This window comes from Hoplias malabaricus, chromosome 5 (assembly GCF_029633855.1).
Source record: "Hoplias malabaricus isolate fHopMal1 chromosome 5, fHopMal1.hap1, whole genome shotgun sequence".
Taxonomy (NCBI): domain Eukaryota; kingdom Metazoa; phylum Chordata; class Actinopteri; order Characiformes; family Erythrinidae; genus Hoplias; species Hoplias malabaricus.
In genome coordinates, this window is record NC_089804.1 from 17,283,737 (window position 1) to 17,529,631 (window position 245,895).

At 38.7% G+C, this 245,895-nt stretch overlaps 7 protein-coding genes across 23 annotated transcripts; 4 read left to right on the forward strand and 3 right to left on the reverse strand.

Moving 5' to 3' along the window:
* Window positions 1–275: 275 nt before the first annotated feature.
* LOC136696337 (complement component receptor 1-like protein) lies at window positions 276–24,270 on the reverse strand. Of its 8 annotated transcripts, XM_066670646.1 has the most exons (17): window positions 23,772–24,009; window positions 23,158–23,318; window positions 19,206–19,391; window positions 18,893–18,992; window positions 17,344–17,417; window positions 17,043–17,225; window positions 16,118–16,294; window positions 15,394–15,567; window positions 14,965–15,138; window positions 13,688–13,861; window positions 12,124–12,297; window positions 10,493–10,678; window positions 9,025–9,042; window positions 5,146–5,190; window positions 4,970–5,006; window positions 4,491–4,572; window positions 276–3,577 (listed from the first exon to the last, which is right to left on the reverse strand). In XM_066670646.1, exons 2-16 carry the CDS (start codon window positions 23,219–23,221, stop codon window positions 4,515–4,517), a joined length of 1,824 nt encoding a protein of 607 aa, XP_066526743.1. In that variant the 5' UTR covers window positions 23,222–23,318; window positions 23,772–24,009; the 3' UTR covers window positions 276–3,577; window positions 4,491–4,514. The 8 variants fall into 8 exon arrangements, with proteins under 8 accessions (XP_066526743.1, XP_066526741.1, XP_066526740.1 ...); XM_066670644.1 differs by lacking the exons at window positions 4,491–4,572; window positions 23,772–24,009 and adding an exon at window positions 24,022–24,270 and having other exon boundaries at window positions 277–3,577; XM_066670643.1 differs by lacking the exon at window positions 4,491–4,572 and having other exon boundaries at window positions 277–3,577; window positions 23,838–24,009.
* Window positions 24,271–25,300: 1,030 nt separating this feature from the next.
* Window positions 25,301–33,228, forward strand: LOC136696339 (uncharacterized). 5 transcript variants are annotated; one of them, XM_066670653.1, is made up of 14 exons: window positions 25,301–25,701; window positions 25,945–26,062; window positions 26,359–26,483; window positions 26,571–26,612; window positions 26,831–27,691; window positions 27,793–27,941; window positions 28,018–28,220; window positions 28,371–28,427; window positions 28,683–28,799; window positions 29,283–29,485; window positions 29,562–29,709; window positions 29,803–30,484; window positions 30,576–30,703; window positions 30,844–33,228. In XM_066670653.1, exons 1-7 carry the CDS (start codon window positions 25,686–25,688, stop codon window positions 28,126–28,128), a joined length of 1,422 nt encoding a protein of 473 aa, XP_066526750.1. In that variant the 5' UTR covers window positions 25,301–25,685; the 3' UTR covers window positions 28,129–28,220; window positions 28,371–28,427; window positions 28,683–28,799; window positions 29,283–29,485; window positions 29,562–29,709; window positions 29,803–30,484; window positions 30,576–30,703; window positions 30,844–33,228. The 5 variants fall into 5 exon arrangements, with proteins under 5 accessions (XP_066526750.1, XP_066526748.1, XP_066526749.1 ...); XM_066670651.1 differs by having other exon boundaries at window positions 28,058–28,220; XM_066670652.1 differs by having other exon boundaries at window positions 28,058–28,220; window positions 28,371–28,423.
* A 17,256-nt stretch (window positions 33,229–50,484) lies between these two features.
* arhgap4a (Rho GTPase activating protein 4a) lies at window positions 50,485–83,028 on the reverse strand. Its single transcript, XM_066672501.1, has 24 exons — window positions 82,769–83,028; window positions 79,444–79,524; window positions 77,219–77,390; window positions 75,508–75,670; window positions 70,979–71,041; window positions 70,048–70,176; window positions 66,923–67,051; window positions 65,775–65,996; window positions 63,440–63,535; window positions 62,762–62,947; window positions 62,585–62,669; window positions 62,143–62,170; window positions 59,575–59,671; window positions 59,423–59,483; window positions 57,239–57,316; window positions 56,996–57,124; window positions 56,664–56,769; window positions 55,419–55,643; window positions 55,129–55,193; window positions 54,656–54,824; window positions 53,057–53,149; window positions 52,345–52,476; window positions 52,129–52,195; window positions 50,485–51,322 (listed from the first exon to the last, which is right to left on the reverse strand). Exons 2-24 carry the CDS (start codon window positions 79,505–79,507, stop codon window positions 51,176–51,178), a joined length of 2,706 nt encoding a protein of 901 aa, XP_066528598.1. The 5' UTR covers window positions 79,508–79,524; window positions 82,769–83,028; the 3' UTR covers window positions 50,485–51,175.
* A 2,907-nt stretch (window positions 83,029–85,935) lies between these two features.
* casp9 (caspase 9, apoptosis-related cysteine peptidase) lies at window positions 85,936–101,364 on the reverse strand. Of its 3 annotated transcripts, none has more exons than XM_066670255.1 (11): window positions 101,283–101,364; window positions 96,983–97,115; window positions 95,704–95,902; window positions 95,486–95,584; window positions 94,392–94,450; window positions 94,107–94,283; window positions 93,931–94,020; window positions 92,641–92,788; window positions 91,896–92,084; window positions 90,896–91,005; window positions 85,936–87,895 (listed from the first exon to the last, which is right to left on the reverse strand). In XM_066670255.1, exons 2-11 carry the CDS (start codon window positions 97,112–97,114, stop codon window positions 87,788–87,790), a joined length of 1,311 nt encoding a protein of 436 aa, XP_066526352.1. In that variant the 5' UTR covers window position 97,115; window positions 101,283–101,364; the 3' UTR covers window positions 85,936–87,787. The 3 variants fall into 3 exon arrangements, with proteins under 3 accessions (XP_066526352.1, XP_066526350.1, XP_066526351.1); XM_066670253.1 differs by lacking the exon at window positions 101,283–101,364 and adding an exon at window positions 97,288–97,563; XM_066670254.1 differs by lacking the exon at window positions 101,283–101,364 and adding an exon at window positions 97,227–97,261.
* A 153-nt stretch (window positions 101,365–101,517) lies between these two features.
* plekhg5b (pleckstrin homology domain containing, family G (with RhoGef domain) member 5b) lies at window positions 101,518–186,734 on the forward strand. Of its 4 annotated transcripts, XM_066670248.1 has the most exons (23): window positions 101,518–101,901; window positions 102,626–102,752; window positions 121,862–121,938; window positions 151,958–152,099; window positions 153,511–153,610; window positions 153,944–154,001; window positions 155,239–155,330; window positions 155,560–155,696; window positions 157,768–157,934; window positions 175,531–175,707; window positions 177,654–177,824; window positions 178,279–178,374; window positions 178,540–178,740; window positions 179,456–179,566; window positions 179,695–179,844; window positions 179,928–180,065; window positions 180,404–180,523; window positions 180,729–180,861; window positions 181,661–181,776; window positions 181,926–182,080; window positions 182,600–183,209; window positions 183,813–184,189; window positions 185,079–186,734. In XM_066670248.1, the coding sequence occupies exons 2-23, from the start codon at window positions 102,671–102,673 to the stop codon at window positions 185,086–185,088; spliced, it is 3,420 nt and encodes a 1,139-aa protein (XP_066526345.1). In that variant the 5' UTR covers window positions 101,518–101,901; window positions 102,626–102,670; the 3' UTR covers window positions 185,089–186,734. The 4 variants fall into 4 exon arrangements, with proteins under 4 accessions (XP_066526345.1, XP_066526347.1, XP_066526348.1 ...); XM_066670250.1 differs by lacking the exon at window positions 185,079–186,734 and having other exon boundaries at window positions 183,813–184,193; XM_066670251.1 differs by lacking the exons at window positions 101,518–101,901; window positions 102,626–102,752; window positions 121,862–121,938 and adding an exon at window positions 138,978–139,081.
* Window positions 186,735–201,499: 14,765 nt separating this feature from the next.
* Window positions 201,500–229,303, forward strand: LOC136696890 (ankyrin repeat domain-containing protein SOWAHA). Its single transcript, XM_066671623.1, has 11 exons — window positions 201,500–201,782; window positions 207,884–207,945; window positions 208,540–208,779; window positions 212,107–212,229; window positions 215,171–215,227; window positions 216,311–216,412; window positions 221,920–221,934; window positions 224,256–224,369; window positions 225,748–225,820; window positions 226,412–226,495; window positions 227,325–229,303. The coding sequence occupies exons 1-11, from the start codon at window positions 201,659–201,661 to the stop codon at window positions 227,498–227,500; spliced, it is 1,170 nt and encodes a 389-aa protein (XP_066527720.1). The 5' UTR covers window positions 201,500–201,658; the 3' UTR covers window positions 227,501–229,303.
* A 9,382-nt stretch (window positions 229,304–238,685) lies between these two features.
* On the forward strand, window positions 238,686–240,325 carry irx7 (iroquois homeobox 7). Its single transcript, XM_066673025.1, has 2 exons — window positions 238,686–238,838; window positions 239,412–240,325. Exons 1-2 carry the CDS (start codon window positions 238,686–238,688, stop codon window positions 240,171–240,173), a joined length of 915 nt encoding a protein of 304 aa, XP_066529122.1. The 3' UTR covers window positions 240,174–240,325.
* The last annotated feature ends 5,570 nt before the right edge of the window (window positions 240,326–245,895 follow it).

A 245,895-nucleotide genomic window follows, 5' to 3' on the forward strand; every position in this document is an offset into this window, starting at 1 on the left:
TCGTGGTGTATTATTAAACAAAATAACTGATGTCAGCCACTCATAAGTCATATATTAACTTGAATAACTGGAAAGTCCTCTGAAATTTCCACACTGTACTAAACTCAGCTGAGTATATTACCACCTAAACTTAATTTTTCTAAGAAACTTTTAGTATGATAAATATGTTGAAAAATTATTTTATTTATTATATTTATTATGATGTAACTCTGGTACAAAGAAAGTGCTCCTGGAGCAATGGACAGTGAGTGTAGAAACAAAACAAAAATCTATAAGGACACATGTTGAAGCTTGCATTAATTTGCAGTATCTGACAACATATATTTAACAGGTAAAGATGAAAGTTCCAGCTTTCTCATCACAGGCCTCTGCCTACACAAATGCTATGTTTATAATGAAACAAGCAATAAATGAAATTATACTTTAGAAAAGAATCAGAGTTGGCATATTGTTGGACTGATGTAAGCAATGAAACAATTTATTACTTGTAAAGCACTACGCAACAAAAGACCACCATTTACTAATTTCATTTCCAGGCAAAATGTCCATTAACTACAAGTTCATTCAGTTTTCATCTTTTATTTTTTTTCAGAAAACACATTTGAAAGATACATACAGAAGCCTCAATAATGTTTTCAGTTTTGGGCATGTGCACACTTTGCATTTATTAGAGCTTTCATTCAATTCAGGAGACTTGCTTTTCATTTTTCTTCTGGGACACACCAAGTTGTCTTGAAGTTTTAATTTCCATCTGCTGCTCTAAGCAGTGCAATGACTTTGTGCAAATTTGTAACACATTTTGTGTAATCTTCTCAGAAATGTCTCCTCAAAGAAAATCACAAAATACTTGTGACATTTGATTGTAAATCAAATGAATGAAAGGTGTTCTCTGTACTCACAAACACATACATCTCTCAGCTTTTCTGTAGAAGTAAAGCTTGATTCTAAATTAAGAGATTAGGTACATTATAAGAAGGAAATTGAACGTCGACAGTTCTGGTTAACTGTTGCAATCTCTCATTTGTTTATGTTCAGTCACGCTGCATCTTTTAAGGTGGAAAGGTATGTTTCAGGAAAACAACTGTTGTTTGTATGTGGCTGAAGTTTAACTTGTCTGTACGATTTCATTCACTGTTTGAATTACCACAGGAACTTATTTGTAACAGTTGTTTAATTTTATATCACTTTCAGTCTGTGTTCACTTTCATGCAGTTAGCAGTCTCCAGCATTTGCACTGAGTGCCACGTTAAGTAATTTGAAACAGCAAAAAAATGTCAATATTACCAAATTATGGAGTAGGAAATGAGCGATATCCTCATCTTTTTTCATGCTTTTGAATGTGTTGAGGTCTCTCCAACATCTAAACAACTCCAGATGCTGTTTCTCTGCCATTAGACAGCAACACTTGGTATTTTTAAAACCGTTAACTGACACTGGGGCTTCATAAACACATTAGTCTGGTTCCAACCACACAAACAGAATGGAAAGCTAGCAAATGGTGAGGAAATATCCTCTGAAGTTTATAAAAGTGTTTTTGATGATAAAGGTAAACATCATCATTATATATCCAATACATCTGGGATGAGCTGGCGTGTTGTTTGAGCCTCTCAATAATAAACGTCCTCAAACATCTGAATATAATCAAATCCGCACAAGCAATGAGGTGAAAAGCCATTGCAGACAAACTGCCCATTAACGACCTTCATTTCAGAATAGACATTATGTGACAAAGTGTCCAGAAACCTTTGCTCATATTATAGCACATTTCTGAACGACATCTCAGTTGAACATTCTCAAATTAATTTTAGAAATAACTATATCTGAAGCTTTTAATGGACATTTTAATTATACTTCATACAAGGTTGTAAACTTAATATTAAATAATCATCATACACTATGTAAAACTTGCAAATGTGATTTCCTTGCAATAAACAGACTGGATATTTGAGATGTCATGTAAATTGCTGTTGTAAATTTTTTGGAAGATATGTAAATGTGACATCAAAATGACAAGTATTGCAAATATAAAAAAGAAACAAATGTAGACATAAAAAAGCTTTTGAATATTCAAATTACTTAAACCTGTTTTCTCTATGAATTTTTTGAGGATTCTTAAAATAAAAATACAACCCACATTTCCAGAGAAGTTGGGACACTTACTAAAAATGCAATTGATGCTCACTAAAAAACAGATGCACACAAAAAAATATAAAACAAAACCACAACTAATGCACACAAAAACAAAACTGGTGCATCTCTTATTTTAATATGCAACTTTTTGTGCATCATTTTTTGTGTTCATCAGATTTTATTATGTGCATCTGTTTGTGTGCGTGCGTCATTTTTCGTTTTGTGTGTATCAAGATTTTTTTGTGAGCATCAGGTTTTTTTGTGCATCAGTTTTCTATGCGCATCTGTTTTTTGTGTGTGTGCCTCATTTTTTGTTTTATGTGCATCAGGTTTATGCGCATCTGTTTTTTGTGTGCACCAATCTTTAATTTTTGTGCTTTTTTTGCCCTTCAGTGCCACCGTAATACTTTTACAGATGAGAGGACAAAGAAAACTCTTCAGTGTTTTCAATGACAAACTTAATCCTAGATACAAACAAATTTAGAAACTGAAGCCTGCCACACAATTTAAAAATACACTTGGGACAGAATCATGATTACCAGTGGGGAGCATCACTTTTTCATTTGATTAAACTTTTTAATTGCTTGGAAATTTAAAATACTAATTGTTGCACTTTTGCAAACGCCCATTCTTTCTGTATACTACATCTGAGCTGCTCAGCAGTCTATGGTCACTGTGGTCTCAGTCATTCTTTCTCAGAAAGATCAGCTATTTTTTTTTTTCATGTTTCTTTGGTAACAGTTTTGATGGTCTGTTGATGGTTTGATGGTCTGTTTTCCCCAAGAACAAGCTGAAACGTGGACTTGTGTGACCACAGAACATCATCTCACTGTCTTTCGGTCCAATTCAGATGACTTCGGACCCAGAGAACTCACCAGTGTTTCAAAATAATTTACATTATTTTTTATAAAATATGCCCCAACTTTTCTAGAAATACGGTTTGTGTATTAATTTGTAATATTTACTGCCAATTCTCAGTTGCTCATCTATTAGAACTCAATGTAGGTTTTTTTTTTGTTTTTAGAAGTAACTAAGAAAACAAAATACAAGGAATAATCAAATAAATTATTCCTGTTAATTATGAAGTATAAGACATTCTGATTTAAGCATCTCTTTGAGAGCATTAACAATAGTGCAAATACGTCATTACATCCATTTTAAAGAAAATGCATATAGGCAAAAAAAAACCTTCTAAAAACTTTGTCTTAATTATTTGAGATTTGATATTAAATCCATTGTATCCACTTGACTCAATTTTGTACATGATTTCCACACATCTAAAATATCCTACAGCTAGACAGAAGTGTGTAGATTATAAAAAATAATCTTTACTAACATAACTGGCACATCTGAGTCACAATTCAATTTTTATGCTGAATCTGTGAATTGTTGTAATTGATCTGGTGTCTTCTTAGAGCATGGTTTAGCCATGGAATAGCTCTTTGGTCTGGAAACACACACAGTGTCTTTCAAAAACAAGAGCAAATTTGACATCCAAAAGAAAGACAAAATTTGAACATTAAGCTTTACTGCATATGCAGACAGTGCTGTGCATTAAGAGCATGAAGCAGAAAAGATACATTAAAGCCTTTGGTGGGAAGAAAAAAAAAGGTGACACCTCTAATCCTGACCATCAGCAATGTTGTTATACCACCCTTAGAGGAGATGCATTTCAGCCTCTGTCTGTCCCACCCTAACTCGGTAGAACCAATCAGGCCTATAGAGAAGTACATCATTATAGGTCGTTATAGTCTGTATAAAGGTCCAGGCTTTAGCTTATTGGGTATTGCCTTTTTCTTGCATACAAAGTTTTCTCTTGTTTCTGTGTCTATTTCCTATCTATAATCTTATGCCTGTATTTTTAACATTTTTCATTATTGGGGATTTTTGGTTGAGCCGTAGACTCTTCTTCTCTTTGTTTACCTCTTAATGCCTTATCAAATCCTGACTTCTCTTTAATCTCTGAGCAGCATCTCCTTTTAAAAAAACAACCCCAGGCCATGTGGCTTTTTCAGATTCATAACTTAAGTAGTAGAAAAAGGGGGTGGTAATATACACAAATTTTACTTGTCCTAAAGTGAAATAAATATGATGGAACAGGGTCCAGGCCAGAGGTCTTCATATACAGACCTTTGATCGAGGTTCCTGGCCATTTACAACGGCTGGCTGGCATGATCCTATATCTGGCTAGTCAAATGCAATAGCATTTGCAGCTATAGTGTCATACTGGCCGGGCATTTTAAAATCTTGGCTTGGAACCTGGATCCAAGGTCCGGATTTGAAGACCTTTGGTCTAAGCCAATAAATATGAAGACTACCAATGAACAAAGACACTACAATCAGATACAACAGATATTTACTTTTCTTTCCAGGACAATAAGTTGTTATAACTTGCTCTCTTCAGTTATAGTGGTGACCTTTCCAGAGTAAGTATTTGTAGAGCTGCAACACAAAAGTCCAGCACTGGTCACACTGGGCATGGATAAATATCCAGGTATATTTGATCTCAGGTCACTTCCCTGATCTGAAACTAAATCTTCCTCACTTGCAGAACCCGAGGTAATACTTACTTTTGAAAAAAAATAAACATTTAAAAAGGTGTCCTAAGGGAATGCATTATTGATCCACAGAAGCAGTGATTCAGTTTAGTCAAAGCAATTCAAATAAGCTTTGTTCATCCCCCCCCACCCCCAAAGGAGGAAAAAAAAGTGCTCATACACATATAAAAGATTTTTTTAAAGCTAACATTCTGCAAGCAGTAAGCAAAGTTAAATAAATAGAGACTGAAAGTCTTTTGTTTTGCAAATATGTTCTACATCTTCAATGGGGTATTACTTACAACTTTATTTTCTTCAGGTAATACAGCAAAGCAGCACCTGGGTTAAAATGATAATAAAAAAATGTTTATAAGCAAGTCTAAGTGACTTCATTATCTTGAAATTCTAAGCTGAATGGAGTCAGTAAGTCAATCAGTTTTAACACTTTGTTAATGTGGCAATTAATTGTAAAACTTACCCAAGATCAATAAGATGGATACCCCAACAACTGACAGGACTACGACTTGAAAATACACAAAATACAAGTATTAACTAGAGCCGCTAGCGGCTATCTGCGGGTTCAAGCACAAACTGGCTTAATATGGCAGTCAAGTCAAATCTGACAACTCCTGTAGTATGATTTGATCGGGAGAGGATGTATTGACATTTGTGGCTATGGCAAAATTGTTAGAAATTGAGCCAAGTAGGTATGTGCAGTGTCAGATTATTTTTGTAATAGGTGCTTGTGTTTGTGACTTGTGTTCTACAGTCTCTGAGGTGTGTTTGTTTCTGAGTGATGTGTGTGATGTAAGAGGGTCTTTGTGTGAGGTATATAATGTGTGAGCAGTGCTTACTTTAAAGTTGAATTACAGGTGTTGGTCATAAAATTAGAATATCATGAAAAAGTTGATTTATTTCCGTAATTCTATTCAAAGAGTTAAACTTGTATATTATACTCATTCATTAGTCACAGACTGATATATGTCAAGTGTTTATTTCTTTTAATTTGATGATTATAAATGACAATTTATAATTTGAATTTTGTGAAAAGGTTCAATATTGAAGACAACTGGTGCGACACTCTAATCAGTGAATTAACTCAAAACACCTGCAAAGGCCTTTAAATGGTCTCTCAGTCTAGTTCTGTAGGCTCCACAATCATGGGGAAGACTGCTGACTTGACAGTTGTCCAAAAGATGACCATTGACACCTTACACCAGCAGAGCAAGACACAAATGGTCATTACTAAAAATGCTGGCTGTTCACAGAACTCTGTGTTCAAGCACATTAATAGAGAGGAGAAGGGAAGAAAAGATGTGGTAGAGGATTGTTAAATAAAACCCATTCAAAAATGTCAGGGAGATTCTCAAAGACTGGACTGCAGCTGGAGTCAGCGCTTCAAGAACCACCATGCACAGATGTATGCAAGACATGGGTTTCAGCGTCACGTTCCTTGTGTGAACCCACTCTTGAACAAGAGACAGCGTCAGAAGCGTGTGGCTTGGGCCAGTGTAAAGTTTCCACAGTTGGTGACGGTTTGGGTTGCCATGTCATCTGCTCGAGTTGGTCCACTGTGTTTTCTGAGGGCCAAGATCAATGCAGCCGTCTACCAGAATGTTTTAGGGCATTTCATGCTTCCTGCTCTGACCAACTTTATGGAGATGCAGGTTTCATTTTCCAACAGGACTTGGGACTTCATTTTCCAACAGGACTTGGGACTTGCACACAGTGCCAAAGCTACCAGTACCTGGTTTAAGGACCATGGTCTCACTGTTCTTAATTGGCCAACAAACACGCCTGACCTTAACCCCATTGAAAATCTACAGGGTATTGTGAAGAGTAAGATGCAATACGCCAGACCCAACAATGCAGAAGAGCTGAAGGCCACTATCAGAGCAACCTGTGCTCTGGACAGGCTACTATAGAATAGTTATATATAAATGTAAAATATTTAAATGCAGGTGGGCATTTAAATGCAGGAGGCGGTGTGGGGGAGGAGGTTGCCTCACACTACAGCCAGACAGAGTGCAGCTCTTGCCTTTTAACATGTCAGGCATTAAATGGGACACTGTACTCTGTGAGAAACAAGTGTAAATATCAGAAACTCAGTACATCAGAATAAAACACACAATAACAAAAGGGTATTTCCTGACTGGTGAGGGTAAATGGCCACTTGAAGAGGTATAGAAGACTTTATAATTTTTAATTATGGTATGACCATTAACCTTTGCAGGTGAATAGGATCTTAACCTCCATATAGATCAACAAAACAATATTTAGTTTTGTAGTTCTATCTGGTGGTGAAAGAATTTACTACTGTAAAATAGTGTTGCTAAGCAGTTACAGTCTTTCATGTTAGAACTGTTTAAGGGAGTACTACTCTATGGATATTTTCCTAACATGGACATATGTGGTATCAGTGGAATCCTAAAGACCTGGCATATAATAATTATCAATAAAATGTTGAACTTTCATCACTATGTGGCTTACAGGCCCCTCCAAATAATAGAGCTCCAGCATGAATTCTAGAAATCACAAATGCACCTATAACTCAAAAAAGCTTTCCCCAAAAATTTCAAAACTGCACATGCTTGATCAGTATAAGGATCAGATGACATGATTAAATTGTGGTACCACTGCAATCCTAGATGGCGCTATAACACAAAAAAGCTAATTTTATCAGTTATTGTCCAATTGTAGCGCCCCTTTTTGGTGGATTGGAGTCATACTGTATATGCTTCTTCATAGTAAGGCCCTACATACGTATGTCAAGTTTAGTCTTGATTGGGCTTAATTTGTTTGAGTTACAGCTGAAAGAATATTTAAAGCTCCACACACTTCAATTTATTGATTAATTACAACAAAAGTTTGTCCAAATGTTGAACTTTTTTTGATAATTATTGACCTACAGGCTCTGCAGATTCTAACAAGGTCAATTATTTGGGAATAGAGCAAAATTCCACGGACTAGTTCGAAAAAGTTCAATTTTAAACAACTGGCAATTGATATAGCGCCCCCTAATGGCTATCGTTACGAACATTTTTATGCACTTAGGGAGTGCTCCCAGGAACATACCAGTCAAATGCCATGATGATTGGACCTTGTTAAGGTAGTCAAACAGGTGCTAACATCTGATTGGCCGATGACGATCACAATTTTGCCCGAATCTAATTGTCCTTAATTTTCCACTTATAGCCTTGCCCAGAGAAGCAGCATGCCAAACGGCGGTACGATCCGCCTTGCGGATGCTGAGATATACACTTGTAGCATTTACAGCGCCCCCTATATGAATATTGGCTCCTCATTTGACATGCTACCTCAGAATCATATCTGGAAGTAGAATATGAAATTTGAACACACTGGAGTAAAGTATGAAATTGTTATAAATTTGTAAGTAAAACATACGATAAGCCGAAGAGGTTCATTTGCATATGGGGCCATATTGAATCGAAATTTTTTTTTTGATAATTATTAACCTTCAGACTCCTGAGAACATTTTGGCACCAAGCACAAGAGAATTGGACAAAAATCCCCGGACTAGTTCGCAAAAGTAGGTTTTGCAAATTATGCAAATTAGCGTGATAATAACATTGGAAAAATGAAATTTTGACTAGCCCGTTTTTGATTTGTCTGGACCCAAAGAATCAGTGGAAAATAAGATTTTGTCTCTACGCCTCACGGTGTAGGAGATATGAACCTAAACGCGTTTCACTTCGCTATAGCGCCACCATTAGGCCAATCAGTGTAATTTTTGTTGTCCTCCGATGCACACAAACTACATCTACCCTCCAAGTGGGAAGTCTGTACGACCTACGGTCTCTTCCGCACAATGACTTTTACAGGAGAAAAAGAATAATAAGAAAAACCGGTACAAAAACAATAGGGTTCTATGCACTGAGTGCTTGAACCCTAATAATTATGTTTTCTCTATGTTTTAAAAACTGCACCAATGATAGAGTGCAGGTTATAACTTTTCACTATCATTTATTTTTCTCTTTGAAATCAGTAGGTTTTACAGTGCAAATACAGTTTTTTTATAAATAAAAACAGCTTTACACAAGTAATTAACAAATACTCAAAGTATTCAGGCCAGCCCAATTTATAACTTTGTGCTGCTTTTATAATTGTCTATAGCCAAATGTCTATGTAGAATATGAATGCATTATGTAATGCATTATGCAATACATTTTTTTGTAGTATGCAACATAATTGCCACAATTCCTCCATTTGTCTCCTTGACTATTAGGAATAAAAAGTTATCTGTACCTGTACATATATATAATATGTAAAAATTGTAAATAGTATAACAATTCAATTGAGTATTGCATAAACTTCAATATAGCTTATTAAAACTTACCCCATCTCCTTGGGATTTCTTCAAATATACATCAATTTTGAATGGCAGGTTTATTATATGCAGAAAAAAGTACAAAAATATTAAATGAGAAAATTTTAAAAGAAAATAATTTTTAATTGTAACAACAAATTATAAAGCTATTGAGCTGTGATGGAGTGGATATATATGTGATCCATGAATTTAGGATGGTCAACAAAAACACACTCCTATATAGACTGTGAGCCCCTAAACATTTAGAAATTTCTATATTTCAAATAAATAAGATCTATAACATCACCAGATTTCTACACAAATCTTGAAATGAGTTGAAGTAAACCCATTTAAAAAGTGTGCCAAATTTCTAACTCAGACCTGCCTTTCCGCATAAACAAGTCAGTCTTCAGATACTTAGGGATTAACATTACCCACACCATGGCCAGCCTTTATAGATGCAGTCTCCACAGAGGAGATTGGAATGGAGATACCTGACAAAACCTGGGATAATGCATTAGGCAGATTCAATGGAACATCATCCTGCACCTGGCTCAGTTTAATTCAGTTTAAAGTCCTCTGCCGAGTAAATTATAGTAAAGCTAAACTGGCTAAAATTTATCCTAATGTTTGTGATACATGCGACCGTTGTTCATGCTGCTAATATGTTCTGGGCATGTCCCAGATGGTCAGAGTTCTGGACAGCCATATTTAAAATTTTATCTGAAGCATTTGATGTTGATCTACAACCTAGCTAGTAAACGACTATTTTTGAGGCTCTGGAAAGTGGTGCATCAGTGAATAAAAGAACCAGCAATGCCTGCTACACTTCTAGCACAGAGAAGAACTTTCCTAGATGGGAAAATCCATCTGAATGAAATGTGATCTCATTCATTCATTGGCTGTAATTGCTTATCATTTTAATTTAAATGAGAAATAAAAACAAAGCATTCCAGCATAAGGAAAATGTCCCATCTGTGAAACATGGTGGTGGTAGTTTTATGGTTTGGGTCTGTTCAGCTGCATCTGGCATTCACTGAGGGAAACAATTTTTTTCTGAATTATAACAGCACTTACTAAAAGAACTGTCTAGATATGTGTCTCTCTGTGAACTATCACTCAATAGAATATCAGTCATAAGGTTTAAAACAGAATAAGGCTAATGTTTTGGAATTGCCATCTTAATGCAATAAGAATATTGTGGAAGGGCCTGAGTCAAGCAGTCCATGTGAAGACACCCATCAAATTCCTAGCATTAAAACTTGTCTGTCCAGAGGAATGGGTTAAGATCCCTACAAACCAATACAAATGCTTAACCAATACAGGGTTATGTCTATCTTTTAATACTTGCATGAAAATTCTAAAGGGTTCACAATATTTCAAGCACCACTCTATAGCTGTCAAAACATTATACTATCACTTTAATACTTAATGGAAAAACTCATCTGAAGTCAGTAGTTATATAATAAAATTAATATAAAAATATGATTGATCTTACCGACACACCATGGCAGAGGTGGATTCCACCCATTATCTTTGCAGACCAGCTTCTCATCCACCTCCAATTTGTAACCTTCTTTACAACTGATCTGGACCGTGCTATTATATTTGTATGGTGCATCTGCATTTGTATGTCCTCCCACTTTATGTCCATTTGAAATTACAGGTTCATTACAGGTCACCTCTGGATAAAAGAAACAGTGGAGAATGTGAAATATTAAATATTATAACAAAGCTCTATTCAAACTTAAACATGAAACAGAAAAATTCCTGACTAATCATTTACCCATTATACGTTAGAGGGGCTGTTTTCCAGGCAGGGATTAAACCTTGTCCAGGATTATTTCCTACTTTCAATGAAACAAACAAAAAAAATGCTGTGAGTCCAGCACTAGGTCTAACCCCTCTCTGTGAAACCATCCCATAAACTTAGAGGGGAAAGGTAAAGCAATGAGGTTTTTATGATTATAATATTTTCTCATATGAGAATGCATATTATATACATTTGATAGAGAAAATTTCGCAAAAGCTTTTAATACCTTTCAATGTCCTCTTATAATAAAAGTGTTTTATAAATAAGCCATACCTCAGAATAGACCTTATGTTTTCTAAGTTTAACATCTAAAGGTCATGTTAATACTGACTCCTGGCTCTTACTGAGGAATAATTCATATCTTCACGATTCTCTGTACTGCTTATTTGCTCCCATTATTCATTCCTTACTCTTAACGTTTTACTTCTTTCATTTGTTCTAACTCTCTCAGCTTCGATGACTCTTCTCAGACTTTTTCAGTCAACCTACCCACTCTTGTCCATCTTCTAATCCTTTTCTCTCCCCATAGAAATAGCCCATGGAACTCATTGAAAGTCTCTTGTCCAGTCAAATTATTGGGTCACAACTAGCAGTTCTACAAACATAGCATTAAACTTCTAATAAATTCTGAAGCAATTTCTAGTAGTTTACTGTAATGACTTTGCATGCACACAGTCACTTTTGCAACTCAGAAATATGTAATATTAGATGATCAAGTATAACATTATTGTCTAATATGTTTTATTGGGTTCCCTGTACTGTTAGGGCATGAATGGCTGTAACCGCTTATCCTTTTAAATGAGAAATGTTATTTCTGGAGAAATAAAAACAAAGCATTCCAGTATAAGGAAAATGTCCCATCTGTGAAACATGGTGGTGGTAGTTTAAAGTAAAATAAGGTTAATGTTTTAGAATTGCCATTTTAAAGTCCAGACCTTAATGCAATAATAATAATAATATTGTGGAAGGGCCTGAGTCAAGCAGTTCATGTGAAGAAACCCATCAAATTCTTGGCATTAAAATTTGTCTGTCTAGAGGAATGGGTTAAGATCCCTTCAAACCAATGTACAGGACTGATCAACAATTATGGAAAACATTAATTGTAGCTGTAGGGTTATGTCTATCTACTTTTAATACTTGCATGAAAATCTTGATATTTTTGCAGAAATATAGAGAATTCTAAAGGGTTCACAACATTTCAAGCAACACTCTATAGCTGTCAAAACATTATACTATCATTTTAATACTTAATGGAAAAACGTATGTGAAGTCAGTGGTTATATAATAATATGTATATAAAATATGATTGATCTTACCGACACACCATGGCAGAGGTGGATTCCACCCATTATTTTTGCAGACCAGATTCTTGTCCACATTTAATCTGTAACCTTGGTTACAGCTGATCTGGACCATGCTGTTATTTTTGTATGGTGCATCTCCTCCCACTTTATATCCATTTGAAATTACAGGTTCATTACAGGTCACCTCTGGATAAAAGAAACAGTGGAGAATGTGAAATATTAAATATTATAACAAAGCTCTATTCAAACTTAACCATGAAACAAAAACTCCTGACTAATCATTTAACTATTATACATTAGAGGGGCTGTTTTCCAGGCAGGGATTAAACCTTGTCCTGGATTATTTCCTACTTTCAATGAAAGGAGTAAAAAAAAAAATGCTCCCAGTCCGGGACTAGGCCTAACCCCTCTCTGGCAAATAATCCCATAAACGTAGAGGTGAAAGGTAAAGCAGTGAGGTTTTTATGATTTTAATATTTTAATATCTTCACGATTCTCTGTACTGCTCATTTGCTCCCATTATTCATTCCTTACTCTTAACGTTTTACTTCTTTCATTTGTTCTAACAACTTTTGATGACTCTTCTCAGACTTTTTCAGTCAACCTACCCACTCTTGTCCATCTTCTAATCCTTTTCTCTCCCCATAGAAAAAGCCCATGGAACTCATTGAAAGTCTCTTGTCCAGTCAAATTACTGGGTCACAACTAGTTGTTCTCCAAGCATTGCATTAGTCTGAAGCAATTTCTAGTAGTTCATTGTAATGATTTGTACACGGTCACTTTTGCCACTCAGAAATATGTAATATTGGATGATCTTTCCCAATAAATAGATGGCAAAGTATAAAAACTGTCTAATTTGTTTTATTGGGTTCCCTTTACTGTTAGGATGTGAATGAAAATCTGATAATGTTTTATGGCATATTTATTTGATCTCATACATTGGCTGTAACACTCTGGAGAGCCTACCTGGAATCACAAGGCCCTGGAGGGGGCACCAGTCCTTTTCAAGGAGACAAACACTTGTGCATACACTTATCCACTTGATACAGATTAGTTTGGAAAAGTTATTTGACAGACAATACTACATTTCAAACCTCTAACATTTAAAACTAGAGTTTTAAATGTTAAAATATGCCATAACTGAGAACAGAATGAATTTTTCTAAATTTAACATCAAAACCTTCAGGATTTTTCTCTGGTCCCTTTTACCTTCATGTTCTCTCTGTACTCCACCTTTGCTACCTCCATTCATTCTTCACTTTGCTTGTTTTTACTTTTTACATTTATTCTTGAATTTCTCTGCATTGAAATCTTTTGTGAGTCTCTCTCACATGTACTACCAACTCTGGGCACTAGCTTTTAGTATACCCAGAATGCTGAGAGGTTGTACTGCTCACTGCAAATACAACTGCAAATTTTTAAGCTCATTCTCTCCCTCTTTTTAAAGGTCCTGTAATCCTTTAGTTTGCCGACACACTGCATTTACTGGGACTGGATTCTTAATTATTTAAAATGGGAAAACTCATCCGGATCAAGTGGTACAGAAGGCAATTCTAAAATATATGTTTAATCTTACCAACACACTGTGGCAGAGGTTGAGTCCATCCAATTTCCCCGCAGACCAGAAATTGGTCCCCCTCCAACCTGTAACCTTCATTACAACTGATCTGGACCTTGGTGTTGTATGTGTAACGTGCCTTTACTTCAACAATATGTCCATTTGGAACATCAGGGTTTTCACAGGTTCTCTCTGGATAAAAGAAAAGGGTAGAGAGGTGTATGAGAGGCGTGAATGTCTACAACTTCAAAAAAGAAATCTCAAAAAAATATATGGTTATAATTCTGATCAGCCATAACATTAAACTTACTCCTTGTTTCCACATTCATTATCTAATTTATAACTATTTTTCATACAGGTGGACTTTGTATTTCTGCAGCTAACAGTGTTTTTCAGAACTGTAATCAAAAACACTTTACATTTTTTAAAATTCAGATGTTTCCTTGCCATTTACTAGCTCTCCAGTCTGTTTGTGTGCTGAAAACCAGTCTGATGTGTTTACGAAGCCCTAGTGTCTGTAAATTAGTAGAAGAATAAACTAGCTCTGTCCATTATGCTAGTCTTATTCTCTCTCTCTGCTCATGGCAGAGGCACCTGGAGTATTTATAGACAAAGGAGAGAACACCAAATGTTGAAAAGAATGAACTGAAATAAGGATACTGGTAATACAGACTTATTTTTGCTGTTACTGTGGAAATGTCTCCAAATTCAGGAGAAGGCTAACCACATTACTGAAAGTGCTACAAAACCAGACAAATTGAATTACAAATGAGTTTGTTGCTTTTTCCCCATAAACACAACGTTCCACATTAAAAAATACGCTTAGCTTCAGAATGTTAACAAAGAGAGAAGTGTGATTGCCTTTTAAATCCTGTAGTTACACGTTCTAGGGTCTTTTTACCCCTCAGTGTCACTGCGGCACTGAAGATAATCCATCTATAATGTTTAGTAAGCATCATCCTGTACTGATGAAGGACAAGAGGATGACCAACAAACTCTGCAGCAACCAATGAGATTTTCTCTCCCTCTGTATATTTCTCCACATATGCGGACAACAGACCTTTAAACTACTACTTCCATGCCGATCAGTACTTTGTGAATAAGTTTAATAAAATCCTTGTTCCTAAATCCTAAAACCTAAATCCTTTAGGTTTAAATATTGGCTGCCTTTTTTTCTGTGCACAGTATAAAAAGCTGTGGAGACAACAGGCTCCCCACTTTAAATCTTTATAGGGGAAACTCATCTCAATATAGAGTTATATAGTAAGTTTCTTATAATGTATGATTAAGCTTACCGACACACCAGGGCTGAGGTGGATTCCACCCAATATCTCTGCAGACCAGATTCTCGTCCACCTCCAATCTGTAACCTTTGTTACAACTGATCTGGACCGTGCTGTTATATTTGAATGGTGCATCTCCTCCTATTTTATGTCCATTTGGAATTACAGGTTCATTACAGGTCACCTCTAGGTAAAAGAAACATCGGAGAGGGTGAACCATTAAAAATATGAAAACAAAGCTTTACTAACTTGATAAAACAACAGCAACATTTTTGACTACTATTCATTAAATGATGTGAAAGATAAGGTTGTTATTGAGAATTCAATTTAACAAGATGACAACAAACTACAACTTTAACTCTTTAAATTGGCTTGAAAAACACATTCAAGTATACAAAATGCAATACAATAAAAATTCACATAATATAACATTAATCTTACCGACACACTGTGGCATAGGTGTGTTCCATCCATTATCCCCACAGACCAGATAACGATCCCCCACTAATCTGAAGCCTTCATTACAACTTATCTGGACCTTGATGTTATATTTGTATGGTGCTCTTCCCTCTGTTATATGCCCATTTTGAACCTCAGGTTCATTACAGGTGATCGCTTAATAAAAGAAAGGGTGCAGAAAGTTATGAGATGTATAAAGGTATATAACCCAAAACACACACACACACAGTGATTTGATATTCTTAGATATAATAGCCTCTAGTCCTTCTCTGGTGGTCACTAGATGCTGCTGTAAGGCTATATTTGGTTGGTGGACTATTTGCAGTCCAGCAGTGACACAGAGCATTAAAAACTCCAGCAGCACTGCTGTATCTGGTTCACTGTTAAGTGTCACTGCAGTGCACCCAAATGCTCTCCAGGTGGTCCTGACCACTGAAAAATACAGTGATAGGAGCTAATAAAGTACATAAATGAATGAAAAACAAGGGTGCAGACCACATGAACATTGCTTGGATTTATTATTTCAGGTCAATTACCTGCACAATGTATGGAATGTATTAACATTGACAGTTTATAAAAAGCCTCCAGGGCCAAATGTTGAACAAGCAAAGCTTTTTAGACACTACAAGAACAACTATGACTTACCTCACAGTAGTACAGACTGTAACCGGTTAATGATGTATTAAAAAATAATTATTATTCTTACCAGGGCAATTTGGAGGAGGCGGCTCCCAACCATTTTCTTTACAGACAATGTAATCTGCGCCCTCCATTTTGTAGCCCTTGTCACACTGGTACCGGACAAAAGATTTATATTTATATGGTCCTGCTCTTCCTTCAATTCTAGTAGCATGAGCAATGTTTGGCTGCTCACAAAAGATCTCTTGATAAAAAAGCAGAGTCAAGAAGAACAGAATGAACTTTAAAACAATATCAGTCCTTAAGGTTGCAACAGAAGTTTTCAATTAAACTCAAAGAAAACCCACTTCCTGGAGACATTTTAGTGGCGTCAATATTAAAATGTAAAAGAAAAATATAATAATAATAATTTTAACCATTTATTAAAACAATGTTAATGCCTTTCTGGACAAAACCCATAGGAAAATAAATTATAGAGTGGGGTGCTGAGCAGTAGCATATTTGTTCACAATGCCCTCAAGAAATGACTAGAGATATAAGGATTATAAGGTCCCTCAGTATTAGGCTGAATATCAGTCAAACTACCCACTGAAGCTCCATCTTTTGCTTTCAGGTTGTTTCAGAGAGGTGTTTGTGAACTAATCACTGTAATCATATCCTCAAAAAAATGCTCCAACTGGGGAAAAAAAATAAAGAATGGACACAGACAGCAAGTGTGTGAAGACAAAGCAGAACATCAATAACCGAGAACAGCAGGAATTAGCACAGTCAAAGACCAAAACAAACATAAAACGTGAATAAACTTTTTCACATAAAAAAAAGTGAAACCACAACATAAACCACCTAAGAGGAAAACCAGGCACAAAGCGTTAGGGAAAACAAGAACCCTAACCCCAACAGAAATCAGGAAGAAAACAAGACAGAAAAAGTGTATGATCAAAACAATGGTGAATTCATGAGACTTTAGAGGTTCTGACTCAGGCATAACTCACCACCAACACATTTAGGAGTAGGATCCCAATCTCCAGTTTCCAAACATGATACTATGGCACTTCCAATGAGGGTAAAACCTCTTTTACAATTGTATGTGACTGTCTGTCCATATTCATATGACTCATAGGGTGGCTCTTCAAAATCTCCATTTGCTATAGTTGGAGGTTGTAGACATTTCACCCCTAAAGAAAAAAAAAACAGGGAGAATATGAACAATAATAAAGAAATTAGTCTATAATCATAAGTAATTTCATGATACAGAGCATAATATTATGAATATGAAATATTAAAACTACAAACCTTCACAGAGTGGGGCTCTCCCATCCCAACCAGCATCCATGCAACGTCTTTCAGCTGGTCCAAAACGTAGAAAGCTGGAAAGAGACATTTATTATGCCTTGCATTAACTTGTACTATGCGTGAACGATCAATATGATCATTATTCCTCTAAACATGCAGTCAGTGTATTTATCATGTTTGCTAAGCATCCATGAACTGTATCTGAATGCTGCTGCTGACACACCTATTATATTATAGATGTAAACTTTATTTACGCCATTTAAGTGGTCTACTGATATTCTAGTTTCAAATTTAAAATGAGAGATTGGTCTATATTAAAGTTGATAAGTTCAACTGCTCTTCCACAAGTGAACACAGTTCAGGGATCTTAATTAAACATCTGTGACCTGCTTTGGTTATAATTAGTAGTGTCATTGATTAAAAAAATAATAATAAATAAATAAAAATGTATCTGCATTAAATACAAGGAAACACAATGAAGATCGGACACAAGCAGAAATTGAGAAAACTGTAGCACACAGCTCACACAATAAAACATCTTATTCCAGCTTCAACAACTTTGTAAGAGAATGTGGCTTAAGACATGCATGAAAAAAAAAAACAATCTTCCGTATCTCTGAAAACATGTTGTCGCCTTATTTGTCAGTTAGCCAGGTTTTAGTAGCTCCAAAATAGTCATTATGTCACAGTGCATCAGCCTCTTGCTTATTTATAGACCCGCGTTTCTGTGCAAGTTACAGCTGTTTAGGCTTGTAATTATCCGCAGCTATTACAAGCCCATAACAATTTACTGTCTAATTATTATGGAGTTTAATTTCTTATAATAATAATAATAATAATAAACTGTTCAAAAGAGTTTAAAAAGTTATTTGATGAATTTATTACAGTAAAATAAAACAAATTAAATTAAATAATTTTAATTTAAATATCTGAATAAAATAGAGTTAAATAAAACAAGCTGGAATACAACAATACCACAAATAAAGTAGAATTAAATACAGCAAGCAATGTAACTTTAATATTTTTTCTGTATTTTTTAAAGTTAATTTAAACATGCGAGTGTTAATCTTCCTTAATTCTTCGTTTTTTTATACTTGATGCATTATAAACGGTTTACATATTTAATTACAATTCTCTATTGTACCACATGATGTCGCCAATTTGCGCTCTCTCGGCAAAATCTTATGGCTGCGAATGGGTCAAGCTTTACTTAAATATACGCTCGTTTGTACGCCAAGTATTTCTTTATAAATCAAAGTTTCTGCTTGAGACGTTACGTACGCAAGTCTCAGACCCATTTTTGCGCGTATGCCCCCTTTATAAATGAGGCAGCCACATCTCCACATTAATGTGATTCTGCCCCAAACAATTGATTTTTTTCATAATAGGTCCCCTTTAAGAAAAGTCTGCATTTGTTTAAACTGACTATAAGGAAATTGGAACTGGTCATAAGACGTTCGTGGCTGTTGCATCCGTGATATTTCTGTGCTACTAAATTTATGCAAACCAAAATAAATTTCTTATCAAAATGCATAAAAATGTTACTTACCCCTGGTTACATTCAGCTCTGACAGTTGCACCAAATTCAATTCCATCGTTTATTATATATCGTCCATTTGCGATATCAGGAAGACTTCCACAGGACTTCTCTGAAAAAAAAAAGAAGCAATCAAATACATACTGATTGATCCAACATTTTGAAATTTGCATTTCTGAATGGCTCCCAATATGTAATTTTACAGAAGGAAACAATGTTTCTTAAACAGTTAAATGCCTCAGATGCACAAAGATATGGAAAATGTGAAATGTTGCAAATGCAGATAAATGGTTTGCAATGTAAACACTCGAATAGAAAGAATTACTTTGACATTCAAACTTCAGGTCTGTCCATTGGCCTTCGATGCACACAATTGACTTGGATTGGCGGTTTGCAGGTTTATAACCAACTTCACATTTGAACGTCGCAATGGATCCGTTTGTGTAAGTTGTTTTGATGGATTCAGTAGTCAGAACTCTGTTTTTCCCTACTAGGGGTTTCTCACATTGAGCTGAAAAGACAGAAACAGAGATGGTGTGTTTCAGAGGTGGATTCATCACTATTACATACAAACATTAGGACAGATATCTAGTACTGTTTTATTTGCCATTATTTCTTTAATACAGGGGAGATGTAGAAAAAATAGACACAGTGTACTTGCTTCCTGCAGAGGACAGGGGTCAGCCTAAGCTTTCTGACCAGAGTTCTCTGCTACACAGGCCCATATGCAACAAATTGTGATGCACTTTGAGATCTAACACCACATGTTAGAACCAGCATTAATATTTTCAGCAGTTTCTGCTACAGCAGCTCCTCTTTGGGCTCTGACCACATGAGCCAGCCTTCACTCCCCAAGTGAATCAGATTACTCTGGACACACTTCAGGGAAAATTTATAACAGTTGTGTACACACAAAAATTGGTCTGAAAGGTGAACATCTAACATTCCACTCAAAAACTGTGACTTATAAAGAAATATTCTGTGTAAAGATGAACATATATTTAAACAAGGTTTTGACCTCATAGCTATAAACCTTTGCGGAGAGAGTTCAAATTAGTGATATCATGTGGTAACAGAGAACTGCAAGTAAATGTGCAAAGCATCCTCTAACGTGTCTGTCTATAATGCAAAAAGATTAAAAAACAAAGGTTAAAGAAGATATTAGGTATAAAACGTGTTTAAAGCGTGTTTTAAAAAATCTTTTAAAAAATGCAGAATATAAAAAAATAAAGTTCTCATTCTACTTTTTTGTAGTATTGTTTTTACTCTAGCTTACAGCATACTTTACTTTGTTCAGATCGTTTATTCTATTCTATTTTGTTATATCTCACTTTAATAAATTCATTTGCAAAGTGTTTTTTATTAAACTTTTTTTGAACAGGGAAGACACTAAACACAAGCACGAGAGCAGAGACATTCGCAATGTGCGACAAGACAGAACTAGACCCACTTTCATTATTATGTGATTATTCATTAATTCATTCATTGTCTGTAACCGCTTGTCCAGTTCAGGGTCATGGTGGGTCCAGAGTCTATCTGGAATCACTGGGTGCAAGGCAGGAACACACCCTGGAGGGGCGCCAGTCCTTTGCTGGATGTATTGTTATTATTATAAGAAATTATTAACCACAATAAATAGAAAGTAAATCGTTATAGGCTGGTAATAGTTGCAAATTACAAGCCTAAACAGCTGTAACTTGCACATAATCACAATCAGGTCTATAAATAGGCATGAGGCTGATGTCTTATCTGGCTTTTTTGAAACATGATGTTGGTTCACTTGCTCACGTTTTGAAGGTCGTGGTTTATAAATAGAAAACAGCGTTCATGTGTGTGTACGCACGATTTTACAAATGTAATTTTTTCTGGGCGCACGCTATTTTCTGTCTTTTGTACACCCGAACACTTTCACCCCAGAAACCACAAAGAGTTCCTGTTGTTTTTGTAAGGGTTTGCTCAGTACCACCTGCGACCAGCAGAGGGCAGAAGTGTTAGACTTAAAGGGGCCACAGTCAAGAACTCCGATTCCCAGAATGCTCTGGAATGACTGCCTAATCTACATCCAGATGGAGATATGGCTCTGTTTAAACCCTAGAGAAACACCTTTAGGAGGCACCGCTCATTTGTAGAGGAGCAGCCAGTAAACAATAAAAGACAACAACAGAAAAAGCCCAGTTCAAACACATACTTTCACCCAGTGTCCTCTTTTAATTTTCAACCCTTTAGAACACATTCCACACTAGGCCCCACACCTTGCACTTGGATCCTCCCACCAGCTTATCTACAACCCCTGGCAAAAATTATGGAATCACCAGTCTCTGAGGATGTTCCTTCAGTTGTTTAATTTTGTAGAAAAAAGCAGATCACAGATATGACAAAAAAGTAAAGGCATTTCAAATGGCAACTTTCTGGCTTTAAGAAACACTAAAAGAAATCAAGAAAAATAATTGTGGTAGCCAGTAACAGTTCGATTTTTAGAACAAGCACAGGGAATAAATTATGGAATCACTCAATTCTGAGGAAAAATTTATGGAATCACCCTGCAAACGTCCATTACAAACACTAAAACCTGCATCAGATTAAAGCTGCTCGATAGTATGCAGCTAAAAAGGAGTGATCACACCTTGGAGAGCTGTTGCAACAAGTGGACTGACATGAATCATGGCTCCAACACCAGAGATGTCAACTGAAACAACCTGAACTCAAACTCCTTAAAGAGGGTAAATCATCACACAGTGTTGCACAAGATGTTGGTTGTTCACAGTCAATTGTGTCTAAAACCTGGACAACATGGGAAGGTGTGTAATGGCAAGCATACTGGTAGACCAAGGAAGACATCAAAGCTTCAAGACAGAAAATTTAAAGCCATATGCCTTGAAAATAGAAGATGTACAACAAAACAAATGAGGAACAAATGCGAGGAAACTGGAGTCAACGTCTGTGACCGAACTGTAAGAAACCGCCTAAAGGAAATGGGATTTACATACAGAAAAGCTAAAAGAAAGCCATCACTAACAGAAAAAAACAAGGTTACAATGGGCTAAGGAAAGGCAGTAGTGGACTGTGGATGACTGGATGAAAGTCATATTCAGTGATTAATTTTGAATCTGCATTGGGCAAGGTGATGATGCTGGAACATTTGTTTGGTGCCGTTCCAAAGAGATTTATACAGACGATTGTCTGAAGAAAACATGCAGATTTCCACAGTCATTGATGATATGGGGCTGCATGTCAGGTAAAGGCACTGGGGAGATGGCTGTCATTACATCTTCAATAAATGCACAGGTTTACATTGACATTTTGGACACTTATCCCATCTATCGAAGGGATGTTTGGGGATGATGAAATCATTTTTCAAGATGATAATGCATCTTGCCATAGAGCAAAATCTGTGAAAACATTCCATGAAGAAAGACACATAAGGTCAGTGTCATGGCCTGCAAACAGTCTGGATCTCAATCCAATTGAAAATCTGTGGTGGAAGTTAAAGAAAATGGTCCATGACAAGGCTCCAACCTGCAAAGCTGATCTGACAACAGCAATCAGTGAAAGCTGGAGCAAGATTGATGAAGAGTACTGTTTGTCACTCATTAAGTCAATGCCTCAGGGACTGCAAGCAGTTATAAAAGCCAGAGGTGGTGCAACAAATAGTGATGTGTTGGAGTGTTACAATTTGGCACTTGATAAAGGAGCTATGATCCTTACACTGCCTATTTTTTTCTGCTTCCAACATCAACATCACAACTGACTGTTCATTAGCTGCCTAATACAACCAGCCCCTTCAGACCAATGTAACCAAACCATCAATGTTAACTGATGTTAATCACAGTGCTTTTAATGATGTAGCTGATTGTATACATTCTTTAAATGTGGCCCCAGTACTGTTCTTTTTTATTTACTCTTCCTTTGATCTCTTTTTTATTATTTTAAATATTATTATTACCACTGCTCAGAGTATTTTTATAAACTTAACCCTCTAATGCAGGGGTCTCAAACCAAATCCACGGAGGGCCGCGTGGGTGCAGGTGTTCTTTCCAATCACGCAAAAGCCCCACACTACTGAAAGTCAAGATCTCTTGATTAGATCCAATGATTAAAAACAGGTGGAATGAGGTGTGGCTTCTGTGTGGTTGGAAAGAAAACCTGCACCCACATGGCCCTCCGTGGATCTGGTTTGACACTCCTGCCCTAATGCAATAAAATGTGCTAGCAGAATATCTTTATTTGAGATGTACACTACACCAAAGCAGTAAATGCTGAGTTGAAAGAGATCTCACCTCTGATGTTTACAACCTTCAGAAGAAATGTTAATAAGATGAGGTTGTAAAACAGCATCTTCATCTCTGGTTAGAAATGTAAAAGTTTGTCACAGTCTACGTTGTTCCCGCATGCTGTGGATCTGCCAGCTTTCAGAAGTGGTTTTGGCCACACACAGAAACTAGTTGAAAGAAACAACCAAAAATAATAATGTTGTTTTTGTAATTATTATTATTAACAACACATAAGCTGCAAGGCAGTGTACCACAAATCTGTCCCACAGTATGACTTAAGCAGCACACTGCATTCCAATTACACTGTGTGTCTGCCCCATTATACGTGCAGCGAAATATTCCGGGATTATTCTCTGAATTATTCCGAGATTATTGTTAGAATTCTGAGTTTATTCTCGAAATCTTATTTTTTTACTTTTGCTGTGCGAATATAAAACCAACTGTACCGGAGTCTCGTGACTTCATATGTGAATTAGTCTCCATGTGTGTGACTGTGGGAGAGATTGACCCGTTTGTCTAATGTAAACATGTCTTACGTTCAGTCGGTATTTTTTTTTATATATATATATATATAGGAAATCATATCAAATTTGAAAAAAAGCTGTAAGAAAACCGCCCACCAAATCAATTAGGAAAACTGAAGCACAGTCTTAATATGCAGCGATAAAAGCAGTAGTAATACTTGCAGACTCGTCGCTCTCCGGAACCGAAGCTAACGGTGAATGTTTCCTCTAAAATGCTAGCATTTTTAAAACGTATAGGACGTAGTGAGAAAACGTCCGTCGCTTTTATCATGTTCTGGGCTTCCGAGTCGGAACACACGTCTCCGGAATATCTCCGCCTGCGCGGAAAATACACATAAGACCACACCTCCTCCTCCTCGGGAGAAAAGCGAAACTAGCCTTGTGGATATCCGTTATGAGCGCCCTGCCCTATTTGGATGGCGCAGCCTCGATGCCTTGCTTCCTGTGTCTCTCAGTGCCTTAAACCAGGTATGCACGGTGCGATACTGCGGTTAAACCAGCCGCCGTTGGAGAAAACACGGTTAAACGTCAGATGTCAATGCGCGTATACTAGTGACAGAGCGGTAATACTCAATGCGCGTGAAGACTTGAAAGTAAACACTTCATTTTAAAGAAAGTAACCGCATTAAAGCGGTTTATATATTGGTAATTTATAATACGCATTTCATACAACCAACAGTTCAGTGTTTTTCATACTATGTACCTATAAAATATGTTGTGATTTTCCTTTATAGTTTTTGAGTAAATAGCATTCAAACTCCCCATAATATTTCATAGTTTTTAATAATGAATAAAGTTTACTGCTTTATAAAATAATAATTTTAAATAAGTAGTCCATATGCCCAACAGATATCAGTTCGGTGTTTACCATACTATGTACCTATTGATTATCGTGAAGTGAATTTACTTTATAGTTTTTGAGTAAATAGCATTTAAACTCCCCACATCTGTCCATTGTTTTTCATCATTTGTCAGATTACCCTCCGTTCCTTTTCAAGAAAATGATCTAAGACCCTGTCGTACCAACAAGGCGTCTTTTCCAGGGACAGAATGAAAATGTAATGCTCCCACGGATCTCTACACCAAAGGATCGCTGATTCGCTCATTTCGCTGTCAATCAAAAAGGGATTCAGCCTCAGACAGATCATCCAATCATCATGCAGAAGCTGAGCGTCCGGGCCAGCCGAGGCCAACCCACTGCCCCATAGACCCCCAGAGACGCTGAGCGTCCGATGGGCGGGACAAAGCCCAGCAATCACTCGTCTAGTTTCGCTGCACTTCGCTGCTTCTCTATTGAACTCTGTGGACGCTCAGCCCCAGTAGCGGTAATAACATGGAAAGGCATCGACATCTTACGTTCGCGCGACGCTGGCACATGCCAGTGACATCGGCAACTTACGTACAGGTGACAGTGGCATCGATTTTTTTTTTTTGGTGACAGTGGCATATGCCTCCGTTTTGCACAAATGTCGATGACATTGCCATCCGTTTTATGACACTGGCATATACCCCACTTCATTGTTGAACATCTGCCAGTAGACTAAGTGTAGCTAGCATAAGGATGTTTAAACTAGCTATATATTTAACTAGCGCACGTACCTAGTAGCATGTAAACGGACCAAACAAGTGACATGCTACAAACATAGCATCCCTTATTCGCACACAGTCCACTGTCTCTGTGTTCATGGACAATTGAACTACAAGTTCTTCCCAGTTAGGGGTATACGACGATCCTCAAAACCACAACTTTCAAGACGTGGACATACCACAATGCTGCCGTGCGATAACATAAGAGTCACTCACACACACACACACACACACACACACACACACACATATATATATATATATATTTGAGTGAAAATCTAATATGACAGTGTACTAAATGAAACATTACTTTTTTAAATTTTCGAATTTTAAATTGAGGTAGCAACCCTGCTAGGCCTAATCAGAAAATTGAACACTGGCATCATCTAGGGGCCTAAGGTCTTTCTCAAAGAAGAAAACAATATGGCGACATTGCACGGTAGGTGTGTTGTACTATTACGTATTAAATGGGTACAAATAGTGGTGTAGCTCCCATTATTATTTATATTATTTTATACAGGTAATGTTAAATTCCGTGTAGTATCATGTTCACTGGTTATTAGTAATATAAATACTATATATATTACTATAAAGTTTAGTGTGCCTGCGTTCTGGTGCTGCAAGTCTCTGACATGTTAACATTGATACCTTAATTCTATCCTGTATTTATTTTGCTTTTTAGGACACACATTTAAAACAATTGATGGGCTGTTTCATGACATCCAGGCTCACAGTACTTGTCCTTTCTGTAGAAAGAGTGATGAGTGCACCCAGGACCACATCTCTAAAAAACATCTTAAGTATTCTGTGTTTTTTAAAGATGCTAGCAATAGTAAGCAGTCTGTTTTTAATCTGAATTTCTGTGTTAATAATGGTATATTTATTTTGGTAAATGCTGAGGAAATACTAATGGTCTAAATGTTCCTTTGTGATCAGTGTGATTGTCTTATTATTGAGATTGAGTAAAGGGAAGCAGAGAAATAACATAAAAATGTTCTGTTTATGATCTGTTGTTTTTGTAGATTTTTGATGACTTGTACAGCTAAACTAACTGTTCAGTAGTAATTACTTAATGTTGAAATCTTTTTTCTGTCAGATCTTTTCACAGTGCCATGTTTTGTGGACAAGTTAAAGACTTAAAAAGAAGTCATTGGCACTGTTTTAAATGTGGACAAATTTTGCAAAGACTACCCTCTTTCAAAATCCATTTGCAAAAACATGGTAGGATCTACCTGTCAGTGGTATAAATTTGTCATATGCTGTGGTGTACCTTTGTGTATCTTACAAGTCTATAAACTGCTTTCATAGGATGCATTCTGAATGAAGATTCTCAGGAACAGTTCACTGAAAGTATGTGTACAGTTTTGTAATGGGTTTTTATTGTAGCTTTCTTTTTCATCTGGCATTCCTCCTTCTTCTTCATCAATCCTACATTCATGCATGCATGGCTGTATCCACAGTTCACCTTTATTTTCCATATTCAATAGGTTGTCAGAACTCTTCCTGCATTTCTTTCTGTAGTAAATTTAATTGCTCTGTGGCCGAATTGATTTTTTTTACTTTTACAGAAAAGCCAGAGAGAAGTGAAGAGAGAGAAAACTGTCCACAGAAGCAATCTGGTGAGGACAGTTTTAAATGTACCTTCTGTCAATCATCATTTGCAAGAGCTGGAAGCCTCAGAAGGCATCAAAAAGAGAGACATGAAAAACAGACAGACCCAATATACTGTGTAGATGTAGAGAAGGGCATTTTCATAACAGCCAAAAGTAGCAGAGGCCAGAGGATACCAATACATGTCCAAAAAAGTACCACATCGCAGGTTATTGGGTGTGAAGTGGAAGAGTGCAGGGAGTACATGACTCTGGCAAAAGCAAGTGGAATGCCAGGTCTCGAGTGTGAACATTTCAGAAGAGTCCCACATGCACATCCATATGTGGCCCCACAAACCCTGAAACATGGATCTATTGACTTAATGCATGAAAAAGGCTTAATTTCCAGTTCTAGGAAAGAGGAGTGCTGGTATTGCCTTTGTAAAGCCACCAAGAAACAGTACCGATGTATTCACATCTATTTGAGTATGTGGTGGCTTTATCAAGAGAGAGAGGATTTGTTGGTTGAATGTACCCAATCAGCCAGTGAGGGAGACAGTTTTGAAGAGGAGGAGGAGGATGCAGACATTTGTTTGGAGAGAAAAGATGGCCTCACAAAAAAACAGATAGTAGACATGACCACATATCTCTGGCAGATGAAAAGAATACCTGAGAATTTGCCACAGGAATTAAAGATTCGGGTCAGTCCTCTGCCAGCGAGGTTTGAGCCTACAGAAACAACATGTCCATACTGCCCTGGGCCAACGCCACCTGGCCTCACAGAAATGGTGATTGTTACCAAAAATGCAATCATCTATGACCTAGAATCTATTCAGAAAGGTTTGTGCACAATCCAAAAGAGTACTTGTAAATGTGTTTGTCTCTTTTTTTTCCAAGATATAAATGTAAAGGCCACTCTCTAATTACTTTTTCATGTAAAGGTGTCACTGTGTGTGTGAAAAAGTGCCTGATCTGCAGGACTCCTGTAAGATTTCAGGACTTCACAACGGGATTTCATAATTTAAACATAACAGATAACAGAATTCTTTTGACTATCCGTTTCTGTTCAATGATGACATCAGCCCTCAAGGTAAAAAAAATTTTGTGTCCTTTTGCATTTTCAACTTTTGCCAAATATCAGTTTTAATCAGTTTCCTATATAATAGTCAAACACAGCTATCGGACGTTTTTTTTTCTATGATGGAGGACCTCCTAAACGTGAAGATACATCACAACACGCTGAGAAAAGCCGCCTTCCATTTTTGGGCAATGACTAGTTATCACTATGACTTCTCTTGTGTACGCTGTGGCCATGAACCACCTGTTTTAATTGCTGATGCCAATTGGAAAGTGGCCTTTGACTTGCCTGGTAAGCCATTTTTACATTACTTTGTAAGGGAAAAGGGGATATATTTTTTTGTTGTTTTTTGCTAAACATATTTGAACAAGATGAATAATATTTCTATTCAAGTAATTTGAACATCTCTGCTACAAATGATAATGTAAACTTTGTTTCCAGCATCTACAGTTTCTGAACAGTTTACCTGACATCTAAAGACCGTTTCTGCATCTGTAGGTTTGTGTGACGTTTGTGTCTGGGGACTAAAACTTTGCTGTGGGAGTTGCACTGCCTCCCCTTGACAATCTGTGCCCATGTATCCCCCAGATATATTATAAAAGATGGTGGTTATGATGTTGATCATTTTTGGGATGTCCAATATAATATTAATTAATTGCATTTTAGTTTGTTAGTTCATGCCCTGCTATATTATTTTTACATGCATGTGTTGTCTTTCTTTTCAGTCATTTCACAATATTTTTTCTCTCCAAGTGAATCTCCTGAAGAGACCATGCACTGACAATATTCAACAAAGTGACCTTACAGTAAATGTTGATGAGAGATGGTCATCACTGGAAAAGGAACTCATTGTTACAGGTTTTTGTTATGGTAAGTTTGTTACATAAAACTGTTTTTTTTTTTTACTGTATCCCCTAGCTGGCTTATTCATTCACATTCACAGGAACACACACACACATTCACTCACACACTCACAACTACGGACACTTTTGAGTCACCAATCTACATACCAACATGTGTTTTTGGAGCGTGGGAGGAAACCAGAGCACCCGGAGGAAACCCACGCAGACACAGGGAGAACACACCACACTCCTCACAGACAGTCACCCGGAGGAAACCCACGCAGACACAGGGAGAACACGCAACACTCCTCACAGACAGTCACCCGGAGCGGGACTCGAACCCACAACCTCCAGGACCCCTTGAGCTGTGTGACTGCGACACTATTTGCTGTGTCACCACGCTGCTCTAGTTGGCTATACGCTATAATATCAGAATTACAAGAAATTCTAAAGAAAAAAAAAACTAAAAAATTGTAATATTTAATTAAATACCATTCTGTTCCAACCTCAGACACAAGAGCGTGAAATCCTTTCTCCAGTGATCTCTCCTATTCTGCGTTTGCCCAATGGATTGGAGTGGCATGCCGTGCTGGGCCAGTCTTGCCCAAAACTGAGATCCTGAAAGGATTTGCAGAGCGCTCAAATGATGTTTCACTTTCTACTACATCTCATGCTGTAGAAGACACTGTGCTTAAACTACTTGAATCAAAAAAGGTATTTTCTTTACATGCATTTGGGATTGCTTTAATTGTCAAGAATCATGGTGAATGTTGTAAATTTATTTTTATAGGCTTCGAAAAGTGAGCTGGTTGCAGGGTGTGCAGTTCTTGGAGTATCTGCAGAGGGCTCTGCTTCTGACATTATTAATCGTTTGGAGGAACTACTCTTATACAAAGAAGTCTATCCAAAAATGTTTTTAAAACTCCAAAAGGCAGGAGGTAAAATTTGAAATTTGAAATCAGAAAGCATGTAAAATATTAAAACTAGGAAAAGCTTTCCATTCATATTGTTTTGCTTGTTTCTTTTTTAAGGTGGTGTCCTCCATGTTGGCTGTCCTCATTCCATTGTTTATTGTTGTTCTCCACTATGGTGGCAAGAGTCAGCGAGAGATCATGTTGATGCCCTTCTAAGCTTCAAGACCCCTCCTACTGTTTACATATCTGACATAGCAGGAAGAGTGGCACGACATGCCAACAACAGAACTCGGCAAACATATTTTAAGCCATATGATGGGCGCCTCTGTGAAGCTACTGATGAAAATGTGGCCAAGGCTTTAGCCAAAACACTTAAGGTTAATTTGCCCTGGATTAAAGTTCTAAAAGAAGGTGGACCAGTCAAGGGAAAGAACAATATAACCGGAGAAAAGTTTAACAAACCTCATCCGATTACAGGAACTTCAGATAGATGTTCTTTGTATGACCGTTTCCACCAGCAAAACCAAAAACAGCCAAAGGAGAAGCTCAGAAGCCTTGATCTAGTACCAGAGCTGTCTGGCTACATTAACACATCCATGGCAGAACAGCTCAACAGAGAGCTAGCAAATTGTCGCTACTTTCTTTGTCAGATGAAGGACACTCATTTCATGTTTGCTCTACGGTTGGTGTTCCATATGCACAACAATAAAGTAAACATGGAATTTATGGACAAAATACAGAGGCACACACATGAGAAAGCTCAAGTTGGATTGGATGGCAGACTCACTCTTTGGTGCATGTACGTTAGATGTTCTGTAATTAATTTTTCTTGTGTTGCATTGTTTTGTGTTGCATTGTTTTGTTGTGCTAACTGAAAAATGTTTTTGCAGATAAAAACACTAAACACCAACATTCAGAAAGCGTTGAGGAAAGTGTGAATAAGAAACCAAGATGTGACTGGGAGACTGCTGGCCAGTGTTTTTCAATCTCTCTCTTCCCCATCTTGAAGGAAAATGAAGTATGCTTTTTAACTTTCCATAAATTAGTCTGTAGTATGATTTGTTTATTACATTTTCATGAACAAAACTGAATATTAAATACAGGTATGAAACTAGTATTCATTACAAATTAATTGAAACAATTGTAATAATTTTACAGGAAAAGCTGTTGGAGCTGTACTCTGTTGTGAAGAACACAACAGCCATCATTTTGCGTGTTGGGATGAATATAATCTCAATCAAGGACCTGCAAACACTGTGCCCAGCAGAGAACCTTGCAGCTGATTCAGAGGGTGCACTACTCCCTCAGCCATGGCTGACTGATGATGTGTGTGTGTGTGTGTGTGTTCTGGTTTGAAGACTGTTAATTAATTATTGTTTTTATCTATGTTTAAGCAGTTAACACAAGAATTGCACAGCTTGTGTCTAATACACAGAATGTGAGTTTTAATTGTATTTTTTTGGAATATTGGAAGCATAATCTGTATTTAGTATTTCTCCCCAAAGTTTGTCACCATCTGATCAGCTATTTCCACCTGAAGGTTGTCATGCTTCCGACATTCATTTTTGTTATTTAAAAATTAATTTTAATTGATTTTTAACCAGGCAATGAATTCTTATTTAGAGTGGTGGCCTGACAAGCAGCAGGGGAAGCATGAGTTTTAGAAGTTTTGGATTTTTACAGAACTGCAATGGTTCAATAAACACATGGACTTTATTGTAAAGGAGAAAAAGGGAACTGGACTAACAAGTTTACTTTAATATATAATATTTATTACATACTGGTGTTGGTAAAATTGTACATTGTACAATTGTAAAATTGTAGTCTGCAGCATATTACTGACACGTCTGCCCTCCTAAAATGAAAACTCAAGATAAAGCCAACTTAATACCAAGTTGTATTGTTATATAGAAAATACCACATTTAATTTTTTAAGGATCATTTCTATATGGGGTTTTATGCCACTCCCGATTCAGTTCTTAATGGTACAATGTTATACAAATATTTAAGTAGCTTCAGACAAATTCCATGTATTGATAATTTAAAGGAAATATGAAAAGCACCACCACCACAACTATATATATATATATATATACAAATTTTGCATAAGACTGACAAAAATATTTAGGGGAAATCTGGATTATATGTCAGTAGAATTGAGTGTCAGCACATATTATGAGCCTTCATCAGAAAGGCATACATTGTCTTGGTTGAAATGTCAGCTTTCAAGAATCTGACATGCAGTGGTGTACAATGCTTTTAGAGCTTCACGTGCCTTAAAGACATTTTAATTAATCTAGTAGTCCAGTAGTAATGTTGCCTGGCAACATTGTGGTATGTCGACGTCTTGAAAGTTGTGGTTTTGAGGATCGTCGTATACCCCTAACTGGGAAGAACTTGTAGTTCAATTGTCCATGAACACAGAGACAGTGGACTGTGTGCGAATAAGGGATGCTATGTTTGTAGCATGTCACTTGTTTGGTCCGTTTACATACTACTACTAGTGCTACATGCTACTAGGTACGTGCGCTAGTTAAATATATAGCTAGTTTAAACATCCTTATGCTAGCTACACTTAGTCTACTGGCAGATGTTCAACAATGAAGTGGGGTATATGCCAGTGTCATAAAACGGATGGCAATGTCATCGACATTTGCGCAAAACGGAGGCATATGCCACTGTCACCAAAAAAAAAAAAATCGATGCCACTGGCACTCAAAAGGAAAAAAAAAATATCGATGCCACTGGCACATGACACTGTCACGAAAAAAAAAAAATAGATGCCACTGTCACCTGTACGTAAGGTGCCGATGTCACTGGCATGTGCCACGTAAGATGCCGATGCCGATGCCGATGCCTTTCCATGTTATTACCGCCTATCGCTCAGCGTTTAAAGCACTGAAGCTGCGTGAATGATTGAGAGGAAAGCCGCGTCTTTACCAGTGATAAGAAGCTGATTCTGAACAAAAGTTGAGCGCGTTGTAGTGCATATTTATTCAACGACATGTACACACAACAGTATATATTTGATCACTTATTTTTTTAGATTTTAGGGGAAGCTGAGCTTCCCTTGCAGTCTTAGAGCAATCGCCACTGCTATAGAGGGGATGTTACATTTACAGGACATGGTAAGAAGATCAAAGTATAAGAACACACAAAATATCAAATAAAAATTAAATAAAATATTGATGCAAGGGCAGAGAATAACATAAGAAGATGGGAAACTATGGTAGCAAGGGCAAAAAATCATGCAGAGTTTGTCATGTGTGAGCGACAAAGACTCGTAGCCTCAGATTCAAACAGGTTTATTCATTAACTAGTGTTTGTGCTAGGCAAATATCTCACAAAAAAACTAAAATAATAAATACATGTATGTAACTCGCATTGCACAGATTCAAATATTGGTTTCTGAATGTGCAACCTCTGTGCATGTTTATACAAGTGTGTGAAGGTGTTTTGCACCATATTCACCACTGCAATTGTAGCAAAACTGTGAGTGTATGATGATTGTGTGTGTAGAATTGTATTTGTGCACCTGCAATAAAGGATTTTTGAAGGTGCAAATGAAGTTGTATTTGTGGGAGGGGAAATAATTTCTACAATTTGCAACTCCTAAAGTTATTTTCCCTGTGACTTCAACTTTACTGACATTACATTGCTTTGCTATTTTCTAGAACTACAAATGTCACAGATATTCAGGTGTTTTGCCCCAAATATACCTCAATAGATCTTCATCTTTCATGATGGACAGAGCAGTTTGTGCAATTTCCTACAATCAGCCACCATAACCACAGAGTCCAGCTCCACTCCAGCCATTGACCCTGCTCGCCTGGCCAGCTTTTGCAGATGCATCTCATCTCTTTCCTTCCCCAAGCACACAACAGCATAAAAAAGACAGCTGGCAACCACGGACTGATAGAACATCTGTAGTAGCTTCCTACAGGTGACCCCAGCATCCTCAGAAAATACAGCCAGCTCTGCCCATTCCTGTATAGGATGTCTATGTTCTCAGACCAGTCCAGTTTGTTGTCAAGCTGCAGCCCAAGATACTTGTAAGACGTAACCACCTCCACTTAAACCCCTCAATAGAGACTGGTTGCGGGGTTGGGTCGCCCTGTGAAAGTCCATCACCATCTACTTCATCTTGGAAGTGTTTAGTGTCAGTGAGGTAGTCAGTGATCCAGGTGACCATGTGTGGATCCACTTGCATCCTCGCAAATTTATCTATTAGCAGGAAAGTGCTTTATGGTTTTGAAGGCACTGGAAAAGAAGAAAAACATTACTCTCACAGCGCTACCACCCTTGACCAGATGAGTGTGAGCCCGATGTAGAAGATGGAGAATGGCATCCTCAACTCTCAACTTCTGCTATTTTAAGATAGCAACTATTTTTGCTATATTTTCAATAAATATTAAAGTTGTGTGTTTGCATGGATATATTATTAGTTGGGTGTTGTGATGTTGAACACTCAAAATAAATAAATAAATGATGTACACTGACACTGAATGCAAAAGTGCTTATGGAACTGGGAGTGAAGGACAGTAAACTTCAACAGAGCAGTATGGGGAAAGGAGCAAAATAACTTATTGATTCTTATTTAAAAAAAAGATTTTTAACTGCGTTGGGGTTGAGGCGATTCCTTTTCTTTGACACAATCTCCCCAACCTTTCACTTGAATACACTTTCATGTGGCACTGAGGAGGCTGGAGTGCATAAAAATGTCAGACTGTAAACACAAATATTAGTAGTTAGCCTACTATTCATTTCATGTTCAAATCGCAATGAAACACTTAATCCTTATGCCCACCATACACAGCTGTCTGGTTGGTAGTACATATGTCAGATCCAGTATGTGAATGAGCTCCTTAAAACTACCCGGAATCATTGGGCGCAAGGCAGGAACACACCCTGGAGGGAGCTTCAGTCCTTCACAGGGCAGCACACACACACACAGTTTTGTGTAGCCAATCCGTCTACCAACGTGTGTTTTTGGACCGTGGAAGGAAACCGGAGCACCCGGAGAAATCCCACGTGGACACGGGGAGAACACACCAACTCCTCACAGACAGTCACCCGGAGCGGGACTCAAACCCACAACCTCCAGGTCCCTGGAGCTGTGTTACTGTGACACTACCTGCTACGCTGCCTTCTTATTATTTATAATAATAATAATAATAATAATAATAATAATAATAATGTTACTTATATATGCCATTCAACAAAAAGGGTTTTGCCTATTTACAATATGCTCGAAGAAAAAATGTATAAAGTATCATAGCTATCAGCAAAATGTACTGAAGCATGATTTTCTGCGCATGCACAGAGGAACCAAGTCATAAGCAACCACTGAATCACAATGTGTCATTGGGAATCACATTTACTGAATCACATAAAGATTCTGGGACTTATTGTGATTAAGTCCTCATCCAGTATCCAGCCCAATGTCCAGTCACGAGTCCCGTCTCCTCTTTCTATTCCTCTCCAGTGTCCGTTTCAGTCTAGTCTCTTGTCCCCAGCTCCATTTCCTGTCTTGTCCTGAGTCTTGTGGGTTCGTTCTGCTTTGTTTTCTTGGCCCCTCCTGCGCCAGCTCCTAGGGGGTCTAGCTTTACGCACCCCGGGAGTTGTGCGTCTTGGAGGGGGCATCTGTCACATCCCAAGGCACATGGCCCTGTTTGTTGTTGTTCCTGTCTCTGCCCTAGCCCCACCTTAGTCCTGCCTCTGTCTCGTTATTGTCTCCAGGTGTTCCTCATTTGTCTTGTCCTGATATACCCCTATAGTTTGAGTGCTCCTTTGTCTGGTGTTGTGTGCGTAGATGTGTGTTATTCTGTTTTTGTGTGTCTCACATGTCTACCCTGGTTCATGGCTGTCTCCTGTCTATCATTTGTTAATTCATAGTATAGTCTGGTCTAGTTTCCATGTATCTACCCGTGTTTATTTTGATTTTGTTAATAAAGTTCCCTGCGTTTACATCCGTCTCCTCGTCCTCCCTGCACAGACAGTGCATTATGGTAAACATTATTCAGGGTTTATTACGGGACTGCTTTTCCGTGGAATGAGTTTGTTTAGGGTGAATTCCTTTTCACCCCATAGCCTTAACACCATTTGGCCTAGGGGTAAGGATGTCTCAATTCTACGTTGGGAAAGATGGGTGAGGTTGAAGGGGAAGGCTGTATACTACTTGAAACAAAAATCTTTTAAGGGCACACTTCAAAAGAAGAACTATGAATGTCTGTTCACACACATTCTGCATGTTTTCAGAAAGAAGGGCAAGATGGCGGTGCAAGCAACCAAAAAAAGCCACAAATATCAGTTTTGTTCTCCTTTAATAAACTAAGACAACTATTGTCATAACATGGCTATGTCCCAAATGCAATGAGTCAGCCAGAGTTAATTCCCTTTTTTGAGCCTATAAGCATTTTGTTCCATATTTCTGATGTTAGACTGTTAAGACAGATTATTTGTTTGAGGGAGATGGAGTTTCTCAATACAAATATGTCAAGTTCGGACTGCTGTACTTGGTAGTACAGACTGTATGCCAGCGTATTCAGGTATTTGGACTTTTAAATGGAACAGTACTTGAGCTGTGACTGATGTTTCCAATGTTCATAAGAACAAAAGGTTCTCTGTTGGTTTGAATAGTTAAATATGTGTCTCAAGATTCAGTGTTGAAAAAAGAGCAAAGAGAAACTATACAAGCCTAGTTTACCCAGTCCGCCAATAGTCATATAGTCATTGTCACAGAGGTTTTTCTGGCATTTCAAAAACAGGAAAGCCCAAAATACATACCCTTTTCAAGGTCTGGAGAAGCTTTGGTACTTCATATCAATGTCTGTGTTTACAATAATAAGTAATAAACTATAAAATTGTTTTTGAACATTTTAGCAACCAAGTAGTCTATACTTGATAGAGGAACTGACTTACATTTCTATAAGGATCTGACTGATAAAACGGTGCTGTAAAAACTGATTTTGAGTAACACTTCACTCCGGTGTTCTGGCTTTAATAATCCGGAGATTTTGATGTAATTTACTCGTCAGAAAGTCAGTAACAATTTTCTGTTTGTTAAATATATAGTAGAAAACAAAAGGCTGGGTCACAAAAACATTCTCCACACATAAAGAAGAGACTATGATAAATACCTCAACAACGTTCAACACATTTCTGTTCGAGGCTCCACTAAAACACTCTGCACCGCGATGGATGGTGGACCTACAAGCGCTGAAGCGACGCGGCCGTGTCCCAATTCAGCTCTCAACCCTCTGACCCATTGAACACTTGAACACACATTTTTGGATCCCAAAAAGAGTACTTGTCGAGAGAAAAGAAGACCTCTGGTCACCGTCAAACGGTTTCAAATTTAGTTCATGAACTGGAAAGTGAAATAAGGCTGAATTAACAGTTCCTACTCACGCATGCACGTTTTAACATTAGGTGTCAGTCAGTCAGTCAGTCAGTAAGCCCATATGCCTCTTCTAAAAATCTACAAAATTAAGTTTATTTTGGAAGAGTTGCAACAAGCAAATGGCACCAATTCAGTGGAATGGCCCACATACTAAATACCCCAACAGCCAATTAATCCTTATCCATCAATATTTTCTGTTTAGTACACAGTATATAACCACAACTAACACCCTAGTGCTAAAGAATGCTGAAATTAACTTCCTAGGTTGTTGATTTAGTAAATTAAGGCACATTGAGAGTTAGAATGTGCTGCACTCCCTTCCCCTAACAAACCTTTCACTGGCCACATACCACCACCTGAGTCATGGATGTTCTGCATTGCCAAGTTGATGAATGTATCAAAAGTCATGTTTTTGGAAAATACACATTTTACATATGGCATTAAGCTCAAATTTAATTAAAACAAGAGCAGACTACAGTGTTTTTGTTTTTTGTTTTTTTCTTAATGTTCTGGGATATATTTTAGTAACTACTTTACATAGCTATATATTCTTTCCTATGAAAGACACATAGGCAAATCTTCAATGTATATTTTTGCGAAATACTGACGTCACATATCGTGCCTATCTGTGGCTGAAATTCAAATACCTCCTCACTCTTTATATAGTGAAGTACATAAGTCATTAAACCACAATGTACATGCAGCTAGCACTAAATGTCAGATTCACAAATATACATAAATATAAATATATAAAAATATACACAAATATACATAAATATAAATGTTGCTGTATTAGAAATATATAACGCACTAGCAAGAAATAGGTTCAGGATTTTACAGAGTCTGAGTCACACCTCTGTTTCTCTTCTGTGCTGTGGTGTTTTGAAAAATTTACTGCATGCAAGTGTTATCTGGGGTCAGTGTTTGGGGTCCTGTAACATTCATGATGTCCATGTGTATGTTTTTAATAACAATTGGGACCAACCTCCCCCTACACTTACTTCATCAGCTTCACCTCTAAACCAAGCAGCACGAAAAGGGATGTCTCGCTTTTACACTTTAAGGGTGTATCTCTCAACATTTCCTGTTGCATTTCTGAGGAACTTATGTGGTCATGCATCATAGTCAGCACTATTATTATCTCAAATAGCCAGATTTTGAAGGATACAGAAGCTGGTGCACAAACCACATGTAAGTGTGTCACCAGCCAAACTAAAAATATTCCACCACTAACAATCATTTGAATTGGAAATTGATTATTAATTGTTTTATAATGTTATATATCAAGGGAAGTTAATAATGGTATGAAGTGATTTAAAGTTGTTTTTTTTTTGCAAATAGTGAATTAATACCATTTAAACCTAAAATACCCAATATTACCGGAGTCCAAATCAATAATTCAGTTGCAACACTGGGGAAAACAATGGGAAAAAACTTGAGCACCCAGAAGAAATTCATGTGGACACAAGGAGAACACACCAAACTCCTCAGAATCACCCAGCGCAGGGCTCAAACTCACAACCCCAGGACTACCCTGTAGCTATGTAATAGCGATACTACCTGCTGCTTCATTGTGCCACCCTGCATTCACATTGTGTTGAATTGATTGTACTGCTGCTCAGTGCCTTTGCCTGTGAGCCATTTATTGTTTATAATATTATTATTTATTACAATGAATTTGTCAGTGACATTTCTTTAAAAACACATTTGGTTAAGCTGGCAGTACAGTTCCGCAGCAGGTATAGGTTGTGGGTTCAAGTCCCCCTCCGAGTGACTGTCTTTGAGGAGTTCAGTGTGCTCGCTGCATGTCCGTGTAGCTTTCTTCTCACGGTCCAAAAACACATGTAGGTGGATAGATTGGCAACTCAAAAATGTGTGTGTGTGTGTGTGTGTTAACCCATGAAGGACTGGTGCCCCTCCAGGGATTGTTCCTGCCTTGCGCCCAATGATTCCGAGTAGGCTCCGGACCCACCGCGACCCTGAGCTGGATTGGCATCTTGTTTTCTTTCCTGGTTCTTTGTCTTTATCCCTATAGAGAGGAATTAGTGGCAGATTGAAAAGAAATCACTGCAATAAAACAATGTGAAATGAAATACACAAACGTCATTGATTTTCCAAGGTAACATGATGAATATGTGCCAAAATTAGCAAAACTGCTATTACATTGTTTTCACCTTGCCTGACCTCTTTACTGAATAACAGTACATGAGAATTTGCATTTTAAAAATTACTTGCTGAATTAGTGTCAGAATTGAAAACAGTCACCTCGATATGTAACCAGTACACAACTGTATTGCTTTACATCGTGAGATACTTCAAAAATAAACATCTTATTGAAATGCAATACATGTGAGATTACTTTTAAACACAGACGTGCGGAAAAGGTGCCATAATGTAAAACAAATATTCATTACATTGATTTAATGTCGCTCTGTCCCTTACCAGAAAAAACAATATGTGTGGATTTCCAATTACACAATAAAATGCTAACTTTGTGTCAGAATTGAACCACCAAAAAAAGCAATCAGCTCAACTGTGTTGTATTCCAGTGTGTGGCGCTGTGAACATGCCAAAGCAAAATTCATTCATTATCTGTAACCGCTTATCCGGTTGAAAAGCAATCACTATCCAATAACATTCCTCTACTGAATATGGGGCATGGTTCTTCAAGGGTTCTAGACTGTGGTTCATGGATGCCAAGGGCGTATCTATTGTGATATTTATGTATAAAGAATTGCTCATAAAGTCAGTCAGCTTTATTTTCATCACAGAATGAAATGTAGTTTCTCCAGGGCACATGGGTTGCACGGTGGCGAGATTGTGGGTTCCAAGTTTGTGTGAGGAGTTTGGTGTGTTCTCCCCATGTCCGCATAGGCTTCCTCCAGGTCCTCTGGTTTTCCCTCCATATTTCCCTCTCTATGGCTGTATTCAGAATGGCATACTACTATACTACATACTTCACTAGTATGTACTGCATAAGTATATTGTATGCAGTATTGTAACAAGATTTGGCATACAATGTAGGGTACTACAGTCACAATACCAGTCACCTCACCTTTACCTGTGAATTTATCTGATCATTTTTAAGAACTTAGGACCACAATTCTACGAGCAATGTGGATCTAACTTTATAAAATTTAGGTTTTAAGGCTTATTCCACCCAAAAAATAATCTTCTAAATGCTTATTCCACCCAAATGCTACTTCATCTAACTTTATAGCTGTTTAAAAAAAAATATTTGTTAAAAATATTCTATCCAAATATAACTTTATCTGCTTAGTTTAAAGGCTTATTCGCCTGTATAACTGCTTAAGATATGGTTTCAAAGGCATATTCCACCAAATACTACTTTATCTAACTTATAGTTCAGGGTTATGGTGGGTCAAGAGCCTACCTGGAATCATTGGGCACAAGGCGGGAATACACCCTGAAGGGGGCGCCAGTCCTTCACAGGGCAACACACACAAAGTCACTCACACAGTCACACCTACGGACACTTTGGAGTCGCCAGTCCACCTACCAACCTGTGATTTTGGACCGTGGGAAGAAACCGGGGCACCTGGAGGAAACCCACGCGGACACTGGGAGAACACACCAAACTCGTCACAGACAGTCACCCGGAGCAGGACTCAAAACCACAACCTCCTGGTCCCTCGAGCTGTGTGACTGCAACGCTACCTGCTGCACCACTGTGCCACCACTTATGTATTTAATACATGCCCTAATAAAATATTATATGAATAAATAAAAATTACATTGTAGATTTGAATGTTTTTATGCTTATAAACAAAAGTTATGAATGTGGTCTCAATTTTACAAAGGCTTAAGTAGCACTGCTTTTGAGGTTGCATGTTGTATATTCATGATATTTTAACACATATCAATATAATTGTAACTTGTATTGTTGGCTTTAAGTTAAAATAATTAATTACTTTGATTTATGTAGATTGCTGTTGATACCTCAACAATAGACAATCTTCATTTGTGTAATTGTGTAAAATATAGGCAGATTTTTTGGGGCTATAATATATATATTTTATACGTCAACAACAATTACAATCAAATTCACCAAAATGTTACCTTTAACCCCCCCTCGCACACACACACACAAAGGTAAATGGATAAATTGGACAGAATAATAAAAATATAAACCAGATAATGTGGTATAAAATATATTTCAAAATAAAAATAATTTTAAAAATATTGAATTTCAAACTTCAGAACTCATTGACCCCTGCGAGAGTGAGAGAGAGAGAATAAGAAAGAAGATGCACAAAAACCAAATGTTACTGACATATGCCTTATAAAATTCAATACCCACACTGTAAAGTAGGTCACAGCACTACCTACCAGTAGGATGGCCTACATTCTTTATTTATCATCCTGTTAAAGTCTGTTAAAGTCTTCCACTTCACTGAAATAACAAAGAGACATCACTGCTCTTTTAAGAGGAATATTGGAAACAATCAAAGAAGGTTCATAAACTGACATTGCTACTTTGTAATTAAAGTTGTCATCAATAGTGATACTTTGATAAAGGCTTTATCGCATTATGTAAAAACACCTACGTTCTCTAACCTTACCTGTGATGATAAACAGGACCACAGAGGAAGACCTGTTGAGCTTGCTCCAGTGAGACATTTTTTATCACACCGAGGGCATATGTGATGGCCTACCAAAGGAAAATAGAACGTTTTTATCAATATATATTGAAATATACCATTATAGCAAAATAGAACACAGAACACCAGGTCTATAATAATGAAGCACCACAGTAGATAATACAGTTTATATTGAGTAGTGCATAAAATTAAATACAAATACATTATATGATTAGGCCTACCTCTGGAAAGATGCACTTCATCCTTGAAACTCAGGTGTGTTGTTCTATAAAGTAGTAACTTCAGATAGGCAAAAAGGATGTCTTGCTGTTCTTCAATGTTGAGGAAGACAGGCACATGGGAAGAGGGTCTATGAGGTATCCACCTGAAAATCTTCCCACTGAGCACACCTTATAGGCAAATGAAGTTACAGAAACAAGTTATATGTGGGAATTGATTAATTCAGTTACATTAAATATATATATATATATATATATATATATATATATATATATATATATATATATATATATTACAGTTAAAAATGCAATAAATGAGCTGGAATGGTGGTGATGGATGGAGCTGGGATGGTCGTGGTGGTGGTGGGGGTTGTTGTTGGAGCTGGGAATGTGGTGGTGGTGCTTGTTGGAGCTGGAATTGTGGTGGTAGTGGTGGTGGTTGTTGGAGCTGGGATGGTCGCGGTGGTGGTAGTTTTTGTTGGAGTTGGGATGGTGGTGGTGGTGGTGGTTGTTGTTGGAGTTGGGATGGTGTTGGTGGTGGTGGTTGTTGGAGTTGGGATGGTGTTGGTGGTGGTTGTTGTTGGAGTTGGGATGGTGTTGGTGGTGGTGGTTGTTGGAGTTGGGATGGTGTTGGTGGTGGTTGTTGTTGGAGTTGGGATGGTGTTGGTTGTTGTTGGAGTTGGGATGGTGGTGGTGGTGGTTGTTGTTGGAGTTGGGATGGTGGTGGCGATTTATCTTCAAATTATTCTAAAGTAAGGTTTGGAATACCGCAAGGCTCTATTTTTGGACCATTATTATTTATTTTACATTACACAGGGGTTGGACAATGAAACTGAAACACCTGGTTTTAGACCACAATCATTTATTAATATAGTGTAGGGCCTCCTTTTGCGGCCAATTCAGTGTCAGTTCGTCTTGGAAATGACATATGCAAGTCCTGCACAGTGGTCAGAAGGATTTTAAGCCATTTTTCTTGCAGGATAGTGGCCAGGTCATTACTGGTGGAGGAAAACGTTTCCTAACTCACTCCTCCAAAACACCCTAAAGTGGCTCAATAATATTTAGATCTGGTGACTGTGCAGGCCATGGGAGATGTTCATGTTCATCAAACCAATCTTTCACCAGTCTTGCTGTGTGTATTGGTGCATTGTCTTCCTGGTACATGGCACCGCCTTCAGGATACAATGTTTGAACCATTGGAAGCACATGGTCCTCCAGAATGGTTCAGTAGTCCTTGGCAGTGACACGCCCATCTAGCACAAGTATTGGGCCAAGGGAATGCCATATTATGGCAGCCCAAACCATCACTGGTTCACCACCATGCTTCACTCTGGGCATGCAACAGTCTGGGTGGTATGCTTCTTTGGGGCTTCTCCACATCGTAACTCTCTCGGATGTGGGGAAAACAGTAAAGGTGGACTCATCAGAGAACAATACATGTTTCACATTGTCCACTGCCCAAGATTTGCGCTCCTTTTGCACCATTGAAACCGACGTTTGGCGTTGGCATGAGTGACCAAAGGTTTGGCTATAGCAGCCCGGCCGTGTATATTGACCCTGTGGAGCCCCTGACGGACAGTTCTGGTGGAAACAGAAGAGCTGAGGTGCACATTTAATTCTGCCGTGATTTGGGCAGCCGTGGTTTTATGTTTTTTGGATACAATCCGGGTCAGCACCCGAACATCCCTTTCAGACAGCTTCCTCTTGCGTCCACAGTTAATCCTGTTGGATGTGTTTCATCCTTCTTGGTGGTATGCTGACATTACCCTGGATACCGTGGCTCTTGATACATCACAAAGACTTGCTGTCTTGGTCACAGATGCGCCAGCAAGACGTGCACCAACAATTTGTCCTCTTTTGAACTCTGGTATGTCACTTTAAATCCAAGCTTAAAACACACTTTTATCGTCTGGCATTTTGCAGCTGTGGATCTGTGGATTAGGAGCTGTGTTAATGTATGTCTTTCTGTGTCACTGTATGTTTTTCTGTGATGCTGGTGGTTAGAAGGTGGAAATTTTTCTTTTGTTTATTGTGAAGCACTTTGGTTTTAAATGTGTTCTATAAACAAAATTTTACTTACTTATTTACTTACCCATAATGTTGTGTGCATTGCAACATTTTGATCAAAACTGTGCTCTTACTCTGCTAATTGAACTTTCACACCGTGCTCTTACTGGTGCAATGTGCAATTAATGAAGATTGGACACCACGCTGGTCCAATTTAGCCATGAAACCTCCCACACTAAAATGACAGGTGTTTCAGTTTCTCCGTCCAACCCCTGTACATGTTACCGCTAGGCACAGTTATAAGAAACCATGACATTAACTTTCACTGTTACACAGATGACATGCAATTGTATATTTCAGCCAAGCCCGATGACAAACAAAGATTAAGGAAAATAGAGGACTGTGTAAAAGACGTGAAAGGCTGGATGTTGCGTAACTTCCTCCTTCTAAACAGCAACAAAACAGATGTCCTGCTTTTGGGTCCAAAGGCGGCAAGAAATAAATGATCAGATTTCATTTTAAATCTTGCTGACTTTCCAGTTAAACCTGGGTCAGCAGCAAAAAATCTTGCTGTCATAATTGACCTGGATTTATCATTTGATCAGCACATATGCAGTATCACTAGGACAGCTTTTTTACATCTTCGCAATATTGCTAAGATTAGAAATGCCTTATCCCTGCAGGAAACATTAGTACACACCTTTATTACCTCAAGTCTTGACTATTGTAACGCACTACTGTCAGGATGCACAGGCAGAAATTCAAGTAAACTTCAACTAGTTCAAAATGCTGCAGCCAGGGTCCTCACTAAAAGTAGACAATTTGAAAATATCAGTCCAGTTTTATCATCACTTCATTGGCTGCCTGTTAAATTCTGCATCAATTACAAAATTCTGTTATTAACATATAAATCTCTACATGGGCTTGTTCCTGAATACCTTCAAGATACTATTTCTTATTATGAGCCTCCACGTTTACTCAGATCACAGAGTACAGGATTTTTTATAGTTCTCAGAATTCAGAAGGCCTCAGCTGGGGGAAGAGCCTTTTCTTATAAAACCCCCCAACCCTGGAATGATCTTCCAGAGAATGTTCGGGACTCAGACACAGTCACAGTCTTCAAATCTAGGCTAAAAACTCATTTGTTTAGTTTAGATTTTGGTAATTAATAATCCCCAATAGATAAAGGCGGCAGATCCAGGGGGTCCATGGACACAGGGAATTGTAGTAAACTGAGATGCTCCACTTCTCGCGATCACTCAGGTTTGTTGACGGTGGAGTGGAGGGATGCCAGTGTTTCAGGATGCTCACGCATCTGTGTCCCCTTCTGGTTCTCTACCTTTAAACTGTCATAGTCAGATCTGCCGGAGTCATTAGCCACACTCTGGAAATGTTCACATTTTCTGCTTTACAAACACCAAACAGTTCAAAACTAATTCCATCCCTTTACTTTTTTCCCAGTAAATGACCACCCACCTATCCGGCTGGACACTGATGGATGACTGTCGAGCTCCTGCTCCACGCTTCAGACCAGCTGCCCATGCTCCGGCTACCACCAAATGCCTTTGACCTGCCCCTGAAGTTTTCACAGACTCCTAACTATTATTACCAGTAACTTGATCAGAGGAGGATAAAGTGCAGAAAGTGTGAAAGTATTTGCCCCCCTTGAACTTTTTAACCTTTTGCCACATTTCAGGCTTCAAATATAAAGATATAAAATTAACTTTTTGTGAAGAAACAAGTGGGATACAATCATGAAATGGAATGAAATTTATTGGATATGTCAAAATTTTACAAATAAAAAAACTGAAAAGTGGGGCATGCAATATTATTCAGCCCCCTTGCATTAATACTTTGTAACTCCACATACTCCGCAAGTCACTTGGAGTATGTCTCAATCAGTTTTGCACATCCAGAGACTGAAATTGTTGCCCATTCTTCCTTGCAAAACAGCTCGAGCTCAGTGAGGTTGGATGGAGAGGGTTTGTGAACAGCAGTCTTCAGCTCTTTCTACAGATTCTCGATTGGATTCAGGTCTGAACTTTGATTTGGCCATTCCAACACCTGGATATGTTTATTTGGATCATTGTCTTGTTGGAAGATAAATCTCCATCCCAGTCTCAGGTCTCTTGCAGACTCCAACAGGTTTTCTTCCAGAATGGTCCTGTATTTGGTTCCATCCATCTTCCCACCAATTTTGACCATCTTCCCTGTCCCTGCTGATGAAAAGCAGGCCCAAACCATAATGCTGCCACCAAAATATTTGACAGTGGGGATGGTGTGTTCAGGGTGATGAGTTGTGTTGCTCATATCGTTTTGCATTGTGGCCAAACAGTTCAATTTTGGTTTCATCTGACCAGAGCACCTTCTTCCACATGTTTGGTGTGTCGGCTTGTGGCAAACTTTAAACGAGACTTATGGATATCTTTGAGAAATGGCTTTCTTCTTGCCACTCTTCCATAAAGGCCAGATTTGGGCAGTGTACGACTGACTGTTGTCCTATGGACAGACTCTCCCACCTCAGCTGTAGATCTCTGCAGTTCATCCAGAGTGATCATGGGCCTCTTGGCTGCATCTTTGATCAGTCTTCTCCTTGTTCGAGATAAAAGTTTAGAGGGGCGGCCGGGTCTTGATAGATTTGCAGTGGTCTGATACTCCTTCCATTTCAATATGATTGCTTGCACAGTGCTCCTTGGGATGTTTAAAGCTTGGGAAATCTTTTTCTATCCAAATCCAGCTTTAAACTTCTCCACAACAGTATCTTGGACCTGCCTGGTGTGTCTTCATGATGCTCTCTGCGCTTTGAACAGAACCCTGAGACTATCACAGAGCAGGTGCATTTATACAGAGACTTGATTACACACAGGTGGATTCTATTTATCATCATCCGTCATTTGGGACAACACTGGATCATTCAGAGATCCTCATTGAACTTCTGGAGTGAGTTTGCTGCACTGAAAGTAAAGGGGCCAAATAATATTGCACGCCACACTTTAAAGTTTTTTATTTGTTAAAAAAGTTTGACACTTCCAATAAATTTCATTCCACTTCACGATTGTGTCCCACTTGCTTTTGATTCTTCACAAAAAATTTTAAATTTTATATCTTTATGTTTGAAGCCTGAAATGTGGCAAAAGGTTGAAAAGTTCAAGGGGGCCGAATACTTTCGCAAGGCACTGTAGGTCACCCGATGTTAGCCTTGGTTCCTCCAAAGGTTTTGTCACCCTTGGCTTGCTCACCTGGGGATTTTTACACTTTTACATTCTTTACATTTTCACATTTAATGTCAAAACTCCGTCTTACCAGAATTCTGTGAAGCTGCTTTGTGACAACATCAGTTGTAAAAAGTGCTATTCAAATAAATGTGATTTTAAAAAAAAGAAGTCTTGCAACATGCTGAGCAACACACACACTCAGAGTATTAACCATAGCTATCATATGTGATAATCGCGATCCTTGATTCCCCTGAGTTGGTGAGTCCACAGTGCATGATGGGGTGCAGTACACCACGAAGATAGCTCCGCTGTACACTGCAAAATCTGAGCGGATTAGTACATCATCTGGGCACCTTTATGCCACTTTTCCAGTGCATGGAACCTACATGACTCTACTTGACTCGTCATGGCTCTTTTGCTTTCCCACTGGCCAAATCTGGTACCTGCTCCCTGAAACCGGGTAGGTTTTCAGTCCCAGCTCATTCCGGGTTCTAACCGTGGGAAGTAGGTACTAAACGGTGATGTGTAAACCGTACAGAGCACTGATTGGCCAGAGAGACATGTCAATCACCACTAAATGCAGAGCTCATTGAAATCCAGCACAAACTTGCCGCTTGTAAAATCTCTTAAGTTACAGCAGTTTTCATATTTATTTTTATCAGACTTACAACAGCAGCTCATAACTTTACCTCAAGGTGTTTTGAAGACGTTTATATGTACCTTCAGCCAATGGCCGACACATATTTCTAGTGAAAGCTGAACATGCAACATGTAAATCAGCTCTGTGAGAACTGGGGTGTGGAGCTGTGTTCAGTCCAAAAAAACAAAAACAACACACAAATAGTAAACAGTGCATAATTTTAATGCTGCCATTGAAGTGGTTTTCCAAACCAGTGATTCTTGTTAGAGACGTGCGGTTTTGCGACATCACTAGCTCCATTTCATGAGGAAGACCTGCCAGTAGAAAAGCGTCAAGCTTTAAGCGTGTCGAGTGGAGTCCTGACGTGTAGAGCCAGAACCATAAGATGGAAAAGCACTATAAGTGTACTGCAAATTTTCAGTTGGTCACATGCCGCATACTACATGCTACTTTTAACCAAATTCAGTACGCGAGTAGTATGTAGTATGACATTCCGAATACAGCCTCTGTAGGTAGTGTGGACTGTCATTCTTCATTGACCTGTCATTCTGTATCTGACAAGATTAAAACAATCCAAACCAATCTTTACTCAGGATTAAATGCTACAATTGGATTTTTTCTATACGTCTAGCAGAAACCTTGAATAGTTTTGATAACAGGATTATAATTATCCCACCTTGAGAGGTGGACTCAAGCAGAAATCAAATGTGTTGAGGACACACTTGGTAAAGAAATGACTTGGAAATAAACCTGCCTTCTGTAGAAGTGAATTTAAAGCACTTACATTCAACCATATTTACAATAAAAAAAATAATAGTAATTAAAAAAAAAAAAACTTACAAATAGCTCTTTTTAAAATATGTTGGCAAGAGGACCTTGAGGTTGTGGGTACAATTCCCACTCCAGGTGACTGTATATGAGGAGTTTTGTGTGTTCCCTCCATGTCCTTGTGATGACCTTTCAGCTCCAGCCAATCCCAACCAGCCACAACAGCTTACTGGTCCTTTTGGGGCTCATGCCTTTGTTTGGCCACTGTGTTTTGAGTGGATCTAGTTTTATAGCACTGTGTTTTGTTGTATGCACTTTGAAATTTTACATTTAGCAATTATCATATAATTAAACATTATAGTTATGAAAGATCAATGCATTTGTTGTAAACTACTGTTATTATTTGGACACTGCCTCACCAGCCCAACGTTTTTTTTTTTTTGCTTTTTTTTTCTCCTGTTCTTTTTTCTGCTCCTTTCTACCTCCCTAGACCTGGAGCCCGTTAATAGGGGTGTAACAGGAGTTCTCTTTATGAAAAGCATGTTGGTATAAGTGCTGTAATGTGCTTTGTTAAACTCCTCTTACTGCTCACATTAACAGAATTTTTAACACTTAACCAGACACATTAACATAAAAGACTTTTAAGACAGAAACAAGCACCACGATAATCAAAATGCACTTTTCCCCTTCAAACTGACATGGGTTGAGAACATCTACACCTCAGGTTCTAATCGAACCTATGAAAACATTGGGGGCTGAACTTAAAAAGCTCTGATCAGAGTGGCTGAGGCAAAAATGATTGACAGGTTCTTCCTAAAGAACCCGCCCCCCTCTTGGTGTACAGTGTGCAGGAGGAAATGGCGTCATTTGAATTTGAATTAGTTTGTTTGGCTCTGAGGCTAGTGCGACATCTGCTGTCAAAAACTGGGAAAGTGCACCTTTGAGTTGCTGTCTCAGTATTTTTTTAATCATATTATATAACCAGCTGATCAGTCTGAAGGCTGATTTTCAGCGTGTTGTCTTCCTCTAGGGCAGGGGTGTCAAACCAAATCCATGGAGGGCCATGTGGGTGCAGGTGTTCTTTTCAACCACGCAAAAGCCCCACACTACTGAAAGTCAAGATCTATTGATTAGATCCAATGATTAAAAACAGGTGGAATGAGGTGTGGCCTCTGCGTGGCTGCACCCACACGACCCTCCTTGGATCTGGTTTGATACCCCTGCTCTAGGGGTGGCCACATTACAGGAAGCCACTTACAGAAAATCACTCAAGTAAAGCTGAGAAAACTTTATTTAACCACATTTTCCATTCAAATTCTCTGTAACCTACGTTTATTTAAGCAAAGGAAACTGAAAATCACTATATGCACATAGCACATGAAGCTCCAAAATATTTTTTTCAAACTGCATCATCCTAGACCAGTTCAAAACACTTGCAGGAGAGCAACTGTTCACAGTACTTTGATGTAAGCTGACAGACACCAGCTTACAACTCTTGGGTTGGCAAAAGTTATGCAGAGCAATAGGAAAGATTGAGTTCCATCCTACTCCCTCAAAGAGAGCTAGGCCAAATAAGTTTTATCTGACCTGGTACACACTTCACTGTGGTGTTGCCAGGAACTTATGGCCAGTGTTTATAATGCCTTCTGTTCTCAGGTAGGTTCTTCAGAGGGGCCTTGAGACAAAAGAGAAAAACCCAAGCTCTCACCCTGAGCTCATGTGCTCTGTTGTCTGGGGATGGAAAATGGAAATATGCCAAAATGCCATTGCCAGTAAATACCTTTTCTGAGATGCAAAACCGAGGTCCTGATTCTTGAAGGTTATATCCAGATCCCTGGGCATTTCCTCAAAAAAGAGTATAAGGGTGTGACCCTGATGTCCAGCAAAATCTGCCACTGTGGTCACTTCGGGTCTCTAATCATTCCCATCTTCAAATAAACTGGCTAAATCAGTCCCTTTCAACTCCTCTCTACCCAACAACTGATGTGTTGTGAGTGTACTGGTGCAGTTTTATTGCTCTTGCATCATCCAAATGGATGCTGCACATTTGTGGTGGTTGAGGCATGTTTTCTACAATCTCACAGAATTTAAAACACTTTGGGGACCTAAAACAGTATAACAAAGTGTAACTACCATTAAACCAAGGGAAGATGCTGACAGGCTCATGTGCTGAATTATTTTATTGCAAAACACCAAACAATATGTTACAACCTAAATAAATTGTGCATGATTTGGGGAATAAATATCTTTAGAAAATAAATTATGACATGAGCTCATAACAGAACAGAATCATTAGGTTTAAAGTCACAGTAGGTTTGTTAATGGGAGTCATAAATGCAGATGTGTCACAGGTACACTATGTAATATGATCATAGAAAGGTATTTGAAAACTTCCTCACGGTTATAATCGTATCTATGAAGTATGTTTTGGAGTTAACACTGTGAGGAACTGAATCACAGAATTGTCACAAATACAGATCACACTACAGTTTGTGTTAAGTTCTCTTTTGTTGATTGCTGCTAAACAGACTTGCTGTTTGCATCTTACTTCCCCTCATTCTCAGTGTGCGTCCACTTTAAGTCTCCTTCTCCGTTTCTCGTCCGTCTGCTGCTGCACTTTAAAAGTGCCTTCCTTTCTGGACTGTGTTCCCTCTCCTCTGAGGGTTTTGTGGGGGTGACACAGATAAAGCAGAGGCTTCAGTGAGGGACTGCTCTCGGCGCAAGGCGAGTTCATTTAAGACAGTGCCCATCTGACGACATACTTCCTGCAAGGCATACAACATTATTTTATTGAAATTATATATTTCATTTTTTTTTTAATTGAGAGACTGAGGTCTGAAATCTGAATGTCTGAGCTATGACTGAAATATTCTATATAAACTCATCTTTGATGGATGGAATCATCTTTGAATGTTGGTTAGCAATAGTCTAATGTTAAAAGACTTATATCAGGGAAAGCATAATTTACCTTAATTTTTTAAGAAGAGGTTTAGGTAATAATGGAGGCAATTCAAAAGTCTGAAAATATGATCTTTGTTCCCTGTTCATATATCAAAATTAAGCCCAGTTTTACCAAACTGTTTATAAGTGCATTAAGCTACAGACCTAAAATTGGACAAATTGAGCTTTATAAGAATGTATAGATTACTTTCAGAGCACAGCCCAGCATTGATTTTAACAGTTTACAGAATGATCCTTTAGAAGAATTAATTATTTATTTGTGCAGTAATAACACAATAAAATACAGATGGACACAAACTATATCCGTTCAGTTTGGAGTTAGATGCCGTCTACTCTATTAATTCATGTATTCGTACTCTTCCAGCGTATTCCCGTGATTGTAGAGCACTGAGACCAAAAACAAGGTGTGAAGGTTCCACCGCGTTACAAATCGCATCCGTTTTTTATGTGCGAAAAATCTGTGATTATTGTGAAAAGGCCATTAGGAGTATGAGGAAGGTAATATTATGAATATGACTACTGACAACTTTTGCACCTATGCTGCTCAAATCTAAGTCATTTTTAAAGTAAATGACATTTTGAAGATGGAGCAATAATGACATTTTCTAACCTTGTCCACTTGTATGTTGACATCTTCGCCAGCTTCACCATCTACTGCAGATCTTCTCTTCTGGGGGCTGTTTGAAAGACAAGCAATGATTCAAACTCTGAGTTTATGTCATTCCAACAATTGAGAGAATATGTATATGTAGGAAACCTATAGAACAAAACTTTCAATCTTTGTATCAGAAGATAGCTCCTTTAGTAGTGTATTTTGGCTACATACTCTAATGATCTACGTAAAGCCCCTGGAGAAGTGGATGACCACAGCGGTTGTCCTGTGGGTATCTGTAAGCTGATCTTCCCCCCAGTAGCTGGATTGGTTCCAGCACCAGGCTTTTCACTAAACACCTTGACCCTAGAAAAATGAACAGAGAAGAATAAGGTAATGCAATATTTTATATTTGTTGAACTTCCTTGCAGTTCCATGTCTGCTTTGTTACGCAAGTAACTCGAAAACATTTCAGTTCCAGATTCCTGTGGGTGTTATGGTGAACTGAGACAGTATTTCTGTAATTCCTTTTCATTATCTTTAATAATTCAGACTATATCCATGTCACACTGACTAACTAATGCTTTACTTTGGATAGACAGATTGGATTAGCGGTCAGCACTGAAAACATTGATGTTGGGTGATTAGCTATGAATCACAAACACCTCTCCATCCAGTCCCAAAGGTAATGGGTGGAGCTCTGCTACTCCAGAGAATGCAGTTCCAGGTCTCCACTGGCCAGTTCTGGAGGGTTTTACAATCCTCAGGGCAAAAATTTAGTTTAATTTTTAATTAATCCAATGATTTAATTGTGGTTATATGTGAAAACACCATTCTGATACAATCAGACTTTGGTGTCTCAGAATGGGCAGCACAGCGGTTATAATTATACCATAAGCGAAAAAAAAAAAAAGCAAAAACAGCTTCATTAGCTGAGGTCAGTTACCGCATTTGGGGTTGTTCAGCAGCCTGTTCCTCTGTCTGACTTCCTCCACTACCAGTTTTTTCAGCCACTTTGTGGTCCTGCCCCCACTCCGCACTGAAGGATGAAGAGGAACAAACATTTAGACCATCTCAAACAGACTTGCATATGTGGTTGTTGATGTTATAGCATGGCCTTATGTATACAAACGAACAAAAGTAATATTGTTTAAAATGTTTAGTAACAGCAGCCATCTTAAGTGTGAATTATTTCTGTATTTTTGTCCAATAAAAAAAACAATACTTTCATACTTTGTAATAAACCAAATAAAATAATCTGATTCCTTCCTTCATTCATCTTTGTGAGTTCTTCATCCTGATCAAAGTCATGGTGTGTCAGTAACCTTCCAAGAATAGTAGTGTCAAAGGCAGGAACACACACTGAACAGGAAACGAAGGCATCACACCCACAGAGGACTCACCCTGTCACTCACACACTCACACCTGTGGATAATTTTGCATAATCAATCCACCTACCAACATGTGTTTTTGGACTGTGGGAGGAAACCACAGCACCTGGAGGAAACCACTAAGACACTGGGAAAACACTCTCAATCATTACCATGTAACACATTCTGTGAAACTGAGTTTGAAATTCTGGGGTGGCCAGGCCACCATTTCTTTAGAACATTAGTGACTTCCTTGCTTGCTTTTCATTTTGTGTCTATTTCCTTTTCTCAGTGAAGGCTTGTTTACAGACACACACCCTTTCAAACCCACACCATGGAGTGATTTTTTTTTCATTTCTGAAGCAATACTGAAGCTTGATTTTCTGCCATTTCTTAAAGATAAAATTTTAGGCATTCTATTAAGACCTTATGTAGTTTCATTGGACTTACTCCTCCATCATGCAAGTGGATTATCTTACACTTAATTTATATACAGAAGTCTTAGTCACCTAAGATAATTATAAATATTTAAACTAATGCCGTCTCAGTAAGCATGGTGCATGTATAAAGTTACATATAATCACAATAAATACCAAAATAAATATAATATAAAACAAATAAGAAATAGATCTTTTTTCTAGAAAAGTAGTAGGTGTGAGTGAGTTTGAATAACAATGTTTTGTTCAGATTCTCCATGATTTCATGAATTTGTTAAATCAACAGCACGCATTATTTAAAATAATTTTTATTAACCGCTAAAACTATGTATTGGATGATAACCTCAAATAATATGGACTACCACGAGGAGAAATTTGGAAAAGGTTAAACCAACTCATTCACACACAGAATATCACATTTACTGGAATAATGATGGTTTTATTCTAATGTTGGGCGTTATTTTTTGTGTGTTTGTTAGTTTTTTTAGCAAATAAACACTTACTGCCCAGATAAATAGCTTTTAAATCTCATATTCTCTGGTACTTAAAACCTTTGCACAGTGCTGTATGTCCTGAAAAATTAAAAGTGATCTCTTTTGCATTGTACTGTATGAACTAAAGTGCGGAGATTGAATGCATAATGCCCAATCATGGGTTCTTAGTTACGCTAAACCTTTATATGTATCCTCGACAAGAGAACTCTTCAAATGAGCCTAAGGGGGGAATTAAAGGACTCACCTGGCTACACTGATGTATTTATCTGGGATAAGACCCTTGGTGCCATTTACTTCCCCTCTCCACCAATCACAGGATGCTTTGCTGTGAAGTACGAGACGTCGACCCTGTTTGAAGGACAGCTCAGAAGATGAACGCGCCGTGTAGTCGAACAAGGCCACTGCCTCCAGCTCTGAAGTCATCGCAGACACAACAAATAAGAAAGATACCACTGAACACTTCTTTTTAAAACTGAGATTGCTTCAGTGACAAGTAACCTGCAATTTTATTGAACGATTGTATCAAAAGAATATATTTTAATTGTACTTGGGTAGTTCACCTGTAATACTCATTTCATACAAAATTCATAATTTTGCATAAAAAAAGAACACTCATGAATTTTCTTTCAAAACAGTTTAGCCACACAATCCTCCTTCACAAAAACACTTCCAGTTTAAATACAACCCTCTTTCAAATATGAAAAAGAGGCTGCTTACCCTCTCTGGCTTCTTTGTTTGGTGAGGCATCTGATTCCACTTCTACTTCCTCTGCAGCTGGCTCACTGTGTTTTCAAATATATGCACACAAATTATTTTGTATGTACCTATAATTTATATATATATATATATATAAAAATGCTAACGGCCATATTCTGTGGTCAGACCACTGGTAAATATATAAAAGAATAGCCCACGTAAATCTGTTCTGTGTACATCATCAAGACTGAGCTACAAAGCAGATATTCCTGATAAAGTGGCCCATAAAAGCCTGTGGGTGGGGTTCTTACATATCCTCTTGTTCTAGTGTCATGCACATCTCATAGACTGGTCCCTTGAGTTCGCTTTGGCTTGGGAAGATGCTTTCATGGTAGATTATGATAGATTTCACCAGGGCGTTGATCTGCTGCAGTGTGACAGCATCTGCATCCTCAGGTCCTCTGATCAGACTGGGTCCAAAACACACTGCCAGGTTGTAGGGCTGCATCATGTTCTCATCACTGTATTGGGAGACACTACACACACACACACACACACACACACACAAATACACATTTTTTAAAAAGCCCATAAATAATACGATAAAAAAACAACCAAATCATGACAGTAATATTCTGTACTCTAAACAGTTTGAATACAGATTCTGTGAAATACTGTAAATACCTAAGTATATAATCTAAAAACATTTATCTCTCTCTCTCGATATATCTGTACTGGAACATATATATTATTCCAATGATAAATATCTTGCACTGTATTTATAAGGGAAATATTCTGCAATGTTCACACACACATACATACATACACACACACACACACACACACATATATATATATATATATAAAACCCACTAATTTTTGCATTTATTTTTTGTGAGATATACTTTTTGTCACTGTTAAATATAAAAACCATTAATGGTCTAAGAAGGAGTGGGAGGAGCTGGGACTCATTGGGGGAGTTCCCAGCATGCCTATCAGCTCCACATTTTTTGTGATTTTCAGGGCTTTTTCTGAGTTTTTCTTTTTGTTCAGGCCTTTTAATGTTTGGGTTGATTTAGGTGGATTATCTTTTGCGTTCGTCTGCCTGTTTGTGTAGGTTATTGGTGTGTGGTGCGAGAAGTGTGTTGATCAGGGGAGATTACCACCACTAAATCTTGCCCAAGCCCAAATACTGCCATTTTCCATGCTCCTGTTCACACCTTTTATGCTCTGTATAAAGGATGCTTATTCTATATATGGCTATATCTCAGTGTTCTTTATTGCATTTGTAACACTACCTACATGTCACGGTATGTACATGTTACATACAGTATAATACATATGTGAATTCATGAATATAACATTTACGATTGACAAAAAAGCATACTGCAATATCAACCCTATATTTTATGGTGAAATTCTAGTAAACACCACAGCCAGTATTTTACCATAAATTAAATTAATTCATTTGTTCCTTGCACACTCAGAGCTGTGGATAGCCTAGATATGTGTCTAGCACCATTTGAGTATGACCAGAGAGACAGTTGATTACTCACTGGTGCAGGAATGCAAAGAGGTATCTCATCACAATAATAATAGGGGGAGGGTAGGAAAGGATGACTGTTTTTAACTGCGCTGCTTTCTCTGTCTCATCTTCTATTCCTAGGAAAAGAGAGAGGGTCAAATGTAATGTTGTATTAGATTCATGGCAACTAACCAAATCTAGACTGGACAGTTTGTCCTGGATGCCTATGCTGTGATTATTTCAGACATTTGTCCTGATGACCACATTCCAGGAGTTTATTTCCATCATGTAATGTTTACTTAGCCTTAACACTTTTTCTGAATGGATAAAGAAGCTGAGAAAATCATGTTGCAATTGTCTTACGTCCACATTCCATCAGCTGCTCATAGCTGTGCTTAGGAAACAGAGGGTTTTCCATTCCACGGAAATAGAGCTTCAGCACGCACGCAACTGTATCCATGTCACATGCTTCCTCTGCCAGAGGGTCATCTCCTACACACACAATCGAAAAGCACATACAGAGATTAATGCCCCCATTTCTATTGAACCACAGCAGTGGAGGAGCACATGCAAATACACAAATCTAAGTGAGGTGCACAGTTGTACCTTTTTCAAAGGCATCTCTCAGCTGATTGATCTCCAGCTGTGAGCCCGGGACACGGAAGATACCCTCATGGTGCAGACCTTACAAACAGAGGAAGAGTCACATGGTTTTTATGTAATTAACTGTTCAGAGAATTTCATTGTATTTCTATAGTCAGTTTCCCTTAACATGCCTCTAAGGTCACCATTCCCAATGCCAAGTGTTGGCTAGAGGGATATATATACACCCATCATTAGACTGTGGAGCAGTGGAACTGTTCAATGAATTGATACAGCACAATTCAATAAAAGGAGTGGTGATTGTGATCCAAAAGTAATCATCCAATGTCAGTACCTGACCTTACTAACACTTATTTGGCTGACTGGCATCAAACTCTGACAGGTATGTTCCAAATCTAGTGGGACGTTTTCTTAGAGCAGTAGAAGCTATTACTGTTGCAAAAAAAAACAAAAAACCTACCTATTAATACCTTACATTTAAGAAGAAGAAATGTTGGAATAGCAGGTGTACACAAGCAGTTGCTCATGATGAGCAATTTGGTAAGTGGTGTGGGAGGTTTCACTCCTTCCTGACCACATATAGATTCCAGTGAATCTTACTCACAGTGAAAGTAACTCAAAGTGGTTTACAAAAATGTCTTTGTGTTTTGAAAGTTCAATAAACTATTCTAAGAACAGCTTTGGTAAATCTTATTCTCTCATCTATGGCTTGCAATGTTTGAAGCTAGTAAGTGTAAATTCAAATTTGGATTATATAGTGAAATATAGTACTTTGTGTGATCAATCTGTTTGCTGTTTACTGGTTACTGATCAAGAAGTATGATTAAACCTCTTAGTATCTGTTCATCAGAAATACAGATTTAGAAGTTGTTTCCAGTAAAACCTCTTAACGCCTTAAATGTGGTTTAGTATGTGGTCTACTCTCTATTGGGCGTCACTGTGACGTTTATGTTCACCTCCCAGCGCTGGGATTTTGGCTGGGTGAAGATTCCATGTTCTCCCTGTGTCTACGTGTCTCTACTCTGGGGTCTCCAGTTTTCTCTCACAGTCCAAAAACATGGAGGTTACGTGAATTGGCTGTTGGCTTCTCTAAAGCATCCTTGGATATATCTTCAAAGCCACTATATAAGTGTAACAAAAAATAAATAAATACATTTTGCCATTCAGTTTGTTCAGATCTATGACTATGCAATTAGTCGCTTGCTTCTATCACCACTTGCCCTTCCACAGCTCACCTGCAGTCTGAATCTGCTCATTGGAGGGTATCTTTGGAATAGTGAAGTTCAAAGTGGAAAGGTTGAACCATTGTGCTGACTGCCTATTTTACACATGGTACATGTAGCATATAAACAACACGACATGGGGATGCTAACAAGCTTAAAAGGGACTTCTACTATTGTGAGGAGACAGTTTGTTTACAGTATATTTGAGAAGAAAAACGACTGTTGTTTGAGCATGGCTGAAGTTTAACTTTTCGGAACGTTATTAATTACTGTTTGATTTACCCCAAAACTCATTTGTGACTCAAGTTTAGTTTTATATCACTTTTGGTAATGCAGTTCTCCCATCTCCCAATTTTGGAGATTTTTGCACCTTAATTAATCTGAAACAGCAAAGATAAGTCAATATTTTGCAAAATTAGTTTTTTCATAGGGCGGCACAGTGGCGCAGCAGGTAGTGGAAGTTGTGCGTGCATGTCCCGTACTGGGTGACTGTCTGTGAGGAGTTTGGCATGTTCTCCCAGTTTCCTCCCACGGTCCAAAAAAACACGTTGGTAGGTGGACTGGTGACTCAATAAAAGGTTTGTGTTCCTGCCTCGCGCCCAGTGATTGGCTCCAGACCCACTGCGACCCTGAACCGGATAAGGGCTTACAGGCATTGAATGAATGAATGATTAATGTATTTTTTTCATTACAATTGTGAACGTCGTCTTGATTTGCACTAGAGTGGGGTGAATTAAATTAATATATCTCTAGAAATATTTCTAGGAAGAAAAATGTAGGGTGGTGTTTCTGACTTATTGTGATTTCCACATCAATTTAAATGGTACAAAAGCAGAAAACCAAACCAAATTTATTGGAACCAACCAAGAATTAAAATATTAAGCGGCTTTGTGGATCTTTGAAAAACTAGAAGGAGACCAATGAGTGCACTTTGCAGTTTTGGACTGTGTAAGAAATGGATTACCATTAAGGTTAATGTATCTGATGCAGCTCTCCACCACCAGAGGAATGGGCTGTCCAGACGCCTGCAGAAAAGAAGCTGAGGGTTACAGCAATATTGTATATTATAATCTCTACTGTTTTACAATAGAGGGGGGTGGGTTGGAAATAAAATACCTGGATATAAGACAGCATGTCCCCAGAGAAGGGCTTCTGGCTGATATGAGTAGCGTACTGATTCTTCCTCTGACGAACGGACCTCCTGGAGCGCATCCTGACACCAGAAATGTAACTGTGATTAACACTCAAAGGATTAGAAAGTACAGTGAAAGTATTCTTATTAAATTATTAAAAGGCGTCCGTCATGTCTGACCATTTTCACTGGATAACTGAACAAGACCTAAATAAATGCTCTTACTTAAATAAGCAGTCAGATGTTTTTATCACTAAAATATTGTAAATAATTTTTATATACAATAAATTTGAATATCATCAAAAACTTCATTTATTTCAGTAATTCAATAAAAAAAATGTGAAACTCATACTATATAGATTCATTCCAAACTGTGATCTATTTCAAGCGTTTATTTCTTTTAATGTGGAAGAGTATGGCTTACAGCCAATGAAAACCCGAAAGTCCTTTTCTCAGAAAATTAGAATAATCAACACAAAACACATGTAAAGGTTTCCTAAGACTTTAAAATGGTCCCTTAGTCTGGTTCAGTAGGCCACACAATCATGGGGAAGACTGCTGACCTGACAGATGTCCAGAAGGCAGTCACTGACACCCTACTGCTGTATTCAAGCATTCATTCATTATCTGTAACCGCTTATCCAGTTCAGGGTCGCGGTGGGTCCAGAGCCTACCTGGAATCATTGGGCACAAGGTAGGAATACACCCTGGAGGGGGCGCCAGTCCTTCACAGGGCAACACACACAGTCACACATTCACTCACACACTCACACCCACGGACACTTTGGAGTCGCCAATCCACCTACCAACGTGTGTTTTTGGACTGTGGGAGGAAACTGGAGCACCCGGAGGAAACCCACGCGGACACGGGGAGAACACACCAAACTCCTCACAGACAGTCACCCGGAGCGGGAATCGAACCCACAACCTCCAGGTCCCTGGAGCTGTGTGACTGCTGTGTGGATGGAAAATGTGTGGTAGAAAAAGGTGCACAAGCAACAGAGGAGAGTGGACTGCTGCTGGAGTCTGTGCTTCAAAAGCCACCACACACAGATGTATCCAGGACATGGGCCACTGTGTCAAGCCACTCATGACCCAGAGACAACGCCAGAAGCGTCTTACTTGGGCCAAGGAGAAAAAGGACTGTTGCTCAGTGGTCCAAGGTCTTGTCTTTAGATGGAAGTAAATTTTGCATTTCATTTGAAAATCAAGGTCCCAGAGTCTGGAGGAAGAGTAGAGAGGCACACAATCCAGGCTTCTTGAGTCTAATATGAAGTTTCCACACTCAGTAGTGGTTTGGGGAGCCATGTCATCTGCTGATGTTGGTCCACTGTGTTATATCAAGTCCAAAGTCAGCGCAACAACCAGGACATTTTAGAGCACTTCATGCTTCCCTCTTTGCTTTATGATAACGTGGATTTCATTTTCCAGCAGGACTTGGCACCTGTCCACACTGCCAAAAGTACCAATACCTGATTTAATAACCACAGTATCACTGAGCTTGACTGGCTAAGGAACTCTCCTGACCTATTGTCAAGAAGAAGATGAGAAACACCAGACCCAACAATGCAGACAAGCTGAAGGCCACTATCAAAGCAATCTGGGCTTCCATAACACCTCAGCAGTGCCACAGGCTGATCGCTTCCATGCCAAACAGCATTGATGCAGCATTTCATGCAAATAGGAACCCTGACAAAGTATTGAGTGCATATACTTTACATACTTTTCAGTAGGCCAACATTTCTGTAGGGAAAAGTATTTTTTTAATTGGTCTAATATAATATTCTAATTTTCTGAGATAATGACGTTTGGGCTGTAAGCCATAATCATCAACATCAACAGTTTAACATCAAAAGTTTCTCGTTGGGCCCAGCCCACGAACGCCCAAAACATCCACTGCATCAATAGCTCTTCACAGGTTTCATCAGGTAAAATCCCCTAGTCAGTGCTTTGCTGAATTAAGCCCACAACACCTCCGGAAGGCTCAACGGTGAAGTGTGGTGTCCCACACCCACCACTCTCCAACCTTGATTAACAGCGCCATCATGTTCTTACATAAATATAATATAGAAAATAATCAGTGGAGAAATTGACTGACTGCTTCTTTAAACAAACAGGAAAATGAAGGTTTTGTGCTGCCAACAAATACATTCCCATTATTAGGATCAACTACCTTCCATTTTTTATAAAGTTTTATTTTTACATTTTTTATTGTTTCTCCCCAGTTCTTGACCAAATTTGACACAAGCCTCGGGAGGGTGGAGGGCAAATGTGTGCTTCCTCGAAGACACGTTAGGCCAGCCCACTGCTTCTTTTCAAATATAATAATATATTATATTATATATTATATTATATATTTAATTAGCCCAATGCCATTGAACAACTTAATGCACTGGAGGAGAATGTAAACTGCCCAGAGCTGTCGCATCAGATCTCCAGGTGATAGGGCCAAGATGTAGACCACAGAAAATGTACAAAAAAAATGTACAAAAAAAACAAGCTTCTATTTAATCTGCATCAGTAAATGAAAAATGTAGTTTGTATTTACTTACCTGTGATGGTGGCTATCTACAGTCTCAGCTAGATAATGACAGAACACAGACACAGGAAAATAAATTACCTATCACTGAGGATAAAGAACAAATAATAATAATAAACACACACACACACACACACACCAATAAATACAGACATATATAATATGCAGTGTTATATATACTGTGATGCACAAAATCCAACTTTGCTTTGAAAAAAAAAAACACCGGTACTTACAATATCTATGACACGCTTAGAAAAGCCTACTGGGCCATACTCAGACTGTTTACCTCATCAATGAATATTGTTACATTGCCCACCCCTAGACTGATTCATTGACAAAGAAATATTTTATGATTTCTGAAGGTTCAGTTTAGTTTGCTTTTCTTGTCTGGCTGTGATCACACAGTTATTTATCAAAGGAATCTAAAGCTCTAATGACATGTATGCTGATTTTACCTTTCTGTATGGCAACTTTAAGCAGGTTGTGTTTTGCCTCTCGTTTTGACATTGCTAAGCCATTAATGAGGTTGTCTCTAACTCTCTGAAACAGAAAACAGAATAATTTAAATGCAGATATTGAACTCAAGATGTTTTTGAAACATATGGAACACTTGTGTTAATTAATTTGTTTACCAAGAAGTAGGACTCCTCTGTCTCTTGCAGATTGGATCGGCGCTTTGCTTGATTGGTTTTACTGGATGAAATGTCACTAATATTCTCCACTGATTGGCTGTTTGTGAGCTCAGGGGTTGGTCCAAAGATGTCTTCACTTATGCAGTCAGAAAGAGCAGACTGAGTGACTTCCAGCAATTTACTGGACTGTGGAGAGGTGTGAGGAACATTACATGGATTAATACCAGGTTTTTTTTTTTTTTTGTTTTTTTTTTTTACTGAACAATACACACAGGTTTATATTGCAATTTTATTTTAGTTTTGATTATAAGTTCATTCTTGATGACATAAAGCTTTTTTGCTATTCATCATCCACATCCACCTTTTCTTATTTAGTAGGAAGTATTTTGAGTTTCTTTCATATTAAATCTAAGATGCAGAATTTATATTCTTTTTTGTAAGCTGATTGCTAAAAGCTAATTGCCCGATTTAATGTAGATCCGCTAAATCTACATAGAAAAATAAAAATATGCATTTTACATGCGTTTTACTCCATACAAATACAGAGAACATATTTGACACACCTCGTACATATCTTTAATAACCCCCATACTGTTGAGCACATTGGTCCCAAACGTTTTGAACGTTGTATGTTAAACTTGATGTGCTTCATGTGGAATGTGTGATTTATAAATATACCTCTTCATTCTCTTGCGAGGAGAGTCTGGTCTGCAGTTGATGGAAGCGAGTCTCAAGCTCACTCTTCATCTCATAGTCTGCACTCACCTCACAAACCTGCACATAACAGGATATGCTGAATAAACTCACACACCAACGCATTCAAACAAACAAACAAACAAACAACACCCTTGCTTACAACCACATCCACAGATTCAGTATACTATTCACTATATTCTGCATGCATATGTGAACTGACAGTGGTTTCCAAAGATTTCCAAAGTTTTTACTGACCAGTTAAATATAGTATAAGACAGTATTTTGCAAATATACAGACATTTAAAATGGATGCCTATAACACCCACAAAAAAGGTGGGATAGAAGCATGTTGAGTTACATGTGCAGAATAAGGCCTTGCACTATCTTGCTCACATAAATTTTGCAGGACTTCACCTGATGACAGCGAATGTCTCTCGAAAATCCCTCCACATCAACGGTACCTTCACACAAATGCAAGTCACCCATGCCATAGGCACTGCTGAAGCCCAAAAGTATGACATATGTTAGCTTTAGCACTTTTCAAGATTAAAATCTGTGTGGTCCCTTTTTTTTGATACAGAGAATGTGGTGTTTTTCCAAAATAAAATGTGGACATATATGACCAGAACATGTGTTTCCGCCATTTTTTGGACCATCTGGGATGACCTTGGGCCTAGAGAACGCAAAAGATTTACTACGTAGGAATAATATATGGTTTCTCCTCATGTAATACTTTTTCAGGCAGCATTTCTTGATGCAGGTGTAGACTTTGTTGATGCAGTGGCAGACTGTTAACTAACAGTGCTTTTCCAAAAACAAAGTCCATGTTGTCTATATTTATCAAAATGCATGATAGTCTATAGAGTAAACTGTAGATTTTAGAGAACGCCACCACTCAAGTACACACTTCACTCTCAGTATCAGAAAAAATATATAGCAAACTACAGAGCCTTTCCTGGGGTCCTAAGCAACATTTTGATAATGGGCCCTCCAACCTGAACTCTGTGACCAAAATGTGACTTTGTTTTGACAGTTGCACATGACTCTCCATTAGTATTCTCCCTCCTTTTTTGGCTTAAGAATAAGCAGCCATATTCAGATAAAACTGAGGTGTTAACAAACAATATATAAATAAACAGCTGCAGCACTTAAGGTGGAATAGAGGAAAAAGTAGCTGTTTATTGTCCAGCTTGAAACTTTGTGCCACCTTAAATGATGCAGTAGTTTTGTCCAGGCCCCTGTATCTGCTTCACTGTTTAAGGTGTAACAAAATGTCAGATATTCCGTTATTTCAGTATGATTGTATGAATATCATGGCAGCATTTAAGGTGGAACTGAAACTTCGAAGAACTCAATTTAGCACTCTGAAGACACCATGTGATTTTTTTTAACGTGGAATGGAATAGTAAGGGATTTTAGAGTGTACTGGTGTTTAGGGAAGTTTAAACAAGTACAAGATAGTATAAACACATCAGTATATGTTCACTTTTCACTTTTGGGCTTCAATGTTTGGTTCATGATACTGTGGCGCAAGTCTTTCCTGGTTGTGAAGGGCAGCTGCGCAGTGCATGCCACCTGCAAATTTATTAACAATCCAACCCTGAGGAGAAAAGTCACAGGTTTACCTGGCTGCTGTTCCCGCACTCAGACTCGTGGAGACTTTTATCCCCACTTTTCATATCCTGACATTTAGTTTTGCTTCATATACTGGTGATATGCAAGCCCCATGTCCGTATTGGTTCCCTATTCACTATTATCTATATTATTCACTATAGAGTGAACTATTATAGGGAATTGAATTCAGGAGGGTAGTGACTGATTTTGAACACTACATCATGTGGGTTTTCACCAAACAGTGCAGTGGGTTATGGGAAATCTGATATCTGCTAATGTACATGGGTTGTACCTTACTTTTTGCAGTGCATTGTGGGAGTGTTCGAGTGCACTGAACATTGTTCACTATGTTTTTGGACACTTGGACAATGGCGGAACCACAAAATAGTCCATTAAATAGTGAATAGGGCACAGTTTTGGGCACAGCTTAATTCTCCCTTTGCAGGGCCCTACGCAGCATGTGTAGTGGGCTTATAGGGCAGTCCAGCTTTGGCTAAATATAGTCAACAGAATATTAGATTGTGCCTTTGCCTATAGTTGAATGGACTGGAGCCTGGACATTTACCATTCAGAAATAAAGATATATCTTAATTAAATACATGGGACACAATTAAATAAAAAGCAGCTGACTTAAATACTATGTATTGTATGTATATAGTGTGCTCCTGTTATTTAACAGCTATTTCACAGTGTAAGGTGGTACCTGATCTCCCTCATGAGGTTGGTACTGAAAGCGGAGTGGCAGGCAGAAGGTGGTCTCATGAGCCTGCATCAAAGCGTCCCTGTCCTGGTTCTGGTCCAGGCCAGACTGAGCAGCAGCTAGCAGCTGCAGCCCACAGCCTAGGTTTTGATGGGCCTGCAGACGTCTGGAAAGGTAAATCTGGAGCACTTGGGACAGGGACTGGTGGAAGCCTAAATCACTGCACTGTAAAAACATAAATAATATAAATAAATCTTCCAAACCCAATCACAAGAGTTTATATTTTATTACATGGATTGTTTTAGTGATATGATTTGACGCTCCATGATCAAAGCTGTTGTAAAGTATTATAAAATGAACAGTACTAAAACCATATTGCCTGAGAATATTTCAAAGACTTCATGCTAACATAACAAGAACGATTAAAATTATTATCTATTAAACACTGATGTGCTTTCACTTTCATATTTATATTTGTTTCTGGGGCTAAAATGCCAGCGTGTATATGAAGAACATGATCCGAAACTTTATTAGGCATAAAAGTTATTTTGGGTTGAGGGGTTGTCATTTTTCTCCTAAATAGCTAGAGCTTGGCTTGACCAACTTGGCAGATAGCGCCTCCATTAATATTCACTTTAACTGACTTCAAATTATATAAAGATTTATTGTAGAACTACATCATACAACTTAAAATATGTTACTTCTGTGTCTTACAAAATTCACATGTCAGTTTAAATATCCGTAAGTATGTTTATCATTTTTAACTAGTAGAAAGTCAAACATATGAGCACTCTCATAACATTGCAGACCCTGTGCAAACACTAATCAGCATTATCATAGTGGTAATGTATATATTTGGCCCTGGGATGGACTACGGGAATAAAGAAGGTGTCTTCCTTAAAAACCACTTTGTTATGATATGTGGGGCAGGAGTAGGTTCACAATTATTTGACAAATATACAAGAAAATATAATGATGGGTTGTAATTTGTGAAGAGTGGGCTTCCATGGCCCATGGTTGCCAAGCAAACTAAACTGCAATTAAGAAACTACATGCTTGGTGGATGTAACATTTAATGCAATAAATATTAATAGCAAAGAGTCAAAGATTTTAAAAATCTCCACCTTGGAGACAGGGCCTAAGATACTCACATCAAAGATGGCAGAAAGATCATGCAGGTAATATCTGTTCATGGAAGCGTTGGCTGCCTCCAAATTGAGCAGGTAGTCATTACGTGCTTTGGTGCACTTCAGCTGTGTCTCCTGAAGTTTACACTGCCTCTGCACATGCAAATAAGGAGCAATGAAACATTACACACAGATACGAATTCACCTCCCACACACAATCAACCACACATCCGTACACTCTCACATAGAAAGGGAAGTTCAGTGCATTGTATTTACACATGCCCTAAATCACACGGGTGAGTACAGAAGGAAGGATGTTGCAGGCGCTGCATGGCATGGCATGCAAAAAAAAAACAGAGAAATAATCTATATATGGCTGCTGTGTGCATGTCTGATGCACCAAGAAAACGTACAGAAAATTGGTATTATCATAAAAGCTCTCAATGCAAAACATATATAGATCTGTTACAACAGAAATATGTCATCACTATCGTCATTTCAATAAAAATAAAATTCCATCATTCAAAAGTCAGGGCCTGTCAAGGCCACAGAAGACTGATTCCTAGTGGACTTCATGACTAATGGAAGCCAAAACAGATCAATCTTAAGTAATTCATAAGAACAGCCATACTTTCTTTAAAATTACTTTGTGACTTGTTATTGTTGGATGCAATAATGAGAAATACATTAAACGGTATGGTCATTGTCATATGTCTCCAGTCTTTACTCATTACATTAAACTTCTTAAACTCTTAGACACCCTCTTCAGTGAGAAAAGATAATAAGAAAAAACCACTATTAAACTCTATCTTAAATAAGAATTTTCAAAATGCCTGCATGAAATAATTATTGAGACGTAACCAAAGGCAGAGTTTGAAAAGAAAACAACAAATGTTTAACTGATGTATACAAATTGTAGGGTGCAAATGAACTGCAGGGATAGATAGCGAATAAGAGGTGAGTCTGCAATATGAAATATTTAATCACTGTCATAAAAGAGTTTTATACTTTTTATATATATAAATCCTCACACACGTGACAACCAGGGCTTTGAGTTTCACATGGGATGTTGTTGACAGTCAAATAGATGCAATTGTGGATTTAAAGGTGACGCCTACAATTGTGGGGAAACGCAGTTCTCTCTGGGTTGTTTATGTTTAGGATCTCCTAATTTTTAAAGATGGAACAGTATGTTTGAGATGAAAAACGACTGTTGTTTGAATGTGGCTGAAGTTTAATTTGTTCGTTCGTTTTTATTCACTGTTTAAATTACCACAGAAACCCATGAAACAGAAACTCATGCTTTTGAATGTTTGGAGTTCTTTCTGCTGTCTAAAAAAAAAAAAAAAAAAAAAAAAAAAAAAAAAAAAAAACAGATACCATTGAGCAGAGAGAGAAAGCCTATGAATATGGGACAGAGGCCGTTTCTTTTTTCCTTTTATTTATTTATTTATTTTTTACAAATTTACAGAGACTGGGGCTTCGTAAACACAATAGATTGAATTCCTGGACTCCCAGACTGGAGACCCAGCAAATTGAGGAAACATCTTCGGAATTTTATAAAGAAGTGTTTAGATTACAAACGTGAACGTTGCCTTTAAATAAAAAGCCAGAACCGTTAAAAGCTTTCAATATATTTGATTCAGGTTCCTATCACCACTGCTTTAACTTTCTCCTCAAACCACTCAGTAACTTTATTTATATAAAAATAATTTAATCATGTGTAAATTCTGAATAGGTGAAGGAATTTATCTTTTATTGTATTTACTTTTTATTGTATATTGAGCAATTATTTTGTTGTTTCATTAATCATAAAATATTCATGCAGGTCTTTTACAATAGTATTTTGAATATGAAAGCACACTTCTTTTTTTTTCTTAGAAATACCTGGCCTGTACTGCCACTCACTAACCACTTCCCTATATAATGTACACTATAATCCATTACAAACTACAGTACATCAGTTGTCATGTTCAAACTACCAGCCACCTTCTGCTTCAGTCACCACATCAGATATTGTCCTCAGAGGCACTGATGACTGGATATTTTGGATGCTATACTAACTTTTGCAGTGCTGTAACGGTGTGTAATGACCACAACAAACCTGTACTGTCTCATATAACTGGGACTTGTTGGGGTAATTGTCTGCTGAACATATCAGTGTTGCTTGAGTTTTCACACCTCATTAACCATCCAACAGTGATACTGACACTGTAAAATGGCCAGCAACATTGCTGTTCTTTTTCACATAACACTAGTGGTGCCACAGAGGAGTGGTTTATCACCTACTTTTTGTACAGCTTCCGTACTGTAAACCAGCGATAATGTAGGCTTCTGCAGTAAAGTGACCACTGAGTGCACATACGAGATGCCTTCAATAAGTTCACAGTATGTGTATGCAGTAAAACACATATGAAACATATTATATTTTTATTTTTCTATGTATGTATTCTCTATGTATTTTTTACATGTTAGTTTTTCAAAAAAAATGAAAAAGTATAAATTCATCACTATTTAAAAGTATTAATTCATCACTAACATCAGAAAATTTGGGAACAGTTAAAAATACAAGTCCAGTCTATATTGTGGATGAATAATCTTGTAATCAACAGTCATACACATCATATTGATTGCAACAATGATAATGACTGAAATGAGCGATGTTTTCTTTATATACCCTCAGACAGCGTCACTTCCAAGAAGCATTTGAAAATTACCTGCATGATTTGTAGATCTGTAGATTTGTAGATATTATTACTGAGAACTAATTTAATGCCCTTCATATACAGCGAAGGTTTGCAAACTCAAAACATGAAGAATATTCACTCTACTATAACATAAAAAAAATGTAAACACATGAAATTTCCATGCACTGGCTTTCCAGGTTTCAATGCAGATAATCCAAGAATGTTCCCAAGAAGGGATCAAGTAACTTATTTTCCAGAAAATAAATAAATAAAGAAATAAATAAAAATAAATTATATATATATATATATATATATATATATATATATATATTAATCTTAGTAGTGGAGTGTTAAAGAGATCGTTTTTGACTGCATAGGAACAGACATTTAACTATTTCAGGTTTGAAGCTACTGTACTGCTTTCCATTAAATAATTAGTTATAAAATGTTGATCAATCTTACTTTTTCTATCAGTCTCTCTATCTTCTTGGCTGCACTCTGTTTCTGTTTCTCTTCCTGTTTGGCAGCTTCTTTCAGCTTGAACTCAGCCGACAAAAACTCTGCGTGGTACTGGGAATATGTCTTCAGCGTCTGCAGGTCAACACAGTAATGATTTGGGAGATCATTGCATATATTCAAACACTTTGATTTCAAAATATCTGTATGTTTGGTTGTGTCAATGTAGATGGAGTCAGTTTTTGTCTGAATAACTTTCATCCATTCATCTACCTTCTGTAACCCTTTCATCCTCATTAGGGTCACGGTGTGTCTGTAGCCTACCCAGAATTATTGGGTGCAAGACATAAACACACCCAGTCAATCAGAAGGCATCCCACACTCAGCCAGTCACTCACACACTGATTCCATGTATAACAACCAATGTATAACACATAAACACAAATTTAATTCTCTAATAAATGTGGTATAAATATTTCTTATATAATCTATATTATAATCTTATATATCTAAAAGCCAGTGTACCTCTTCTGTAAAAATATGCTTCATATAGTTGTATGAAAAATTTGGTCACCCCAGTCTTGTTATGCTTATATTCCAAGTGAAACTAAGTCCACATATATTCCTCAGAGAACAAACTTCAGCACATTTTGCACAATTTATATTTATTTGCTCATTTTAACATACTAACCATTATGTGGCCAGCACAGATATTTTATGTTTATTAAGTTTTTTCAATACCTTTATCTCAGCAAGTAAACAGATGTTTTTCACAAGAATTTGCAGAAATGCTTCACTGTAGAGGACGTGTTCCCTTACTTTTACTCAGTCAAAACAAACAAAACCTGTCACTTGTGGCCGGAGAAGTTTGTATGCTGAATTGTTTCAATTGTTAGACTTTACTCATCTATTAATTTGCAATGAGTAGTGCACTTACACTCTGCATCTCTGCCGTGACCTTCAGGAGCTCCTCCTGTAACTGGCAGCCAATATCTCTACTCTAGAAACATGCACAGAGAACAAAGACAGACATAAGTCTCATGAAAACATAATGCAGGCATTTTTCCTAACAAGAGTGCTAAAGAAATAGTTTGCCAAAAAACAGATCTACACGTTTATTACACATACAGGTGTGTTAAAGCATGCTAGTGGATTTCCCCACTAAATTCATAGATTTGGAGAATGTTAGCAGTTAATTAGGCTATAGGACTTTGAGAAAAGTATAAGCATAACAACAAATAACTTGGGAATTACCTTCTCATAATGGCATTTTATGATTTATTCAGTTGGGACATTAGAGAAAACGTATTACTTTGTCTTACTGGAATTTTGTGAAGCTGTTTTGTGACAACATCAGTTGTAAAAAGTGCTATACAAAAAAATTTGATTTTATTTTATTTGATATTCTATCGTGATATTTGGCTGGGGAAGTATTTGTTAAATGTAACTGGGCGAGTGATTGTGGGGTTGTGTGTGGAGAAGGTGAGATGATATTTATTTTGCAATAGAATCTAAGCTAAATTTACACAACAGTAAGGAAAAGAACTGATTTTGATTATGTAGAATATGATTTATGGCATATCTGAGACTTTTTAAACAATAAAGAAAGAGCACCATCATCCTACACCCCGAGTCTCAGAGTCTCAACACCCTGGGTTTTGCCTTGTTCCTTTGTTCCTTTTTAATAAACAGATTTATTTTTAAAAAGCAAATAATCTTCCCAATGGTGAGTTCTTTGCATTAAACTATTGAATTGAAACAGCCATTATATATATATTATTATACATTATATAATATATATAATTATTTATAAATTATATATTTAATAAAGATATAATAGATATAATGAAATAAAAAAGATATAATAAATAAATAAGATATAAAAGATATAATATAATATAAGATATATATATATATATATATATATATATATATGTTTATTTCTTTCCTCCGGGTGCTCCACACTCCTCCACAGTCCAAAGAACACATGTTGGTAGGTGAACTGGCAACTCAAAAGTGTCCATAGGTGTGAGTGTGTGAGTGAATGTGTGTGTGTCGCCCTGTGACAGACTGGCGCCCCCTCCACTTTGTGTTCCTATATATAAAATATATATAAATGATAAATTTTATCTTACTTTTTTTCTCTTTAGAGAGTTATCAATTGTGGTAATAAGTGCATGGTAAAATATTTTTTATGTGTAAAAACAAATGTGATAAAATGTCCTGGCTGGATGTGATATTTTAGTTTAATATGCCATTTTTAGATTTCTTAACAAAGTCTCCACCTTCTGTCCAATCTGATATCATATTTTTTACATTAGTCTTTAAGATTAGGTCCATATAGGATTACTGAAACCACCCTGATGTGTTAGAATACAAATCTTAACTGATTTATGAACATCTCTTCACCTCCCTCTAACTTGTCAGAAACCATAGACTATATTTCATACTGACTATCGTACAAGCTTAAAAAGCAGTCAGTATGATTTAATTTTTTTAACGCAATCAACAACATGAATATGCCTATAACTGAGATAATATAGTCTAAAATGTACATACAAGGCAAGTAATGCCAGATTTTCACACTAATCCTGAAATAGTAGCAAATTTGTTTCTTTTTCATTTTAAACATATATGTAACTACATACACAGGTCAAAGTGCTGTAGAAATAAATCAATGCATTTATTGAAGACTAATTACCAAGAATGTGCAATTTCTCTCCCTGACTCTATGCATTTAAATTGGCCCCATAGAGCTTCCTGGAACTATTTGGAGCCTGCATGAGTCACGCGACCAGTGAGAATTTTGGACTTCCGTTGGCGCAACTCTCCCTCTATACTGCTCTGGGTCTAGGCGTATAACTATTTATGCTCACCATCGTTTTTCAAAATTCTTCTGTTTTTTTACACAAAACCACTGTGACTAGATATGACTTATATCTATCAATGTGCACTACATAGGGCAATGGAATATATTTAAGGTTCAGCCCTAGTGTTTTGGTGTGGATGAAAAGCAACGCAAACACACCAACTCTCACAATGATGTAGGCCATTGACATAGGCAATGGTGTAGAATCCACAATGATGTGACACAGATAGCCTGTTCCTGTGATTCAGGAGGGTTGTTTTAGAAAGAAGGGGAAAGCAAAATCACCAACTCTACCTTTAAATAAAAGTTCAAGGGAACAAATCACAGATTCTTCTTTTTATTGTGGCTTATAAAAATTTCCATCATTTCAAAAAATGAACTGAAACTAAAAATGTATGGAGCTGGTGAGTGCATCAGATCCAATGTTTATACTGGGTTTTTTGCAAACATCAGTTTCTCTGCTACGTTGAGTGTTGTAGATGCCAAAAATATTTAGCGGAGAGTAACTCTGTGGTTAATGACCAGTGATAGAAGCCTAGCTGGCAGGTAACACCAACTGTTACAGACCACCACAAAAGAGACCTAGGAAATATAATGTATATGTACAGTACTGTCAGAGATACCCTTTGCAAGCCATTCTATTCATTTTTTAATTAACTTAAACTACTTCATAAAACCTAGTTCCACATCGGAGATGTCCAGATAGTGTTCTAGTAAAAATATTATTTGTTTACTTCTTGATAAGTTGACCAGAGCATGGTCATTGAGAACATCAACAGTTTAGTGTAAATGTCCATGAAGTATGTGTGTTTGTTATATGGAAAAAACATTTATCTTGTACTTATGGCAATTTTGCCTGGATATTACATTAAAATCTCAGATTTTTGCACTGAATTGTAAAATTTATAGAAATACCCCACAGACTGGAATTGAAATATGTGGGGTGATGTGTACTTTCAAATTTTCAAATGTCAAAGATTTTAGAAGAAGTTGTGCAGCAATTAAATAAGCATTCAGGCCTCAGGACTTAGAAAATTGATTCTACTAAACTCAAAAAATGGAGGTAAACTGTTTAATGTGATTACATTTCAATTCATCAGGCTCATCTGTAAAAAAAAAACAAAAAAACTTTGACGTCACCATTTCTTCTGATTGGTCCTTTAATGAAACGTATAGGTAATATTACTAAACTAGAATTGTTTTTTCTTAAATATATTTCTAAGGACCACACTGTCAATGCAGGATCACAAATTTATTCATGCTTTTATCAATTCTACGCTGGTCTATTGCAATTCCATGCTTTCTAGATGTTCCAGTAATATGATAATATATGCATCAGTTGGTCCTGAATGCCATAGCTAGGGTTCCTACATAAACTAGGAAGTTTGACCATATTAGATAGATTCTAACAGTCCTAGATTGGCTGCCAATCAAAGCTAAAATAGATTACAAAATTTTGCTTTGGACATGTGTAGCCAGTGGTGGCTTGTGAAAACTATGTGGAGCCGCTGGTACTATATGTTAGCAGAAACACTATAAGACAATATCAGGAATTTCAGGCAATCAGGATGCCGTATATTGCTATTTCATCTATATACCAAGAAAACTGTGTGTTTATGAGAATTTTGACAGTTATTTAATCTGTAGATTCTATCACAATTTCACAAGATTTTCGAGAAGAGAGATCTTGTTGAATCGGGAGGCAGCAGGAATCCTGTGCCCTGATTAATCACCAATTACCATCAGGTCTAGACTCACAATGTCACTTAACATGGACAAGAAGTTCACTACTTCAGGAAAAAAAAATTTGACTGACATGCAAAAGGACAAATTACAAGTCTGCTATTTTGGCATGGCATGTACAAGGAGGCAGAAAGCCAATCGGAATGCAACTGGCAGAATCCTGAGGCCAGTTTATCTCACTGAAAGTATTAGACTCTCTGTCAGCTTATGGACGGGGTATCTGTGACTAAGACAATTGATTGGCTAACTTTTTACATCACTATGTTCATATTTTCCTTCAGCCAACTTTTTGATTGGCTGTGCTCCTGCAATGACCCAGCCCAGAGTGGGCTCCAAATTTTGCCATCTGATCTGGAAATACTGCCCAGTAGCAATGTAAATGAAGAAGCTCCCTATAATATATGTTATATACTACATACTGTTTTACATTTGTAACATACTCATATTTCAAATAAATATGTAATATATATCTACCAGGGAGGGTGGCACCCTAGTACACTCTATTGACCAGCCACCCCTGTATATAGCAATAAATAACCTTAGCCCATAGTATTTGAGGGAATTATTTCTGTATTATGAACCATCATGCCTATTTAGATCACAAGGTACCGACTACCTATTTGTGCAGAGAATTATTAAATTTAGCACACGCAGGGAGCAGAGCCTTCGTACGTTTTGCTCTGGTTTCAACCAGAGGAGGATGTGTTCTCCTTTTGAGTCTTAGTTTTTCTCATTTATCCTTTTCGCTTTCACCTTGGCTTGCTCATCTGAACTAGGATCTACCATGGTGTAAAGCTGCGTACATGCTGTAAAAGTGCTATAAAAATAATATTGAATTGAATTAAATAGAATACTTTTTTTGCCAGACGTTGAACATGGTCCAGACTGCGGGAGAGGTGCTGAGGCAGAGCAGAATAACAGTTGTCGCTCAGTGTGGTGTGATCTTTACTTTCCTGCCTCGTCTGAGATAGCAACACCTGCCAGCATTGCACCACCGACTGACTACTGCAGTCCTTCCTGAGAAACACACAGACAAACAAACAAATACACACACAGATGGGTAGAAACAATGTAAGAGTGTGCTAGACTCATTCTACCTAGCTTTTTCATCGCTACAGATACATTCATTCATTATCTGTAACCATCCATCCATCCATCCATTATCTGTAACCGCTTATCCAATTCAGGGTCGCGGTGGGTCCAGAGCCTACCTGGAATCATTGGGCGCAAGGCGGGAATACATGTGTTTTTGGACTGTGGGAGGAAACCGGAGCACCCAGAGGAAACCCACGGGGAGAACACACCAACTCCTCACAGACAGTCAACAGGAGCGGGAATCGAACCCACAACCTCCAGGTTCCTGGAGCTGTGTGACTGCGACACTAGCTGCTGCGCCACTGTGCCACCCACTTCCCAAATACATCTTAGTTAATAAATAATAATAATAAATAATAATTAAAAGTCTAATAAATGTATACTGTATTTGACCAGTATTGCTCTCCTGTCAATGTAGAATGCGCATTCCTAATATGGGTATATCTTACATCACCTTTACCCTGATCAATCACAAAGTCTAACATAGCTCCGCCCTCTCATTAAGGCTGACCAATCATTCTCTTGAGCAGACATTCATTCAGAATCTCACACTGTGTAAAACCAGTGCTCATTTCAAGGCTCCCAATGACTAAAACCAGTGCTCGTTTTGAGGCTCACACTGAGTAAAACCAGCACTCGTATTAAGGCTCACATTGGGTAAAACCAGCGCTCATTTCGAAGCTCACACTGAGTAAAACAAGCATTCATTATGTGCCTCACACTGAGTAAAACCAGCCCTCATGAAGCTCACATTGAGTAAAACTAGCACTTGTTTTGAGGCTCACAGTGAGTAAAACTAGTGCTCTTTTGAGGCTCAGCTTGAGAAAAACCTGTGCATGCTTCACTGCCTGCACTGTCTCCAAAGCACATAGTCATTGTGAGTCTCTTGTGAATTATCTTCGTGCTCCTCATGGGGAGGTTCATACATGTATGACTATCATCCTGATGCTCCCTGCTTATCGGTTATGTTGTGTATCAATAAATGGTTGGCAACTCGATTTCTGCAAATAAAAAGTTTTGGGGTTAGTTATAGAGGACTGTCAGTCACTTACATTCATTAAAAAATTGAAAACCACACCCACACCATTCTTAAAGAGGTCTGATGTCCATTTTGGTCAGTGACACTTTTCAATATTCTTTTTTTCCCCCTTTATTTAATCTTTGAACACTTCACGTAACACCCAAGTTTTGTATTCACCAAAAAAACCTATGTATCAAAATATCCTGCCACGTGATTTTAATACAGCTTAATAAATGTAACAAATGATTATTCTTCATGATAAGAAACAGTCAAGTGGCCAGCAAGTATTAAATGTTTAGTATTAAATACTGCTTTGGTCAGGGATCATAAAGCAGTTAGATACTTAATCTCATTTCTTGTACTTTCTAGAACAAATATGCAAATTATCAATAATCAATTTCATGAAATTTGTCTTATGTTTTAACAGAAAAATTAATGTCCATCCTTACTTCTTAATCTTGGAGGTGAATTTATCAGCAAGTTTGTCCAATGAGCGAGCATATTCCCCTTCAATCTCTCCCCGTCTGCGCAGGTAATCACTCAGATCCTGCAGCACCTGACTCTTCTGCTCCACGTGACTATCAAACACACGCAGCTGCTCGGCCAGCTGATTTCGAACCTCTAAGAGAGAGAGTGAGAAACCAAATGTGTTTGTGAGTTGAGAGAGAGAGAGGTGTGTTGGGGGAAGGGTGTAACAACTAACTATATATAACATCAGATACTTCAATAGTTAGTGTGTCTGATGTTTATTACAGCACATATTGTGTTCAGGAGACATTTTTCCCCTTATACCTCCCAAATTTAGCCTTAGGTCTATTGCATTTTGCTTAGGGTCCAGGTCTGGGCTCATGGGAAGTCAGTCTATTGTTCTGAGAACATCAGTAGCTTCTCTAGTGCTTGACTGTCACCTGTTTGAAAGTTGAAAGCTGTGAGTACTGTTTAACTGATTTTGAGAATTGTGGTAGTCTACAAGTAGCATGTGTGAGTGTTAGGCTTTTTCACGTTATGCTTTAAATCTCAGCTGAGAAAGCTCTTGTACTTAACATAAATGAAATATATAAAAGGTGGTCTGACCTTGGTACAGAATTTTATGCTTCACAAAGAAGTTCAGAATAATAAGTCTGTATTTAAAGAGCTGCATACTGAAGGTCTGCTTTAGTGTCAGTGTAGACTCATTCTGAAGCAACAGCACTTCTCCTTGTGTGTTCTCTTTACCACAGCTTTGCAGTGCACTGCTTTTTTTCAGCAGGGTTAACTTCAGTTGTCATCTAGTGAGGAACAACATAAATAGTTCCTCTCTGGTGAACTGCTGGCTGCTTTATCCGTATCTCATAGGCAGTTGTTTGTTTGTTTTTTACAGACTATAGGGAAGGGGACTGATTGAATATAAATGGCTGGTTAAAAAAACAAAGCCACTGTATCTGCAGGGAAGCACAAATGACCTGGAGAATCTGAGAGTGCTGAAAGTGCTGATGCATTCTTTCAGAAAATGACAGCCATGGATTATTCAGCAATTTGTGTGGGAGAGAGTTCAAATGCTACTTCCACATTTTGGCCTTGGATGCAAAATTACTCAGTTTGGTCTTAAGCTTGTGATATACATATCAATTAAATGTTAAAAATGAGCAGGGGCTCGCCTAAGTGTTGGCCATCATTAGTAGATTTTGAACTTAATCCCCTCGATCCCTTATGCTGATAGCTAGAACAGGCATTCATAAGCTGATGTGACAGATGTGGGCAGTATGCGTTCTCAATTAGCAGGAGGTCGACTTCACGTGTCTCAGTGGAACATGTCCTTGTTCTCACCCTCCTGGAGTGGATATCATTGTGGTTTTGGAGGGTGGGGGGCAAGCTTTTGGGTGGAATTGGAAATGTTATAGCACAAATATCCATAAAATACAACTCATTCTCAGGAGGAAAGGATTCTAAGGAAATTACATATGAGTATCCACTCACACATCAAAAGGGAGAAATCAAAAGATAACAGAGTGTAAAATAGGATGAAATATTGGCAGCCCTCCAGAGTTAACATCTTTAGATAAACAGTGCTTACCTTGTAACACTGTTGCCTTAGATCAGAAAAAAAAAAAAAATTTTGGTTTTTGTCCATCTTTCCACTGTAAGAATACAACTTAGTGCAATGGTTCTGAAAGGATATGGAGCTGTCAAGAAGCCCTAAAACTCTGAAAAGAACAATTAAAATATATACTGGTGAAACAGCTAAGAACAATAGACTGACCGCCCCAATGCCCAGACCTCTACTTCACAGAATGTGACCTGAATGTGAAGGTTACCTGGGTCATGACAAGTGTAAAATGCAACAAGCTTCTAAACACTGAATTTGGAAGGTGTATAAAAATATACCTGCCATTTAATTTTACAAACCAGAAAGTGGGTCTCTTGAAAATAATGGAAAAATTAATAAAGACAGTATTATTTTAAAGGCAAATTCCATTATATTTCCTTGTTGATGCTTGTTGTATACTTCTTTTAAACATATATTTTCTGCTTATGATCCTGAAGCTGAAAATAATTCTCACGTAAATGAAAGGTAGACTTTGACTAAGTAAATTTAAATAAATGAATTAAATAATGAATGAAAACTCAGAGATCCCAAACTTTTAAACAGCAGGGCATTTGAACATAAAATCCAATAACATAATCACCATCCTACCTTTGATCTGTGTGTCATAGTCTGCAACTAGGACTCTTCTCAGCTTGACGTTGTACGACGACATTGTAGCTGGATGCAACTCTGAAATCACATGATGGAAGTTAGGAAGCAATGTAATGTAAAATAAATCCCCAGCTCACCTGTCGATTTAATACCTTCTTAATCATTTTCAACTGCTCTTTTTATCATGTGGACATTTCTAAGTATACAGAAAAATAGACATGCCTCAAAATGAGTTATGACATTATCATATCTATTGTAGTTGAAAAATCGTCTCCTATAAAGTTGCCATTTTCGAGATATTAGGTTTTACTACGACAGCTTAAAAGTGCAGACACAAAATACGCAGCTGTTCGTATGCTTGCTCAATCCTTGTCTTTTTGAGGTTAGTATTACAGCACATACTGAACACTATCCAGACCCGTCCAGCAGACCCTCAGGCCTGAGACGATTTGTACAGTTACACTTCATAGAAAAAAATACCCTAGAAAATCTAAATCAACATAACATCTCCAATACATTCTTCCAGTGTTACTTGTCCATTTATGTTTTCCTCTGTACATAGTCTTTAGGTCCACTTTCCCCCAGATTAACTGTACTGCATAAATAGCAGAGGGGCTAATTATAGTGTGTGCTGAAGTGGAGTTGCCCTGTGTGTGTGTAGTGGGTACTATTCCAAGTTGTGTAGATGAATTAGAGTCAGCTGGCATTTTGCTAAATTGTAATGCAATATAAACGTAAAAAGGCATTACAGTAGCTATAATACACTACACTATACTACAGGGAATATATTTTTATATTATCATTATTATAATATGGGGGAAGGTATATTTTATTACTTATCTTACTTCTCATATTTCTTTTAATACTTCTCGTTCACTATGTAGTTCTACATTTTCAGACTGTAGTTCATCTGTTGATTGGTATATTTTTTAGTCCCCTTTCACCCTGTTCTTCAATGCTTAGGTCCCACAGAACAGATAATATTTGGGTGGTGGGTCATTCTCAGCGCTGCAGTGACACTGATGTAGTGGTGGTGGTGTTGGTGTTGGTGTGTTAGTGTGTGATCCAACACCAAATAAGTCCTGCTGTGTGTTTGTCATTTAGGGGTACTGACTATTGAATAATGGTGAAAGGGGGCTGACAATGTAAAGAAGAAGAAGAAGAAGGTGAAACACCTTTAATTATCCCAATAGGGAAATCGCTTCTCTACATTTGACCCATCCGTGGCAGCAAACACATAACACACACTAGTCAGTAATACAAAGACACTAGGGGCAGTGAACACACACGCAGCCAGAGTAGGGGGCTGCCAACCACCTTGGTGACTGGGGAGCAGTTTGGGGGTTAGGTGCCTTGCTCAAGGGCACTTCAGCCACGAATCAATTTTTCCTTTCCGGTCCCAGGAATTGAACTGGCGACCCTCCGGCCTCAAGCTCACTTCTCTAACTTCAAGTCCAAGGCTGCCCCTCTATTGAAATATAGTCTACTTCGATATGAAGTATGTAGGACTACAAAGTGCACCTATATAGTCAGTGGAGCTAATACATTTCACAAAGAGTGTTGAAACAAGGAGGTGGCAATTTTATGGGTGATCTGTGAATTATACCTTGCTGTTTACGTTGTATACAAGTAGCTGACCAATAGAACTGGTCACTCTGGAGCAGCTGAGTGTAAGGCCACAATTCCCGAAGCTATGTGTGGTCTAGTAATGTATAACACCTTTACCACTAGGCTGTGGAGCAGTGGGACTGCATTTTTTGGAGCGATAAAGCCCCATTTACTATCTCTGGAATGAGTTGGAGTGGTGTTTGTGAGCTAGAAGGAAACATCCACCATCAGAGGTACCTGACCTCTGTAATGTTCTCATGACTGAATGCGGTTTTGTTCTAAATGCAACAATATGTGTACCAGTGTGCTAAATGCTATGTGTAGGTGTTCGGCCTATTGCACGGCTGAAGGGTACAGAACAGTCAACAGTCTGTGGCCACACAGGCCGAGGTTAACCAGCAGTATTCTGCACACACCGCCTTAGAAAAAGGGAAGAGAGCAAGCTTCCTGTGTTAGGAGCTGCAGAACCTTCAGCAAATCATGCCCCAGCTCCTCACTCTCACCATGAGTCACCCCTCCTCTTCTCTCTCCTCTCTCTTTTTCTCGTTCTCTCTTTCACTCTTTCAGGCGTCAAAGCTGTGACTTCCTCTTTCTCCCTCAAACGAAACAAGTAAACTGGCCATTGTTGACAATCTAGGTCATTCCCATTGAGTTTGCAACACTAGATTATAATTAAAAGGCGGGGGTATTTATTCCGTGCTGCCTTTGCAAAACTTTGCATGCTTATTCAGCATCACATGCCCAGTCGAGCATCTTTGCAGGTTTCAGTCTGAAATGGTTACGGTATTTTTTTGTTTTGACAACTACTCACATGAAAGAGGACACACACCTAAAAATAAAGATGAAAATAAGAGTTCTCTAGAGTAAGGTCACAGAACATTTTCATGGGTTAGGGAATGTGCAAAGAGACTTTTCTAAGTTTAATGTCAACTTGAAATACCAGTTCAAGAACTCAGCTTCATAGTCCATTGTTGACTACAGGTTGGCAATATATATATATATATATACATAAAACTCCAAGAATATACTAAGTCCAGTACTAATATCACTAAGCCCAGTTACACAGAACTAATTTTGGCTCCCTGTAACGAAACAAATGGTCAATGTTCTGTTACTGACAATGTCCACATGCGCAGGAAAGATAACCACATCCAACTCTTTCTTAATCGACTAGATGTGATTAGATTAGAACTTTCTCATGGAACTGGCTTGCAATTCACTCTCTAACTTGCTTGCTCATATTTAGCAACAGCTCTATAAAAGGGGGAACTATTCAGTGCTTTGTATCAAAGACATTTGGACTCTGAATTAATGCATGCATTGTGATACACACTACTGACTAGGGGCAGCGAACACACAAACACGGAGCACCTCGGCACCCATGGAGCATTCAGGGGATCAGCCATGGGGAAAGAACACATCCTTCACTTCCCCTGCTGTTTTTTTTCCCCTCCCACTCCAGGGCATCAACACTTTTGGTCCTAAGCCCGCTTCTTTAACCTTTAGGTCATATCTGCCGTCACAAATGGTGTCTTTTTTTAAATAATAATAGTAATCATCACATTAGAGTCCACACTCTAAGACAGTGTAACGCTATCTACCTTTAAATGCGCTAGAAAGACGTGATAAAATGATTTAACACACATTATAATCATTTGAAGCATGGCCACAAAAGCGAAGCAGGCATTTTGCAATGTAAATAGAGCACACTTACCCAAGACTGAACCTCAGTGACTCTCACATTGGCCTCCACTGCGTAAACCGTCCAACATTAAACAGCAGCAGTCAGACGTGCTTTCTCCTTCACATTAATGAGTCCTAGCTGTAGACCAAACACAGTGGAATTTCTCTCTGTCTCAGTCTGAGACACACACACGCTCAGTGTCAGATACAGCAAGCCTGCCGCTGTAAAAATAAAAAAAACTCTCCCAGACGGCGAGGAGGCAGAACTTCACTTTTCGAAGTCCCTCCCAGCCTACCCACTCATTCTGACACACGCATGTACACACACACACACACTCTGTTATATGAGCGTTCTTCACAGCCTGGGGTGTCTTTACACTTCACCCTCAGCCACCCTCCATCCCCTGAAACCACAACCCCCACTAACGTCAGACTCAATGCTGCTTGGCTTCACCTGATGCCTAACATAACGCCAGTCCCTGACAATGCTGGGTGGAAATAGTAGATAAACGTTGGCTATCTGAGGGGAATCCGCTGAGGAAAGTCACTGCCAGGAATTGTGTGTCGATTCCCTGCAGCCCCCGCTGAAGATTTGGCCACAGATCCAAACACACCACAGATGAGAAATACAAATGCCAATCAAGAAAGCTGTCTCAGTTCTGCAACCAAAGCTGAGATCTTTCATTTATTTCCAGTCAAAACAGCCCTTAACTAGAAAAACGACAAAGAACCTGGATGAAAATTACCATCTGCACAGTTTCTGCTCTTCAAGAGCCTTACTGGTGACATCCCTTCATAAAAAATGTACCAAATGTTTTAACAACTTAACTGTACGTGGAAACTAGGGGTGGGTGATATCACCATAAAATAATATCACGATAATAATGATATTCTTAGCATGACAAAACACTGAAAAATACCTTTATTAATTTCAGGAACACACTACTGCAGCAAAGTAAATGTTATATTTACTTATATATATATATTTAATATTAATATATTTTATATATATTAAGATTAAATGGTTTTATTTATTAGTTGGTTTACTACAAATGTTTCAAATATACAATAGTGACAAAAAAATCTGTACACATTTATTTTGTGAACAGTAACTTAACAAGATTCTGATTGTGTATAAAACATAATGCACGCCAAATAAAAATCTACCCTTAAAGCTTCACACTAATTAACAAAACAAACACAGTAATGGCGAAGCTGAGTCATTTAAGTTTATCTGCTTGGGCTTGAACTCTTGAACTCTTCGAATGGCATTTTGGATTTTCCTCATCCTCAACCTGGTTCTTCTGCTTGAGGCGGTGAAACAGATTAGTTGTATTACTCCCTTCTGTTGTTATATACTTCTTTAATTTCTTACATAATACCATGGTTTATTGTACATCTGACTTCATAACCAAACCACCTCCACACTACTGAAAACACACAAATTCCTCTACCTCAGAGTCACTTTCTACCGTACTTCACTGTGCCTAAATGTGTCACATAAAAACGTATGCCATATTATGGGTAACTGCATGAGGTTGTTACATAAGCAAGTCAGAATATTATGATTACAACATCGATTGTTATTATCTTTTGAAAAATTATCACAATATTATTGCGAACAAAACAAATGGCACAGCCCTAGTGGGAACAGTAACTTATAGAGGGGGAATGACTAAATCCCAGCCCATATGAGCAGTGCTGAGCAGTGCTGAGTGCAATTACTTTTTTTCTGTAAGAACGTACTGTAACATTCATTCATTCATTATCTGTAACCGCTTATCCAGTTCAGGGTCACGGTGGGTCCAGAGCCTACCTGAAATCATTGGGCGCAAGGCAGGAATACACTCTGGAGGGGGCGCAAGTCCTTCACAGGGCAACACAGACACACACACATTCACTCACACACTTTTGAGTCGCCAATCCACCTACCAACGTGTGTTTTTGGACTGTGGGAGGAAACCGGAGCACCCGGAGGAAACCCACGCGGACACGGGGAGAACACACCAACTCCTCACAGACAGTCACCCGGAGTGGGAATCGAACCCACAACCTCCAGACCCCTGGAGCTGTGTGACTGCGACACTACCTGCTGCGCCACCGTACTGTAACAAATTACTAATAAATATTCTGTTATCACATTGAACGGACTAACAGTAATGTTCAAACTTGAAATATTTTTCTTTTGGAAGTTAAGGTTTTTTCCTTCTCCTGTAAAAGTGCCATTTTGGAAAAGTATGTTTTCCTTGGAGAGTGATGATATGGATATCCTCAACAATCGCACCAGGATGAGTTAAACATACATATAGGGCTAATCTGAGTAGCCCATCTGAAAATATAATATCTGAAAATATAATATCTGATATAGGCTTCCCACCTGGGTCCCACAAACAGCCAGTGCTCATGCCCATGCTCATTTTAAACCTATCTAGCTTATGTTCAATCCTATTTGCTGGCTGGGATAATGCATGAGAATGAGATATTTAACGTGTGGCACTGCTGTGTGAGATATATATATATATATTAGTTGTATTATATGGACTCTTAAGTGCAGAATTCTAATAGCCTTGATTGCCTTCACCCTGTTTAAACACCAGGCTTTCATTTTGTTTTTCTATTTAAAGCTGTTCTGCTCTGAACACTTACAAATATTCAGCTTTCCTTTTGGAACAGAGAATGTAATGTATCTTTAGCTTGCACAATTTAATACATTCTGAGAAAATAAAAGGTGTGATAGAGGTACATTATTGGTCCAATTGTGTTCCCTAAATGTACATTACATTTTCTTCTCCAAAAGCAGAGGTGAATATTTCAAGACTTCTTTGTAGATCTGTTTAAATTAAAACAAAATATGTCCTGGAGTTAAAATGGGGTGTTTGAAATCAACACAATTTTTAAATCTACCATTATAATAGAACTTTAACCTTTGTGATTGTGGCTAAAGAGGTTCATTTTAACTTCAAATGTCCATAGCACTTGTTTTGCAAAGTTCAACAAGGTCGGGTTTTCTGAATCTTCCATGCAGGCCATGTTTTTGCCAGCAACCTTGCACAGCAGAACAGAAAACCTTTCCTGTGTCAGCTAAACATTACTGCTGGTCCGATGCTGTCAAATGGGTGTTTTGCTCTGCATTTCAAGAAAAACATACAAAAATAAGTTTGAGTATTTATGTCAGAACCTTGGTGTCCCAGATCTTGCACTGACTGCCACAGTTCCCGTGAATGGCCATTTTTCGTGACAATTTCAAACACTGGACATTGCGAGGGGGAGGCACTGATAAATATTTTAAAGTGTCTGCTTTGAGAAGTCTATGGATGTCTTTTTTTTTTTTTTTTTTTTAAATACAACACAAAGTAATCACAGTATCACTTGGAAAAAAAAGGCATAACAGTTGGCTTTCACATCTTACATAAACACTACATAGCATGTCCATGACTGTTTACATTTATACTTATAAAATATACATGTTTAACAGGATATTAAAATGGACTACTCTGACATTTTACTGTAGTTTTTCTAAAGAATAAAATGACACAGTAGTCCATATTAATACCATGCAAACATGTACAGTTTATGAATGGAGATTTAATCACTCATTAACATAATAGTATTTATGTAAGATATTAGGAATGCTTTATATATAAACCCAAATAAATGTCTGCAGAAATTGTTCTCATCATTGTTCATTTGAAACCTGTTAAATGTATTTAAAAAAACAGATTGAGATTCCAAACCTTTAAAATGATACTGCAGACAGACAGAGAGTCAGATACAGATACAGACATAGATGGATGTATACACTATTCCGCATGGTCTTACCAGGCTAAACAGGTGTCTGTTGCAACTGATTACATAATTTTACATAAAAATTCAAACATTTTACATAATTTTAATATACACTATCGAAAAAAAACTGATTTAGCCCCTGAACTGTCAGGAACCAAGGAAAAAGGGGGTGAATGGGTGTGTGTTTGAGAAAGAACTATGCTTTCACTTGTCCCAGAATCTTGTGCTTAAGTGCTCTTGTGCAAGCAATGGGGACAAAATCAGCCATTTCAAAAATGGTAGGAACATATCCCCCAGGGTCCTCAGAGTAAAGTTGGCCTATGGTTTTACAGAGACATGACAGAAAGTGAAAGAGAGAATGTGGTTGTTTGAATGAAACTGAGTGTATGAGAACAGGAAGTATTTTCATATTCTGTTAAGTGTTTCTTGTGGTCACATCCTAATAAAAAGCACCTAGTTTTATATAACACTGCTGACATCACCACCTAGATTAAAAATCATACAGAGGTGAGTGATTTAAATGGTGGAAAACAAGCATACATCATATTGCCGCCCTCCTCTTGCTGTTCTGGCTGCCTGAGAGTTGTTAAACCACTTCTTTAAATCCTTATCTTTGAAGTGTTCCTATTAACTGAAACGTGCATACTTTGGGGGGGGTGAGATGTTGTTTATCTCATGGAGTTATCTGTGAGAAACACAGCTTGGAACAAATGTACCAATGTTATCATACCTACTGAATTCACCAGAAACTTCTTTTCCAGCACTGCAGTAAAGCATACATACAGAGTCTTGCTTGCTCTTATGCTGTTTTAGTCATGGCGTTTTGTACAAGGCATGAATGCCAAGGATTGGCCTTGCCAGCTTTTGTGCTGATGAGGAGCTGCTAAGTGTGAAAAAAATCAACCACCCCCACAACACCCAAGGGAAAAAAAAGGCTCAAAACACAATAATATTTCACACGTTTTCTAAATCTGAGTCATGGTTTCATTTGAATTTAAAATGACATTTTTTCAAGTTTTAAAAAGCTTTGAAATATTATCCATGTGTGGAATATGAAAACACACACCACTAAATCCTAAACAGAATAAATATTACAGTTAAAATAATATGAGTTCAAACATTTAACATACTGTTATATCTCGCAGTTCCTATTCACCTCTACAGTTGAAGCATAGAGTCCTGTGGGTTAAACAGACACTAAACAATACCATCTATCAATCCTGTTCTCAGTCTATCATGCCTGTCTCACACTGCATTCTGTAGGTCACGTCTTCGGGACGTGAAAGTAGAACAGTTTTCGAAGGAAGTTGAATGATCCAGGCATCTGTTTGTAAAGGCCCTTAGCAGATATCTGTGAGACTTCATTGTTCACCTGCATAATACACACACAGAAATAGCAAAACTGGGTGAGTGATTATACACACACAAAATTAATTAAAATGCCAGGTTCAGTGAAAAAAATTGAAAACAAATAAAAAATGAGACGAAGACCAATCTTTTCAGAACTTTTTCCACCTTTAATGAGATCTATAACCTGTACATTTCAATTAAAAACCAAACTGAAATCTTTAAGGGGAAGAAGTAAGGCTGTGTTCAGAATGAACCAATCACATTCAAACTCATGTTAAGTAGGAATCAGTAGACACCTGTCAACATTTAAAGTGCCTCTGATTAACCCCAAATAAGTTCAGTTGTTCTAGTAGGCTTTTCCTGACATTTTCTTAGTCACGCCTTACAGAAAAAGCCATGATCCGCAGAGAGCTCTCAAAGCATGAGAGGGATCTCACTGTCAAAAGGCATCAGTCTGCAGAAGGGTACAAAAGAATTTCCAAGGCATTAGATATACCATGGATCGAAGTCATCATCAAGTGAAGAAAATATAGGACAATAGTGACATTGCAAAGAACAGGATAAAAAGAAAAGATGAAAACTGGTCAGGGATGCTACCAAGAGGCCTACAGCAACATTAAAGAAGTTGCAGGAATTTCTGGCACATACTGGCTGTGTACTACATGTGACAACATTATCCCGTATTCTTCATTTGTCTGCGCTATGGGGTAGGGTGGCAAGATGGAACCCTCCAAGTCTGGCAAAATGTAGAAAAATGCATTTGAACTCTCCTAAAAGCATGTGGGAAAATGTGTTATGGTCTGACGAAACCAAGGTTGAACATTTCCAAAAGGTATGTTTGGAGCAAAAAAAAAAAAAAAAAAACCCCACTGCACATCACCAAAAGAACACCATACCCACAGTGAAGCATGGCAGTGGCAGCAACATGCTGTGGGGCTGTTTTTCTTCAGCTGGTACTGGGGCCTTAGTCAAGATGGAGGGAAATATGAACAGTTCCAATCGGAACAGTACCAGTCGATGTTGGCACAAAACCTTCTGGTTTCTGCTAGAAAACTGAAGCTGAAGAGGAACTTCATCTTTCAGCACAACAATGACCCTAAGCATACATCCAAATCAACCAAAGAATGGCTTCACCAAAAGAAGATTAAAGTGTTGGAATGGCCCAGCCAGAGCCCAGATCTGAATCCGATTGAAAATCTGTGGGGTGATCGGAAGAGGGCTGTACACAGGAGATGCCCCCGCAATCTGACAGATTTGGAGCATTTTTGCAAAGAGTGGGCAAATATTCAAGATGTGTAGTCAAGATGTGCCATGCTGATAGGCTCGTACCCAAAAAGACAGAGTGCTGTAATAACATCAAAAGGTGCTTCCACAAAGAAGTAGTTTAAGGGTGTGCACACTTATGCAACCACATTATATTAGTTTTTTATTTTTCCTACTTCCCATTTTTTATATCACTAAACCTGGCACACTTTTTATAGTGTGTGTGTGTGTGTATATATATATATATATATATATATATATATATATATATATATATATACACACACACATACACACACAGGGGTTGGACAATGAAACTGAAACACCTTCGTCTTGGGAATGACATATACAAGTCCTGCACAGTGGTCAGAGGGATTTTAAGCCATTCTTCTTGCAGGAGTGTGGCCAGGTCACTACGTGATGCTGGTGGAGGAAAACGTTTCCTGACTCGCTCCTCCAAAACACCCCAAAGTGTCTCAATAATATTTAGATCTAGTGACTGTGCAGGCCATGGGAGATGTTCAACTTCACTTTCATGTTCATCAAACCAATCTTTCACCAGTCTTGCTGTGTGTATTGGTGCATTGTCATCAAACACGGATACAAAACACCACCTTCAGGATACAATGTTTGAACCACTGGATGCACATGGTCTTACTGGTGCACCTGTGGAGGGGCTTGATATTTTATGTAGCAAGTAAACAGTAGACAGTCAGTTCCTAAAATTGATGTAGGAAGCAAGCCATATGAGCAAGTATAAGAACCTGATGAAAATGTTGAATGCAATGGCATTCTTGGCAGGGTTGGTTGTAAAGTGTCCTTGGGTTTCTAGAAAGGTGCTATATAAGTGTAACAAAAAAATAAATAAATTGTGATTTTTTTGGGGGGTGTTCCCGGATGGAAATGTTTAGTACCTACCAAAAGTAGTCATAGGAAGGAACCACTCAAGCCTCATTAATGTGGATGGGGAGGGAAAGCTAACCTGTCTGGTCTGATCGCACAAAAGAACTAATTTTGTTAGCACAAGCTGTTGATAAAATATTAGGCCAGGTGATATACCAGGCAGTTGCAGAGTGAAATCAAGAGGGAGGATGTACTCTTCCTAAAATTACACAATGCAGTTTCTGCAGTGCTGAGTTTGAAGTAGTAAAGACAGCCTCTCTATTTGGTGGTGTAGCAGGTAGTGTTGCAGTCATACAGCTCCAGTTTCCTTCCATGGTCCAATCAAAAGTGTCTATAGGTGTAAGTGAATGTGTGCTTGTGTGTTGCCCTGCAAAGGGTGTGTCCCTGCATTGAGCCCAATGATTCTGTGTAGGCTACGGACCAACCACGACCCTGAACTGGATGAGTGGTTATAAACAATGAATAAATATTAACATTTACATAAATAATTATAAACCCCATTCCTAACCTAAGAGTGCCAATGCTCAGAGCTGAGACATTTTGAAAGAATGCTTCTACCTTTTTTTCTACTCTTTTTAGAAAAGGTGAAAGGTTATTTTAGGTGTAGATACATCAGATCTCACCCTGTTAATACACAGTGATGAATTTACATCATGTCATAGATGAAGATACTGGTTTAGAAACATTTGAGCCATAAAATATTTAGCTAATATAGAAAATCAGTTATTGGTAGAACAACACGATTACACAGCAAACTTAACACTAACACTAATAGTGTTGATTTAACACTGGTGAATTTGCTGTGTACTATCATACAGTCAGGGGCAAATTATTAATTAAAGGAAAGGGGACATACCATCAACAGCATGGTGGTGAGGTCATCACTGGCTGCATTCTCCTCTAGGACACGATCCAGTATCTCCACATACCAAGAGCCTGCTTTTGTGTCCCTCCATGACACATATCCTGTGGACAGAATACAGTCAGAGCTGTTGACAAAGGCAGGCATGAGTTCATATTAGAGACCTATGAAAATATAAAATGTTGAAACATAAGGCAGTTTCAAAACATTTTCACTTAAATTCTGGGTTCCAAATTTCTTTATTACGAGTCTGCTTATTTTTATTTCCCCAAAAGAACAACTCCACATTGGACGCTATAAACAGGTGGTGGCTGAAACACTTTGGGTGTCTAGAAAAGTGCTTTATAGGTGGTGTATTTATCTATCTGGTCAGATGGAATGACTCATGCAATAAATTTAAATATATATCGGTTTATAATAGGGCTGGACGATAGAGCCAGAATTTATATCACAATTTTTTCTTCATTTTGATACAATATCATTCCAATATTGTTATGAACAGTATAAAATATAAAACCTCCAAGAACAAACAAGAAATATGACAACACCATGAAACAAATCTATTGTAAATATTAATATTTTTAAACGAAATTTGAAATTGAGTGCACTGAACTGGCGACAGTGCCCTGTAATGAACATCAGTCAGTGACGGATGTTGTAAATAATGTATATTGAAATATTGAAAATGTGTTTAAAAATCATACATATCATTGGTATTGAAAAATGTTATATTGCCATATATATTGATGTTAAATTATTGTCCAGAAAGAAAGAAATTGATTACCGGTTGTGAGAAACTGATTACCGTATTTGTCACAAACTCAGTTACAAAGAAATTACATATAAAGTGAATTTTATTTATTTATTTATTTTTTATTTATCTTTTTACAAATTACACTATATACTGCCTCTACTTTACATTCCTAGTTTTGCCAGAATTTCTCTAAAACATTTCTGCATCCGTATTAACACACAAATACATAAATAAGCACACCTGGAAAGGTAGAGTAAGACACTAGAATGTCACTGGGAGTGGGTAACGTTGCCCTGGCGTCAATCTCATCTGACAAGCTGAGTGAGTCACTGCTGGAGGATATGGGGATGGCGTCCATCTGATCATCACTTTCTCCTAAACTGGCCTGAATCCCACCTGGAGACACTTCAAAACCAGTGTCCCTCTGATCTGAAAAACACACAAAATTCAATGTGAAAGCAAGCAGAAACCAGAAAACAATAACACTGTCACTAAGGCTTTATGTAACAGTAATTTATTATATGTTATTTTATATGTTTTTCTGAGCGTCATAAAATCTTGGTTTGAAAATAAATATTTTCTATAATGCAACAGTCTACTGAAATCTATGTTATGATACATTCCTGCATCCCTTTAAAAATGTAATTCATTTAATGTAAAAGTCTTTGTAGGTGGTTAAATAAAGCTAACATACAAAGAATACTTTCTAAAAATAACCAAGTATGTTTTCAAATGCTCATACAACAACTTGTATTTTAAATTCAAGAACTGAACAGCTAAAGAAAGTACTGTTTTCACGGGCACTGTTAATAAGGTAATAAATAGCAATGCCTCAAGTATCAAAATGTTAACCGTTTGCAAAGAAACGTGCACAGAAAGAACAGAAGGTAGCAGGAAAACCTCCTTTGCCAAAAATTTGTGGTTAATTAACTAGAAAAATAAATAGGTGTTTCCCCCCCCTTTTTTGAGTCTCTCCTAAGCTCACCTCCTCCACAAGCTTGTATGAAGAAAAGTTTGGGCTTGCCCTGCAGAGAGGAACAGTTCTGGCCATTGAGGTAGTTTGTTATTATCTGAACTGGGACAGAGGGACCATCCACACCATGCACTGCTCCAGGGAAGCGGTTATGGCTTGCCTAAATAGAACAGATTATACAGGATTATAGATAATATAGATGTTGGCTGATGCTTATATCCAATATTTTCCAGGTACAAATACATTTATAAATTGTAAACAGAGAGTCCAAATCCATAAGAATTCAAGAGAAATATTAACATGGTACCCCAGTTTCACCCAAGCTTTCTGCTCTTCTTGAGAACAGTATTTTTTTAAATATCGGGAAAATTCACTGACATACTTTGGTCGAAATACCACAAGAATCAAACACCACAGCAGTGTTCTCCTCCTGTCTAAACAGCCCTGTTCTACGCCTGCTCCTTTGAATGAGATGTGAATGAGTAAACAGAAATTAGATTTTTTGTTTTGGTTCTCTTCTCTATTTGTTCTGTTTTTTTTTTCCCGTTCTCTTTGCTATCTGTTGTTTGTTTGTTTTTTTGTTTCGGTTCTCCCAGTACTCTTATTTCTCCACCTCACGGTCTGTTTTACACTATTTATCCTTGCCTCACATAAACTGGTCCAGTGCTGTGTTTGGAGATACTCAGATGAAAAGGTCAGAACAATTTTAAAATCTCCATTTGAACTAAGGTGTGAAACAAAATCAAAACAGCTTGTTGAATCCACTGTTTTTTTGTTTTTTTTTTTGGTTCCTTGGGTTTTTGAAAGCCAGTAAATCCTTCCTCCAAGATATGTGAAGCCGGCCAGACACTTTTTTTCCAACTGCTGCTAACACAACAGCACTGCACAGCTCAAAACTCTTAGAAGAGACCGCTGACTGTCCAAATTTGGTATAGCAGCTATAGGTTAGACCAGTTAGCCATATAGGAGCACCTTGTGATTCTAATAAATACACTTTCTGCTATCTTAATTTATTCTCCATGTCTCCAGGCATCATTTAGGTCCCCGACCAACAAGCATTTGGTGGAGTATTGGAAATTTAAACACATTTTTAAAAGGTTGAGAAAATCAGAACAAATTGAAACTTGCTTTTATGAAATTACTTTTAATAATGATTATATCATTATTATTCATTCATTCATTCATTCCATTGTCTATAACCGCTTCTCCAACAATAAAAAAAACAAAAAATAAAATCTCATTTAAAAAAAGCTGTAGCCTTAAATAGAACATTTGAACATACCTGCAGGTTACGATTCTTACCTCAGTGCCATGTGAAAGGATGATCACCACACAGCAGTCAAACATGGAATGATCCTTCTTAGCAAGTGAAGACAATTCACGTTTTATTTGCTATCAGGAAGAAAAACAAAGGTCTTTAACATTCTATTCACAATATCATGAGCATTATCTGGTACCGATTTTGCACACACACTCACACTACATTTCAGGTTCTTCTTAACAACAACTTGAAAATGAAGAGCCTTGAATCTTCCCTCCAGCTTGTCACAATCAATGTCGGAGCCCTTTCGCTCATTCAGGTTGGAGGCAGGGTCAAATTGCACATTGTTGATAATCAAACAGATTCCACACGGACTAGCATCCATCCTATAGTACTGCAGGCAAACGGAGAAATCAGTAAATATTTACAACAATAAACGATACACGTGGATTGAATATGAAGGTTTGAAATACTAAGGTTTGTGGACTAAATATGTTGTTACCTGTAAACTATCACGCCTCTGTCTAGCTGGTCTGGGTCTGCTACTCTCAGTGTCAGAAGCTGTAGATATAGTATGCAGTTCACTCAGTCAGGTCAGAGGACTATTTGCAATTAATGTGGGTTTATATATATATGGAATTCAAATGCACATTTTTTCATTTTTTAAGGAAACAAGGCACTCTAGAAGATACATAACAATAAAAATATTTTTTTAAAAATTGGCTTTGTTCTCTTTATATTAATCTGTTTGATGTTGAACCTTTTAAACCCAAAGTTCACTACAAATGAAATTACACCATTTTTTCTAGAGGAACATTTGCCTAAAGATTTTATGTGCACAGGTCCAACTAATGGAAAGCTGGTCTCTGGACACCTCTTATTTCTTCCCCTACGACTTGTAGACCAATTAAAAAAAGACAAAATGCGCTGCTTGCTTTATAAAAGACTTTAACTACAGCATTCATGTTTACTTGAACTGTAGATAACAACATCCTTAGTTCTCCAATAATTGTCCAATACATGTCCAGTACTTCCCTTATACTGAAACTAGTCAGTTAATATATTTTAGATAGGTTTTCCTAGCATCTAAAAGCAGGTCAAATGGGATTAATAATCATCTTCTTACAGATTCTCACTGAGCCACCATTTTCTGCAGATCTGTGGTATATCTGATAAATATTTTATATAATCATAAAATCCAATATATTTTATGTGCTAGATTATATCATAATACAAATATTTATGTAAAAAAATGTGGACACTGCCTTGGGGAATTGATGAAGATGTGGCCTAAAAGTTAGAGATGTAAGCTACAGAGCTGAAGGTCAGCATTCAGTGGACGTGTAGAGAAGGAGCAGCTCTTTCATCAAGATCCACAGCTGATAAGCCCTTGCACCTAACCCCATGGACGCTATTACTGCTTGTGTGTGTTCATGTTCACTGCCACAGATGGGTTAGAAACACAGTTTCAATTTCCTCAAGGCCATTAATAAAGTATCACTTCTCGTTTCTTCTTAAACACTTCAAAGAATGCAATTGTGGAAATCATATACACAAAGAACTCAAAGAGGCCCACCTCTCTTTACTTGTACTTACATGGGCTGGATTCTACATCCAGAGGAAGCGTGGTCGGTTTCAGTGGGACCAGCTTCTTAGGGGCATCGTCTTTGCCATGGCTATGGCTTTCAGTATTCGCTGTTGATACATGAGACACTGTTATTACTAACAAATAACATAAGTGTGTTTTGTTTTGAACAGGGTAGAACTGCAATATTAGAAGCTGTGAAAAAGACCATGCCATAAAACGCACTTACAGACTGGGAGGGGGATTAAAGAAGGCTGCACAGGGAGAGGGACAGGGACAAGATCTGGACCTCCACTTTCCAGCAACTCTGCCAGAGTGGTTTGTCCTGTTTCACGAAGACACTCCAGGAATGCTGGGAAAGCTCGACTGCCTCTTTTCTCTAGATCCTTCACCAGCTGCCTGGCCTGATCTCGTCTGAGTCTGGGGCTCTGAGAATATCACAAACAATTATTTTCATAAATGGATATCAAAGTATTTTACACTGTGTTAATATCAAAAAACTACAAATACTAAAAATATATTGTCACTGTTTTTTCATCCTTACAGTCAGGGTAAAATTATTTTTCCATGGCTGATATTATTTCATTTTTTCATTATTTCATTTTAATTATAAAGCATGACTAAAAGAAAGAGCAAACACATCCTTATTCATCAAATTTGATCATAAAATAATTGCAAACAAATTTTACCATACTTTTTGATATTAATCAGTTTCATTGTTAGCATATCTCTATGACAATACCCATGTCTGGCATGAACAGAATCAGTTTATCATTAAGAGAAATGTCTGATATACAGTTAAATAATCATATCAGTGGAATTTACACAAAAATAAAAATAAACTGTGTACATTTTTGATCCACTACAAAAGTGGATGAGGCCTCATTTACACAAACACTGATATAAACACATGCTGCATCAAATCCACTATCTGTTTAAAAGATATATTACACTGAGCTTTATTTTTTAGATGGATATGGCCTTGAACAATGCCTAAACACAACAAATGCTGTAAAATCATGTAATATATTTTAATAAAAGGTCTTGTGGGGGGAAAGTACACAATTGCATCATTCTAATACGCTTTGTTTACTGTATTTACAACACTGTAACATTTTGGTCAGCAGGGGGAGTATTGCACTCACTGCTCCGCCTATAAGAGCACAGTCATAACTTCAGAATACCAGCTTCTCACTGGCTCACTGCCAAATCATCAGCACCTGAAAATGAGTCATCCTTTTCACTGGAAACCCCACCATTGTTTTTCACAATTTAGGAATATTCATGAATCAGATATTAAACGTTCAGCACCAACCAACCTAGCTAATGGTCACTCTCTCAAGTGGTGGGAACGAACATTTTGGGCTGTATCAACTACAGCTGTTTTTCTCTCATCAGCTTTCTCAAAAACGTAAGAGCTATGCTATAAAATTTAAACTTAAATCGACCTTCCTCAGGCTTTAAACTTCCTAACATACACATAATAACAGAAAGCACCTTCCTCTCACCTTTATTTCATCTATCATGTCCTGAGTGAAGATGCCCCTTGATAAAAGTCCATCGCAGATATCTGTAGGCTCTAAACTCTCCACCAGATGAAATCTATTCTGTTGAAGGATCTTTTTATGCCTGGGTTCCATTCTGTAAACAAACAAACAGCGTTCATCTGGATCCGTTTTAAGAGAAACAGAAGAAATATGACATGAACATGAAAGGTAAGGGCAGAAAGTCTAAGTAACGTGCTTCACTCACACAAAGACGGAAGCACACGATATAAACACCGTTAAGAAAATACCACAGTGGATGTACTAACCTCGCTTCCTTGTTTACATCGGGGACATAGCGCAGCCGTGACGTCACTCCGCGGACGCGTTCATGAAGCAGCGTCAGTGAAACGTAGAACGCGACTGCGCACAACACAGGAGCTCAGCCCCCCCCTGAGGAAATGCCCACCGAGATGTCGCTACTAGAGGTGGGCGATACCGGGAATTTTGGTATCAATCCGATACCAAGTAAATGCAGGGTCAGTATCGCCGATATCGAAACTTTTTAATATTTAAGCTTCATAGATCCAAAGGATCCAAAAGACCTAGGACAGAATTTTGCCAAACATTGTACATGGCAACAACTTTATTATCATAATCAACATTTTTGTTTAGAAACAATGGAACAGTAACAAAACAAAGTTTGCCTTAACATTAGGGAAATAAATATTTTTTGAGGTAGAAAATTAGAAACCAACATACAAAAATAAAACAAAAATTCTCCTCTCACTAGTTCTTTCTTTCCTTTTTCAAATATAATTGTTCTTAGGAAAAACAATTTAAAAAATAAGGAACTTTCTTCCTTTCCGTGTAATTCTGTTTTTCCTTAAATAAACAGAGTGTAAAAAAAATCACTCAACACAATTTAAAACAAAATCTCCTGAGGTAGAGGGCTGACAAACCACAATACAACAACATAAACACACCACAACAAATACTGTAAACTGTTTCAGTATTCTGTTTTTCAAGTCCAACAATACAATAAAATAATACAAAAAATAAGGAATTTCTTCCCTTCAATGCACTTCTCTAGAGGCGCGCCAGGCTCAGCCCCTATACCTGATTGGCTGGCGCCGCTGAGCCACGTGACGTGCAACAACAACAATAAAAAAAAGTGTGTGTGTGTGTGTGTGTGGGGGGGGGGGGGGGGGGGGGGGGGTTGTTTATAGACTGTAGTTCATGCATAAAATTTAGCACACTGCTTTAGCCCCCTTTCTTCAGTGCTCAGGAGCTGATTTGTGTTGTGAATCATTGTTAACCCCCACATGCTCAGTTGTATATTACGGTGTATATTATTTATTAATATTTATTATTATGTGACAGTATTAGCACGTTCAATTACCCATTACTTGTGGAAAAAAGTGTATTGAAATTGTGTTATTTTGGAACCACTAACATGTACTTATTCACTACTAATAAGTATTTTAAATTATAATAAATTATACTTAACATATGCTGAGTGTACTAGACATATGTTATTTTGGCCACCTTCCTAATAACATTTAAATATATTTATATGAGTAGTTGCATAAGTCATACGCCAAATACTTCAAATGTACAAGTACTGTAATTTTTAATACTATATTGTCATTTTCTTAGTGACGATTTTGACACGGTCTGTCATGAACTGGATAAGCAGATACATATAATAAATAAATGAATGAACTTTTATAGCAAATTTTAAATGCCCAAGGACGCGTTACAAATTGAGAAAATAACATATGACTACAATGCTTATTGTATTTTAAGTGTAAATTAATATAAATTAAATCACATATTTGTAGTGATTTAGTACAAATGAGTTGTTCTAAAATAACATACTTTAAGTACACTTTTTGGTTAAGGAATAGCCTGCCGTTTAATGAGAACCGTGGCCAGTAGATGGCGCTCCGCTGTCACCCAATGATGTTTGCGGATCCAGTCTTGCAGTCTCAGAAACCAAGAAGAATATGATGAGTTGTAAAATCTCATTGTAAAAATCGTTTTGTGCTTTCATTATTTTGAGAAGTTAATTCAATAACAATAATTAATTGTTTGAACTGCACATGATAATTTAAACTCTCCCAGGAAGGCAAGTGTTTTCCCTAAAAGATAGACTTGAAAGTGTTGCCTGCTCTGCATGATTGAGCAAGTCTAGGCTAAATCTCTCCCAATGACATATTGGATTAAAGGTGCTTGCGTTTATTTTATGCAACGAGTTATGCAACCTTTCCAGTGAACAACTTAAAGATGTGGTCATGCTGTTTAGGGTGAAAAAAGACAACCATATTTTGCTGGGTCAACATAAAAAACCTTACTGTATAAGAATATTAAAATAACAGCAGAACTGACCAAGAGAAGCATGAAATAAGCAATGTGTACCATCACAAATGTAGGTAGGTTTCATTGCCCTTTACAAGGTCTATGTCTATGCCCCTTTATGTCTATTCTTATGATGTTTACGTAAAAACTGCTATGATGAACTTTGTTATGATAACTATGTCCTCAGTAGTGGACATAAGTTAGATAGAAAGAAAAAGAAACAGACAGAGACTGTAGATTAATAATGCACACATGTTGTAGCTGGCAGAAGCTGGACTATGGACTTGGCTTCAGACTAAGAAAACTTCACCCCTAATATCTTCCAGGAAAGGTGTGGAGTCCAGCTGCAGTGGTCTGGGATGGAGAACACACAGATCTGCACACACTGTGAATTCAGATATCTATATTCACAGAGGTGCTTCGTAAGTGACAAAAAGTAGTAGGTACCACCATAATGGAATGGTATAAATATTATTGTTAACATTACAAGATCTGACTTATGACAATCATTTGTTTATCAGAATAAAATGGTTTATGTTTCTTTCTCTGCTATTTCTTGTTGCCATTTGTCTCTCAAGAAAGGTTTCCCAAAACTTTAAGCCTTGTGTATTTTACTTTTGTATTCATTCATTTACTGTCTGTAACTGCTTATCCATTTGAGGGTTTCAGTGGGTCCAGAGCCTACACAGAATCACTGGGCAGAAGGCAGGAAGCAACTATGTGCGGGTCCCTATGTAGTCCTCCATCCAAGATCTAACCAAGGCAGCCCCTACGTAGCTTCATATATCAGCCAACGTCAGGTTTAGGAACAGTGCTATGGCCACTACTTTAGTTTTATTCCTTCATAATTGTATATTGTAAACAACAGTGTTTTCCTAAACATAAAACCTGATAACATACCTATAAGATAAATTTTTTTTAATGAACGTTATTGCTCAAATTAGGCCTAAGCCCTCATTCTCTCAGCCAATGAGAAAGTTTATTTTTTGATAGTTTATTTGTTTTTTTGATTCATAAATGTTTATTAATGGTTAATTTCCGAAGTACATTTAGTCACAAAACATGATGTGATATAATAAAACCAAGTGTGAAATATGCATAATGCCTTGTCTTGACTGCAATGCAAATGCAAAACACAGCCATTTAGTCCTGAGCTAACAGCACTGGGTGCCACACAGACAAGAGGAAATTATAGAGACCACCAAATAGGGGTGAATAGACTTTTTCACTGACAGTTTATGTAAGAAAACGATTGGTGTATTTAAAGAATAAAGTTTCTCCAAAAATACTGGCAACATTTCAAAATACATCGCTAAAGCTAATTATTTACTTGCTAACAGTGCTGCCCTTTGGATAACGGCCTTCCAGACAGTGGACACACATTCGTCTCAAAATATAGACGGAGATATTTCAAAATATTTCATAGGTATCTCGAAATAAAGGTTTACCATTCTAAAATATTAAGTAACTTCGAAGTATCTTGAAACAATGTCCTCCATTTGAAAATACTGACTGGGTATTTTCTTAAAAACGATTTCCCTCTCAAAATATTGACGGTGCTAGAATCATCTTAAACCTTTACTCCATCTAAATAATTACTAATATCTTCAAATGACTGCTTCCATTTCAAAATATGAATAGGTACCTTGAAATGACTTTCAGTTCTAGCTACATACTGACTATATAGAAATCTCAAATTACTGACTAGCTAGTGATACGTATTTCGTGGTAAATAACGGCTCTGACAATCTATTGCGATAATGGCGTTATTAATAAAAGATACTGTCAAAGTAAAACTGTTTACACATACGAAATGAGTGACTGATTTTGATGTAGTAAGCCATTTATTATTAGGTTATCTTGAGATATGAATTTAAAAAAGTGATTAAACCATTAGAGACAAACACAGAAGTCATGTAGGCAACGCTAAAAGAACGGAAGGAGGAAAGCAACAGAAACAGACCTGGGGGGAATGGACTTCTAAAGGTTCGCACACTTTGGAGCCCGAAAACAGGTTGTCCTCCTCAACTGTGCTTTGCAGCGCCTCTTTCGGCCAAACGCAGTCAGCTCCAGTGGACAGAGTCCTGTCTCCTTCAGCTGGAGCTGAATGAATGGGGGGGGGAATGTGTGTACACTGGGCTGAGAGGGAGCAGAGGACACCAGCGGGGTAAAAAAACGGAGCCTGGAGGTCTAACGCCGAGGTTTAGAGCTAAAATCAAACCAAGCGGAGCTGGAGAGGGACTAGTAAACGTAACTGAGCCATGGTGGGATGAAAAGAAAGGACAGAAGAAAAGCAACGTAATTCCTTCCAGACTGTGCGAGAGAGAGAGAGAGAGAGAATGTCTGCTAGTCGGTGAGAGTAGGCGAACTTACCTTCAGCCAACTCACTGCAACTGCAACAGGTTACTAGTGAGAGTAGCCCGGCTCGCTGACCTACAGATTCTCCTGTATGGTTTGGGTACATTTAACTTTTTAAAGGCACTGGATGCGCTGGGAATCGTCTCAACATTATTGTCAGTGGGAAATTAATCTGCAGTAATGTCCTGTGTGGCAGGAGCAGACTAGAGCAGCGTACCTACGAGGTAAGATATTATATAAGGGAACTTCAGCAATCTCATTTGACCATGGCTAAATTATAATTCTGCATATAACTCTGCAGTCTTCCTTAAAACCCCTTCCCTCTGTTTGTGTGTGGACAACCTGTGGAGCATTGTACTGGCTGAACCAGAGCTACTAGCACCAACAGCTAACTAACATAAACAAAAAGTTAAAGGGTCCATGCTCCATATTTTGTTGCCTTTTTGAGGTCCCCTTATATCATAATTTCCAACACACATTTATGTTTTAGAATTCAGGAGATAATATTTTTGTTACTGACGTAGGTTATATAAATATAAAAGGGCCGATTGGTTGTCTTTCTTTTGTGCCTATTGAGCTGAAACACTTCTTATAACTTCAGTGTGAGTGGGCGGGGTTAACCGAGTGTAGGCTACATTGGTGGATTTTTGACATCACAGGAACAGTGAGTTCAAACAGGCTGTGGTTTCTGCTTGCTTTCCCAAAATGGGTTGCATTGGTTATGGAGTGAATGTTACATTTTGAAATTTAGCTGGACTAAATTAAATGGTAATTTAAATTAAATAAAAATTTCTGATAAATAAATTTCCCCATAATAATGGCACCTCACACACAATTTTTAAAGGGACTCACAGCAGTGGTGTTGAGACACTCATTGTTTATATCAATCTATGGCTATGTTGTGAAAAAGTAGTTTTCTGAGATATCTTCCGCTTGGTTCTAATTCAGGCAGCAGTTGGCTCAGTACAGCTATTGGAGTAAATGCAGCATTAGATGGTTCCCAACAAGTGGACTATGAATCCTGCTCTGCACAAATCCCCTCCCAGAAGTTGGCTTGGGATTCGGCTACGACTCCGTAAGATGATTTATTTCTTTTCACAATTTTCCTAATATGAAACATTCATTTGCTTTTTAATGCATACTGATGTTTTTAAGAAAGATTCTTGTGGTGACACAAAGAAGTGACAGATATTTGCAACTGAACAATATAGAGCAAAATCAAGCAGGAAAGTGAGAGGCACCAATGGAACAGTAGTCAGGCATCATGTCGGAAGAGCAAGTCCATCTTGTCCAAACATCATCTGTGAGCTTGTGTTCTGGTGTCTGGAGTAAATATAGCAGAAGCTCAATTTTTTAAAAGCAAATTTATTTTCAATTCCAATTCTGACCAGTGTTGTCTTGCTAAAGTAACTTCTCAATTGAATGATCTCAGCATGTTTTTCATGAAGAGATGAAAATTGAGAAAAACTAGTGTCACATTTTTCGTAATCTACATTTTCATTCATTAAACATTTTGCCTCATTCTCATGTTGCCTCATTCTAGTTGTAAGATGTTTAAGCATGTTGCTCTTTGATCATGATGCAAAAACCTTGGAAATTTTAGAAGAAGAACTGATATTAGTCTTGATTTGCAAGAAGAAAAAAAAATCTCTCTCAGGCTTTAAAATGAGGACAAAGGGTATGTTCTTCCAGGATAAAACCTAGTTCTGCGCTAAATACTTAATGTTGAATCCCCTTCCTCTTTGAAAACCCCACATAGTTTAGCTCCTTTGCTTAATCTGTCTCGCACTTAATGGCCTGCTTCACCTCATGTTGGTTGTTTTAAAGATAGATAAGTGACATGGGGCTGATATTCCTGTTACTTTTTATACATTTGAAAGGCAATAACATTCTATGCTTTTGCTGAGCACTAGTTAAGCAGACATCTCCGTTACACAAAGATAACTTGCGACAACTGTGATAAGATTAGCATGCTAGCATGCAGAACTGGCTGTCGGGTCCGACATTTAGGTTTATATTTAGTAACAATGAACTGAAGAACTTGACTTGCCAACAGTTCATGGAGGGTTGGAGCTTGGTCTTACTGTTCTAGGCCACAGAGTCTCAATCTCTCACCTAGAAGCTCCAGATGATTTACCGCATTTTGCTGGCATAGCTAAATTAACATATGTTTTTAGCATCAATGGAAAACTTAATATCACTGAAATGATAATGTTATAGGAGAGTTCTTAAAATCTATTATCTATTAAGAATGCTAGATATGTATTTATTTATTTATTCATATTTATTTTTGTTCCTGGGGCTCTCCCTAGTGTTTTCTACCCTCCTCTGAAAGTTACGTAGTGCAATGTCAGAGGCTCTATTCTGCCTATTACAGGTCGCTGGATCATCTCAGTGATTTGATCTGTAATTTTAAGATGAAAATTTTACATAGTGTTCTTTTAATGTTCCTTCTCTTGTCTAATAAATATAAGGGGGTCAAATTTAAACATGCACTATATATGATTATAATGCAGTACTTTTCTGCTTTATATACTTTTCGAGTACGGTTACTGGGGACTGAGATGACAGTTTAATACTTTTAGTGTATTCAAAGATTCCCTATCTTTCAGTACTGACTAAAAATATCTAAAAATAACTGTCACATTATTCTGATAATATGTGGTCGAGTCTAACTTGTGGGCTCACTGCCTGAAATACTTCTTGTGGTATGAACACTAGCACTTTTTAATTAGTCTGTAATTTGTCATGGTCTGTAAATTTACCACTTACTGTACCTCACTGGTTTAACCACTCCCACTGTGATATGGTTCTTTAAAGGATCCCACATTTTCAGAAATAAAGGAGTATGATGTGGTTGGTAAATTTTCTTTCAGATCGTACGTTTCACACTCTGGTTCTTACAGCTGTTAGTGGGACGATAAATAATCAATACCTTTGCATATATCTATTATAGCTGTTTTGATCCACAGGCCTAACTGTTGTGCCCAAGTATTTGCACTTGAATTCATCCTGTGCCTTCTTTTCAAAGCCAAATCTTTGAACAGTTGGCTTCTCTTGCAGTAATCTCCCACCCTAACAATCTTGAAATCCTTTAGCTAAAGTAATCTCATTATCTGCAATGTCAGTGGGTATTAATTAGGCCCCCCGATGTGGTTTTCTCTAGTGTGTTTAGTATAGTTGCAACCACTCTTTACAGTAAAAAATAACATGACCCTGTTATTCATGAATGTTATTTATGTGATTCATACTTTAGATGCTTAGGCGCTTGTGTGTATCGGAATGAGTTTTGACTTATTATTCAGAGCATCGCACTGACAGTCTGATAGAAAGCAGGTGGTATTTTTGTAATACATTAAGGAACTTCATCATTGGAAAAGGTTGTTTTATAGAACCTGCCTGGAGTACTGGAATATTTTCCAGTATTAAAAATCTACCCACAGTCTGCACTCTGTTTTGTGGTTTTGGCATGCCCAGGACAAAATTTGTTCAGTTATGGCGAATAACTTAAGTGTAGCGGACTGAGGGCTGTGCTTGGTAGATTGCATGGTTACACTGTGTCTGTGCTTTTCAAATCTAAACCACACAAACACAGGCACTGAAGTCAGTATCATGAACACACGGATACAGCTGTAGCCCATTCCTCTCTCTGTCTGTCCTCTCTTTCCCATCATCTCCCCCACCCCATCACTCTTTCCACATGTTGCAGACAGCCAGCTTTCAGACTGTTCTGTAAGCGTAGTCTTCCGTCTTCAGGTCCTGCCCCTAGTTAAAGTAGATGTGGAGCTATTAGTCTTATTTGAGTGAGGGAGATTAGCAGTTTTTAAAGGCAGTGAACTTGCATCCACAGTCTCTTGCTATGACAGATGGTGCACTGCTGTTGTGGCCTGAGGGGGCTATTCGAGTTCCTTCAGCCAGGTCCCAGCTGTAATGTGTAATGATATATAGGCTATTATTTAACCCTAGCCATGCCTTCTTGAATGGCTAGACCAGAGAAGCCATTGGGAAATTTTGGCAGGCGCCATTGAGAAGCTAAACTAGACCATATTAAATCATTTTAACAGACTAAGCAGCCTTGCTTGCCGACTGTCTTCCACTGTCCTTATGGTTTTTATTCATAGGCATGTCAAACTGAGTGCTTTGTTACAGTAGAAGAGTTTTTGAGACTTGATTTTTGTTAATTGTGCTTTTAACCTGCACGTTTGATTTATATTTGAACTGGGCCTGGAGAACTACCAAATGCAGCTATATGAAAATTGGGAGTGAAGCACACAAAATATAGGAACATTAGGGTCATTTTAACAACATGGCTGATCTGTAATACTCCAGATTATGTAACTGCACGTCTTTATGTTTATTTAAAAATGTTTCATAGTGTAGCTTTGGTCTAATTCTTCTAAACCCAACAAATAAGCAAATTAAACCTGAGCCAGTGACCCCACCATTAAAGAAACACAGGTAAAACAGGTAAGAGTTGGTATGTTTGCTCTTTGGCTCCCCCTCCATCTTTTACAGCACTGTCTTGAAATCAGTGGGGAGGGGTGGTTTCCTAGCCTCCTTCAGAAGTTACATAGTGCAGTTTCTGCAGTGCTGGGTCCAGATTAGCAACGACAGAGCCTCTGTTCTCACTATTACAGGTCTGTGAAGCATCCCAATGATTTTGAAGCTGTAATTTTAAGGTAAAAATACTCCCTAGTGTTGCTTAAATTCCCACTCACAGTCCCTCGCCTGTGAATCAGTGCTGGCTGTTACACTGGCCATCACCCAAGTGCAACAAATCAAGTCTTTCTTTGGCAGCTTGTTATGTGCAGCATGGATCTGGAAGCAGAAATGTTCTTTTTCTTATTTCTTTAATGCATTTTAGCAACTTTAGTATATCTATTGTTATTTATTTAATACAGTAGCATGGTGGTGCATCAGTGATGACAAAGTCGTACAGTTCCAGAGCCTAGGGGTCCAGGGTGCAGTCTTCTCCTCTGATCACTCTCTGTGTGTGGAGTTTGGGGTGATGTCCCTGTATCGGTCAACCAGCTGATGGAGGTTGGCACATGTCTGTGCCAAGTTGCCTGTGCAGATTGAGTGCAGCCGAAAGTGGGGGAAAAACATTATTTTATGTATGTTATGAGATATCATAGATATATTAGAAAATACAGTGCATTTCAATTTATTAAGTTAAACATTCCAAAAATATGTATTTTTTATAATATTTTAGGTCTGTGCATCAGTACATGGACACTGCAAACTCCAGGCCCTCTCCTTTTATCTCCTTTTTTTGCATGCATCTGGTGGATCAGTGTTCTTTAAATATTTGGGACATCACTGATGTGTTCACAAATGCTTGTTTTGATGTTTACCATGATCATAATAACACCACCATCTCACTCAGCCTTGCTTTGCAGGCAAGAAGAGATAATTGACACTCTTCTTGATTCAGCTCTGTCTCCAATAAGAGGATCTTCCCTTAAATGCTCTTCACTTCACAAACAGTCATCACTTTTTTTTTTTTTTTTTGTGGAAAGGCCCACACCCTCTCAGGTTGCACTCAGGCTAGCCCCTGTGCCACGCAATGGTGAGATGATGAAAGGAGCCATTGCTTAGAGGTTGTGCCATGACACCTTCTAGAGACTGCCGTTCTAGGCCTTCTTTAGCCCTGGTTGAGGCCCACACCCAACTTATGACTGTTTAGGAACATCGCAGGCCTCCTGTAATGGGCATGTCTTTGCAGGGTGAGCTGTCTAATATCAGCTCGCATGCACAGAAAGAAAACCTGTCTGCTGCCAGCTTTTCATCGCCTGAATACCCCCCCCCCCCCCCACCCCGTAATTTAATCCTCAGAGTTAACATTTAAAGGATTCAAAACTGGGAAAGAAAAATCCATGGTAGTTATGTGATCTTCTAGCTTGCGTGAACATCATCATTTGGTTGTAATACATTCCTCTGGCGTTCGTGGTACTACGTAGACTAGGGGTCTTGTGCAGAAGTGAAGATTTTGTTGTACTTCATTGACTGAAGCTCTGTCAAGTAAAACAAAGGGGAATTGAAAGCACCATCTATTAGGATATTGCCTTTAATTTGAAATGAAAAAAAAAAAAGTTAACCAGCACCTGTGGTGGTCCCTAGTAGCTTACCCTGTATGTTGGAGTGAATCTTAGTTGCCATTTAATGTATAGTTAGGGCAACTGTCTTCATTGCCTGGTGTCATTGTTCTGTCTGGAGCTGTTTCAGTAACCTTTTCTAAATGTGTTTCACAAATCTGTAAATTATTCACTGCTAATCATTGCAGTGTGTGGCACAACAAGTAGTTTCACTGTCAGCTCCAGGGTTGTGGGTTCGAGTCCCGTTCGGCGTGACTGTCTGTGAAGAATTTGGATCCCTGTGTCCATGTGGGATTCCTCTGGGTGCTCCGGTTTCCTCCCACAGTCTAATAACACACGTTGGTAGGTGGCTTGGCTGCTCAAAAGTGTCCTTAGGTGTGAATGTGAGAGTGTGTGTCACCCTGCGAAGGACTGGTGCCCCCTCCAGGGTGTGTTCCCACTTTACAACCAGTGATTTCGGGTACGCTCCGTGACCCACCATGACCCTGAACTGGAAAAGCGGTTATGGACAATGAATGAATAAACATTGCCATTCTGTCAGAGATGTAGATAAATCTATTTTGGCTCTATCCCTTTGGAGAACACCTTTTCACAGGACAAAGCATTAAACCCTAGATGTGGTGTTCTCAGGCTCCTCCAGAGCATCCCTATTTACTGAGCAATGATTTCTCTAGTGATAATACAAGCTACACCTGCAGTTAAAGACATTTTAGACATAGTATGTACAGATATATTTAGGCTGCCTTAAGCCCTGTTCGGACGGGATTACTTTTAATTGGGGAGCTTGGATGTTGTAGTTTTGTATTGTAATTTTAATCCACAGTGTGGATCAGACACAGCAGTACTACTGGAGTTTTTAGACTGTCTGAGAACAGTCCTCCCACCAAAATGTCCATCCCTCTATGACCATATTTTCTAGGCCTTTATAACACATTTTGGGCTAGGATATGGCAAAGGTCTTTACTAATCCTTCACACAATTAATATACCTGACGTTATAAACCATTTAATGTTAACTCAATCAGATACACATTCATAAAACGACTGCTATTGTGTGCAAAAACTAATTGTCTATTAAAACTACTGAGATATTCTGGTATTAAATACTTCGCCACCATGTCCACAGGTAAAACAAATCCTGTCCCATTCTACTATAGAAAGCACTGCTGTTCTACAATATCAACATTAGTTTCACAAAATTTACTCCACTAATCAGCTTTGGGACTTTGGAAAAGGAAAATTGATCTCAGACCTGTTGTCCTTCCAGGCACCCGATAATCTGGGGTTCTGCTGAAGGCCTCTGTAAACAGAGATGGGAATGTGTGAGAGATTTCATAACATGGACTACAGTGCTGGAGAAATAGCTCTCAAATCATAATTATTTCCAGTCTGAGACATGTAAACATACTACCATCCAAAATGAAGCACTTTTTTTTTTCTTAAATTATATTGAAAGGTACACTAGTGTGGCTCTGAGTGACTCTTCACTTGCACATTGCTAAGGGAAAATACAGAACTTTTGCTTCCCCTCAGAAGAGAATGGAAATCGACCTGTGTTGGGCCTATGTATGGAGCTGTATGACCAGGATCTTCATTTAAAGAAAGCTGTACGCTCAAAGCTGCTCCAGATTACTACCACATGTCTGTCAAAGCCGAGCTGCAAGCAGCAAAGCAACTCCTGTTATACCCTCTAATTTCTTATCCCAAAATTGGACATCTGAGTTGCCGTGCGACACTCTCCCTCCCTATTTAGACCAGCACAGTGTGTTCTCACAGTGATTCTTCCCCCACTCTAGCAGCGGGATGACAATGAATCAGCCTCTACTTTGGAGAAAAAGTTACTGCAGAGGCGTCTTCTGCTACAATACAACTTTGCTCCCTTCTTTTTCTACAGCATTTGGAAATTCAGTACCCAGCCTTGTGTTAGTATCTTAACCCAAACAAAGCTATCTCAGAGAGAAGTGGATATGATGTCATTCTAATTCTACTCCCTTCATCCAAAAGTGTTTTTCTTGCAGGGCAGCTAGTTCATCTTATCAGTGCACTGTGCTGGTCCTTTGCCGGCATTGTCCCTCCGCAAAAATAGCTGAACACATTAGCACGGTCACAGTGAATTTATAAGGCATAAATCCATCACCAAGCAGAGGGTGCCAGAGTCTTATGAATGCAGGAAAAATGTCAGGCTTTTATAGTTTGTGCAAATCATGGAGAAAGTTCAATGTCTGTGTAGGAGGGGGTACAAGAGTTCTTTGTGTCACCTATATTGAAAGCCATTGACTCAGGCTGTTGCTCCCAGCATGCATTTTATGTTGTGTGAATGCAACATTTGTCTGCGTGCGTAGGTCGTATGCCTTCTATTGGCCAGCTCCTTCTGCCGTGGGACACTACACTGGCTATGACACCAGTCATACTTGACTGCAGCAAACTTCGAGCTTCAGCACCCCTGCTATACTGCCATGGGCCCCCAAAGAAGAGGCTAGTATATTGATGGGCGAGAAGATGGCTTGGAACTGATTGCTCATTTCAGTTTTCCTGTGGCGACTTTGTCTGTGTTTGCTCTGTTTAGGGATTTGTACTTTTGGTTTTAGATGGAATTCGAAGCCGATGCTGGAACCAGTCGTGCATTCAGTGTTTAAAAAGTTATTGTTAAATATGCAGTTTAGCTTCTACGAAATCAGTGCCAGGCTTTTTTTGGATGCAGAACATGCTTCAGGTTTTGGCTTGGGGAGACCTTGCATGCCGTGGATCTTGTTCAAAGCATAAGTTTAATTGACAAAGATGAGGTAACTGTGCAGGTGCCTGATTTATAGGGAATGGTTTTCCTTTGACTCTTTTAGTGGCTTGAAGAGACTATTCATTTGGAACAAAGATGGCCTTTGTATTGTTTGATCCTAAAGGTTCAGCGTGTAGTGGTTTAAGGGAATACGTGTCCACTGAATCAAGACTTTAATAGTTAAACACTCGATGAAATCATCAACTGCGGCTTTAGAAACTGCAGCAATTGTTTTGTAGCTCAGCAGAGCATCATCGTCTGCTATGTTCCTTTACTGGAAGAAGCGGGGGGCCTATGAGCTGGAGACCCTCCCCTCCTCTGTAATGGAGCTGGGGGCAGAGCGCTACTCCTGGTCCTCCTCTTTGGATGTCATCCATGATCTTAATGGTAAGGCTGGATTCAATTTCTCTTGAAGGACTCGGATGTGGTAAGGGCGCTGTCTCGTGGGAGTTGTTTGCCTGGATTTGAATTTGTGTTATTTAGGAATATCTCCTGCTATGGTAGTATGGAAACACTGAACATCTTTTTTCAGTTGTGTTCACATTATTTGAAACAAGACTTTGCCGTTCAAGCGTATTCTCCCTTAGCACAGGAAATATTCCATAAACTGTTTAGAAAAAGCACACTCTGCATTTGGAATGGCGGTATGAAACATTAACTATGTAAATTATGGATTTTTCCTTTCACTGTCAGTATAGTTGAGACAGTTGGAAACAACTGCACCAGCTCCAGCCAGACTGGGTTTCTAATTACAGGCATACTCAATATTTATAGCCTAATTTATGAAAGAAATTGATTCCAGGAAATAAATTCAGTGCACTTGGCCTGCACTTTTATATCCCACTTTTCACATCATGTTCATTATCTTATTTCCTGGGCATGTAAATAGCACAAATACATTGATTAAAAACATGTATATTTTGATATTTGAAAATATTCTTGTATCTTTCAGTTGCATATTTTATGTTTTCAGATTCAGATATTATTTTTTTGTTTGCTTTCAGATCATTTATTTTCTTTCATTTTCGGTTCCTTGCATTTCAGTTACAGGCTTTTGGCCCTGGTCTGGCATGGGAAGGGGGACATCATCTGAGAGGGGCGTGGCATAATGGCAGCATAACAGCAAAGGCAGAGGAACTCCCTCAGTGTTGACCATGAGGAATATCACTGAACAAGCTATGCACAATAATTAATATAAAATATTAATTTTAGTGACAGATTCCTGAACACTGAGCTCTTTTAGACAACATTCGGCACCAATTGCTGTATAAGAATGATAAACTCTGCCTGAATGTAGTTCTCCAGCCACACTTAAGTTTCCCACAAGCACTTTGCTGGCAATGGCATTCGCTTCATCAGGACAAGCTGCTGGCTCTAGCGCTCAGATAAGAAATGTTAACAATGATGAAGTCAACTTATTTTTCCCAGCTCCTTAATCAGATTTCCCGTTCCACATTAAATGGTACTGCAGCTGCTTTCTGTGTTTTAACACTACAAAAGGCGCATGTAAATAAAATGTAAATGAAAAACACACAGAAACAGAACCAGTTTAATATACAGCACAGGACATTAGACTAAGAAGCTGGGGAATAAGGAGCTATTTATTCAGACTTGTTACCTGCACGCTGAAGCATGTCCTGATGAAGCAGATGCCATCACCTGCAAAGAACTGGGAAGCTAAAGCATGGCCACGGTACTACATAAGAGTTTATCACTCTTGCCGAATGTTGTCTAAAAAACTCACTATACAGAACTGTGTCACTAAAGTCAATGTTTTACCCTGAATATTGTGTATAGCATGAGTGTTCAGTGATATTTCTCATAGTTGACTGAGGAACTACACTGAGCAAGGTCATCCGCCTTCTTTGTTATGCTGTCATACAAAATGACACGCCCCTCTGAACTGATGTCCTGCCTCCCATGCCAGATCAGGGCCAAAAGTCTGAACCTAAAATACAAAGATCCAAAAATGAATAAAAGAATCTGAAATTGAAAATAATCTGTAACTGGGAAAAAGACTTAAACGAAATAATATCTGAACCTGAAAACATTAAATCTGCAGCTGATATAAATATAAGATTTCAAATATCAAAATACACATGAAAGTGAAAATAAATGATTTATGCAAAATAATTCCAGCTTCATTTCAAAATCCTATTTAAACTAAAAATATACATCTTTCTATGCTTATTTTAATTTTGAATCCATTGTTTTTATTTTATAAAGTTTAGTCTAAAGATTTGAACTTTAAGTTTCAGGTATATTTTTTTCAAAATGAACAAAGCTTATGTCCCTAAATTAACTTCATAGATAGCTGTCTTAAATAATTGCCACTTTTATGAATGATTTGGCTTCCAGTTTCATAGCACTGTGCCAAAGGATATCACACTACATATATTTCTCTTCTGGGACTTGTGCTGTGCTGCCATAGTGGCGTACAGACTAAATAAAATTGCACATCAACTTTATAATATTTGGACTGTCAAAAAAAAAAAATTCCTGTCTTTTTTACAGTGGAAACTATCATCCTTTCTGTCAGTAAGATGAGGCATCAAGCTTTAATTGATATCTAACCTCAAATGAAAATTTCATTAGGGATTGCAGCTGGGAAATGAATCAGTTGTCTATGCCTTGTAGTTTTCAGGCCATTTGATTCTCACTATGGAGAACAGAGGACTGGAAACATCTGCACTACAGTCATTTGAGATTGCCGTACTGTAAGTCATCTGGCTCGCTTGTTGTGCTCAAAATTCCTCCTTGTACCTTTGGGACGCTTCAGCCCGAGAGGAATGCTGCAACACATCTTTGATGTCAGGTTGTTCACTTTGTCTGTGATTAAGGCTAAGCTGCTACTGAAAAGAGCTCTCAGCCCATGCTCACTTAGCGAGACCCATGCTTGCTCCTGCTGCGCCCTAGCACAAAGCACACAATGCTCAGTTTTTCAAGGGCTCCCTCGAATTCCCAGACTGAAATGAGTGTCGGTTGTACTAATGGGGGAACATGATTTGCTCTGCTCTTACTGCTTGTAACAGCAAGGAGAAATATGTCACAGCCTGAGGTCATGTTATGCAATCGTCTTAGGAGGCCTATGTCTTTAAGATTAGCCACCACTGGGATCTTTAAACATTCCTGTTACGTAATGGCAATGGCAGTTCCATTTCCCAAAAAAGTATGTGAGATATACAGTACTGTGCAACAAAATCACCTCAGATTTTGTAAAATACAATTAAAAACTAGACTCTTTGATTTGTTAATGCTCTTGAACTTTAATTCAACAGACAAAAATAGGAAGAAAATTTTCCAGTGTTTTCACTAAGCAAGTTGACTGTATTTTGTATTAAAAAAGAAAATCAGGATTTGATGTCTGCAACACACTTCAAAGTATATGGGCCAGAGGCATGTTTACCACTGTCCTACATCACCTCTCCTTTTATTTCAAATGTTTATGAACTGAGGATACAAATTGTTGCAGTTTGATACAAGTCTTCAGATGTTTAACAGTTCAGTAGATACGCTGTCTGATCCATCTTTGTGATGCACCATAGGAGATAGATCTGACCTGTGGGCAGACCAGTCAAGCACATGCAGTTTGTGTCTGTGTCTACTCATCTACTTGTCTACTTTTTCTCAAAAAGAATTTGAAATGTTGACTCTTTACCTTGTCAATCAGATCATCGGAAATTATTTCTGGTTGAATTTCTTGCAGCAGCAGGTTTTTTTAAGTTTCCTGAGGTACTTCTTAGCTCATGTGGTTATATCTGTAACTGTTACACATGCAGTGCCATCTGAGGGCTCAAAGGTCAGGCTCTACCAACATTAGTTTCTCCAGATACACAGTTCTTTTCACTTTGTTAGGTTGAATGGAATTTTGCCAATGTTCTGTAACGTGTGAGAGTATATCTACAGTTTGTATAGACTAATTTCAGTCAGTTCCTTAAAGTCTCACTGTACTTGTGATTCCAGTTCCAGCTGTGGATGGAATTGTTTCTGTTATCCTTGTTTAAAGATTTCAGTTTCTCAGTTCTATAGGCATATCTGTGTTTAAAGGGAATGTGATAATGTGAAGACTTCTGCTGTTCTAACAGTAGCTGGGATGTGTTCAAATGGAACAGAAACAATGTGCCAGACTGCCTTGTTAGCTGAAAGTGCATACTCGTTTTCCTGTATTTAAACGAGATGTGTAAGTTGTTTCATTGTAAAGATTCTGTATCCCAGCAATATATGTGTGATTAATAATCTTTTAAAAATGTGAGGTGCATGGAATGTTCCTTTTGAAAATGATGATTTATATATATGGCTACAACTGCTAATCCACAGAATTTTTTAAGGTCATTTTATAAAAACATTTGGCAATACAATTCATTATCAATAAGCTGGTATATTGTTTATACTGTAGTATGATGGATAGATATCCAGTCCATTTGTAACTCCAGACATATGCAGCTGTTTTTACGCAGTAGACCGAAGACTCCCAGGTATAAATAGACAGAGGTTGCAAAATAGGTATCCCCTGGTTCTAAATATTCAAGTTTACTCACTTGAATATACATAATTTTCCAAACCACAAAGGAGCAGTGGTAACACTCACCTATCTCTCTGCTTTCCAATGCTTCTCTCTCAACTTTCAAACAAGCTGCGGCTTTAAAATCTAAGGACGAACACTAGACACTAAAAATGGCCATCTCCAAAAAAAAATTTGTTTGTTTTAAACATGAAATACAATCACACCTTCTCTTAAAGATTGCTGTATTTATTTACACTGTGTGCTTGTCTCGCTTGTCTCCAAAATAAATGCTATGGGGATCCATTCGAAAAGACACGATTCTTGGGATGTGTCCTACTAGGTCCAACTTATGTATTCATGGCACCTCAACACACTCTTAGTGCCTCTGCTCTACAGCAGGCAATACAGCTTCAAAAAAGAGAGCCAGCCTTAGCATAGAACATGTGACATGTTAGCATTTTTGCTCTGTAATGAAAAATCCTGTCGAAAGAGGAAGGGTGAGGGTAGGTTTTAAAAAAGGGTAGTACTCCTTACATTTCACTGAATGCTGTTTGTTTGTTTGTTTAAATACTTTTATTTTCAGATAAACCAAATAAACAATCAACACATTAATTGAGTGTAATAATAACCCTTTTTTTGGGTCCATTCGTCACAAAGGATTCAGATTTGGTAGCATTTGCAGAAACAGCCAAAGCATGCTATACATAGCATGCAGTTGTTGTTTTCTTCCAAGTATAGATTTTTGGTGCTATTGTAATGTATTGATGAACAGTTTAAAGGCCACTGTGACCTTAGCGCTAATGCAAGTTGTAATTTAGTCAATGGCTCACTAGCCAATTAGATGTAGTGGGGAGGTGAATGTAGACAGATACACATAAAAGAAACACATTTCTGGCAAACAACACCTGTTTGTTGCCTGTATTTTAAGAGACCTTTTCCTGACATAAACTTCCATCAGAATCAGAGTAAAGCTGAAGGCTTGGTGGAGGAATCATGCCTCTCTATCGATGAACATTTCCTCAGCTGTAGTTATTGTACACTGCCAGATAAACTGTCATAGTGGTGGTATATTTTACTTACCCACAAGAGTACATATTCTGTACCTTTAATTAGTCTACATAATTATACCTTATTATGTTATAAATAAGATTTTAAATTTGTTTAGATGTCATACACCTCATTTCATCTTCAGGAATTGTTATTTAGTTTTACACAGATCAATAATGAAAGATACATTAGTGAAACATATTCTCTAGTGTCTGTATAAAAGCTTGCTGTTCCACTGCCTTCACTCTTCCAAAGACACTGTGATCAGGTCAGGACAGGGGAATACTGCTGCTGTAGTGTTTGATCCTTGTGGTATTTTGACCAAAGCATATAACAGATGTTTTGTTAAGGCCTCCGATCTGTGTTTAGCAGAAAAGCGGAATAATTGTGTCCAGTTTAATAATATTAAAAATGTAAGTTCTGATGAAAGTAGCTTCATCCAGGCTGCATCCACAGGACATTAGGAGTTCCTGTAACTTGCCCTTCATAGACATGAAATCTCAGGGAGATTTTGGACCAATAAAAATGGCTTATTTTGAAGCTCATCAGTGTTCAGTATCAACTGAAGCTCTCAGGGTCAATACTTATGAGTTTTGTGTACGAAAACGTGGTTTCCATTCTGTTCCTACCACTGCTGCAAGACACAGTAGGCAGAATCCTTTACCATGCTCTCAGCTTGAAATCCGCCACAGGGCACATGAGGAGCTGTTTGGTAAGGTTCTAACTGGACTCTCATTCTGAAAGCTGTAGTGTCTTGGACCTGAGGTTTTGTATAGTGTCCATTTCCAATTTTTGTGGCTTGGCTTTTTCATTCCTTTATTTTATTTATTTATTTTTTTTAAATTGATTTTTTCTTTTTTTGAAAAAGCTCAGAACATTGGTCCCCTGCTCTGACTCTTTAGTTTGCCAACTCATTGCTGTCACGTGTATGCGTGCAGCTGTACGTGTGCTAGTAGCACTGTTTTATTTGTTTGTTTTGGGCTTAATCAGCAGTGCTGAGGTAAGGAATTCTTGTCAGAGAGAGGGAGTGAGAGAGAGAGAGAGAGAGAGAGATGGCAGAGGACCGGAGAGATGGAAATCGCTGAGTCAGCCTTTCACACCTTGTCATTACAATCCTCTGTTCTGTGCTAAAGCAGAAATTACTGGTTATCTTCAGGCCCTCATGCACAGACCTGCTTCCTCTGCACTGGTGCAGTTAGGCTTAAACTGACACATCTCTAGTTTGCACAGGTTCATGGCCAGAATTTGGCCCTAATTATGTTAATTTGTCTTTAACTCAAATGTAGCTAATCAGCCAAGGCATGTTTAGTGTCCTTCAATGCTCTGGACCCCCACTGGAACACCAAAGAGTAGCACTGCAGTGACAATGACGTGGTGGTGATGTGTTAAATTGCGGTGCACTGGTACATGTGGAGCAGACACAACAGGGCTGCTGGAGGTTTTAAACCCCTCAGTCCACCAACCAAAAGTATCAATCCTGTGTCCACTGATGAAGGCCTAGAGGATGGCTGACACAAAACTGTGCAGCAACAGATGGTCTGCTGTTTCTCACTTTACATCTACAAGGTGGACCAGTGAGGTTGATGTGGGGATAGTGAGTGGGCAGCGTTTAAAAACTCCAGCAGCACTGCTTATTTGCTGTGGTCCTGACCATTTGAAGAACAGGATGAATGAGGGCTAACAAGATATGAAGAGCAACAGCAGGCACTAGTCTATAACTGCAGGATATACAAAGTGCTGCTGTATGAAAAGTGAAGCTGATAAAATGGAAAATGAGTGCAGAGCATTGGTGTGTATTGTATATAAAATATTCAGGGTATCTCGTCAATGTCAGCCTGCTTGGATGTTTTACAGCTGCAGCATGCCAACTGATTGGGCATCCCTACAGATTTCATGAGCCAGTGGGAATAATGGATTGGCAGAATCTGCCAGGGAAAATCTGACCACACACACCACCCCATGTCTTTCCAAACCACTCTTCTATAAGATGGAAGCTTATAAATCTGCACAAGTCCAGATGGAAAAGAGGTTCGGTATTTTCCCTGGTGTTGTTTGGCCTCAACAAGGGAGAGAGTAAAAGGCAGAGGGAATGGAGTTCAGATGCTAGATACACATTGTAGAGTGAAGAATGGCTTAAAATGATTGTTAGCTAAGTATAAAAAAGAAGCATAGCGAAGCAATGCTTAATAAAACCTACTTTTTAGACCTAATGTTAACGTTATCTTGTTTGTGTTGGTGTTGTCTGTCAAATGCAGCAAGTGAAAGTTCTCATCCTTTCTTTTAGGCTTTGTTTCCTTTTACGCTTCCTGTCTTTTTCATGTTTATTTTTTCTCTTTAATCTTCCTCTGTCTGGTCCATTCTTAGCCCACTGCACCCCGACACTCCACCCCTTTGCCCTCCTCACAATCAGCCTATTCACCCTGGCCATAGGGCCTTCATGTACCCTCTACTGACCTCTTTCTTGTTTTTGTCATTTGTGGCTCTCCTTATTTCACATTTTGTGATATGCTAATATTCAGAATTCTTATTTTTTTAATTGTTAAAAATGTAATAACCTTAACTTTCGACCAATCTCTAAGCTACCTTTCTTGCCAAACCTCTTGCAGAATGTTGTCTTTCATCAGCTTTCTTCTTTTTTAAACAAACATAATATCCTAGACACATTTCAGTCAGGTTTTAGAGCACATCACAGTACCAAGTCTGCTCTTCTTAAAGTATTAAATGACATACTTTTAACCGTTGATTCAGGAAAGTGTGTTGTTTTAATTCTTCTGGACCTAAGTGCAGCTTTTGACACAGTTGACCACACCATCCTGTTGGATCACCTGTTGTGTAATGTTGGCATCCAGGATATTGTATTGAAGTGGTTTGCCTCCTACATTGAAAATCTAATTTTTTTCTGTTAAGATGGGACAGTCTTCCTCTTCCTCTCCTGCATCTATTACTTGTGGTATACCTCAGGGCTCTATCTTGGGACATATTTATAAAATATTATATTTCATATCATTGTTACACAGATGACACACAGCTTTATCTTCTGCTGAAATCAGTAGAAAATTGTTCTCTAAAACTGATGTTGGATTGCTTGCGGGACGTAGAGTGCTGGATGTCTTACAGCTTTCTCAAACTGAACCAAGACAAGACAGATGTGCTAATTTTTGAAAATCCCGACTTGAGGGGAACCATGGCCAATGAACTGAATCTGTCATCTAATTTACACAGCCAGGTAAAATTTAATTTTTGAAACTGATCTTACATTTGAAAAGCAAATAAGCACTGCTGTGAAAGGTAGTTTCTTTCAACTCTGACATATAGCTAAACTGAAGAGCATACTGTCTTTTAAAGACCTGGAAACAGTTATTCATGTTTTTATCTCCTCTCATATCAAATATTGTAATTCTCTGGGGATCTCTCGTTCGAGCCTGTTGCAATTGCAGCTGGCCCAAAATGCAGCTGCAAGGCTTTTTAAGTACTAAGAAAAGGGAGAAAATTACCTGTGTGTTGGTGTTGTTGCATTGACTACCAGTGAAATACAGAGTTGAATTTAGTGTTACTGTTCGTCTTTAAAGTTCTCCATGGCCTGGTTCAGAAATATATTTCAGATCTTCTTTGTAGGGCACCCCACGTGCCCTACGTTCCTCTAACCAATTCCCACTTTTCATAAAGCAATCCCCTGCAATAGTGATTTTTAAGTCCAATTTAGTTTCTCTGGCGTTTGAGTCCTTTTAAATTATTTCAGCCATTTGTTCTGCCTTGATTTATGTTGTCTTGCCATCAGTATCTCTTCCACAAGATTTTTTAAAATTGTTTTGTTTCTTTTACATATATGTTTTATAATTTTATCTGGTTTTGTTTGTTAGTTGATTTCATTGTGCAGCACTTTGGCTGACATTCACTGTCTTTTAAATGTGCTATATAAATAAACATGACTTGACTTGACTTGAATGTGTACAGTGTGGTATAAATATTTTCCCAGAAAATCGGCATCATCACCAGCTCTGTTATTTTGGATATATGTAAACTTTCTTTTACAGCAACACAGACCACGCATGAATTTCACAGCATGTGCAGTGAAAACCAACCGATCACAGATGTTGTATTGATTGAGAGAGGACAAGAGTGAATAAAATGCTTTCAGCAAAGCGAGTTTGGATAAATAACGATAGAAATGAGTGCACCAAAAGACAGTGGTGCAGATTTGGTTCCCCCCCCCCCAAAAAAAATTGAATAAATCAACCTCTGTTGTTTGGAAATATTTTGGGTTTAGGGAGGAGAATGTAGAAGAGATCCAGGTGTTGTGAGGAGCTTGCCTTGTCAAAGTTGGGACACAGAAAGGCAGTACATTGGACCTTCTTCATGACCTCAGGCAACACCACATAAAAAACTAAAAAGAAGGGTGCTTTGCAGCAAAGTAAGAAAGTCTCAGTAAGTGTGGTGCTTGTATAAAGTTATATATAATCACAGTAAATACAAAAATATAGTAATATAAAGCAAATAAGAAATATAAGATTGTTTTTTATGGGGTGCAGCAGGTAGTGTCGCAGTCACACAGCTCCAGGGACCTGTAGGTTGTGGGTTCAAGTCCCGCTCCGGGTGACTGTCTATGAGGAGTTTGGTGTGTTCTCCCTGTGTTCGTGTGGGTTTCCTCCGGGTGCTCTGGTTTTCTCACATGGTCCAAAAACATGCGCTGGTAGGTGAATTGGCAACTCAAAAGTGTCCTTATGTGCGAGTGGATGTGTGTCGCCCTACGGGGCATGTTCCTGCCTTGCGCCCAGTGATTCCGAGTGGGTTCCGGGCCCACCATGACCCTGAACTGGATAAGTGGTTACAGAGAATGACTGAATGAATGAAATATATATATATATTTTTTTTTTTTCCTATAAAGTTGTAGGTGTGAGTGAGTTTGAAGAACAATGTTTTGTTCAGATCCTTGATTGCATGAATTTGTTAAATCAACAGCACACATTATTTAAAATCATTATTTATTAACTGGTAAAACTATGTATTGGATGATATCCTCAAATAATTTGGACTACCACGAGGAGAGATTTGGAAAAAGTTAAACCAACTCATTCACACACAGAATATCACATTTACTGGAATAATGATGGTTTTATTCTAATGTTGGGCGTTCTTTGTTGTGTGTTTGTTTTTTTTTTTAGGAAATTAACACTTACTGCCCAGATAAATACCTTTTCATAATCTCTGGTGCCTAAAATGTTGCACAGTACTGTACATCTCAAACATCCTGTGCCAAGCCCAAACAAGTGTTAATTCCAGATGATTCCAGAGAAATTTCAGATGCAGTGCCCTTCCGTGTCCTAAAGGCATAGTAATTGTATAGTGTTTCCAGAAAATAGTTTGTACATTTGACAAATGATACAAAATACCTTCACAAATCCCTATTTTAGTCAGGCCGCTATAGCAGTACTTTATTATAAGAGCAGGACATGCACAGTCCTTTTGTTATAAAATAATGATGCTATATTTAACCATCACTTCAAAAATCGTGTGAAACCATAGCTAGTATTCATAGTTTTATTGAGGTATTGAATGTAAATACAGAGTTTTTTTTTTTTTTTGTCTTTTTTGTCTTATTATACAGCCCTACTGTGAACATACATAGACCAGAATGTGTTTTATGACTTCATCTGCAACACAATAGCTAGCTTCCACACTGTTGAAAGTAGGCATTTTAGGTGTGTCTGTCTGTCTGTCTGTGCGTACATGTCTGAGTAAACGCTGGTACTTGCTGTTCTGTTCTAGATGAGAAGCCTGCGCAGGAGGAGGAGGAGTGTGTGTGTCAGCATCCAGACTGCACAGAGCGCCGGCGCGCCTCAAAGGTAAGAGCTGGACATCACACCCACTCAGCACTGAGCAAGATACTGAATGAGTTACTGTGTTCTCTCTCTCTCTCTCTCTCTCTCTCTCTCTCTCTCTCTCTCTCTCTCTCAAATGCAAAGTTTTTCTTCAAATCTCTCTCATTCTGTCTTTGTGTCTGAAGGTTCAGTCTCAGTGTATTTCTCCCTTCCTTCACCCTCTTTCTCTGCCTGTGTCTGTCTCTTTTAATAGACCTGTCTCCCCTACTCTGTGATCTGGACGTACTGTCGTCCCCCCCCCACACACACCCCTGGTCTCTCTCTCTCTCTCTCTCTCTCTCTCTCTCCCCCCCTCTATAGTCTCTCTTTATCTTTCTCTCTCCCACACTCTTGGTCTAAAGTCTCTCTCGCTCTCTCTCTCTCTCTCTCTCTCTCTCTCTCTCTCTCTCTTCCTCCCCTCTATAGTCTCTCTTTCTCTTTCTCTCACCCACACTCTTGGTCTATAGTCTCTCTCTCTCTCTTTCTCTTTCTCTCACCCACACTCTTTGTCTATAGTCTCTCTCTCTCTCTTCCTCTCTTCCCCCCCTCTATAGTCTCTCTCTCTCTCTCTCTCTCACCCACACTCTTGGTCTTTAGTCTCTCTCTCTCTCTCTCTCTCTCTCTCTCTCTCTCTCTCTCTCTCTCTCTCTCCCACACTCCTGGTCTATACTCTCTCTCTCTCTCTCTCTCCCACACTCCTGGTCTATACTCTCTCTCTCTCTCTCTCTCACACACACACACACACTCCTAGTCTATAGTCTCTCTCACTCTTTCTCTCTCTCTCTCTCCACACACACCCCTGTTCTATATCTTTCTCGCTCTCTCTAACTTTCCCTCCCTCTCTCTCCCTCACACCCCCTGTCTATAGTGTCTCTCTATTAGTCTGTCTCTTTTTTTTTCTCCCAGCCTGACTCTCTGTCTCTCTCTGTCTCTCTCTCTGTGTCTCTGTATGTGGTGGGTTGTGTTGTTATATGGTCTTGGAAGGGCAGCGTTGTGAGTCTGACTGTGACGTGCTTTAGTCTGTCTGCTCAGTGAGGTGTGAAATGACTGAGCCCTTATAATCCCTGTGTCCTCTGCTACAGGACGCTTGCTGAGTGGGAAGGAAAAATGCTCCCTCCTCAGCGTCTCCTGCATAAGCCCCTGCTTCCCAATTTTGGGAGGGTCTTTTCGCCAAGGCGGGTGTTTCCACAAACCTCATTTAGCAGGATCACTTCAACTTAAAATCAAGTGTGCACAGAAGGAGGAGAACCTAGGGCTGTTCTCACGGACTAAATCTACCTCTCTTGCTCTGAGAAAACTAAGAGAATACAATTAAAGGGAAGGAAAACTAAAGCACTGGAAAAAAATAAAGCTCTTAAGAGGAGACTATAAGTAGGATATTGTTCCGAGGAGGGTAATGTAATATGTCTAAGCCTGTTTCAGCCTTGCACCTAAGTGTTTGGAATGGTTTGTAGGTTCAGTGTCAATGTAATGGATTATTTCTCCTTTTAATCACCATTTAATTAACTATTCATGTGTCTTAAATCATTCTCATACTCAGTCAGGTTAGTAATGCCATGTCTGCCCTGTGTAAATGCTGAAGTATTTAAGAAGTTGGAAACAAGTGCTTCATTACTTTTGCTCTGTATGTTAGGCCTTTATGCCTATTACTTAATGGAAGCTTATGTGGACTAGTGAGCATCGCAAGTATTAGGTTTTTTGAAAGCAACTAAGTGCAATTCAAGAATTAATGTGGCCAAATTAGCGTATCCATTATGTTTCTTATTTGTCAAAATGTACCTAACCCTAGCTTCTAGAATAGAAGCCATTTTGAGAGTTTGAGCATTAGTGTAACTGCACTGCTCTGCAATTACACCGCCAAAACACTACAGCTGAATGGCAAATATCTTCTTGCCCACATTGTAGTACACAATGTAGTGGTAGAGTTTTATAATCCGTGAAGTGCACTGTGTAGGGAGAAGGGTGATATTTGGAACAGAGCATAGTTTACATGCATTTCCATGAAAAAAAGAAATGCAACGCTGGCACTTTTTATCCATTTGTGTTCCAGTTCCCGTCCCTTAAGTTCTTCAGTCTTATAATTCATTCTGTGTCATCCAAGCCAATGTCTTTGGAAATGAATGCCATGAATTTGCTGCCATTTGGCAGTCTTTGTAGTGTGTAGAAGTTCATATATCTGGACTTCCTCAGATAATCTCTTCTTAACTTATTGCATGTTTGTCCAAATGCAAACCAGACTTTGTCTTTGCAATCTGCGTCAGGTAGTTATGCTTCTGGCGAGGTGGGTGTCAGGACCTTTTCTTGAAGCAGATTCGAGACAGAAGCCTCAATTGGCCTTTAGCTTCCTCCTCCAAGCATACACTGAAAGAATAAGCTTGTTCTCTCCCTCCCAGGTTGGTGGCATGCTGTGTGGGTGAAGGTGGGGGTCCTGGCTAACAGGTGAAACTGACAACAGCTAATTAGGAAGATATAAATCCCTGTCCAAGTTTCTCAATTCATGAGGCATTAGTTTTTGTATTGACTGTGAGCTGATTGGTTTGGGTGGCAGCTGAGGCAGGAACATATGAGGTGATGTTATTGGTTAATAGAGGTATTCCACTCTCGCAGTCTTTTGTCTGCGTAATCCCGCATCATAGCAGTTTCAAAATATTCAATAAAAAGTACAAATAAGCAAGAGTGTTGTATTTTAAAGGGACATATTCTGCCCTTTTTCCACGAGTGAACACAGTTCTGGGAATTAATGATACGCCTGAGCCATGTTTATGTCAAAATCCCACAAGGATCCTACACCACAGTGTTCTCCACCCTGTCTAAAAGGCCCTGTTCAGAAAGACCGGTTTCAGCGTCTTCCTTTAAATGAGAATGAGCCACAGCTCAGTTCAACACGAGAACTCAGTAAGGGGCGAGCTCTGGGTTTTAGTCATTTTTACTCAGTTCTCTTTCTCCTCTGTTCTTGTTTTCTCCATATTCTATCAGTACTTTTATTCCTGTCTCTAACCTTGTCTTTGCGTTCTCACTGTAATTGGAACGACTCAGAAGAGGAGGCAGGGCTATTCTAAAGTGTTTTCACTCTTCTTAGTTACTTGTTTTATCCCATGTTTTTCTGATTTAGCCAGAAAATGTGGTGTTATTTTACAGTTTCTGGGTTGGTAGGAGCTCCAGGTCCTCAGTTTAATGCGCACAGGCACAGAACAAGTGTTTTTATTTTTGTTTTGTTTTTTTCCACTTTTATTTGTATGACACTTTTTTTTGTACTTGCTTTTAACTAGAAACAAACGTTTTTCATTGCAGTTTGACTTTAATACTGCCTATACTAATGCAACTTTGCTTTTAAACACCATTAACACAATTTTTATTTGACCCTACAAACCCTCTACCGCTGCAGTTCGAAGCCCAGCTGCTTGTTTTATGATAAATTTTAGCCTAAATACTTTTAGATCATTAAGGCCTACGTGTTTATATGAGCGTTTCTCAGTGTCACTCATTCTCAGAGAGGCTTGTATATTTAAGAAAATCCCTCCAGCACTTGGAGATTATACAGTTGGCCAGTCCTTATTAGAGCTTCCCAAACGTACTTACTTAAAGAGCATTTTCAGAGTGCTCACAGCTTATGTCCGGTCAGCTGCTGTGTCCCAAGCTGTGCCTTTTTTTTTGTCGTCTTTTATAGACAATGAATTAATTGATTACATTAATAATTAATATTTATATTTTTGTCTGCCAACAGTTTAAAAGAAAAATATCTTTTTTTAAAGCTTTTTCCAAGAAAATCCCATAAGGAGTAACATGTCACTCTACCCCTTCACCTTCATTCGTTATACGCAGATCTATAAATATGTGATTATTCCCTGTCTCTGTCTCCCCATATGCTTCTGCCACTTGCCTGCAGCTCAAAAGTGCTATTGGTTCCTTAGGTTTATGATGTCATAAACCTTGGCTGTTTGAATCCACCCATTTGTGCTTGTCTTTGGAACGCTGTATTTCAAAGCAGAAATACATTGACTGCTTATTTCACTCACGATGTGTATTCTATATAAATAACACCACAAAGGTATGTTATAACCAGATATAACACTTGATTTTGACTTTGTTGGGAATCATTGTTCATGGGTTTTGTCTTAAAATAATGGATTACTAATCACCAGAGTAATCCTTTGATCAGCGTGAGCAATAGTGATTGCTTTATAATGAAGAATATTGTTATTATTATTTTAGAAATCAATAAATAATTCAGAGGTACAGGGAACAAAGCTTTAAGATTATTAGGAGAATATTGAGGATGGAGTTTAAAGGTTTAGGGCTGAGGGGCTTGTGATTTAATGCTTCTGAATACTCAGTGATTGGAGCATGGGGGAGGTCAGTGCAGCTTTCCTCCTCTTCCCTGCTCCTGTGGCCCCAGGCGCTGTATTTAGACATTACGTAAAGAGATTATGGAGAGGCTCTGCAGGAGGATTGGACTAGGACTCCAGTAGTTTTGTGACATTTTGGACATTATCTGTCACTTCTCAATGCTAGCCTGATGTCTCTTTGTTTTGTTTGTAGTTTTTGTAGAAAATAATACTTTGGTTTTGCACAGTGTACAGAACCTGGCTGGAGTTTGGACACGTTATCATTAGACATTATTCTAAGTGGAATTAGGACCACTATGACTATGATATTAATTCAACATGCACAATATGTCCAAAAGTTTGTGGGCAACCCTTAGAATGTGCAGCCACTCTTTGTATAATCTGTATAGAAAAAGATGGACCAGTAAAAGAGGATGAAACACACGAGCCTAAGGTCACCATTCCTAACGCCAAGTGTCGGCTAGAGGGGTATAACGCCCCCCAACAGTGGGCTCAGTAGCAGTGGATCTCTGTTGTGTGGAGACCCTTTGGGGTGATTTAGGGTGTCAGTCATCCAGCATCACTAACTGCATTACTGAAGTTTTTAAGGCTGAATGTCATCAAACCCTATAGCAGTGCTCTGACAACTCTCAGGGCACTCCAACAATAGTTTGTCCAAAATTATTCACTACCCTTCTGACATAATCTCCTATAGTAATGCACTATACTGTGAGTAATATAAGGAATAGTGTACAGGGAGCCATTTCAGACTGTGCTAGAGCAACCTCCAGCTCTGTTAGAGTAACTAATTTATGCAGTTGATTCCTTCTCTGCTGAACCACAATAGGGCCACTAGGGGGTGACAGTAAAGCAGTTTAGTGAATGTGTTTGATACCTATGCGTGCGTGATGCTAGAGGTTACTTCATTTGCCTCGAAGGTATGAATGTACTGTATTTCCCCTTTGTTAAGTGGAGTTCTGTAGTGTTTATGAGTGTTAGTTTTAGTCAGTGTTTGCTCTGCCGAACTGTGATTATCTGATCTTATTTGTCAACAAGTCTTCAATGCTACACTGAAAATGACAAATAGAAATTTAGCATGAAATGTCTTGGGCCTGTAGGAGCTGACATTTGTTTTAGTTTAAACACATAATAAACAACACACACACACACACACATACATACACATACACACCCCACTGAATCACTGCTTGTGGCTCAGCCACTGCTACAGGAAGGAAACGGCAGCCACTGTTATTTCACAATTCCCTGCCTGCTGCACTGCTTAGATGTCCAGACTAGCAGAGATCATTTTAAATTTAGCTGGAAAAACACTGCTGACTACACAGATCATAACTAGGTCGACAAGTTATGGAAGTATGTTTTCTGGAGGGGTTTTTCTGTAGTTTCAATTTGACTTTTTGTTTCTTAAAAACAAACCAAGATCCACAGAACAATGAATTTTTGGATTTAGGAAATTGAGGTGATCAACACACAAGTTATGAGACTTTTGTTGCTTCTTATGTAGAGTGCAGACCATTTAGAATTGTCCCACTTCCTCATCTGTGTCTCTCCAATCACAGGGCTGGACCCGTGTATATGTGAGCACAAAGATGAGTTAAACAGAGCAAAACAAACACAACGAGTGCAGAGAAATAAGACTACTGATTAAATATGGAGAAAATGAGAACGAAGAAAAAGGACAGAGCAAAACGACTAAAAATCCAGAGTTCCTGCACCTCGCTTGGCACCCCTGGACTCTCGTGCTGAACTGAGCTGTGGCTCGTTCTAATTTAAAGGAAAAGGTGCTAAAACCTTTCTGTTTTGCTGTTTTCAAAATGTAAGCAATCGTTCAGCAGTCAAATTCCAGATGTGGTTGATCAGCAAAGTCATGTTCTGTGTTTCACTTCCGCTCTAATATAACAGAATGGGGCAGATAGTTCTCCTCCAAGCATGTTGAGCTCCAGTGACATTGTGCTTGCTGTGACAGTTTACAAAACTGTAGAGTAGTGACTACTGTTTGACTTGGCCTTTCAGCAGGCTACTTTTTTCTTTGTTGGCTGAATGTGTTATTCATAGATGGTAGATACGCATGCTGTGTGTGTGTGTGTGTGTGTGTGTGTGTGTGTGTGTGTGTGTGTGTGTGTGTGTGTGTGTGTGTGTGTGTACGTACATGTAGGTGAGATTCCTGTCTGAGCACGCTCACAGAAACCGAGCCAATCACCTCCTCACCACAGTCACCCGACATGACCAGACAGCATCCGGGGTGAGGGTGTGGGTCACCATGGCAACCTGTCCTGCCCAACACAAACTACTGCAGACAGGAGGAAGAGGAGGTTAGGGCTGTGAAGGGGTGAGAGTGAAATGGGGGGTTAATCTGAATGTTCCTCTTGCAGTTTTCTCATGTACTCTCTCTCCCTCTCACTAACTTCAGGTAATACGGGCAGTATTCAAAAATATATACAGATAAACCCAAACAATTACATTACCTTCTTGTATCTACACTCATCATTCACTTTGTCAGCTCCACTGAATAGAGAGGAGCAGTTTACTGTTCAACAGTTACAGGCTGTTGCTCTGCACACCTTTGTTAGCCCCTGTCACCCTGATGTTCAGCAGGTCGATATTCACTCTGCTCTGTCTACTCGTCCTCTTTTAATTTATCTCAAGGTTATCAACTCTCTGTGGGATCATTTCCTTTTATATCTTCATGTCTTATCTGTATTCTCATCACCTGAATCCCGAGGCTTCCTGCAGCCTGGGTGGATCAGTGGCCGTGAACTCCAAACACCTGACTGCCCACGCTACCTTACGTTTTTGGCTGACGCACTTAAGCCGTTATAGGCTTTCACTGGTGCGAAAAAATTCATAATATACAGCTTACACCATAGTCTTACTCACCTCTGTAAAAAATAATAGGCTTCACAGTGCTGTGAGAATGCCACAGGTTTCTGGCTGTGAATCTCCTGGGGACACCAGATGGATGGTGGTATTATTTGAATTAGCTGTTAAACCAACACTAATAATTCTGTCTCTACAGACTTTGTGAGCTACTCTAATGAGCATTGGTTATTTAGTCCCTATTTAAGTGGGTTGCCAGGTCCTCAACACAGTTTATATGTCAGCAGTGTCTGTCTGGCAGGCTCTCTGTCTGCTCTACTGATGCACTCAAATGAAAAAATTTAAATGGTGTGCTGAATAATAAATATACCCCAAAAATGGCTTTTTTTATGTGAAAAATATCAGGAGAAATTTACTTAAACAACTACACTCAATTCGCTTTGCTTTGTTACACCTTACATAATCACCCATATTATGTTTTGATATTTTCTCAAAATGTTTACTGCATATTTTATGGATTTTTTTACTGTTCTTGGCAATAATTAAATGATTTTCTTTAAATGTCTAAGGCAAATTTTTATTGACTAAATTATTTTTTGCACAGTTTAATTTATGGTAGGGCCTTTTGTTGTAATATTTTAAATAATATTTTGAAACATGAGTGACAGTACTGAAGACTTTGCGATGTAAAGGTGACTAATAATATTTGAATTGACAGGTTCATACATTTTACTGTGTTTAAAAAAATGAAATAACCAGTGTCTACTTGTATGATGTGATATATGATGATGAAATATGATGTGTGTCTGTTTTTCACATATTAGCTCGTCAGACTGGATGGTTTACCTAGACTAACTGCCGCTGACAGCATCCAAACTGCTCTTTCACTGTTTACTGAATTTTATTTTACTGTCTTTGTATGATTGGAGATACATGTATGTATAAAGTAGATCACACATCTCTAAATATCTTTGTATTGTAATTGTAGGTAGGAGTAACTGGCTGTAGGTTGTGTCCATCCATCAGCCAACACCCCTAGCTATTACACATTGCTGATTTTTGGTAGGTTGTTTTTTTGGGCCACAGAGTAATTGAGCAGCAACTCCTTTTAAAGCTAATATTGTTTCCTTTTAAAAAATGAGCTCTGATTCCTGAATCCATTTGATTCTATATCGGAACTTAACCATTTCACTTGTTTCACAGTGTTGTATTGACAGATACATGAAACTCGACACACTATTCTTCACAGTTTAATCATTGCTGACCCCCACATGGTCCCCAGTCACACAATCACAACCAACTATGGAGGTTTAACGCATGAACATATTTCCTGAAACCAACTACTGTTGCTAACACAACACCACTGGCGATCAACACACTTGGTGGAGATCTAAACATTATCTGGACATTATTTTTGATTGTGATTCCTGGCATTGTGCTTAAGTTGAGGGAAGGAGGAGGGCCATCCAATTCTTCCAAAGAGAACGAGGCTCATTGTGCTGTTTTGGACTTCTAGCCTTTGACGGACAATGTTTCACCAGAGGATCAAATTACCTGGGAGTAATTTTCACATCCTGTCATGCTTTTGTTGTCTGTTGTCTGCCAGCGCTTCACTTTTATTACATTAATTGTTAGTTTAAGTGTAAGTTAGTTTCCTAGTGTGTGCACATCCTCAGATCCCTTCACTGAAAAATATTACCCTCTACACTGAAGACATAATTCCACTGAAGTTCCATCGAAGTGATAAATCATGATGGTATGTTCCTTTACATTCCTAAAACCACAGAGGGTTATGCATTAAGGAAGTGCTCTCAGTGTTAATTGATTTGTAATGTGATTTCTTGGATGTGGCATGTGTTTGGAAAGTAAGATTTTATAGATGACTTCATTCTTTACAGGTAACAACCAAATAATATTAAATAATTTTGACAGACAGTTGTGAGTTCAGGCCCTGTCTCAGATCACTGGGGGAGGGGTGGAGGGGGGGCTTTCTTGTTGTACAACCACCTCTTGCTGGAGTTTTTCATCACCCACCAATCTCAGGAGTGTTCAAACCTCTTCAAAAACCATGCTGTAATTTTACACACTGCTGTTGTAAGTCTAATAAAAAGAAATGGTATGATTGCTGTAAATTGGAGATGGCTATTTTGTGCTTTAGGTCTGCATTTCATGGTGAAGTAATCTATCTCTGGTCAAGTAGTGCTCTGCATGGTTTATACATCTAGTTTAGTATCTGCTTGGCTCATTTGTAACAGTACTGCTTCCACATACCAGGTACCCGATTTGCTTAGTGGAAAAAAAAAACAAAAAAACAAAAACAAGCTGAGCCAAGTATTTACCATTCATTCATTCATTGTCTGTAACCGCTTATGCCATTCAGGGTCGTGGTGGGTCTGGAGCCACACTCACACGTTCACTCACACACACACCTACAGACACATCTGAGCAGCCAAACCACCTTCCAACGTGTGTTTTTGGACTGTGGGAGTATGTACCATGCTGTGAAATTTGCCAGTTGCCAATATATGGGCACAAAAGGGCTGCTAGATTTTTAAACGCCTGGGTGTCACTGCTGGACTGTTGTCCACCAACCAAAAAGGTCCAGACAAAAGTGTCCTGTGGTTGGCGTCCTGTGTACACTGATTAAAGACTAGAGGACAACCAACATGAACTGTGCAGCAACAGGTGAGCTACTGTCTCTGACTTTACATCTACAAGGGGGACTAACAAAGTGGGTGTGTCTAACAGTCTGGACAGTGAGTGAACACGGTGTTTAAAAACTCTAATAGCACTGCTGTGTCTGATTCACTCATACGAGCACAACATGCACATTAATACACCACCAACACACCAGTGTTACTGCTGCACTAAGAATGGTCCACCACCCAAATAATACCTGCTCTTTGGCGTCCTGACCATTGAAGTACAGGGTGAAATTATGCTAAAAATGTATGCAGAGCAACAGATGAACTACAGTCTGTAATTGTAGAACTCCACAGTGCTCCTGGATGGAGCTGATAAAATGGACAATTAGTGTAGATGCAAGGTAGGCGTTCCTAATCCAGTGATAGTTCAATGTGTGTATGTATGTGTCTGCAAGTCTTTTTTTTTTTTTTTTTGTATTATAATATATAATATTTTATATATATATTTTCTTCTCCTACTGCTTCAGAAAAGGTATTTTTTCCAGAGATATTTTTGGTTCCATGATGTTGTACTGCTGTGAAATATAATTATCATATGATGCTAATCCCAGATACAGTGCTAAACAATATATTGTGGCAATTATTTATAGAGATTGCCCAGACGTACAACCTCAGTCTGAAGTTTTTCTTTGTCGTCTTGGCGAACAGTTGCGATGTGAGGACCCTGCACCTCGCTGGATGTCATGGTCATATTCCAGTGGCTTGCCAGGCCATTATATAACCTGCTGCAGCATAAATCCAGCTTAAGCAGACAAGTGAATGGCTCATAAGTTAAAGGGAGAGACTGAAAGGCCAGACGATTGGCTTTGAGAGGAGAGTGAAGGCCAGATGACTTCAGCATTGCATAATGGCGCATAGCGGTGAAAGATGGTGGAGAGAGAGATGATCCTACTGCCGGTGCAGGGATTGTGGTTGTGCGAATTCTTGGTGGACAAGCACTGCCGGGTATTGGGCATATGGCCTAAAAGTAGGCTAATGCTTTTCCAGGGCGTGAAGGAAGAAAGAAATGCCTTTGATTTGGCCTGCAGGGAACATTAAGGGATCAATCATCTTCATAGCATTGACATTGATGGTGGCTTTCGCATTAGACTGCTATTTGTTTGCTTTATGACAGCTCCTGCTGGAGGAAAGTGAGGTGGTTGGTGTCAGCTTTTGCACTAATGATGATGAAATGTGGTTCATTCATGGTAGAAGAAGGCTTATAAATAGATTTTCCAGGCTTAGGCTCCAGTGTTTAGTGAAAGAAATAAATCAGTTAGTGTTTTTGTGTATGTCTGTTGGTGTAATAATGGAGGAATGGCAAGAAAGAGCATTTGTATTTATTTAAATATCGGTATTGGAGTTTTTGGAGAGTCCCTGTTAGGGGTGGGCAATCTGGCCCTAAAGTAATATCACGATATTTCAGGGTATTTTGGCAATAACAATATTCTTGGCGATATGAAAAAACACTGAAAAATATTACATGGTTATATTAATTTAAAAGTCTAATTTTAATACAAATGTAACAAACATTAAAAAACTGTAAATATTTGCTTATTTTGGAAACTGTAATTTACTAAGTTTCTGATTTTGTATAAAGCAATAATGTAGCATATAAATCTACCACACAACCAAAGTACAGAAGATTTTGTTTGCATTTAAACAATTATGCAAAAATTAACCTTAAATCTTCACATTAAATAACCAAATAAACATGGAATAGTTGCTGTGCGGAGTCATTACGTAAACAAGCAAGAATATTATGATTATCACAATATTGATTTTTTTTTATATATAATTTTAAATATTAGGATGATATTATTGCGAAAAATACAACATGGCACAACCCTAGACCCTGTGCCTCTCTGTGTTTCTCATGCTCTAGTAAAACAAAACAATACCTTAAGTTTAGAGCCGATTCCATGAATACTTTTCCACTGAAATGATTTTATCGTGTGTGAGAGCAAAAAATAGAGTAGGACGTCTCCATACATATCATAAAAATATGTTCTGACAAGACTACCTTTCTTGTTTTAGAAAGTATTCCCAGAACCATAGCCTGGGAGAAGATGTCTGATATGCAGGATACCAAATATTGCTCTCTCACACTCCTTATCTGTTGTTTCTGAATCTCTGTTGGTTTCTGCCTGTCTACCTGTCTTTTTCTTGTTAATTTGTAATATTTTAAGTAAGGTTTAGTAACCCTAAACATAGGTCACCATCCTCTCAGCTGTGAACAGACAGCACGTCTGAATAAGAAAGGAAAAGAGCACTTGACCCTTCCTGGAAACAGCTCAATCAAATAAAGCTGTGTGAATCTCTTTGGCTCTTTGGTTTCAGTTCTACAAAATGTTACAACATTTATGAAGACATTGTTTTGCTTACATCTTTTAAAACCTAAATAAATACATGACAAATAAGTTTCTTTGTTTGGCTGCCTCTCCATTGGATAATAATGCGATAACTCTTTAAAATGGACATATTATGGAAAGCTCACTTGTTCAGTTTATTTGCACATTAATTTCAGGATTAGGATTTCATTAGGACTTAGAACCTTATTGGCATGTGGAAAATGGGTAGAATATTTGCCCTTTATTTATGACCTGATCTGAGAACTTAGAAATGGTGGTAAGATATTGCTATAATGTAAATTTGGGCTGACTTCTGTGTGTTTACAGTCACCATTTGTGTATAGCTAATATATATACAAGCTAATCTCAGAGTTAGCTGAAGGCCAGTCCTCCCACTCAAACACACAACTTTGTTTCCTTTTGACTTGTGCTTGAGTTTATCAACAACCAGTTGAGTCATTTTGACACACGGTCATGATTTCACTGAAACCAGTGGCAGGGCACAGTTTAATTTGGGCATTTTTCCCCGAAGACGTCCGTATTTTTCCTTTGTTCAACATTTTATTCTTCCCTAACGCCCACACCATTTCTGAGGAAATCTGTCGCCATGATTTGCTGCTGTCTGCGGTCTCTATAGTATGCAGAAGAGGAGTTTGTTTCTGAACTTCTTTAGTTCAACATTATGTCCATCGACATCTGACCAATCACAATTGGCCCGGTCTGTGTTGGTGCGACACGTAATTAATTTCTGAAGAGATGCGCGTCAGGCTACGCCATAGGCTACAGCTCAAAGGCGTCTGCATGTCATTCAACAGCTAGATCCGAGGGAAAATAAAGGGGATTTCCAGACCCTCTCTGGAACGAGGAGATAGGGGTCCCACACACTTGGTTTCAAGGAATAAGCAGCCGTGGACCAGGAAACTGGCATGCATGAACATGATTTGGAGACGGTGGGCCACAGACAACATTAGAAGACATGTTTGCTCTTTCAGTGGAGCGTAGGAATGTTTTTTCGATGTTATCCCACTCAAAAAAATAAAGATCAAGGGTGGGACAAGGAAATATCGTTGTGAAAATCTCAGTTCAACATTCGACATAAATTCTACATAAATACAACAATCTGTGTTATTTTCTGATGTTTTCTGATTAGACGTACAAGGTTTGACAAAACATACCTAATACGCTCTAATTAAATAATTCAGCTTCTTTAAAGAAACCCTAGGTAGAATTTTGACCTAATAATTACAGCTTCAGGATGATTTTGATGCTCCAGTGACTTTTAATAGGAAGAGTAATAGGAAGAATATGTCGAAGCATGTGTCGTGGCTACTTCAAGCTCAGCATGGCAGAAACTGCACTATGGAACTTTAGGAGGAGGGTAGGAAACCAGTTCCCACTCCCTCGACCCCCCCCCCCTTGATTTCAGGAGAGTGTTGTAGAACTGAGTTACCCAGTACAAATGTAGAAGGAGACAAAATGCCAAATCTTACCGTTTAATGTTGTTTATTAAATGTTGTGTTGAACCATTTGAATGGTAAACAGGTTCTGCAAATGGATGGAGAATGTGTTGTATATGGTTCTGAGTTCTATACAGAAATATTGTACTAAATGAAAGTGACTTCTGTTCTTTAGTGAAGTTAATGGTTCAGTGTAGCACTTTGAGTTCTGTACAGAACCATTATAAATGGTGAAATGCTTCATCATGATAGTATGGTTCTATATGTCTGCAAAAAAGTGCCCTTCTATGTAACAAGCTGGAAATTGTAACAATAGAACCCTTTTTGGTGCAATACCTTCTCTTTAATCTGAAGAACCACTATGCAAAAGCCATTTCACTATGCAAATGTGTGAAGACGTTCAGTACAGAAATCATGGTTCTAAATTATGCCATTGGCTTTACTTAAGAACCCTTGAAGATGACCTTTTTTTAATGGGTACATTAGAAAGCCAAGTCTTGGATGCTCACGCCCAATGCCAAGTATGGTCACCAATTGTGGGTGCTCTAAAGTGATAGAGCACCATTCCAGTGTTCTAACTACTACTGCAAAGCTTAGATCCTGTTTCAGATGTTCCTGATCATTTGTGGAGCAGGTATCTACAAATCATGGATATTCCTGTATTCTTAGTAGCATTTGACACTGATGGAAACAGGCATTAGACCCTTTACCTCAGGCCACTCTTAATCCTGCTCCTTAGGGCAAAATCTTTCTCCAAGAGCAGCCATGCTGCAGTGAAGTCAGAGGGTTAATGCCAAGGTCAACCTCAAAGGAGCCCCTTTCCCTTGTAGCTGCCTCCAAAATAGCTTTGCCTTAAGGCCCAAATCCTATGGGGGTAATGTCAAAGCTGCTGACCTCTTCTTTAAGTATAGGCCCCTTTAATTAGAGAAGGCAGTAGGAGTTTCAGGGGCGACACTAGGGGTCCCACCCCACCTCAGTCATATTTCTTCTTTCTTAGGAAGGAAATTGTAGACAGTTTTAGCAAGCACAGCATGGCTTATTACATAAGACAAATCAGAATGGTTTTAGTCTAGTAGTAACATACATCTGGGGTCTAAAACAGCTCTGGTCTGCTGGCCTTTTTGCTAGCACAGCGAGAACTGATGCTTTAAAGGCTTGTTTTTGAAAAAGGCCATCCATCTGTTTAGTTCAAGACTAACATATTAGGTCTGTGAATAAGTTAATTAACCAACTGCATACTACACACTAATATTTTGCAGTATATGCTATGTTCTAACCTAGGTACAAACCCAACTGTTCATAACAATTGTACTGGACTTTACCTGGACGTTATCCTGGCACCTGTTTGGGTAATGTCTGAGTGAACGGACCATTTGTGGACAGAGCTGGTAATATTCTGGGATGCGTTCCTGTAGATTGCAGGTGGACTCTGCACCCACTGTTACGCAGATCTAGCTGAAGTGTTACAGAATAACAACAAAGAAATCAATGACATATTAATACCAGATTGTTATTTTTTTTATGGTGGTCATAAATGTGTGTTAACTATTTAGCTTTAAATATATAGCTCAGCCAACTATATTTGTAGGTGTTGTTAATCATCATATTTGTTATTTATACAACAGTTATACAGAGTGTTTCAGCCTAGTTCAGCAGCCACTCTGAACAATGGATATTTACATATTCATAAATTATGAGACAAGGAACAGTAACAACAGCTGGTTTAGTTCGAAGGAATGAAGAGGGGTTAGAAACCAGTAGTGCAGATGAATTATAGCTGTTTTGAGTACAAAACCTATAAAGCCACCAGGGGAAAAAAATGATGGGCAAAGAAAATATGAGACAAGGACATAAATTCTACCACTTTTCCCACAAATGAACACAGTTCTGGTTCTTAATGAAACATTTGTAACATTCTTTGGTCAAAAAACCACAGCTCATTTGCCTGCCGTATATACAGCCCTGTTCAGAACGACCTGTTTTAGCATCTGTTCCTTTAAAAGAAAATGAGCCTCTCTTTATTCTGTAGGTAAAGCATGCAGGTGCGAGGAGCAGAAACTCTGGTTCTAAGTCAGTATTGCTCAGTTCTTTTTTTTCTCTGTTTTGTTTTTGTTATATTTACTTGCATGGCTCTATATATTCATTATATAGTGCACTATTTTGAGGTTCTACCATTTTGCACTGGTGTCCAAAAATACCCTAGTAGATAGTGGATAGCTTAATGCACTGCATTGTTTAGTAAAAACATGTGTTAGGTGTCCAAAAGCATTCATTAACCTCCAGAATTCAGTTACATGTTACAGTGCACTATATACTGAGTAACGTAGGGAACAGCGAATAGGGAGCCATTTCAAACACAGCTCTCTTCTTTGTAATCTCATATGATGGTGGGTCCAGCGTTGTGATTTAATGGACTCAGAAAGGGAGTGGAACAGTTCTGAAGTCCATGCCATCTTCATAAGACACATCACAAAATAAGAACAACTTGTTTTATCCTATGCTTTCAGATTTCAAAAGCTCACCTGCAACTGTGGGGAAACTTTTCCACCTTAAGTGATTTGAAACAGCAAAAAAATATCAATATTTCCCACCTATGGAGCAGGAATAGAGCAATATCCTCATCTCAGTTCATTCTTTTTAACGTTTGGAGTTCTCCATTGTCTAAAACAAATACAGATGCCTCTCCCATGAGCAGAGAGAGAGAGAGAAAGCCTAGAATACAGTACCATGTCTGGGGCTTTGTAAACACATTAGACTGTGTTTGAGCATGCCAATGGACTGCAGAGCTTGAACAACCCTTTAAGTTGTTGATTTTTGAAAGCTTGTGGATTGTTTGATTCTCTAGATCACAAAATTAAGGGGCTAATGCACCCAAGAAGTGATGTTATAATAACGTTACCCCTTTAATGAATGAGTTTCCTCTTGCTTTCTGTGCAGTCAATCCTTTGTCATGTTTACAGTGGCAGTGGCAGTGGCAGCTTGCTTTTCATCCTTTGTTGAAAGCGTTGTTAACTTGTACCGACAAGATCACACACTCTTGTTTTGAACGTGTAATCAGTTCCCTTAAAGACTTCAGTAATGAATGAGAATATAAACAAAAGCACCATGGAATTAAACTTATATAGTGTTTAATCAGCGTGTATGTTAGTGCTGAAGCATGACAGGTAAGGCAGGGGGCGTGGCCTGCTGTTTGGGTTAATGTAATGGTGTCAAACACATGCTTCTTCTCCGTCAATCTCCCTGTAGCCTCGCCCCTCACCAACAAGATAAGCTTCCATATCTCTGTGCAGCTAGAGCAGATCAGGCAGCTAAATACTTTGCTTCACATACACCTACACAGCCAGCTAAGAGACTGGATGTACACCAGCTTAAGGGGCTAAACATAGGCAGCACATATGCATTCATATAACCTGAACTGCAGCCCACAGCATTCATGGGGAGCGCGCACACACGTGTTCCTGTGTCTGCCACAGGTGAGCCGGCGATGTCTCAGGGTCTTTCTGTCCAACTCTTTTTCCCTGTCTTTCTGACTTTCGCACGCACTCTCTGTCTCTGTCAGTGTGTTCTGTCTTGATGGACAGTGCATGCTGCTTTAGCTGGATTAGTGTTTGTAGACTGTGTATAATGTATGTTGCTTGTGTTGCTGCACTCTTAAGTGTTGGGATTTATTTACGTATTTGAAAAGGGGCCTGCACAAGCTCCCGGCAAATTTCCTTGGGAATGTAATGGGTCATGATGTGTAAGTGGAAGCAGTTTGAACACGTTGACCCGAAAGCAGGTCTGGACTGGAGGTGGATTTTGGAGATTTGGAACAGCGTAGGCTTCAGCTTTTATTGCCTCTGTCTCATTCTCTCTCTCTCTCTCTCTCTCTCTCTCTCTCTCTCTCTCTCTTCTTTTCAATTCTACACCAGTACTTTATCCATTTTTTTTTCTAATTATACAATTGTAAGTTACAGTGTGGGCAAAGAGATAAAATGATTACTCATATAATTTTGTGAAATATTCATAGATCACATGTTCATTGCTCTGATTAAGCAGAAGTTATTCATTTTTCAGTAAGTCAGGACACATGGAAACAGGGATTCTTTGCTGAAAGGCACTGTAAGCACCCCTCCTTCATCAGCATTTCTAAGCATGAGTGAGTATGTGACTGAGTGAGTTACAAGCCAGTTCCATGAGGTGCTTCACATCATAGAAGCAGAAAAGCACATCAATCCCAGAAGAAATAGCTTTTTTCCTACTATTTACTGTTCCCACCCTTTGCTTTTGTAACAGCATTCATTCATTTTGGGTGACAGGCTTACAGTTAAGAAAATAAAAAGGTAAAAACACCTCCGCCGAGATATTTTTTCAGACCTCTGGATTTCAGCTTTAAGTTACACAGTGAACATGACACGAAAAATATGAAAAGACAGACTTTTTTTGCATCAAAACTACGCACACTGGATGTGATAGATTGTTTTGTTTGGATGTTCATTGCCTGAGTCCGTTTATTTTCACAAGGAAAGGAGAAACAGACAAGTGGAACAGAAAGACTTCTTCACGTGATTAAGTGATAAAGATCTTTTACTGCGCGCAGAAAAATGCAAATGTTGATGCTGGGTACATCCTTATCTGGGGAAGAAAAAGATTTTCACCATCTCAAAGAAAAGCTGTTAAATTTATGACCACTTTTGTGTTTTGGATTAACATAGTTTGAATCTTTTAATAAGGAGTGTCCACAGACTTTTGGATACATTGTTAGCACCAGTTAAGTCATGTGCCAAGGTCTTCTTCCCATTTTTTTAAGCAGTGTCATGTTCTTTGTTGTTGATGATATAAATTAATATTTGTGCTAACTTATCTTTAGGCAGACACTTCTAAATGTCTTAAAGAGTGCATGTGGGGATTATTTCCAAACTTTTGTCCCACAGTGTATAATCTTTCTCTCATTCTCGTTGTCTGAGAGTGTGATGTTCTTTTTATTCTGAGCACTTTCTGTCTTCTGTCAATGTGAGCTACTGTTTTAAGAAATCACACACACACACACACACAGACACTTACTTCTGCTCTGACAAACTTCAGTTCAGTGTTTTCCTCCATCGTCGGCATATTTCACATCTGCTTCTTATATCAGCTACCCAAGGTCCTCCGCACCCACTCCACCAGTGTTACCCAGCCCCCCCCTTACATTTACCCCCAGTTTAAATAACAGCCTGACCTCTGCTTCCAGAGATTAATTTAACCCATTGAAGTGGATGGGACTCCTTCCAAATCAAAGTTTCTGTTAATCAAACTCTAGGAAGCTCTGATCAGGGATACACAGTTTTCCTTAAATTCTTTCGTTATTCTCCTTCTTTATTCCTTCCCTACTACCTTCACTTCTTTTTTTTTATGTTCTATTTCCTTTTGCTGTTTAATCCTTTCTCGACCTCTTTAACCTTCCTTCCTGCTTTTTCCTCCTTTTGTACTCTTTCTCTCTTATATATATATATATATATATATATATATATATATATATATATATATATATATATATATTTATATATATATATATATTTATATATATATGCGCCATGGTGGTTTCCTCCCATGGTCCAAAAAAAAAAAAATCGTTAGTAGGTGGATTGGATTCTCAAAGGTGTCCTTAGGTGTGTTTGTGTGTGAAGGACTGGCGCCCCCCCCCCTCCAGGATGTGTTCCCGCCATGCGCCCAGCAGTGTTTCTGGGTAGGCTCCGGACCCCCTGCAACCCTCTACTGGATCTTTTCTTTTCTACATGTTTTTTTTTTCTTACTCTAACCTCTTTCATTTTGTTTTCTTTTTATCTTGTGCATTCTCACCTTCCCCCTTTTAATACTGGTTTTATCTTGCTCTCTCTCTCTCTCTCTCTCTCTCTGTGTGTGTGCATGTCCTGGCTCTATTCCTCCCTTCCAGCTATGGATAGCAGTGTTACGTCACAGTGAGCTGTAGAAGCCTGAGACAGCTCTCTCAGCTCTCAGTGTGTTTGGCTGCTTTGGGTTGATACACTTGTGTGTGAGTTAAAGGGAGAGAACGAGAAGCAGCTGCTGGTGAGTCTGCTGGTTCACAGACTTCATTCACTAGTTTGTTCCTTTTTTCTGCACTTTCTCTTTCTCTGCGGAACTCACATTGTGTAATAGGCTCTCTGATGTGCGTCCAGATGTCGATGGTGGCCGTGAAGAGCATTGGGAAATGATGGAAATGCTTTTGTGACTGGAAATGGGTCTGTTTTGGACTGATTCTCAGATTGAGTAAAACTGTCATTCTAAGACTTGTTTACAGGTTATGCTACTTCAGCTTCTGTTGCGTTACAGCTCAGGGATTCTAGTAGAGTGTTGATGGTGGTGATCAGACTCTTTAGGTTGTGCTAATATCTACGATATCCCCTTTCCCTCATGGCTTTGAACTTTTCATGTTGGAACAGTTCTGAAAAGTGACAGGCTGGCAGATTCAGGTGGGTGTGTATGCACATGTTTGGCTTTCCGAAGAAGCACTTGTACTGCAAGTTGAAACACACTGACGGAATGTTCACGCTGGGAAATTGAGAAATCTACAGACCTCTGCCGCATGGAAATGTGCCACCCAAGGTAAACCAGACATGGTGTATTTCTGGTTTTATTTATAATGTTAGCATCCACCATTTTACCCTCAGTGCCACTGACCATTTGGCCTTGTGATCTTTGAATCATGGCAGTGGCCCATTGACAGCTGACATGTCACCAGGATTTGCTGATATGAATTCTATAATTCTATCCACAAGCTGCTGTTGACCAGTCCAGATTTGGTAGCAGATGACAGCCTATCTACTGTTTACTCTAGGCCTGATGACCTTCTGTCTTTTGATGATTAGCCAGTTTACTCACCATGAGTAAACCAGTCTATTCGTACTCATCGTCTACAAACCAGAAAAAAACAAAACAAGGTTCATACAATTTGTTTCCCATCCAATTTCTTGCGGTGTTACCTTTTTAACATGGGGGTATATGATTAGGTGCTTTGTAAACTTGACTCAATTTTCACTGTCACAATGACACAGAGGCATCTCCCCAATACTGAGTAGAGCATGCAACTCTGGGAAAACCGAGTGGTGTCCTTGAGGGTTGTGTCATCGGCTGCTGTGAAATGGGTGGTCCAGCAGCAGCACAAGCTCAGCTTGTGGCTTTTTTTGCACTTCCTATGTCTGAAATATTTCTGGACATCAACTAGAGATTTACTTCATTGACCCAGATTTCCCTTTGTTGTGGTGTTTCTTTTTAATGCATAATCTGCTATAGGGCCAAGAGTGTAGATTAGGTGTACAAATACATTGTAAAGCGATTTGTTTAATGTATAATTGTATTTTTTAATATTCAAACATTGTGACTTTGTTAATTGTTGCGCACTATTAAAATTTGCAATTGTCATATTATTTAACAAAAAAATAACCAATAAAAATGATGTCGTTTGAAAATGCAAGCATGAAGTATTTATTCGCCACTAAATTCGTTATGAGTTCTGTCAAAGAAAAAGCAATGTAAAAGTATGTGCATTTATTTGTTCTGTTGTTGAGATAATAGTAGTGGAATTAATCATTCCAGCACCCACCATGATCTTCATCAGGATGACGCAGTTACTCAAGGTGTATGAATGAATGATTAAATAAATATTGAGTGACTTAAAGACAATAGTTATAGCACAGACTTGAAGTTTATTCGTAGCCCAGCTGACTGTTTTAAATCATATCAGAATTTTCATTCTGGCATATGGGTCTAGGGCAGTTGGGTGTTAAATACTTCATTATTACTCAACTGTCCAGAAAATCCACTGGCCTGTGCCCCATTGGTTATCAGACCTAACTCAGATACCTCCAGTTGTTGTCTTTTAGTATCATTTGCTTAGGACTGATTAAATAATAATAAAAAAACTAATAAAGTTGTTGTTCTGTGTTTAAAGATCAGCCGTTTCAAACTGATATCTCCTCGAGCCTCTGTTCTCACCTCCTCACTGACCAATAGCTTGTCAAATGGTCTGTTTCCTTACAGAAACTAATGTCTAGCCTCCAGAGCAAAAGAAAAAAGCTGTTTCAGAGGATAATGCCACTAATACGTTTACTTCTCCAACCCAAAATCTCAAAACCATGTGTATCTGCGGCTCACTTCACAGGAGGAGTCATAACAGGGCTTTCTGTTTTTAGGCCTAGTTAATGAGCGTCAATGCAAAAGAAAACAAGACGGGGAGGAAGGCTAATAGAAAACAGCCCTGTCTTGTGTAAGAAATTTTTATTATTATTTTTATAGGCCAGACAAAAGTCTTCGAAGTAAAATACCCTGCCACAGTGCCACCCAGCCCATGCTTTTATTAAAGTCAATGAAACTCTTTTTCAGTTTACGTGAAGATTTTAAGGCTAATTATAGCTTAGTAACCTCACGAAACAAACCTCATTGGAGCTTTTACAAACCTAATTTAGCAGTGGCTAATTCTTGCCAACTTTCTATCAAACACAGAGAGTGAAGTTTAGCATGTGAAGTCAGCTACTACATCTTTTTTTAACAGCTTTTAACATACGTAGAGGAGAATACTAACTACCAATTCTGTGCTGTTCTGTAACGTTTTTTTATATTTAGCTAGCATCTTGCTTCTATATGAATGGAAGGAATTTGTTGGCTTGACTGCTCCACTGAGCTAAGAGCTTGGAGCAGTTTTGGATGAACCTTGGTGGAGACACAGTTGATGAGAGGGAAAACCTGGCATACATGGCTACACTCTATTATTGTGCTATAACCGGCTGACTAATTCACTGGTTCATATTACAGAGCCTTTGTTTATATGCTTTGTGAATTGTGTACATCTCCTGTTTGTTTGGGTTTAAGGCAAGTGGGGTATGAATCAGTTTTTCTTTTTTTAATGACTGATAGATCTTTTGAGCTCACGGCTCTGTGTGTACGTTCCTGTCTGTATCTGGGCTTAAGTGTGCGGGTGTGTTGTGTTTGGGAGCGAGAGTCACTTGCATCAGACACCTCAGTCATTGGTTGATGACGTTAGGGTTTGTGAATCATTTATGTCTCTATCTCTGTATCTCTTTCTTACTCTCTAAGGCTCACACTCATTTTTAAGTCACAGGCTATTAGCTGAGGTCCTAATGTAGACAATTATAGGGTATTTTAAAAGTTTGATTCACCAGTGATTTTAAGTTTGTTTTTGTATGAAACATGAAGGAAATAGAGAACAGGCCTATTGTCTGCACAGCCACTCAAGTGCATTACTGTATTGCAGAGAAGCCAATTAGTAGAGGATTTAGAATATACATTATGTGCCCTACTAAAGGTTTGAGGTCCCAATGTTCAAATACTGAAGTTACTTTTTGGACTTTGTTTTTAAGAAAAATTAAACCAACACATTCACACACAGAATATCACACTTACTGGAATAATGTTATTTGGTTTTATTCTAATGTTTGTTGTTATTTGTTGTTTGTTTGTTTGTTTTTAGCACTCAACACTAAACATTTAATGCTCAGATAAATAGATTTTTAAATCTCATAATCTCTGTTGCCTAAAATTTTTTGCACAGTGCTGTATTATGTTAACTTTCTTATGCTCTCTTTAAAGACTGACTGAAACATTGAATTTCGAAGATATTAATACTGGTTTTGTCATCTGTCTGTGGTTTGGTTGGGATAGATTATGCTTTCAGTTTTGTCTTGATTTATAAATCAGAAAACCAATACTCGCACACTGAGGGCTACTTTCAGTTCTACATATGACATGATATTTCCATAGATAAGGATTTCATCGTTGGCTATATGTTTCTGATCTCATATGCAGGGTCCTTTGGTGGAGTTCTACTTTCATAAGTATATATCCAACTATAAAAATAAAACGAGAGTAGACACATGAAATATGAACCAATATTTTATAATCATGTTGCATGCCCACAAGTTGGATACATATCAGATCTGATTTGGAAAATAGGATGTGATCTGTCCACATAGCCCTGAAAAAAATCAGATATGAGTCAGTTTAGTAATGTGACATTAGGTAATATAGTAACAATATTCGAAATCCATGTCACCTAGAATCGGATAATTTTTGGAGCCATAGACTTTTATTATGCTAGTGGCATAGTTCCAGAGCCAAAGAAAACAGGCCCAATTTGGGCACTGCACACTTCTTGAACAGCCTACAACATTTTGAGGGAAGTGGAGGCCTGTGGAACAGTGTTGTCTTTTATTGTGTTTTACTCTTCTGGTCCCCCTTATGCCTGTATGTGTAAACAGGCTTGTGGCTGTGGGATCTGTCCAGTGCTATTTGGCTCTGATTGAGTTAGTTCCAGGTGCTGTGGCTGCTGGCATTAGTAGTAGTCATTAGTTGTATAGTAATCATATTAATCATATTATGTTTGAGCATACAGTGGCATTCACAGATGAAGTGTTGTTCAAATTGGGCTGGGTGTGAGAGAGGGAGAATTTGGAATAATGCCAAGGTCAGCTTAATAATGTTCTAAATTTAAAACACAATTTCTTGTGTTTTTTTCTACAGTGTAAAACATTCTAAAGAACACAAACTAAAGTACAACTACAACTACTAAAGTAATAACTTTTGAACTGAGTATGCAAAGTGAGAGAGGGAAAGTGAGGGGGAAAGAGCAGTGTGTTATATAATGCTGAGGTGTGCTCTGGCAGGAAAGCTCGTGCCGATGAGAGACTTTCGGCCCAGGTTGCAGTCTGTGTTTGATCCGGCACTGTTGGCGTCCAGAGCTAAGCTTTCATCTGCCTTCTCTCAAATCAGCCTGAACACCACACAGACTGAGCCTGTCCACATGAATCACACAGCCACCAGCACTAGCTGCACTCCCAACACACCCCAGGATCAAGCTGGAAAAACGCTCACAACTCTTCTTAAAGCAACAGTTCTCTTAATAAATCAGTTTTATCCACATTTCCACCAAGCCATTTTGTATCCTTGCATTTATACACATTACAAGGCTAATGTAGCTAACAGGTAATGAAAGCTTAAGTCACACCAGTTAGCATCCTGCTAACATCATCTCACCCTTTCACCTCATCACAAGCCAGTGTGAAAATCTTTTAGGTGGCAAAAAAAAAAGTTCTCCAAGAATGTTGACCTGTCCAGTGGCATTGTGTTAGCAGTAGTTTGCAAAGAAATCCTAATGCTATTCCAATTTGTTTGGTTTGTGACTTGGGGGGGATTTGTCTCAAAGTAGGGGGTGCTAGCATGCTTGTAGACTATCTATGTACAGGAATTAATACGGCTGAGAACACCCCCACCACCCCCAAAAACAGATTAAAAAGTAATAATAACATTACATGTGGTAAAAAAAAAAAATCAACATTACTTCTGTAAGCTAAACCATCACCTTCAGGTAAAGATAGCATTTAGCTTGTTTGTTTTGTCAGTGTTACAAATAGCAATGAATTGTAGACATTTAAAGTGCATGAACCAGAGGAATTTGGGGGCCCTTGTTTACGGAATACACTTGTTTAGAGTGGAACACTGATCCTTTCGAGTATGAGGAGAACAGTAAGGATGAAATTTGTCACTGAGTGAAAAGTGAGTCTTCTAGTAACAGTTGCTTTTTTGGAAAGATATGTCAGGTTATTTGATACTCAGGCTGAAAAACCCAGTACATATGCCTGTGTGTGTGTGGTGGGCGCATGCCGTTTGTTTGTATGTGTAAGAATGGAGGGTGTAACAGCAGGTGCTACGTGGCTCTGAACACGCTAAGTCCTGGTAGAGGCCTCAGTGGCTCCAGTGTGTTTACAGCTGTCTCTGATCTTGTCCTGTGTGTTGTTCTACATACACACCCACCCACACACACATCATTAAGTATTACTATATTTGTGAGGACTGCCATTAACTTCTGTGCTACTGGTAGCCATGAAAGGCTAGACCTACAAATAAAACTAAGCCTAACCTTAAGCTCAATAAACTAAAATCCATCTTCATAATTTTTTAGATTATACAAAATGTTGAACTGAAAATAAGCACATGAAAACATGAGCACTAGCACACAACTTTTTATGTGAGAACATCTGGTTCTCTCAGGGGTAGCAACACAAGTACATACACATTCAAAAACACACACACACACACACACACACTTGCTCAGCTGCCCTTGACAATGATCCCTGCCTGAAGCTCTGCTAATCAACCTCAGTCACCACATAGTGTGTTGGACATCTTACTCAATGCTGGACTCAACTTCCAGTGAGATAGGCTTACTTCTTGCTACACTACATTAAACTTTATATAAATTGTCTGTCAAAGTATGGTGACATATGTAATTGAGCGTAATGAGTATTAAAATATATTCAGAGGGGGGGGGGACAAATATATACATATATATTACTTAGCTAACATACTAAATATTTTATAATATTAAAAATAGCACTTAATTATAACTTAATAACCTTATTTAGGCAAAATCTGCTTTCAGAGAAAACAAGGTGCATTTTTCCTGACCATGAACAAACACAGACTAGAACATGCAGAGTGCACCCAAACTTTTGAAGGGCAGCTGTGTACCTGTGTTTGTATTTTGCCCTACCCACTTATTTCTCAGCATCTGGGTTGTGTTATCAGCAGTGGACATTTTCTCTTCTTACTTTAATATGGACCTGCACCTTTCTCCTATATGTATGTATGTGTGTGTGTGTCTGTGTGTGTGTGTATGTGTCATCTGGCATTGAGTTTAGACCAGCCCTTGACTCTGATTCAGTCTGTTGTGAGTGTGTTGGTGAATCAGCCGTGCCAGTGATTAACTCTCCTTGTTTTAATGCCGTTAATTGCCTGTCTGAATCCTGAGGGAACTCAGGCCAGTGAGCCAGCCGCTCCTTTTCTGGAGAAGACAGTAAACTAGAGACTCGGCTGCTGTGTCAGCAGGCAGGAGTGCCGTCGAGATGGTGATAACTCATACAGTGTCTGTGTTTGTTCAGGTTTTGTTCAGTTTTAGGATAGGTGTCCAAACTTTGCAAGATACACAAGGCTAACCCGCATGAAGGACAATAAAATAATCCTGACATTTTACCATACAGATATTTGCAATATTGCAATAGTATTTGCATATCATCAGTGTCCCATGAAAAACAGGTATATCCGTTTTTGTGGAATTTGTTTGACTGCATTATATTTTTATTATTATTATTATATATTTTTTACATTTTTTATATTAAGAAGTTTTTTTTCCCTATGATATTACAATTTTGGACATGCATGGGTTTTTTTGGAGGGTGACAAATAAGCATTATATGACATGTTACTGTATATAAAAGTGACAAGTGAGTCTTCACATAGATTTCATTTTGGCTCCAGAAGGTTCTTCCAAGACTCTTTCACTTTGGTAGGAATGTGGACGCTTTTGCCTTTTGGTCAGGTTACCTTTGTGAACTTTTCCCTATTGCCTAAATATGGAATATTTTTGCTCCAGTTCATCATTCTGAAGTTGTGGGAATCAAAGGCCAAATCCACATTTCTTTTGTTTCCTGCCATGGGCCATTGTTTATTATCTGGAGTTTTTTTGGTGTATATATAACAAAGACAGGCTGACCTGAAAAGTGAAAAATCCCGAAATGCTTGCGAATATTGTGAACAGAAAAAAAAAGACCACAACAATTTGTGGGCTATAGCACAGCATTTATTTATTCATTCATTCATTCATTCATTCATTCATTCATTGACCATCTATAACCGCTTATCCAATTCAGGGTTGAGGTGGGTCTGGAGCTTACCTGGAATCACAGGGCGCAAGACGGGAACACACCATGAAGGGGGAACCAGTCCTTCACAGGGCGACACACACTCACTCATTCACACACACTTTCAGACACATTTGGGTGGACAATCCAGCTACCAATGTGTGTTTTTGGATTGTGGGAAAAAAACGGAGCACCCTGAGAAAACCCACATGAACAACGAGGACAAATAGAAGCGGTTAAAGCCTATTTCCAACAACGAGGACCATTATCTTTCTCAGCCTGCTAGAGCCATGGCTGCCCTTCAGAAGTGGGATCCAGGCTAGAGAAGGGGAGAAAAAGAATGAGAGAGAGGGAGAGAGAAGAAATGAGACCAAGTGAAAGACCAACAATTATGAGAGGAGACAAAGCCTGAGCAATAAACGGAGAGAGTGATGCTAAAGAGGAAGAGTGTTAACAGAAAAATAAGGCATGAGAGAGGAGGAGAAAGAGTATGTAGGAGTGAAGGAGGGAAGTCTGGTCTAATCTCCGGGAGCCGTCAGATGGGGTTGACAGAGCATCTCTGAGATTAGCGCCCCCAGGTTAAGACAATTCTGGAAGCATAAAGGCTGTTCTGATCACTGGGGGGAACAGTTGTGGACCTGCCTTAAAACCTGCCCCTTCTGGGGTATTACCCCCTGGGGGCTTAACCTGGCTAGACACAGAGGAATGGGATTAGTTCTTTGGGGGGGAAGGGCTGTGTTTTAGAGTTTGAGTCATGGTGCGCTGGACCATGGCTGAACCATGATAGACACTTCGGTAGCTCCAGAGGGAATAGCAAGAGGTGTGGAAGGTAGGAGACAAGGAGGAGATTTGTTTAGCATGTGATGAAGATCTAGTGCAGCTACATTCTTAGAAATGCTGTTATTACAGCAGTGGTGGATGGTTACTTAGAAAGATTTGGTGAAGAACCTTCTTAAAGGGACACTTGGTCCTGTTTTCACCTTAAAATTACAGCTTCAAAATCATTGCGATGCTTCACTGACCTGCAGTAGGGATAATATAGCCTCTGTCATTGCTACTCTGGTTCCAGCACTACAGAAATTGCACTATGTAACTTCTGGATATGGGTAGGCTTGTTTTTTTTCCCATTTCTCGTCTCTTATTTTAGCCTTGTTCTCTCATTTCTCCACTCTGGTCATGTTCATTTCACACGCTTTAACCCCATGTTTGGAATCTGACGTGTGTAAATGAAGAAGCAGGAGAGTCTCTACCCTTGGCGTCAGAATCAGAACAAAAGCAGACATTTTCTGACTTAGGCAACCCCTAAAACCTGACTCTGGACAGTGTTTGTGTTGGTAGATGCTCTAGATCCCCAAAGTAATTGACATATGCACTGAATTTTTTCCCCTGTATGTCCTCTTTAATGTGATTTAATTTGACAGTTAGCCAAGGCCTTGTGTTTATGAAGCATTATTTGAAATATAGTTAAAAAGATTTCTCAGCACTTTTTGAGGCTTAGTGCAATGTGGACCAATCACATTCAGAGGGAGGTCTCTGAACAAATAGCACAAGGTTTTTTTTAGTTCTGTTTAGTAAGCAGCACACACCACATCATGTGTTTGGACAATTTTGCTTCAAAATATAATTTGTGTTTGAAGTATTTCACCAGCCTTAGCAGGAAAACAAGAGTATACCATAACCCTTGTTTAACCCTTGACAATAATTGCGAAAAGGTTAATAGTTCAACTTTTTCCATGACTACAAACAAAAAAAAAAGGTTTTAGTCACAGTGATTCGTGGTTCTCTGAGTGGCTGCTGGGATTAAATGATGCTGTCGTCCACGTGACTGACTTTGACTCATTTATATCACATTGTTCACACTTGGTCCTGGGAAGAGTATCAGGGACACACCTTTTTGGGTTGATTTCTTGTGCATTTTCATGAGGCAGAGCCAGGTTTGGGCTTGAGTCAGTTTGGGAGTTCTGCCAGACCTGGGAATAGGGCTGTAATACTTCAATAAAGTCCCACATGGTGATTTATTACACTACATAGTGATTGCGATAGATTCTTCCTGATTAATCCAAAGCCTAAAAGGGCAGTTGTTATTGGTCACAATACACCAATGCACGCAGCCAATCAGTTTATTCAAAAATCAAAACAGGAGGGGGCTGAAAAGCTGTGTTGTGAGGGGTTTAGTATCCAACTATCAAGTGTGCTTCTGTGCCACTTGTGATGTTATAAACTGGACTCTGTGTGTGTGTGAGAGAGAGAGAGCAAGAGTCTCTGTGTGTATACGCTAAATAGAATGGAAGGAGAAGGATTAAAAACACAAAGGAAAGTATGGAGAATGTTGGCTACACATTTATGAATACAGACCGTGCCCACCATATTCTCCTGCAAGACATTCAAATGAAAATATGGGGCTCAATTTGTCTTGTTTGTATTCTTATAATATACGTTTAATGTATTTAAACTAAAGTTAAAGTACCATTCATATGAAATAGTGCCGCATTCCATTTTTAAGGAAATGGGTGACTGGGACAAAGTGGTCCTGATTTTAAGTGCCTTTTTATCTAATGAGGTTAAAATAAGGCTATTTTGGAGCTAGGCTTAGGACATTGTATGTATGACCCCATGTCCTCACACTGTATAAAAACAAACCTCTGTGTTTGTGCTCAGGTGTGCCATCATCCAGACTGTCAGGACCTGAACAGCAAAAGCCCACTGCACCTGTGTGAGTCATGTGACTCCCGCTGTCACCTGGACGAGGCAGACAACATGCACTTTGACCGGCACCCTCGCTTTGACCTGCAGCCACAAGGTAAGAGCACAGACAGACACAGACACACATATGGCCGACTGGATATACAAAATGATACAATACAATAACAAAGCACAGCAGATGTACAACAGATGTTGCAGATTCTCATTGTTTATTATTGTAAAATTGGTTTTCATCACAAATTCACTCTCTGGTGATGCCACTGCCATCTGTGGCCGAGAGTTCAAGAGAGCAAAGTTGGCTTTGCTGAGATGGTCCTTCCTCTCCCATCACTCAGCATAGTCATAACCAATGCAGGCATCTGTTTGCTAACATAATAAAAATGAAGCAGTAAAGGCTGGTTTATACTTCTGCAAATATCCACATAAACATTTCTGTCATGACACAGAAAGAACTTAAAAGTAAGAGAAGCAGACACACTGACATGCACACTTCCAGAATCTCAGCTATGCACTGAACTTAGCTGTGTGTCAAGTGAAATGCTTATATGGGATATAATGACCCAACTTATTAGGCAACAACAAATTGGAGCCTGTGAGGTATGGTATAATATGGTCACATGTGATTCTGTGTAAGTACAAGGAGCTAAAATTTCTCCTCCTTTTATTTATTTTGTACAGCAAAGAATGAGGTTTGAGAGAATGAGATACTACCCTTTTAATGCACACATTCATGTTATGTTAAAGTAGGTTGGCTGTACGCTGTGTATAAGTGTTTGTGCAGTACTTAGTGCAGTTATTAGAACATGTTTACTATGGTGTTGACTTAAGTGTTACACTCGCAGTCTTGAATGCAAGTATGCAATGTACCTGTTGTGCTGGTATGAATGGATCAGACACAGCAGTGCTGCAAGAGTTTTTAAAGCCATCAGTGTCACAGCTGGACTGAGAATAATCCTACAACCTAAAATATTCAGCCAGCGGCGTCCTGTGGGCAGCATATCAAAAACCTAAATACAATTTACTAAATAAATCACCATTTCTACACCATATTGGGTTGTTAGGAATTTGTATGGCCATAATAATTACTTTAGTAATGTCTCCTTTTATACTATCGTCTGAAATGGACTTAATATAGGCTCCAGTTCATTTAAGTAGGATTTTAAGTGAGTATCAGTTTTGAGTGACTACGTTCATGTGATGGTGTCGAAAATGAGCGCATGCTGTGAGAATTAGCAGCTGACTGTAGGCTCTGTCACTGAAGTGTGTCGTCGCTGTGGAGTGGAGTCACGTCTGTAAGCAGAGAGGAATGTGTCCTCATTAGATTAGCCTCAGTGAAGTCCAGCTGAATATGAGGATGACTAACGCCGCCTGTCTTAGTAAAAGGTTTATGTCCTCTCTGTGGTTCTGATTTAAGGGATATGCTTTGGCTGGATGTTACATCTTCAAACACAGACACACACACACACACACACACACACACACTAACAAACCAATGTGTGTTTCTGCAGGTTCCATCCTGGCGCGGAATGTGTCCACACGCTCCTGCCCCCCACGCACCAGCCCCCCTTCAGATATGGAGGAGGAGGACGGAGGGGGCACAGAGCGAGGGTCAGTCTCCTGAGCACTTCTAAGAGATGCTAAACTAGTTAACCAGAAAATCCAATCTGTCATTTCTCCATCAGTCATGATATAGAAGTTAAAAGCTAAAGTTGCTAAGTTCTAGAAGGTTATGCTCAATTATTTTCCTCATAGTCACTCTCACACTTAAGAAAACCTACACTGTATGACCTGCTGTAAAGTACATCACAGATAAACACTAGCAGCAGTCTTGATTTTGTCTGGGTTTACATCAGATAAAGTACACATCACGTTTGTGAGACAGGAGGAAATTTGAAAGAAAATCTATCCTTCCCCCGTAAAGTGTGTGTTCTACTTTATTAGGGAGCGTAAAACAGGAGGGATGAAGCTAAGGAGGAAGGACCGGAGGCGTTACACTGATGTGAGTCCACTTACTGTGATTTCTGGGTACTAAAGTTTCTCACCTAGAATTAAGTTTCCGAAAAAGACAAATGGCCATAGAACATTGGTATACATTGCTAACTTTACCCTTTAGTTTGTTATTAAAACAAATTAATAATAATTCTGTATTCTGAGATTGGTTTGTTCTCTCTTTGGATGGGGGGTCGTCTTACGACAAGTTTCTAGCAGGCCACATAAGACATCCTAAGACATGCCACTTGTAGATAAAAGTGATTACTCTTTCCATAGAGTAATCACTTTTGCTCTGAAGAAAGATTTTACTGGATGGTTTATCAAAGAAAGTTTTTTTGATGAGATGTGCTCATGGTTTAAAGGCTGAGCCAAAGTATGAATCAGACATTATTAGTTATTTCCCTCTTGAAATCTACCACTGCAAATTAGAGAGGTGACCTGAATTTTGCATTATCATAAGTGGGAGTGCTGGGAGGAAGAGGTGAACAATGACCTAATCAGTTATGTTTGAAATCCCCTTTCCATTGGTGCATGGTGATTTAATCAAAAGTAGAGGCCAGCAAGTTTATTACATTCAAGTGAAAGATTATTGATAAAGAGTTTACATGTAAATTGCACTTAAAATGGAAGATCAAGATAAATCTACACCAGTTAAATCATTGTTCTTAAATCTTGTATCTAAACTAAGGAACCTATGAACCTCTAACCACAAGATTGCAAGTTAAAATCATAGTTTGATCAAGTTCCTCTGAAGAGCTCAGTGGAAAACAAAAGAATCTTCATCAATCATTATGGGCTGGTGTCCATAACATGGATGAAACCCAATCTTTGACTATAAACGAGTGCCAGTGGTGATTCACCATTGAAAATCCTTTCTTACTTCAGGTTCAGGCTTAATCCAGATCTGGGAAAACTGCCATACGAATGACAGAACTGTTTTGGGAAACTCGCATGGACATTTGTTTATAGGAGAACATGAATGTGTTTGTATATCTGTGACTAGCTATTTCTGGAAGTTGCAGCCACATATGTGGGTTTCCTGCTGCTCCTAGGTCATCAGTTGAAGACCCTATCACTGCACAGGAAATCTTTTTCTGAGTCATCACTCGAGCTGAGGATGTGGTAGATTCAAATCTGTCTTTAGAGAGATAATTACAGAGTTCCAGCTTGGCTACAGTGAGAGCCATATATCTTGCTGAAGCAGGAGCCCCCTAAATTCACATTGGAAATGTCTCCCTCTGCAGGACCCCAGCAAGGAATGCTTCACCCTCAAGTTTGACCTGAACGTTGACATAGACACAGAGATAGTTCCCGCCGTGAAAAAGAAGACGCTCAGGTGAGTCAGCCGGGAAAATATTACATATGTAGCAATTCTCGTAAGTTCAGTTTTACTGAAGGACACTGTCTCTGATTTAATGATAGTATTTCCACTGCTGACTCACAGCTACAGACTGTCAGTGAGGAAACTTATCACCTTTTGGTTTCATCTTGTCTTGCTCTGTTTATGATTTTCCTGGGATTTAGACACTGACTCTGTTCGCTTATCATTTTCATCTCTAACCTAGAGAGGTGCTGGGACCAGTCTTTGAACGGAAAGGCATCGAGTTATCCAGAGTGGACCTTTTCCTGGATCAGTCCAACACACCCCTCTCACTCCACTTTGAGGCCTACCCTTTTGGAGGACATTACATTAAAGTCAAAGGTAAGCTTCAGGGGGTTGGGTTTGGGATAAATTTCAAACTGTAAAAATTTTAACTCAAATGGTCTACAGACTTCACCAGAGATGGGATATTGCTGAGCACTGATCTCAGGAAAACATCTTTACCTAAGTAAATGCTTTAATTAAAATCACTCATTTTAAAGCTTAGACATTCTTAAATATAAATGTAATATTTTACTGACTTCTTTTGATTTACATTTTTTTTCACATAGTAATACCATTTGTGGTTTTAAGAGTCTATCTCCAAATTGAAATGGAGAAATACATACTAACGTAACAAAGGAATACAAAAAACCTTAAACTGTAACCAAAACACCATCTGGAATTTAAATTTCTGTTCTTTTGAGTTTTTCAATGATTGTGAGAAAATGTAATGGGTGTTTGGGATATGGCTAAAATCAATGTGCAAAGGCAGTGTGACTCCACTTTAACCAATCTGTAGCTGTAAACACAGACACAGTCCTGTCTTTTATATCACAGCGACCAATACAGCTTAAAGCATCACTAGGTATGATTTAGTATTTTTGTTCCTGGACTCTGCTCCTACAGTTTCAGAGTATAATTCACTTGTACAGCACTTTCTGAAAAAAAAAAGGGTGGGGGGTCTGTTTTTCTACTCCCCTCCAAAAATGCACAGTGTAGTTTCTACAGTGCTGAGTTAGAGGCTTTATTCTCCCTATCACAGGTCAATGAAGCATCACAATGACTTTAACGACAGCTTGTGGGAGTCATTTTGCAGGTCTAAATCTACCATCAGTCATTTCAAACCACTGATCTTCTCCAAACAATCAACACCTGCCACAATCTCCTGTTAAAAAAATAATTTCCTCCAGCTTAATTCTCCGCCCAGGCAATAAATTATATTATGACCTACATATATTAACGGCTGTCTAAATTACATTAGGAACATCATGCTGGGTGATTGGGCATGCTGTGTTATGAACTGTGGGACAGTTCCTTCATGACTAATAACCACACGCCTGTACTTGCAGTTCCCTCCTGCCCTCGACACATCTTTGTTCAGAGAATGTACATGCAGGCGCACACACTCCGCACACATACACACTCATACACAGCGCTTACCACATTCTGACACTGCTTGCGTAATTTACAACCCATGACGTGAAAATGGAGAATTAGATGGAACTTAAAATGATTGCCTTTAGCTTATTGTAGCACCACTGCTGATCCTGATTCTGGTTGCTATACACGAACTGAGGCTTTTAAGGATATTATCATGCACTGCTAGGATGGATGATAACATCACTGAACTAGACTTTTGTAAGTACTTAAAGGCATCTTTTTGGCGTCTTTGTGTGTGTGTTTTAATAGTAGACGTTTATTACAAGACAGATGTTTGGTCATTTCAGATAGTGATCCTCACAGCATACTTTCCTGTTTAGCCTGAGCCTGAATAACTGATGTGCTTTTAGATGTTTGCCGCACTGGATTATTATCAGAGTGTCAGAAATCGTAATGCGTGAAATTATGGAAATCATATTGCTTTTATGAACAGTAACATCAGACAGATGTCTAGATGTGATATATGTGATTGACCGGTATTTCAGTCTGATATTTGAAGCCATATTTACTGTATTCAAATCTGCACTTAATCAAATCTACATTGTATGTTATGCAATGCAAAATCAGAAACCATGTATTTTTTTCAATATTTTATTCTTTTTTTACTTCCTCCCCTGAATATAGTAACAATTACCTTTAAATAAGGTTACTTTGTTTTAAGAACATGTATATTTTTCAATATATGATTATTTTCTGTTAAATATGTTGTCTGCTTTAATTCAGTGGACAATACGTTACTGGTACCTAGTGCATCATTTTGCTGGACAAAGTTAGGGGTCGTTGATTTTACCCCAGTAATGGTAAATATTCATGTACTGCATTCATGTACTACATTAGATAACAGGATTTTTAAAAGTAATTCAGAAATTCTGTCAGCACTTACTGTTTATTGACTTATATATCTGCCTATTCGCTTTTGTTGAGCAGGCTGGAAAGACTATTGATTTTTTGCTTTTTTTCCTGTGTCTAGCTCGTCCTGGTGATGAGCTGAAGGTGGAGCAGGGAGTCAAAGACTTGCGCTCCCTCAGTCTGCCCAATATGAAGAACACAGGTGGGGGCAGCCCCTACATCCTCGCCCCCACCAATGATAAGATTGAACATGGTTCCCTTAGTCGCCGGGAGAGCGTGGACATACTGGTGAGTAACGGTAGCCTTCTGCTTCTCATCCAGGTTACTGGAAACAGGTTATCCCTCTTCTTCTTCTCTGTCTTCTGTCTTTTTACTATGTGGCTCTTCAGCATTTTTTAACCCAATCTCTATTTCTTGCATCTGTAGCCTGCTGTTGATTACCACAGACAGTAGTTTCCTAGTCCTTAAAACAGAACAGGAAACTTGTTGACTGTAATGTTGACAATCTCTCTCTCACAAAAGTCCCTCTGTGTTTCATCATGGTTTGTTTCACACTTGGTCTGACCACTTCAGTATTCATGGTTTACATGCTAATGTCTCCTGTGTGGGTTTCATGTCTTACCTCATCACCTTGGTTAAGCGCTACCACCCTCTTCCTCGTCCAGCAACCAGAAGAGGTTGCTGTAGCATACACTTTAAGGCTATTGTGGTTGTCAGTGTTGAGCTTTTGCATTCAGTTTCTTGAGTTCTAAGCGTCTTCATGGAAAACAATCTTTTTAAATATGTATAAAATATGGATTTAAATATGAATTAATGGACTATCTTCTTTTCTTTTTTACAAATTTTCAATAATTTTAGCTTCAGGCACTCGGCCCACATGTAAACAGGGCCTCGGATGTGATTTGTGGATTTTGTCAGTTCTGGCTTTCTGCAAATTCATGCAAACACACTCCTGTGAAGAGGGTTTTTTCCTTTTCTCTCAGTCAGGAAATGCTCTTTTACAAATGTTAGTTTGCTTTGCTCCCTGACTGAGCCCTTCAAGATAATGTTCACACTGTGTGAAGGACAGCTGCTGCATTCAAATGATGTAGGAAACTAAAAATCAATAAAAACAAAGATGCATGTTTTTCTTTGGACAGCTATGTAAGATGCGTAAAGTATTTCTAAATAAGCCACGACTTGTGTCCATTTATTTGGATCTCAGGGTAATTGATCTGTGGGCATCAAACAAACAGGCAGGTCGCAGTGTGATTAGTGCTGCTGCAGCACTAAAGCTTTTAGAGTTTGTTTGATGTTTAATTGTCAAGCTTAGCTCTAGAACCTTAAGAAGTGATGTTTCTGGTGGACCGTGGCTTAGAGCTCATTCTGCCATGGTGCGTGGAGCTGTGTTTTCTGCAGAGTTATGTAACACATACCAACAAGCCTGCACGCGTTGTAGTCTTAATGCCTGCTTCTTACGGTTCTAATTCTCCTTTAAACACTTAAGCAGAAACAGAGTTTCAGCTCCCAAATCTGCCATAAGTTTGGTCTTTATGAAAAAGCAGCACTGAGCACTTTATCCCTGTCGCTGAGCCAAACTGTCTGGATTTTTGGAAAGTTCTAAATTATGAGTTGGCTCTCCATAAAAGGTAAAGCATTGCCTTAATACAAAGTGAGAACATTTTGTCTGTGAAGCTGAGTCCGTCCTCTCTAAGAAAAGGGAAAAGTAATAGTTATTATGGAAAGGCTTTGATCACAAACGAAGGTAACAATTGGAGGACAGTTATTAGAGTTCAAGCAACATCTGCAGGAGATCCCAGCAACATGTGAAAGTTATTCATCTGCACACAAGTGTGTGCTAAAGAGCCATGTGTGTTTAAAACTGAGAGCCAAAACTTTGCTTGGCCTAGACTAATGTTTGTTTTGGAGCACAAACTACAAAACAATACACATTAAAAAAAATAAATAAATAAGGTACGTATGTGTTAAATCAGGTTTTTGAATATATCTCATAACGTTGCACTATAACGTGTCACAAAATACTTTGTGAAAATTCTGAAAGTTTGCAGTCACACAGCTTCACGGACCTGGAGGTTGTGGGTTCAAGTCCCACTCCAGGTGACTGTCTTTGAAGAGTTTTGTGTGTTCTCCCAGTGTCCGTGCAGGTTTTCTCAGGGTCCTCCGGTTTCCTCCCACGGTCCAAAAACACATGTTGGTAGGTGGATTGGTGACTCAAAATTGTCCATAGGCTTGAGTTTGTGAGTGAATGTATGTGTTTGTGTGTTGCCCTTATTCTGGGTAGGCTCCAGACCCACCGCGACCCTGATCTGGATAATCAGTTACAAATAATGCATGAATGAATGAATTGTAATTCAAACATTCTCTTCCTATTTTTTTTTTCTTTTTCTGGTGGCTTTTGCGTAGTATTTAAAAAGACAATTGTCATTTTATTCAGCAAATATAATCTAAAAATGATGAAGCTTGAAACTGGCAAGCCAGAAAAATTTATTGGTCAGTGCATTCCATATGAGTTCCATAAACGGAAAGGTGCTGCAAAATTATGAGTTATTGAGTCCAAAGGTATGTTTTCGTTTAGAAGATTTAAAGATGGTGATTTCAATATTAGCAATCGTGAACTTAGCGTATTAATGCTTAACCTTTTGGTTAGTTTTGTTGAATAAAAGGACAATTGTCATTTTTAGTATTAAACAACATTTACCATAAAATGACAAATAAGCTGGAGAATGTTTGAATTAAAAAAAAGTACTCATTACATAAAATGTCAGAAAAATTGTCTTTCAATCACACTGGTAAATGTTCTGTATAATGGCCCACCTTCACACTGCCTCATGCATAGGCATGTTTGCATTTACACATTTGCCTTGTGACTGCACATTGGCATGGGGCACTGTCATGCAAATGCTCAAACGCCAACATTCCACCCTCTCCCTTTTCCCTGGAAGAGATTTCTCATTGTTCCTTGTTGCTGTTCTGAATATAATTCTGTCAGTGTATGCAAATGGCGTTATGTCACAGATCTCTGTCTAAAGGGGGATGCAGCATAATGAGTGGAACAAGCCCAGTTTCTGTATATCAGAAGCAATCAGATCCCTACCAGTCCCAGCATTTCTGGTTATTAGGACATTTCAAGTAGGGAATGCACTGATGTGGGCATTCTGTGCATTCCTTCTGTGTTTCATCATGGTTCGTTTCACACTTGGTCTGACCACTTCAGTATTCATGGTTTACATGCTAATGTCTCCTGTGTGGGTTTCATGTCTTACCTCATCACCTTGGTTAAACGCTACCACCCTATTCCTCGTCCGGCAACCAGAAGAGGTTTCTGTAGCGTACACTTTAAGGCTATTGTGGTTGTCAGTGTTGAGCTATTGCATTCAGTTTCTTAAGTTCTAAGCGTCTTCATGGAAAACAATCTTTTTAAATATGTATAAAATATGGATTTAAATATGAATTCATGGACTATCTTCTTTTCTTTTTTTACAAATTTTCAATAATTTTAGCTTCAGGCACTCGGCCTACATGTAAACAGGGCCTCGGATGTAATTTGTGGATTTTGTCAGTTCTTTTCTGACTGGCTTTCTGCAAATTCATGCAAACACACTTCTGTGAAGAGGGTTTTTTCCTTTTCTCTCAGTCAAAAAATGCTCTTTTACAAATGTTAGTTTGTTTTTTTTAGATTAGGACATTTCAAGTAGGATGAAATGATGCTGAAGCTCTATACATAAGCATTATGTTAGCAATTAGTATTTTGTCTATTGGCTGTTTCAGAGCAGACTGATCTCGAGGTAAATCCATACATATTTAACTAACAGGACATTATAGGGTTTATACAATGTATACAGAATATAGTTCTCACTTTGTGGATGTAAACAGGTATTTCTGTTGCTTACTCAGCCTGACGCTAACACTAATCGTAAACCTAACCCTAAATGGAAGCTCCAAGAGATTAGGAACAACAGCATTTCTCATGTGAAACAGTTTCCTACCCTCCTCCAAAAGTTTCAAGGTGTCTTTTCTGCAGTTATGAGCCAGGAGTAGCTAATGCAGAGGCTCTATTCTCCCTATGACAGGTCAGTGAAGCATCACAATGATTTTGAAAGTATAATATTAAGGTAAAAATACTACCTAGTGTTTCTTTAAATTTCCCTATATTACCACTGATTTATGTAGCTAAAAATCTAACTTAGCTAACTGTGGCTAAAAAGCATCTTATCTCTCAATAACAATTAGCAGTTTGTAAAATGCAAGCCTAAACCATCACAAAGCTTTCGGTTTATGGCACTGTGGGTCTCTGTAAATATGGACACCGGTCTTTTACATTAAGCTTGTACAGACATCCCCACTGGACTTTTCATAGCAACTCAGTCCCCCGACTGCAGCACTTTATTCTGTCTGTTTTGACTATGATGGCATGTGGCACTTATGGATATGAGGTCCTGCTGAAGCTCTAAGGCTGGCAGCATATGTAGCTCCACCTGATACCCATCGCTGGAATTCACCTGCCCTCTGCCAGCTATTCCACAGGAATGTTTATGAGGGCCATTAGCCGTGACTGCATTCGACCCTATTGCGCCTTGCCCCTACACCAAAGCCTGACCTTTACAACAAGCCCACCATCCCACCGTGCTCTGGGGGTGTCGCAGACTGTGGGGCTTCTCTTTGAGCTGTGATTTCCCGTATTTGCACCGGTCTTGTGATGACCTTTTGCGCTTTACTGTTTGATGTGTGCTTCTTTTGAGCACCAAAAAAACAAGTGTCTCACTAGAGTAGGTTTTCTATGTTCTCTGCCTCAGTTTGATCTGGCTTGTTCTCCTTTAAACGCACTATAACTTTAACCATATCACTTGACACATAGGTGGTGAAACAATACCTGCATTATCAGTGTTACACCTCAAAGCATTCTAAAAGTTCTCCAGAATTTTGCCTTACAGTGAGGTAAGAGATTGATGCTTGATAAATAATTCTGAGGCTTAAGGTGTACCGTTGTTTTTATCTGGAAGCTGATGAATGTTTGGCACTGCCATGCTATGGAAAATCGGTCTCGAAATAATTGAATATGAGTCACCTTCCAGTCTGGTGTGTGTTCTTTAGACATAGCTGTGTATAGGAGTTGGTATTGTGGGCCTCCTTTGTTGAAGTTGGTTTTGTGTGTGCTTTCAGAACTACAAAATAATTTCTTTTTTCACATAGACTGGACAGAGGGAGATCAGAACCAAGCCTCGACACCTGGCAAAGGTAAACTAATGGGTACTCCAGGTGGAGGAGATTGTGGAGTCTCATGGCCTTGATCCATGTGGCTCTGGCTTGGTTTCAAGTTCCACCTCTAAGACCAAACCTCTCACTTCTTCATGAGAGAGGCATAGAGTTGAGTCATAGCCAGTGGGGAGGCTTTAGGGAGCCCTCTCCAGTCTGTTGCTGGGGCCTTGGGCCATAATCAGGTCTTGTTTATAATGCACTATATGGCTAAAACATGTAGAAAGTTCATCCAACATTCGGTTTATCCAGCGTAATAACATCATCTTCTTTCTTGGATAGACATACTAAAATGTAAGAACATTTCTTTGATGTTTTGATGACATTCAGAGTGTGGATGAGTATTTCTGCACCACAAACACAATTCCAACTCATTCTAAATGTCCAGGGAATGCAGGACCACTGCTCCACAACCCAGTGCTCTAGGCTTTATAATGCTCTAGACCATGCTTGGATGCAATCATCCTGAAAGCATCCTAAAATAGATTGAACACGCTCCTATTCTCTGATGATGGGATGATGTTTGTCTGTTCAGCGCTTCAAGTGAACAGAGCAGCAGCAGCTTTAGAACAGCAAGGTTAATCCAGGTACTAGAAGGTGATGAAAATTCTCATTCTTGTTTTATGTAGTCTTGAGGACTTTGGGAGCAATGGTGCACTAGATGTCAGCTCATGTGAGGATGTTATTTTGGGAGAGAACTCCAATTTGTTTTTGGTATAGCAAAGGAATACCAATATCGAGTTTAGTTTTTCCTCTGAGGAAAGTTCCTTTGCCCTTATGTGTTCCAGCAGCATTAGCCAGCATTTTATTTCTTCTGTATAACTTCACACCCTGGAAAAGAAAAAAAAACAATGTGTTTGTGTTTGTTTTAGTGTGTTAAGGAATTCAAGGTTAAAAAATATATCCTGTTTTATATAGGGAAACCTACTCAAAAAAAAAAGTACTTTTGTCTCCTTGTTTTCCCTCTGTTTACAGGGTAAATAATCTGATCCCGCTGTCCTGCACTTTGAGAGTGTAACAAATTTTGGAGGATATTATTTTGTGACTTTTTGCCAATATTTTTTCACAGATTTGGCTTAAAGTTGAATAAATTAGTTCTCCGTTTGAACATGTAAGATGATGGCGTTTCAGAGGCAGATTCCCAAATGTCTCTCTACACCCTCTGTAGTTCACAGTGTAGGTCATAAAATAAAAGTTTGTATTATTTGTCAAAAATAGCTTGTAGTCAGCCATAAGGTTCATGTCTCCCTGTCAAATTAGTGCACTCCCTGTGTGCAGTATTTTTAGTTTTAGTATTTGTGATGTTCGCTATGTAGGGAATATGGTGCTATTTGGGACATAGCCCCGTCCTCTCTTCTGATTTACATCGAGGAACAAACGTCGGTTTAAACGTTTATATATAAACTCTATATAAACATACATATTTCTTTAATTTTAACATCTATATAAGCACTAGAAGTGTATAAGAGTTTAAATATCACAGTTTTTATTTGGGTTTGGTGTTTATGGGTAATGTGTAAGTACTCAGTATGGTGGCTACTATACACAGTGACATCACCTGCAACCAAAAGATAGGATACGCATGTTGTTACATATTTATATTAAATTTATACATACAAACAGGTACTTATAGGCTGTTGTTACATATTCATATGTATGGGTTTTAAAAACAAGTCCTTGTGTGTGGTGGGCTTGTGTGTGATAAAGGCTGAGGTCAGGCTTGCGTACCTGTCTGATGCAGAGATTCGTTACGCAAGAGCAGAGGTAATCAGATCAGAGGCTTTAGTGGGCCCTTGGGCCAGGAGACTGCATGACGCAGCACACAGGGAATTGTGTCACCATTATAACTCAGGAAAACATATGAATCTGAGATCTGAAAATCTAGCTCCTCAGGCTACTGACCTAGCTTTAACCCTGAAAACAGTTCCATCCGTGTCCTTCATCCTCCTCAGCAAGATTTCCTTTTACAATCCAAGAACATATGTTTGTAGGTGGATTGGCTGTGAGAAATCATTCATAGGTTGATGAATGAATGTGTATTTATTCTCTGAGCTTTATGTCATGGAAAAATAAAATTTTATCTTATGTATTGTCTCAAAGTTTAAACTGTAATTTGGCACGGAGAAATATACAGAAATGTGTTCGCTATAGTCGATGTGTATGTATTTTCACATGGTTAGGCTAGGTTTACTGTTTCACTTTGTAGAAAAGACAATTTACCTGCAGGACCTGCAATGGTTATTATGAGCAGGAATACAAAGTCTGGCAGAGACATCTGTTTTTTAACTTTTGGACCATTTGGAAGATCGGAGCCTGCGCTCAAAATCTCAACACTAAACTCTCAAAAGCAATTCCATCACAGCAGCATCAAAGCTTTGGAAAAATTGCATGGCATTTGATTGCTATGGCATGTGGTTGATCAGGGCTGGGGCAAGAAAAATCTTCCTAGTACTGTCAGCCCACACATTGCTTTGCCAGTCTATAGTTATTTAAGGAGTACACAGTTTTTAATCCCTGTACAGGAGAGAAAGTTTTGGATTGGTTCTGACCTGGTTTTATGGATATTATGATGTGAAAAACATTTTTTTTTGTTTATTTGTTTAATGATATGGGTTACTATTCTACAGCACTCACGATGCTGCATATTATTCTTGTTAATCAACGTATCTGCTGACTTTACGTTGCCTCCTGATGTGGGCTGATGCCCTTTTGATGAAAGGAAGGCAGCAAATGGAAGTTATAATTTATTTACACTGTTGTAGTTCCCTACAAAGTACACTCCTTTTATGTGCACTAGGTTGGCCCTCCCCCCCTTGAGCACCTAGATGATTGATGTCCTGATTTGCACTGAGGCTAACCTGATTATTATGTAATTAGTTTCAGGCTATCAACACCCTGTGCTGAGACACAATAGGGAGAGCAAGAATACACAAAACACAGTCTTACCTCCTTTGTGGATGCTCATGTCGGTGATAAAGAAAGGTTTGTTTAGAAAGGTGTGTTGTAAACAGAACAGGATTCTGCATGTGATTATTTTATATCAGCTTGAGCAGATCAAAACCAATCATGCCCTTTGACAAATCCAGAGACACTGTATTTTATAAATGGAAAATGGGGAAACCTCATTAGGCTGTGGATTCTCTTACTGGGAATACAAAATATCACAAAATATCCTTTTGGTTCAAATATTTTTTTTATTCTATATGTATTAGTATATGGAGCTCTCTTCCAAAACCTAAGAAAATGGTGTTTTACAAAATGACCTCCACTGGAAAATATTAGAAATCAGCATTGATTTCCTGATAACAGTTATATGATGTTTCTCTGTAAAGTTCTATGCTCATATATCTATCTCTCTAGTATAAAGACATTAAATATCATTGCTGTCCATATATATATATATGTATGTTGTGGCTTTTTAGTTTACTACATTGTTTGAACAAAGCATTTACATTGACTTTCATTGAAAGTTAAGAATGATTTTTCCTTTTCCTGTAAATTTACTCTTCTGGGAATGTATCTTTTTCTTTGGTAACTGTCTAGAACTGCTATTGCAAGCACACACACAAACACAGTGTGTGTGCATGTGTGTACTTGCAATGGCTTCTAACTGCACTAGATAATTACATTTCCCAAGCACAAAGATCCCCCCAGTGGTATGTTTGTACGTGACTTATGCATTTGATAAGCAGTTACCCAGGGTCTGCTGTTCTTCTCCCCTGAGATGGGAGGGGTCGGTGGTTGCTGCGTGAATGCTCGAGGGATGTAACTCTGTGTGTAAATGTGTGTGGGCTGAGGTGTGGAGAGTGGCTGAAAGTGGGAGGGGAGCTCAGAAGTCCCAGAACACTAAAGTGTTATCAGTGTCAGTTTCCGAATCAGAATCTGAGTGACCAGAAGACCTGCAGAACGCCCATCTCCAGCACAATCACCTGGACCTCTGCAATGCCATGACCCATGGTCTTTTGGAGCTTTTAAAAGGGATGCTGTCATACTAGCTCAGCCCACTGTTCCTTTGCCTGTTCTGGACCTACACACCTAGAAAGCGTGGGTAACTTTGAGTCTGCCTGGCGGGCTTGGATGTACAGTTTGACTGGGCGCTGCTGTGCTAATGGTACGCTTTTGCCGCCTCTCCTCCTGGCGCAGTTGGGATTTGCTCCATATGGTTCCTGAGGATGTTTCAGACTCAGCGCCACATCAGACCTCAGCACAATGCCAGGTAGGAGAATGATTCTAATAAGGGCTCACCTGGTAGGCAGGGTCATTGGCATGAAAAAAAAAAAACAGTTAGAATCTGGTTGCGTTTTGTGTAGTGAAGCCAACTTCATAGTTTTTGACCATTTGGTACATGAGTTTCTGACTAATTTGTTAGTCCTCTTCAGCTTCTGAGGAAATCCCACTTGTTTGCTTTGGTGACCATTTAACAGATGTGTGTGTGTGTGTGTGTGTGTGTTTGGGGAGGCAGTGGTAGTGTGTGTGGGGGTGTGTGCTCAATACCACACTGTGTGTCATGGAAGAACCTGTGCGCAATGGAAAGGCAGAGGCAGTGCTGGATTACATGATGATACCAGTGCAGGACCTCTCTGTGGAACAGACAGACTTATCTAGACTGGGAGATAAGACTTCTCTGGGATGTCGGTGTTTTTGATCATTGATTAATCTGCTATGCCCAAATCTGAATGGCTCTTTGTTCCACCTGTGCACTGTTTGTGGGGTGTGACTAACGGAATTGAACCTGGGTGCATGGCTGGCCCTGAAACCTGGACCTTGTTGACAGTGAAGGCCAGTCAAGCAAAGGCTAGAGAGTGAAACGTGAGCTCTGTGCTCTTGTTTGTCTTTCACTCACTGTATGTTTTTTTCCCTCCCCTGCTGAGTGTGTATCCTCAGCAGTTAAATCACTCTTGTTTTCCCACCATTAATCAAGGGCTGATCAAGGTCTATTCTTATCATCCTCTACATAAAAAACACTCACTGAACATTTCAAATGACTCAAATACTAAATTGTTAATAATACCCTCTCACACTGCAGGATTTGTTGCTTTTTTGGCCTCGTGTTTCATTATTGAGCTAAGAAAGCATAAGTCTGCCTTTGAAATTCATAGTTGGTATTCTAGGTACCCAAAGTGCTAACTTGGCCTGTGGGACCTTGACATTCCCATGTTTTCCAAAGCTAGCAGGATATTAACCTCAAGAGGTCAGTGTGTCTTTGCTTTCAGGTGAGCTGCATGGACATGGATTCTGGTAAACTTTTAGTCAACAATACACCCTTGGCTTTATTAGGGACAGATTACCAACAGAGTGAATATGATCCATCAGAACGACTTTTATAACGTTACAAAAACTCAAACAAATTGCAAAACATAACACAAAATTTACCTACAGTGTTTGGAATAAGCTAAAATTTATTCCTAATTTAAAATTAGTGCTTGAATGTAGCACCCCAGTGACATTTTAAAGATTGTGCTCATTCAGAAACTCTGGATCAGGGGTCCTCAAACTTTTTAATCAAAGGGCCAGCTCACAGTTTTTCAGTGTTTTGGGGTGGCCGGACTGCAGCCAGAGAAGAAAACATGTAGGCAAATAAAATAATTAAAGTCATAATATTTTGGAAATTACGGAATGCCAGTTCATTCTGCTTGCACATCTACATTGAATTTTTACAGTATGTGTGTGTGAGCACAGCAAGAAAACTTCTCGCTGAAAAGCGCAGATATTGAATTTCCAAAATAGTTCAATTGAAGGCCCTAAAACACCATTGTAGCCGGTGGCACTGTCCCAATACGAGAGTAATGCGATGTGAACGGCATTTCTCACGCAGTAGCGTGTTTACAGCGCTTTGTCTCCCTAACAACCACAGCCTCTCACAGTTTAGGGAAAGGCGGGACTTGGAGTAGAGGACAAGATCTTAACTGTTTTAACATTGACTAGACAAATATGGACCATTGTACTGAATTTCACCCAAAATAATTGCTAGGGACAATTCAGTAGTCACTGGATTGCTATAGAGACATGTCCATACTGTCCAACTCTACACCCTTGGCCAGACAAACATGCATTATGCTGCTGTAGTTAAAGGGGCCAGTCAAATTAAAGCAGCAGTTTTCAATTCACTGTTTGAATTACCACAGAAACTTATTTGTAACTAGAGTTGTTTCGTTTTGCAGCTTTTCCGGCTGTGTTTATTTTCCAAAAGTTAGCTGTCTCCAGAATATATATTCTGTTCCTCCATAAAGGGAAAGTCTATGAATGTGTGGAACATGTTTTTTAATGTGGAATGGTGTGCTTTAGTTGTTTAGTTTGATTTCACTTTCGGTAATGCAGTTAGCCGTCTCCCGAGTTTGGAGATATTTCCACCTTAAATAATATGAAACAGCAAAAATAAGTCATAATCCTCATCTAGGTTTGTGCTTTTTAATGTTTGGAGATCTCTCTGTTGTCTAAAATAACTCCAGAAGCCTCTGCCATGAGCAGAGAGAGGGAGAGGGAGAAAAAGTAACATACTGGACAGTTTGTTTATTTACTGGGGCTTCGTAAACCCATTAGACCAGTTTTGAGCATACAAACAGCCAGGAGAGCTAGAAAATGGTGAGGAAACATATTCTGAATTTTATCAAGGTTTTAAATTACAAAAAATATATGCCTTTAAGTAGAGTACATATAACAGCAAAATTAAACAAACCTTTGGAGCAGGAATAGGGTAACATTTCTCTTTGTGTACTTACTGTGTACAAACACTGGACGTTTTTCCAGCACACAAGCAGAGCTGGAGAGCTAATAAAGGCTGAGAGAACCTTCTCTGAATTTTATGAAAATAAAAGTGTGTAGGTGACAGTACAGCAAGAAGTAACAATCCATAACAATAAATTTGTCTTATAAGCATGTGCTTGGATTTTAGCAGGCTTTGCTGTGGCTTACCTGAAATGGTAAATGGTAATGTTGAAATGGGTCTGATAAGAGGTTCTGCAGAGATGTGTGCACAGAAAGAACTTGCTTGTGTTTGTTAGACTAATTGCCAGGAAAAGCGAACATGTGTCGGTAACAGTGTAAATGACATCCCATAACAAAGACATTTACCCTTTGAAGCTTTGCAGATGTGCCATCTGTGGTGAGTCTCTGTCTGGAAATCGTTCCAGATCAATGGGCACTGAGATTAGAAGAAAGTGAAGTGCACAATATCAGTTCCAGGTTCTGACAGAGCATTAGTTTGATTAAGACCAGAACACAAGTACAAGAAAGGCAGCACGTGCCTATTTTGGGAAGCCCCCCACCCCCCCTTTTTGCGACTCCCAGAGTCCATTTCCCTATGGAGAGAAGCGCTGAGAGATGGGGAAATGGTCTGCATGCCTGTTGTGCTGTGATATATACCTGTGCACACATACAGACAAAGCAAATTTGCTTTCATTGCTATCACTGCTGGCATGATGTAACTTTCTTCATATTAAACATTTAATGTGGCATGAATACCTGTATATTCATATATATATATATATAGTGTTCATTTAGCTTCTTTGTGTAAATCAATATCCACTCTCAACACTTGGTTAAGCCCTTAAGACCACCCTGCTCTTTTGGAATGTTAGGAAATGTTCATAAAGACATTAACTACATGAAATGAATGGGGGTTTCCCCGTCCATTTTGTCATGTTTCAGTGTGTTGGAATAGAGCTTTTGGGGATCAGAACAAGTGTTTTAAAGTGTTTCTGTAGTGTCCCCCGTTTGTAGATAAGACTGTTGTTAACCCCTACACTCCAGCATACAAACCTTTTGCTTTCAAACTCCACTGGAATTTATTTTAAACATAATGTAATTCATACAAACAAGCTACTTCTTATTGAACATCAACAACTAAAATAAATCAATAAATAAACTAACAAATCAGCTTTACAGTGGAGTTATTACAAATAACATTCATTATGTATGTATTCATCTCTCTTACTGAGCCCCCCTTGCAATAGTTCCATGCCCCACCTAGCACACCCCTACCACTTTAGGGATCACTGCTTAAAGTAATCTAAGATAGTGGAATCAAAAACATTACAGACTTTAGGTTGTTAAAGTGAAGGACAGGTCTTTCTCCTCCCTCAACATCCATGTCTGAAGCATCTTTAAGCAAGGCACTTCACCCCTAAATCCTTGATCCTTGGGAGCCAAGGAGGCTATTTCCTACTGTTTGTGCGTATGGTCACAGCCACAGATAAACAGTTCAACACAGTTAAATACAGTCCAATTTTGTTCTGCTACTGTGAAATGTCAATAAAAGTATGTTTCACACAAGGTCATTGAGAACTAAATTTGTGTTGTTAAGAGCTTAATATTGACATATAGTCACATGACTAACGTGGTATTCTAATTAATGTGTTACAAAATGGTAGTTGGGGTTCAAACCAAGGTAAGCTACATATTTATGGCTTTGTTAAATTAAAATAGCACCATTGAATACAATACAAAATACAATAATTGAATCTATGATTATCTATTACATTACAGACGTTGAGGGTATATATTGGTTACTCTGAACTGAATGATTGGATTCGGTATGTATAGGAGTTCAGTGGTGCATTGCAATTAGAAATGTATTCTACTTAACTCAGGAAAGGGGGAAAGTAATTGTCCAGTGCATTTAAACAATAGGCAAGTCTCCAAACAAACAGTTGGCATCTCCCGAGGTACCAAAAAAAATCTTTTGTTGAGGTAATACAAGCTGTCCCAAGGGTCTGCCCACATATGCAGATGAACCTTCTGTCTTCTCCAAGCCACACCTCTTTCTTCCTTCCCTGACACAATGGGACGGGATCCTTCTTGTTGCCATGACGTTTGGTCAGTCCTCCTTAGCAATGCAGACGAGCAGCCTCAGTTGGCTCACTTTACCTCACAAAGCTGGACGGGCAGAGAGAGGAACATTACAGGACAAGACGTACAGAGAGTTGAAGCGGTCTCGTTTGTGAGCCCTGAGGGACCCCATCTAAAACAAAAGACAAGTGTGTCTGTTTCAACTGGAAAGACCTAGTTTGCTACATCTTTTCTTGGCTGGGAAGTGAGCCACAATCCTTGCAGCTGCTGTGGTGTCACAATATGCACATATTATTTGCTGGGTGAGGGTAAAGAGGATTTGAGGGAGAGCAACAGCTGTCTCTGGAATGAGCCAGAGTCTGCTAACACAGTTGAAAGATTACAATGGTCTTCCTTGCTTTTGACATGCCGCTTGTTTCCATGGTGAGTAAAGCCAACTCTATGCATTACAGTTTCTGCTACTAACACTGGTTATTAAGTTCTTCTGAATTTGTGTAAACAGTAAACTTTATGTGCAAATGTTTGTACAGCAGGGATTACAAGCATATCCTTTTACAGTAGCACATACTTACAATCCCGGATGAGAAATAGTTGGAATGGTATGGAAAAATAGGAACAACAATAACAACAATTGGCTGAGGATGACCACTTTTTCAGCATATGCATGAGAAAAATGTACAAATATTTAAAAACAATGTTGATCCAAGAAATTTTACCTTCTACAGTGTAACCAAATTAAAATATTCAAAGAATTTGGAGGAATTTTGGTATGTAAAAAGCAAGGACACAAGCCCTCACTACATCAAATATCATCATTCATGTATAGTAAATATGTCAACATGGGCTCAGGATTACTTTGGCAAACCATTGTCAAGCTGTATTGTACATAAGTTTTAGCTGGCATTTATGGATAAATTTAACTATGCCTAACGGAAACAAGAAAGTTAACTGTGTCCAGAAGTGCCGTTATCTTGCCTCAGTGGCATCTGTTGGACCTTCTGACTGTGGAAACATGTCCTGTGGTTAAACTATTCAATATTTCAAGTTGTTGTTTTTTGTTTTTTTTTTGTTTTTTTTTTTAATGAAATGACACAGTGTGCTCCAGACCATAAAAAAGAGCAACATCTTAACTGTTACTAGCAACAAATCCAAAAGCTAGAGAGTGTCATGGTATGAAAATGTAACTTACACTTCAGCAATGGCACAATTAATGCTAAAACCTGCCTACAACAAAATATGCTTTTTCAGTGACTCCCATACATATTTATAATAATAATAATAATAATTTGCAATCTGCATTTAACCTATCTATGGCAGTGAACACACACCCAGAGCATTGGGCAGCCATCCCCAGCGCCCGGGGAGCATTTGGGGGTTCAGTGCCTTGCTCCGGGGCACTTCAGCCATGGGTGTTCCTGCAGGTCCTGGGGCATCGCTCCCGCAACCTTCCAGTACCAAGCCCGGTCCTCTAACCATTAGGCCAACATATTTTAACATATTTCAACAACACAGTGCAAAGCCACATTCATATTACATAAGCATGGCTGCAGCCTGCACCTGCTGCATTGACCTGCCTGAAGTTCACACTGTTACTGTTACACACCTTAAGACACATTTGCAATGGGACAAAATCTACACCCAAAACACTTAATCGCTGAAGTGTCTTTAGTCCTTTTTGAAATATTGAAATAACTTTACATCAAACTATATGTAACAGTGAATAATAGTCAATGGTTTAGGTATAGAATCTATTTTGCACATTGTTTTTGCTGTATTCTTTCAATCAGCATTGGTCCTTGGACAGATGCAAGTAAGGGTACCCAAATTTCCAAAGTACCTCTACATCTCCTGTTTAAAGTTTTTTTTGCCCTTAGTCAGTGCAGGCTTACTCAGATATACAACACACATCAACACCAGCAACAGCAATGGAGTCTGAAATCCATAGACACTGACTGCTCATCAGTGGTCCTTCCTCCCTTTCCTACTTGGGAGTCGGGACATTTCCTGCCATCTGTATCCTCGTCTACTCGCCTCAGATTCCGCCGAAATCCCCTCATCAAAGCCATGCAGCTGCCCCAGTTCTGTAAGGCTAAATTTAGGAGGGGGTTTTAGCAGGGCACTAATGTATCACTCTTGCTTTTCTCACAACTCTTACTGAGTTGAATGGCAATGACTTTTTCCAAATAATCCATTTTTTATGTGATAAAAGATTTATAGGAGGCAAGTACAGAATTTGACATAGTTGGATTTCTAATGACTATTGTGGTTTACTGTGGAAAGACCCACACAGGATGGAGGTAGGGTGATGAGGGGTTTTGGGGGTTATAGTAATTTCTTTCCACACAGCACTGAAAAAGAGTAGTTTGAAACACCACATCTATTTCACCTGAGCTCTCTGAACAGGTAGATGTCACACTAATCATGTAAGTTTATTGTTGTATGAAAATTATGATCTTCAGTTTACTATCTCTGTGTGGACAGGCAAGTAACACACCATACACTACTGATAGTTTATTGTTTGTTTATATACACTAGGTAAAGGGCGAGTGCCACATATGTATTTTTCTTCTTAGGGAAGTTAGCAGGATAGGCAGGCAAGTTGTTTTATTTTGTTTTCTTTCCTTTACATGTGTCAAATTAAACCTAATTAAGAGCATCAGCTGTGTTGTTTGTCTTAACTGTCATCAATAGTACATGATTTCCACACATATCATGTTATGTCCTCTCTTACCCCTGGTCACCAAACATAAAAACAGAGAGAGGACTGTAACTCTCAGCTTTAAGTAAAATAAACTTTTACAAAAAAAAAAAAAACACTCAAATTTTGCCCTCGTTCTGGTGAAATATAATTTAATTTCCATTTCACCTGATTCTAGTATTCAAAGGCTTGATATATCTTGATGTAGCTGTAGTTTGATGTGCTATTGTTTTCTCCTGGGTGCTAGATCACAAGGATTTGACCTGGGCTCCACTGGTGCAAGTTAGCTATTCCAAGGTGTCGTTGTTTTGGACTTCCATCGTTTTCCTGTTTTCTATTTTCGCCCCCAAAAATGTCTGAGTCCTCTTTGGAATGTTCAAAAAGTAATTAGCGGTGGACATCACTCAGGGCAGAGGAATTCCACAAACTCTGGAAAGAGGTCAACAGCAAGTCTGGCCGGCCACTTGGGAGATTGGATGACAATGGCAAAAAAATGCCTCCCTAGATACCACTAGATCAGTGTTTGTTCACTTCAGCAGGACTCATAAAGCAGATTAAGCCTTGGACGTGTGTGACGCATGACCGGGCTTTCTGATAGGAAACTACTTCAAGGTTCAGTGAAAGATTATAGTCAGTTTGTCTCAAGAACATGACACTGATGTAATAAGGAAATTACAGTATATCCACAGCTAGTGTATTCTGCAGCATGCCAGGACGATGCTGTGATGTCTCTATCGAAATATCTTAACACAGATGATGCAACTGTTTACTCAACCCCCTCCAGTATCATATGATAAATGACCTCTTAGGATAAAATAAATATTTCTCCTTCCTGTTTATTCTTGCTCTGTAACTTATCATTTTCTCTCCTTCCTTTTTACATTTATTCTATTGTTCTTTCTGTTTGCATTTATTTCTCCAGCCCTTACTTCCACCTCTGTGTCCTTCATTCCTCCTCTACCAGTTTTCTCTGAAACACTTTTGCTTCCCTAACTTTAGTATAAATAATCATTTCTGTGTCGTCATCTCTCTGAAAACACTGCAGATTTCCCTCTTATTTCTGGTTTGTAAACTTCTTGATTGCTTCCTTATGCTCTTAAATCTACAGCCTCATAAAATCCCATTTGTCCTCTTTCTCTGTCTCAGGGTCAAGCGCGTCGGAGAAAGAACATGACAGAGTTCTTGGGTGACGCCAACATCCCGTCACCGGACTCTCTGGCCCAGCTCGGGGGATCTATACCCTCTCTTCCCCCAGGATTTGATAACCGAAAGATCCGGGCCACCAGCCGCTTCAGCGGCTTCTTCTTCCCCGGCGCTGGCAAGGTGAGAATCGATTATGCCTGACACACACTACAGGATCTTAAAAATCCTAAACAATCCCACTTAGAATGATATGTTTTACACTACACCATCTGCTCTGAATGAAACACGACACACTCTCAGATTGCTCACTCCTGACAGACAGCTCAAGATGTAATCAAACACAATGGATGGCAGTGAAACCATAACCCTAGCTTGGCTCTCATTGGTTTACAGTCTTTCAGGAATGATGTTAACATAACGTAATGTTTCATATTTACAAGTCACAATCGTGGCAGCCCTGACTGCACCGGGACTGGAGTATTTGTAGGAGTAAAGGTTGGATTCTGGACTCTCCACACCATAGGATAATGCGGGAAGATCATTATTTATGTTCACACTAAAATGAGGAGAGGAGAGGAGAGGAGAGGAGAGGAGAGAGAGAGAGAGAGAGAGAGAGAGAGAGAGAGAGAGAGAGATATGCAAGGCCATTCTGGTGAAATACCATTGTCCTGCACTTGTAGCTTTACAGATATAAATGGTGCACAAAAGAGAACGGTTATGATTGTGGGGAAATGCTGTTCTCTGGTGTGTTTGTTCAGAAGCGTCACGTCATTTATGGTGGAACTGTATATTTTTAACTGAACATAAATTATTGGTTTTTGTACGTGGCTAAAATTAAAAAGAAATTGTATTCTGTTTTTGTATTGTGTTTTTAATTTCAAGAAATTAGCTCTGTTTCAGATTTAAAGTCTGTTCCATTTACAGATAAAATATCACCCACATATGGAGCATGAATAGAGCAATATCCTCAACTTGGTTCATGATTTTCAACATTCGGAGGACTCTTTGTTGTCTAAGAATACTCCGTTTTTCTGCTGTGAGCAGAGATAGCCTAGCATTCCAGACAGTCTTGAGCATGCAAACAGACTGGAGAACAGCAAGTGATGAGGAACATCCACTGAGTTTTATAAAAAGAGGTTTATGATTGGAATATTAAACGTCACCTTTAAATCTTGGACATCATCATCTGCCCAAGATTCCCCTATTTATTAATCCCTAAAATTTACCAACATTGTTTCTCAGCCTTGTATGTTTTCCCCCAGTCCACTCAGCTAAAGGGAAGCACATGTGGATCCACTTCCTGAAGGCTGGATAAGAGCAATAATGAACAGAAAGTGAAAGAAGAGCTGATGTCATGTTGCAATGAAGATTGTTAATTTACCAGGAGCAGTTTCTCGTAAATCTGCTGGGTGTTTTCCCCAGTCTCAGTTCCAGCAGTATCTGTGTGTTGATGTTTCATTTATCAGAACACTACCAGCTTCCTGGCCACTTACGAAATTTAGCTTCCTGCTCGGTTGTCCCTCGAGGGTCATGCGCAGTGGTGACGCAGATGTGAGGAGACAGTAGTTCTGAGGCCTTAGCTGCCATTTATCCACCATTTTGGGTTTATTCTCCATCTCCCTTTGCCTTCAGTGGGGCCTAATGCACTGAGAGACCAGACAGGGCACTGGCATCAAATCCCAGTGGGGCCTGTGACCCTGGTCTCCTAAAAGCAGGGGTTAACCAGGGCTGAACTGTAATTCACCCCACTGCATCAGGTCAGCTTATTAGGTTTGTTGCTAACCGCTATTGTCTAAGAGTGCTCAGTTCAAACAGCTCGTTTTTGTAAGTGGCTGAGCCTCTCAAAGCCTGGACAGTTGCATAATTAGCCACAGGTCCTCGGAAGAGCCCAGTCACAGAGGGATGGGATTTATCGGTGCATTCAAAAGAAGGGTCAGAGTTAAAGAGATCGTAAAACCACAGAGGCTTTGTCTTCTTATGAACAGCCAGACAGCCAGCCGCCCCGGCACGTTAACAAGATGGACCCTAGTGTTTGAAAAGTTGGATGAATTGCATAGTTATGTTTTATTTGTCTGATGTATACAGTGTGTAACTCATTATGCTCCTCTCTGTATGTTCTGCGGCAGGAGGTGGACCGTGTGGAGCTGCTGAATAATAGGCTGCAGATGTACACGTGCCATGGCCTGCCTAAGGTACATCCCCAACTCTCCTTCAACCAGGACTCCTGGGAGGAAGAGGAAGAAGAACCCAACCTTACGCTGGAGGAAAGCTGGCAACAGCTACTGGAAAACCCAGAGGTATATCTCCTTTCTCTTTTCCACTCAACTGCACAAAGTCACACAAAACTGCGTTGCATATAAAGCCATAGGGAGATTAAAGGAACACGAGGTCAGAGTGTGATTCACTTTTTACAGCACTTTCCTGAAATCAAAGCGGGAGGTGTTTGTTTTTTTGAGGGGTTGGGGGTTTTCTACCCCCCTCCAAAAGTTATATAGTGCAGTTTCTGCAGTGTTGAGCTTGGAGTAGCAACAGTTGAAGCTGGAACATTTTACAGACTAAAAAAACTAAGTGTATTATTGGGAGTAATGTCTAAGACTAAACCAATATCTAAGACTAAACTTTAGAGCTATGGAAAAAAAAATTCAGACAAAATGGAAGCTGTAAAAATGACAAAGTATTGGCATCAAATAAGTGCTGAGTATTCTGTGCTATTTGTTCATGGGTTGACTGATGGATGACAATGTTTTGCAGACTCTGAGCAGACGCCAGTTCCACCAACAGGAGGCGATATGGGAACTTCTGCAAACTGAAGCCACATACATCAAGAAGCTGAAGGTTATCACGGATGTAGGTCCTACTTCATCAGTCTACCCTCTAGAATTTCTTCCCCACCTTTGTTGCTTAATCTGCACACTGTGTATTGTCTGTAAAGTAAAATACCATAATTAACACCAGTGAAAGCTCCCCCGGTGGAGCTCTGACCCAAAGCTGTGTTTGTATTCTGTGGTGCAGCTGTTCTTGAGTGGCCTGCTGAACCTGCAAGACTGTGGGCTTCTGTGTGAAGTGGAGCCAGCTAAGCTCTTCAGCAACATCCAGGACCTGGTGCGTGTGCACACAGCATTTTGGACTCAGGTCATGTTGCCAGCAGTGGAGCAGGCACGGAAAAACCAGACCATGCTGGACCCATCTGACCTGCTCTTGGGCTTCCAAACAGTGAGTTTTAACAGAGAGGAGAGAACACTAATAGATCTTATAGTTCTGTCTAAATTAACACATTCACACGCATTAATGCACATGGGAGTTTAACACATTTTTTATTGCTAATTAATAATTTGACTGAATTTGGCCACAACTTCCTCCTATCATACACAAACACACACATAGCTCCTCATTTGATCCACAACTGCACTGTAGCATTTAATTTCTCCATGAAATTTCCTGTATCCAATGCCAAAAGTGAGAGATTAGAATAAAGTAACAGTTTTAAAGCTGTGGTGACATCCATTCAGTGCTGCCATTTTTGGCCAGATCAGTAATTTCAGTGGGACTAAAAAGGTTAAATGAAGGTTAAATGAATTAAACAGTTTCCTCTTTCCAGTGCGTCATGCATAAACAAACTACACATTTATCTCCCTCCCAAAATACAAGGAAGTGCTAGTGCTTTCAGCTTTACTCTTATGGTGACATTAGTAGTGATAGACATTATTAATATAAACATAATTCCATTGTGTTGATCTTATCCCTTTATTTTACATTTAAATATACATTATTAAAAGCTTCAGGCTGAAGAAGGGAATGTGTGATAAATGTGTCTTTTTCTTATCTTACATATAATTTATAGGTAGATGTACATTGCCTGTCAAGCGTTGGAGTGCTAATGTGGACACAAACATTTTAATAGCGTTAATAGCCTGTGGTGTGTTTACAGTTTGCCTCCAGGTTCCAGCCCTACCTACGCTACTGCATGGAGGAGGAGAGCTGCATGGAGTACATGCGTACACTGCTGAGAGACAACGAGCTCTTCAAAATCTACATCACAGTGAGTTATTCCACCTTTATTATCAGCTGTAAAGGATTTCTTGGAACTAGGGCTTTAGTGTATATGAACCCTTTGATGTGAGAACTGCTGTGATTTAATGAAGTCCATCATCTTTATTTTCTCCTCAGTGGGCTGAGGGCAACAAGCAATGTAATCGCCTGAAACTGGCCGACATGCTGGTGAAGCCACACCAAAGACTGACCAAGTACCCACTGCTGCTCAAAACCATCCTGAAGAAAACTGATGACACTGCAGCCAGAGATGCTCTGCTCAGCATGGTGAGCACCCGTTATCTAAATACATTGTATGAGTGATGTAGCAACTGAGACTGTATGATGCTTAGTGTGTGACATTATCTCAGGTGGCATCTGTGGAGACCTTCATCAACAGCGTGGACTCCCAGATGCAGCAGAGGCAGGAGAAGCAGAAGCTGGCGGCTATTTCAGCTCGAGTAGAGAGCTACGAGGCGGTGGAGGGAAGCAGCGAGGAGGTGGAGAGGGTGAGCTGATTTGGTCTTTCTGACCTTCAAATTCCTTGTGTTGTTACACTGATATCTAATATGGAGTCTTCCTGGCACAGCATGTAAGAAACTGGACTATGTAACTTTTTGAGGAGAGTAGGATACCACACCCAATTCACCCCTGCTCCCTCTTGATTTCAGGACAGTGCTGTAAAATGAATTGCAATTTGCAACTGTAGGGGGAGCCCAGGAGTAAAAACAACAAACATTGCATCTACACCATTGTTCTCTATTAGCCGACAATGTATATTACATATGTAATCTTTCTTATTATTTCCAGTATCTAAGCATGTTTTCTCTGTCTGTCTCATTCTCAGGCTCTGCGAGAGTTCAACCACATTGACCTGATGGCGCCTATGATCGACACTTCTCCAGAGGAGACCCGACAGCTCCACCTGGAGGGAGCTCTTCGCATGAAAGAAGGCAAAGACAGCAGGGTGAGGAGATGCAGGACTTTAAAGCAGTGCTTTTAGACTTAGAGTTGAGTGATTTTGTTTAGAACTAAATCATGCCTGCCACTACAGAATGTGTACAAGGTGGTGGGTTTAATTGGGCCTGGAGATTAGCTATTGGGCCAATGTCCCACTGTGTGACGACCTGATTTTAGGCTCTGAGTTTGACATACCTGCTTATGCTCTATAGATGGACGTCTACTGCTTCTTATTCACTGACCTCCTGCTCATCACTAAACCAGTGAAGCGCTTAGAGAAAGTGAAAGTGATCAGACAGCCTCTGCTCATTCATAACATTGTGTGCAAGGAGCTCAAAGACCCAGGTTAGTACACAAACACACACACAGACACTCACATAGATAACTGTGACACGACTACTTTCCTAAGGACTTAAGGACACATAGATAAGTGCTAAATAGCGTAAAGCAATACTTGGCTGTAGTGATGCCTCTTTCCCAGGGACTTACAAGGCACTTACTGCACAGTATTCAACCAAAGCATACCTCCTTGTTTCCCCACTTATTTAACATTTTATTGGTGCTACTGACCATATAGGTGTAGTTTGTAGTGCTACAGTTACCGACTGTAGTTTATCTGTTGCTCTGCATACTTTAGTAGCCCACTTTCTCCCATCTTCTTTAATGGTCAAAACCATCATAGGACCACAAAAGTGCAGGTATTATTTGGGAGGTTTATCATTCTCAGCTCCACATTCGCAGTAACATGATGATGGTGCGTTAGCATGTTGCATTGGTTTGAGTGGATCAGACAAAGCAATGCTGCTGGACTTGGAAAAATGGACAATGAGTGCAGAAACAAGAAGGTTTTAACATTTCGACTGATTGGTTTATATTTATTCATATCAGAATGTTCATTTACGTCAATCCTTTTGTGAAATATCTTTTGTCATCTTACAGTTACTAAATTCAGTGCTTATGCGTGTCTTGTGAATTCCTTGCATTGCCCAACAAAACATCAAGCAATCAGAATGAGGCATTGCTGAAGATTATTTATTTATATACATACGTAAATTAAGATTCAGATGGATAATGGTAATGATGAATTATGGTGACTGTGTAATAAATCCCCTAATGCTGCCCTTATGTTTGTATCCCCTCCTAGGCTCTTTTGTCCTCATCTACCTCAATGAGTTCAAAAGTGCAGTGGCTGCCTACTCTTTCCAGGCCAACAGCACCTCCCAGGGGCGAAGTTGGATAGATGCGATCTGCAAGGTGCAGGTGTGTGCTTTGAACCATTAGACTCTACAGGCCTCCATAATAACAAGCTACATGTTTGCTTAGCTAATGTTCAGCCATTGCTGAGAATGCTGATTGGATTTGGAGACTGAAGGGCAACTGTCCTGATTCGAGGTGTGTTTATTTTATAGAAACAGCTCCAGCGGCTGCGATCTGAAGAGGCTCGGCGGCAGCAGGCCGGACTTAAACAGAGACTAGAGGAGGAAGAGGATGGAGGAGGAGAGGAAAGCTGTAACTCCACTGCAAGCTCCCCACGCCTCAGGGACAAGGAACAGCATAATGCAGGGTATGCTTGTGTCTGTAGGTTGGAAATGTTTCAGGGTAAAAGCCTGATCTGAAACATGTTAACTTAAATTGAGACTGTGAAATGCTTTGGAGTACATGATTTTATTGTTATTGCACAGCAGGGCATTGATATAGATCCACATTTATGTCACTGAACAGACACACACATTTTAAAAATGCTTTATTATATTACAAATAATACATATTAAGTTACTACTACTACTACTGCACTCCCACTGCCACCATTTTGGTTCCTTTTGGACCCAAGCCCACGTTTCTATACTTTAAGTCATGGCTGTCCCCTGAAGAGCAGTGGAGAATAAAACAGTTATTGGTTTTCCATGCTTTTAAATATTAATATAATGATTATATGGAATGTTGAGTACTTAAATTAGTGGTTAGTGCAGATCTTGAACCAGTTTGTGTATTTCAAAATTTGGTGTATGCTTATAAGAGACACCACCATTTCATATTTACTTCATATTTACAAATGCATTAACATACCCTTGTTTTTCCTCAGAAACTCAGACGGCTCAACTGAGACATTGTCAGTGGTGGAAATGGAGGATTCTGGTGCATCCTCAGACACTCCGGTTCTTTGTGCTGACCCTGGTGGGTCCCCTAATGAAACCCCCTTTAGCATTCCCATAATTTGTGAACCTGAGCAAGGTCAGGACGCTGCAGAGACAGACCCCTTGGAGGGCTCGGAGCTGGACCCCCAGTACCGTTCTCTCTCCATGGATAGTGCCTATGGCACACTCTCCCCCGAGTCCCTGCTGGAGCTGCAGAACCGAGCAGCTGCCAGCGAGGAGGAGAGCACAGAGGAGGATGGAGAAGCTGAGGAAAGAGGTGAGGGAGCAGTGGAGGAGGAGGAGGAGAGAGGGAGAACATCGGCAGAGGATGTGGTGACTGAAGAAGGAGAGGAGGAAGGAGAAGAGGATGAGGGGGATGATGAGAGCCCATCTGGGTCTCAGCTTTCAGTGGCGCACCGGTTAAAGCTCAGGCGACGCCCTCCTGTCAATTTCCGCCTGCAGAACCTGAAGAGAATGGCGTTCAAGTGCCGGTCTGAGGACAACCTGCTGCAGCGCATCCACGGCGAGAACAATCACGACAGCGCTCAGGTTACAACGGTAGGGGACATAATTTGATGTTGTTAGTTTATTGCTACTCTTCTTGTAATTTGCCTTGTATTCAATTAAAATCAAAACTTTAACGTGACATAAGTCAGTATGAGTTTGCATTATACAGAGACGCTTTACATTAAAGGTGACATGTTCTTAACAAAGAAATTTAACATCTGTGAAATGCTTTGGTCTAAATCCCACAAGGACCAACCTCACAGCCCAGTTCAGAATGACCAGTTTTAGTGCCTGTTCCTTTAGATGAAAATGAGCCACTGCCCACTCCACCCTAAAGTATGCAGCAACTAAAAGGGGGTTTGCTAGAAACTCTCTGGTTTTTCTTTTTGTCATTTTTGCTCAGTTATCTTCCTTCTCCTCCCTACTGTTTTCACCGTTCTGTTTGAAGTACACCATTTAACCCTGTCTTTGCGCACATAAACATGAGTCACATAGCTCTGTGATTGGATATATATTTAGATGAGGGCATTTGGCGTCAGATGTGGAGCAAAATCAGAACAGCTTACTTGATCCGATATTTATTTTCTGGGTGGTCTCATTTAAAAGTTAACAGGGTTGTGCAATATCAATAACCAAGCAACTTTTTCTGTGCAGCCGACAAACACTGAGGTCTCCGCCAATCGCCATGGGTCCAAGATGGCTGAGGGACTGGCTTACAGCAAAAGCATGACAGAACTGACCCCAGCTGATTCTACACCACGGCAGATAGACAGAGAGAGGTCAGAATCTCAGCGTCTGTCTTGCAGCCTGCCCGCCTCTGTGTTCCAGGACACACTGAGACGCGTGAAGTCACGGCATTCGCAAAAGGAAAGCATGGGTCTTACTGGCTCAGACGGAGAATTGGAGTCCAGTAGAGGGTCGGAGGATGAGGCACACAGTGGAAAAAAGTTGCAGCAGCACAAGAAGCTTACACTGGCACAGCTGTACAGAATACGGACCACACTGGTGCTCAACTCTACACTCACTGCCTCGTAAGTACTGCGTCAAATCTTTTTAAAATGCTATTTTGTTAGACGTTTTACATGGCTTAAAGTGTTCAAGGTTATAATCCGTTCATAGAAATATGGAACAACTATAAACATATTTGCACGACTCCATAAAATTAATTTTTAAAAATATTTTTGCCTCGTTTACTTTTATGCTTTGTGAAGTGATAAAATGCATTCTTGCATATGGTCTGAGAGTCACGACATTACTGAAGTTTTTAAAGATTTTATTAGGTGTACATTTGGTGTATTTTATGGAGCGCAACTAGTTGAGTCACAGTTTTGGGATGGCATTCAAAACAGAGCTCTTATAACGCACAGCAACAAATCAAGAGAAAATGTACAGTCATTCAGTAATTTACATATAAATTCATTCATTCATGATCTGTAACCACTTATCCAGTTCAGGGTCGCGGTAGGCTTGGAGCCTACCTGGAATCATTGGGCACAAGGCAGGAACACACCCTGGAGGGGGCGCCAGTCCTTCACAGGGCAACACACACGCAAATTCACTCACACATTCACACCTACGGACATTTTTGAGTCACCAATCCACCTACCAACATGTGTTTTTGGACCGTGGGAGGAAACCGGAGCACCCGGAGGAAACCCACGCAGACACAGGGAGAACTCACCAAACTCCTCATAGACAGTCACCCGGAGCGGGACTTGAACCCACAACCTCCAGGTCCCTGGAGCTGTGTGACTGCGACACTACCTGCTGCACCACCTTTACATAATACATACCTGATTAAATAGTGATTCTGACTCTCATTCTAACATTGGAAAGTGATCATATAAAAATATATTGTGTCTATTTTTGATACACCTGCCTTTGAAAACTAATTGAATCCTCTTTGTTCTCTGACCGTAGGGAAGTGTAGACACGGCCAATCCAGAGGACGCCAGCAGCACCAGGCTCCCCTGGTAGGACTGAAATCTTCCTGACACAAATGCACTCTAAGCAATGAGAGCAGTGTCTCTCAGGCCTCTCCCTTCCCTCCTCAGCTTGGAGTGGTCCTCTCTGCTCCGTTGAGCCTCTTTGCACGCTTCCCAGATCGGAGAGGGAGAGGCACACGCTCAAAAACTATTTGCACTTTGTTACATGTGTAGCTTTTATGGGTGGGGAGCTAAGCTTTAAAGGAATTGACAGATCCTGACCAAGATGGTTAGAGCAAGTCTGTCCCATTTGCGTATGGATTAGAGTCACTGGGCTTGCTGTTCAACCACACCACCCTGGATTTCCCTGTCCTACTGATTCGAAGCAAGCTTTAAAAAAGGAAAAGGACTTGTTCAATTCAGTGTTTCCCACGTGTTATTCCCTTTTCTCCTTGAGGGGGTTTCATTTCACCCTCCATTTCACACCCTCTAATGGAGTCTTCTCACAAGCTGGATTTCAGCAGAATCTCTCACATGAATCTTCGGGGATGTGCAGTAGCGTCCCTTCAGCTGCCATCCACACGTTCTGGAGAGAAAAGGTCGAAACTCCAAAACTAAGACTGGGGCTACAGTTGCACAATTCATGTGATGGAGGTGATTCCGCAAAGGAGGAATAACCAGTTCAGCGGTTCACATGTTCACTGCGTTACTTTGTATAAAGTGTTTGTTTGAGTGTTTATTTGCCTCTATGAATGTTGTCTGTGTGAGTGAATGCTTGTGAACACATGAATGGATATATTGAAAGATATCAATGAATTACTGTGTAAATGTCTTAGGCACATAATCCGATAGTTTGAAAACATTCTGTAAGCTCAAAGCTTGGGGAACTCAACTAAATCAATAAGAAAATAGCAAAACTTAACACTTTGAGAACAATAATTCTGATTATTAGGTATAATTTAAATTATTTTTTTTTAATTTCTGTTGTTTATACGTATTCTAATATTAGTGTAATAAAACAAGCATACTGCTCAGATAACTGACTTCTAATATATAACTTTCTAAAGTGCCTAAAACTTTTGCCCAGTACTGTTTGTGTGTGTGTGTGTGTGTGTGTGTGTGTGTGTGTGTGTGAGAGAGAGACTACAGGCTGAACCAAAATAATGACTAGAAAACTTGATAAAGGCTACAAATATAGGACCAGTATTAACTAGCTTGATGGTTATAGCAGTGATTAAATCAGTGTGTGTGTGTGTGTGTGTGTGTGTGTGTGTGTGTGTGTGTGTGTGTGTGTGTGTGTGTGGGCGTGTGTGTGTGTGGTACAGCTAAAGCTTTTTACTGTTGAGTGTAGCTCACTAAGTACCCCTGTGCCATTACACTTAAAATCTTGGGTTGGCTGAAATAACTCAAACTGCAAAGTGTAAGTAAAGATTTCTTGGGTTGCCAGATATGAAGTGGAATTAAATTCCTTCATGTATATGTTTTTCACCAGCTTTAAAACTGAAGAGCACTGCAGGGCTTTACAGTGAACGTCTTTGTCATTACTGGAGACTTCCCAAAAGCCCAAGAAAGACAGTGTTGTCTTTACACATTTCACTAATCATTGACCTTGATTTTGTTATTTTTCATACGCTTCCTTCGTAGGACGTAACGAAAACAGCCTGTTCCTGAATCAGCACTTATCAGTAACTACTCCTCATCTCCTCTGGAGCTTGTACAAAACACTGAACATCTTTTACAGGATTTGTGTCTAGAATAGGTTTTGCCTGATTTCTGAAAACCTCAGGTTAACATGTGACATGTTTTGTTATGTAGATTTAACAGCCTTGCTAATATTGGTCAAAGGCTTCCAAGTGGAATTCCTCCTACTAAACCAAATCCTTTGCAATGTCCTTGTACTTGGAAAGTTGCCCAAATTTAATATTTTGGGGTTTTTTTTGTGTTTGTCATATTTATTGAGCTTGCTTTGTTTTATATCTGAAATATGGTTTGTAAATGTGTTTATTTCATGACTGTAATATTTACGTTGTTGTTTTGTAGTCTTAATTTGTCTATATGTCTTTTTTGGACAGATTTGCAAAGATTTAGGAAAAAAGAAAGAAAGTAAGAAAGAAAGAAAAAGCTAAGAACCAAAATAATACCTTTGTTCCCAGTGTCGGGGAATGTTCTTTATTAAGTGTCTTACAAAATAAAAAAAGACATAATACTAACATTGCATTTCTGCTCATTTCTGTACAGTCCTGGGCACTTTTTTATTTGCTGTGGTTATTGTAAATAAAGTGTGAAGAAAGTGCAGTTATAAAAGAAGACACACGTTTGGATACAATATTATCCCCAAGAAAACAAATCAATGCACATGCGTTTGCAGCATTTTTTTCTTAATGGAGCTTGGGTTTTATAATGAATGCAGTGACGAATAAATTATTCTTAACATTTTTAAACTACACCATATTGCCAAAACTACTCACTCGCCCTCTAAATCAATGAATTCAGGTTTCCAATCACTTCCATGGCCACAGATGTATAAAACCTAAGGACCTAGGCATGCAGACTGCTCCAAACATCCGTGAAAGAACGGGTTGCTCTCAGGAGCTCAGTTAATTTCAGCACGGTACCGTGGTAGGATGCCATGGAATTTCCTCACTACCAAATATTCCACAGTCAACTTTCAGGGGTATTATAACAAAGTGGAAGCGATTGGGAATGACAGCAGCTCAGCCACAAAGTAGTAGGCCAGGTAAAATTAGAGTGGGGTCCGCGGATGCAGTGTGGGGTTGTTTTTCAGGAGCTGGGCTCATTTACTGTTTGTAAACGTAAAAACGTAACGTAAAAAGTCACAGTAAACATAACGGTGTCAAGTGTAGGAAAATGGGAATATGGCTAATCTGGATACTTCCCCCAGTTTTTTTTTTTTTTTGCTAACGAGTAAAAAAGAGGTTGTCCTATACTAATAAGCAAACTCTTAGTAATGGGGTGAGGTTTCCTGACCTGTGCTCACTGTTGGGTAAGTGGGTTAAGGAACCAACTGGCCAAAGTTACAATGGCCGGACATCTTCATAGAACTTGTGGAAAAACCCAGCATGTATACAAAAGAAACACTCAAAAATAAAACCTCTCAATGCCTACAATGTGCAGGACATTGAATACCAAGATTTGACGAATGCTTCTTGTGTTTTACGGACCAACGTACTGCCTACGGTATTTACCATAACAAAATACTGAGAATGCCAGCTTTGTGGTTGCTGCTTTCACTAATATTTTGTTAAGTACATCATTGATTTTGCATTTGTGTGTGATAAACAGTGGCCTGATATGAACCTTCCTGTCCCAACATGGCTGCGCACCAGTGCACAAAGCAAGGTCCATAAAGATGTGGATGAGCAAGTTTGTTGTGGAAGAACATGACTGGTCTGCACAGAGTCTGATTTCTTAGAGCAGCAAAGGGTGGCTGACATCATATTAAACCCTATGGATTAAGGATCATATGTGTGCAAAGGCAGAATACTTTTGGCAATATATTGCTCTTCATTTTTAGGTACTTTCTTTTACAATAAAATGACAAAAGGCCAGGAGAGTTTTTACATTATGAATTACTGTTATACTTACATGTAGAAACACTTTTATATTATGTCTACACCTAATACAAATATTCCAGCCAGTTTATTTTCCACTTTATTCCTCAATTAATTAATTAATCTGCAGCTGTTTCATCCTGATCAGAATTGGGAATCATTGTACGAATGGGAGTAACACACCCCAGTCCCTCACATGTCCCTCACAATCTAGTGAGTCTAAAACAAGAACGTGTGCTTCTTTACTGAGTTGTTGTTGTTTTAATTGCCACTAGAGGGCAGCTTTGAGGTGGTGTTGGACCCAGACCCTTATGAGATACTGAGCATGACTGTCCCAGAATGTTTCTCAGAATAGAATGAAACACAACTCTAGTTATGTAGCAGCATTATGCTCATGTTAGAGTATGTACAAGCCTTGAATTCTAATGGACAGTTCCAATCTCCCCCCTCCATTCTTAAACCCACTTTCTATTATTCTACATTGCGGTGTAAATGAACTGTCATTTACGGATATTTTGTAGTGCTTTCCCTTCCATTAAAATTATGTGAAATAAAATGTCAATTCTTTGAGTAGCTACACAGGAGCCTAAATTCACCATGCTCAATGTCAAATATGGGCAAGGAGATTATTAACCCCCCTGACACACACACACCCTACCCCCAGCATTGTTCTCTGGAGTGATAAAGCCCTGTACCTGACTTCTCTCTTGTTCTCATGGCTGAGCGCTGTCAAATCTTCACAGAAGAGTTCCAGCACCCATGTAAACCATTCCCAGAAATGCAGGGTGGCAAATGACCTATACATATTCTAAATTTCAGAAGAATTGGATGGGGTGGTGTCTGTAAATGTTTGTCTATCCATGCAGACACAGAAACAGCATTAGCAGTGAGAAGCAGACGGATGTGTTAGTTCACCTGCAGGTGGGAGTGTTAGAGAACAGATGAGAAATGTAATCACTGTCCAGAGTAATGACCTGTAATAGCCTGGATTATACTGGGCTATCTGGCTTGAAAAATACACAAGCATTAGAATGGTTGGACTGTGGAAAATAATCTTTGCTTTGCGAATATCAACAGTGCCTAAACAGTCAGAGGGGGACATCTATGCAGTGGTGGACAAAGTACACAAACCATGTATTGCATTAAAGTACAGATACTCAGTGTAAAATGTTACTAAAAGTAGAAGTCCTCAGTCTAGATCTCCACTTGAGTAAAAGTACAAAACTATTTCCCTTCAAATGGGCATAAGTATCAAAAGTAAAAGTACCATGACATATTATGTTTGTCACATCAAAGCAGACCGCAATGACTGTGATTGGTCCACAGTCAGACGAACATGGATAAAGTTGATCTGAGGAAGTCCAAAAATATGAACTCTTCCTCACTACAGAGACTGCAGATAGCAGCTAATTCACAGACATTTTCTCAGAGATTCATATAGACATCAATGAATAAAAAGGTTAAACAAAAGAAAAATAAGTACATCTCAGAAAAAAAACAAAAAACAACACAAAACAACACAAAAAAAAACTCACAGCAACTCTCCAAACGTGCAGTTTCTTTATTGCTGAGCCAAGATTAGCATTAGCACAGATGCTCTGTTCTCCCTATTACAACTCAGTAAAGCATCACAATAATTTTGAAGCTGTAATTTTGAGGTAAAGAATATTACATAGAGCTCCTTTAAGCTCTTTGTTTTGTCTTCATAGTTCCAAAGTAGGCATATTTATTTGAGCTATTTCTGCCATTCTGAGTTTCTTAAATACATTTTTAGGTTTTCTGACTTTTGCCTGATATTCTCTTTTGTCTTTTTGGATTTGCCATACTTATTTTCAAGTTTTGACCTCGTCTTAACGGGTAATTTCTCTGTACTTACCCAGTAATTAGCGAGCTGTAATTTAAAGTGTTACCAAAAAAAGTACATAAGGTGAGTAACGAATTACATTTACTTCATTACTGTCCACCACTGCATCTATGCAAATGCCCTTACATAGGGTGACCAGATGTCCTCTTTTACCTGGACATGTCCTCTTTTTTTGACTTAAAAAAACGTCTGGGGGGAATTTCACAAACATCTGGGATTTTATTTTTCTAGAGATTACATAGAATTTCGAGAAGCGTTTCGTTCACAAACTAGTCCCGCCCTCCCCTACTCCGTTTGGTTCACTTGAGTGAGAAGGGGGAGTGGTCTGACAGTAGAGCTACCGCTATTGGTCGATAACCTTCCCTGTAAACATTTAATTGGTCAGTCTGCACGTCAGTAATCCTTGTTTACGTGTCCTCTTTTTCACCATCTCAGATCTGGTCACCCTACCTTACATAGGTCTTTACATCTTCAAATCTATACCTTTAATCCGGGTTCCGGGACAGTATTTTACAATTGCCAAATTTTCAGGTACATTAACAGTTAGTGGTGTAATTTTAAGGCAACCTGTCGTTCCTTTTTGTTTATGTGTGAATAAAACCGTAAATAAATGTCCCTGCTCCCAATAGCTTGCCAAGCAACACACAACGGCATCGTTGTTAGTAGACAAACGAACACAGCTAAAACAAGTGAAAATGTTTCTTTGCCTAAAACCAATAATACAAAAGGTAGACTTTTTTAACAACTGTTGTGCAAATTTGAGACTGTCACTTTCACTTCTTACCAACCTTATGTGTTAACAAAATGATTTGTACCATATAGTATTTGGCTGTATTTGAATAAACAGTAACTACTATTCGTAGCCAGCTAGATACATATGCATGGTTTACGGATCTGTATGTATGTCACAAATCATATTAAACACTATGAGGACACTAATAGCTATGAGGAGCGAGGTCAAAACAAGGGGGGGGGGGGGGTGCACTGCAAAAGATGAAAAGGGTTTGTGAGAGCTAAACCTGCAGCAGATGATGAGTTTTCTCAAGCCACAACTTCCAAAGGGAAAAGAAAATATGATGAGGCATATATCAAAGCAATCTCATACCAGTCACTGAAGACATGAGGGGATTAAATGTGTCATTTTTGCAGAGAAATGTGTCATTACACCACCAAATAACTAGGGCTGAATTTTAAACATCTCCTTCAATCCTATGCAGTTCACAATGCAGTGGTGTAGTGGTATTAGTTTTACGAATCTTTAAAGTGCACTACTTAGGGAGTGTAGTGTAGAGGGGTTAATATTTCTGGACTTCTTGACTTGAGCAACTTGAACCATGTTCATCCGTCCAACCGCAGACCAATCACAGTATTTGTGGTGTGCGTAGACGCCATGAGTTACATTTCTGTGGAGGTGCGCATCGACATAGGTTCAACACAGAAGAATAAATTGTGCTTAATACTCAGGAGAAAGCGACCTCTGTTAGTTTGGAGGGGCAGCATATTGGGTGTATGTAATAGTTAATATAACATCATTCGTTGTATTTAATCTTTGGCCATTTCTGCTGTGTTCATCCATGTCATAATAATTCATGTGTCACGCCCTCGTCCTGTCATGTCTGTTTTCCCCGCCATGTGCTCTCTCAGCACATGGCTCTTTGTTGTTGCCCTAGTCCCGCCTTTGTTCCGCCTCCTCGTCTGTGTCTCTTTGTTACCCTGCCCCCTCGTTATCTGTCTCAGGTGCGTCTCATCTGTGTTTTGTATTTAAGTCTCCTTCTCTCACTTCCTCTTGTCGGACATTTCACCTTGGTTGTGTCTCATATCCAGTTGTTTCATTTCTAAGTCGTATCGCTCCCGTCAGTTTGTCTGTTCCTCGTTTTGTCTCGTCCGTGCCTCGCTTCGTTTCCTGTCATTGTTTTGTTTCTCCGTCGTTGTTGAGTCTCACGTCTGTCTGTTTCTACTTTCCCTCTTTTGGTTTTTGCCCCAGTCCCAGTCTCTGTTTCGTCATTCCTTTTTGCAAATAAAGTTTATCTGTGTTTTAGAGTATGCGTCCGCCTCCGTCAGTCCACCCCCGCGATCCCCTGACATCATGACATTCAATTAAAAGACTGAGGAACCAAAAGTGACTCTAGAGTATTTTCACCTACAATGTGTTAAGCATTAATCTTGTTACAAAAATTATAATAGGACATTAGAGCCATAATATATCATGGTACTTTTATTTTCTACACTTTAATATATTTGAAGTTAAGTATTTTTGTACTTTTACTCAAGTGGAGATCTACAACGAGGACTTCTACTTTTACTGGAGTAATATTTTACTTTGAGTATCTGGGGCCGGTTGCACAAAACAGCTTAAGATTTCCCCTTAAATATGACTCATATGTCTTAATTTCTCCTTAACTGAGGGAATTACTTAAGAGTGTTGCACAGAATCCCTTCCTTCTGTAAGGAAATGTGTTAGGTGATTTACTGCACTAAGAAAATTTTTACAGGAGTAAAATTGTATTGTTTCCATGGAAACCGTTGTTTACACACTCACTGTGATACCTGTTATCGCCTCTGTTGTACCAGCTCACAGACTTCAGCAGATGGGCGAGGGCGTTTGAAGCTCAGTGAATGATGCAGCAAACTGTTGACTTGTGGACATGAACTACCTTGTTTATTACTGACTGGAAGCATCTCGTAGCATAAAATCAGAGAGCAATCATTAACTGCATCGCAGCAGGAAGAGCTTAGCTATGGTAAGTAGTGTGATTCAACTCAAGACGATTGGACAAATCATGTATTCACTGTCAATCAAATCTATAATTTAAAATCAACTGCTCCTCATTAAACGTATCCAGTGGGTTCTCCTCGTCGCGGAACCCTCTCATTGGGGTACGTTCATTTATCGCCATAAACTCAGCCATGCTGCAGTCAACACAGGGTCAGAGGTAGTTTTCCTTCATTTGGTTGCTAAAGTGTTTTGTGCAACGGTTTAACAAACTTTATGGGATTCCTCAAGGGATAAGACAAAGATAAGGAAAAAACCTTAATTACATAAGTGAACATTTTAAAGAAATATTAAGGAAAAGACTTAGAGTGTTTTGTGCAACCGATTTTATTTTAAGGAAATGTTAACTTTGACTTTAAGTAAAATATTAACTCAATCTTAAATTTGTTTTGTGCAACCAGTCCATTGTTTATGTGTCTTGTCCACCACTGTAAATGGTTGTAGCTATAATGTCATACCAGCCAACCATTTAAAAAATCCCAGCCTGGAACCTGGATTAAAAGTCTGGATTTGAAGATCTTGAGGCTAGACATTGATTGCCACTGGGCATGGTGAGCTTTGGCTCATGTGCCACTGCTCCAGAATGTCCCTTTGCTTCATATGTTTTGAGAAAGTGTGTTCTTCTCATATCTGTGTGGGTTTCCTCCAGGTCTGATGTGACCGTGTCCATGGGTTTGAGTGTATGAGTGACAGGGTGAGTGTGTGAAATTGTCCATGATTCTAAGTAAACTCTAGACCTACCACAGCCCTGAACAGGGTGAAGTGGTTACAGTGTATAAATGAATGAATGAATGAATGCATTTTTAATCTAGAGCAATAACCCTTTGTGCAAAGCTCCTTTTCTCGCGCGGCAGTGACTGACTGTCTGCCCCTGAGCAGGTCAAGGTGTATTTACAGGTGATTATATCAGCTAATCTGTGGATTACAGCATGTTGACTCCACACAAGGCCTTAATCCTCATGGAAAAGGCAGCATTCCGGCCTGTGGGATTTTTTTTCCCTTTAATCCCATCTGTACTGCCCTCCCGCTTCCACATCTGGCCTCACAGGACTTACCATTGTAATCCTGCATTTTTGAAACAATTTTATTAAGGTTTAACGCTGATATGCAGGACTTTAATTATAAAATGCAGCTTTCTTCTCCAGCCCTAAAGTAATTACTCAGTGTGCGTCGATTAGCTGCTCCCGTGCTAGTGTGCGTACATGTGAGTGTGTATGTGTTAGAAGAAATTCTAGTGGTGGACAAAATACACAAACCATGTACTTGAGTTCAAGTACAGACACTCAAGGTAAAATATTAGTCAATTTAATGCAAAGAATGTAACTATTACATAAACCCAAAGTGCTGCCACTCCAAACCAAGAGGTAACTGCCCCCTTTAAATTAAGCCTATTTATGCTTCCGTGTTAAACTTATGCAGTAGGCAGTGCAGCCTGATGTGCACCACAAAAATATAACTTATGAAATCTACACAGACCATAACGATTGTGATTGGTGTGCAGCTGGACAAACATGGTTCAAGTCCTTTAAGCTCTCTGTTTTTTCTACTTAGATGCAGAGTATAGTTTGAGCTATTTCTGCAATTCTGAGACACACTTCTTAAACAGGCTACAGTTTTCATTTTTCTGACTTTTTGTCTGATACTCGTTTTTTGTCTTTTACACTTGTTTATCTCTCAGTACTGATTTTTGGGTTTTGGAATATTTCTTCTGGTTTTTACCTTGCTTCAAGTACTGTGTTTAATAAATCTCCAACTGACTCTCACCCTCGGTGAGTGACTTAATGATGTCTACACACCCGTAAACCATGTATATGAATGAATAGTAGTTACTGATGACTCAAATACAGCCAAATACTAAATGGTACAAATCATTTTGTTAATACATACGGGTGCTAAGAACATAAAGTGATTACTTACAGTTTCAAATTCGCACAACACTTGATAAAAAAGTGTGCCTTTAGTATTATTGGTTTTAGACGGAGAAACATTTTCACTTTTTTAGGGAGTGTTCGTCCATTTCAACAGTACCGCTGTGTATCGCACGGAAAGCTGAGAAGTGTATCTCTGCAGGCCGGAGGTACAACTCCAAGTGGGCGGGACAAGCTAACCCTAATCATAACCTCCCACTTGCCTGTATCCGCCCACTTCCGGTGTATTCCCCTCCCACATGCTGCTCTGGCGCCTGTATGTCTCTCCCACTTCGGTTTTATTCACACATAAACCAAAAGAACGGCAGATTTTCATAATGTAGTAGAGTAAAAAGTAAGATATCTGACTTTGAAATGTAGTGGCGTTAAAATGAAAAGTCGCAAAAAATACTTATGTAAAGTACAAATACACGAATAAAGTACTTAACAGTAACGAATTACGTTTACTTCATTACAGTCCACCACTGAGGAATTCTGAGGGAAGACAGTAAATTGAACTGTTGCCTCAATTTACAAAATATATTTTAGATGCTGTGATCATTTTAAATTAATACCAATTTTCCTCATAGTTCTAATACATTCATACTGATGTTGTGACATATCACTCATATGTCCCCTTCATTATCAAAGACACCCTTCACTCTTTCTTTGATTATTAATTAGTCTCTGTCAGGGTCTCAAGTTCCAGGCTTCGATCCACACATTGGGTCACTGCCTGTAAAAAGTTAGCTGTGTTCTCCCTGTGCCTGTGTGGGTTTCCTCCAGGTGCTACAGTTTCTTCCCACAGTCCAAAACACCTGTTGGTAGATGGACTGGTTGTACAATGGACCACAGATATGAGTGATTGGGGAGTGTGTGATGCCCTGTGACGGACTGGAACTCTGTTTTCGGTGTGTTTCTAAATTTTCCTCAGTTATTTCATGACGTCTTAGGACCCACCATGAACCTGATCAGGATGAATTGGTTAAAGATGAATGAGTAAACCAATTAATGCACAAATTAACAAATTAATGTCTTATTGCAATAAGTAGTAGTAGTATGGTTGGTTTTAGGACTATCTGCCCTTATTTTGTCACAAGACAATCTTGGGTTAAATAGCATGTTTGAGAGTGTGAGCAAACACAGTAAAACATGTCTACAGTCAGGGAAGAGGGTTTCTAACAGTATTAATAGACAGGAGTAGGAGAAACTGTGGTCCTAATGACATGTAATTACATCAGTTATATTGTGTTACTAAGTTCCAGGGCTTGGTTGTACAACATGCAACAGAATACAAATACAGAATGCAGATCTAAAGTTCTAGGTTTAATAGTGTCATTTATGTCTTAACCAAAGAGCATAGATTCTTTCAACACGAGAGATACTACCTCATAAAATAAAGCTTCTGTATTGCCTGTCCTGCAGGGATGGTGGTCTTGCTAACTCCTGTTTCAGACAGCAAGTAACTACATCCAGAAACTAGGCCCCTGTGGGCACTGAAGGGTTAACGTATCTCCCTATGACAGATGTCAAAAAGCATCCTGTACAAAAACCCCTGTCTGATTAACACAAAAGGGGCACTTTGGTAAATCCAGATTACGGCTGATGCACTTTCATTTATTAAACGTCGCCAGTCCCAGCACTCTGTGCCACTGGGGGATTAAGATCAGGTAGACACCATTGTCTGCCTAAACAATCCCCTGCTCTAAGCCCCTGTGCACGTCCCTGTGCAGAGACTGCTGAGGGTCCTGGCTATGAGAGGTGAGGGGGGTTAACTCTAAAGGCTTGTATTAGAGAGCTTAAAGGCGTGCTACTTTCCGCATGTCCCCTTTAATCGATGCCCCTTTTTAAAAGGCCTAGGTGATTGGATTTAAGTGGTGTTTGAAATGGTGGGAGAGTTCACTAACAGCAACCCAAGGCATGTTTACAATTCACTCTGCAGAAAAAGGCCCCTACGACAAGCAACGGCCATATGGGGTGGATCACCATGGGAACAGCTGCCAACTGACCTTGGTGCTGCTAAGCAACTGCTAGCATTGTTGGCCTCCTCATTCAAAATGCAGTTCTTGCAGGTTGATAGGTTTAGGGATAGGGATGAAAATAATACATTTTCTTGAATGGCACACCAAAACACTACAGTGCAATGCTTGGAGCTTCATACTGCACTAGCATACACCTAGCATTCAGCATGCTGACCTTAAACTCATACGGAGTTGCTCCAGAGGGCCCATGCTTTTCTTTGGGGATTATTGTGCACATAACTGAAGTAGAAAGCAGATAAAGCTCCTAATTATATTAAGTGTCCACATGCTTTTTGGAGCAGTGTATAACCAATGGTAACCAAGTTGCCAGTCTTTTTCATTCTTTATACTTAAATTCTGCTGAAAAAATACTAATGCTATGTCTTACTGTCTGATTGTCTTACTGAACTCTAAAAACACATTGAAAATGTGCTAAATTATTAATAAAATATTAAAAATAATAGTCATTCATACAAACAAATAAACAGACTGTGTCAATTAGTCACTATAAGAAATGAAACAGTAACTCAAATACTACGGTATATAGTATTACAAATGAAAATTTTTTAAATTAAAAGCATATGACTTATGTTACACTACACTATTCCGACCCTTCTCCAAAACTTGTATAGTCTCTTCATTTTAATAGACCACCTACACTCTTGCATTGCTTTTATGATTAGTTGCATTTTTTAATACACAGCTCAAAGGTCTCTGGGTCATTGGTTTGAACTGCTTTGTCTATGGTACGAAAGCAAAAATCAGACAGAACTGGATTGGACTGAAATATGAGCCTGTCATAATCAATATGTAAATATTGACTGACCAGGCTGTCACTGGTCTGAGTTGCTGATGTTCATTAAGGGGGTTTTTCATCCCCTGAGACATATGTCCCTATCTACAGTGATTTGTTAAATAAGCAGTCTGAGAAGTGAAAGTGACCACAAGGTACGATTTACAAAAACAACTCCCAAGCTTATTGTAATTGTATCAGCACGTAAGAGGCTTACTGTCATTTCAATATTGTCTTTTAAAGGGGTTAAAACATATTTCTTAATTAAATGGAAATCCACTGGAAAGGCCACAAAGCGGTGAGTAATGAAGGGAGCAGAATGCATTTACAGTAATATCCACAATGCGGTGACACAATTAATCTGGTGTAGCATGCCGTGTGTGTGATAATACCTATGCTGGATCAACGGCCCGGATTCCAAAGCAGATGCCACACTAAATGACACTTAATAAAGGATGGCCTACATTTGTTCATTAAAGCAATAAGCTATGAGAGACCAACAGTACAGTGAGTATGTCACACTTAAAAGGTTTTTCCAGAATCCATGGCTTTCAGTGAAACAGCAGGAATGTGTAATATGACAAACTTAAATACATAATTTATTATTATATGCAGAAATTATGAATTAATTAATTAATCATAACTGCTTCATCTTAATAAAGCCCGCTGTTGGTCCGGAGCCTACCTGGAATCATTTGATGCAAGGCAGGAACTCATGCTGTACAGGGCGCCATTCCATCACAGGACACCACACATTCACCCAGTCACTCACACACTGTGAACAATTTCACACACTCATCCAATTAATAACATGTTTCGGAAATTCAAGCACCTGGAAGAAACCTCTACATACACAGGGATAACACTGCACTCCTCACAGATAAGATCCCACAGCAAGGATCAAACCCAGAACTTTGGAGCTGTGTGGTGCCACAATTTTATTATATTCATAAACATTCATTCATTCATTATCTTTAACCGCTTATCCAGTTCAGGGTCGCGGTGGGTCCAGAGCCTACCTGGAATCATTGGGCGCAAGGTGGGAATACACCCTGGAGGGGGCGCCAGTTCTTCACAGGGCAACACAGACACATATTCACTCACACACTCACACCTACGGACACTTTTGAGTCGCCAATTCACCTACCAACGTGCGTTTTTGGACTGTGGGAGGAAACCGGAGCACCCGGAGGAAACCCACGCAGACACGGGGAGAACACACCAACTCCTCACAAACAGTCACCCGGAGTGGGAATTGAACCCACAACCTCCAGGCCCCTGGAGCTGTGTGACCGCGACACTACCTGCTGCGCCACCGTGCCGCCCATAATCATAAACAGGATAAGATAAAATATCCTATGCCAATTCATAAGGAGCTTAACATAGCACCCACTCTACTCTCTTCCTACCTGCAGACAAAAAAATTTTGTCGTTTAAATCCTACACCTAAACCGTAAGGTTGCCGTGGATGTTTATGATGCAATCAGCAACCAACTACATCTAGCAACTTTTAACTGAAATTATATCCTACACCTACCCAGTAAGGTTGCTGTGGCCATTTATGATCTGATCAGCAACTAACTACCCTTAATATCTACGGTTACTCATTGAGCCCATCACAAGACCCAAACCACCTACTGCATCACTAGCTTTTTACAGGGGTCATCACGTAGGCACTTCCCCTCATCCGTGTTTTGCTGAATTAAACCCACGACACCTACGGAAGTCTGAACAGTGAAGTCTGGCATCCTAGACCCACTCCCTTCCAAGCTTTACAGTCCTACCTTACCCTCAACTATCAACAACTGTAAATCCACACTGGCCTCTCTGGCGACTAAGGCTGTACCCACCCCCACTTGCACTGTTAATGCATGCTCAGTGCCACCAGTTCCATGTCATTATTATGTGCTCCATCATCAACAACAACCTCTACAGCACTACAGTGCATATATCCAAGACGTCTGTGCTCTCTTTATCCATAACCACTGACTAGACCTTTCAGCTGTATCTGATAACTCCTTCACAGCTGTCCTTAGTTTCCGAGCTGCACAAGTAGGGATGTGGCAGACTTGGCTACAAATCCCCTAACACATATTTCCACTGGTTTTACATATTTCTTTCACCCAGTAATATACTATGAGTCTTAAAGAGTTAATAATGGTGGTCTAGCAAATAATAGTCAAACAATTGTCTATGAATAGCACACAAATATATATATATATATATATATAAAGGATGCAATATTTAACTGATGTATTAAATATTACATATAATAAAATAGCACATAATAAAATATATTATGTTAAAACTAATTTTGACATTTTCTATTGGTCAGTTGGTCACAAAATTAATTTATTAATTGTTTTTTCAATTTATGTGGAAATTTATGAGGTATAAATATAAGAGGTTTGAGATTAGAGGAAGCAATGAATGTACCTTAGCAAATCAGATTTTAGAACCAGCAGTATTCTTTTATAAAGCCTATATTTACAATTGGTCAAATGCCTTTAAACATGAATTTATTCATCTTCTGTAACCACTTCATCCTGATCAGTGTTCTAGTGCGTCCAGAGACTACCCATAAACATTGGATGCAGGCCAGAAACACACCACCCATATGGACAGTTTCATACAACATGTGTTTCTGGACTGTGGGACAACATGAAGACTCTGAGTGAACACACCACACAGACATTGACATGGGGTGAGGACTGAACCCAGGTCCCAGAAACTCTTGAGCTGTGTGTCAGTGACTCTACCTGCAGTGACACCACACCACTCTGTCCAATAACAATTGGTATTCCGCTTGGTTGTAACACTGTAAAGCTTGCCCCTTCAACATGCCATTGATGCTTAAGCATGCACTTTAGAGATGAGCGAACCAGAGTGGAAAGGGAGTGAATGGCTTTGTGACTCACAGCCATGAGCTCAGTTGAGTAACAGAGGAAGCAAACACCCAAAAAAACTCAGCTATGTTCCAATCATAGAATGATTAACTACAGGTTCAACTTTAGCCTCCATTTTGCCACAAAGGGTGAGCACCACTGAGCTCCCTTCTGTGGCCCTGGGCCCTGCTGACTACAGCTAGCGATTTAGCTTGTAAAAGTCTAGCTCTGTCAAGTCAAGGGCAGGACCCATTACTAGACTCTACACTAGGCCCTTCACTAGACCACGATATGGGACATGTGGGTACAAAGTGAATACCATAATATGGCACAAAGTTCCAAATAATCCTGTGGGCACTGTACATAATGTACATGAACTGGTGTTTACACCAAAACGAGCCCAAGAAGAAGAAGAGTATATAACAAAGTTCTGGTATGTGGCACTGCAAGTCTAAAGTCTCAAATGATATAACCACAAGTGACATTATATGTACAACATTAACTTGAACGTAGACATATTTCTGCTGTTGATGTCCACACAACTCAGCTCAGGCTGTGAAGGGTTAAACTGTAGGAGGGTCCCTCGCCGGATTTGGGTGGAGTGAACTTGGACAAGCAGTGGACTTTTCATGCTTTCTCTAATTACCTGAATACGAGCTTAACAAAAGACGTTACAGTGAACTGAATACCCTTCTTATGTATTTATTGACAGTGTTTTACATTTTCTAGCGCATTCTCCCCATGTAGGCGCATGTAAGACATGGGGGAGCTGAGCGAGCCATCTCTGCTGGATTACATCTATTCCTCTGGAGGAAAAGTGAAAAATTCAGACTTGTTAAAAACGTACAAGCAGTTCATAAGCCATAGCGATTTGCAGCTACGCGGTGAGTAGCCTAACGCTCTGTCTTCAGTGTTTTATCCCCCGTTCGCTTTAACACGACGATGCTCATATATTTACCCTCAGCTTCTCTCTCTTGCTAGCTCGCCTCACCGTGAAACCGTTCTCAGCATTGTCTCCATGTTTCTGGTTTTAATATTCACTAATGTTCAGCCCACTGTTCTTTAACTTCACTTTAGTCTGTTTTTACTAACGGTTCAAGCGTCCGAGGAATACCTCTCAAATGAGTGGAGGCTAGCTTCTGCTTTACATTAAAGTCTGTGTAAACAGATGCAGTTACTTAAGGAATGGTGTGTAATGCTAAGTTCCATTGGGCTTCGTGTTGGACCCATTTTAAAACATTTTTGCCCTAAAAACCGCACACAATTTTCACTGAATATTCACTGACCGTTGACAGAAAATGAGTCCCAACTCGCCTTAGCAGCTTGTCCTGGTCACTTTATCCCCACGACCTGTAACATTTAAATATAGTGTATTTAGTTGCAGGTCCAGTTTTGACTGACTTCTCTTCTTAAATGATCATGTTTTTTCTGATGTGAGGAAAGAGCTCCACTTTTCCTCAGTTACGTTTCAGCCATTCACATTTACTCACTATTCTTTTGGCTTAATATTCGCTTCCGGACCGGACGTGGTCTGCTCAGATATCTCACCTTTGTAGTATAACTAGGGTTTTATTTTAGGAACACTTTGTGAAAAAGAGAAGAATGATGCCTAACTGATAGACGTGCTTAGCCACTGGTTCCCCTGCAGTTCTGTTAAGGACTAAGTTCTACATTGGTGTCTACATTTTTGTCGGTTTTGATGGTGTGACCTAATTGAAAAATAACAGATTTGTTTTGCATCGAGTTTAATGATGACTGGACCAGTAGGTAGTGTCCACAATTATGTTTAATGAGATCTTACAATAAATAGTGTTGGGAAGATACGTTTTTATAGGTTTTGGCAAAACAGTGACTTAATTTGGATATTTTTACCCCTTTTTGACCTGATCTTTCATTGTAGCCCTGTTTAGTTGTATATTTAATGTAATAGCTCTATAATATAATATACAGCTCTGCTCCTTTAGTGCTTGAATTCTGCTCTAAGAAAACCTTTGTAAACTGGTAATTATCTCATGTGTTTAATCAGGTTTGTTAGAGCAGAAAATAACCAAATTGTGCTGGACTCCAAAACGTCAGGGTCATAGTTGGCCACTCTCACAAATTTGGCCATATGGACTTGAGTGAAGTAGGTCAGATCATGAAAAATGTGTATTTAAACCACCTAACATGTAATTCAATTAATGCATGAACAAGCATGCCTTTAATATATGTTAACGGGCCAAAATATTTGATTATCCATAAAGATAAAGACTGTTTGCTCCAGATGCCTATGTACAGTTGTGCACAGAGGTTCTGAAAGCTGCTTACATCTGGCACCATCTGACACTGCTGTCCAATTATTTTAATTGTTTCCAAACCTTCCTGTATCTACTGGAATTGCACATGCTTCATGCCAGGATCATGTGGCAGTGAGACTAGATCCTAGAATGATTGCAGAGTCTAGATTTAGACTTGATGTTTGTTTTATGATCCAGTAGTGAAAAGAGTTTGGGCTGTTGCTATTTGCACTGTGGGAACATTCTGACATTTATGTCTAGGGTCGATATAAGGAGACTGAATACAGGCTAATGAACAGCCCTCAAAAATGTAAGCTGTGTGTTTATCTTGCCATCAGCAGCTCAGGAATTCTGCTTCCCCAGCTGGTTAAATTGTCACTTCCCTTTAGGTTTCCTGTTGTGGTGGATGCTATGTGCATGACTGTCCACCTCGCAGTATCTCTTTCCCCTGGCAGGAAACGGAAAGGGTTCAGATGTCCTGGGCATGTGCTCTTTTTAAACACTGGCCACTAAAGCTTGAAACACCAACAACCCAGAAGTGCCTTGGCACCACTGGTACAGCTTCATCATCTGAGCAACTGAGCTGTGGTTCTTTTTTTTTTGCTGTTTATTTAGTAAGTCATGGGCTTATTTTAGAGATTGTCGTCTGGACAACCATTCTGAGCAAACATTAGGTGTAAAGATTGGGTAATATACAGCTGATGTCAGTTTTTGTAATAGCTCATTACATTGTAGAAATAAAAATAGTGCACTTAATACCATTGTGGGCTGATACAAATTTGTATAGCACTGTATCTGAATATTATATTGCATTTAAGCTTGATAAAAAGATGTATTATTAAACTGACATATTCTATATGGACTGGGTTGTTGTGTTCTACTTAACCTTCCCATGACCCCTTATGCAGAATAGTACATGTTAACCACACAGAAACCACTGTTTAGTAAGAAGCCAAAGCTTGCATAAAAACGGGTGAAAATAATGTAGGCCAGTCTTTAAGCATGCCACATTAGTGATTCATATTGCAATTATTTTCTCCTAACATTTAATTTTGAAGCCCTTTTGTGGCTAATGAAACATGGCTACTATCATCTCCCACTGCTCAAGAGTGCCCAACGCATCTCTGTGCATTCTTTTGACTTAGGTCAGAGACAAGAGCCTAGAGACTTACCTTATTGTCTTAAAAAAACTTGGAGACACATACAATACATGAAGCACCCCGAGGGGTCAAAGTACTGTGTCATTTGTTTAGATGAGACTAACACTCTGAGTAACAATATTGGACTCAATTCTGATTTTTTAATGCATCATGAGGATTCAAACTGATTTTAATATTTGATAAGGGATACGCTAAATAATATCTATACTGCACTGGAATACAGAAAGTAAAATGAATGCACCGCCCTTTTAAATATTTGCCTTTGATAATAGTCCATCAAATGAACACTGTATAAAACATTATTAAAATCCATTTTAGTATTAGAAATTTGATGCTAGCTTTAGATACATTTGTGCCTTTAACTTAATTGTAACATTAGTGACCTAAGTTGACCACTTATTAATATAGACTGAAGTGCTTTAGGGATGCACGGCACAATGATATTGGACTGATATCAGCATTACAGACATTTTTTCTCATTTCATTGCAATTTATTCATTTGTGAATAAAAAATGGCAAAAATAAATGCTATGCTACATTCCTTGGCCATGCCGATTCAGGGAGACCTAGTGCCAATTTCTACCTTCAATAAATAGTTATGTATCACCAAAATCATAAGTAATATTTTTACGTAAGCTTCAAAATCACTGTGATGCTCCACTGAGCTGTGACAGGGAGAATAGAGCCTCTGTTGTTGTTAATCTGGGTTTATCACTGCAGAAACTGAACTATGTAACTTTTGGAGGAGGGTAGGACACCACACCCCTGCCTCATCACCTGCCTGCTGATTTCAGAACAGTGCTGTAAAAGTGTACATTACATTAAGTTACATTGTGTAACTGTAGGGGAAGCCCAAAAGCAAATATACCAAATCTTTCCTAGTGTTCCTTTAAAACATGCAGTTGTGTTCCCAAATATTTTGTGTACCAAATGGAGTTTTCTACAAATACACATTGGTGGCTGAAGCTCCAGCATTTGTGGCTGAAGACAAAAGAGTTAAAATTGTGCCGCTCTTGTCAAATTTGTTAAATGCAACAAATGTGTTTGTGGGTTTGTCAAAGTGACACAAGTACAGTGTCCAAGCAGCACAGGATGTTCCTGCACACATTTCACAGCATGTGAGTAGTCAGTACCACTACTAATATTAGCAGACATGGTGAGGGGAAAACTTGAATAAGGGTACAGACACAGTAAGTACCAATTAAACACTTTAAAATGAAGCCAAAGATATTATAGATATTGCGGAATCACTGCTGAAGAAATATCATGCTATGTAATATGTTGGAATATTCAAAGTACGGTTTAATAGGGTTAAGGCATTACTGAATCTAGCTGTTTTAATTTTTAAGTATAGCAGTAGTGTCATTTAATTGCGGTGGCTCAGAAATAACATTTAACAGTCTGTCATTTTCATAAGAACAAATGGAGAAACTCTGTCAAAAGAGTCACATCTAAATTTCACTCAACTTCATTTTGTTAACTTAAAGTGTGTTGGTAAGAATAGATCATTCATATGATTGAATTTATGTGTCAATAGCTCTTGCTGTATGCAGTTTGCAACTTGCGTTTTTAACACTTACCTAGGAGTAAATAATGCTCAAAAGCTGATAATACAGAATGTGTATGTACAAAATGTACAGCAAAATGACAATAACTCTTGACTTCTAAGGGGCCATTAAGGATGTGTTTATATTTGTAGTTTGGTTCCCTTGGTCCAGATTAGATATGAAATTATTACCGTGGTTAAAAATTTCCCTATGTTAGTAATACTGTTTTCATGTTAATTAAAAAAAAACCCTCATCATCAACCAGTTGGGCAGAGTCTCCCAGACACATCTTCACCAGCAGAGCGTGTAAAGTGGTATTGTTTTGTTCCAGGTTAAATATGGCATGGTGACAGTGCCAGAGTGTGATGCCCAATCTCACCTCACCTCAAATTTAGGAGAGGTGAAATAAGGATGGAGTGGTGAGATTGGGAAGCTCACTGAAGTGAGTGAAGACTGGCTTAACTGTTTATGCTCTTATTAAGACATGCAAGTGTCTCAGGCCAAAAAGAACACATTCTACCCAGAATTCATTACAAAAAATTACAAAATTTAATGGTGTAGTGCTCTGTCCTGTAATTATAACCGAGTTCTGTTTTTCCCTGCCTTAAATTGAGAATAAAGTTCTGAAATCCTTTCTTACCTTACCTTAAACATTCTGCCACAAAATATCAGCTCCACCTTAAATCGTTCAAGTGCTTTTACATTTGTACTGTGTTTTAAATAAACATGCCTCTTAAAAAGGGACCCCAGTTTCTTCACTGTAGCAAACTTATTTCCATGAAAATAATAAAATTGAGGTTTATACAGTTATGATGAATGATAACATGTTAAACTTTATACAATTGTTATCTTAAACTCACATGACATTTACAGTTTTACAGAAGGCAAAAAGAAAAAAAAACATTGTTCATTTAGGTATGTTTTTGTTTAAACTTAATTTAAATGTGTACATAGTGCTGCAAAGTTCTGTAGTTCAATATTAAATGTGGTGAAATTATTTAAGTTTTAACTTTTTCAACTTTTCAGCACATTTAAAATATACAGTGATTGAAACTGGTGATAATTTTGGCCATTATAATAATGACATACATTTTTCATGGGTAGTCCAGATAACAAAAAGAAGTTAATAAATTGTTTCATTTAATCCTGGTTTACTTTCATTCACACAGACAAATATATTATTACACCAAAATAAGTTGGGAATTGGCGACTTAATAGTGTCTGTAGGTGTGTGTGTTGCCCTGTGAAGGACGGGCGCCCCCTCCAGGGTGTATTCCCGCCTTGCGCCCAATGATTCCAGGTAGGTTCTGGACCCACCGCGACCCTGAATTGGATAAGCAGTTACAGATAATGAATGAATGAATGAATATAAGTTGGAGAAAAAAATAGATGACATATGACATATTTTTTGAGCCAGATGCCAGAACAGTGCCCCCTGTTGGGCTTAATACCCTTATCATTGGCATGTTTTACCAACTCGAAACACAGTAAGCGGTGGTAAAATGGAAATTCTACATTGCTATGGTTGTCCTATGCTCATTGTTTGTTTTCAGTGCACTCAGCATGTGTCTTTAGTGTGGCATCCTGTGACATCACGTCTTGTGTTTGTTTCATTTAGATGCCGTTGGTGCCTATTGTGTTCATACATGAAATGGACAGCACCAGAATTAATTAAGAAACAGACTAAGACCGACCTGCTTAGGCTGGACCCACTCTGCGTGTTTAGTGCACACTAGATTTAGAAAAGACATTTTTGCACTATCTCTAACAAACTGTACTTAAAGAGTACTCAAACCAGAGTTCTAACAGTATAGAGTATAAACACACCTTAATGGCTTTCTTTTCGATGTATCTCAGTGTGTACTTACAGTACGGGCAGTGCTCGTTTTTTTAGTATTTGTTTTTGATTTTGTGTTCTTTCTCCATGACCCTAGAGAGCAGTATTTTAAGGTTATGGGGAAAAATGTGCCTCTTACTCTGCCAACTTTGTGTCTATTTCCAGCCAAGTACAGAGAGGAGTTCAAGCTCATAATCGACAGGATAGCTGTGTGTAAATCAGAGAATGTGAGTAAGATCTTTTCTCTTCTACACTTCATTGTTTCACCAAAACACATTAGATCCATCAGCACCATGAGCACAGTGTTATTCTTGGATTATTACTGAGGTATGATAAGATTAAGACTTTGGAAGTCATTGTGAACCAATTCTGTTTCCCCTAAGGAGCTTATATTTGTCTCTGTGACTGGGAATGTGTGCTGGTAAACTGTTTATTTCCTCCTGATTAAGGAAGAAATCATTCCTAAATTGAGCTATTTGTTAAGCTTACTTTTCAGCAGTCAAGTTTTAAAAGCATGATTTCTCTCAAATTTTGGTCATTGGAAGTAGGCATAACCCCTTAAACCCTAATGGACCATATGTGTGTCTATATTTCAATGACATAACATATCTCTTAGTTGTTTAGTAGTTTTTAAAACTGGATTACTTATTACATAAAAATGCACTTTTCTAAATATCTCCTATTAGTTGTTTCAGTTATGTACAAAACTGTTCAATTGGTCCAGTGAACAACTTTGAGTTAAATCTGTACAGACATTTTTGGCTGGAATTTCTGTTTACATGGTTTTATAGGCTACTTTTTCTCCTATGTTTAAGTCTCAGGGGGAAAAGTATCTTATCCTGAAGAAGAAGTACCGGCAGCAGCTGCAGGAGCGTGATCGTGAAGCTAGAGCTCCCGCCAACACAGAAGAGAAGTGTAATAGCAGCTCACACACAGAGCTCCAGAGCTCAGCTTTAGACCAACAGCTAAGCCCCTGTCTCATGGAGAGCAAGAAACAGGTTTCATGGTTTGGACCCACCATTACCGTGACAGAAGCCCAAGAAGAAGAGCATACGGACGATGTAAGTATACTATATGTTGAGCTGTGCTGAGTGATTACTAGATATATGGATGTAATATCCACTACTGTGCAGCTCCTGAACCTCATAAGCTTTGTTGATTGCTTAAAATATACTCACACACTCATATGGAACAAATGCAAATATTGCATTTCAAATTCAAATTAGAATAACTTTTCTTCCTCTGCTTAGAAACAACCTTGATATCATTTGGATGTTTAGGATTTTGTAACAGTGTTACATGTAACAATACATGTAACAGTATTTTGTTACTTCTTTTACTAATGTAAATATAACAATTTAAATACGTACTTCAAATACGGCCATCAACATTCCCATTTTATAAGAATTATAAAATTAGGTAACACTAGGTATGACTTGGTATTGGCCCCCGCTACAGTTATTTTTACATCACTGTCCTGAAATCAAGGGGGAGTGGGAGTTGGTGATTTTCTACCTTCCTCCACAAGTTACATAGTACATTTTCTGCAGCGCTGAGCTCAAAATAGCATTGACAGAAACTCAAGGTCAGTGAGACATCACAATGATATTGAAGCTGTAATTTTAAGGTAAATATAACCTAGTGTTTCTTTAAATAAAGCTGAATAACCTCTATACACAAAGCCCCTTTACTGCATAGCTAACCATATGGCTATCTTCTACTATAATAGCAAGGCATAAATTTACCTCAGATGTTGAGATGTGGTTAGACAGACTAATCTGTAAGAATATCTCTTAGTTCTATGAATATTTAGGATTTTTTTTTCTGCAAATCATGATGGACGTTTACTATTTGTTTGCTAGGTGTAACATTATTAAATAAAAATGTATTCATAAAATAGCCACAATTTATAAATTCTGCAAGATAAGAGGAATTAAATATTGAAATGTTGACCCATATATTCTCAGAAAATCAGTCAAAAAAGCAACAAAACTAAATCTGTAATTTGACCACAGGTGCCTAATTATTCACGCACCTCTGCATATTGTCTGTAGCTCTTGATGAACATCGAGGCAGACTGCATTATTTGTGATTATATTCCCATGAGATTTAACAGAAACCTTTCCTCTTGTCATATTCATACTCTAATTGCTCATATTCCTTTTCTGGAGACGTTGTCAAGTACTTTCCAGTGAGGCATTGAGGCTTTATTTGTGCTTTCATTTGTAGGCACTAACCAGACTGCAAAGTTATGAAATTCAGACTGCTGCAATAGGACATTGCAAGAAGCAAATCATATCCTGTTTGGTCTGAGTATTCGTTCAGCCAGAGTTGAGGAGCAGGCAGAGATAAGAGAGCCTCTGTGTCTTAGATAGGCCTTTTACTGTTACTTTATCTTTTTTTTTTTTTTTTTTGTGGCAGGCAGCTGGGCAGATGTCAGGCCTGAGCTGTGGTTAGAGTTCAGCTGCAGACAAAGTGGTACAATTGTTGTTTATCCACATAAATAGCCCAGGCCAGCTTTCTTTGTCCAAGTCCTGGAGGGCACAATGCTACCGCTGTCCAGAAGCAAAAAACACAACCCGAGTGTTAATCATCTTTGTACCACATACGTCAATTACATTAAATACATACTTGTTTCTGTATGTGCGAGTGTGTGTCACCCTGTGAAGGACTGGCGCACCCCCAGGGTGTGCTCCAGGGTTTAATTTGTTCCTCATTGGCCAGGACCTCTACTGGACAACCACAGAGCTGGGAGCAAGGTGTTAGTCTATGTAATGCTTTTTCTGTGGTTCCTTAGAATATAGCAAATGAATTTACAGCAAGATTATCCAGAATTCCTCTTTTTTTACAAATGTCTGCTGACAGAAACCTGACAAAGCATATGTAAATAGACAATGACTGTCTATTTTTTACATTATATTTTGTTCACAGAATCCATTTTGATTGAAAATGTTTAAAAATACCTTATTCTCTGCAGTTAATAAGGTTGTAATATAACTTAGTACATGCTTAATCTTACAAATTAACAAGTCAAATGTTTGAATGCTAGTATATGTTTTTATTTTTCACATGGCTGGCTTTGAATATGCTGTTGTAGATTTTTGCTCTTTGCTGAGGACATGGCAAAAGCAGTGACCGTCATTTACCACAGTGTAAACAGTTATGCCGCATGCCCTACAGTCAGTTTCCTTTTGCAATGTTCAGCACTAGAGCTATTTTTATAGTCTGGGTGTAAATGAGAGTTACTGAATATGATCTGTAGCTTCAATAAGAAGCTTCATGAGCAGACAGGAGTTAATCAGTTTGAGGTATGTCCTGGTGTTGCTTACCTCAGTTCAGTAAGAGATTTGCAGTACTGGACATTTGTATTGTAAACAATGTTTGAACACCCCTGGTCGAATAACATGCAAGGGTATATGATTAACACGTCCACTGCACCTCAATACACACAACTGTTATGTTCAGTTTTAATGTGTAAATACCAGGGTGTTTTTTTATTATTGATTTTTCAGTTGAAAAAATAAACATGTTTACAGAGAACATACATGTGTACATTTATAACTCTAAATATTTAATTGAAATATGAAATTAACATATCGAAACTTTTATGTAAAATGTGGCATATTCAATGGTTGTGGCACATTTTATGTTATATTTTACTTTCTTCAGTAAAAGGAAGCAAATAAATAGCAAATGGGCTACTGTGCTTGCACACTCCTGTGGTTTCAGCAGTCACTGTGCTAATTTGCTAGTTATTTTTGTGCAATATTTGGACTTCCAACCAATTGTATATAGAGAACCACATACTAACAGTGCAGCATGCCAGTTCTGCAGAAAAAAATAATGTTAATTATCATGTACAGTTTTATAAAAATGTTTCTGTGGTTTGTCATTTATTTGTTTGTTTGTTGCACACTTTAGGGTTTCATACGAATCACATATGAACCTGTGAAAATTTTGTTTCAAGAGGTGTTAAAAATGTGTAGTTAATAAGTTGATTGTAGATTAGTTCTGCCATTGTTTTTCACTGTATATCTTTTTAGCTTGCTGTAGATAATGTGGTGCTGCAGGTAGTGTCGTTGTCAAACATCTGCAGGGTCTCTGTGTCCTGGGTGTTCTCCTTTTGCCTGGGTTTCCACCCAGACTCCCTGAATTTTTTAATATTATTTGTTAATTTTTATGAAGTAATTAACATCATAATCTTGATTGATTCTCTTCATAAAAAAAAATTAAAGTGGAAATGTTCATTCATTCATTCCTTGGGGGCACTAGTCCTTCACAGATCGATACACATTCAAGTAGCATTACTGTATACATTAACTTTTCACTCTTAAGATGTTGTGTGTAATTTATTTGATTTTTTGCTGATGGATTCTTTCTGTCGTCAGGAACAGAAGACAGACAGCTGTCCCTCACTATCTGTTCCTGTGGAGAACTCAGACCCTCCATCAGACGTGCGTTCCGAGACCACAGATGGTGAAGATGAGCTGGACAAAGACTCAGGGTCAAAGGTTGGATCTTGCTACACTGTTGTATTTAGTTTAAGACATTTTAGATTTATATCTAAAGATCTCTCTTAAAGTATGTTTGCTGCTCTTCTCTAAAGCTATTTAAGATTGGCCTGAGTTTGCAAACTGACACTGGTTAAAACCATCCATAATTCCAACACTGATGATGTGTTACTGTTCAGAACCACAAGATGGCGACAGGTTAATTAACTGTATTTAAGCCGGCAACGCTTGAGGCAGAGTGGCAGCATGAAAGGAGCTTTTATTTGCATGTGAAAAGGTCCCTCCATTTTTGTGTAAAACAGCAGCACGTTTCAACATATTAGAGAGAAAATAATCATCCGTGTTCTCAGGGTATTCAAATGTATATCAGTTTTGATGTAGACAGCCTACCGTGAAGCACTTTGTTCAGGACAAAAATATGCAGGGGAAAGTTTGGCCTTATATTGTCTACTGTACTGTAATTCTGTGTCCAGTACTGGTGGATAAAATCATAAAAATAGCATATATTTATGTCGTACCCTTTTGTAAGGATTTGTTACTAAGCCAAGGCTGCTAGAAATTCCACAAAAAAAAAATGAAAGTGGCATAATAAAATAATAAAGCACAAAGTCTCGCTAAACTAATGGACAAAATAAATCATAACGCCATGAAAGCACACAAGTAAGTAAATAAGCAGTAATATTTCTAATTTTGTTACAAATAATGGAAAATACAATAACATGAAATCATATGTAGCCTCATTTAAAACTGCAAATGTTGCCAAATGTTAAAACCATGTAATATTTTGAATAATGCTGAAATGCTGGGAATCTCTTTGTAAGGCATTTATAAAAGTTAAGTTTATGCACAAAAATCATGAATTTAAATATCCTTTTTATAAAGTAATCCTTTTTAACAATTAATTTTCATTTAGAACCACAGTGAAAACATGACATCACACTTGAACTACTAATTGTATGTTAAACTTAAAATTGAATTGATGGAAGTCTGTATTCATCAGTACCTTTGAGCTGGTCAGCTTTGTTGTGTAGTCCAAATAGCTCCGTAACTGATCCAAGGAACTAACCAACCAAATTTCTCTCACCTGTGAATCTAAAACGACTATAGAGGGAAAATTCCGAGTATTATCGAAAAGGAGATCCAGATAATCTGGGAAAAGACACCTCAGCTCTGTTTTCCTTTTTGAGAAAAGGAAATAGACACAAACGGAGAATATTTACCATAGAGCACCAAAACTAAACAGTCAGAATATGGTCAACTTCTCAGACTGAACCCTTCATGTGTTGCTAGGGAGCGAGGAAAATGCACTGTATATTCAATATCACAACAATATTATTAGGTTAGGGTTATTTTACAACATTTTAATGAAATTGATCTTACAAAGCTTTATGTAAACTATTAATCTTGAACAATAGGGATAAAGATTTTAGCACATAAAATGTACAAAACATTCCTGAACATATCTTAATTCTTTCATTCCATGGATACTGTTGTCTTTAGCAAGCCCAGCACTTGTCACTTGTTTCAGCTGCATTATACAAAACTTTAAAAAAAGAATTTCAGTTTTGAAATTATTCAGAGACATATGAAATTGAAAAGGAGCATCTCACAGATGTCTACCATTACTGTCATCACACTTCCTTCTTTCCTCACCTGAGTGCTCTTTCCTAGAACTGAAACGGAGCTGACAATTTAGTCATAAGAATTCAGCACATGGACCACTGAATGCAATGTCAAGCCATCACTTTAATTTAAAAGTTTTCTTTTCCTTCAGGGATGATGTGCTGAGTTTCCAGGGCAGTGCTAGTCTTCTGTTTGATTTAAAGTGAGAAAAGTCTGATCCAGTGAAGTAGTAGAAGGGATCAAACACTGACATTTATAATTTAATATGCATATGTTTTTTCCATTTCATACTTATTCTTGTTTCCAGTGGAAAAGGTGCGTGGCCGGCTGCCTGTTTAAGAGTGGTTTAAATGCAGCACAGCTCACAGTGTGAAGGGGGCCACTTTGGACGTTTAGCACGGCCTACATGAAAGTGAATGTGTGTTTGTCTGCTGTCTGTCTGGCTGCAGCCCCCTTGCCCTGAGAACAATTAGCAATCAAGTGTTCAGCTAAAATTAGCAAAGTGCTCCATTTTCTTCTCTCACTTATCCCACTGACTGACACTTTGGTGAGTCTACATACAGCAAAATTGTCCCTTGTGGTGTGTGCCTCTTGTAAAACCAAGTTTGAGAAAACAATGAAACACACAACTGGGGCAATTTTGCTTTCAGCGGAGCAAATTGCTCATTGCTGATCGGGATCGGACTGCGCTGCTGGCCTTTTCTCTTGTGAAGAGGGCAGAAAGAGTACTCGTCTGTCCTCTGTTCTCTCTCTCTTGGCTGAGAGCAGCTCTTAGTTCTAATCTGCTGTGAATTAAAGAAGTAGTTCTTCAAAAAACAGAACAACTGTCCTACATATTGTTCATACATAACACTGTCTAAAACCTACCTTTGTTCTCTTTTAACACTAGTGTTTATTTATGTAACTATGTATGTAAGTATATTAATGAAATTTCACCACAATTCTGCACATAAGAGCATGTAAATTTAAACAGAAGGCCTGTCTTGTCTGTTTACGGTAATAGGCATTTTCATGTTTCCTGTTTCTGGTGTGTATTGATGTCTGTCGTCTGTTTGCTTTGCTCAAAACCAAGGTGTCTCTCATCTCATCTGCTTGATTAAGCACTGTGACAGTGGTGGAATTTCCTTCAGTCAAACAGCTACTACAAAGAAGGAAGACTCTCACAGTTCTGACACATACACACTAACTTTGTTTACTGGAGAGGATTCAGTTTCATTTTCAGAGTTAATCAAGGTTCCTGTAGATAATGACAGATGTTACCCTGTGATGTTAAAAGGTACTTATCAACTCTGTCCCCCCCGCCCTTCTGTTTTTCCAGTCAGAATCGGAGCAGGATGAAGAATGTACGGGTAGTGTGGGCTCTGCTTCTGTGGCTGTAAGTTTCCATCAATTTTGGGGGAATATTTTCCTTTTCTTTTCTTACCCATCATTAACAGCACTTCAAGGAGCATTGCATTATACAGGTCGGAAAAAGATTATACTTGTTGGATCTAGTGAATGTCTTGAAGCACCCAAAACTCCTCAATAACTCTGCGGTCTTTCAGGAGCGGTACAGTGCATAATTAAACAAAAGCCGTTTGATAGTGTCATGATTTAATTGATAGTGTCATGATTTCATCTTTCATTCTTCTGCAGTATTGGTCTGTTGTAACTTTGCCTTAATTTAGTGTCACTAGAAGGCCCAAACACCTCTTACAGGGCGTGCACACTGAAAGCGACAAAAGCGGCACGGCAACCGGAAGTCATTCATTTTCAATGAGAGTCAGTGACACCGGGCGTCATTGAGATCTGCTTAACTTTATGCAAATGAGCAGTGATGCATGGCGGCAACTACCAGTCAGAAAGCAATCTTCACGTTCCCTCAGAACTGTTCTACTCACTTTGGTGCCTAGTTAAGCAGAGATACTTTTTTGATAAATTACATTATGCCCAAATTACAGTTGACATTTGTGTCAAAAATAATGTTCCATTATTTTTACATAAACAAAATAAACATAGCTGTAGGTTTTTTAAATGAGGTTCTGACAAACGATAAAGTCTTGTCAAGATTGTGATCATTTTGTGAATAAATAAAGTCTGGTTGCTGTACTTTGGGTGGGGGGGGGCTGCCTCTCTCGCGTTGGTGGACAAACCCACCAGTGACACATCCATCGCCTGCTGCACGGACGACGCTGAGCGATTTTACCACTTTTGTTAAATAAAATTGACTACAAGTAGATCAAGGATTAGTTTCTGTTTCAAAACATGTATAAAGTATACATTAAATCAAATATATTTTCATTTTAAATGTACAATCATTGGATCATTTGGATATGGAAAATAAACTTTGATTCAGTTAATTACAAAATTTTGAAGAGTAGTGTATATTCAGTACATAATACGCAATGATGTATACCTGTCTCTATAACTGGGGTGTATAATGTGTTTATATCTGTCCACTTGGTGTTTCCTGCTGTAGCTGGATCCAATAGAAAAGGAGTGGATTTATTCTGCAGCCTGCGGCAGACTGACCCACCTCACTGAGTTGCTCAAGCAAGACGCCTCACTGGTCAACAAAAAGGTACCTTTTAAAATCTCAGTGTTAAGAACAGAATGCACTTCAACTCCTAATGAAATAACACATATTTAGAATTCACCACTAAATATGATTTTAAAGTAAATAAATAAAACACTTATAGCACAATAACGTCTCTCCTCTCCTTGAATTATTTTTTCATGTTGCCACCAAACCAGGATTTCACTTCAGTAAGTACTGACTGGCATTTCAAATCTCACAGTTTAACTTTTTCATTTTTTTGGACCATTTCTGTTCAACAGTTCTTCAAGAAATGTAAAGAGTAGCTAGCATTTAAAACAAAGCATGCATGCCTAATTAAATGTGAGTGAGCCAGTTAATAAATGAATTACAGTGAGTTACAAGCCTGTTCCATGAGGTAGTTTACATGTAGCTACAATGTTTTGATTGCAGAGGATGTGATTCATATTTGCCTTTAATTTAAATTAATGTGTGACCTGTTTATACAACTGTGTTGGGTAATTGTATATCTTCCTTTTTATTTTTATTTCACTCTGCTCTCTAACCATGGCCTTCACCTTCAAGGGGGTGAGTAAACATAACTGTACTTCTTGTTTACTGAATAAGAAATTACTTGTTTTATACCTTTATGAACTATGATCATAGGCTTCCATTCTGATCCAAATGCACTTTAACACTGGGGAATATTTGTAATTTTTCCTTAGAAGGACTTTGATTACCAAAACAATTACTTGTTCGCGGTGATTTCTCACAAACTTTCTTACACTGCGCAGTTCCCTCTCCTCTTCCCCAGGTGCTGTGCAAAGGAAAGGAGAAATGATCTGTCCTCAGCTTGCATTTCAAAGGCCTGCTATCAAAAGGATTATGAAAGATAGCTTTTTAGCTCCTGCAACCCTCAAACAAGCTCAAATCCTTTTTATTTGTGATCCCCCCCCTGCATAAGAGCTTTAGCCTAGTGTTTGTTGTCCCTCCCTGGCCCAGAGAGTTCTCACACCGTTGCTGCTTGGACCACCTTCTAAGAGCCACTAAGCCTTTCTCCCTTCCCCACCCAGACAAGATACAACAGTGACCATTGAAGTACAGGGGAGATTAGGTGTGACCTCAAAGACTTCAACCACTTAAAGATAATCTGAAAGTAATAGAGCAGGCCAGGATTAATTGGGGAACAATCACAAGCATGTCCCCGGGAAGGTGGTGAGTCTGACCCTTGGGCAGCTTTGATGCCCCCCCCTCCCTTTCCACTGCCTGCCAGGGTAAGGTTGCATGCCAAGCTGGTGAAATCACTCAGAGAGCCGACTCCTAGCACTAAGCTGGCATAGAGCTGGGCATTAAGATTCACACTAGTGTGATGAATAATTAAGAACAGAAGCCTGATAATGTGATGCTCATTATGAAGATAACACATTAATCACACAATCCCAGATGAGCTGGGACTATAAATCTGCCATTAGTAGCATTTTTCATAACATTAAATTAATTTATCCCACTTCAGTGTGTAGCACCAGAGCTTTCAGCAAGCTACTGTGTTTTCCATAACAATATAAAATACGCTCAAGGCTTCTTTTCCTGTTGGATGCACTTTGTATTTCTTGTGTTGTTCAGTCAAATCAGTGCATAATAGATGTGTGAAGTATGTGTTTTCTGACACAATCTTATCAAAAACCTCTGACTTAATGCAAATAACATAACAGCATTCAGAAACCTCATTTTTATCAGAAAAAGAAGATCCAATTTCAGAAATAGCTGCTTTAACTTTAAATGTAAATCAGGTATGAGCAAAATCTGATGAATGTTTTTGTAAAATATCTTTTACATAAATGTCAAACATTAGGAGTGGCATAGACATAAACTTCAGCCATTTTTTTAATGACGACCTTTTCTGTTGCTGTCATAAAAAAAAAAAAAAAACATGTATGGTCACAGAAAATAATTGATGGACATTTGTATAATGACTACATTTATATGGAAACCAGACCAATGACAATGTCTTTTTATGGACAAATTTAAGGCAGGCCAAGTTGACCCAGTGATGAACATCTTGGCACTGGGAATGAAACGAAAATATATTGCTCACTTCTGTCTGGATTAGTCTGGTTGTATTTTTATTTCATCCTCATAGTATGAGCCATTAGGAGTCCCTGTAAGAGGGAATGTTGAAAAAAGAATTGACCTAATTATATCAGAAACAACATGATTTCTTGCATTCTTTACTAGTATGTGTTACCTGTAAAACAAGTAAGTAACAATTAAAGCAAATAAGTGATTAATTAAATAGAACAACTCAGCTATGACCCAGCTTTAAGTTGGCACCTTTCCACACTTCGTCGGCCAAAGCCCATTAAAAAGCGCCTGGATGGCAGAGGAATCAGCCGGCAAGGGTCAACAGTTGCTTAAAGTGGTTGCCTGAGTGTTTGTCAGCTTTTCCAAGTGGAGAGGGATGCTCATTTTTTGGCTGGGGGCTTCTTGGCTAACTCTGGTCTTCTTCCTCTTTGGCTTTGGCTTAAGTCCTTGATGCACTTTAAGCAGTTAAGCATCGCCTTGAGCCTCTTGGTAAAGAAAGTAGCATCGCAGCCGAGGATAGTAACCTGACACAAGCGTTATCTCTGTTTTCCTTTCGCACATTTGAAGCTCCTAGGGGGGAGCTGAAGGGATTCCAGCTGCGCCTCTTGTGGTGCGACCTGAAAATAAACAGCTGCGATCCCAGATGTAGTGTAAACATTCTTTGCCTTTGAGCATTGCTAGCTGGACAGCTTCAGATCTGTCTGTCAGCAAGTGGAAGACAGATCATGAGTGAATGAAAAGCCACCTGTACCTTTCCCTTATGCCTACACAGTGGATTGTTTGCTAATTGTTATCACAAGTTGTCTTTTCAGTGCTGATATTGGAGAAGACAGTATGCGAAATATGTGAAAGACCTCTGTAAACAGTCAGGTTGTGAGCATTTTGACCCATCACAGATTCCAGTGCAAATTTAGAGAGGTTTTATTCAGTCATGAGATGCATGTAATCCAACAAACTTGCTAATATTTAAGTCTCATAGACTGAGGATCATTTTGTAATTATTTAGTTGTTTGAGTGTTCAAGACTTTTCACCATGTGAAAATGAGACAATGAATACATTATGAACTTATCTTACAATATATGGACATTTCCTCAATAATATTTGCTGACCTCAGTTTTGCAGTTTTCCATTGTGTTTATTTCTATAAAAATTACCATCAATATTTTAGCCAGTTGGGCTGTTCTGTTCTTTGTCTAGATAGTGGGACTGTTGCGTCAGTTAGTTTGCAATCAGTGGTTTTGTTTTAGGTTTTATTTATATTTTACAATTCCAATAATGCGCCTCCTTCAGGGTGTGTTTCCGCCTTGCTCCCAGTGATTCTGGGTAGGCTCTGGACCCATCGCGACCAGGAACTGGATAAGCAGTCTCAGACCATTAATGAATGAATGAATTCCAATGATTGAATATTCTTAACTACATTTTTGCTGAAAGTTTGCAGTTTAAAATGCTTTAATTGCATTATTATGCGCTATTATATTATCGTATCAGAGTCATAAAATGAACTTAAAATGCCAAACTCATTTATCGCAATTATATCTGGGACAATATATCAACCACAAAAAAACAAAAAAGGCTATTGTGACATGCTTACTATGTAGTCAAAGGTATTATCAGATTGATATTATCAGACTGATATTTTCACCAGAATGAGTATTGCATTTATTGGGTTATTGGATATTTGGAAAAAAACTGTGTTTTGAGAAACTGTAATACTGGTGCAATACAACAACAGTATTTTTCACCCTTAAACAAAAATGGTGGATACAAAATTACCTTAGAGATGTATTGATTAATAAATCCAAGGCAATAACAATGTGTAGTAATATGTAACAATATGATAAAATTTCCTGCCCTTATACCTCTTTTTGTCTTTTTTGCATACGCGGTATAATGCACCGGGACAATCCCTGTTGTTTTGGACAATTCTTCCTTCCTCCAGTTTGTAAGTATATCATTTCCCCATCTTCTTCCCTTTAAAAGATGTCGTGAATATGTGTGGCACAACAACCCTTTGTGTCCCTTGTTAAGATTCCCCTGGAACAGGACATGGAGGTGGTATTTTACTTAGTGTGGCTAGGGGGCACCCCACAGGGCAGGGACAGGAACTTGAGCAACGAGGACAGGAGACGCCACATCCTGTTGGCCATCGTCCATCACGGCTGCCCTCGTGAGACCTGTCGGTCTGTCACTCAGGCACTACGCCGACCAATCTGTCTCAAGGCTGTGACAGCCAGGACAATAGCCCCGTAGATAGAAGAGCCAGACTCCATTTATCACAATCTGTCTAAAGGGCTGGGCCCTGGACACACCTACAGGAGGACAGGGGGCCGAAAACTGCTGCAGGAGACATACAGTGGAGGAGAGTTGAGGAGATGCAGTAATACCAGATGGTTTAGTAATGTTCCTCAGCTCCTCATATACTGTGATACATGTTTAAAAATAAATTACATATGCTACATAAAAACAGGAAATTATAAAATAATAAATTTATCTAATATTAAGGATGGAAACATAAGTTAAATACTGAATGCTAAATTAAAAACCATTTATTTTGCTGAGTGAAAAAAGTCAAATAATGAAAGAAATATTCAAAATAGCCAATAAAGTGCAAATAAGTGTTTTTTATAAGACATTCCTGAGTTAATTATGTTTTCACTTGAATAAGTAATAGGGTCAAATGTGTGGAAAAAACAAATCCAAGATTTTTAAATAAATTATTAAAAGATGCAGAGAATGGGCAACCTGGCAACCTGGTTGACCACCAGAACTCTCAGCCTCAGATAAACAGTAAATCAATTTTTAGACCATGTGAAACGGGAGAAAATTGAGCTCCACTTGAACTTCCAAGCATTTTCTGTCAGTCTGTCCTCTGTGAAAATGACAATCCACCACTGTGGGTCTGAAAGGACACAGAGCTTTTAGGAAGCCCTTACTGAGAAAAGGAAACAGATTGAGACAGTGAGCCTGAGATCTTCTGAGATGTGGAGTATGGCTTTATGGAGTGATGAGGCTAAGTTTGTAGTTGGGAGTACTTGGATTGTGAGAAGCACAAAATTCAGCCAAATTTCTAAGACTTTGGTATGGAAAAATATCTCTACAGAAAGCTCACCTCCCTAAAAGAATGTTCCCTCTAATGATATAAACAAAGAAAGTAGACACATTACACACTGGAAAAAAATGTTTGCAAAGCCAGAGTGCCTTTGGCTTTCTTTAAAAGGCATCACAAATTTTATTCAAGATTTATTTTTTCATTTCAACCACTTTTGTAAGGGAAATAAACATATTACTGCATTTTTTCAAATTCTTAAGGGTTTGCTGTGTAAACCTGGCTAATCCCTGTACATGTGAAGCTGCCAGGGAGTGTGTGTGTACAAGTGTATGCATGCCTGCTTTCTAAATACGCTTGTGTGTGCTGTACACACTCTAAGTTTGCTGGTTTAGCCTGAGGCGCATGTTTTCAGAGCATCAGGATTTTGCAGAGTTTGTTCAGAGAGCCCTCCCTTTTTGTCCATGCTTGTGAACATCGTTCATTATTGAAGCTTCAGCTTGTGTGTGTGTGTGTGTGTGTGTGGCTGCCCTGTGTCCTCTTGATGGACTTGTCAGTGGGTTGATGCCTGGGTGGGTCCTCCATCACAGGGTCATACCAACATCATCAATCTTCCGCCGGGTGACAGGTCCCAGCTTCCCCCGCAGTGGGCACACAGGTTTGTTGTTTTGTAATTAGGCCGCCATTAGATGGCAGGAAACCGTCCCCTCCACATGCACAGCTGGGCCCCTCTACTGACAGCCAATAGGAACCCAAGTCCTCCACCACTCTCTGCCATTGTGGAAGCCAGAAGGGCCATGTTAAATTTGAGTGGGGAGCACAGAGGCTAGAAAGAGTGCGCTTTGAATAACTCTTGTATTACAGCTTGTGTCATGTGGCCTGGGCTTGTGTGATACGCAGGAAGTCTTGTTAGGATTAGATCAATGTGGTGGTCTCCAAGTTTAACCACAGAAGACCAGTCTGGCCTTTTACAGTCTTAGTTATGTTTCCATTGATTCAGCCCATCCATAACACACCTGAACTAAGTGTGAAGTCTGTGGATTGGAATGAAGGATATTAGTTTGCAGTTTGCCTCTTTTCCTGTATGGACAACTTTTAAACTGCTGGGAAGGTTTAACACTAAATGTTGGAACACTCATCAGCCCATCACAAAACTACTTGACTCCAGAGAATGAAGTTCCACTGCTCCTCAAACCTTTGCTGAGGACTTCATTTCTAGCCAACACTTGGCATTGGGCTTGTTAACTTTTAGTTCATGTCCAGCATCTCCTTTTGATTTATGGATTTCTATTTATGCTTTTCATAGAACTGCCTGTGTGCATTATAAAGTAACTGAATACCTACAAACTTTTGGACACACTAACTGAACATATCATTGAGCACTTAATACTAATTCTAACTAGTATTTGAGTATGTAGCATGTAGTATACTCACAAGTATCAAAGTATACTTAAAAGTCCACATAGTGCACTTAGAACCAGTGGATTTTTTGAATGGTAAATATAAACATTGTTGTTCCAAAAATCAAATGGGAAACAGAAATGGGAAAGCTTCTCATGTCTGGAATATTCTGGCTCTGTCTGAAATATTCCCCTACTCCGTACATAGTGCACTTCCCAGATGTGATAATAATACTACTACTACACACAGTGCACTAAATGTTAGAGGGATGTGAAGCTTATATTGAATATAAATGGTTATATTATCTGACATACATGCAGTATTTTAGTTATTCTATAACCTACATTGTGCACTACGCAGTGTGGAGGGAGATATTCGAGTTTCAGCCTTTAAAAAATGGCAGACAGCATAGAAGTTTGTATGAAGCTTGGTATGATTTATGCTCTCATAGCAACATTTCATCATGGCATGTTAGTAAGTAATGATGTAGTATGCTGCTGAACTCACTTGTAAGGTTAGTTCATAGCACATTGTGTATTATTGTGTACTATATAATTGGGATGCAGTCATAGTTTATCTTAGCGATACATCTGAAACCTTGTTCTTTTATGGATTAACCTATTGATCAAACATATTCAACTTCAAGCATCAGGTGTAAAATAATTTTTGAGTCGATTCATCTGCCATAGGCTGATATTTTTTGAAGGCAATATTTGCAGTAAATTATATGACTCCTCTATTGTTATTCATCTCTATTTTTAACACAATATAGAGTCAAAATTGAGAATTGTCCACCACCCGGAAATACCCAAAGAAAAGTGCCTCTCTGGTTACAAACTGACCATTGATGAAGTGCTAGGAGTGTTAACACACTGGGCTTTGCAGATGTACTACAGTAACGAATGGCGCATTGGCAATAGAGCTGGACAATTTGGAGCTGAATGTAGTGCCAGATTGTTAAGCTGTGGTTGTCATGTACACATCATTGTTTTATTGCCTCTGATTCGTCGTCATTTATAATGTCTAAATGTCCCTCTTTAAAACTTGATAAGACATTGTTATTGATAATGTCGGTGGTAATAATTAAAATTTGCCGCTGTTGTAAAAATTGCACTCTTTCATCTTATTGCCTTTCCAATATAAAAATGATTAACTTTTCAAAACTAATTCTCAATGTATGCAAAATTTAAAAAAAAAACTTGTTTAAAATTGTTTGATATTTTTGTAAGTAAAACACATGTACATATTTTCTACAGAATAAAAAAAAAATTAAAAAGTGAATAATGCCGCAACCTTTTTATGTTTGTGTAAAGTTGAGCATGTCTTGGAAAAATAAATGTTGTGCTTTCTCTCTATAGACGGCTCTACACTGGGCTGCTAAACATGGTAAAGAGGACATGGCTGTAGCTATGGCTGACGCTGGAGCTGATGTCAACACCAAAGCTGTAAGTGACATTATTCTCGGTCAGGGAGTGGTGAGTTGGCCGTGAATAGTACAACATGATTTGTAGCATGTTTTACTGTCCAAAGAAAACCATGTATTCATCTTTTCCCTGATTTTAGTTTTTCTACACTTTGAGCACATAAGTTTTACAATGTGTACAATATTTAATGATAGATGGACCAACAGAAATGCTCCAAAATGACTTGTTTGGAATACAATTGCTTTACACTGACTTGCATGTTAAGAAAATTTGACCTTCTTTAAAGATACCATTTTGGGGTAAAATTTATTCTGAAAGTGAATTTTATCTTATAATTTTTTTTCTTTGTTTAGAAAACATTTATATTGCTGTTTACATAATCCTGACTTTAAATACATATATAATCATTATTAAGAAGCTAATTTTTTTTTTTTTTTTTTTTTTTTCCAGCATGTAAGTAAGGCCTTGATTCACCCTATACTCACATGGAAAATGCCGCAGTACTGTAGATGACGTGTTTTTGTCACGTGCCTGCCCTGTTGCCAGAAGGTCGTAAGTTTGAAGTCAGTGCTGCTGACATAACTGCTCTGAAAGAAACTGTGCATACTCCAGCTGTACAAATGAACGCAGGCACTGTTTCAGAGCTCATGTTCATAAATCAAACTGTGTCATGTTAACCGCTTCCCTTAAACAATGTCCTCATGTATTCCAATAGCAGGCCTCTGAGAGGAGCAATTGCACTGAATTACTAAGCAATTACCATCCTGTCGTTAGGGTTTGTTGCTGTAACCTTCGGTTAATTTGTGTCCTCTCAATATGGCCTTCTCTTTTTTCTCTCCAATCTCTCTATGCTTTGCACCTTTTCCTGACTCTGTATTTGGATGGATCTCTGACATGGCGCTCATATCAGGGAGTAAGTGCTAGTATGCCTTGTTGCCTTGCTGTAATCCCCAAGTACCTAGGAACTCCTCTCTATTGTTCAAACTTTTATATGACATTTTATGTCATATGTTAAATACAAATAAATTAGTGTGTGTATGTGTGTAACTCTAAACTGTATCTTTTATGTATATTCAGTGTTTTAGATGTTAAAGAATTTTTAAGAATGAATAGTAATTTCCTGTTAATGTATCTGTACTTTTTTTTTTCTTTTAATCACCACTTTTGAAATGAATTAATCTAGTTCTTCATCCTCTGTGTTACTGTGTTTCTCAGTCTCAGTTTTTTTCAATGCAGCCAGAGTTGATTTAATCCAATCAAATATATTTATTGTTTTTGAGATGTAATTACTGAAATATAAAGTTGAAAAAAGAATCTATGGAGTTTTGAAAAAACTGTGGGATTATATCTCATTCTTCTTCATTATTTTTTAGCTTTTAGGCAAGACTTGTTTTTCTGAAATAAACCTCCCTTTTGCATTTTTCAGGGATACACACCTTTACACATTGCTGCGCTGCATGGCCATCACCATATCCTTGATTTACTCATCACTAATTACGGTAAGCATCCTCTGACAGAATTCTCTGCCGCAAATAGTTTAAAAACTTGATAGAAGAAGAAAGGTCTGTAAATGTCAAACAGTTTTTTTTTTTTATTTACAGTGTTACTGACACACTGGCAATAAATCCTGGTGTTTTTTTTATATTATTGTTATATAAATACAGGGGTTCCTCGACTTATGACGTTGATCTATTCCTACGTTGCGTCGTAAACCGTTTTTCGGAACATGCGTACGTACTGTATGTAAATAACATACTGTAAGCATTTATCCTATCCTAACACCTATCCTAACACAGTAATCATCAAAAAACACCTCGGTCCCGAGCCGCGTAACCGTGTATTCTTCCGCCGCACACACCAAACACGAAGTTCGCATTATGATGTTTGCAATGCAATACCACTTAAGGTGAAACAAGGCTTTGTACAGTAAATGGGAGATGTGTCGTAAACACAAAACATCATAACTCGTGACTGACGTAACCCGATGACCTCCTGTATTAGCCTAAAAAGCTCCTTTTAATGTAGTGTCTTTTATGGTATAATCAGTGTAGCTATGCACTAAAATTAAGTAACTCTGTTTTGCCTGCCAGGAGCCAAGGAAAACATAAGAGACAACAGCGGCCACTTAGCGTCCTATTACCTACACAAGATGGTAGAAGACAACAGTAAACTGAGTGAGTAGTCTTACTTTTTTGTTCTTTCCAAAATGTTTTCATTTGATGATAGTCATGTTATAATAAAGTGTAACTAAAATGACTGCTCACATGACGATACAACAACTTAAACCCAATAAGAAAGTTATCTCCAGGAATGAATTAACAAAATGTAGCCAGGTAAAAATAATTTAACATTACTTTGATGATGACATATGATTTTTGCAATACTTTGATTATTTTTACATATCAGAATTTTTTTCCAATTAGATTAAAACTAGTAAATATTAGCAAATAAATTAAATTAATTTTAACAATGGGAGGCATGGTGGTGCAGCAGGTAGTGTCGCAGTCACATGGCTCCAGGAACCTGGAGGTTGTGGGTTAAAGTCCCGTTCCAGGTGACTGTCTGTGAGGCGTTTTGTGTGTTTTCCATGTGTCTGCATGGGTTTCCTCCAAGTGCTCGGGTTTCCTCTCAGAGTTCAAAAGCACACATTGGTAGGTGGATTGGTGACTCAAAAAGTGCCTATAGGTGTGTGTGTGTGTGTGTGTGTGTGTGTGTGTGTGTGTGTTCCTGCCTTGCGCTCCGGACCCACCGCGACCCTGAACTGGATAAGCTGTTAAAGACAATGAATGACTTTTAACAATACTTTGGCTTTTGTTCTTAAGCTTAAAAGACACATTCATAAGCCTTTCATGGTGACTGACATAGAGCTACACTTACATCTACAACACCTACACAAACATCTACTGTTTTAATAGCATATGTTTTTGTGGCTTGAGTTTAAACAACATATGTCTGTGTGACTGTGTGCTGATTTTAAGCTGTTTCTTTTCTAATGTGATGCAGCTGAGTTTCACAGCCCGGCCCAGGTGAACGAGCGGCGTAACAGGAAGCTAACTTCCCTCTTTCAGTCCCGGAAGAAGTGGGGCTCTGCAGAGGATCTGGCACCCGTCCCAGAGGAGAGGACAGCATCCCACCAGCTCATGATCCCTGCCTTCAGACCCAGGAAGTTCTCTCGCTAAACCGATTTCTCTGGTACACAATCAACTAAGTGCAACAGTGTATTTAAACCAGGAGCAGTGTTCTTTCAGCATTGTAATGTTGATCAGCTCTACATCCTTATTCACTGATTTTTAATATGTAAGTTCTTGTTTATTTTTTGTTTTTGTTTTAGATATATCAGAAGTAATACACACACACACATGCATAAATTCACTGTGTCCAAAATGTTTAAAAACACAGCTTCTTATAAGTGATTTCTGCCTGTACATTCTCTATAACCGCACCTGAGTCTAAGATCATTATATGCAATGCTAAGTTCAGGTATGGAAGGGTGCAGATCCACCCTCTAGCACTGGGCTGGCTATAGAGTGGTGGAACTGTATATTTTAGTGATTAAGCTCCATGCATCATGAGTACCTGCCATCAGTACAGGTTTATGTGGCTGAATGCTATCAAATGTTTTCCATTTTCCAATACCTAGCTTCTAGTCTTCCCAGAAGAGAAGCTATCACAGCAGCAGAAGGGGACAAAGTACCTATTAAAACACCTCAGTTCAGAAGAAATGCTGGGCAAGTGTGTGTCTACAAACTGACATTTAATTTAATGAATTGTCAGTAACAGTCTCTCAAGCAGACAGACCAACTGTTAGGTTTTGCAAAGCCGATGGACTTTAACTATACCTCTAAAATATTTTCATGCAGAGCAGCATTATTAAAACTTCACTATTCTCCTCTTATGTTGACCCAGTATTTTTGTCTGCTCAGTATAAATATGAAACCCGAAGTTAATTATCATATGAAATGGTATAAACAGTGTTTAAAGGAAGGTTTTCTTGCTTTATCTATTCTCTCAGAGATTTCTTTAAAGAAATGTATGGAAATGTAGGGAAAGACTGACTATGGAAGTCATGCTGCTACAGAGATTTTAATGTTTCTTAGGCTTACAGGAGCACATTTTGAATTCCCTGTGTCTTTTATTTCTATTATTTTACATTTATAATCCTTTTATTATCCCAACTTTCTTTCTAACTAAGTCATTACCAATTCTGCCTGGGAGCTAGCTAGGGCTCCCCCTGTCACACACAGTACACCATGCCAGGAGGATGAAGGCTAGCACATGCTAACTCTGGGATATGTGAAGACATCTACTGCCCTTGTTTAATTTGGCACTAACACAACGCTACTGGACAGCTGAACACCTTAGAAAAGAACGCAAACTGCCCAGACCATTCACATCAGCCAAAAGATGCCCGTGTCCCAGTGAGGGGGCCAGCCCACCCAAAAAGCCCAGGGCCAGATGTGCTGTCCGACAGCTAAGGCATCATCAGGGATCCAACTGACAATCTCTCAATGACAGGTTCATAACTTAGGTTACTGAACCAAACATTTGCCTTGTCTAATAGAGTGCCAATTATTTTAACTTAACTTGTAGCTCACTCATTCACTCACGCACTCACTCACTCTCACACCTTTATGAAATGCCCCACAAGGGATGTTATTCAGTGCTTCAAATCAGTGACACTGTGTGTTGTTCTTACGTTTTGCAGTATTTCTTGTTTTGGTGTCCACAATGTACATTTGTTTTCAGAATTTATTTTTTTCTACTTTGTGTTAAAATGAAGAATTATATCTGATATTTTCATTAAGTGTTGCTTATTTTTGCTATAATTTGTATTTTAAAAGGAAGATGCTGAGGAGGACTGTTGATATGTGCCTTATGCTGGAGATTGTTTATTTTTCTGCTCTTATCCCTCATGGTGTAGGGGTTAACAATGTTATGGTGCCTGTTTTTGCATACTGTGTGTTTCAGTGTGGAGAAAAATAAATAACTTGTTTTATTCATGTTACTTGTGGACTTATTTCAGATCTTCAGCTACCATGCTGTAATTGTTTATCATTTTCATATTCATCTTCAGCCAACTTCTACATCACAAACTTTGTTGTGAAAAACCTTACAACTCAGATCTATAACATTAAGTCTGTGTTAACCCAATGAGTTTTTGGACAAAATGATTTGTTAAAAATGTACACTGCACTGTACAGAGGCAAGACTTGACATACAAATGTTACTGAAAAAACTAAGGGAAAAATCTATTTTTGAACTGGATAAGCGGTTACAGATAATGAATGAACTGCACTGTGTACTACATAAAATGGAGAAAGGTATTTGAAATTCAGCCCTAGTGTTTTGGTGGTGTAATTGTATTTCGACACAGACACACCAACACACTTGTCCAGGCTAAGACCTAGACTGAACGCAGGAGCCTAAATCAGATTTTAGACCTGCGCAACAGTCGTGCGAATCTGAGAAGAACTAAGAGTCACTGAGGGGCAAGTCCAAGTTGAGTTGGAGTTTGAGTGCATGTCAAATCACTAGGTGGGAGTCACAAGTCACTTAGGTGTGAGTTTGAGGCTCACCATGACTCAGTTCTTGAACACTGAGTCTCATGCAGTGATTCCTGAACTTTTCTGGTTCACAAAACATAAAGTAAGCTTGTAATCCCACACCCCCACCGCAAAAAAAAACAGACTTGCAGGTCTTAATGACGGGTATGTTGTGCTGTTTGTTGAGCATAGTTTTGGGCCTAGACCTAAACCTGTTACTCTGGATCTTCCTGATAATCTGTCACAGTCCTTTCATCACACTCAGGGATGAGCCTAACAAGATTACATCCTATCAGATCTTCGGCTTCGGCCCTCTGCGTCCAACACTTTTCCCACCTTCCCTCCACTTTCCAGAGTGTGACAGAGAAAAGATCAGCTTCTTCCATTCTTTCTTGCTTCTTTTCACCCTTCCTTTGATTCTCATCAGCCCTCTTGGCTTTGTGCTTACCCAGATGGAGTAAATATGGGCCTTGTTGGCCTTCCATAAGGCTTGAGCCCTTAATTCCAGCTTAGCTTCCAAAAGGGCAGCAGCACTTGTTTGGGTCCTTTCTGGGTATCAGAGGAGTGAGAGGGGAAGACATGGGAGTGGTTTTGTGCCTCGTTTCTGATGGGTGTTGGAGGGCAAGGTGGGGTGTGGTGGGATGTGTGTGTGTGTGTGTTGGGGGTGGGGGGGTCTTGGAAGATAAGAAGGAGTTGCTGTAATAGATACTTATCTGACTACCCTCCAGCCCTCAAACAAAGTCCCCTCTCTGAAGAGATTAGAACCCAGGGAGGGCACATTAGCTCTAATCCTGTGCTTTGAGGGGTCTTGCCCCCCCTACGCCCCACTTATTCCAACCCCTTCTGTTGTCATGGTGCGGGGGGGGCTTAGCTTGTATCTGGCCCATGTGTAAGGGGATCCTGTGGCTACGCATGAGGGGGGGTCAGGGAGGGTGTATGTGTGCTCGCAGGAATGGTGTTTGGTGGGGGCCAGTGTTTTCAATGGTAAGCTGGTCCGCACTGCTGTGTAACTGATTCCTGGCCCTCTGAAGAGATTAGGCGTTACATTGTTGGTTCGGTTGCTCATTTCCATCTGAGGGCGACTCCCCCCCGCTGCAGTCCAGGGCTTTGCTATTGTGCCAGGGAGGTTGGGAGGTTGAATCTGTGCAGCCTAAGGCTTCTAGCTTCCTTGTAGCCTTTGTTTTACAAATGGCCCAAAATGTAGATGTCACGTCACAGATGCTTTACAAGCACCCCAGGTACTGATTGTAAGACCTAGCTGGGAGAAAATGGCTGCATAAATGTACATTTGTTAATCACAAACACAAGCACTTAGCCTTTGCAATCCTACATCACTGCAGCAGACACTTTGCATAGTGATTTAGGCCTTAACAGCTTTGAGTAATAATTGCTAATAAAACTTTTATTTTATTTATAACATATGAGAATAAGATAAATACTAGGCCAATATTAGCATTAATCCTAGGCTGTAATTATGACAAAATAATTATAATTAGAAACTTTAAAATGTAACATTAAAAGAATGTACATACTGTAGGAACAAGATGAGAGTTGACTAGCTGTAGGTTTAGAGTTGACTTGCTGTAGGTTTTAATGAAAAATGTAAAAATGCTAAGGGCGGCACGATGGTGCAGCAGGTAGTGTCGTAGTCACACAGTTCAGGGTTCAAGTCCCGTTTCGGGTGACTGTCTGTGAGGAGTTTGGTGTGTTCTCCCTGGGTCCGCGTGGGTGTCCTCCGGGTGCTCCGGTTTCCTCCCACGGTCCAAAAAAAAATGTTGGTAGGTGGATTGGTGACTCAAAAGTCTCCGTAGGTGTGAGTGTGTGTCGCCATGTGAAGGACTGGCACCTCCTCCAGGATGGTTACAGATAATGAATGAATGAAAAAATGCCAAATACAAAATGGACGTCCCCTGTGCCCTTACAAGGCTGAATGTCTTGTATCATAATAAATCAACCTGCAGCATTATAGCTGTGGGGGGCATCCAGGTAATGCATTAATTCAGTCGTTTTATGTAACGTATGAACCACACCCACACCACATCCGTCTCAGGCCACCACACACTTACACCTTTGGACAGTTTCACACACACACACACACAATCTACCAACCGTGTTACCAAGGACTGTGGGAGGATTCCCACACAGATACAGGGAGAATACCTGCAGTTTAATTTTAAACCCATGACACTGGTTCCATATGTCATTCATAACAATGATGCTGTACTAGCACCATGGGAAGTATGTAGTGTCATGACAGAGGAGAAACCTCTAACAAGCTAAAGTCTGTGGCTACAACTACTTCTGGATTTGCATAAATCTACCTTCAGGTCCTGATATTTAAAGGGTTAATCTGGTGTGTGATATTTAAATCCAGCTCAGTTTGATACTGCCTGATACCTGCATGGTCCCTAAGGTACATTGAAACCACTTGACCTAAACTGTTAAAGAATTTGTGTTCTATTATACCATATGAGAGTATTGTTCAGGTGATGAGGACACCCTACCCCCCCAAAACAACACACACAAACCCATGACACCAGGGGACTTAACACAAGAGCCAGGCCTCCTCTCTGGCCCAGTGTTTGTTGCAGGCTAACGAACGCCACCTGTCACTCACCCCACGCAGGGGCCGTCAATCAAAACACACCCGGGAGAGAGAGCAGGGGGCTGGATCCACTCAGCCCCCCAACAAAGACATCCTCCCATTGGTGGTTGCTTGCAGTGCCACTTCTCTGTTAGAGGGAGTGATGGAGTGCGGCTGATAAGGGAAAACGACAAAAGATGGGACTTTGGTGGCGGGGGGAGTTGATAGCGAAGGGGTGGGACAGCTTGATAACATTCACGCTATGCTAACAGCCTTCCATTTGGGACTGTGGGCCCTTCCTAAATCCCATTAGTGCTTTTCCAGGGGAGATCTCGGGGGCCCAAACACAACAATGCATTTCAGTATGCGAGGGTTTATCAGTTTGATTAGTTTCTTAATCTGAGATATCTGGCCATTAACAACCCACTGATACATTTTTACACAGAGGGCTTTCGGGTTAAGAGTTTAATTTTCTTACAAAAGATTAGCATGCTGGTATGCTTGTTTATGCTAGCTGGATTAGTTGATTTTTCACTATATCAGGATGTTACTGTAATTAATGATTTGGGAAAGTAGCTGGCAGGACTGGAACACCCCAGAAGTATTATTTAAGAAATGTCCTGTATTAAAATATCTGGGAGAAGGGGGAACAAAATAAGAGTGTTATATTTTAAGAAATTAGCTAACAGGCTGTCTTAAATTTTGAGTTACCTGAATTTTAAATTCCAGATTAAATTCAAACCCATAATTACACGTTTCTGGATTTTTTTTTCAATAAAAAAGTATCTCCTGTTTCTCTCAAAACATCCTTTAGTAAGAAAAGAATACAATAAAATACTCACCATGACTTTGATTAGCCTTCATAACTGAACAATTTCTTCCACAGATTTTTGCTTTATCCACTTTTATTTCCTGAAAAAAATCAGATTCAGCAAGGTGAAATGGGTTGATGATAAACAGTGTAATCCAATATAAATGCTAACGACTACTAAGCAATATTTTGCCCAAAGACAGAAATAAATAAAAAGGAAACAAAGTAAGAAACCTCAAACACCCTAGCTGTGTATTCCTAATGGCTCCATACGTAAAATGGCTCATTATTACTCACCATATAGAGCACTCTTATGGGTAGCTGAATTTAGGAGGGTAAATGAGTAATTATGACAATAGCTCATGTGGGTTTGCACACATGACAATGCAGTGTATCTGCTATACTCTAGTGCACATGGGTTGTACAATACCTATTGTGGTGCATTGTGAGATTGTTTGAGTGCATTAAATTGTACACAGGCACAAATTCAAAATGGTAGACACAGCAACTGACCAAAAAATAAATAAAAATTATGAAATCTCAAGTACATCAAGGTAATCAAACTAACTGCAATATATGGAGTCAAATTGCTCTAACAAGGTATTACTACAATTTAATTTAAGTAAACAATGCTAGGCATCACTGTATGCTAACTAGCATCATGATTTTACAATGAAATTGTGACTGAGAAGTAAATTAATAAACCATTTGCTTGAATACAGCAAAGCCAGTTTTCCCAGGATTTGCCATATTTCCTCTTCTGGCTCAAAGTGCTAAAAGGCTGCTCTCAGCTATTTCTCAGATGTCAAGTGGGGGGAAAAGATGCACTTATTCAGAAAGAAAAACTAACATGAACAAGGTGTTAAATGCTTTCTGTGGATTCCCTTCAAGCTTTTGTTAACAGATCTTATTCAGCCCTGACTACAGTCTATTCTAATTACGTGCTCAGGCCTTTTGTTAGCTCAGTGGTATGCAAGGCCCTCTAAATGAAGTCACACCTTTTGCCTATTGTCATTATCAGCTCATTAGGCCATACATACTGAAGCCTCATTGCGACCTGGAAGCTTTCCAATACAACCACATATTGCAGGAATAGTGTTTTGGGGTGGCGACATTTGCATATCTTATCAAATGGCAATTAGTTTGATGACTTTGATAAGCTCAAGGTTTTGTAGCTGGATGTTTTTGTCAGTGCATTTGATGATTTTTTTTCTTATTTCCTCTTTTTACTTTCTTACTTTTCTTAGTGGTTATTAGCATTCATACTGTTATACTTACACTTTTCAACATTTAATTGCTTGTGAACAGCAGCCTAAAATGTTAGACTAGTAGCTGACACTTCATTTTCAAAAAACAAACACATGGAATTGTTAAGGAAAGAAAATTAACAGGTTTATCAAAATAATTGTGCTTCCTTTTACTGCATTTTCTTTTCTCTCATTCTCAGAGTTCTTTCACTCTCTCCCGCTCTCTCTTATTCTGAGTGAAACAGGAGATCCTTGTTTGTTCAGAGACTCAGTGCAGTTAATGAAGATTATCAGTCCCCCTGCCTCTTTATCTGTGGCCATTCTGATACAAGGCATAGTGAATTTTTTTTTCCGACCTCCTTCTCTTTGTAAACGAAAGACATCCTATGAGCAAATGCTGTGGTCTGGACCTGCCAGAGCATGCAAAGGAACACCTGTATTGTTCTGCCATCAGGGAATGGCGTTTTTGCAATGGACACAATTGCTGTTGCCCAGAGCTGTTTATCCACAGAGATGGAGCAAAAGCCCTGTGCATTACTCATCGTTCTGGTCATTTTACGAGTCGAGTGTATTTGCCCTTGGCTCCAGTGGCTAGAAACCTACCCCAGAAAAACACGTAATACTCCTCTTCTGTTTTTTCTTGACATGAAACATGAACAGAACTCTACAAAATAACTGTGTTTTGAAAAATAATAATTCATAAATGAAATATTTAATAGACTATTTAAGTATGTCTGATATCTTTACTCACTGTTAGCATAAGCACTTTCAGTTAAAGTATATATTATATTATAATTCATACGAGTACTAGTAATAATCATAGTACTACTAAATTATTATTATTATTACTGAGGGCTAACATGAAACTTACATGAAATCTGAGTGTAAATAAACATTGCAAAAATGATAAATACATACTACAATTACTACTATTATCTTACAACAGTATTATCAGCCATTATAAACACTAGAAATTATGTAATTATATAGTAATGGCTTTGTATTAAACCTCCTATATATCCTACAAATCCATAGGTTTCTATTCTCATACACTTTCCAGTGATTTTCACCACCAATTCAGTCCAGGTTATAAACATCTAATTACACACCACTACCCTTAATAATCATTAATATTAATATCTGAGTAATATGCCAAAGGTTCAAGGATTTAAACAGTGACACACTATGTACTTCATTTATCTTATTCCAGTCTAAAATATTCAAAATGCAATGTCTTTCCAAAGAAAATGTATGTAGATTGACTAAAAAATTAATTTATCATCAGGATCCATCTTTTGCTTCATATTGCTCAGTAAAATTTCCCTTGATCCTGTGTGAAAGTGGCTAAGTGGCCCATATCTGGCCAGTTTTGCTGTGCTCTTGTCCCCAGGCTAAAGGAGTAAAGGTATTCTTATGTATGTGTAGGAATTCTGCAGCAGCCATTAGCATGTGATGTGGTGCATTATCATATCCATTAGTCCCCACTTGCCTCCCTCAGACTCATTTCATTACAGCAACTCAAACAGGACCCTCCTCTTAGGGAAAAAAACAACAACACAAAGCTTTGGTTTCAGCCTTAGACATGTATACCCTGGGACACACAAATCTACTGCTCCCATATGCAGTGAGAATGCAGTTATATGAAGGCTGTTTTGGCCTACTGTTTTTTTTAATTGAGTGTATTTGTAATAGTATTTAATAAATAAGAAGTTAAAATAAGGTAAATTAATAAACAAACACACTCCAACTGGGTGTGTTTTTTGGTTTTGTAATATCTCCAGATACTGTTATAATAAATGCAGTTCAATTACATTATTATATAAATATAAAAACGAAAAGTATATATCTTTTGAAATTATTTTGATAACAAATAATCCCTTATGTGGATTTATTCAATTCTTTTCCCAGCACACGTTATTGTGTTTATATGTATATTGACATGGCCCTGTATCCGACCAGCTACAGTCAGCCTAACTGATATACATAAATACATAATAGATAAACTCAATACAAGTAATAATTCATAATGTGAATTGTACAATAATTTAATTACGACATAATATACATTGTTTGATTATTAATATTATTAATTAATTATTAATATTAAACCATATTTAATAACAAAGCTTTAACAATGAGCATCTCAGACACTTTAAATCAAACCAGCACTGTCGGAACTGACCACCTCTCCACCCCTGGATACGTCTAGAGCATGTTCTGACCTCCAGCCGCTGCATCTGGCTCCCTTCACGTCCCACCCAACGGGCCTTCGAGAGGTTACCGCGCATGCGCTCATCAAGATTCTGATTTTCATTTAGAGTAGATTCTGCCATTTATCGAGTATTTATTTGTCAAATAAACTCATGCTAATGCCTGTGCACGGTGACTCGACAAACGTTTTCTGACAGAGGGGTTTATACTAATTTTAGTGCCCAAAGCGACAGAGAATCCTGTCTGAAAGCCGGAAGTGGTCCTGTTTTTGGGCCGTTTCAACCCAAAGACCTGAAAACACCAATAAACACCACGAGTGAAATATTACTCACTATATTACTGCTTATGATTCTCAGTGTACAGTGTCACGAGCGCTGCGTGTTGTGATTCGACTGTGGAGGTGTTGACTCGTGAATGAACGAAGCGTGGTTAATGTGGGAGACAGACCTGACACTGCGCCGCTAATGAAATCCACAATAATCACCCGCAATGACCACCGTCCCGGACACACACGAAACACAGGAAACGCTCTCAGCAACGAGGACGTTTATTCTGACCTGATAACACGTTTGTTGTGGCCCGTTTAACACCCTGTAGAAGCATGACAGATTTATTTATTTATTTTTCTTTCTTTCTTTCTTTCTTTCTTTCTTTTTACATCAGGAAATTTTGATTTATTTTAACCAGAATACATACTAATTAATGTATTATTTAATATAGACTGGATTTATAAAAAAATATTTAACTTTATTTCCTGCTTTTATCTGGCATCAATTAAATAAGTTAAATAAGTTAACACACACTTTCTGAAGACATTAGCGCTCAGACTGACCACTGAAAAAAAACCACACAACTTTGACATACATTCTTAAAATAAATAATAGAAATTACAAAGGTTTACAACAGTGTCGCTTCCTTCCAATTGCCTGGTTTGAGTACCAAAAAGTAGCTACAAGCATTTTTATTTTTATAAATAAAACTTATTAAGGTTTTATGGCTTACACAGTCTTTGAGGGATATGTTTTATTTTTTTATATTTTTCTAAGTGAAAAAGCGAAACCATTTTAGTATTTAACACCTTCCCAGTAAACAATTAGCCGTTGATTCAACGTTGAAATAACGTAATGACTGCCGTCTAATCAACGTTCTCTTAAGGTTGAAAATGAAAGTTGAAAAGACGTCCAAACACAGACATTGAAAAGACGACTGTTATAAGTATTTTGGACGTCCACTGACGTTATCGATTGGTCACCACTTAACTAACTTATTAAGATGGATTTTGGACGTCCATTGACGTTTAAAATATGCCCTTGACGGACAGACTACTTTTAGACCTATTTTGAACGTCCAGGGACGTTCCTTGTTTACTGGGTTAGTGCAATTTCTAAGTATGTGCTGAATTTACCTAGCGTGAGGGAATAACATGTGGCATGTCCCCAAACATTTGCACATGCTTTTTATAGTAGAACAAAATAAAATTATTTTAGAGTTATTTTACTTTTTTTAACTCCCACTTTTTAAATAATAATAACAATCATTAAAATGAATATAATCAAATACACTAAAAATACAAAAAAAACCTGTACGAACATTTAACTATGCAGATTTTATTTATTTACAAAATACGTGTTCATTAAATTTAACTTAGAACTAGCTTTTAAAGATGTTTTTATTTTAAGTTCTGAGAAAAAAAAGTCTCAAATTTAGATCTGTAGGGCCCTCATCATTATCATCACCATCATCATCCTCAACACCCTCCCTTCTCCTTCAAACAGCAGCAGCAGAAGCAGCCCTCTTCCTCATCTGCACATCAGGATGATTACTGCTGCCTTCACGCCGATCTGCTGCTTTGAAGGGATTTAGCCGCGGTGTTTGCCGCTGTCAATCAACAGTGTCTGACCACGCCCATCACCCCCTGTCCTATAAATACAGGAGCTGCGCGCTCAGGGCTCCACTGTGATTGTGATCATGCCTGCCTCTACACCAGGTTTCGGGAGCTTTCTCCTGGACAGGACACTGTCCCTGACCGCGGGCTTCCAGCCGCTGCTGGGCGGGCCCTTCTCCGCGGTGAACGGCTACAGCTTCATCCCTCTGACTCACGCAGGACACATGGCGCACATGGTGGGTTTACTGCTTAAATACAGATTTAAATTTATATGCATTCTTGTCTAAATATTTGGCCTTGATTTTCTCTGGCACTTGTTCTCAGATTGTAGTACATATTTACAAAATGTATTTGATTTATTTTATTTGCTGACTAAAGCTCACTGAAAAAAAAAAAAGTGGCTTGTTTTAACTTTAATACATGCTACATTTTTAGCCAATGTTTGTGTGGAGGATGTGGGCAGTTTGGGCAGTTAACTTTCTAAGTGTGTTTTTTTTTCTCTTCAAAGGACTGCAAATAGCTTCATTTACACAATATGTTTTCAATCTAAACTACATTTGCATATTTACTGTACAGTAAATTAGGTAAATTTTAACTTTACAAATAGTACAGCACTTTATTAACAGCACGTTTTTATTTTCTTTTATTATCCGAATTTAAATGCTTTTTCCAGTGCCTTTCTTTGCAACTTTTATCCAGCATAGCTCCAAATCCAAGTCACTGAATCCATACCGTATTTTCAGTTGTGCGTCCACAAAAGGACTCCTTTATTTGAATCCCTGCTAAATATTTTTCCTCTAACATTTCAGGCTGGTTCGTATGACCTGAAGCCCACTGCTCCGTATCCCCAGGCTCTCTTGGCCCGAGCTGCTCCATACTATCCTCAGTACCGTCCAGCGGTTTCTACCCATGACCCCAGCAGGGTGGTCAAAGCGGCCAGCAGAGAGAGCACGGGAGCTCTGAAGGCCTGGCTCAGCGAGCACATGAAGAACCCCTACCCCACCAAGGGTGAGAAGATCATGCTGGCCATCGTCACCAAAATGAGCCTGACCCAGGTGTCCACTTGGTTTGCCAATGCCAGGAGGAGACTTAAGAAGGAAAATCGGGTCAGCTGGGCCTGCAAGGGCAAGAGTGATGAGGAGGAGGAGGAGGAGGAGGCAGAGAGTGAGGAGGAAAGCTGCTCTCCGCAAAAAGATCCATGCTCAGAAGATGAAGGTGAAGCTGAGCCTCAAGTTGTGGATGTGGAAGGAGATTGTGCTGGAGATGAAGACGGTTCCAAGCTTGAGGAACAGAGTCAGAGAGACTCTCCCAGTGTTAAGATGGAGAAGACGGGTGAGGGAGAATGTGCGTCACCCGTTGAGCCATGTAAGGAGATCCAGAAACCCAAAATCTGGTCTTTGGCAGAAACGGCAACTTCAGAACCAGCGAACAAAACCATAGACCTTAAAAGCTATCCCAACTATGGGGCAGATTTTGGCCAGTGGTGGGCAAACTGGGCATCAAGGAGTGGCTATTTCCCACCTGGATACTCTGCACAGGACTTTCTTCAGCAGAGTCGTTTGCACTGTTAATTCAAGGCAATGTAGGACTGATTACTCTTTTTTTGCACTTTGAATGCCTCAGTTCCAGCAGAAGGACATGAACTGTGATGGCGGTGAAGTTTACAGTGACGCTTTCAACCAAATGCCTGGTTTGCGTTGGAAACCAGTTTGGAGATGTTTGTAAATACAGTGTAAATTTATTTTGTTGTACACATTGTAAATTATAAATTAGTATGTTTTTACAGTTTAACATGAGTATGTTGAATTATTTTTGCTAAAATAAAACACATGAAAAATTGAAAAAGAAAGACTACTGGTCATGCCAGATGACAGATTTTTTTCCTTAGAGGACAACTGAAATCATTTTAAATTTTTAAAATATAATGCTCAATATAGTTTCTTAGTGTTTGGGGAAATTATGCAGCAGGAAAGGAAAGATCAAATGTGTCGTGCCCCCAAACATTTGCACATGCTATATATTTTGGTTAACATAACAAAGTAAATATTAATAGTGTTTTAACAAATATTATTGTAAGAAGCATACATTTTACCAGCATTTATCTTAGGTATAAAACAATAGACATAATTACATCATACAGAATCACATATAACAATTGGCTGCATTTATTTGCTGTTAAAACGGGGCTCATGGTGGACTGTTTAACTTTAAGAAAACTGCTTTTATAAAGGACTCCTTTCCCTTTGAAGGATTTCAGCTGCTGTGTTATCTGGCCAGGCCCTGCCATTAAGGGATTTACATATCTAGCACAGATCTGTTAAAACAATGCAGACTGGCATGGATTAAAGAGCACAAACTGCTCCGTCTTGTGGGGGTGATAATTAACACCATTATCTTGGGTAAATCCATCCTGACGATGTGACAGACCACCAAAGACCAAGGGGGTCTTATAACTCCTTCACATCTTGAAAGGTGGTTTCTAGATTTGATGTCAAATGTGGGCCAAGAGGCATGTCCATGACACCATTGAATAAAATCATATTAAGATGTCCTGAAATGGAGTAATTCCCAGAATACCCGGTTTGTGATTGATCAGTTTTAATGGGCACACTATGGTCTGGTTTAAGACTTTTATAATGAAAGGGCTTGCATTATATTGCATATAACACACAGCATATTTTTAAAAGGTCAGTTTTTTTATATTTTGTGCACATTTCAAAACTAACTGACCAATAGAATCAAACCAAAACGATTTCAAAACTTTTTTTAACTCCTGTAAAGTTAAAAATTCTGAGATGTCCCAATATGCACATCAACAGGATTAAGCCCCAGGAGGACAGGATTGTGTCTTTCTATCTCCATTTACCAGGGCAAAGTGGAGAGTGGGGGTGGGTCTGTGGGGTGTGGTGGTGAAAGGAGACCCATCCCATGCTAGTTATTCAGGTCTCTCCATGTAAATTCAAAGGCCGGTGGCCTGTTAATCCAGGGATAATGAGAAAACTCCTGGGTGCTAAAAAAGTGCATCTGAAATGCACAACCCCCCCTCAGCGCTCATCCACTACAAACACACTGTGAGCAGTAATCCCCCTCTGGAGGCCGCTTCTTACAGGTGGCCCAAATGAGGTGTAATCCCAGTCTAAACATGACCGGCAGAGGGCTGGGGGCTTTTGTTGGCCACACCAAGGTGTCGCACAATGGTGGAAAATTCTGGGGCGCAATCTGGCGCAATGTGTCATATTAGAGCCTGGCTGATCCGCACATATGCTCATGCGCTTCCCACAAAATGGCCACTCCAGTTATTCAGCTAACAGCTGCTTTGTTATTGTGCATAGATGTAATACACTCTCATGAACAAAGCTACAGTAACATCCATTATATTAACTACAATATGTGTGCCATAAAAACCTCCAGAAGCGTTGCTGTGTCTGATGCACTCTTACCAGCACAACACAACAATCAAACCTGGTCTACCACAGAGCTTGCAAAATATGCAGAACGACAGATGGACTACAGTCTATAATTGCAGTTTTTCCAACGAAATAAAACAAAAACAAATAAAAACTCCTACCATAGGATGCAGTTGTATCTATTCTTTGGGAATTAGAATGTCATAAATAAGTTAATATTTAAAGTATTCGTTTGGAAATACACCTTTGCTCAGTGTATGAGAAGTCTCTATTACATTAATATTAGAACTCCTTTTATATGAAATGATATTGAATCCAGCAGCTACTGTAAGTAGATCATCATGGAATATGATCTTTGATTTAATAGTATTGAATAAACATCTTACAGAACTTCTTGGAGTACAGTCTGCAGGGTCTTTAAGTAATGTCAGTGCTTCTGTATAGAACCCTGAACACACAGAGAAACATTAAAAATCATAAAGACTTCCTTGCTTCTTTAAACATTCTTCTGTTGTAATACAGCACTAAAACGTGTTATTTTTCATAACCGCTGAAATAAGCAACTTATGGCACGATGCTGAAGCTTTTTGCTATGCAATATACAAAAACGTTAGGTAACACTTTGAATTACAGTCCGCTAATTACAGGGTAAGTACAGAGTATGTACCTGATAAGTAAGCCATAAAATAAAATATTTACTGAGTAAGTAAAGGGTATGATAGTAGAAATATGTGGTTATTACTGGATATCTTACAAACATTTTACAAATAAGGCAAACTGTAAGTACAGAGTATGTACCTGTTAAGTAAGGTGTAAGAAAATGTAAGTATAGAGTAAGTAAAGAAATATGCTAAAAATATGTGGTTATTACTTAGTGTATCTTACAAACACTTTACAAATAAGGCATGTAACTATTTTCCGAACTGATTGTACTTCTAAGCATAATTATAGATAACAAAAATTGAATTAAAATGACAGTTTATGCAAATGACTATTACTGTCATTTTTATAAATACATGTAAATGTAAATATAAATTTACAGTGCACATAAAGAGAAGGACATGGTCAGCTACTTCCTTACAGGCACAAACATGGTGCTTTGTACTCACCAGATTTAGCACGTGATTCACAACATTAATCATCATCACATACTTAGGAGATATTTTACACTCTTTAGCCGATATGTATTGAGGCATTGTATATACATAGCTGACTAATGAGGAAATGATTAAATGAATTGTAAGATACCCAGTAATAGCCACATATCTCTAGTATCATACACTTTACTTACTCAGTACTTATTTTATCTTACGGCTTACTTAACAGGTACAAACTCTGTACTTACCCTGTAATTAGCGGGCTGTAATTTAAAGTGTTACCAAAAGAAATTACTGAGCAAAAGAACTATACATTTGAAATGAGATGGAATGGTACATCATGGGAATACTACACATTTTTTATCCATGCAAAAACATGCATCCATGCAAGCTGTTTGGGCAGTTCTCAGGTGTCCAAGAGGGGGTCATTCAGTCATTCGCAGGTTTTCAGAATTTTTTTTTCAACCATCAAGAGCGCCCTCTAATGGACAGCCCACTACCACAGCTGCCCACCTCCAATACACTTTACACTGAATCAAGTTTCACACAATCAGCTATTTGTCAGTTGTGTCATTTTGTGAGAGTGTAATACACATCACACAAAGAGGAAGCAGACTTGTGCTGGAAAGGATATTGCACCTTTAAAATGTGCTCTCAGGTTTTTTGAATTGAGCCATACAGAGGTGAATTGTAAGCAGCTTTTTCAAAGTTTTATTGTTTATTCAAAGCAATGTGGTTGATAAACAATAAAAAAAATGCACAATTAAGCAGTTGAAATAAAAACCACCAAAAGAGTTAACAATGAGGGCTGTAAGGTAATACAGCAAGTATTTATATACAGTTCTGTGCAAATGTCGTGGGCACCTAAAGGTATTGATAGACAAACATTAAATGAAATTAACATAAGGATAATTTTCGTTAAATTTCTTTGAAGTACAATTTACATTGTACTGCACACACTTAAAAATGACGGTCCTTCAAGTGTTCTTTAGTAAAATAAAAATGGTTCTATATATAACCCTGAATACTTGAATGATTAAACGGTTCTTTGAATCATAAATCACTTCTTCAGATTGACATTGAATGTGCTAGAGCACCTTTTAGAGAAGAGTTCTATAAGTTACCATAAATGGTTCCACTATTGTTATGATGTCAAGCTTTTAAACATTTCAGTGCCACTTAGAGAACCCTTTTCTAAAAGGTGCTCTAGCACATTCTCCATCAATCTGAAGAACTCTATTATGCGGCACAGAACACTTTAATCATGCAAAAGATTCTTCAAAGGGACTGGTGCCCCTCCAGGGTGTGTTCTTGCCTTGCGCCCAGTGATTCAGTGCAGGTTACAGTGGTTACAGACAATGAATGAATGAATGAAAGATTCTTCAAATGCTCATGGTTCTATATTGAACCATGTTTATTTTTTTTTTTACTAAAGAACCCTTGTAGAACCATTATTTTTAAGTTTGTTCTGGTTATGTGATTTGTAATCATAAATAAAAAGTGTTTTAGGTGCTAAATGCATAGTCTCCCTCCTAAAATGGCTTCGTCTGATGTCTGCGCAGGAGTGTATTTACATTACATCAACATCACTCACAAAAACATTCACAAATAACAAGTATCACATAGTAGTGCAAACCTTACGCCAGAAATAGTATTGAATTGAATACAACAGTATCATAAGCAGCCTGGAGTTAGCCCATGCAGAAGTTACATTAATCACATATTTAACCACAATAATGAATGACAAAATGTGGCAGCAAACTTTCTGCAACTGGCTGCATGTCATATCATATCGGAGTCTACACATTAAACTCAAAAAACACCCATTTTTCAAATGATACTTAAAAATGTAAACTAGAGCTGCACAACACATCAGTTCAGCATTTTCATCACAATGTTTCATGCGTCTTGATGTTTGTTGCTAGCAGGTGGCACGCAGGGTCCAGCGCTAATATCAATAACTGTTTTGAAGTAAAATGGTTTATTACAGAGAACAATATGTATTTATTTTTTACTACCCTCAACCACGACTGACCCTACACGTACCTATATAGAATGATGATGGTGATGACAAAATCTGAATGAGTAAACATGTGCCTAGCCACGCTTTATGTACTGAAATGCATCTGTAAAAAGTATGTTGAAGGCCAAAACATTGTCTGAAAACTATTGTAAAACACATTTACAGGCCAAATTTTTGCTATTTATGTATGGAACCCTGCGATAAACAGAGCTAAAAGCTACATCTGTTTCATTTAGTGGACTATGTTTAATTTCTACACTTCAGTGAAGAGGAACATTTATATCATGTACAGGAAACTGCACACAAATGTTAGTTCCCCGTTACAATTCAGCCAAATGTTATTTAAATGCTATTTTTGGCGATGCACATAAGATCTTGGTTCTTGGTTTCTTATAAAGTCTTTTCTCCTTATCCTTAAAGTGGCTCATGTATTTGTAGAGCCCTCCATATCTGTGAGTGTAACCTCATATTATATGACATTCCCTAAAACAATTAGTTGAACAGAATAATTTGAGAATGTCCATTGCATTCACCCTAACCCTAAGGTAAAGCTACCATCTAAAACTGGATTTTTAATAGCATATGTCAACTACCTCTGCTGACAGAGTCAAAGAGGCAGGTTGTAACTTGTTTCATTTACTCAAATCTTAAATATCGCTGGATTAAATATTAAATATTGATGGATTTGAACTCTTTTACTCTTCAAACTTCAAGTACATTAGTGTAATCAATCACTAAATTACATTTAGTTACTGATATTTAGTTC

What these genes read in the sequence shown, in the direction of transcription:
- LOC136696337 (XM_066670644.1), bottom strand. Translation starts at nt 23,221, where the DNA reads ATGAAGATGCTGTTTTACAACCTCATCTTATTAACATTTCTTCTGAAG. An exon ending in AGAGCTGAATGTAACCAGGG is followed by an intron (nt 17,418 to 18,892) that starts GTAAGTAACATT and finishes GTCTCTTTCCAG; the next exon opens with CTTTCTACGTTTTGGACCAG. An exon ending in ACCTCAGCCCTGGTGTGTCG is followed by an intron (nt 13,862 to 14,964) that starts GTAAGCTTAATC and finishes TCTTTTATCCAG; the next exon opens with AGAGAACCTGTGAAAACCCT.
- LOC136696339 (XM_066670650.1), top strand. An exon ending in ATCTCTAAAAAACATCTTAA is followed by an intron (nt 26,063 to 26,358) that starts GTATTCTGTGTT and finishes TTTTTCTGTCAG; the next exon opens with ATCTTTTCACAGTGCCATGT. An exon ending in CCTAGAATCTATTCAGAAAG is followed by an intron (nt 27,692 to 27,792) that starts GTTTGTGCACAA and finishes TTTCATGTAAAG; the next exon opens with GTGTCACTGTGTGTGTGAAA.
- arhgap4a (XM_066672501.1), bottom strand. Translation starts at nt 79,507, where the DNA reads ATGTCGTCGTACAACGTCAAGCTGAGAAGAGTCCTAGTTGCAGACTAT. An exon ending in AACCTCATGAGGGAGATCAG is followed by an intron (nt 63,536 to 65,774) that starts GTACCACCTTAC and finishes TGTTATGTGCAG; the next exon opens with GTTTGTGAGGTGAGTGCAGA. An exon ending in AAATACATCAGTGTAGCCAG is followed by an intron (nt 53,150 to 54,655) that starts GTGAGTCCTTTA and finishes TTCATCCTTCAG; the next exon opens with TGCGGAGTGGGGGCAGGACC.
- casp9 (XM_066670255.1), bottom strand. Translation starts at nt 97,114, where the DNA reads ATGGAACCCAGGCATAAAAAGATCCTTCAACAGAATAGATTTCATCTG. An exon ending in GGATGTAGAATCCAGCCCAT is followed by an intron (nt 94,451 to 95,485) that starts GTAAGTACAAGT and finishes CTATATCTACAG; the next exon opens with CTTCTGACACTGAGAGTAGC. An exon ending in TCACCACCATGCTGTTGATG is followed by an intron (nt 87,896 to 90,895) that starts GTATGTCCCCTT and finishes TGTATTATGCAG; the next exon opens with GTGAACAATGAAGTCTCACA.
- plekhg5b (XM_066670248.1), top strand. Translation starts at nt 102,671, where the DNA reads ATGGTTCCCAACAAGTGGACTATGAATCCTGCTCTGCACAAATCCCCT. An exon ending in GTGAAAAAGAAGACGCTCAG is followed by an intron (nt 155,331 to 155,559) that starts GTGAGTCAGCCG and finishes TCTCTAACCTAG; the next exon opens with AGAGGTGCTGGGACCAGTCT. An exon ending in TCTTCAAAATCTACATCACA is followed by an intron (nt 179,567 to 179,694) that starts GTGAGTTATTCC and finishes TTTTCTCCTCAG; the next exon opens with TGGGCTGAGGGCAACAAGCA.
- LOC136696890 (XM_066671623.1), top strand. Translation starts at nt 201,659, where the DNA reads ATGGGGGAGCTGAGCGAGCCATCTCTGCTGGATTACATCTATTCCTCT. An exon ending in AAGAAGAGCATACGGACGAT is followed by an intron (nt 208,780 to 212,106) that starts GTAAGTATACTA and finishes TTCTGTCGTCAG; the next exon opens with GAACAGAAGACAGACAGCTG. An exon ending in AGAAGACAACAGTAAACTGA is followed by an intron (nt 226,496 to 227,324) that starts GTGAGTAGTCTT and finishes AATGTGATGCAG; the next exon opens with CTGAGTTTCACAGCCCGGCC.
- irx7 (XM_066673025.1), top strand. Translation starts at nt 238,686, where the DNA reads ATGCCTGCCTCTACACCAGGTTTCGGGAGCTTTCTCCTGGACAGGACA. An exon ending in CAGGACACATGGCGCACATG is followed by an intron (nt 238,839 to 239,411) that starts GTGGGTTTACTG and finishes CTAACATTTCAG; the next exon opens with GCTGGTTCGTATGACCTGAA.